General features: G+C 38.1%; 5 protein-coding genes across 7 annotated transcripts in view; 3 read left to right on the top strand and 2 right to left on the bottom strand.

The window, feature by feature from the left end:
• Positions 1-59,242, bottom strand: part of ANKIB1 (ankyrin repeat and IBR domain containing 1) — a 123,002-nt gene extending 63,760 nt beyond the window's left edge. Inside the window, exons 1-4 of the mRNA XM_081102338.1 lie at positions 58,950-59,242; positions 28,660-28,941; positions 26,286-26,586; positions 4,845-5,027 (exon numbers count right to left, since the gene is read on the bottom strand). Of these exons, the coding sequence (XP_080958464.1) occupies positions 4,845-5,027; positions 26,286-26,586; positions 28,660-28,847 (672 nt within the window). The 5' untranslated portion in view covers positions 28,848-28,941; positions 58,950-59,242. The remainder of the gene's footprint in view (positions 1-4,844; positions 5,028-26,285; positions 26,587-28,659; positions 28,942-58,949) is intronic.
• Positions 59,243-59,527: 285 nt separating this feature from the next.
• KRIT1 (KRIT1 ankyrin repeat containing) lies at positions 59,528-96,628 on the top strand. Of its 3 annotated transcripts, XM_081102339.1 has the most exons (17): positions 59,542-59,991; positions 66,350-66,453; positions 67,488-67,647; positions 68,636-68,728; positions 69,711-69,840; positions 72,039-72,282; positions 72,736-72,851; positions 73,022-73,165; positions 76,391-76,547; positions 77,207-77,314; positions 80,100-80,256; positions 81,265-81,416; positions 85,262-85,428; positions 86,114-86,201; positions 86,921-87,127; positions 95,364-95,480; positions 95,971-96,628. In XM_081102339.1, the coding sequence occupies exons 2-17, from the start codon at positions 66,352-66,354 to the stop codon at positions 96,037-96,039; spliced, it is 2,211 nt and encodes a 736-aa protein (XP_080958465.1). In that variant the 5' UTR covers positions 59,542-59,991; positions 66,350-66,351; the 3' UTR covers positions 96,040-96,628. The 3 variants fall into 3 exon arrangements, with proteins under 3 accessions (XP_080958467.1, XP_080958465.1, XP_080958466.1); XM_081102341.1 differs by lacking the exon at positions 86,921-87,127 and having other exon boundaries at positions 59,528-59,622; XM_081102340.1 differs by lacking the exon at positions 86,921-87,127.
• An 18,301-nt stretch (positions 96,629-114,929) lies between these two features.
• On the top strand, positions 114,930-122,846 carry LRRD1 (leucine rich repeats and death domain containing 1; the record flags this gene model as incomplete). The annotated part of the gene is made up of 6 exons (XM_081101994.1): positions 114,930-115,034; positions 115,454-117,397; positions 117,786-117,984; positions 119,559-119,720; positions 121,265-121,382; positions 122,524-122,846. 6 exons carry the CDS (start codon positions 114,930-114,932, stop codon positions 122,702-122,704), a joined length of 2,709 nt encoding a protein of 902 aa, XP_080958120.1. The 3' UTR covers positions 122,705-122,846.
• A 2,467-nt stretch (positions 122,847-125,313) lies between these two features.
• On the top strand, positions 125,314-142,141 carry CYP51A1 (cytochrome P450 family 51 subfamily A member 1). Its single transcript, XM_081102337.1, has 10 exons — positions 125,314-125,676; positions 129,707-129,805; positions 130,661-130,837; positions 132,024-132,150; positions 134,163-134,337; positions 135,237-135,356; positions 136,443-136,638; positions 138,248-138,343; positions 139,187-139,355; positions 141,192-142,141. Exons 1-10 carry the CDS (start codon positions 125,503-125,505, stop codon positions 141,368-141,370), a joined length of 1,512 nt encoding a protein of 503 aa, XP_080958463.1. The 5' UTR covers positions 125,314-125,502; the 3' UTR covers positions 141,371-142,141.
• Positions 142,142-144,600: 2,459 nt separating this feature from the next.
• Positions 144,601-272,038, bottom strand: AKAP9 (A-kinase anchoring protein 9). Its single transcript, XM_081102336.1, has 47 exons — positions 271,771-272,038; positions 252,936-253,190; positions 249,150-249,194; positions 245,311-245,364; positions 244,793-244,963; positions 242,768-242,923; positions 241,757-241,954; positions 235,985-238,366; positions 231,279-231,492; positions 230,513-230,711; positions 225,707-225,803; positions 221,481-221,576; positions 215,239-215,595; positions 213,451-213,675; positions 212,272-212,412; positions 211,690-211,793; positions 208,655-208,860; positions 198,719-198,951; positions 188,912-189,074; positions 187,896-188,108; positions 186,675-186,713; positions 185,044-185,276; positions 183,997-184,116; positions 180,678-180,854; positions 179,911-180,015; positions 174,291-174,443; positions 173,783-173,962; positions 172,077-173,153; positions 170,343-170,480; positions 169,353-169,841; positions 168,847-168,910; positions 168,636-168,757; positions 167,906-168,097; positions 167,478-167,648; positions 164,818-164,962; positions 162,016-162,235; positions 161,106-161,256; positions 159,322-159,990; positions 158,700-158,908; positions 158,275-158,380; positions 156,708-156,890; positions 155,566-155,766; positions 153,952-154,184; positions 151,214-151,293; positions 149,268-149,397; positions 148,559-148,698; positions 144,601-145,143 (listed from the first exon to the last, which is right to left on the bottom strand). Exons 1-47 carry the CDS (start codon positions 271,816-271,818, stop codon positions 145,109-145,111), a joined length of 11,319 nt encoding a protein of 3,772 aa, XP_080958462.1. The 5' UTR covers positions 271,819-272,038; the 3' UTR covers positions 144,601-145,108.
• Positions 272,039-288,358: the final 16,320 nt, after the last annotated feature.

Raw genomic sequence — 288,358 nt, 5'->3', positions numbered from 1 at the left:
TTTTTAATTGATTTTAGAAAGAAAGGGAGAGGGATAGAGAGACAGAAACATCAATGAGAAACATTGATGGGTTGCCTCCTGTACATTGAACATTGCACTGGGGATTAAGCCTGCAATCTGGGCATGTGCCCTGACTGAGAATCAAAGCGGTGACCTCTGACACTCAACCACTGAGCCACACCAACTGGGCTGAAAGTGCCTCTTTTGCATCTGTACATACTATTGCTATCAAAATATCACTAAAGAAATGCAAAACAGCCCAGCATACAAACGATAACACTTTGATTTCATGTGTAAAGTGATAGTACCTTCAAAACTGTTTCAGAAAAGACTATGACAAAGGAGTTATGAAAGTATGAAAGTATTTTTTTTCTCACAATGAAAACAGCTGCCCCCTCCATCCAATTATATAGGTAAAACACGTTCATTGTTAAAAAATGAAAAAATGAGTACTTATTTACCCAAATATAATGTAATTGTTAAAATTTTAAGACACTCAAGGAAAGGAGAGGATATTTCCAATTCCTTTTAATACCAATCTCTCTTTAGTGATCCATGAGCGTAGCCTGGGAGAAAGGGGGAAAAATAGCTAGAGAATGCCGTTAGGATTCTCAGACCCTTCTCTTCCTTTCAGTTTCCAAGCTACTTACTCAGCTGTTCTCACCTGGAGATCAAGACCTAGGCTACCCTGATGTGTACTTTGACCTAAGAGGAAGGCACCTGGAGTAGGTTAAACCTTATGCTAACTGGGGTAGCCAGCTAAGGCAAAGTCCAGCATATGGATTTCCTACCAGAAAAAGAGCCTGAGCCTTCCTGAATTCTAAATTGGAAAGCAGGAGTCTTTAGATGACTTTCATAGCAGTGCAATGTTTGGTTTCCCCTTTATTTACTCAGGTGTACTCACACAATACACTCCTACAGCCTGTCCATAGTCCATGAGGCCTATTACTTACTAGTTTCTCTGCTCTTTTTTGGGACGTCAATAAATTGAACACACTGCTCTCAGCCATCACTCTAATTAGTCTAATACATCATCTAGTTGTGTTTTTTTTTTTGTAGCAGTTACCATTCTCAAAAATTGTGTTCATTTATTTTTAAACTTATTTGTGTGTCTCTCTCTATCCATGATGAAACATAAGCCCCTAGAAGGCAGGAGTTTAACTTTGTTCCTCACTGAATCTCTAAGCTCCTAAAACATTGTCTGGCAGAGCAGTTAATCAGTTTTGCAGAATGAATGAATGAAGTAGATCTTACCATTTATAAACTAATCACCTGGAGGAAAAAGCTAAACTAAAATGTGTCAATAAGAAATTACAGAGATATAATATTATACACTGTGCAGATCATTAACTCAATAGAAACCTTAGCTAAAATAAACACTGCACCTTGGGAACATAAATTTTAAAAAGTGCTAATTATGTAGGCTTAGTACAATTACATAGCAGGCCATGTGAAACTCTAGCATAGACAGAATAATACAAAAACTGATCAGGGTCAAAGAAGATACAAAAATGAATTTTAAAAAAGTATTGTTTACATTGAAGTAAAAAAAACCCAAACATTGTTTTTTTGTTTTTAAAAATTGTTATGAAACTCACATAACTTAAAATTAACCATTTTAAAGTGTACGATTCAGTAGCCTCTAGTACATTCACAATGTTGTACAACCACCACCTGTATCTAGTTCCAAAACAATCTCATCACCCCAAAAGAAACCCCATACCCATAAAGTAGTCACATTCCTTCTTCCTCCCAGCCCCTGGCAACCACTAATGTACTTTTCGTTTCTATGGATTTATTTACTCTGGACATTTCATATACATGGAGTTATTCAATATGTGTCCTTCGTATCTGGCTTTTTCACTTAGCATAATGTTTTTGAGATTGATCCATATTTTTAGCATGTGTTAGTACTTCAGTTCTCTTTATGGCTGAGTAATATTCCATTGTGTATATATATCTCATATTTTATTTATCCATTTATCTGTTGATAGACATTTTGGCTGTTTTCAATTTTTGGCTATTGTGAGTAGTGTTGCTGTAAGTATTTGTATATAAGTATTTATTTATGAAAGTAGTGCTTTTCACATTATGAAATAGTAGACAAAAATAAAGCCAATATCAGCTGGTGTAGCTCGGTGGCTGAGCATCAACCAGAAGATCATGGTTCGATTCCTGGTCAGGGCACATGCCCTGGAATGTGGGCTTGATCTCTAGTAGGGGACATGCAGGAGGCAGCCAATTGATGACTCTCTTATCATTGATGTTTCTATCTCCTCTCCCTCTCCCTTTCTCTCTGAAGTCAATTTTAAAAAATACAAAATGGATTAAAAATAAAAGTACAAAACTAGCAAAATATCTAAATTATTGAAATGTTCACCAACAGGTAAGAAATATGTCGATCATATGTTCAGACTTGGGAAAGAGGTTCATGATATACCATTAACCTGAAAACATATTTTAGCAGAACTCAATATACTATATGATCTTACTTTTGCATTAAAAATTCTGTATGCATATGTTTGCTTAAGTCTGGTAGCATGAAAAAAGAAACTTACCTCTGATGAGTAAAATCGGGAAGGAGGAAATTTTTTAGCAATAAATATTCATTATAAATTTTAAGCAATGCATGAAAATAGAAAAAAATAGTAACAGTAAAGAAAATCACTCATATCCACAATTATAATTTTGGTATATAGCAAACTTCTTCAAATATACATTTTTTCCCTATATAATTAGTGTCAAACTGTTCTGTAAATATTTTTGCTTAACATAATAGTTTATTATAGTTATACTATATTCATTTAGATGTTAAATCTATTGATGAGTATCATTATTTTAAAAATTTACTAATAAATTAAGATATCTTGATGAAAAGACCTAAATGACTTTCAGATTACTCACATCAACATTATTGCTAGAATATTACTGTTTAAATGTCTTCTGACTAAATTATTATATCAGTTATTACAGTATAATTTCTATGTATCGGTTGTCAAAAGGTAGGCAGTATAGCAAAAAGAGATTCTTAGATTTTTAAGTCATAAGAATCAGGTTCAGCTCACTTTGGTGATAGGATATTCAACTATTTTCTGGCTTATCTTCCTCATTTAAAAAAAGAAGGGGTCATAACTGTCATTTCAAGGTTACTATGTGAATTGAACAACCACATTAAAGTGTTAGGACATCAGCCTTCTCTCTATGTATACTTAATCTGAATAAATATTAAACAATCTAAAGAATCACAAAAGGTAAAGAAACGTAAATCTTTTAATTCTAAGAAACTCAGTTCTTTTCCCCATTTGAAAGTATAGCAGCCCTCAAGCTGCTGGGAATTCATGGGAAAAAGAAAACTAACAATACAATTAAACACAAAGAAGAGTTATAAAATTTCTTTTAGAATCAAGTTAGCACTGAACATCAAATCAGAATCATTTGAGGAGGAAAAATTTATTTTGTCTTATAATTTCTCTATCTAAGAAATATCTATTGGTGCCCACTGTGCACCAGTATGTTAGACACTGAAAATACACTGTTAAATAAGGCAGTTAAGACCCTGGTCTTTGTGGAGTTGACAATTTAATAAGAGAGAAAGGAAATAAATAAGTAAACAAACATAAAAATAATTATAGCACATGATAAATGCTAAGAGGGACGAACAGGATATTACAGTAAAGAATAATGGAAGGAGAGGGACTTATTTTAGAAAGAATGATTAAAGACTGCCTGTCTGAAAAAGTGATCTTGAGTTAGCCAAGAGAAAAATTGGGATATTTCCGACATAGAAAATAGCAAATGCAAAGTCTTGATGTGGTCTAGGTATGATAATTAAAGCAAAGTGTGTTAAGAAAAAATGTTTGAGATAAAGTTGAAGAGGTGAGTAGTAGCCAGACGATAATAGGTATTATATCTGAGTAAATAGTTTGGATTTTATTTTAAGTACCATAAAAAGTTACTAAGTGATTTAAGTAATATGACCTCGTTTTAATTTAAAATTGTCACTCTGGCTTCTGTGTACAAGATGGGATTCTAAGGAAACCAGAATAGAAGGAAGGAGACTAATATGAAAAAACTATTACATTAGCTCATATGAGAAGTGAGGGTGGCAAGGGCCTAGGGAGGTAGGAGTGGAAATTGGGAGGAGTAAATTGATTTAGGTTATAGTTTTGGAGGTAAAACTGTAAGGATTGCCAGATTGTTTGGATGTAAGAAGAGATGGGGAATCAAGAATGCATGAGTTGTTTATGCTAGAACAACTAAGTAAATGGAGGTAATATTTACTCAGACAAGAAAGGCTCTTTATGCCCATGATAATAAGTTCAATTACATCACAGAAGGGAAGAAAGTCACACTTAGATGGGCTAAAGAATGAATGGAGGAATTTGGAAGGGGCAACTATTAAGTTGGTTTTTCCCATATGAAAATGGGAGATATGGTCTACAACTGCAGGGGACAGGGACAGGGCTAGGGAAGAGTGGTCAATGGAAAGACTGTTTAGCTGTTTTTGCTTTTCATGACAGGATTTACCAAAGCATGTTTGTTGACAAGAACAATCCAGAAGACAGAGAGAGACTGAGGAACAGGAGGATTGGAGTCTTGGATTAGGAGTGGTTAGGATTCATACCACATACCAGCATCTCTTTTTATGTGTAAGTAAGCATACTCACATTTGTTAGAGGAAAGCTTAGACCTTCAGGGTTTCTAAATGTATTTTTATACTTATGGCTCTATAGATGACTGGATATTTACCATTGCAAAAAAAGACCACACAAACTGGGCTTTAAACAAGAAAAAAATTTAATATAAAATCCATATAACTTTTTAATTAAAAAAATACACTTTACCTCTCGTTTGTCTAATGCAGCATACTCAGCTTCTATTTCTTCAGCTTCGGGATCTCGTGAGAATACCATTTGGGATTCCAGATTAAGGGCCAAATCTTTGTGGTGTTGCTTTTCAGCACAATCACAAGGAGTATCTTTATTCTCATTCTCAGCAAACAAGTCTCCTCCATGTTTTACTAAAATCTAAAAAAGATTTTTTTCAAAAATTTGCAATGATAGATTTAAATAAGTTATTGTCATGTTAAAAATATAAAACCTTTAATAAATGAAACACAACAAAAATGCAATATTAGTTCATGAAATGACAATAAAAGTTATTTAGGTATTAGTTGCTTCTGATTTTAAGATTGGCAATTCTTGTTTATTAGTATTAAGATGAATACCTTTTGGTTAAAAATAAAAGCTACAACCCCACCAATTTCTTAAACTTTAAAAATAAAGTCCTTTTTGAAAATTAATCTTCAGAGAGAGAGAGAATGAGAAAAGAAATATCGATTTGTTCTTCCACTTATTTATCCATTCACTGGTTGATTCTTCTATGTGCCCTGACAGGAGATCAAACCTGCAACGTTGGTGTATGGAGACAACACTCTAACCAACTGAGCTACCTGGCCAGAGCTTAAAAAGAAATTCTTAAGCATTCTGCCCAATTCAAAAATAAAGTTTTAGTTATCAATAAAACAATTTATAGTTATTCAATGCTTTCACTTTTATAAATTTCTAGGAATCATTCTTAAACAAGAAGGATACCAGTGACACTGTTACTTTAACCACAAATACCTGGATTTCCTGACATAGTGAACAAAAATTTTCATTTGTATCATTCCTTATTCAGTCAAACACTGAAATGAAATTAGGATGAACAAGTCACTGAAACAAAACCCTTTTCAGTATTCCTCAAAATAAGTGATAAAGGCTTCTGGTCAAGATAGCAACATAGGTGACTGTGGTACACATGTCCTCTCACAACCACATCAAAATTACAACTAAACAATTATCATTGGGAACAGCCTGAAATCTAGTGGAATAACTATGGATGTAAAGAAGAAGCCACATCCATACTGGTAGGAGGGGCAGGCTGGTCCCATACCCACATGTAGCAGATAAAAGTTGGGAGGGATATCTTAGTTATAGAGGTTCCCCTGAGGAGTGAAGGGTTGCAGTTCCACACCAACCGCTCTAGCCCAGGGTTCCTGTGCCAGAAAGAGAAATCCCCATAACTTCTGGCTGTAAAAACAAGTGGGGATTGAGGCTCAGGCTGCTGAAGTCCCAGCTGTTCTCTTAACGGGCCCATGCATGGACTTGGACTCACTCCCTAGGGCAGTGGTCGGCAAACTCATTAGTCAACAGAGCCAAATATCAACAGTACGATTGAAATTTCTTTTGAGAGCCAAATTTTTTAAACTTACACTATATAGGTAGGTATAGTGTTATTAACTTAATTAGGGTACGCCTAAGCTGGCCTTTGCTAAAAACGTCCTCAATCTGATTGAGGTACATTTGCTGAGGTCGACCCCTTCCAACTCTCCCATCCACACTCGTCTTGTATACTTGTTTCGTCTATCTCAGTGGTCGGCAAACTCATTGGTCAACAGAGCCAAATATCAACTCGCCCAGGCCAAAAACCGGCTTCTGTGCATGGGCCATGAAGTTTCAATTGCACTGTACGTGCGTGCCCGCACGTGGTATTTTGTGGAAGAGCCACATTCAAGGCGCCAAAGAGCCACATGTGGCTCGCGAGCCGTGGTTTGCCGACCACTGCCCTAGGGCAGCACCTTGAAAGGTACCAGGGACATATGGGAAGGAACTGAATTGTCTGGCCTGAGGGCGAGGTAAGAGGGGCAGCTTTTTGCCAGACAGATTCAAAGTTAGTTGGGGCTTTTTATTTTGATGTAGTCCCATTTGTTTATTTTCTCTTTAGTTTCCATTTACCTAGGAGCTGCATCAGTGAAGATATTGCTTCAGCATATGTCTGAGATTTTGCTGCCTGGCAGTTCCTTATGGTTTCCCGTCTTACATTTAAGTCCTTTATCCATTTTGAGTTTATTTTTGTGTATGGCGTAAGTTGGTGGTCTAGTTTCATTTTCTTGCATGTATCTGTCCAATTTTCCCAGCACCATTTCTTGAAGAGGCTGTCTTGACTCCATTGTATGTTCTTTGTCAAATATTAATTGAGCATAGTGGTTTGGGTCGATTTCTGGGTTCTTTATTCTATTCCATTAGTCTATATGTCTGTTCTTGTGCCAGGCAATTTTGAGAGCAGTGGCTTTGTAATACAGCTTGATATCTGGTATTGAGATCCCATCTACTTTGTTCCTCTTTTTCAGGATTGCTGCAGCTATTTGGGTATTTTGGTTTTTTTTTATTCCAGATGAATTTTTGAAGAGTTCGTTCTAGGTCGGTGAAATATGCCATTGGTATTTTAATGGGGAGTGCACTGAATCTATATACTGGTTTGGGTAGTATGGACATTTTAACGATGTTGATTCTACCAATCCATGAACATGGTATAAACCATCAACAAAACAACAAGAAAGCCCATTTCAAGGGAGAACATATTTGCCATTGTTATCACTGTTAAGGGCTTAATCTCCAACATTTACAGGAAACTCATACAACTTAACAAAAGGAAGATAAACAACCCAATCAAAAAATAGGCAATAGACCTAAATAGATACTTTTCAAAAGAGGACATAAGGAAAGCCAAGAGACATGAAAACATGCTCAAAGTCACTAATCATCTGAGAGATGCAAATCAAAATGACAATGCGATACCATCTCACACCTGTCAGAATGGCTATCATCAACAAATCAACAAATGACAATTGCTGGCAAGGATGGGGAGAAAAGGAACACTCGTGCACTGCTGGTGGGAATGCAGACTGGTGCAGGCACTGTGGAGAACAGTATGGAGTTTCCTCAAAAAACTAAAAATGGAACTCCCATTTGACCCATGATCCCACTTCTAGGACTATATCCCAAGAAACCAGAAACACCAATCAGAAAGGATATATGCACCCCTGTGTTCATAGCAGCACAATTTACCATAGCTAAGATTTGGAAACAGCCTAAGTGCCCATCAGCAGATGAGTGGATTAAAAAACTGTGGTGAAGGATTGGAACCAAGATGGCAGCATAGGTAAACACCTGTACTTGCTGCCTCCCACAGCCACATCAAAATTACAACTAAAATACGGAACAACTATCATCCAGAACCACGGGAAAGCTGGCCGAGTGGAAGTACTACAACTAGACAGGTAAAGAAGAAAGCGCATTAAGACTGGTAGGAGGTGTGCAGACACGGAACAGGCTGGTCTGGCACCCAGGTGTGCCGCTTTTTTCATCGGGAGGGAGATCGCCTCTTTGGAGGCTGTCTGGAGGAGTAAGGAGTCCCAGCCCCACACCAGACTCCCTGCCCAGAGTTCCACAGACGTCCCTACGGGCAGTAAGAACTATGAACTATAAAACCAAGTGAGGATTGGGGCTGAGTTACACAGCTGCTAGAGATGCAGCTGCTCCTCTTAAAACAGCGGTTCTCAACCTGTGGGTTGCGACCCCTTTGGGGGCCAAATGACCCTTTCACAGGGGTTGCCTAAGACCATCAGAAAACACATATATAATTACATATTGTTTTTGTGATTAATCACTATGCTTTAATTATGTTCAATTTGTAACAATGAAAATACATCCTGCATATCAGATATTTACATTACGATTCATAACAGTAGCAAAATTACAGTTATGAAGTAGCAACGAAAATAATTTTGTGGTTGGGGGTCACCACAACATGAAGAACTGTATTAAAGGGTCACAGCATTAGGAAGGTTGAAAACCAATGTCTTGAAAGGTCAGCACATTGAACTGAATTACAAGCTACCGGGGACCCAGACAAATACAGGGAGAAACTGGACTGTCTGGTATTGGGGCAGAAACGTGGGGGTGGCTTTCTTTCAGATAGAGGTGCTCGCAGCGGTCATTGTTCCTGTGCTGGGACCTCCCCGGTGCAGGGTGGACTGGCAGACATTTCTGTTTGCTCCACTCTGGAGATTCTCTGAGACCTCGCCCCACCCAATTTACAATCCAACAAGCCATGTGCAGTGGCTTTTACATATTAATGGCTTGTCCTTTCTCAGCCTAAAACCTGTCAAACAAGCTGCAGCTGGGTGAGGGAGCCCCAAAGCTATCAATAAAAGGCCCAAGGCCAGAACCAGCACCAGCCTGCCTTGCTTCACCACTGGGCCTCAGTCTGGGCACTTCCAAACCCAATACAAAGAGGAGGAATCTGCAGATCTCCCCGTAGCTCCTGCTGGGTGGTCCCAGGCAGTGGCTGACTTTGCACCTCCTTGGAGACCCAAGAGCCAGTGTATCCAGTGGTCAGTGTGAGACCATACCAGATTACAACTCTTCACATCCATAAGTGACACACTCAAGGGGCAGACTTAGTGAGCACCAAAGCCCCACTGAAGCAAGTCCTGCCCTATAAGGGTGTCTCCTGCACAGAAGCTTTCCCACTGTAGTCACAGCTGGTCCACACAGCTAATTGGCCTGGAGGTCAATTCCTTCCAGTAACACCAACAGCAATCAAGGCTCAACTACAAGACTGTGCCCACAGCCCACAAAGGGGTGCACCAAGAGTCTCCACCTCAGGTGATTGAGGAGGCTGAGCAACTGGGCCCTATAGGACACCTACTACACAAGGCCACTCTATCAACTCAAGGAGACTTAGCAGCTACCCAATACATAGAAAGAAACACAAGGAAGCAACCAAAATATGGAGACAAAGAAACAAGTCACAAATGAAAGAAATGGAAGAAAGCCAACTATTGGATATAGAGTTCAAAACCACAGCTTTAAGGTTACTCAAGAATCTTCTAGAAACCTCCGAGGAACTTATTGAGACCTTCAAGGATCTTAGTGAGAATGCCAATAAAATGGAAAAGGACCAGTCAGAAATTAAGCATACACTGACTGAAATAAAGAATAATATACAGAGATCCAATAGCAGACTAAAGGGTCCCAAGAATCAAGTCAATGATTTGAAATATGAGAAGGCAAAAAACACCTAACCAGAAGAGCAAAAAGAAAAAAGAATCCAAAATTATGAAGATAGTGTAAGGAGCCTCTGGGCCAACTTCAAGCGTACCAACATCCCAATTATGGGAGCGCCAGAAGAAGAGAGCAAGATATTGAAAACCTATTTGAAGAAATAATGACAGAAAACTTCCCCTACCCGGTGAAAGAGGACCACACCAAGATACATCATAATTAAAATGCCAAGGGCAAAAGACAAAGAGAGAATCTTAAAAGCAACAAGAGAAAAACAGTTAGTTACCTACAAGGGAGTACCCATATGACTGTCAGCTGATGTTCTCAACAGAAACTATGCAGGCCAGAAGGGAGTGGCATGAAATATTCAAAGTGATGAATAGCAAGAACCTACAATCAAGATTACTCTACCCAGCAACGCTCTCATTTAGAATTTAAGGTCATACAAAGAGCTTCACAGACAAGAAAAAGCTAAAGGAGTTCATCATCACTAAACCAGTATTATATGAAATGTTGAAGGATATTTTTTAAGAAGAGGAAGAAGAAAAAGGTAAAGATAAATTATGAACAACAAAGTGACAACTAATGCATATCTATCAACAAGGGAATCTAAAAATCAAATGAATAAAAAATTGATGAACAGAATAAACTGGAGAATGGAATAGAATCAGGGGCATGGAAATGGAACAGACTGACGATTCTCAGAGGGAAAGGGTTGTGGGGGGTGTGGAAAGAGATTAGACAAAGATCTTATATGCATGTATGCTGTACCTATGGACACAGACAATAGGGTGGCAAAGGCCTGGGGTAGGGTGGGAACCAGGTGGAGGGGAGCTATGGGGGGAAAAAGAGGGACATCTGTAATAATCTTAACAAGAAATAAAGGAAGAAAAGAAGAAAGAGAGAGAGAGAGAGAGAGAGAGAGAGAGAGAGAGAGAGAGAAAGGAAGGAAGGAAGAAGGAAGGAAGGAAGGAAGGAAGGAAGGAAGGAAGGAAGGAAGGAAGGAAAGCTCGGTTTCAAGGAGTAGAATTAATGACTGTAAAAACAACAACAAAAATAACAACTGTGGTACATCTACACAATGGAATACTACACTGCTGTAAAAAAGGAGGAATTCTTACCATTTGCAACAGCATGGATGGAACTGGAGAGCATTATGATAAGCAAAATAAGCCAGTCAGAGAAAGATAAATATCACATGATCTCACTCATTTGTGGAATATAATAAAAAACATAAACTGATGAACAAAAACAGATCAGAGACAGAGAAGCATTGATCAGACCATCAAACCTCAGAGGGAAGGCGGGGGAGGGTGGGGGTAAGTGGGAGAGATCAACCAAAGGAGTTGTATGCATGCATATAAGCCCAACCAATGGACACAGACACCAGGGGGGTGAGGGCATGAGTGGGGGGTGGGGGTTGGAGGAACAATGGGGGGATAAGGACACATGTAATACCTTAATCATAAAGAAAAAAAAAAGTAGTTAGGGGTGAGGCATGAGATTCCACATTTCCAACAACTTCCCAAATGATTGATACCAACACCAGTCTCAGGATCATTCTTCATAGAGCAAGACCTTAAGAAACACCGCTTTAGAATTACTCTTCAAATCTGTCCTACACTACAACCATTAAGCTAATTTTAATGTATCTTCTTTTACTAGCACTTTTCCAATCAAACATTTTCAGTGACTCAATTTTCTATAAATAAATCCCAAATTCTTGACCTTGGCATTTAGTTTCTTTTCCTTGTTATGGACTCTATCTTCATTTTACATGATCTGTCTTATCATTCCTTCCACAAAATACTTCAATCTATATGTTTGAGACCTAGAATAGTGCTTCACAGAACTGTAATGTGCAAAAAAATTACCCAGAGAACTTGCTTAAAACATTCCTGGAGTCTACTCCCTAGAGATTCTGACTTGGAATCGGGAGGTCTGGTGGGCTATATTTATAACTAGAGGCCCGATGCACGAAGATTCATGTAAGAATAGGCCTTCCTTCCCTTGGCTGCTGATACCACCTTCGCTCTGGCCGGAGCTGCCTTTCCGCCTTTGCTCCAGGCGCCTTTGCTCTAGCCTGGAGCCGCCTTTCCGCCTTCCCACGCTGCCCAGAGGCCCGGATTGGCTGGGGCAGTGCGTGCCACCCCACCCCCAGCAGCTCGGTGCCTGCCTATGCAAATTAGCCCATCTTTGTTGTGTTAATTTGCATACTCACTCCTGATTGGCTGGAGGGCGTCATGAAGGCACAATTTGCATCTTTCTCTTTTATGAGTGCCAATAAGCTCCCAGTAGTTACTGATGCTACAGGTCTGAGGGCGACATTTTGAGTAGCCTCCTCTGAATACTTAAAGTGAAATCATACCCACTCAAACCTTACTACTATTACCAGAAAGGGGATCTGGGTGTGGATTCTTGACTTCATGCAGGAAAGACTTCACAAGACGAGTCCAGGTGAATTTTAGAGGACATTTATAAAGACTGAGGACAGTGAAACAAGAAACGGTTAGGGAAGTGAGCCTAGGCTAGTCTGCTTTGGCTCATTAAGAAGTCAGAGAAAAGGGAACCTTGGGGAGAATCTCAGGGGGTTTGCCTGGGATGAACTACCACTGCCCATTGCTGTCCTGGTTGCAAGTCTCATAGTGTCCTTTAGAGTTTAGGAGGTGTATGCCTGTGGGGAAAGAATAGAGGGAGGGGAGAGGTGCTGGAGTGCTCCTGGGATGGGGAGCTTGAACCACTGCCTAAATGATTTATATGGCCCTTAGCATTATAATATTCTGGAGGCAATATCTTTCTTGATTAAAAATTAGAAAACTGAGTCCCAGATAGGCAGAGTTACTCCACTGCTGAGCTGGGACCACAAATTCTGTATTCTTTTCAGTTTTAAAATTCCAGGTATTAAAAATACAATATAATTAGGTAAAACTCTTCAATCTGACCTATGAATGGTTTTTATGGCTTTTCAATGAAGTGTGAAATGCTTTGATAGCGGCCAAAGTGTCAAACAGGCTCTGTGGCTGGGAAGGAAAAAGTGTGACTTAGCATCTTCGGTTTTCTAGTGACCTCTATTTGATCTGACAAGCAGCTACAATAAGAACTGTGAATAAACAAGTAGAACAGAAGTACACAAGAAATACCTAAGATAATACTCATTTTAAAAAGATGCTTTTAAGCCCTATCAAAAACAACAATCTCTGTCATATCAACCATTTATTGAATCACTATGGCATGTGAAGCACTAATATAAATAAAATGAGGTCTAGTGATGAGGCTTTTCTAGGGAGTCTGCCAAAAGGAGAAAAGTCACTGGATTTTAATTGGGCCATGCTAATAGACCTAACCACCATTCCTCTCCAAAGTCCATCTCTATTGCAAAGCAGAAAAACAAAAACTCTCAACAACTAAGAAAAAAGTGTACTATTTATTGTATTAACATCTTGGAAGATGTGTTTTAAAGGAGTTCCATTTTGTATAATCTTAAAGCATACAGCAATTGTACATATTGATAATGTTATTTAATCTATTTAAAATAAGCTTCTCCAATCAAAAAATGGGCAAAGGACCTAAATACACACCTTTCAAAAGAGGACATTCAGAAAGCCAACAGACATATGAAAACATGCTCAAAGTCACTAATCATCCGAGAGATGCAAATCAAAACAACAATGAGGTACCATCTCACACCTGTCAGATTGGCTATCATCAACAAATCAACAAACGACAAATGCTGGAGAGGATGTGGAGAAGAAGGAACACTCGTGCACTGCTGGTGGGAATGCAGACTGGTGCAGCCACTATGGAAGACAGTATGGAGTTTCCTTAAAAAACTGAAAATGGAACTCCCATTTGACCCTGTGATCCCACTTCTAGGAATATATCCCAAGAAACCAGAAACAACAATCAGAAAGGATATATGCACCCATATGTTCATAGCAGCACAATTCACCATAGCTAAGATCTGGAAACAGCCTAAGTGCCCATCAGTAGATGAATGGATTAGAATACTGTGGTACATCTACATGATGGAATACTATGCTGCTGTAAAAAAGAAGGAACTCTTACCATTTGCAACGGCATGGATGGAACTGGAGAGCATTATGCTAAGTGAAATAAGCCAGTCAATGAAGGAAAAATACCACATGATCTCACTCATTCATGGATAATAGAGACCATTATAAACTTTTGAACAATAATAGATACAGAGGCAGAGCTGCCTCAAACAGATTGTCAAACTGTAGCGGGAAGGCTGGGGAGGGGTGGGGGGCAGGATGGAGGGGTGTAAGAGATCAACCAAAGGACTTGTATGCATGCATATAAGCATAACAAATGGACATAAGACACCGGGGGGTAGGGGAGGCCAGGGGATTGTCAAGGGCGGGGGGAAAAAAGGGACACATATGTAATACCCTTTGTAAGACTGTAAGCAATAAAATAAAATAAAAAATAAAATAAAATAAAATAAGCTTCTGAAGCGTGCAGTCCTGCTCTCCTTTCCCAGTTCTTTGCATAATGCAGGGATCCACTGCAAATTAAGGCCCGTGGGCCAAACACAGCCTGTTGCTTGTTTCTGTATAGACCAAGAACTAAAAACTGTTTTTACATTTTAAGTGGTTGAAAAAAATAAGAAGAATATTTCATACTATGTGAAAAATATAAGAAATTTATGTGGGAGTGTCCATAAACAATGTTCTATTGAACACTCCCGGGCCTATTTGTTACTGTATAGTTTATGTCTCCTTTTCAGCTGCAAGGGCAGAGTTGAGCAATTGCCTAAAATATTTGCTATCTGGACTTTCACAGAAAAAACGTTTGCTGGCCGAAACCGGTTTGGCTCAGTGGATAGAGTGTCGGCCTGCGGACTGAAGGGTCCCAGGTTCGATTCCGGTCAAGGGCATGTACCTGGGTTGCGGGCATATCCCCAGTAGGAGATGTGCAGGAGGCAGCTGATCGATGTTTCTCTCTCATCGATGTTTCTAACTCTCTATCTCTCTCCCTTCCTCTCTGTAAAAAATCAATAAAATATATTAAAAAAAAAAAGTTTGCTGATCCTCAGAACAATTCTTTGAAATATAAAAAAAAATTAGAATTAGAAGGGCTTTATTTATAGTTTGTCCTTAATAAATGTTTAACATATACGCATTTCCAATTTTGACACCAATACAGTCCACTATTATTTACATTACTTTTATCTCATAAATAATTTTGAATGATTAATATTTTTGAAACTCCAGATTTTCCTACTTAAGGAAGTTGTGAAAAATATCCCAAAGGGAAGGTTTAATATAAGCACTTGGTGTTAGAAAGAGTGGACAACAGAAACAAAAAGGAAGGGCTGGGAAAAAGAGACAAGGAAGAGCTCTATTCTGCAAACAAGCAGCATGGGTTCAATGCAAACAAAACCACAGAAAAACCCTAAAATAAAAAACAAAACAAAAAATCAGTCCAAGGTAAATCCAGGTATCAAGAGATAATGGTAGTAGCATCGTTAACAGAAACAAGGCAATCAAGAAGAGAAACAAGTGGCTAAAGAAGACTGAGTACAGTTTTGGAAATGTTGAACTTGAGAGACCTGAAAAATTCATATGGTGAAGTCAATTAGGTAGGAAGCAATATAGCATCAAAGATTTCAGGGCTGGAAATTCCATTGCAATATTCTACATATAACCACTGATAAGTTCCCCAAACTCTATGATTGAGAGGCTCCTACGTTGTGTGTGTGTGTGTGTGTGTGTGTGTGTGTGTGTACACACACCTTAAGCTTACTATGAAACACAATTATTATAGGGAGAAGGAGAAGTTTTAAAGTAAATATGTCATTTCTCTGGTTCTAAATGAGCCATAGGAAACCATTTAAACTATTAAATGCACATGTGAAATTGCCAACTGACAACTTCATCAACTTCGTTCTTACGTAAACATACAGAGAACAAAATATTTAAATAACTAGAGAAGATATATTTCCATAGATATAAGTGCTTTAAGAGTTAAAAAACAAAACAAAACAAAAAACAGCTTGACCTTAGCCATGGAATAAAATAATCAATTTAGCCTTAAAGGCTTAGATTCTGGAATGGGATATATTTTATTACAATCATAGATTAACAGAAAATTAGTGCTAAATGGGGACTTTGAAAAATATATATTTTTATTGATTTCAGAGAGGAAGAGAGGAGAGAGAAATAGAAACATCAATGATGAGAAAATCATTGATCAGCTGCCTCTTGTATGCCCCCTACTGGAGACTGAGCCTGCAATCCTTGACGGGAATCAAACCCAGGATCCTTCAGTCCATAGGTCAATGCTCTATACACTGAGTCACACTGACTAGGGCTAAATGGGGACTTTTGAGGTAACTGTGATGGTTTCGTCTTGGATGGTTGGGAATGATAATCTCAAAGAGGTTGAGTGACAAACTCAAGGTCCTACAGATAGTCACTGTGAGGACCAAGACAGTAATAAATACCTGATAATACTCTGTCACTTAAGCCAAACCCTTTATATCATGCTTGGTACCAATGAGCATTATGAAGATTAGAAAAACATTATATACAAATGTTAGTAAAATTGTTATTCTTTTTTAAAAAATATATATTTTATTGATTTTTTTTACAGAGAGGAAGGGAGAGGGATAGAGAGTTAGAAACATCGATGAGAGAGAAACATCGATCAGCTGCCTCCTGCACACCTCCCACTGGGGATGTGCCCGCAACCAAGGTACATGCCCTTGACTGGAATCGAAACTGGGACCTTTCAGTCTGCAGGCCGACACTCTATCCACTGAGCCAAACCGGTTAGGGCTATAATTGTTATTCTTATGACTAAAGGGCTAAAAACAATGATGCAGTCAAATAAGTAGTTTGGGGGGTGGGGAGGAGCCCACATTTAAATTACCTATGATAGTAAACTTTATAAGAGAAGTCTAAGCCTTTCCTGTTCACTAACGGAGTAGGACATGAAATAAAGATACATAACCACTAATACTTTAAGAAGTACACTAACATAGGTTTTTAAAAATGCATGTATTCTATGCACTAGCATTAAAAAACACAGTAAGACCTCTGGGAATTAGTTAATGTATGCTTCCCCAGGAAAATCTTCTATTTTACTTAATAGTAAGCATTACCAAAGTCATTCAGGGCACAAGGCTGGGATAGTGTACAGTCCAGTATCTATAATAATAAAAGCGTAATATGCTAATTAGACCGGAAGACCTTCTGGATGAAGCTGGGGCTGCAAAGGAAACCCGGGTCCTGGGCGCCAGAGGGAAGCCAGTGTCGGCAGCTGGGGGAAGGAAGGCCTACTCTTGAATGAATTTCGTGTATCGGGCCTGTAGTATACTGTAAGAAATTTAAGATAGTGCTATATGGGTAAAACAATATGCTGAAATTTGCCGATGAAAACTAGGATAAATGTAACCAAGGTATTTATAGGGCTCTATTTGGGATGTTTTACATTAAGTCTAAGAGCTCCTCTGAATATATAGAAAAATAAAAAGTCATCAAATGGTGTGGTTATGTAATCTGATATACTGATAAATCAAACAGTTAAAACATATACAGACATTCACATGAAGCAAATCATCAGGCCTGTCAGATAGTTTAGAATAAAACCTGGCACAAATGTCATTCACTGAGGAAAAATAATGCTGGTAAAAACACTATACTCTATTTTTTTGAACAATTTGATAAGAATGTCATTGCAAACATATTATAAAATCAAGGATTACTAAAGCTATGTTCATAGAATTTTTGGCAGTAAGATATTAAGGCAGCATTCAAGGAACAGCAGCCTCCTGATCACCACACCCTCTGCCTGAGAAACAGCAGCTGTGTGTGAAGCCTCCCCCCACCAGCCAGAGGAGCCACCACAGCGGTGAACAGCACCCACCACAGGAGCTGCTGCCAACTGAGGAGCAGCTGCTACCACAACCGCCCGAGGAGCAACCACAGCCCGAGGAGCCGCTGCCACCCAGGGAGGAGCCACTGAATGACTCAACATCTAGATATGTCGGTGAGATCAAACATGGGTAGACAAAGAAACCCCCAAAGGAAAGAAAAGGAGGACTCGCCAGAAAAGCAGCTAAGTGAAACCGAGGCATGCAGCATGACAGAAAAAGAATTCAGATTAAGGGTCCTAGAATGCATACACCAGATGGAGGAAAAAATAAATAACTTATGCAAGAAGCAAGAAGAAACAGATGAAAAAAATCAATACATTATGTAAGAACCAAGAAGAAATGAAGAGTGACATAGCTCCAATAAAAAACACTATTGAAAGTTTCAACAGTAGACTAGGAGAAGTGGAGGACCGAATTAGCAAATTCGAAGACAGGGAAACAAAACACACCCAAACTGAACAGCAATTGGAGAAAAAAATTAAAAGACAGGAGGAGAGCCTAAGGGAGCTATGGGACAACATGAAACGAAACAACATACGAATAATAGGGGTGCCAGAACAACAGAAAGAGGAACAAGACATAGAAAACCTATATGAAGAAATAATATCAGAAAACTTCCCTGAGGTGGGGAAGAGAAAAGGTCACACAAGCACAGAGAGTCCCAAACAAGGTGAACCTGGAAAGACCCAAACCAAGACACATCATAATTACCATGGCAAATGTTCAGGACAAAGAGAGAATCTTAAAGGCTGCAAGCGAGAGACAGAAAGCTACATACAAGGGATCTCCCATTAGATTATCAAATGATTTCTCAACAGAAACACATCAGGCCAGAAAAGAATGGACAGAAATTTACAAAGTGATGCAAAGCAAAGGACTGAATCCAAGAATACTCTATCCAGCAAGGCTATCATTCAAAATTGAAGGGGAAATAGGAAGCTTCACAGACAAAAAAGGCTAAGGGAGTATATCACCACCAAACCAGCAATGCAAGAAATGCTAAAAGGACTGGTATAAAAAGAAGAAATGAAAAGCTCAGAAAGAAAACAGCAACACAAAAAAAGAAATGGCTACAAACAAGTACCTTTCAATAATAACTTTAAACATAAACGGACTAAATGCTCCAACCAAAAGACATCGAGCGGCTTAAGGGATAAAAAAACATGACCCATACATCTGCTGTATACAAGAGACCCACCTCAGAAGAAGGGACTCACACAGACTGAAAGTGAAGGGATGGAAAAATATTAGGCAAACGGAAATGAAAAGAAAGCTGGGGTAGCAATACTTATATCGGACAAAAAGACCTCAAAGTGAAGGCCATAACAAGAGATAAGGAAGGCCACTTCATAATACTAAAGGGATCAATACAACAAGAAGATATAATCCTGATAAACATATATGCACCCAATGCAGGAGCACCCAAATACATAAAAAAACTCCTGGAAGATATCAAAGGAGAGATCGACAACAATACAATCATATTAGGGGACTTTAATACACCACTGACGTCACTGGATAAATCCTCTAGACAAACAATCAGCAAAGAAACAGCAATCCTAAATGACTCACTAGATCAGATGGACTTAATTGACATCTTCAGAACACTTCACCCCAAAGCCACGGAATATACATTCTACTCAAGTGCTCATAAGACATATTCAAAAATAGACCACATATTGGGTCACAAAGTCTCCCCAAGTTCTAGAAGACTGAAATCATACCAACCATCTTCTCAGACCACAAAGGCATAATATTAGAAATAAACTACAATAAAAACAACCCAAAATACTCAAACACTTGAAAGCTGAATAGCATGTTATTAAATATTGATTGGGTTACCAATGAAATCAAAGAAGAAAATAAAAACATCCTGGAAACTAATGACAATGAAAACACAACAATCTAAAACCTACGGGACACAATGAAAGCAGTCCTGAGAGGGAAGTTTATAGCTCTACAGGCCTATCTCAAAAGAAAAAGAAAAAATGGTAGTAAATCATCTAACTCTACAACTCAAAGAATTAGAAAGAGAGCAACAAGAAAACCCCAGAGTGAGCAGAGGGAAGATTAGAGCAGAAATAAATGACATAGAGACCAAAAAACAATACAGAAAATCAATGAAACCAAGAGCTGGTTCTTTGAAAGGATAAACAAGATTGACAAACCTCTAGCCAGGCTCACCAAGAAGCAAAGAGAGAGGACCCAAATAAACAAAATCAGAAATGATAGAGGCGAAATAACAACAGACCCCACAGAAACACAAATGATTGTTAAAAAATACTATGAACAACTCTACTCTAACAAACTAGACAACCTGGAGGAAATGGACAAATTCCTAGAAAAATACAACATTCCAAAACTCAATCAGGAAGAATCTAAAAATCTCAATAGGCCAATAACTATGGAAGAAATTGAAGCAGTCATCAAAAAGCTTCCAGCAAACAAAAGCCCAGGACCAGATGGTTTCACAGGGGAGTCTTACCAAATATTCAAAGAAGAACTAAAACCTATCCTCCTCAGACTACTACAAAAAATTCAAGAGGAAGGAACACTTCCAAGCTCATTCTATGAAGCCAGCATCACCCTAATACCAAAACCAGGTAAAGACAACACAATGAAAGAGAATTACAGGCCAATATCCCTCATGAACATAGATGCCAAAATCCTCAACAAAATCTTAGCAAATCGGATCCAGCAGTACATCAGAAAGATCATACACCATGACTAAGTAGGATTTATCCCAGGGATGCAAGGATGGTACAATATCTGAAAATCAATAAACGTGATACATCACATAAACAAATTGAAAGAAAAACACTACAGTCATATCAATTGATGCAGAAAAAGCATTTGACAAAATCTAACACCCATTTTTGATAAAAACTCTCAGCAAGGTGGGAATAGAAGGATCAGACCTCAACATAATAAAAGCCATATATGACAAGCCCACAGCCAACATCATACTCAATGGACAAAAACTAACACCATTTCCCCTAAGAACAGGAACAAGACAGGGATGCCCACTCTCACCACTCCTGTTCAACATAGTACTGGAAGTATTAGCCATTGTAATTAGATAAGAAGAAGAAATAAAAGGCATCCAAATTGGAAAAGAGGAAGTAAAACTGTCCTTATTTGCAGATGACATGATATTATACATACAAAACCCTAAAGACTCCATCAAAAAACTACTAGACTTAATACATGAATTTGGCAATGTAGCAGGATACAAATTTAATCCCAAGAAATCTAAGGCATTTCTATACACCAATAGTGAACTTTCAGAAAGAGAGATTATAAAAACAATCCCATTTACCATCGCACCAAAAATATTAAGCTACCTAGGAATAAACTTAACTAAAGAGGTAAAAGACCTCTACTCAGAAAACTACAGGACGTTGAAAAAAGAGATAGAGGAAGACATAAACAGATGGAAGAACATACCGTGTTCATGGACTGGTAGAATCAACATCATTAAACTGTCCATACTACCCAAAGCAATCTATAAATTCAACGCACTTCCCATTAAAATACCAACGGCATATTTCACAGATCTAGAACGAACTCTCCAAAAATTCATCTGGAATAAAAAAAGACCCGAAACAGCTGCAGCGGTCCTGAGAAAGAACAAAGTAGGTGGGATCTCAATACCTGATATCAAACTGTATTACAAAGCCGCTGTTCTCAAAACTGCCTGGTACTGGCACAAGAAAAGACATATAGATCAATGGAATAGAATAGAGAGCCCAGAAATTGGCCCGAACCGATATGCTCAATTAATATTTGACAAAGGAGGCAAGAACATACAGTGGAGTCAAGATAGTCTCTTCAATAAATGGTAGTGGGAAAATTGGACAGATACATGCAAGAAAATGAAACAAGACCAACTTACACCATACACAAAAATAAACTCAAAATGAATAAAGGACTTAAATGTACGACGGGAAACCATAAGAATTCTAGAAGAATCCAAAGGCAACAAAATCTCAGACATATGCCGAACCAATTTCTTCACTGATACAGCTCCTAGGGCACTTGAAACTAAAGAGAAAAATGAACAAATGGGACTACATAAAAATAAAAAGCTTCTGCACAGCAAAAGAAACCATCAACAAAACAACAAGAAAACCCACTGCATGGGAAAACATATTTACCAATGTCATATCTGATAAGGGCCTAATCTCCAAAATTTATAGGGAACTCATACAACTTAACAAAAGGAAGATAAACAATCCAATCAAAAAATGGGCAAAGGATCTAAATAAACAGACGCCTTTCAAAAGAGGACATTCAGAAAGCCAAGAGACATATGAAAACATGCTCAAAGTCACTAATCATCCGAGAGATGCAAATCAAAACAACAATGAGGTACCATCTCACTCCTGTCATACTGGCTATCTTCAACAAATCAACAAACGACAAGTGCTGGAGAGGATGTGGAGAAAAAGGAACACTCGTGCACTGCTGGTGGGAATGCAGACTGGTGCAGCCACTATGGAAGACAGTATGGAGTTTCCTCAAAAAATTAAAAATGGCCGAAACCGGTTTGGCTCAGTGGATAGCGCGTCGGCCTGCGGACTGAAAGGTCCCAGGTTCGATTCCGGTCAAGGGCATGTACCTGGGTTGCGGGCACATCCCCAGTGGGAGATGTGCAGTTGGCAGCTGATCGATGTTTCTCTCTCATCGATGTTTCTAACTCTCTATCTCTCTCCCTTTCTCTCTGTAAAAAATCAATAAAATATATTTAAAAATAACACAAAAACCTAAAAATGGAACTCCCATTTGACCCTGTGATCCCTCTTCTAGGAATATATCCCAAGAAACCAGAAACAACAATCAGAAAGGATATATGCACCCATATGTTCATAGCAGCACAATTCACCATAGCTAAGATTTGGAAACAGCCTAAGTGCCCATCAGTAGATGAATGGATTAGACAACTGTGGTACATCTACACGATGGAATACTATGCTGCTGTAAAAAAGAAGGAACTCTTACCATTTGCAACGGCATGGATGGAACTGGAGAGCATTATGCTAAGTGAAATAAGCCAGTCAATGAAGGAAAAATACCACATGATCTCACTCATTCATGGATAATAGAGACCATTATAAACTTTTGAACAATAATAGATACAGAAGCAGAGCTGCCTCAAACAGATTGTCAAACTGCAGCGGGAAGGCCGGGAAGGGTTGGGGGGCAGGAGGGAGGGGGGTAAGAGATCAACCGAAGGACTTGTATGCATGCATATAAGCATAACCAATGGACATAAGACACTGGGGGGTTGGGGAGGCCAGGGGATTGTCAAGGGCGGGGGGGGGGGGGGGGAAGGACACATATGTAACACCCTTTGTAATACTTTAAGCAATAAAATAAATTAAAAAAAAATAGATACAGAAGCAGAGCTGCCTCAAACAGACTGTCAAACTGCAGCGGGAAGGCCGGGCGGAGTAGGGGGGCAGAAGCGGAGGGTAAGAGATCAACCGAAGAACTTATATGCATGCATATAAGCATAATCAATGGACAAAAGACACTGGGGGGTAGGGGAGGCCAGGAGATTGTCAAGGGCGGGAGAAAAAAGGAGACATATGTAATACCCTTTGTAATACTTTAAGCAATTAAACAATAAAAAAAATCAATACATTTAAAAAAAAGAAAAAAAAGATATTAAGGCAGCAATTAAAGAGCATTATTACTACTATCAAGAATGAGCTATTGTCTACTCTAACTCGCTTGAGAAATATGACACAGTCCCATCAGTAATGGTGAGTCACTACAGCAGGGATTCTTTCACGGGAGGTGGGCATAGAACAATATACAAAAAGGCTTGTTTAAAAGCCTCAGGAATTCTGCCAATAACCTCCTTTCCCCTGAAACCTCTGGACATCCTTCTACCATGCTGTGAATCAATGTTAGAAAACATTGCCTGAAAAAAAGTAGTTTCATGTTAATAACTGTCACTGACTAACTAGTGGGCAAAGGTGACACAAACCCAAGAAATAAAACACTCTAAAAGATTAATAAATATCACAAATAATAGCAGTAAACAAAAGATAAGGGTTTTAGAAGTGAAAAGAATTGACACTAAGATAAAGAACTGTCAATAACAACAACAAAAAGATACTCTAAAGCCCTAGCCGGTTTGGCTCAGTGGATAGAGCATCAGCCTGGGGACTGGAGATCCCAGGTTTGATTCTGGTCAAGGGCATGTACCTTGGTTGCAGGCACAACCCCAGTAGGGGGTGTAGGAGGCAGCTGATCGATGCTTCTCTCTCATCAATGTTTCTAACTCTCTATCCCTCTCCCTTCCTCTCTGTAAAAAGTCAATAAAATATATTAAAAAAAAAAAAGATACTCTAAAGAAATCATTTAAATAACGTAATCTTTTAATCTGAGTAAGAAAATGAAGGGCATCCATATTTTGGTATCAATTCAGAAGTATAAAGTATATATACATGAATAATATTAAGGAAATAGTAAATTTTCAGATATATAATTTAACCTGATTAGGATCTTTGTGTGTTTTTTTTTTCAACAAAAGTCTACCTTTTTGGAAAGGTAGATACTCTGTGATCTTAGGGAGAGTGCTCCCCATCATAAATATATCTATATGAAAGAACCCCTATGAGTTATGTATAAATTGACATGAATGTAACTGAGAAAAACCAGTTGTAAATAGTGATGATACTATAAAGAGAGTAATGATTTCTTATCTTAAGATCCTACATTATATATGGCTGACCTTAACTAAGCCTGTTGTTAGATATTATTTATATACATATATATATATATGAAATTATATAGAGGAAAAAGCTCAAATACAATATTCAGGAACACTTTAATACACATTAAACAGAAAAAGAAGCACATTTTAAAATTATCAATGTTTTTAAAGATACCCCAATAAATGTATTCATTAATATTCATCCCTTGCTTAGGGAACTGAACAATATCTTTAACTATAGTTCCCACTGCCAAGAGTTGCCATATCCAATATGCATATGTTTTATTATACAATGTCTACTAAAAATCAGCAAAAAAGTAAAACATGTCTCTACTAAAGCTATTACTCTCAATATTATAGTGTTTAATTGATTACTGTTATCTTCAGGGATGTTAGCAAATTTTCAGTTGCTCTTGATACCATTTTATTCCCAAGGTTTGCTGTGTAACTGTGGGTTTGTTTTTAATATTTACCTAAAACAGGGGAATGATTTTACGTAAAAGAAATCCTGCTTCTTTTAGAACCACAAAAGGGACAAAAACAACTAGTTAAGTTAACTGTTAAGATAGGCAAAACATGCACGGGTTGGTTGCTCAGTGGTTAGAGCATCTGCCGGGAGCCGGTCCCTGCTTGCTGTTTCAAGGGACCTGGCATATATGGCATACTGTTCTTAATATGTTTGCTCCTCTTAGCGCTGTGTGTTTTAACCAAGGTCACCTCTCCGAGAAAGGTTGTTTCCCCAGGTGGGAATTTTTCCCTGAAGTCAGGGAGGGGATGCCTCTCCTAGAAAGGTTGTTTCCACAGGTAGGAATTTTTCCCTGAAGTCAGGGAGGGAATAAAACCCCTCAACTAAGTGCCAGGCGGGTAATTAATCACTTTAACTACGAACAATCATGCTCAAGCTACATAATCTTTACTCCCTGGAATGGAGATAAGAAACGCCCTAACCTTTGTAATAGAGATTGATAGGATTGAATCAACTGGTATAAATACGGATGTAACGAGACAGAGAGAGAGAGACAGAAATTGGCACAGAACCTACACAGAACGTTCTCTAGAGACAGAAGAACTTCGCTGGAGAGAACATGGCAAAAGATCCTGGACAGAAACTGGCCTCAGAACCTAGAGACAGAACCTAGCGAGAGAACATGGCAAAAGATCCTGGACTGAACCTGACTACAGAAATTGGCAAGAGAACCTGACTAGAACCTGGTGACTGAACCTGGTTGGAGAACCTGGACAGAACCTGGCTGGAGAACCTAGCGAGGGAACATGGCTACAGAACCTGGCTGGAGAACCTGGAGAACCTGGCTAGAGAACCTAGCAAGAGACCATGGACACAGAACCTGGCTGGAGATCCTAAGCAGAACCTCTTTGGAGATCGAGACCAGAACTTGGCTGGAGATCCTGGCTAGGCTGCTGATCAACTGAATGCTGTCTCCGTGTCATTCCTTCTTCGCCGACTCCGTCTACGCCTTTTGGAACCCATGGACCTGCTGGGGTTGGACCCCGGCAAGCATCAGACTTTGAACCTAAGGGTTGTGGTCAAGGGTATGTACCTGGGTTACAGGTTCGATCCCAGCCCTCTGCCCAGCCCTGTGTCTCTCTCCCTCCCTTCTAGTCTCTCTAAATAAAATCAATGGAAAAAATATCCTTTGGTGAAGATCAAAATAAATACAATTTTAAAAAGCAAAAGAAACACTGATTATTACACATTTTCAAGACGAAAATTTTACCATGCAGATTATTTAAAACAACAAAGTTTTACCTCTACACAGGTTTTCATCCCTGAGGCAGCAGCATAGTGCAGGGGTGTGTTTTTTTTGTTATCTACAGCATCAATAGCTGCTCTCTCATATTCCCCTTGGTCAAGTTTGGCTCCTTTCCATCTTAAGATCATCTGCAGACAATCTGCTCTTCTAAAATCATCTTCCATGGGGCGTGCTAAACGAGGATGAAGGGCTCCTTCAGATATCATAATTTGAGGTCCCATACACAACAAATGCATAGATGTTTCATTGTGCACATTCCGTTTATTTGGATTTCCATCTCTACCAAAAAGAAAAGTCCTAAAGTAGTAAAGGAAAAGAAGGACAAAAATCAATTATTTCCTACTTTGAAATAAGAATACATAGAAGATAACAAATTTAAGAGATAATTATGACTATGCACATTTGATACTATACCAAAAATTCAACAAGTTGTCATTTATTGCTAATCAAACCTAAAGATTACTTTTCAGACTCTGAAATTAATATCAAAGAACCTTCTTCACTGCTACATTAAAATCCAATGATCTACCTTGCATTATGAATAATCTTTTACCCATGCATAATTTTAAAAAGTCATATACATACTGATCTTCTGAAAAGTACTGATTCACTAAGTTATGCAGATTTTCTAGATGTTGTCACATTTCATTTCAAATATTTTCTTAAAATCCTATTAGTTTATACCACCATAAATCTTACTATAATCCTGGTCATAAGAATATTTCCTTGTGCAATAATTTTTTAAAATATATTTTTATTCATTTCAGAGAGAAAGAAAGTGGGAAAGAGATAGAAACTACAGTGATAAAGAGAGAATCACTGATCTGCTGCCTCCTGCACGCCCCATACTGGGGATCGGCCCCTAACCTGGGCATGTGCCCTGACCAGGAATCAAACTGTAACCTCCTGTTTCATAGGTTGACACTCAGCCTCTGAGCTAGCAGGCAGGGCCCTTGTGCAATGATTTTATAAAATTTATTTTTACTTGTGTAAGATATTATGCTAGATGCTAGAAGTACAAAAAAGACACTTTTATCACAAAGTTGCAATTTAGGTAGGCAGAGAGAAGATACAATGAGATAGTGTATGCCAAACAAGTAATAAAAACAAAAAAGAGCCATATAAGTTAAAAAAAAAAAAAGAAAGAAAGAAAGACTGAGGTTCTTGTGAGTTGTGACAGGTTAAGAAGATAAAGCCTTCCCAGGACCTTGAAGGAAGGGTAAGATTTAGCAAAAAAAGAGAAAGCTGAGTGGAGTGGGGAAGGGGATTCTGGGGCAAAGAGAGCAGCATGGACATGGCAGACAGAACACACATGGCATGTTTCAGGTATATAAAAAAGAACAGCTTGCCCTAACCGGTTTGGCTCAGTGGATAGAGCGTCAACCTACAGACTAAAGGGTCCCAGGTTCGACTCTGATCAGGGGCATGTACCTTGGTTGCGGGCACATCCCCAGTAGGGGGTGTGCAGGAGGCAGCTGATCGATGTTTCTCTCTCATCGATGTTTCTAACTCTCTATCCCTCTCTTTTCCTCTCTGTAAAAAAATCAATAAAATATATATATATATAAAAGAACAGCTTAATTTGAACAACAATTTGTATAAAATGAAATTTAAAAAGCTTGAAAGTTTTTAAGTTCTAAAAAGCTTTGAATACATGTTTAAGAATTATATTTCACTGTGTAAGCAAAGAAGTGTTTCTTTCTTTCTGTTCTAGCATCAGACTCCCATAGCTGCATAATCTACTTCTAAAAAAACTAAATTTGTTTTGGAGCTACTTTTCTATCCTTTGCTTCTTTCATGTTATAAGCTAGTAAATATCAAATTTAACTCCCTTGTAATTAGGTAAGAATCTTTGAATAAATATATTCCCTGTTACTAATACTTGAAAAGCTTTAAGTTTGTTAGTATTTTAAATTTTAAGGAAATGTTTCACTTTTAGAAAAGTCTTCTTAAGTAACTAAACCCCATTAAAAGAAAGGAAACTCAAATCTGATCATAACTAGATAAGGCAAAAGTATCTGTTTTTCAACTTCAACTAGTGAATCAGAGCTTAAGAACTTTGCTATAGGCCCAGTCCCTGCAATTTGTTGATAAGTACTTTTCTAGAATCAAAATCATTGTAGCAACAAAAATATGTGAACCAACCTCACTATTAAAACTTTTGGTCTAATTTAGACTTAATTTTAAAAAGTCATACCTAATAATTTAAGCATATTCAATTTTAGAAATTTCAACTCACTACAATACCATATAACACCCACATCTGTATGTATATATTTTCAAGGATCAGGGTTTTTTCCCTCTTTCACTAATATGTTTTTCTCCCTTGACTAATTTATTATCAACTTGTTTATATATAGTAATACTTACCCTAATATTCTATTCATTCCATGTCTAGCAGCATAGTGTAATGGAGTATTGTGCTGGTAGGGTTCCCCATAAGATGTATTAGGATCAAGGGATTCTTTTAGCTGAGGGTTGTTTTCATATATTTGGCAGGCCAGGTTTTCATCACCATTGATGAGTGCTTTACGAAATTTGGTGGTTGTATTTCCCATGTTTTGTTTTGTTGTTTTTTTTCTGACAGGCAGTGGCACTTTTTTCCTCCCCCTTCAGCCACTTCTTGAATGCTTCTGCAACATGTTTCACATTCTAATAGAGAGAAAAAAGATCAAATGAGACTGGGAAACAATAATTATGAAGCAGTATCCTAAAGAAACCATCACAATTAAGAACACTAATAAAATCTAGAAAGAGAAGGTAAAGTGACAACTTATACTAGCATTACATTTATCTTACTAGCCAAAAAAGTCTCAAATTTTTAACACTGTCCAAATTAACTTCTTGTTAAACTGTAACATTTTCCAGTACAGAGACTGCTAAGGTTTCACAGGCTGTACTTTGTACTATTAAAGTTATTTACATACAGTAGCTTTTCAATGTTCCTCTTTACATGAGCAGGAAATGCATTTAACTGAATTTTATGGGTGAATGTATGTAAATTTCTATATAAACTATGTATAAATCTGACTCTACCAACTTGTGGGATAGTGAAAAATGTAGATTTTTATTTTTGCTCATATAAGAACTAAAGAATAGATGTTAAATTGAAACTGCTCAGTACTTATAAGGACATCAGAGAAAAGGTTACAAATGTAAACATATAGGACCATACAACTCAAGTGGTTAATGAGATAGTCACAGTGAAGTATTAAAACTGACTATACACAGAACAATGGAAACTGTTTATTCTACCTTAAGACCATTACATTTATTTCTACTATGAAGAATTTAAAACAAAACCGAAAACATCAAATACTTGCACATACTATGTTTAGAAAGAGGCTAAGATAATAATTATATGGGCATTAACTACTGAAACAATGTGACGTGGGCAAAGGAAGAAGGACATGGAAACAATCACTGGATTTGGAGCTCAAAATCTCTTATCTACTTACACTAGTTGTGCAATTTTGAGCTATTTACCCTCTAAAAGCCTTGGATTCCTAACTGCACAATAAAAGAAAATGACTATTCCTTTAAAAAAATATTTTTATTGATTTCAGAGAGGAAGGGAGGGAGAAAGAGAGATAGAAATATCAATGATGAGAAAGAATCATTGGTCGGCTACCTCCTGCACACCCCACATTGGGGATGGAGCCCACAACCTGGTATGGGCCCTGATTAGGAATCAAACCATGACATCCTTGTTCATAAGTTGACGCTAAACCACTAAGCCACACTGGCAGGGCAGAAAATGACTATTTCTTAAGGATGGCTGTGAGGATTATAAGTATTTTATTTAAAGTACCTACCACAGTCCTTGACTAGTGTATTCAATAAATGCTAGCTTCCTCCCATTCCAAGAAATGATTCTGAATCTACTCTTGAACTATGATCAAAATAAGTGATAAAGGAAACAGCATATGCAAAGGCAGGTATAAAACAAAAGGCTTATTCAGTACGAATGAAGTTCAAGTTCTCTAGTGTTGAACTACCAGGAAATAAAACAAAATACTAGGTTGGGCCCAGACTGAGAAACTTTTACTTTAACCTGTAAAGAACAGATAATTAAAGGCTTTATGAAGGGCAGTGATATAATTATTTTATGCTTTGGAAAATTAGTTATTGTGACATTGTAGAAGATAGATTAGAGGGAGAAAAACTTAGAAGGAGAATACAAGAATCCATCATGTCACCCAGTTAACTCAGTGGCAGGCTGGACATTAAAACATAGCATTAAGAAAAGTTGAAAATAATACGTACTTTTTCAACAGAAGCTTTGTAGAGGCAGTAACAGTTTTAACAGAATACAAATTATAGGAGTGAAAAACAAATTAGTTTTGTTTTGTTTTTTAATGTTTTGGCTTTTAGAGAGGAAGGGAGCGGGACAGAGAGATAGAAACATGGATGAGAGAGGAACAACACCTATCGGCTACCTCCTGAAAACGCTTTACTGGGAATTGAGCCTACAACCCAGGCATGTGCCCTGACTGGGAATTGAACCAGCGACCTCTTGGTTGCTGGGTCAATGCTGAGCCTTACTGGCTGGGGTGGTTTATTTTTCTTTTTAGTTTTCTGTATAACAGAGGCTCTCAACTTTGGCTATACATTTAATAACATGGGGAACTTCACTGACCAAGCTACATCCCAGATAAATAAAATCAGAGTCTCTAGTGGGAGGCACCCAGACCTTGGAATTTAAGCTCCTGAGGTGAGTTCAATGTGCACACACCACTGTATAAAAAGCTCCTGAATACCTCTAGCTAAATGTTATATCTGAGTATGGAGATCAAGGTGAGCAGGCAGGATAAGACATCTGTTAAACTTATTTCAGAGATAGGTATTAACTACCTACTTACTACAGCAGTAGACTTTCTGGCACACAACTATACTTAAGAAGGTCATCATTTGGCTCTTTTAAAGGTTGTTACTGACTTTTTACTCTAAATATGCAAATACATATACATAGAATGTTTTGAAAATATGAAAAAAGAAAAAGGACAAAAACTCATTGTCTCTTTACTGCAAGATAACCACTATTAGCATTTTGATAAATAACTGCCTTATTTATAATGTACATAACTATGTGTTTGTATGCATATGTACTATTTATATATACTACTATATAAATACTAGAAACCCGGTGCACGAAATTCGTGCAAGAGTAGGCCTTCGCAGGTGTGGCGGCTGCCTGGATTCCTCCCTTGCAGCCACAGTGCCTGCCTGGATCCCTTTAATCTGGGACAGCTTCCTCCATCCCGTGGCTGCAGCCCCAGCTTCGTCCAGAAGGACATCAGGTCTAATTAGCATATTACACTTTTATTACTATAGATATACTATAAATACTTATATACATATTGGATCATGCTACATAATTTTAAACAATTTATTTAACTTTCTAGAGAGTTGTTAAACCTTTATCATAAAGTCATTTATCATCTCATCTTGAATGAGGAGCAAACTCCCCCTCCCACAATCTATCAAAATATACTATAGCCACTTTTGGGATTTTTTAGCAACAGCCTGGATTTTATTTTTCTTTTGTTTTTCATAGAATCTAGGAGCCATATGTTTATCCTTAGTGAACTAATTTGTTTTGTTGTACTGCTTTAAGCACTTTAAGAGTTTATTATTCTTAATGAAAACTCCATTCAGTTCATTGTATATTTTTATTTATAAAAAAATATAAAGAATATCATATGGAAAAAAAAACATATGGGTTCTAAAAGGTCTTTCCTAAGGATTTGGAAACTTTCAGTTGTCTAGCCTTATCTTTCTTCCCTGACAGACTATAGCTCAAATTATGAACATTTCAGAGTTTTCAATTACACTAATAAATAACATTTTCATTGAATTACATTATTACTTTAGAGAAATATCCTATATGAAAATAATTTCTACCCAACATGTGAAAAAAGTATCTAAGAAAGCAATTATATCATCATGGGAGTACTTAGTTAAAACAACCAAGATACTTTAAAAAAAATCAATAATACTCTAAATGTGCATTTAAATATTACTGTTACTCATGTTGAAAGCATAATGGTATCTGGAAATCTTTTTGTAGTTCTCAGTTATTTTTAAGTATGTTTCATTTTTAAATATGAATTCAATAAGCCTGAAAGTCACCAGGAAATGCATCATTTAAAGCAGCCATAATTCTATTCTCAGATTTATTTTCACAAGTCTTGCCAGATTTGTCCTTTTACTTTTTCACAGCTATAGCAGCATAACCTGAAGTGACTGTTCCCCCTTTATTTTTGAAATCAAACACTTAAGTACTATTTCTCCAACTCTAAGATAAATCTATATAGAGAGCTTCAAGATACAAGTGATAGATTATCAAATAACTTCTTATTTTGGGCTTTTAAGTTATACAGGAAAATCCAGGTGAAGCTTCATCAATGACTAGTAAAGCACAGCACTTAATAAGTATTTAATGAAAAAAGTAAGAAAAATACACCGCCAATGAACACCAGATAGCTTTCCCTAATTTTTCATTAACTTTTAAATGTGAAGGGCTCTATAACTCTTGCTTTAAACCTTTGTCTCTCAACTTGCCCATTCATAGGTTAATAATCAGTGCAACAACTCAAGTGCACTTAAATTAATAAACTACCGCCAGAAACCTTTTACAGAAGATGAAATACTTCAGATATAAGTAACATCTAATTTATCTGTTTCTACAAAAGTAAATTATCTTAAAGTCATAATTATGGATTGAAACTGTTGACCTAAACAAAGTAAGTGACTCCTATTTTTCACTTAACAGGAAGAAGACCCATTATTGCACATGCGTACATACACACATCATCCTGCAACTTTCTGCAGTTAAGAACAACTCAACTCGCCGAAACCGGTTTGGCTCAGTGGATAGAGCGTCGGCCTGCGGACTGAAGGGTCCCAGGTTCGATTCCGGTCAAGGGCATGTACCTGGGTTGCAGGCACATCCCCAGTGGGAGGTGTGCAGGAGGCAGCTGATCGATGTTTCTAACTCTCTATCTCTCTCCCTTCTTCTCTGTAAAAAAATCAATGAAATATATTTTTAAAAACAACAACTCAACAACTAATAACAACAATTTCAATCTACAACTAAACATTCCTTTAGCCAGAAGAGAAGCAAGTAGAAAGTTCACTCAAATAGTATATCCAATCCCACCCCCGTCTTGAAATCAGAAAGATGTGTCTCAAAGAAGAAAATTCCAAAAAGCTCTACGTCCAAAGAAATGCTCTAATTGTTATTACAATAATACTGAGTAAAAAGGAGAGGATGGTTTTAAAAAGACTCTAAAAGAATTATCAAGGTGTAAAGTAAAAAAAATAAATAAGGAAGAAAGTCATGAAAAGTCAATATACTACAACAGACAGAACCCATGTGGGCAAATAATATATTAAGCTATCAACTCTGTTCATTCACTTATTCCATAACATGTAGTAATTTTTATTACCATGCACTAGAATCATGGGGTGGGGAGGGTGATTTCAAATGGTCTAGAAAGGACAAGGCCAGAGCGAAAAGTTTAAATACATACAGTTTACTATTAAGGACCATAGATTGGTTTTGAAACTGTGCTAAGCCTAATGTATTAGCAAGAACTGTGACCGCAAGGAAAAGGGGGTAATAGTCAGAAAGTGCTGTGTTCAAATCCTGTTTCTATTTTACCAAGTAACTTAATCTCTTTCAGTTGTTTCTTCACCTATACACCAGAAATATTAATATTTATTTTCTTCAGTTAACAAATATAAGTGAACAAACAAATAGAAACCAATGCATCTACAGAGTTTATATTGCAGTGGGATCATAAAGATGAACATTGTAAGGTTTTTATTTTATTTTGTTTGTGATAGGGAGCCATTACAGGTTTTAAGCTAGATCTTTTTCAGGCTTTAGCATTTTAAAATACATTTAAGATTTATCTGTGTTGATGCATGAATCAATAGTTCAATCCTTTTTATTGCTGAGTAGTACTGCATTTTGTGGATGTACCACTGTTTGTTTAACTATTCACATATTACAGGACATGCTGGTTGTTTCCAGTTTGGGGCAACTGTTAAGTAAAACTATGACATTCACATACAGTTTTTGTGTAAATATGTGTTTTAATTTTCCTTGGGCAAATATTCAGGAGCAGAATTACTGGGACATGTGGTAAGTTGTTTAACTTCATTATCTTGGTTAGCACTTTGAACCATTGGATTTCTTTTTTTTTTATCACCCTTTCAGTAGCCTTTCTAATGGATGTACTGTGATACACAATGATACTAAGTTGCAGGATACAAGATCAATATGCAGAAATCTACTGCATTTCTATACATGAATAACAAACTATGAGAGAAATTAAGAAAACAATGCCATTTACAACTGAATCAAAAAGAATAAAATACAGTCATGAACTACATAACAACATTTTGGTCAATGATGGACTGCATATATAATAGTGATCCCATCTATTATATAAAAAGCCTGTGGTCGTCATGCCATCACGAACGACCAGCAGGAGGCTGTGGATGGGGGCCTGACTCTGGAGGACTTGACTGGAGGCATGGGTGGGTTTCTGGGTCCCGCCTCCCACAGCGGTGGCGATGGCCTCAGGACTCTTTCTGGGTCCTGCCGAGCCGCTGGACTCTGGGTCCTGGGTCTTGCACGATTTCACGCACTGGGCCCCTAGTCTATATATATAAAAGCCTAAGCAACCCTTTGACTAGTAGCTATGACATGCACTGACCACCAGAAGACTCAGTGCACAGGCATGGAAACAGAGAACAGATTGATGAATCTCAGAGGGAACGGGGGAGAGGGGAGAACAGGAAGAGATTAGCCAAAGATCTAATATGCATACTAGAGGCCCGGTGCATGAATTCTTGCACTGGCTGGTTTCAGCCCGATCCCCCCAGGCCAGGCTGAGGGACCCCACCGGTGCACGGGTTCGTGCACTGAGCCTCTAACAGTGGTTCTCAACCTTCTGGCCCTTTAAATACAGTTCCTCATGTTGTGACCCAACCATAAAATTATTTTTGTTGCTACTTCATAACTATAATGTTGCTACTGTTATGAATTGTAATGTAAATATCTGATATGCAGGATGGTCTTAGGCGACCCCTGTGAAAGGGTCGTTCGACTGCCAAAGCGGTCGCGACCCACAGGTTGAGAACCGCTGCTCTAGTAAGATTATAATGCAGTTGAAAAGTTCCTATTGCCTACTGACGTCATAGCCATCATAATGTCATAGCGCAAAGGTTGCAAAAAGCAACAAGGCTGTGATTGAGATGGCAAACAACTTTAATGTGACCATGGATGAGATGACATTGAGGAGTTCCTAGAGGTGGTTCCTAAGAAATTGACTAATAAGGAGTTGTTGGAACTGGAACAACAACAACAATAAAAACATAGCTGAAGAAAAGGCAAAGGAAACTGCAGGAGAACATAAGAACCCCAAGAGAAATCACAGTGAAGAGTTTAACAGAAGCTTTTGCAGAACTCAACAAGTTCCTTAAAGTTAGCAAACATGGACAACAACACTGAAAGGTTTTCTTTAACTATTCACAGTGCACTATCTGCTTACAAGTAAATCTATGATTTAAAAAAAGAAGAAACAAACAAAGTAAATCACAGGAAACACATCTCTGAGAAGAATGACACCTTCTTGAGGAAGCCCTTAGGCAGGTCCTCCAAGAGGTACTCCAGAAGAAGGCACTGTTATCATAGGACAGTGATAGCAAACCTTTTGAGCTCGGCGTGTCAGCATTTTGAAAACCCTAACTTCACTCTGGTGCCATGTCACATATAGAAATTTTTTGATATTTGCAACCATAGTAAAACAAAGATTTATATTTTTGATATTTATTTTATATATTTAAATGCCATTTAACAAAGAAAAATCAACCAAAAAAAATGAGTTCGCATGTCACCTCTGACACGTGTGTCATAGGTTCGCCATCACTGTCACAGGATATGACAGTTCAATGTATATTACTGCCCCTGAAGTCCTTCCAGTAAAACAAGATGTAGAGATGGAAGACAATGATACTGATGACCCTGACCCTGTGTAGGTCTAGTCTAATGAGTGTGTTTGTGTCTATGTTTTTAACAAAAAAGTTTATAAAGTACAAAAAATTTTAACTTAAAAATTGAAAAAGCTTATAGAAAAAGGATACAAATAAAACTATATTTTTGTATAGCTGTACAATGTGTTTGTGTTACTACAAGAGTAGAAAAGCTTGAAATTTTTTAAATTTATAAAGTAAAAAAGTTACAGCAAATTAAGGTTATTATTAAAGAAAATTCTTTTTTATAAATTTAGTGTAGCCTAAGTATATACTGCTTATAGAGTCTACGGTAGTGTTCAGTAATGTTCAGTCTTAGGTCTTCATATTCACTCACTGTTAACTTATTGACTCATCCTGAGCAACTTCCAATCCCGCAAGCTCCCATTTATGGTAAGTGCCCTATAGAGGTGTACCATTTTTTACCTTTTATACTTTATTTTCACTGTATCTTTTCTATGTTTAGATATACAAATACACTGTATTACAATTGCCTACAGTATTCACTACAATATGCTGTACTGTTTTTTAGTCTAGAAGCAACAGACTATACCATGTAGCCTAGATGTGTAGTAGGCTATAATATCCAGTGCACTCTGATGTTTGCACGATGACTAATGAGGCATTTCTCAGAATGAGGCATATCCCTGTTGTTAAGCAACACATGACTGTACTCTATTCTGCTACTGTAGCTTGAAAGCCATAGGCAATATGTAATAGAATGGGTGTGGTAGTGTTTGTACTTCATTTACAAAAATAGACATGGGTATTTGGCCAAGGGGCTACAGCTTGCCAACCTCTGATTTGATGGAAGGAGCAAAGCATAGACAATTTGGGTTGGAATCCCAAATTTATTACTTCCTAGTTCTAGCATAAATCACTTAGCCTCTATGAATCTCAATTTCCTCATCTGTAAAATGGGGATAAAGCCACCTACCTTGAAGAATTGTCATGATTACCTAGATAAAGCAGGTAATACAGTGCCTAGCACATAGCAGGTACTCAATACATTTTATCTTCCTTCCCCTATCAGGATCTGCAAGTCATACTCATTCTTTTCAAAAGACAGTAAAACCTTAAGAAAATTGTCACCAACTCTATGTTCCAGATCAGGAATAATAGATAACTGGTAGTCTAGACTTTATGACTTAAAAGATGTTCGACCTTTGGGAACTATGTTCAACTATCTTCTGAACCAAAGTAACTGCATTTTCACTAGTTTTCTAGGTTTCTGTCAATATTAACAAGTCTCTCCTATGTAATTGCACTTAAAAAATGCTAAGTGAAGGGCTGCAGAATTTAGTACAAAACCAGGAACAATACATAGAATCTCATATTGGGAGCATATGGAACGAACGAACACGAACACACACACACACACACACACACACACACATCATTAGCAGGGAGCAAGAGATCTTAGTCTAAAATATTGCTAAAAATGAAGTATGGTTTACGAAATTTGGGATTTAGCCTGCCTAACTGCATATTAAATCGAAGTCAAATATGGCTTTACTCTTGGTAGCTTCCTAGAAGAAGTTCATGAAAATTCAGTCTATAGGAAAACTTATGAGTATTAGCAAATACTATGACAATGATCTAAGCTGAGAAAAATCTTTTAACAAAGAAAGCAACTTCCCTGTAATATGCACTCCAAAATGAGAATTAACTGTTGTTATTACAATATCTTAAAATATGGCAGAATTCAAAATAAAATGGCTACATAAACACAAAGGTATTATCATGATAGCACTAAAAAATTATATGTGGTAGTCTGGCTGCCTGAGGTTTCTCAGCAATCAAGGAAAAAGAGATTAATCCAACATATATATGTTCTACATATATTCTGCTGCTCTTGTTACCTTTTATATCGATATGGCTTTCACAGTGTGGAAAAGGACACAACAGTTAGAAAAAGAAGAAATGAAAACAGCTGCAAAGGGCAGCAGCTGACTGCCCCTTTTTGCCAAGCTGGCAAGTGAACACTGAAAATAGGTAGCATGAGGGCCACAAGTGGAAAAGAGTTAAAACTTGGGGTACAACTAATATGTGAAGCATCGCTCTCACTTTTCCATTTCCTATCAAAACATAATTATCTGCAATTATCACAAAATACAGAACTCACACAAACATATTTTTCAGTTAGCTAAAATTTTTCTTAGGCAATATTCAGCTTTCATACATTTGAATTTTGACTACTCAAAATATTATGTGTTATACTTCAACTCTCCCTTCACAAGAATTTCTTATACTTTGAATTCAGAATTTCATAGTGCTGAAAAATTAACATTTAAGGCTGTAATGCTATGGTGCTATGGCTGCTTAATTTCAGCAACTTTGGCATCTCTGATTATTCAGCAATGTTTGTGTTCACAATTTTTGAATAATGTATTGTCCTTACTTCATAAACATAAGTGAAAATTTTAAATTGGTAGTCTTCTATCTTAGTATTAGGAAGTTGATGCAATTGAAAAAAAGTCAAAATTACTTACGTTTCAAAAGGCAAACCTTTAGCCTCAAACTTGAGGCTCCCTAAACTTAAATAAACTGTATATCCAACTGAAAAATAATTATATACTATTTATGGAAGTTTAGAAATGTATAATCAAATATTGTTTATAAAGGTAATAATTTTTACTGTTTGCAAGCAGTATTAAATGCTTGAAATCTTTAAAAAATGAATTGTAATTGGAAGTTATATGTCTTCATGTCAGGGAACAGAACTGTTCCCTAACATATCTCTAATAATTATGAATATTCAAATTTAGTACAAGTTTACAAAATAGGATTAAAAGAGAAGAAATCCCTTTCTTACACTAACCACAAAGCATAAATAAAATGTCTTAAAGTCAGTGAGTCTATATGGCTTTGCTATATCCATTTAGAGGACTCATTTTAAATTGTTATGGGTAGATATCTAGAAGTATTATATTGAGTCAAGGTATAACACTATTTAGCTGCTAGGAGCTCATACTGTTTTTTATCCATTGTCTTGCTAAACCTAAAGTAATTTATCATGTTAAACTAAGTTTATTCAATATTACAAATTCAGCCCCATTTCTCTGAGGATGTGCTTCAGCGGTTCTCAACCTGTGGGTCACGACCCCTTTGGCGGTCGAACGACCCTTTCACAGGGGACCATCCTGCATATTAGATATTTACATTTTGATTCATAACAGTAGCAACATTACAGTTATTAAGTAGCAACGAAAATAATTTTATGGTTGGGTCACAACATGAGGAACTGTATTTAAAGGGCCAGAAGGTTGAGAACCACTGTGCTACCCTATTCTACAGAAAAGGGTTATTAACATTGCAGGTCTAAGATGGCTGTCCTTAAAAAGACCTGCTTACAAGATTGGCCCTTGAATGGTGTCTAGAAACGTGGATTTAAGGAGGGTGTACACCATTCCACAATTGATTGGTGTTGGCTCACTGTACCTAGGTTGTTTGTATAAACAACATGGTATATGCTAAGCATTTGCTTGTCCTCTGGGAGCCCGGAATTTTGGTACATTCTAGGCAAAATTTGCCTACATAACCAGCCTTCAATAAAAGCCTGTGCACTAAGTCTCTAGTGAGCTTCCTTTGTAGAAAACATTTCACATGTGTTGTCATAATTTGATGCTGGAGAAATCAGACACATCCTGTTCGATTCTATGGGGAGAGTACTCACAGAAACTTGTGTCTAGCTTCTTTTGGACTTTGCCCTAAATGCATTTCAACTTGCTGCTTTTGCTGTAATGAATTTGGGTGTGAGTGCAACTACATCCTGCATCTTGTGAGTCCAAGAGAATCACTGAACATGGAGGTGAGGTCAGAAGTGGTCACAGTGGTGTCAAAAGTGGGATTTGCTAGACTACCCTGGACTCATTAAATTATGGTGGCCAAAACCGGTTTGGCTCAGTGGATAGAGCGTCGGCCTGCGGACTGAAGGGTCCCAGGTTCGATTCCGGTCAAGGGCATGTACCTGGGTTGCGAGCACATCCCCAGTGGGAGGTGTGCAGGAGGCAGCTGATCGATGTTTCTCTCTCATCGATGTTTCTGACTCTCTATCTCTCTCCCTTCCTCTCTGTAAAAAAATCAATAAAATATATTTAAAAAAAAAAAATTATGGTGAAAGCATTGTTTGAGAAATGGAAGACTGAAAGAGTGGGGAATGAGCCTTCGGTCCCTGGATAGCTGTGAAGTTATCCATGATATAAAACAGCAGCTGAGCTAATTTCTGTTATGAGAAATAAGGTTGCCTATGAAATTTGAAATGGTTGGTTTGCTGAACCTCTGGCTGTTTTGTCTGTACTGGCCAAAATGCGGGGATGAGGGGTGGGGGGGGGGGGGGGGAATTACATCCCAGGTGATATCTTTGATTTTTGTTCTTTTCTGAAGGTTGGAGAAAAAAGGGCCTAAACATTCCCAAAGGTGAGCTTTGGGTAGGCCAAAAATGTTTAAAGTTTGCATTGTTCTCTCCTACAAGTGAGAGGAAAAAAGGGTTATATCAGTTGCCAGGGCTGGAGCAAAGTTTTAGATAAACCCGGGGGGGTAGCGGGGAGAAGTGGAGGGGGCTACACTTCAACAGTTCCTTTAACCTAGCTGCTGCTGCAGCAAACGCAATCCTCTAGCATTATGCCAGGATATACTCCCAACCCAAAACACACACACACACACACAATGTTAACCATGTAAATGTTAAATTTACTTAAAGGATTATTTATTATGTATATATTATTGATTTCAGAGAGGAAGGGAGAGGGAGAGAGAGATAGAAACATCAATGATGAGAATCATTGATTGGCTGCCTCCTGCACACCCCTAACTGGGGATCAAGCCCACAACCCGGGCATGTGCCCTTGACCAGAGTTGAACCTGGGACCTTTCAGTCAGCAGGATGACGCTCTATCCACTGAGCCAAATTGGCTAGGGCTAGCTCAAGGATCTTAATGAGAGCTTCAAGGGACTTAGTGAGAATTTCAAAAACACAAAAAACGACCAGTCAGAAATTAAGCATACACTAACTAAATAAAGAATAATTTACAGGGATTCAACAGTAGAGTATTCCAAGAATCAAATCAATAATTTGGAATATGAGGAAGTAAAAAACACCCAATCAGAAGAGCAAAAGGAAAAAAGAATCCAAAAATATGAAGATAGTGTAAGGAGCCTCTGGGACAACTTCAAGGGTACCAACATTCACATTATGGAGGTGCCAGAAGGAGAAGACAGAAAACTTTCCCTATCTGGTGAAAGAAATAGATTTACAAGACTAGGAAGAGCAGAGAGTAACAAACAAGAGTAAACCAAAGGGGGCCACACCAAGACACATCATAATGAAAATGCCAAAGGTTAAAGACAAAGAGAGAACCTTAAAAGCAGCAAGAGAAAAGTAGTGAAGAAGATGACAACATGCAATATGAACAACAAAATGGGATAAATACAAACAATTGAATGTAAAAATCAAAATAAATGAGCAAGGAATCTAATGAACAAAATAAACTGATGAATAAAATAGAACCAAAAGAATGGAAACATGGAACACACTGAGGAATCTCAGAGGGAAGGGGGGAGGGGTAACAGGAAGAGATTAATCAAAGAACTTATATGCATACTAGAGACCCGGTGCACAAAATTCGTGCACTGCGGGGGGGGGTGTGTCCCTTCAGCCTGGCCTGAGCCCTCTCGCAGTCCATGAGCCCTCAGGGGATGTCCAACTGACGGCTTAGGCCCGCTCCCCGCAGTTCAACATCCTTAGCACTTGCCAGCCATGAGCCCAGCTTCTGGCTAAGCAGTGCTCCCCCTGCATTGAGCATCTGCCCCCTGATGGTCAGTGCACGTCATAGCAGCTGGTCATTCTGCTGTCAGGCCGACACCAACATCCCCTAAGGGGTCCCGGATTGCAAGAGGGCGCAGGCCAGGCCGAGGGACCCCACCGGTGCACAGTCGGGGCTGGGGAAGGATGCAGGAGGTTGGCCAGCCAAGGAGGGACCATGGGAGGGCTCCAGGGCATGTCCAGCCCATCTCGCTCAGTCCCGACTGGCTGGACCCCAACAAGAAGCTAATCCACTGGTCAGAGAGTCTGCGCCCTGGTGGTCAGTGCACGTCATAGCAAGCAATTGAGCAGCCTTAGCATATCATTAGCATATTATGCTTTGATTGGTTGAATGGACGACCGAACACTTAACATATTAGGTTTTTATTATATAGGATTATATAGGATAGGCATTACCTATGGACACAGACAATAGTGTGGTGAAGGCTTGGGGTGGGGTGGGAACCGGTTGGAGGGAGGGCAGTGGGGGAGAGAAAGGGAGCATTTGTAATACTCTCAACAATATATTCTAAAAATTTGCAATGAGGGAAAAAAGGGAAATTTTTACAAAATGCTTTTTTTGTATTTTGTGGCTGTCACATCTGGATGTATGAGAAAACTAACATAAAATATTATGTGCTTATAATTTCATAAATGCTCATCCCAACCAGAAAAAGCTGCAATTAAAAAGAATATCGCAGTGGGACAAAACTTCCATGCCTTTTGTTGCTGGTGAGCAGATGCAATTTAAACTCTTTAAATATTAGAAACAGAGTAAGTCTCCATAACTGATTATTTTTTATTTCAGCCTCTGCAAGAAAGAAGGCAACATAAAAAGAGAGGCAATCTCTAAATGTAGATACACTTTTACAGTGCTAAAAAGCAGTTTTTATTCACTAATGAGCTCTTATGAAATCAAGTTCCTGATTCCTAGAGGAAGATGCTCCTTCAGCCTGATATGTATATTTTTGAGTCGGTCAATTTGGACTCTAAGACTGACAAGATAAAAGAGCTAAGGAAGCCTTGCTTGTTACTTGTATTTGGAACACAGCTGTCTTGGCCTTGTAGAGTCTTGGATCTGCAAATGACTAACTGCTAGATTTGTTGGAATTCTAAATTCAGTTTCCAACAGCCTTGGCCTGACTGATAAAAAAATGAAGCTGTCAGCCCTGGCCAGTTTTCTCAGTGGTTAGAGAATTTGACTATGGACTAAAGGGTCACAGGTTCGATTCCAGTCAAGGGCATGTACCTTGGTTGCAGGCTCAATACCCTGCCCCAGGTCCGGATGCATGCAGAAGGTAACTAATTGATGTGTCTCTTTCACATAGATGTTTCTCTCTCTCTGTGTCTCTTCTCCTCCTTTCTACTCTCTCTAAAAATCAAAGTATCCTTGGGTGAGGATTAACAAACTACAAACACTGAAGCTGTCTGATATGGGCTGCTTCAGCCTCAGCACAAAGCTCAGCTGAAAAGAAGGCAGGCAGTGCCTCAATGAACAGAATTTGGACTCTGGGAGTGTTGCAGATTTAGGACACTCCTTTGTGGGGCCCTAAACTATGAAAACATCCTTAGATGCTGGCTAGACTGTCTGGTTCACATCCACATGCCCCACAAGAAATGACTTACTCTCTGATGGGAACATCTAAAATTAGGCTACTGATCAGTTCTATATTTCTGATTCAGAGGCTAATTGCATTCCTAACTTGTGCTTCCTGCCAAAAGCTGCAAGTTGGAGGAGAGCATATCACAAGGAGTGTGACCCCTCCACTCACTTCACTCCTGACAGACTGGATTCTGGACTTCTTCTGAGAGATTAGTTACAATTTACAACAATGGACTGATAGACTGGCTCTACTTCCCTCACCTTTCTCCTGGTAGATACACCTTAATGAAGCATTTTAATTACTAAATATAGGGAGAGAGAGAAATACAGTTGTCAAAAAAAAGAGAGAAAAAGAGAGAGAGAGAGAGAGATTGATTTTGACCTTTTTCAGACTGCTCACTAGATAATAATTAGGACAAAAAAAGAGGGGAAATTATGTTATCCCATTTTTAATATTTTTGAAAAGTCAGGATTTAATCCCGACCAATTCCTGAATGTAATGTATCTTTCTGGTTAAATTACATGAAAATGTTTTTCTACAAAAATATTTCTGTATCTTTTAAACCCAATCTTTGTGGATAAAAGGTCTGGGTGAGAACAGGTGACGATTGAAAAATATAGTTATGATTGCTAAATAGGGCACATTCATTTTGTAACAAAAGAGACAAAACAAAAATCTAGCATCCTAGAAGGCATGGGAAAGGGTATTAATGATCTGTTTTTTAGAATTTTTTTTTTTTTACTTTTTTTTTTAATTGTTTACACTATTACAGTTGTCCTCATTCCTCACCCCCCTTTGCCCACCTCTACCCAAACCTAAACCCCACTTCCCTCTGGCCAACACCACACTGTTGTCTGTGTCTATGGGTTATGCATATATGTTCTTTGGCTAACCCCTTCACCTTCTTTCATACAGTCCATCCTCCTCTTACTGAAGGAATTGCCAATGCCGCCTTTACAAGAAGCTATGAACATTTTGAATTCAAACTGAGCTATGATCACACCTGACAAACTTACTACAAGACAGCATAGGGTGGCCTAGTTCCCGCACTTTCCATGCAGACTATCTCGAGATGTCATTAGTATTTGTGAGAAGGATGAACTGATGTCATGGACAAGCAAATCTGTTTGGTACTGTCTGCCTTCAGGGAGTCCTGAAACCAAATACTGGACTGAATTAATTGGACTAGACTGGGAACCGTAGGGTCGGAGACGACACAGTAAGTCACGCTGAGGGTTCTTTAACCTGTACTGCCTAATAATATATGTCCTTCTTGGAGTATACTAACAATGGTGAATTAGTTGTTTCCAAAGGTGTTATGTATGGCCTCTGGAATTGTACTATTTTTGTGTGTAAGCTAGAAAGGAGATAAGAGTTTTGAGATGTCATATTTTTAAAAGAATGGTTAGAGAAAGTGACATTTGAGTAAGGAGGTAGTGAGCCATGTGATATCTAGGGGTAAGAGTATTCCAGGCAGAGGAAACAGCCAATGAAAAGGAGCATGCCCTAGGCTCTGGCCAGTTAGGGCATCGTCCCACTACACCAAGGTTGCAGGTTCGATCCCCAGTCAGGGCACATACAAGAATCAACCAATGAATGAATAAATAAGTGGAACAACAAATCTCTCTCTCTCTCAAAAATCTTTTTTTTTTTTTTTTTTTTTAAAGAGCATACCCTATCTGTTCAAGGAACAGAAAAGAGGCCAGTGTTACATAGTGTAGAGTGAGGAAGAAAGTAGTATCTGAAGAGATGTAATGAGGGCAGGTGAACTGTTTAGAGTTTTGAAGGGTCATCATAAATCACTAGGCCTTTACTCTGGGTGAAAAGGGAAGCCACTAGAGGGTTTTTAGCAAAGGAATGAAATGACCTGATTTAATTTAACAGGATCACCCTGGCTGTCTGTCTAAAAGACTAATGAGGGTGGCAGCAAGACTAGAAACAGGGAGACTATTTAGGAAGCAGCAGCCCTAATCCAAGTACTAAATGATAATGGTAGCTTGGACCTGGGAGGCTGCAGTGGAGATGGTGAATCGTGATCAGATTCTGGATGTACCGTGAAAGAACCAACAGAATTTGCTGGCATCTTGGAAGTAGGCATTGAAAGGGAAAAGACAAGAATGACTCTAAGTTTCTTGGCATGTGCACCTGGAAGGATGGAGTTACCATTACTGAGAGGGGAAGATTGCAGGAGGTGAGGTATGAGAAGGGGGAAATCTACTTATTTTTTAACATGTAACATTTGAGAGGCCTACTAGATGTCAGGCAGCCCAAAGGATATACAAATCTGAAGTTGAGGAAAAAAGGTCTGGGCTGGAGATATAATTTGGAGGTTGGCAATGTATAGATTGTATACTTTTTGTATAAACAATTTAATGTTAAGATATAAAGCCACTGATGTTGGCCCTGGCTGGGTAGCTCAGCTCAATTGGTTAGAGCATTGTCTGTGATACCAAGGTATCAGCCCAACCTTTCTCTCTCCTTCCTAGTCCTCCCTATTCTATAGGGAAGATGATGTTCTTCCAATCAGAATGTCATATCCTAACTTTTTAAGTAATTCTGTGGATGTCATGTCAAGTCACATTTCAGAGCAAGAAGAACCCTCAGAAGATCTTATCCAAATGTATCAACTTACAATTGAGCCCCGGAGAGTCACATGGCAAGCACATACTTACAAAATTAGAGACACCAAAGGATAAAATTATTATCTCTAGCCATCTTTATTTTGCCTGTGTCAAACTAATAGTTTAACAGATTAACAAGGGAAAAAAGGCCATTAACATTAGTAAGAATGCTATTCAGTTATCTAATGACAGGGCATGCTATGCCAGTCTTGTCCTCCATCGTCCCATTAGTTCAATATTAAGTTTCCCAGAAACTAATCTCAAGACTATTTACAACACTACTTAATTCAGATAATGTGGCAATTTTTCTGACCAACATTTATCTTCCTGGTTATACTCTATTCAACAGAGAAACTGCTTGGAGAAAGCCTGGAGCTCCTTTGATATTTTGTGTCCCAAGCTGAAGACCTTTTTAATGGTACTCCAATCTTATTTCACAAGGGTTCTAGGTAACTGACAGGTAACATATTGATAATTAAATAAGTGCTGTGGAAGGCAGCACAGTATACATGGAAAGAATATGTGCTTTGGAGCATTGAATATCTTCTAGGTTCAAGCTTTAATTCTGGTCTTTACTTGCCCTCACTTTATGGGATAGAAGCCATAATATTAGTATACTGCCTCATATTGTTGATATCTAGTCTTTACCTGGTAGTTATTTTAAAATACGAACTACTTGAGATTAGGAACTATTTTTAATATCTCTTTATCCCTCCCCCCATTATATTCACAAAGGTACTCAATAAACACTTAATACAGACTAGATATTAATACATCAGATAAACTTCCTACCTAATAGGTGCCCTTGGATCCAGATCTCACTCCCTAAAGCATCCACTCTCCTCTCCCCCCATCACCACCACTCAACTAGCTTAACTTTATCAAGTCCAATCTTGTCCGATTCCATTTTAAAACCTTCCCAAGGCTCCTGGCTTTTAAGGATATAAGGAAAAGTCCTGCTTAAACCAGAATTTATCTCATCATTGCCTATCTCTGATAACTCCCACACACCAGTGAACTCCTGGAATGTTCTTACCATCCCCCTACAAGTTCCTCCTCAATAGATTAACTCCTCCTAGTCACTTAGCTTAGAAACCATTTTCCTATCCTGATGATAGTTCTCTAACTCTCAACCAACATAGTTAGATGTCCTGCCTCCCCAACTTGAAAATACACTCACTTACCATCAAATACTGTAATGAAATGTTTAATCTGCTTCCCCAGTTATCTAGTAAACTTCTTGAGGACAAGAATCACATAATATTCAGTTTTATACTGGCGTATAAAACACCTTTCATATTATCTATTGAACATAATGATAAAGTCCTATGTTCTCAACATTAGTTTTCAATTTGAGAATATAATCATGTTTATTTCCCTGTTTTCTTACAAATAACTTTGGAGATGGGGGAACTATGGCTGTCCAACAGGTTAAAGAAAAAGATTCTCAGGCCTTATTCTACACACACATTTATTATGATTCAGAAAGCAAAATCAGCATTATTTTTTTCAAAGAAAGAAAATATATTTCACAAGAACTTTCTCTTATGGGGGACCTGCTTTGTCTTGGCCCCATTCCCAGAGCATAAAAAGTTGCTGCTCAGCCTGGAATGCCATTCTGGAACCAAGAGGTGACAAATACCTGCTATGATGACTAAACAGAAAGATATATAAGTCTATATTCCTGATAGCATCATGGAGCCACCATACCACGCTGGACTGCCTACCTCTCTAACTTCTCATTAAAGAAAATGAACCACCTAATTTGTTGTTGTTTTTTTAATAAGTCTTTATTGTTCAGATTATTACAGTGGTTTCTCTTTTTCTCCCCATAGCTCCCCTCCACCCGGTTCCCACCCCACCCCATGCCCTTACCCCCCCCCCACCATTGTCCACATCCATAGGTGTTCTATTTTTGTCCAGTCTCTTCCCGCACCCCCACACCCCCTTCCCCCAAGAATTGTCAGTCCACTCCTTTTCTATGCCCCTAATTCTATTATATTCACCAGTTTATTCTGTTCATAATTTTTATTCACTTGATTTTTAGATTCACTTGTTGATAGATATGTATTTGTTGTCACTTTGTTGTTCATAATTTTTTTAAAAATATATTTTATTGATTTACAGAGTGGAAGGGAGAGAGATAATGAGTTAGAAACATCGATGAGAGAGAAACATTGATCAGCTGCCTCCTGCACATCTCCTACTGGGGATGTGCCCGCAACCCAGGTACATGCCCTTGACCGGAATCGAACCTGGGACCTTTCAGTCCGCAGGCTGACGCTCTGTCCACTGAGCCAAACCGGTTTCGGTTGTTCATAATTTTTTATCTTTATCTTTTTCTTCTTCTCTTCTTAAAGAATACCCTTCAGCATTTCATATAATACTGATTTGGCGGCGATGAACTCGTTTAGTTTGTTCTTATCTGTGAAGTTCTTTATCTGACCTTCAATTCTAAATGATAGTTTTGCTGGGTAAAGTAATCTTGGTTATAGGTTCTTGCTATTCATCACTTTGAACATTTCTTGCCACTCCCTTCTGGCCTGCATAGTTTCTGTTGAGAAATCAGCTGACAGTCATATGGGTACTCCCTTGTAGGTAACTGTTTTTCTCTTGCTGCTTTTAAGATTCTCTCTCTGTCTTTTGCCCTTGGCATTTTAATTATGATGGGTCTTGGTGTGGTCCTCTTTGATTTCCTTTTGTTTGGGGTTCTCTGCGCTTCCTGGACTTGTAAGTCTATTTCTTTCACCAGGTAGGGGAAGTTTTCTGTCATTATTTCTTCAAATAGGTTTTCAATATCTTGCTCTCTCTCTCTTCTTCTGGCACCCCCATAATTGGGATGTTGGTATGCTTGAAGTTGTCCCAGAGGCTCCTTACACTATCTTCATATTTTTGGATTCTTTTTTCTTTTTGCTTTTCCGGTTGGATGTTTTTTGCTTCTTCGTATTTCAAATCTTTGACTTGATTCTTGGGATCCTCTAGTCTGCTGTTGGATCTCTATATGTTATTCTTTATTTTAGTCAGTGTATGCTTACTTTCTAATTCGTTCTTTTTCATATCCTTGAGGGTCTCACTGAATTTCTCAGAGCTTTCTAGAAGATTCTTGAGCAACCTTATAACTGGGGTTTTGAACTCTATATCCAGTAGTTTGTAATTTCTGTAATTTGTGACATGTTTCTTTGTCTGTAATTTGTGACATGTTTCTTTGTCTCCACATTTTGGCTGCTTCCCTGTGTTGATAGAGTGGCTTTGTGTATTATGTGTCCTATAGGGCCCAGTGACTCAGCCTCCCCAGTCACCTGAGGTGGACGCTCTTGGTGCACCCCTTTGTGGACTGTGTGCACAGTCTTGTTGTAGGTAAGCCTTAACTGCTGTTGGTATCACTGGGAGGAATTGACCTCCAGACTAATTGGCTGTGAGGACCAGTTGTGTCTTCAATGGGAGAACTGCTGTGCTGGAAACACCCTTATGGGGCAGGACTTGCTTCAGTGGGGCTTTGGTGCTCACTGAGTCTGCCCCCGAGTGTGTCTCTTATGGATCTGAAGAGTTGTAATCTGGTGCGGTCTCACTGACCACTGGGTACACTGGCTCTTGGATCTCTAAGAAGATGCAAAGTCAGCCACTGCCTGAGGCCACCCAGAAGGAACTACAGAGAGATCTGCAGATTCCTCCTCTGTTTGGGGTTTAGAGGTGCCCAGATGAGGTGCAGCTGTGAAGCAATGCAGGCTGCTGACGAGCCTTAGGCCTTCTTTTGCATGCTCTGGGGTTCTTTGACCCAGTTGCAGTTTGTTAGGTTTTAGATTGCAAAAGGGCAGGCTATTCATATGCAAAAGCCTCTGAGCACAGCTTGGGTGGGGAGGGGTCTCAGGGAATCATGGGGCGGTGTAGGCAACAATGGTTGCCCATCAGCCCTGCCCGATAGGTCCCTGGGTCTCTGTGTGCCGCGGCCTGGTGCAGGAACAATGAATGCTGCAAGCACCTCTGAGAGAAAGCCGCCCTCATGTTCTGGCCTGATGCAAGACAGTCCAGTTTCTCCCCATATGAGTCTGGGTCCCTAGAGTCTTGCCCTGAACTGGAATTCAGAGCAGTCAGGAGTTTGTATCTCCCCCTCGATTGAAAAAGACCACAGCATACCCAGTTGCCAGCCCATTTTGCGCGCCTCCATACCTCCGTTCTTCCGCACCTCCTACCAGTCTAGATGTGCTTTTCTCTTTCCCTCTAGTTGTCAGACTTCCACTCAGCCAGCCTTCCCATGGTTCTGGATGATATCCATTTTGTCTTTTAGTTGTAGTTTTGATGTGGTTGTGAGAGGCAGCTAGTTCAAATGTTTACCTATGCCGCCATCTTCCCACCTAATTTGTTAATACCACACTTTAAAAATCATTTCCTAACTGATAGGAAAGATAACATAAAGTTGGAAGAAAAGTTAGGAAAAAGTTAGTAAAACCTAGAATAGGAGAGAGATATTCTCATCAAAAGTCATACAGAAAAAGATAGACATTAATGACTATATGAAATACAAAAAAAGTATGGTATATAATACCATAAACTAAGACAAAAACAAAAGACAAACAACATATTTACAAACAAAGCTAAAGGATTATATCCATTATATATGAAAGAGAACCAACAAACTGATAAGGAAAAAAACTCCAATAAAAAAAAATGAGTAAAGATATGAATAAGCAATTCAGAGAATTGAAGAACCAAAAGGACCAACAAGTACATCAAAAGATGATCAGCTTTACAAGTAGTTAGGAAAATGCAGAATTAATAAGAAACAAATTTTATACATATTTTATTGTCAAAGAAAAGCATCAGATAACATCAGCTTATGGGGGAAAGTTACTCTCAGATATTAATGATAGCAATAATAATTGTATCAACATTTCTGGAAAATAATCTGGCATTATTAAAATTAAAACAATATATATTATATACAAGACTAGAGGCCCGGTGCATAAAACTTATGTATGGGTAGGGTCCCTAGGCCTGGCCTGCTCTTAGGGCTGATCTTCCCCGGCTGCTGGCAGCCAGCCCCGCCTCCTGCCGCTGCTGCCACAGTTGCCCTCTGTGTGTGGAGCGACTGGCGGGGCTATCAGCGCCACAGCACCGCTAGCGTCAGCCACCACCCACCCTTGGTTCCTGGTACCCCATAAGGCGATTGGAGCCTGCCGGCCAGGGGACCAAGAGGTTGGCTGTTCCTACCCACTCGCCGGCCCTGTCTCCCCCCTCGCCACTGGTCGCTCTATGTGGGGCAACTGACAGAGGACTGGGGCCCTGGCAGATGTGCCACCGCCCTCCCCCCTCCCCCCGGTTTCCCACTGCCTATTGGGCGATTGGAGCCTGCCAGCAGGAGGGGGGGGGGGACCGAAAGGTTGGCCAGCAGGCCCCGATCATACTGGGGGCAGCTCCTGCATTGAGCATCTGCGCCCTGGTGGTCAGTGCACGTCACAGCTGACTGGTCGTTCTGCCACCTGGTCGATTTGCATATTATGCTTTTATATATATAGATATTTGCTGCAATCTTGTTCATAGTAAAAGACTAGAGACAACCAAATGTCCAAAATGAACAGATATGCTTTCAGATATCTACTGCTACAGAACAAACGACCCCAAACTTAGTGCCTCAAAACAATATTATTTCTCAAAATTCTGTAGGTTGGTTGGATGGTTTCTTTGCTGCTTTCACCTCTGGTTCCTCTGCAGGTACATTGAGCTAAAGGGTCAGCTGAGTGAGTAGGTCCAAGACAGCTCACTTTCATGTCTGCTAGTTGACACTAACTGTCAACAGAGGCATACTTGGTTCTCTTCCAAAAGACCTTGTCCTCTTACAGGATAGACCAGTTTCTTTACATGGCAGTTGCAGGAGGGCATTCCTTGAGGGCCTTTTAAGGACCAAGCTCCAGAACTCATATATCATTTCCACCATATTTATTGGTCAAAGCAAATCACAAGGCCAGCCAAGACTCAGGAGATGGAGAAATAGATTCCACCTCTAGCTAGGAGAAGCAGCAAAATCACATTGCAAAGGGGACTGCATACCAGGATGGGAGGAATTTAAGGTCATTACTCAATCTACTACAGGTCAGGAGGGTTTGTGTGTATGTGTCTGTGTCTGTCGGGATGTATATACACATATGTGCATGCACACAATGAAATACAACATAGTTGTTAAAAACCAAAATGTAGAACATTTACTATAGTGTGCTATCATTTGTGTCTGGGGAAGTTATGTATCTATTTCATCATATATATGCATGTTTATAAATCCTTGGTAAATTAATTAAAAATTAACTAATGAAATACTGAGCCATGCAAAATAGTCAGCATGCTGGCTGAAGATGCAGGACACTGAGGGCAAGTTAGGAAGGCCAGCAGAGGTCTGAGCCAACTGGCCCACAGCCAAGAATAATGGGATGCTGAGTGGGGATAGGGAGTTGCAAGGAGTTGTGGACCCACAGAGACATAGCCAGCAAACCCAGCAGTCAATGATGCAGGGCAGGAGAGGAAGATACAGGGTGGTCTACATGGCAGGGAGAATGATAACTCAATGAGCGAGTAAGTAAAACCATATTGAGCTTAATGTGAAGCCAAGTTTTTTATGCCAGAGAAGGCATTTATAAACATGGAAAGGAGGTGGACTAGAAAGAAGCCTGGGGAACTGGACTGGAATTGGAAGTATAGAAACATAACTTACAGTTTTATAATATGTACAGGCATAGAAATAATTATGAATGTATGTGAGAGTGTGCATATATATATATATATATATATATATATCATACTCACATACTCATACATTTCCTACTTCCTATAGGCTGGGGTGGGGAATGCCTGGCCCATGAAATCATTTGGTCTGGCCCTGCCAAGGCACTGGGGGTGAGTTAATTAAATGTTTGACCAAATATAGCAGGCTAATTTTTCAGTTGATAATTTTCTATGGCCCAAGAATGATGTTATAAATATCCAAATGGCCCTTGGCAGAAAAAAGGTTCCCCACTCCTGCATAAGGAATGACACCTCAGTAGCAATGAGCACACTAAGCCCCTAACCTTTGTTTTTAAATACCATCTTTTACAAAGATAAACAACAACAACAATCAAACAGAGCTCCTTGGAGAAATGGCTGATTCCAGGACTAGACCAGACAAAGTACAAGATGAACCAGGAACAGCATGTTCTGCCAGAAATGCACAATGAATGAGATGGGCACATGATAAACAGGCATAGGTGCCAGCTTGCAGAGGTTTCCAGTGGCTAAATCAGGGACAATGTAAACAGCAAAATAAATAATAACTAATAAATCACAACACACTAAATAAAATTGAAAACCATGAGTCCTTGCTGATTTAATAAACAAATAAATACATAAATGGGAGAAAGGAAAGTTCTACCTTACCAAAAAAAATACCAATACATGTAAAAGGAATAATACAAATAGAGAATTACCATTTGGAAATTATCATAAAAGTGGTGAATTAGGGTAGGAGTCATTACTGACACCCCCACTAGGGCTAGTAAGCATAAGTTTGATGAGAAACAGGATGATAGCATAATTTTGGACTACCTCTCCACAAATACTGATTAAATATGAAAGTACACCACATGACCAAGGTATTAATCACCATTAGTGGTATGGTTTGACACTGTATGCCTCTGCATTAGATGCAATGAAAAGGGCACAACCCCATTTCTGTGGTATTCATACCAGCAATGCAGGACCTGATTGAAGTCATGAGGAAATATCACATGGACCTAGATTGAGGGTCATCCTACAAAATGTAGGGCCTGTACTTTCTCAAACTTTCAAGGAAAAAAGCAGCTTAAGAAGTCTGAAGAGATATAACTAAATACAACATATACCAGTATTCCTGAGAAGGATCCTGGACCAGAAAAGAAAGAGATATTGTTGGGATAGTCATGAAATATGAATTGGATTAGATAGTAGTGTTGGACCAATGCTCATTTTCTAATTTGGAGAGTTAAATGCTGGCTATATAAGATTACCTTGTTTCTGAGATATAGGCACTGTAGAGATTATGGGTGATGGAATGAACATGTTTGCAGCTTGCTCTAAAAGGTTCAGAAAAAAATATGATAATGGGTATGTATTTACACACATATGTAATATATGTATGGAGACAGAGAGAGAGCAAGAGAGAGAGAGAGAGCAGGTGATGGAACAAATGCAGTAAAAAAATTAACAATGGTAGAATCTGAGTGAAAGAGTACTTTGTACTGTTTTGGAATCTTTTCTGAAAGTTTGAAATTATTTCAAAATAATAAAATGTGAAATAAAGATGTAATATAGAATATCTAGTGCTAGAACAAACAATAATCATTATTGTCTGAGGCCATGACAGAGTGAAAACCCTATTTAATAGGTTTATTTATGTACCTTCCTTTACAATGTTCTGAGGTGGTACATTAATAAGGAGGGCAATGTTTTTATGTCTATTTATAGAAGAGCATCTCAATGTTTTCTCTTCATGGACTTTAAACAGGCATTTTACAGTTCAATGAGGAAAGGAATCTTGACTCATTTATCTTTGTGGTCTCAGCACCTAACACATTATAATTTAATCATTGTTCTGTCTTTGAACAGTAATTCTACACACAACATTGTTCCAATCAGAAAAATACAGTGACCTGATTATCAAGGACTCTGCTACAATGGGAGGGAGAAACTGCCTATGTCAAATTAAAATATGTATATCAGACTGAGCATAGAAAAATATCAAGGATTACCTTTCTTAGAAACTTAGAGGAGGAATAATTATTTGCCCTACAGTCCTAAAACAGAAGAGTGTGTAACCAGTAACAAAAGGTCTTAGCCTAAAGAATGGCAACTGTTGAGTTTTTGGTAAAAAAAATAAAAATAAAACAAAATAACAATTTTAGAATACATATGGGGCTTTTGGTGAAAAGAGTTGACAGTGGAAGACCATCCTTAAAAAATGTGAGAGGGTCTGAAAAATTATTAAAATGAAACATATGAAATTGCTAATAAAGCATTATCTTATTAATAGATGAGTATGATCATTTATAAATGTGAAAGAATATATTTTCATTACAGAAACAGAAACTCTCCAAGGCATTTAGATAGATGTCAAAATTAAACTAAAAAAAAAAAAAATTACAGCTAAATAGACTTCATATACCTCAATACTCTGTCCTTCCTAAAGAATACACACATTTTTTTTTAATACATGTTATAGACCCTGGATCTCCTTGCTGAATTAGTAAAAAGGAGTTATGTATGCCTGAAGACTGGTTATGGTTAACCATAATAAACTTCAGACGTGACTTTTCAAAGGCTTAAACAACTGAAAATTATATTTTGATAACAATTCATCTGCTTTAGAAAACAAAAGTTACCAATATCTCATAAAAGTAGAATTCTTCAATTTAAAGCATTATTAGGGAACTTAAAAACTATTATAACTATATTACAACTTCTTCCCCATAAGGAGAAACTGTAAGGTCAAATCTTTTCTAGCATATTACAAATAAAACAAAATTTAGCATTACTGTAAACCAGAATCTGTATGGCTTGGGGTTTTTTGGCACGGTTTTTAAATGGAGATAAATATACTTCTTAGAACTGTTCTAAGAACGAAATGAGATAATGTACATAAAGGACTTAGCATGGTGCTAGCAAGAATTAAGCACATAATAGTATTTATTGTGTTTCTTCTTTTTTAAAAAAAGTATACTTTTACTGATGTCAGAGAGGGAGAGGAAGAAAGATAAAAACTTCAATGATGAGAGAGAATCATCCATCAGCTGCCTCGTGCACACTCCCTACTGGGCATGGAGCTCACAACCTGTGCCCTCACTGGGAATCTAACAGTGACCTCCTGGTTCAAAGATCAATGCTCAACCATTGAGCCACACTAGTCAGGCAAATGTGTTTATTATTATAGCAAGGATGTGAAACAACCCTGAAATGCAGTCAAGTGACTTAAAAACCTATTAGAGAAATCTGTAAAGGCAGGTGGATAGACTCATAGTTAAATATCTAAATTTGGCAAATTCAGTGAGGAAAGCAATCTGAACTTATTTATCCTTATAGTCCCAGAATCTAACACAGTGCCTGGCACACACAGTAGGTATTCAATAAAGGTTTACTGAAATGAAGTGAGTATGAAGTTATCTGGAAAGGGGAAAAAAAGAGGTAGTCTGAGGTTGTCTGAAAAATAAACAGTCCAAAAATTACTATGCCCTAAGCAAGTCACTTTGAGAAAGAAAATAAAATACCTAAGCATTTGCAGAACCATGCATAAAAATTCACCTCAGACTGGTCTTTTTAATAATGACTGAGCCACTCTCAAATCTGCTTTGGCAAATGTGTCACATAAAAAGTCTAATATTAGAGTATTTTTAAATGTCATCTAAAAAAAAAAATGTTGTGCACATCCTGAAAAATGGAAAACGTACCCAAAGCATTGAGGATTCTTTTTTAACTTCCAGTCAAGGTGAATCAGATAAGCTTAATTCATAGCTCTTCCATCTATATATACATGAAAATTAGCTTAAACTTTTAACTACAACTAAGTTGTAAACACACATACTTCACTTTCACAAGTTCAAGTGTACACCCCAGAAAAGAAAGAAAATCAATTATTCCAAAAGTGGGCAGTACTAAAGAAGTATAAAAGAGTATCTAACAAAACTCTCCCATGTCTCAGCAGTCACCTGTTAGAGCCCACACTTAGGCACAGTCTACTCAAGGTTTTGGAAACCCTTGGTATTGAAGACTCAAAGTTCTCAGTGCAGTGGGCAAGGGAAAAAGTGTAATATGAAAATACAGTCCTATTTTCCGTACCTTTCGTCCAAGAATAATAGGGTTCAGTAGGCTTTTTTTAAAAAAAGACCTTTCCAAGTTACTGTCCACCTCACTACAGCACCACTCTTTTATTTTTCAACGTGGGTATGCGCCCTGACCTGATGCCTGCGACCCTTCGGTGCACTGGACCACGCTTCAACCAACGGAGCCACACGGACCAGGGCAGCACCACACTCTTCTATTTGGAAACTGATGGACTTTACGAAGGGCACACTTCATAATACACTCAACTTCATACAGCGCTCGGTTCCTAAGCCGGGTCAGTAAAGTACATTTCCAGAGAGACAGCTGGAGCTGCATCTCCTGAGCCTACTTCAAACTAAAATCTGTGAACAGTCTCAAGTTACAAATCAAGTAACAGTCCCAAATCAACCGCTTGAAGGTTTTGAAAAGAAACAAAAAAAATCATCATTAGACACATCTACCTTTAACAAAATGACAATGTTTTCAGAAACAAACAAGAAACAATGCTAACAGGCAATGTTACAGAAGTTTACAGAATAACAAAAAATCTGCAACACAGAGTAAAATTATTCTTAAATTATCATTTGCTTCCAATGGTGCCTTGAAAAGTATCAAGTGCATGAAGGCATGTAAGAGCTATTGTCCAGTCACTGACAGCATTAAAAATATTTTTAAGTCTAATTTCTGCAGTGGCAATTTAAAAAGCCAATCAAATTTTAATGAGAAAAAAAAAGCCTAGTCAAAAATCTGGAAATACAGTTAAATTTTTTTTTTTTTAACTAAGAAGCAGGGAGGTCATAGCACCAAGGTGTGTAACATCTGTAGGTGGTTGATCCAAACGAGTAAAAATTTTAAAAAGGGCCTCTCTGGAATTAAAGATTTAAAATAATATCTTACCAAATATAATCTGATACAAATCCTTAAAAATCACTTCAGTGGGATTTTTGTTTTTTACCACTAAGGAAACAAAACCTTCCAATCGATTTTCACATCATTCACACACTTTGGAAATTAAGAACTAAATTCCAAAACACATTTGAAACATCAGACTTTTGTTTTCACATCCATTTATCAGATTTACTCTTAAAGCCCTGGCGGACGGGGTCTTGATTTCAATACAAGGTTGTTCAATATCCCATTCCGCGGGAACGGAGCTTGCGAGACCAATTCTCCAAACCTCCTCGGGTGATGGCTCATTACGGCTCTCGTTCCAATCTCCCGAGCCTCAAAGCAGCCACGGAGAGCACACGGCTTAGAGGAAGGGAGAGGAAGGAGGGTCCAGGAAAGAGGCCCATTCTTTTGTTTTGGTGGCAAAAGCTCCAAAAATGAAAGTCACACGAGCCATCTGCACCGAGCCCCACCCATCGCAGCCCTCCCTGCACGGCACTTCCATCCCGCCGCCCAAGACTCCGGCCAGCGAAGACCCGCAGCCTTTCCACGTCTCAAAGGATGGGCGGGGGAGGCCGTGAAGACTGGGGTGCAGGAAGGAAAAGAGGGGGGACACCGATCCTTCGAGGACAGGGACCAGGAGGGGCATCCAGAACGGGGAGGATGGGACGCGCCGCGGAGGCTGGCACATTCACCGGGAGAAAAGCCCCGGGGGGCGACGGAGGAGCGGCGACGGGCGGGCAGCCCTCCGCGAGAGCAGGCAGGCAGGCAGGCACGTTCGTTGGAAGCCGGGGAGGGCGTGCACCGGCCAGCGCGGAACCAGGAGCCCCCAAAGGGTTGCGTGAGCCTCAAACAGACCCGTACGGCGAAGCGGAGACTTACGGTTATTTCCCGGGCCGAGGGTGAGGGTCGGCAGGACCCTGCAGCTCCGCCACCGCCGCGGCCGCCCCAGCCTCTCGCGCGGAGTCCGTGACCTCGGTTACCCTCCCCGCCCCACCCACCCGGACGGGCGCCCCCTCCTCGCCCGCCCGGGTGCGCCCGCCGGGCGGATGCTGCTGGGGCCGAGGGTGCGCGCCGGGGACCCGCGGGAACGCTGCGTGAGCCGGAGGCGTCCGCGCCGAGGCTCCGTCAGCAGGCGCCCCCCATCCCTCGCCGGCCGCCGCGCCGCCTTTCTCGCGGGAGGGGAAGAGGGGGCGGTGGCTCTCGCCTCCGCCTCGCGGTCAAGTCCGGCTCATGCTCCAGCCTGGCGCGCGCGCGCCCAGCCCCGTCCTCCTCCCGTACCCGCCCCTCGCTCAGCTGCAGGCGCGCCCGCCGCCGACACCCGAGCCTCCCGCCACCGGCCCCACGCGGCCCGCAGCCCCAGCGTGAAGCAGCAGGTAACGGCCGCAGCTCGGTTGCCGACCCGGAAGCTCTTCCGCCGCCACCCGCGAGGCTGTCACGGGTGTGAACCCGGAAGCGATTCCCTCGCCCCGGTAGCGGCGGGATGGAAAGCGAAGGCCTGTGACCATCTGGAAACCCCTAGCTCGGGAGAGGGTGAGGCGTTTATGGTGTTGAGGTGCGAAGAGAGGGCAGGACAATAAACGGCCCGTGGGCTAGAGGGTCTTCAAGCTCCAGACCTCCGAGCTCTGGAGGCGCGGGGTCGGGAGCGCGGCCGGACACATCCGGCAACTTCGCGGGCGACCCAGGGTTTTCCTGTCACAGGAAGTTGGGCCCGGCCGCTGGGAGAGGGAAGGGAAGGGAAGGAGGAATGAGACAGCGGGATGGTCCCCCGCCCCCAGGTCGTTGTCCCACCCCGTGAGGCGAATGTAGCGGCCTGGGAGGTGCTCGGCCGCCCGCACGGGTGAGACGTGGAGCTGCACGATCCAGACTCCAGCGAGAAAGCAGAGGCGGGAGGCTGGACTATCTCCGCATCTGGTCTCTCCAGGCAAGGAATTTATTTCTTCCCAGCGGCCAACGCCCCTGGCTGGGTGGCAGCTCTGGGAGCGGAGAGGCGTGCCCGGCCGCCCCCGGTGCTGTGGTACTGCCCCACCCGGGCGGCGTGTTTATTGTTGTCACGTCTGGGAAACCTGGGCACCTCACGCCGTTCCCGCTCAGCTCTCCGCGCCGCGCCTCTCTCCATCTGTTAGAGGCTGTGCGCTTTCCGGGTTTGCTCTTAGCCGCACCAGCAGTCTGACCGAGCTGGCCCAGCTCTCTCTCGCTTCCATTCTCATCTCACCCCGGGAGAATGGGTGTGTCTTCACAGTTTCTCCCTTCGTCTAGTCTTTTCACGGTTTTGCTGTGCTCATCTCATTTGGAGGAAAGGTCAAAAACTCAAAAATGTTTTCATAGCAATACAGAACAGTTCATTCGCGATCTTCTTTTTCTCTTAATGTTTCCCCCTTAGAATTGGGGTGTAGAACCACAGTAACAACGAATATGTAGCCTATTTAGATACACTAGGGATATGGTGCTTTCCCCAAATAAGCTCATTGAGTGTACTTGCTGTTCACTGTAGGAATTCACTTGGTTGCCAGTTTCACTTATTACTTAGTTCCTTCTCTGTTAGCCAAATTTAGTGCAGTTGCCTTCGAAAGCTATTTGAAGATTATCAAATATCTTAAATTGAAGAGTAGAATGCCACTTAAAAGAATTCTAAAATTATCAGTGAGGTTTATTGACAAGTGACGAATTGAACGGACAAGGAGAAATCAAGCTGAGCAGCAGCAGTGCTAGTGGGTATTTTCTATTCGGCTTCATTATTACTTCCTCTCTTTTTATTGCCATTAACCAATTTAAGAATGAGGTTTTTATGGTCAAAAATCCCTGTAGGGGAATTCCTGATATTTAGTTCCCATCTCTCCTCTTTAATGTTATAATGCTTTAAAATAGTGGGTTTGTTTCAGGAGAATGGGGAAGGGGCAAGTAATTTAGACACTCTACTTGTTTTTTTCATCTGTAAAATGGGGATAAAAATAATCCCTACATCATCAGATTTGTGGGGGGGGGGGGTGGAATAAAATGAGTTAATTTATGGAAAGCACTTAGCACAGCGTCTAGCACAAAATAAGCATTATAGGTGTTAACTATTATTTCTATTCTTTTAAAAGTATATTAAATTAAATTTAGAAAAATGAAAGCAAAAACTTAAAGGCAACTTGATAAAAGTCATTTTGGCTGGTAGGGATAAAAATAAAATGCATTTTATTAGTTATTTTCAACTATGGGCAGTAAGGTTTGTGGGTTGCTTTGGTTATTTAAAGGTGGCATGGACTTTGTTGTTTTTGTTATTTTAACCCTCACCAGATGATATGCTTATTTATCGATTGGAGAGAGAGAGAGAGAAACATGGATGTGAGAAACATCAATTGGCTGCCTTCCTTATGGCCCCTGGGCATGTGCCCTGAGCAGGAATCCAGCGTCACTTTCCAGTGTATTGACCGATTCTCCAACCAACTGAGCCACACCAGCCAGGGCTTGACATGGGTTTTAAAGATTGAGAAACATTGCTGAAGGATGGAGGAAGGGAGAGCTTTCTTTTTGGTCTCAGGAACATCTTACAGAATCCTAAGATAATGTGCTTTTGGACGAGGGGGAGATGGGGAGGTATTTATGAAGATATATTTTCTGATTATTGGTAATTTCTATTAGCATGTAGTTTACAAACTGGTAAGTAAATCATCTTTTTTTTTCTTTTAATTAAATCTTTATTGTTCAGATTATTACATTTGTTCCCCTTTCCCCCCCCCCCCATAACTCCCCTCCTCCCAGTTCCCGCCCCACCCTCCGCCCTCACTCCCCACCCACTGTCCTCATCCATAGGTGCACGATTTTTGTCCAGTCTCTTCCCACATCTCCCACACCCCTTTCTCCCCCCAAGAATAGTCAGTCCATCCCCTTTCTATGTCCCTGATTCTATTATAATCAACAGTTCATTCTGTTCATCAGATTATTTATTCACTTGATTCTTAGATTCACTTGTTGATAGATGCATATTTGTTGTTCATAATTTGTATCTTTACCTTTTTCTTCCTCTTCCTCTTCTTAAAGGATACCTTTCAGCATTTCATATAATCCTGGTTTGGTGGTGATGAACTCCTTTAACTTTTCCTTATCTGTGAAGCACTTTATCTGACCTTCAATTCTGAATGATAGCTTTGCTGGATAAAGTAATCTTGGTTGTAGGTTCTTGGTATTCATCACTTTGAATATTTCTTGCCACTCCCTTCTGGCCTGCAAAGTTTCTGTTGAGAAATCAGCTGACAGACGTATGGGTATTCCCTTGTAGGTAACTGAGTTTCTTTCTCTTGCTGTTTTTAAGATTCTCTCTTTATCTTTTGCTCTTGGCATTTTAATTATGATGTGTCTTGGTGTGGTCCTCTTTGGATTCCTTTTGTCAAACTGGTAAGTAAATCATCTTGTTGACTTCAACTTCTGATAGGAAATTTATGATCCTTATATTTACATACTGATTCTTCATTGCAAAAGTCTTTTTAAGTTTGCACTTCTGTACTCTGTTTAGCAGGTGTTTCTTATTAAAAGACATTGGCATTTTGATAAATAGAACTGAGTAGCATAGTAGAGAGATGTTAACAGACCTGCCTATTGGGGACTAAATGGCCATTTGTATACCCCCCTTCCCCCAGTCATAGTGACCACTAGAAAGGCCCCTATGTATTTTCTTCTTTTTAAATATAATTTTATTGATTTTAGAGGGGGGGGGGGGAGAGAGAGAGAGAGAGAGAGAGAGAGAGAGAGAGAGAGAGAGAGAGAAACATCAATGATGAGAGAGAATGATTGGTCGGCTGCCCCCTGCCTGCCCCACACTGGGGATGGAGCCCACAACCCCGGGCATGTGCCCTGATCAGGAATTGAACCATGACCTCCTGGTTCATAGGTTGACGCTCATCAATGAGCCACACCAGCCAGGCCCCTATAGATTTTCAAATGATCCCAATTGGGTACTTTTTTGGGTGGCTTTGAGCAAAGAGACACACATGTCCTTTCCCAGTAGTGGATGTTATGGGATGATGTTAATAGGTGGTTCTCCAATTGAGAACCACTTCTGCATATTTGTAAGGCCTCATTATTTAGGCAGCATATCATCATTTATGTCAAAGTATTTTCCTGAATAGAATGAAGCATATAACAAAATGCCACATGTTTCCTATACTTAGTAACTTGAACCCTTATTTAAAACCCAGTCTAAGCATATTGCAAACTCTAGTTATAGCTTAATTATTTTTAGCTCAAGTTAACCTCCCAGTCCCCTCACATTTGTTTCTGCCTTAGCAGTTTTGCCTTCATATATTAGCAGCTTTTATTCTTTTCCTAACTTTAGCCTTTGTTTCTTTTTTTCATGTCACTGGAAATATGTATATTAAGAATATTCAAGTATGAATATTTCTTGAAAATCAATTTTTAGAATCTCAGGGTTATGTTAACATTAAATGATGTAAAAACAAAATACTATATAACCTTCATGGTAATGTTTTTTATTATATCACATCTGTTTATCTTTTAGAGAAGTGATGAGCATTGGTAAAGCATTTTGCTTATAGATATATATTTTTTCTAATATTAGTTGACCACAAGAATTTATTTGCTTTAAATAGTGTTTAGCCCTAGCCGGTTTGGCTCCGTGGATAGAGTGGCTGCCTGCGGACTGAAGGGTCCCAGGTTCGATTCCATTCAAGGGCACATGCCCAGGTTGCAAGCTCGATCCCAGTGGGGGGCGTGCAGGAGGCAGCCGATCAATGATTCTGTCTCATCATTGATGTTTCTCTCTCTCTCTCTCTCCCTCCCTTCCTCCCTGAAATCAATAAAAAAAATATATTTCAATAGTGTTTAGAAAACTAAGAATTACTTGTTTTCTTTTTCAGGTGCTTAATAGAAATAAAACACACAAATGTTTTATTTACTTGTGCATATACATTTTGTATTCACAATACAATGCCTTTCTTTGGTAGCTTGTAGTCTTTAAGGAGATATCCATACATATCATAATTTGAGCATCTATTGTCTTGGTCATTGTTAATGTGCAGTGAAAAGTAATTGCTAAATAGAAATTCTGAGAAGCAAAAGGACTTATCTTTGATTTCAGTAGTATACGAAGCTCTGTTACACGAAGTGGGGTTTTAAGAATGATCTTACGGAAAACTGAACTAAAAAAATCCTATGAGATGTAGAGTGAGAATGAATGATATATCTTCAAAATGAATATCTCAATTTTAATGTTTTATTGTAGTTTCTCTGGTGAAATATCTGCATCTAAACAAGTGAAAAAAAATTTTTAATACATTTTTATTGATTTCAGAGAGGGAGAGGGAGAGAGATAGATCAGCTAGGGCTAAATAAGTAAAAATTTTTATAATTTAAAATAAAATAAACTAAGATTATTTAATTACTTAAATAATATTAAATTTTTGTGCAATAATTTTTTGAACAGTCAATGTTTTTTTAAGATATATTTTTATTGATTTCAGAGAGGAAGGGAGAGGGACAGAGAGACAGAAACATCAGTGAGGAGAGACAATCATTGATTGGTTGCCTCCTGCACGCTCCCCCCCACTGGGTATTGAACCCGCAGCCCGGGCATGTGCCCTTGACCAGAATCAAACCTGGGACCCTTCAGTCCACAGGCCAACACTCTATCCACTGAGCCAAACCAGCTAGAACTGTGCAATAATTTTAATAGTTGTTTTAATGTTAGGCTAATGTTTACTTAAAATGACAAAAGCAACTGTATTTTAAAAGAATTTATTTTTAAGGAAATTTTCAAATTATAGGGTTCTTTTTTTAAATATAGGTTCCAAAATGACTTTATTAATTTCATTTGAGAAAACAATAAAAATTCCTTTATCTCCTCTGAAATGATATTTAAAAACTTTTATTGAAAATTATCTTTTTCTTTCTCTCTCTATGACAGTAGGAGCAATAAAGAACTCATTAAATATGAACAGAGAGATCATTTTAATGCCTAATAGACTTGAAAAAAATTGAACATTCATCTCAACATGACCTGGAAACTTTGTGTTTGATGTTTTCTTAGAAATTTGCTGCCCTGGCTCGTATGTGTGGCTCAGTTGGTTAGAGCATCATACATAAACCAAAAACTGGGGCGTTTGGTTTCTGGTCAGGGCACATACCCAGATTTTGGGTTGGATCCCCAGTCATGGTGCAAGAGGCAACTGATTGATTGATTGATGTCTGTCTGTCTCTCTCTCTCTCTCTCTCTCCCCCTCTCCTTCTCCCTCTCTCCCTCTCCCCCTCTCCCCTTTCCCCCCTCTTCTCCCTCCCTCCCTCCTTCCCTTCTTCCCTCTTTATCTCCCTTCTTCTCTCTAAAAATCAATTTTTTTAAAAGAAATTTGCTGGCATGTAAATGAGGAAAGCTTTTTTTTAAAGATAAATATAATATATTCAATGCAAAGATGCATTTTAGTCTAGCCTTGAAAACATTTAATAATAGCACTTAAGAACATAGAACTATTAAACTACCAGGAGGGTGCTTGAAATTCACTCACTTGTTGGAAATTGCTCAATGGAGATTTAAAATTAGTCGGGGGAAAAAAGTCTACAGATGTATGTGTATGTATATGTGTGTATATATATATGTGTGTGTATATATATGTATATATATGTATATATATAATATATATTGGGACAAAAATATTTTTATTTCTGGAAGTAGAAAATATTTTTACTAGTACATATTGTCAGAAAGCTTTTATCAACTAACCAAATGTTTTTGACAGTGGCAGGCACCTCCAAAGGAAGTTATAAACTATACCTTAACTCATTCAAATGTCACATATCAAAGTTCTCTAAAGATTCTGAAAAAAGAAAAAAAAAAAGTCAATGGCAGCAGCTACCTAGTTACAGCTTCCAAACTATTAACCAAATAACCTACACTTTGTGTAATTTATGGAAAATAAGTGTTTAATATTCTGAATCACTATTTCAATTCAATACAAGACATTTTTATAATTGTATCACTATTTTAAATATAAAAGGTAGATTTTTATGCAATTAAGACTTCTGAAAGTATGTTGTGGTTTATTTTTGGTTTGTTTTTTGTTTTTTTACCTTTAACAGAAAAGGGAAAACGGATTACAAGGAAGTCTTAAATTACAAGCTAAGGTTTTAAATAGTTTAATGATAAGATATAACAGTCATCTCAGGCTTGCCTTTTAGGTAGTATATATATTCTAAGATAGAAAAATCAACATCTTATTTAGTAGTGTATAAAGTGATTATGTGTCATTTAATGTAATCTTTCAAGATATTTCTTTGTTTTTTTTATAAAGCAATGGGGAATCCAGAAAACATAGAAGATGCATATGTTGCTGTTATTCGTCCAAAGAATATGGCCAGTCTAAATTCCCGGGAATACAAAGCTAAGTCATATGAAGTGAGAACAATCTGCTAACATTTGATTTGCTACTATTGAATGTCATTCTTTATTATTTTCATTTACATGTAGTCTTATCCTGTAAATTCTTGACAGCCTAGATGTTGACAAGCTAAAATTGACAACCCTAGATCTCTGCCCATCACTGTCTTTTTCTGCTGTATATTTTTCACCATTTTTCTATTCATTGATACATATAAGTTATTAGATATTAAAAGGTACTTGTTTGAGTTTTCCAGATAATTTATTTAGTTTTTAGTACAATTTATGGAATGGCTCTCAAAATTAAAGAAAAATTTTTTAAAGTCAGTTTATTCAAAATTACAGTCTACATATTGTTCTTTGTTATTATCCCAAGCAACTGTTTTTAATAGTTCACTAAAAAAATATCTTTTTACCTTTAGTTAAGTTTTAGGAGATTAAGTTACTTTTCTGTAGTCTTCAATTATACAAGGTGGGGTAGAAGTAGATTTATAATTGTTTGTATGGAAAATGATACAATAATTAATAAATAATAATACAAGAATAAACTGGTTTTGCGCACTCATAACTGTAAACCTACTTTTGCACACCCTGTTTTACATGTAGATGTGATGGGATGACCAAAAATAGAATTGTTATCTTTTCTATACAGCAGATTCCAAACATCATAGAGTACTTCTAATCTCACCTAACTCCAGCTAATTTTTGTAGCATTTTGCTTAAATTATTTTTTTAGGGTTAATTATCTGAAACCTATTAGAATATTTCAGGGGTTCTCAGGAGGCTGCTGCTTTAGCAGTGCTCTGGCATACTGGTTGTCCTTCCTGGCTGCACTGTTGAATCACCTGAGGAACTTGAAAACTTCCAGTACCAGGAGCCCATTCCCTACACATTTTGATTTAATAGGTCTGAGATGAAGTTGGGTATTAATACTATTTAAAAAGCTTCCCAGATTATTCTAATATACAACGAGTGTCTAATATGCAGCTAGCTTATATTCTAGGGTAAATAAATTTGATTTAAACTTTCTCTTATTACTTTTCTTATTTAAGATTTTATTGCATGAAGTTCCCATTGAAGGGCAGAAAAAAAGGAGAAAGAAAGTTTTGTTGGAAACTAAACTTCAAGGCAACAGTGAAATAACACAAGGCATATTGGATTATGTAGTAGAAACCACCAAACCAATTTCTCCTGCAAACCAGGGTATCAGAGGTAAAAAAAAAAAACCCACAACTTTGTTTCTTTATTTCTTTGTTTCTTTCTCTTTTTCTTTCTTTTTTTCTTGTGCTCTTTCTTTTTTATTTAATTTTAATAAATCTTTATAATTTAAAGTATTACATATATCTCTCCCCACTGCTCTTTCTTTAACACAGTTGCTTTAAATGCTTGTGGAGAAAGACATTTAAAAAATATATTAAAATCAATTTCTTGTTACGCTGCTTTTCATTTAAAAAACTTAAAAGAGACTCAAAATTTTTTGAAGTACAGCTAAGCCCCTTGAAGAAGTAACCTGAGTAAAGAAAAAGTAACCTGACTTTAATTTTTTTAATGATTTAGAGAACAGCCAAGGGGGGGTGCCATGAAACTAAAAGAAAGTGCAAACTACTTTTGCTAGAAATATGGTTTCTCAGGTATCTTTGAACTGCAAAGATGAGAGGTTTTAGAGTACAAGACTTGTAGGTTATTATTTGTCTCCCTTGCTGCCAAATCAGGAAAATAAACTAAGAATGGTGGTTACAATTCAAAACAATAGTTTGTAGCCCAATTGAGGGCGGAGGTTGAAGATTAAATGAAGAGATGCTAAACTTTTAAGATTTTGCAACTTATACACCACCCTCTTTAGCTACTCTAGACTGTAGTAAAATCCTTACCGTCTGCATCCCCGCCAAGTGAGGAGTTATATGCTGTTTGAGCCTGCAGGATGCCTTCCTGTTGAGCTGCTCTGCCAGTCCTTAGCAGGACAGTTTTTTTTCCAGGCATAGGAAACTTCTCTTCTATTGAGTCAAGACCAGGACCATGAGTCTACTGGTTGATTGTCCACAAAATGAATATTATGAGAATCATCAGTTTTTATTAGGGCATATTATAAAAATTGACTGTTCTTACTGCCTTTTTGAAATAATTTTAATTCTCAGAGTAATTTATAAAATATAAAAGCCCATTACTTTTTATCTTTACTGACTTTTCAAAAAATGATTAGGAAAACGAGTAGTACTACTGAAGAAATTTCCTTTGGATGGGGAGAAGATGGGCAGAGAAGCAGCATTATTTATTGTTCCATCAGTTGTCAAAGGTAAAGTTCAAGTTTTATCTTATGAATCTTTTTGTGCCTTACATGCTAAGTTAAAATCTATTTAGAAATTTAGGAATTTGCATTCATAGTTACTACATAATACTGTTATATAAAATACATGTTGTAATTAATGTAAGATGGAGAAATTTGTTAAACATATATTTTTAAAATATATGTTTATTGATTCAGAGAGGAAGTGAGAGGGAGAGAGAAATAGAAACATCAATGATGAGAGAGAATCATTGATCATCTTTCTCCTGCACGCCCCCTACTGGGGATCAAGCCTGCAACCTGGGTATGTGTCCTTTACCGGAATCGAACCCAGGTCCCTTCAGTCCACAGGCTGACGCTCTTTCCACTGAGCCAAACCAGGTAGCGCTAAACAAAGATGTTTTGATTTAAAAGTAATATTCCAGCTTCTGGACTGAAAATAATGTTTTTCCCAGCCATAGTTGGGGGAAAAAGTTCAGTTTTTAAAATTATTTTGGAAATCTTATTAGTCAGTTTTATAATATTATTGAGAAAGAGAAAGAAGAAATAATTTTTTTAATTCTCCAAGATTATAAATGTGTATTCACCCAAGTGGATAAGGTCACAGAGCTGCCCATCATTTGACTCCAGGTCTTCTAATTGGAAATATAAAATAGCACTAGCTGGTTTGGCTCAGTGGATAGAGTATCAGCCTGCGGACTGAAGGATCCCAGGTTTGATTCTGGTCAAGGGCACATGCCCAGGGTTGCGGGCTCGATCCCCAGTAGGGGGTATGCAGGAAGCAGCAGATCAATGATTCTCTCTCATCATTGATGCTTCAATCTCTTTCTGCCTCTCCCTTCCTCTCTGAAATCAATAAAAATATATTAAAAAATAAATCTGAAATAATTTATGTTATATTTAACTATTTTTATAAACATATACTTTTAAATAAGAAATATGCCGTTGTAAACCTTTTATAATGGCATAATTCTTAATTTTTCTTTTCCAGATAATACTAAATATACGTATACTCCAGGATGCCCAATTTTTTACTGCTTACAAGATATTATGCGAGTCTGTAGTGAATCCAGCACTCACTTTGCTACTCTTACAGCAAGGATGTTAATAGCCTTGGATAAGTAAGAACTGCCATTAAAAATATTTTTTAATAAAATATATGTTGATAATAGAAATTAACTCTGATGCCAACACTTTGGGAAGAAAATAATGAAATTAATAGTATATGTATTCATAAATGGTAAATTTTTTTATTTTTTTTTTTTTACTTTAAATTTTTTTTTTTTTTTTTTTAGTTAGTGGCAAAATTATTTTTTTCTTTTTTTTTTAGTGGCAATTTTTTTTTTTTTTTTAGTTTACTTTAAATTCTTTATTGTTTAATATATTACATACATCTCCTTTTTCCCCCATTGACCTCTCCCTGGCCTCCCCCAACCTCCAGCACATGCCCTTACCCCCCGCTCCATCTGTGTCCATTGGTTATGCTCATGTGCATGCATACACATCCTTTGGTTAATTTCTTACCCGTCCCCTCCTCCCCCCCGCCTTCCCTCATAGGTTGGACAGTCTATTCAATGCCTCTATGACTCTGGTTCTGTCTTTGTTCGTCAGTTTATGTTGTTCATTATATTCCACAAATGATTGAGATCATATGATATTTATCTTTCTCTGACTGGCTTATTTCACTTAGCATAATGCTCTCCAGTTCCATTAAATGGTAAATTTTGTAAAAATTACATTTATTAAGATGACATTGGTTAATAACATTAAATAATTTCATGTGTAAATACGAGAATTCATTATCTGTATACTCTATTGTGTGTTCATAACCCGGTGTATTTTCCTTCCCATATCATATATTTGACCCCCTAACCAATTCACCCTCCCCCTTTTCTCTCTGGTAATTACCATTCTGTTTTCTGAATCTATGAGTTTGTTTTGTTCATTTGTTTCTTTTTTAATATTCCACATATGAGTGAGATCATAAGGTTTTTGTCTTCTGTTTGACTTAATTCACTTAGCATAATTACCTCAAGATTCATCATGTTGAAAACAGCAATGTTTCATCATTTTTTATGGCTAAATAGTATTCCATTGTATATGTATGCCACATCTTCTTTACCCAATCATCTGTTGATGGGCACTTAGGTTATTTCTATGTCTTGGCTATTGTAAATAAAGCTGCAGTAAACATAGGGGGTATATAAATCTTTAAAAATTAGTGTTTTCATATTTTTTGGGTAGATACCCAGAATAGGAATTGCTGGACCATATGTTAGTTCTATCCTTAATCTTTTAAGGAGCCTCCATATTATTTTCCATAGTGGCTGCACCAATTTACATTTTCACTAACAGTGCCTGAGAGTTAGTTTCCTTTTCCCCACATCATCATCAATATTTGTTATTTCCTGTCTTTTTAATAATAGCCATTCTAGCTAGCCCTGGCCAGTATTCTCAGTGGTTAGAGCACTCATCTTTGCACTGGAGGCTCTCAGGTTCGATACCTGGTCAAGGGCACATACTTGGGTTTCATGTTTGATCCCCTGCCCAGATCAGGGCCACACTTGGGAGGCAATCAGTCATGTGTCTCTCGCGTTGATGTTGATGTTTCTCTCTCCCCCCTCTCCCCTTCTCTCTCCCTCTCTCCCTCTCTCCCTCTCTCCCCCTTCTCCACCTCCCTTCCACTCTAAAAATCAATGGAAAAAAATACACTCGGGTGAGGATTAACCAAAAATAAATGAATAATAGCCTTCTAACAGGTATGAGGTGATACCTCATGGTTTTAATTTGCAAGAAATGGTTTTTGAAGTATCATAATGGTCTTTGAAGTATCATTTCATTTTCATAAAAATGAAAAACTCCAAAGATAGGATTGTCCTTGTTTGCTTGCAACATGTTAATTTTATCTTCAAAAATGGCAAAGAATGCCTTGTTTTAATTAAGATTCCTTTGTTATAAAACTAGATTTAGTATTGAGTTACTCTCATCAGTGAACAAGTCTTTTAATCTACCATGCCTTTGTCTTTTTGTAACAACAGGGCTAATGTACCTGTGTCTCAGTGGTTTAAATTTTAAAAGTGCTTCATGTTTTTTGAAAAGGGTTTTTATTATTATAATGGTTTATACATTTTTTAAAGTGGTTTGCTATGTCCATGAACAAAACTTTTGTTAATAGTAAATGAAGTACTTAACCAACATTAATTAAAAGTATAAAAATCTGAATATTAGAAAGTATCACGTACCAGAATTGGATAGTATTATATTTTTATCCTCACTTTTGAACAAATGTATCTACTATTCATTTTTTCTATTTTGCCAGGTGGTTAGATGAACGTCATGCCCAATCTCACTTTATTCCAGCTTTATTCCGACCATCTCCTCTTGAGCGGATAAAAACTAATGTCATAAATCCTGCATATGCTACTGAATCAGGTCAGACAGAAAACTCACTACATATGGGCTATAGTGCACTAGAAATAAAGAGTAAAATGTTAGCCCTAGAGAAAGCAGATACCTGTATTTACAACCCTTTATTTGGATCAGATCTTCAGTATACAAACAGGGTAAGAATTGAATGAATTTTGGCTTTGATTTCAAAAGACATTTCATCTCAAATGAGTTTTTTCCCCTGAGATAAATGCATCTATTACTAATTGTAAATATTAACATGACATCCATACTTAACTCTATATACAGGGTGTCCCAAAAAAATGTATATATATATATTTTAACAGTTGATTTCTATTACATTTTAAAAATGAAATGTTGTGTGTGTTTTTTAAATATGGAACGCTTCAGGAATTTGCCGGTCATCCTTGTGCAGGGGCCATGCTAATCTCTGTATTGTTCCAATTTTAGTATATGTGCTGCCAAAGCAAGCACATGAAATGTATTCTAATAAACACTGCCCTTATAATTCAAAGTATGTATACATTTTGGGGGAATACCTTATATATTAAAGTTAATTATCTAAAGCTCTTAAGGGTTTTTTTGTTTGTTTTATTTTCCCTTTCTAGGTTGATAAAGTGGTAATAAATCCATACTTTGGTCTAGGAGCTCCAGACTACTCAAAAATCCAAATTCCCAAGCAGGAAAAATGGCAAAGAAGCATGAGCAGTGTCACAGAAGACAAGTACCGTTTTGGTTTTACTCCACCTTGCTTTTTTTAAAACTTGCATTCTGTTATAGTTTAAAATTAATTAACATGTAATATGCAATTAATATATAACATAATCATTGCATAAGTAATTCAGTTTATGGCTTCTCAATGATACATAGCTTTCACTTTGTTTTTATGAATAGGGAACGACCATGGGTAGATGATTTTCCTCTCCATCGAAGTGCCTGTGAAGGAGATTCAGAATTATTAACTCGTCTTCTCAATGAAAAATTTTCAGTCAATCAGTTAGATAATGACCACTGGGCGCCCATTCATTATGCATGCTGGTAAATAAGATTACTTTTTATTTTCCTTTGAGAAAGAATGAATCATTCTGTATAATAAAACTCTAATATGCAAATCGACCAACTGGCGGGATGACTGGTCACTCTAATGTGCACTGACCACCAGGAAGCAGACGCTCAATGCAGGAGCTGCCCCCTGGTGGTCAATATGCTCCCATGGGGGAGCGCCACTCAGCCAAAAGCCAGGCTCACAGCTGTCAAGCACAGTGGCGGTGGCGGGAGCCTCTCCCACTTCTGCTGCAGTGCTAAGGAGCAGCGAGTGGAGGGGTAAGAGCAGAGAGTAAGCAGGTGGTAAGGAGCAAGGAGTCCCGGACTGCAAGAGGGATGTCCGCTAAGGGGTCCTAGGTTGCGAGAGGGTGCAGGCTGGGCTGAGTACGAATTTCATGCACCAGGCCTCTAGTTGGTTACAAATATTAGTGCTCCTTTTCAAAACTCATTCCAGCCACTTTTTTTCTACCGTGTTTGCCTAATGAGCTTTCTATTTATGTCTTTGATGTGCCTGTAGATGTGTTCCATTCAGAATTGCCAGGTCTGCCCTATAGGAAAAGTATCATTAGTGTTCTCAGGCGTTATTACCAGGTCATACAGAAAGATAGCTGATGACTAGCAAATGTCATTGCACAGCACAGGACCCTTATTTATCTGTTTTGTATTGGAGTTATGTTTGTTTACCCTTACTATAAAATTTACATGTGTTAGCTACTTATGATTTACTTGCATTATATCAGGAAAGTACCTTTTTAGTTCTTTGGGAAGCTGTGGTATCAGGAAACCCCCAAAAGCATTCATTCGCATTAAAGCCTTCCTTTTTTTTTTCTTTTTCTCTTTTTTTTAAGATGAAAGGGATTAGCTCCCAGGATTGAGGCTAGCTCTTTCCACTAGTTGCCCAATGTAGCTCTTGCTCACCTACTCTTCTCACGATAGTGACTCTTCCCCTCCGTTGGTCTGAGTTCTTAAATTTGTATTCATAGCAGTAGTTAACCATTTGCCATATAGCCCATCCTTTAGAGAGGAAGTAATAAAGTTATTTACTTTTTATGGAAAAGTTGCTTTTGACGTACTAAAGTGAACTTCTTTGGCTCATTTAAAAAGTGCCTATATTATTTAGTGCTTGTTAAGTGTCCATACTTCTTAACTGCATGACATTAAGCAAGGTACTTCATTTCACTTCTTTGCCTCTCATTTTTTTAAATCTATATGTAAAATGTATTAATTAGATAATTTCTAGAGTTCTTTTCAGCTCAGATTCTTTCGTTTTACTGATTCCAGTATTTGTTATCAAGAAGCTAAATACAGTTGCTTATAAATATACATTTTTCTTCCTTTTAAACTATGCCATTCCTTAAAAATATGCTCCTTTATTCTATCCATATGTTCTTGTCTGCCCATTACAGAGTTTTTATATCAAATTTGTAAAAAGTTACCCTAAATCTTTAAAACTAAACTTAACAGTTGTTTACACATATTACTAGTAAATACTGCTAGTAGCAACAGTACTAAGAAAACTTCACATACTTTACCTGGAACTAAGCAAAAAGAGGTAGAGAATAGTTCAAACCCCAAGAAAGTACACTGTGGAATTAGGAAAGACACAGGCAGTGAATTTTAATTTAGAAATCCCAAATTTATATTTGGCTATTTTGCTGCCCTTTTGGGCAGGGTTATTTTCTCATCTAATAAAAGAATGGTAATATTTTCAACTATCTGTTGCATAAAAACAGAAGTATGGTATAGTATTTAATGTGCTTTGGATTGCCCCTAGGTTTCAATCCCAACTTTTAGTTCCTAAAAGTATGACCTTTAGCAAGTTACTTAAAGTCTCTAAGGATCTGTTTCTTTACCTATAAAATGGGCTTAATCATAATACCTTTCTTAAGATTAAAGAAGAAAATGCAAATAATGCTTTTACAGTACTGGCATATAATAAGCACTCAATAAATCTTGGCTGTTACTATTAAAGTATTGTAATAATTTAAAGATTTTGATTTTTAAATCTAAAGTTCATTCATGTTCAGTATTTTTTAAAAAATATTATTATTACAATACACCAAGGAAAAGTTTTATCCTTTGATAAAATTAACTTTGAGTGGCCCTGGCCAGGTGTCTCAGTGGGTTGGAGCATCATCCTATAAACCAAAAGGCTGTGGGTTCAGTTCCCTGTCAGGGCATATCCCTAGGTTGTAGGTTCTTTTCCCAGTTGGGGTATGTACAGGAGGCAACTCACTGATGTCTCTCCTCCTCACCCCTCATCCCCTCCTTTCTAAAAATCAAAACAAACCAGTTTTGAAGATGTGCAATTTTCCCCTTAAATGCACCATATCTAAAAACAAATTTCCTTTCCCCTCTCCTCCTCCCACCCATTTATTTCTAAACAATTACTTTTCCATCATTGCTTCAAACTGCATCCTTACATAAGTATTTGGCTGTAACCAAATGTTGGACTCACTACTCACTTTTCTGGGTCTTTGCCTTGCTTATTACTTTTCCCACTACCTAAAATATTTTACCTCTCTTCAATATCTCTTCAGTTTATTCCTATTTAAAATCCAGTTAAAGTTGTTAGCCTATTAAAACTCTTTACTTGACCATCTTAGACTGAAATAATAATCTTCCTTTTCCAATATTTTTAAAGCATTAATTATATACTATCTTGATAAGTATATAGTACCTTATTTTGTTGGTTAGTATCCTAAGCTATTACTTAAATTATAGAGCATTATGTAACTATTCCATGTTTTTTGTTTTACTTCTCTGATTACATCGTACTCCTTTATTAGAGCAGCGACTATGTATTTTACATATCTTTATGTGTCATCCACCACCTAACATAACAGCTACATACAGAATTACATCTTTGGGCCTATTAAATCACAGGCCTTTGTGAAAAGTTTATGAGTTTATGAGTTACTTTCTGATTCTGGACATATTTTTGACTAAACATTTTCTCTCTTTAAATTATAATTTTTGTACTTTATGTGCTCTATCTTTGTGTTTGAGGTTATATTTTCTCGAATTGATCAGAAGTAAACACAGTTGAATTGAACCAGAATAATTAATAAGAAACCAGTCCCTAGGCAGTGAAAACATTGTCTGTATCTTAGTTCCTTGCTCTCTGCCTAGAAAAATCTTAGATTTCTTTGGGGTGTCTTCTAAAATTTGGAGTTTTAAAACATTTGAAAATACTTTTTTTCTTTTTTTTTTAAATAGGCTTGGAAAGGTTGAGGCCACTCGCATATTGTTAGAAAAAGGAAAGTGCAATCCAAACCTTTTAAATGGACATCTTAGTTCTCCTCTTCATTTTGCTGCTGGTGGGGGACATGCTGAAATAGTACAGATTCTCTTAAACCATCCAGAAATTGACAGAGTAAGTTATTTTCCAGGTTGTTGTTGTTTTTTAATGTTTCAGCAGTGAATAACAAATAATGACACTAACATGCTCAGTAGTATACTTGAGAGGTTAGCTGAAAAATAAAAACAAATTTCACTTACTATACAGAATACATATGTGTAAACTTTGCTTTATACATAAACATTTTTGATGATGATAAAATATATCTTGCATAAAATGTACCATTTAAGCCATTTTAGGAGTACAGTTCAGTGGCATTAAGTACATTCATATTACTGTTCAGTCTTCTACAGAATGTGTATAAAATTTAACCTCTTTTCATTTCATATTGTATTTCTTCAAAAATATATTTAAGAATGAAAAAGATTTTCTACCCACTTTCTGGAATTTGTATTAACAAGTATTTTGTGAAGGGAAAAAGAATAGTTTTAACAAAACCTGTGTTGTATTTGTAATTATAACTTTTAAAAAACAATAATCACATTGATCTGAGCTTTAAGTCTTTCATATTTGGTAATTCATGTTTATTTTAACTACAGCATGTACTAAGTATGGTTCATATTTACTACTTGAGAAGAGTCTTTTTTTAAATCAAACTTTAATGTTTGCCTTTAGATTGCCATATATTTATATGCCTTTTTTCTTTATCCTCTTCTTTGCCCCCTCATTTTTAGCACATAACAGACCAACAAGGAAAATCCCCTTTAAATATTTGTGAAGAAAACAAACAAAATAATTGGGAAGAAACTGCAAAATTGTTGAAGGAAGCCATTAACAAACCAGTAAGATTACCTTCAGAGTAGAGCCAAGCATCCTACTTAAATTGATAAGTAATTTCAGGTTCTGTGACAAGGTGTAAGGGTGAATGGCTGGTTTCTTTACTGCTTTTATAAAACCTCATGGTTAGACTTCATAAACATTAACTTTGTTGTCATCCATATGGTTGGATGTTTATTCTTGCTTAACAAAATGAAACTTGCATAAGTAAATGTTTTAATCACTTAAAATTAATTTAATTTTCAGTATAATCTCTGTACTTGGTGTGCTAATTACAAATTAATCTGTTCATTGAAGCATAGATCTCTACTTAGGCCTCCTCAGCAATATTTTATATTTGTAAATACTGACATTAACCATCATTCATTAATTTAGTTTCAGCAAGTTATCTACTACAGATTCATTTTACTCCTCAAGAAAGTGCATGGCATGAGTTAAGATTGGAGATTTCCTAGCCTTTTTAAAAAATATATATATATATATTTTATTGATTTTTACAGAGAGGAAGGGAGAGGGATAGAGAGGTAGAAACATCAATGAGAGAGAAACATCGACCAGCTGCCTCCTGCACACCTCCTATTGGGGATGTGCCCGCAACCAAGGTACATGCCCTTGACCGGAATCAAACCCAGGACCCTTCAGTCCGCAGGCCGACACTTTATCCCCTGAGCCAAACCGGTTAGGGCTTCCCTAGCTTTTTTGTTTTGCCTATTCAACCTGGCTTTCCATCTAATTATGTCCAAAATAACTAGCAGTGACATTAAGGTAGAAAAGAATTAACAATGAGAAAAAAACTCAATCCTAAAAGTTATAGTGATGATAAATCTATCATTAATTTAAAGATTTGAAAACTCGCAAACCAGATAAAAGGATTCATATTAACAGATATAGGATAAAAGTTTGATACCAACAAATATAACCCATATGTGTGAGCCTTTCCAAACTTCCCATCAATGAGACAGTAAGTCTTTGTTGAATATTCCTGTGAATTTAACATCATGAAATGCTGAAATTGATAACTGATAAAGAATATATGATCTCGCTCAGTGGATGGAGCATCGGATGCAGACTGAAGGGTCTCAGGTTCGATTCCCGTAAAGGACACATGCCCAGGTTGTGGGCTCATCCCCAGTAGGGGGCAAGCAGGAGGCAGCTGATCAGTGATTCTCTCTCATCATTGATGTTTCTATCTCTCTCTCCCTCTCCCTTCCTCTCTGATCAATAAGAATACATATTAAAAAAAAAAAGAATAGCCCTATCCGGTTTGGCTCAGTGGATAGAGCGTCAGCCTGCGGACTCAAGGGTCCTAGGTTCGATTCCGGTCAAGGGCATGTAACTGGGTTGCGGGCACATCCCCAGTGGGGGGCGTGCAGGAGGCAGCTGATCGATGTTTCTCTCTCATCGATGTTTCTAACTCCTAACTCTCTATCCCTCTCCTTTCCTCTCTGTAAAAAATCAATAAAATATATTTAAAAAAAAAAAAAAAGGCCGAAACCGGTTTGGCTCAGTGGATAGAGCGTCGGCCTGCGGACTGAAAGGTCCCGGGTTCGATTCCGGTCAAGGGCATGTACCTGGGTTGCGGGCACATCCCCAGTGGGGAGTGTGCAGGAGGCAGCTGGTCGATGTTTCTCTCTCATCGATGTTTCTAACTCTCTATCTCTCTCCTTTCCTCTCTGTAAAAACTCAATAAAATATATTTAAAAAAAAAAAAAAAGAATATATGATCTTTCCCTTTATTTTTTTTTTTAATATATTTTATTGATTTTTTACAGAGAGGAAGGGAGAGAGATAGAGAGTTAGAAACATCGATGAGAGAGAAACATCGACCAGCTGCCTCCTGCACACTCCCCACTGGGGATGTGCCCGCAACCCAGGTACATGCCCTTGACCGGAATCGAACCCGGGACCTTTCAGTCCGCAGGCCGACGCTCTATCCACTGAGCCAAACCGGTTTCGGCGATCTTTCCCTTTAAAGATGATTACACACTCATGCACATTTTATGAAAACACTATTCCATGAGCACAAGACAAGGGCAAGAAAATAGCTAAGTGGTATAGGCAACTTTATGTTATACGTCATTGCAATTCATTTTCTAATTGTATATTAAAATATTTTTTTTTTCTTCCCATACTTTTTATATTGGAATGTAAAAGATAAAAGGAATTAGGTACTTTTATCCAAAATGAACTGTCCTGGAAGTTGTTTGGAGACCCCATAACCACAAAAATGTTACTGAGGATTTCATTTGTCTCTAGGAATTTCTGAACTGGAGGAAAAAAAACTGGCTTAAGGTCCATTGCTTAAAACTTCTACCTGCAAAGTCTTCTATTACAGATTTCTCTTAGGACAAATTATTGGTGGTACACATTTCTGTAGTATAATTTTTGGCCCATTAGACTCATGAGGTACTTGACTAACACCACATTTAGTTAACCATTGTATATCCCCCATTTGATATCTACATTGTACATAGCAGCTTACCAAAAAAAAAAAAATCCTCTCAGAAGATTTTGAAGTTGAATTTTTTAAAAAACAAACTAATTTGTCTTAGTTTCTCAAAATTATGTGAATATGGGATATCCAGAGGAAAATGTATTAGAAAATATAAATAATAAAAGTAAAATTTTAAAAAATATTGCCAGCACATTCTCACTTGAAGCCGTTTTTCTGGTATTTTCCATGTTAGAAATCTATATTAAGCAGATGAAATTGAAATTAAAGCATTTTGGTGGATTTGGTTGTATAATTTCTAACCAGGTTGCATAATTTATTATCATTCTTTGTTCTAGTATGAAAAAGTTCGAATATACAGAATGGATGGATCGTACCGTTCTGTTGAACTAAAGCATGGAAATAATACCACAGTGCAGCAGATAATGGAAGGAATGCGTCTCTCTCAAGAAACACAGCAATATTTCACTATTTGGATCTGTTCAGAAAACCTCAGTAAGAAATTTGTTATTTTGTATGAACATCATTATTCTTTTTTGAGAGTGGGTTGGTCAATTACATTTAACATCAGTCTAACAACAGTTAATTACTGACTTTTAAATTTTAAAGTGATACAGTGTTCTTCTCTTTTATATAAATTATTTGTGCTCAAACTGTTGAAAAAGGTAAGCCCCCCTCACTTAATTCAAACAATATTTTAAGTAGTAAAAAAACAAAACATTTCTTCTTTGACAATGGAATTTTATTTGAATGCCATTAAATGTGGCGCTCATCCAACTTGCCTTTATTTTCAGTGCTCAAAATAATATAAAATTTCTTCTTTATATAAATTTTCTTTCAGATCTTTTTATTTTAAAATCAATCTTTTACTGTAGATTTGTCTCTCAAATTATTGCAAATACATAAAGGATTTAATTGAGGTTGTTTTGATTGGTTATCTAATGGTTGGGGTTTTTTTAACCATATACTACTGATTGTATCATAATTAGGCTATCATGAAATTTAGGATCTTAAATAGATTTAATAATTTTTTTACTTTTAAGAATTATTCTCATAATTCTTCTTTTTTTTTAATCCTCACCCAAGGAAATTTTCTCCAAAGAGAGTGGTAGGGAGGGATGGGGAGGAGGGTAGTGGAGAGAAACATTGATGTGAGAGAAACATTGACTAGTTGCTCCGCAGGCACCCTAACCAGGGCCTTGGGTGGAAGCTGCAACTGAGGTATCTGCCCTTGACCGGAAATCTAACCCGTGACCCTTCAGTCCTTGCAGTGACGCTCTTACCACTGAGAAACACCAGCCAGGGCAATTCTTATATTCTTAAAAACAAAAGCAATCCACTCAAGTCGAGTAGTATTAATTAAAGTTAATGTTGATTTAAATTTACACTTAATTTGTGTGTAGTCGGTACTTAAGTGTAGAAAGTTTAATACAAAGTTTCTGTGCATTGATATAATTGATCTATTTTTACATTATCATTTATAAAAGGAAAGATGTTTTTCAGGCCTTCAACTCAAACCATATCATAAACCCTTGCAACATGTTCGGGACTGGCCAGAAATACTGGCTGAATTGACTAATTTGGATCCCCAAAGGGAAACACCACAGCTTTTCCTAAGAAGAGATGTGAGACTTCCTTTGGAAGTTGAAAAAAAGGTTTGCTTGAAAATCTTATTTATAGTCATGAAAATGTACAGAATTTATTGAGTTCCTATAGTGGGCACTACAGGCAGAATTTGTGCTCTTCTTGTACAGGTGGGGTTTACTTCTGTTTTTCTGTTCAATCCCCACATCCCTTTGGTAAATGGTAGAGTTTGAGTCAGACTGCTTTTATAAAGCCCCTCATTGGTTTTCTGTTTTTCTTTTCATTGTCTTAGAATGCAAAAGAAATAAGAGAGTCTATCCTAAAGAGAATTATTAGCAACCAGATAGAAGGCAGATTATGCAAAAAAAATTTTTTTTCAGAATAGTATAGTGTCAAAGGTAAATTTAATAAAGGGCTAATAAGGTGTGTAAATCTCAAAGGAGCAAAGGGATACCTTGGAATGGGGGAATACAGAAAAGAATATTATAAGTGGAGAAAATTATATTTGCAAAAGGGACATAAAAATTGTTCTCTACAGTCAGTAAGTAGCTGTTCTCAACTCAAGCAGAGAATTATATAGATACTAAAAAAAGAAAATACAATTTACATTGGATAAAAAGATCTGTTCCAAACAAGTATGTTTGGATTTGAATTAGACTATAAAGGTTACTGTAGATAGCTATGAAAATTGGGGTAGGAGGGAAGTCTCAAAACTGAAAAAAATATATAATGCATTTATATATTCTTTATTCAAGAAAATATTAAACAAATAAGGTTAAGCAGATTTCAGCACAAGAAAATTTCAATGACCATGTCCAAACTTGGTAAATGTTTTGTGCCTGACTACTCATATTGTCCCTCTGAGATTTGATCCTGTTACCCAAATATGCTGGAAGGTATATCAAAATTTGTATAAAATTTATCAAAAACTAAGATATTGATTATTTATTAAAAATATGTTAGAATAAAAAAAATATGTTAGAATCACAAATAGAATGAAGGATATAAAACCACGTGATCATCTCAATTGACATACAAAACTAGGAATAGATAGGAGCTTCCTCAATATGGTAAATGGAGTTTATGAAAAACTCAAAACATCATACTCAATGTTGAAAGATTGACAGCATTCCTCTTAAGATCAGAAACGAGACAAGGATGTCTGTTTTCATAACTGCTATTTTACATAGTACTGGAAGTTTTAGCCAGAGCAAGTAGACAAAAGACAGAAAGGGAGGGAGGGAGGGAGGGAGGGAGGGAGGGAGGGAGGGAGGGAGGGAGGAGAAAGAAGAAAGAAAAGGCATCCAAATATGAAAAGGAAAAGTAAAACTATCTATTCACACATGAGAAACCAATTTAAACCTATTAAGATGGCTATAATAAAATATTTATAAAGGAAAATGACAAGTATTGGTGAAGATGTAGAGAAATTGGAACCCCCCTGTACATTGCAAATGAGAGTATAAAATGGTGCAGTCTCTATGAAAAAAAATTTAGTGGTTCTTCAAAAAACTAAACAGGATTACCATATGATCCAGCACTTTCTCTCCTAGGTGTATACCTGAAGAATTAAAAACAAGAAATCAAACAGATACCTGTATGCAGTGTTCAGGGCAGCACTATTCACAAATAGCCCAAAAAGTGGAAACAAAGTGTCCATCAAGAGATAAATAGATAAACAAAATGTAGTATATACCTACAATGAAATAATATTCAGCTGTAAAAAGGGATGAAGTTCTTATACATGCCATAACATGGACCCGAAAACATTATGTTAAATGAAATAAACCAGACACAAAAAGATAAATATTGTATAATTCTGCTTACATTAAACACTTGTAACAGGCAAATTCATGTAGTCAGAAAGTCGATTAGTAGTTGCCACAGGTGAGTGGCACAGGGAGAATGAAGAATTATTACTTAATGGTTACAGATTTTGTTTGGGTGATGAAATGTTAAAATAGTGGTTGGTGATGGTTGCTCAACATTGTGAATGTAATAAATGCCACTGAATTATATGCTTAAAAATGGTTAAAATGAAAAAAATTTTTGTTGTATGTATTTTAACATAGTTTTTAAAAATATATTAGATTCATGAAATCTGGAAATAATATAAGTATACTTAGTCTGTCTTCCTTATTCACCTAAGTAATGTTTTAGAAGTTGGCTGGTAGAGAAAAAGAACAATAATGATAATACTCAGATGATAAATTGGATAAATATTTTATAAATAATATAAAGTAGGCTCAAATAAAAAAAAAGCAAGGCTTAGTAAGTACTTAAGGTAAATCAATATCATGATCATCTGGGAAAGTAGTTGTTTTCTGTCACTTTTTATGTAATTTAGGAATTCCTACTTGTACTGTCTGAAAAATAGAATAATTGCATTTTTGGTTAGCATCATTCTTTTAGGATTAAAATAGACTGATTTCATTTAAAAAGAACAATAGTTGATTGATACTTATTGAACATACTATTAGGAATTATACCTCAACTGAAACTTCGAATTCACTAAGTCAATTTATATAGAAAAATGTTTTCTTTTATCTTCTTTCCAACATTTTATTTTGAGACATTAAAACCCATAGGAAAGTTGAAAAAGAAAATTTATACCATATCATTCATTAAATTACTGATTGTTAATGTTTTGCTACATTTGCTTCCTATTTTCTCTCTTTTCTTGGTGAACCATTTAAAAGAGAGTTGCAGACATTATGGCACTTCATCCCTGCATATTTCAACAGGCATCTCCCAAAGGGCATTTCTATATACTACATTACTCTTTATAGCCTAATAAAATTAGTATTTCTATAATAACACCTAATATCAGATCTATATTCAGATTTCTCCCAATTGTTTTAAAGTCTTTTATAGCTCCCATCTGTAGGATCTAATCAAGGGTCATGCTTTGCCTTTGGTTATTAGTCTCTTGTAATCTAGAACAATTCCCTCCTTTTTTTCCATGAAATTCTGTTTTTTATATTACGGAGTATTATAAGATATTATTTTAGTTAAAGTGGCAAAAATAATCTTTGCCATAACGAATTGGATTATAGTGAGTTATATTTGGAAGTATTTTAAGTATTCATTCAGAAACTCTATAATTGGTGACTTTTTCCAAGTAGAGCTATATTCTGTAGAGTAGCATTTTTTAGTATGTTAATCTTTTTGGATAAAGTGAAACTTTAAAGTTTTTAAAACGTAAAAAAGGCATATGCTCTCCTTTAGTGTTATTTGCAAGTGCAAAGTATTTTTAGTCAAATAAAACACATTTGTCTTAAACTTTTTTAAACTACACATACCATACTTCTGAGAATTAACACACTTCCTTTTATCTTCTTTGAGTTTGGTATGAGTTCTTTTTAGAAGCATAATTAGAAAAATGTTTGAAGAATATAAAGCATTTGAGTATTTGTGCTCAAATTATCCATATCCTATATCCATAAACTGGTGACATTTTATTGGACTGTAAATCAGAGGTTAGCAAACTATGGCCTATTGCCATATCTGACCTGCTGCTTATTTTTGTATATCCTGCAAGTTACTAAAGGTTGAAAAAAATTCAGAAAAACAATATTTCATGTCATGTGAGAATTTTATGAAATTCAGATTTCAGTAACCATGTATATAGTGTTATTGGAATACCACCACACCCATTTGTTGATGTATTGTCTGTGGCTGCTTTTGTGCTAACAGTAGCAGAGTTGAGTTATTGTAAGAGACTGTATGACTCACAAAGTTTAAAGTATTACCATCTGGCCCTTAATAGAAAAAATTTTCAGCCCCTGCTCTTAAGCAATAATGGCTTATTTATATACAGATATATAATTTTTGCTTTTCTATATTAGATAATGACAAGTTGTACTTTTGTAATAGGAAATTATAGCTTAATAACTGAATACTTTTTTCTTTTAAGATTGAAGACCCACTAGCTATTCTTATTCTCTTTGACGAAGCCAGATATAACTTACTGAAGGGCTTTTATACAGCTCCTGATGCCAAACTGATAACATTAGCAAGTCTGTTGTTGCAAATAGTTTATGGAAATTATGAGAGTAAGAAGCACAAGCAAGGTTTCCTAAAGTAAGTATTTCATGTGAATGTAATGTGTGGTCTTGTGCTATGCTTAAGATTCAATTTAACCAAGAATATTTAGAGATGAATATTTATACATTAGTTTGGAATTAAATACAGTCAGCCCTCTGAATCTGTGGACTCCACATTCACAGATTCAGCCAACCTCAGTTTGAACCCATGCATATAAAGGACTGACTGAGGGACTGAGCATCCTCAGGAGTCCTGGAACCAATCCCCCTTAGATACCAAGAGACTTACAAAGCGTGGAATGAGAAGGGAAAAAAACACAAAACTATGTAAAGCGTTCTTTAAGTTATACTCTCTAAGTTCACCAAAACTTAAATGAGTGGTAGGAAAATGTTATAAGGCAGATGCATTTAAAAATCCCACCACAAAAACTAGTTTCATGTTGAGAGAAAACAGTGAGGTTTTAGCACATCTTATGTTTGTTTATTGTGGTTTTCAATTTTCAAAAAATATTTTGTGGTTATTGAAAAAAGAAACATTTCTCTGAATTGAATGGTGTTAAGATTGTGGCTTTTGTTTAAAAATTTTTAGAGCTCTTTGATATTTTACAACATAGTATGTTTTAGATAAAAACTCCAGTTACTTAAAGCCTTTTGTGTCTAAATGAATATATTACTTTAGCTACTAAAGATTTTTAAAAAGATGTTGGCATATTTGCTTACAGTGAAGAAAATCTAAAATCCATTGTACCTATTACCAAATTGAAAAGTAAGGCACCTCACTGGACAAACCGAATACTTCATGAATACAAGGTAAGTTGTTTAATAGAACTAAAAAGACATTTTATAAGAGAGTTGAAATTTTGTTAGTGTTATTAATATGCTTTAAATAAAGTTCATAAAACATACAGTCCTGAAAAGGATTTTTGGGTCACATGCCTGAAACTGAAAGGAAGACATTTTTATATTTCTGGTTTTTTGTGTTGTTGTTTTTTTAAACATATATTTTAGAGGGGGAGGTGGAGAGAGAGAAACATCAATGAGAGAGAAATATCAGTCATTTGCCTCCTGTACAAGCCTGAACCCCAGGATCTAATCTGAAACCTAGGTATGTGCCCTGACTAGGAATCAAACCCAAAACCTTTTGGTGTACAGGATGATGCTCCAACCAACTGAACCACCTGACCAGGGCAAGGAAGTTATTTTTATTTTAAATGTAGAGTCTTTTCATAAATACCTTTTATGTGCTGCATACCATGGTAAGGACTAGTGATTTTTAAAAATACATGAAATAATATCTCTGTCCATCAGTCACTTAAAAAACCTGACAGTATAGATAAATATTTTTAGACCTTGTTATTTCTTTTCTCTTCTTTAATGTAAAATCTCAAAAAAAAATTGCTCTTGGGATAATGTCACACATTCTTCTTGGAGGTCAGCCTTGATTTTAGAAACTGCTTAGTTGACCTCTTTGGATTATCAAAGGTACCTTCTCCTTTCACATCTCTTTATTTTACTTTTTTTGATTTTAGAATCTTAGTACAAGTGAGGGTATCAGTAAAGAAATGCATCACCTTCAGCGCATGTTCTTACAGAATTGTTGGGAAATTCCTACGTATGGAGCAGCTTTTTTCACAGGACAGATATTTACAAAGGCAAGCCCCAGCAATCATAAAGTCATCCCTGTGTATGTAGGAGTGAATATAAAAGGACTTCATCTCCTCAACATGGAAACTAAGGTAGATTTTCAGCTCTTTTTGACTAGTCACATACTATAGTAGCTAAAATAACAGTGCCAGCCTTAAGAATCTAGAAATGGCATATATGCAAGCCTGTCATTGCAATTTCATTTTTAATAGCAAAGGATGGGAGGGGTTTAAAACCTAAATGATTATCAATAGGGGTTAACATGTTAATTATAGTACATTTCTACATTGAAATATCTTTTGGCTATACAAGAGAATGAAGAATATTTTTGTGTAGAATGATCTCTAAGATGTATTTAGTGGAAAAGCAAGGTGCTGAAGCATATGTAATGTGCTACCTTTTGTGTAAAAATGGGAGAAGTAGGTATTTATCCAAAGAAAACCAAAACACTGACTCTAAGAAATATACACTACCATGTTCAATGTAGCATTATTTACAATAGCCATTATACGGAAACAATCTAAGTGTCCAACGATGGATGACTGCATTAAAAAAAATGTGATACACACACACACACACACACACACACAATGGGATATTATTCAGCCATTAAAAAAAATGAAATCTTGCCATTTGTGACAATGTGGATGGACTTTGAAGGTCTTATACTTAGTGACATAAGTTAGACTAAGAAAGACAAATACCATATGACCTCACTTATATGTGGAATATTACCAAAAAAAGACAAAACTATTTTGTTAAATGTCAATTTTAGTTCAATTTTTTTAATAGAGGAAGGGAATGCTATCCTATATAATAAAAGGCTAATATGCAAATTGTCCCCTTGGGAATTCTACCGGAAGACCAGGAGTTCACTCGCTATGATATGTGCTGACCACCAGGGGGCGGCATAGAACATGGCAAGCGACCAGTGGTGGCAGCGGGGTGCTGAGGAAGCAAGGGAAGAAGGAAGAGAGGAGGCGGGAAACCTGATCAGCCCTGATCTCTGGCCAGGCCTAGGAACCCTACCTGTGCATGAAATTTGTGCAATGGGCCTCTAGTATTTTATATTAGAGTGACTTGATTGGGATAAGGAATAAGCTGACATATTCCAGTGGCATTCATAATCCCGTGCGCATTTCATCCCGTCCCCCAAAACTTCAAATGAAGTTTCTGTCACATATTTTCCCCTTCAAATACATATTTTTTTTCATTTAAATCTGATTGATTTTTAAAATAATCACAGTTAAGCCCTGGCCAGTTTGGCTTAGTGGATAGAGCGTCGGCCTGTGGACTCAAGGGTCCCAGGTTCGATTCTGGTCAAGGGCATATACCTTGGTTGCAGGCACATCCTCAGGAGGGGGTGTGCAGGAGGCGGCTGATCGATGTTTCTAACTCTCTATCCCTCTCCCTTCCTCTCTGTAAAAAAACAATAAAATATAAAAAAATAAAATAAAGTAATCACAGTTAAAATGGTTTTTAAGTTGCAAATGGCATAGAGTGAGAAGTCTCCCTCCCACTCTTGTTCCCAGTTACCTGGTTCCCTTCTCTAAAAGCTTCAAGAGACTTTTTATGCTTTACAAACAATATGTATTATGGGGCGGTGGGGGGGGGCGGCCGGCTGGAGGGAAGGACTGCAGGAGGTTGGCTGGCCGGGAGGAGAGACCATGGGAGGTTGGCCGGCCACCAAGGGGAGGGATTACGGGAGGCTAGCTGTGGGAGTGCACTGACCACCAGGGGGTCAGTGCATGTCCCTGGTGGTCAGTGCATGTCATAGCAACCAGTCAACCAGTCATTCGGTTGCTTAGGCTTTTGTATATATAGATGGGGTCATCATTTACTTTTAGTATATATATATATGTTTTTAAATATATTTTATTGATTTTTTACAGAGAGGAAGGGAGAAGGATAGAGAGTTAGAAACATCGATGACAGAGAAACATCGATCAGCTGCCTCTTGCACATCCCCTCCTGGGGATGTGCCCGCAACCAAGGTACATGCCCTTGACTGGAATCGAACCTGGGACCCTTGAGTCCACAGGCTGACACTCTATCCACTGAGCCAAATAGGTTAGGGCAACTTTTAGTATATTTGACACATTTTACAGGACAGTAAGCTTTCTAGTTTGTATAGGAAGCTAATAAAAATCATCACTGCCCTGACCAGTTTGGCTCAGTGGATAGAGCATTGGCCTGCGGACTCAAGGGTCCCAGGTTCGATTCCGGTCAAAGGCATGTACCTTGGTTGTGGGCACATCCCCAGTAGGGGGTATGCAGGAGGCAGCTGATCGATGTTTCTCTCATCAATGTTTCTAGCTCTCTATCCCTCTCCCTTCCTCTCTGTAAAAAAATCAATAAAATATATTTTTTTAAAAATCAAATCACTTTGTCCTAACCGGTTTGGCTCAGTGGATAGAGTGTCGGCCTTTGGACCGAAGGGTCCCCAGTTCGATTCCGGTCAAGGGCATGTACCTTGGTTGTGGGCACATCCTCATCCCCATCAATGTTTCTAACTCTCTATCCTTCTCCCTTCCTCTCTAAAAAAATCAATAAAATATTTTTTTTAAAAATCAAATCACTGGCCGAGACCGGTTTGGCTCAGTGGATAGAGTGTCAGCCTGCAGACTGCAGGGTCCCAGGTTCGGTTCCGGTCAAGGGCATGTACCTGGGTTGCGGGCACATCCCCAGTGGGAGGTGTGCAGGAGGCAGCTGGTCGATGTTTCTCTCTCATCGATGTTTCCAACTCTCTATCTCTCTCCCTTCCTCTCTGTAAAAAATCAATAAAATATATTTTAAAAAAAATAAAATAAAATCACTTAGATTTCTCAAGAATAGGCTGTTTTCCAATTCAGTTAAAGTAATAACTAAGCTTATGCATTTAAAAAAGATACTTTGTTAAAAAACTTCATCATAAACCTTATTTTTATTTTCATCATTATTTTAAGTCTTTATTATGTAATCATATAACTTCTGAAAGTATCCTAATCGTAGTTTAGTCATTTCATGATAACTCAGGATCATCCTTATGGACCGTGCTGTTAGATATGCCTGTGAGTAGAGATAGCAAATATGTAGGGATGTTGAGCTGAATAGGGACTGACTTAGGTAATTGACCTGGAACTTAATTTTTTAAAGTTTATTTTTTAATTACAGTTGACATACAATATTAGTTTCAGGTGTACAACATAGTGATTAGACATTTATATGCTTTATGAAGTGACACCCCAGTAATTCTTTTACCCATCTGACACCATCTATAGTTATTACAATATTATTGACTATATTCCCTATGTTGTACTTTACATTACCGTGACTTTTATATCTGGCAATGTGTACATCTTAAACCCTTTCACCTTTTCAAATCATACCCCTAATTTCCCTCCCATCTGGTAACTATCAGTTTCTCTGTATCTATGAGTTTTTTTCTGTTTTGTTGGGTTTTTTGTTTGTTTTTTTTTAGATTCTGCACATGAGTGAAATCATATGATACTTGTCATTCTTTGCCTGACTTACTTCACTTAGCATAATTTCTTTAAATCTCTAATGTTGGCTTGTTTGGGGGTCATTTGCTTATCATTTTCTATTTAAACTATTTTAGTCATACAAAAATAGCTTTTTAGTAGCTTGTAATCACTTTTCTCTTTATGTTGTTAAAGAAAATGGAGGATAAATTCTCACCCTTTCAAGAAATTTTTTCTCTGCTATTGCAGAGCATTTTATACTAATTTCTACAAATCCTTCATTAAATTGGATGGTAATGCTGTGAGTGTAACGCTGGGCCTTTTCTCTATACTGTATTTTATGTTTGACCTTTGGTGTTCAAATGATGGTTCAGCAATATTTATACCATTTTATATTTGAATAATATTCTGGGTCTAGGAGTTGAGTGAGATAGAAGTATCAGGCAGAGGACTATAACAATATTATTAGTTAATAGTCTGCTTTGTCAGGATAAGATGTTCAGTTTTTAGAAATAGAAACCGTGTGCATGGGAATTTAAAAAGATGATTGAACCCAAGGGTTATGATGTTTTCTGTCCACTTAATCATTATCTTGTGTTCAGTAAGCCAATGATAAATTTATAGCACCTATGAAAACTAAATGATTACATTTTCTAATAATCACAGATGAGCGCAATCAACTTGTTCTTAATTGTCTTAGATTCACAAACATCTGCAAGGGTTGAATTTGACAAGCTTACTTAAACATCTTTATCTGCAAAAATACTTTCATTTGCATTTAAAACTCTACATGGGATGCAATAGCTTCAGAGATTCACAGGAACAGCCAGAAGCCAGAGAATACAGCTGTGGGCTTTTTTTATATATCTATTATTTTTACCTTCTGTATTTTGTTTCTTTTTTAAATAATGAAAGTTGCCCATCAGAAAATATAGCTCAACCAATGTCATGCTCATCAGAGACTTGTTTGTTCTACTTACATAAAATGTAGACACTACTCAATAGATAGGTACACTGTGTTTTGGTTCAGTGTTTTACTATAGTGAAAGCATTGCAGGCTTCATAACTGAGCTATACTTGTTACTATATCTTCAACCTTCATAGTACCCAGGCAGTAGGTTGCCCTTTGATGGTGTCGATTTATGTTGACCACAGTTCCCCTCTGAAATAAAAGTTCTTATTTAAGTACCCACATTATGCCATTCTTAGTGATCACTTGTCCACACCAGGATTTCTCTTGTACCGGTATGTTCTCGTCAGCTATGTGGTACTTCTGACTTCTGTGGTTTTCCCTTTATGGTTCTCAACTATCCCTGCCATTCTCTTGTGCTTTTTTACTTCCCTCAGTAAGTACAATGACCTTTTTAGGCCTTACTTCCAAATGAGAGCTACTTTTTCCTTCTGGGGCAAATAGATCTCTCAAAACCATAATATGGAATCTTTGGCTCTACAACCCCATTCAGGTGTTTTTTTTTAATATATTTTATTGGTTTTTTTACAGAGAGGAAGGGAGAGGGAAAGGGATAGAGCGTTAGAAACATCGATGAGAGAGAAGCATCAATTCAGCTGCCTCCTGCACACGCCCTCTGGGGATGTGCCCACAACCAAGGTACATGCCCTTGACTGGAATCAAACCTGGGACCTTTCAGTCCGCAGGCTAACGCTCTATCCATTGAGCCAAACCAGTCAGGGCTCAGGTGTTTTTATTATTATGGATTTCTCAAGAAATATAATGGCTTTTAACAACAAAACTTTTATTTTTTTAACTTAAGGTCTCAGTACTTTTGTTGGTAATTTGACTTCCATATAGTTGAGTTGGTAATCCACAGCTGTATTTTTTCCTTATTTTAAACTATCTAAAGACCATATTAATGGACTATTTCTTGCCTCTTCATTAAACAAATTCCATGTGCCTAATCTTCAAAAGATATGCAATTTAACATATTATTGTATCTCAACTCAGTGTTTCAGTGTGCACCTTGGCAAATAGCTATTTTATCATATCTTGTCTATAAAATTATATTTTACAATATAAATGTAGATAGCTATTTTTAAACAAGAATATTAGTTTACCATTATATATGATAGTCATGTAAATTAATTATGTTTTATTTACAGAACCTCACTTTTAAAATGCCCTAAATCACTACCTTTTTAGCTTATCCTTAGCTTATTTTTACAATCAATAAGTTAAGAACCGTTAGTCATAGAAAGCTAATGTTTCTATACATACATATTTTAAAGGATGACATGAACACTTTGTGCATACAAAGAGTATATTTTAATGGCAAGGAAATGCAAGTTACTACTAGGAGAGGATTATTAAAAACTAGAGGCCCGGTGCACAAAAATTTGTGCACTCGGGGGGGTCCCTCAGCCAGGCCTGTACCCTCTCTCAGTCTGGGACCACCTGCTGGCTTAGGCTCGCTCACCGGGAGATTGGGCCTAAGGTGGCAGTCAGACATCCCTCTGGCAGCCCGGGAGCCCTCGGGGGATGTCCAGTTGCCAGGCCTAAGCTGCAGTCGGACAACTTAGCGCGCTGAGGAGGCGGGAGAGGCTTCCACCACCACCGTTATACTGGCAGCCGTCAGCCTGGCTTGTGGCTGAGCAGAGCTCCCCCTGTGGGAGTGCACTGACCACCAGGGGGCAGCTCCTGCATTGAGCATCTGCCCCCTGGTGGTCAGTGTGTGTCATAGTGACCAATGATTCCCAGTCGCTCTGCTGTTAGGGTCAATTTGCATATTACTTTTTTATTATATAGGATAGAGGCCTGGTGCATGAGTGGGGGCCGGCTGGTTTGCCCTGAAGGGTGCCCCGGATCAGGGTAGGGGACCTGCTGGGGTGCCTCGCCAGCCTGGGTAAGGGGCTAAGGGCCGTTTTCAGCCTGGCCACACCCCCTTCAGGGTGGGGGTCCCCTCTGGAGTGCCTGGCCAACCTGGGTGAGGGGCTGAGGTCCATTTTCAGGCTGGCCATACCCCCTTCAGGGAGGAGGGTCCTGGTGGGGTGCCTTGGCCAGTCTGGGTGAGGGGCTGATGGCTGTTTGCAGTCTGGCCAAGCCCCCCAGCAGGGACCCTTACCCCATGAAGGTGTGGCCAGCCTGGGTGAGGGGCTGATGGCTGTTTGCAGGCTGGCCAAGCCCCCAGCAGGGACCCTCACCCCATGAGGGTGTGGGCATCCTGGATGAGGGGCTGATGGCTGTTTGCAGGCTGGCCACGGCCCCCAGCCACCCAAGCTTCCAGTGGAGGCTGGCTGGAAGCAGGTATCTGGGATTTATTTATCTTCTAGAATTGAAACTTTGTTGCCTTGAGCGGAGGCCACAGCCGGCCAGGGCAGGCAGGAAGCTTGGCTTCCTCCATCACCAGGACAACCAAGCCTCCTGCTTGCTCCAGCTCTGTGGCTGCCGGACGCCATCTTGGTTGGGGTAATTTGCATACAGTCACTCTAATTGGCTGGTGGGCATGGTTTGGGGCGTGGCAGAGGTGCAGTCAGTTTGCATGTTTCTCTTTTATTAGATTAGATAATCAAAAGAATATATTGAATGCCTACTTACTTATACTAAGATGTTAGGGAAGTATAGGAATAGGTTGCTCTAGTGTTGTTTTTTAATTGTTCTGTTTGGCTCAGTGGATAGAGCATAGGCCTGCAGACTGAAGGGTCCCAGGTTTGAATCTGGTCAAGGGCACATGCCCAGGTATGGGCTCAATCCCCAGTAAGAGGAGTGCAGAAGGCAGCCAATCAATGATTCTTTCTCATCATTGATGTTTCTATCTCTCTCTCCCTCTCTCTTCCTCTCTGAAATAAAACTATATTTTAAAAAATAGTTGTGATGAATTTATGAAGGGTATATTTTTAAGTATGCTTATTTTTACAATATATATATCAGTATACTTATTTTCAGCGAGATGAAATTGCCTAGGACAATGTTACTCCTATTACATAAATTTCAGGTCTGAAAATACTATGTGAATATTTAAAAGTTAGTGAATAAAGTAAAAGGGATTTTAACATGCAGAAAATAAATACTTGTAGTACATTTAATTTTCTTGAAAGTCACTGATATAATGGGCATCTTTTGTATTCCTCAGCTTTAACTGAGATGTAATGAAATATAACATTGTGTAAGTTTAAGGTGTGTACAACATGTTGATTTGATACACATATATTGTGAAATGATTATCACCATAGCATTGGCTAACACCTCCATCACATCATATAATTATCATTTCTTTTTTTTGTGGTGAGAACATTTAAGATCATTTAGCAACTTTCAAGTGTATAGTACAGCATTATTTACTCTAGTCACCATGCTGTACATTAGAACTTAATCATCTTTTAACTGAAAGTGTGTACTCTGTGACGAACATCCCTTGGATTTTTCCCACCTGCCAGCCCCTGGTAACTACTATTTTATGACCTGTTTCTATGAGTTTGGCTTTTTTAGATTCCACATACAAGTGATATCATATAGTATTTGTCTTTCTCTGTCTGACTTATTTCACTTAACGTCATGTCCTCAAGGTCTATTCATGTGGTCGCAGATGGCAGGATTTCCTTATTTCTCATGGCTGAATAATATGCTTGGGTGTGTGTGCATGTGTGCATGCACATGTACACACATACATACCATAGAATGGGCATCTTTAAAAATTGTTGTCAATTTGATAATAAAAAAATGTGTCATTGCTTGAGGCAGTATCCTGAGAGCCTACTATATATGTAGCTCTGTACTGCAGGTTGTTTGAAGTTAGTGTGGTGCTTTCTTTGAATAAGTTTTATTCTAACATTAGACCTGACTAGATAAGTGTAGATAGTAAAAGATTGGTGCTTTTAATATATTTCAATACAACAATTTTTCATTATGTTGTAGGCTTTACTCATCAGTCTTAAGTATGGCTGTTTTATGTGGCAATTGGGAGATGCTGGTACATGTTTTCAGATCCATAGTATGGAAAATAAAATGAGCTTTATAGTACATACAAAACAGGTAAGTACTCATCAGTTATTCTGGACTTCTAATAATGAGCTATTATATTGGTAAAAATATTTTTTATAAGTGAACAATCTGTTTTACTTCAAGGAAAACTGCTAATATGTAATGAAATGAAAACATTTAAGGGGAAAAAGCATGCCTTTCCTAAGCAAACAAAGTCAGAAATGTATATGAATAATTTATTTCAGTCTTATAACATGAAACTCTCTTTTTCTGCCATTATAAAAAATTCTGGTCAGTATTGCCTATCTCTTCTATCAGGTGGTCCTTCCCTGTTCTTGACCAGTAGCCTATCTGAGCCACCAGTTGAATCTAGCAGGTCATTTTTTAAATCCCTCAAAAGCCTGAGTAAATACTCTATTCTTGACAGGCTGTACCCTGATAAGAAAGTTCCTTTACAATAGCTAGAGAATTGCCCACTGCCATGTATGTCATTTACTCATCTAACATGCTTCATATTTATTGTCAACATTTTACTTTGTAGGCTGGCCTCGTGGTGAAACTGTTAATGAAGCTAAATGGACAGTTGATGCCTACCGAAAGAAATTCTTGAGAGAAAAGCAACTGATACTTAAGCCACCACATTTTGTGATACAGACTTTTTTCCATGAAAGATTTCTTAAACTATTATTTTTAACAAGGCACTAAGTCTCTTGTAATATATATGTATACTATTATGTTGTACAGAATCTGTACTTATGTTTGGTGTGTAATATACCAATTACTTTTATATAATATCCTCATAAACTATTCTAATTTTTCAGAGAAACACACAAAAGAATAGAGGTTGATAGCCTGGATAATGTTAGACAAAATAGTAAGCTTTATAAAAAGTTATTTTTGGTAAATGGTAAAGAATTTAGAAGAAATGTGATGAAATTAAAATGCATATAGCTTTGCTATAACTTTGTGTGTCATTTCAAAACATACTTTAATGTCAACATGATTTTAATAAAGAAATGTATTTTCGCCGAAACCAGTTTGGCTCAGTGGATAGAGTGTCGGCCTGCGGACTAAAGGGTCCCAGGTTCGATTCCGGTCAAGGGCATGTACCTGGGTTGTGGGCACATCTCCAGTAGAAGATGTGCAGGAGTCAGCTGATCAGTGTTTCTAACTCTCTATCTCTCTCCCTTCCTCTCTGTAAAAAATCAATAAAATATATTAAAAAAAAAAAAGAAATGTATTTTCTACTTAAGCTATAATAACACTTATTTAAAACATTTTTCTGCCCTAGCTGGTTTGGCTCAGTGGATAGAGCATTAGCCTGCGGACTGAGAGGTCCCAGGTTTGATTCTAGGGCGTCGTCTATTTATTTTTAATGATGCTCTATCTGAACCTTATTAAAATTAGGATTATGTTCTTAAGTTTAATGATAAAGCCTGATTTAATTTCTGTGCTAAGCACTTTTGATTCTAGATAGACAATTCCTTGGTTCAGTTTCATCCATTCCAATGGCCTCAGCTGTTACTAAGAGCCCTGTTGACTCCCAAATCTAAAACTTTAGCCTCAGCCTCTCTCTGAACTCCAGATCTTAGTTTCCAATTTCCTGCTATTCTAGCTCCACTTAAATGACCTACACAAGGACCTTTAGTTTCATCATAGCTGGAAACAGAATTGTTTCGTCTACTTGCTCCATCCTATACTTGTGTTGTGTAATTGGTTAATGGCGTTATCAAATTTCATCCAGTTACTTAGCCTGGCAATCTTGGAGTGGTCTTCACCTTTTCCCTCTTTAATCACTCTACACATTCTATTTATCGAATTCTGTTCACTGTCATGTCAGTCCTTTCCCATTCCTTCCTCCCTGTTTGCACAGCAACCATCCTAGTTCAGGTCTTCACCATCTATTCCAAGGCTCCTTGTAGCTTCCTCCTCTGACTCATGCTCTACACCCTCTCACCTATCTGTCACACTGTTGCCAACCTAACCTTTCTCATCCATCTGATTATTTCATTACCCTTTGAAAACCCTCTTCACTACATGTTGAATTAAACTTTAGTTCCTTAGTAATGAGTACAGGGCCCTTAATACTCCGTCACACACCTGCCTATCCAGATTAATATCCGACCGCTTCGTACTCATCCTGTGCTCCCTCCTACCCAGTGTTTTCTAACCCTGGCTCTGCAGTCACATGGGGAATTTGAATACTTTATGACTTAAGTTTAGGGTGGGGCCCAAGCATTTCTGTTTTTAAAGTATCCCATGGGAATTTGATACACAGCTTAAGGTTTAGAACTGTTATAACCAGTTTTAACTAGGAAATAGTTGCATGCCTTTTCTTTCATAGTGTGGAGTGAAGATGCAATGATATTACATTAAACAACTCCCTGCTCCATAGAATATAGTGTACCTTCCTGGAGTTGTAGTTTCCCTTCCCTATAGAGACGGGGAAAAAACGACTATTAGAGAGGCATGGCTGTGAAAGGCTTAAAAGTATATAACATTAGAAAATCAATTTTAAAAATTAGTATTAAGATAACAATTCATTACCTGTTCGACTATAACAAGCCAGAAATAAGTAAAAGGGGCGGGGGGATGCAAACAGCTTTTAATAAAGGTCTAGGAGCCCTAGTCGGTTTTGGCTCAGTGGATAGATAGAGCATCAGCCTGTGGAATAAAGGGTCCCAGATTTGATTCTGACCAAGGGCATATTCCTGGGTGTGGGCTCGCTCCCCAGTAGGGGGCGTGCAGGAGGCAGCTGATCAATGATTCTCTCTCATCATTGATGTTTCTATCTCTACCTTTCCCTTCCTATCTGAAATCAATAAACAAATTTTTTTTTTTAAAAAAAGTGCCTAAGATTGCTCAGGCATTATATGTGCACCAAGGATAAAAGATACCATTTTCCTTCTCATCATTCTTTCAATAAATTTGAGTGCCTTTTTTGTGCTAACGATCCAGTATTAAGGAAAACAAAGTCATTGTCTTCAGCGAGCAAAGTTTAATGAGGGAGATAAGTACTCATGGAAATGTATATGTATAAACTCTAATAAGTGTAATGAAATAAAAATTAAATGTACTGTCTAACCATAAAAAAAAAACAGTATAGTCCTAGAAATCAAGAGAGGCTTCCCCTAGCACAGTGGTTCTCAACCTGTGGGTCGCGACCCCTTTGGGGGTCAAACGACACTTTCACAGGGGTCGCCTAAGACCATCAAAAAACACATATATAATTACATATTGTTTTTGTGATTAATCACTATGGTTTAATTATGTTCAATTTGTAACAATGAAAATATATCCTGCATATCAGATATTTACATTACGATACATAACAGTAGCAAAATTACAGTTATGAAGTAGCATCGAAAATAATTTTATGGTTGGGGGTCACCACAATATGAGGAACTGTATTAAGGGGTCTCGGCATTAGGAAGGTTGAGAACCACTGCCCTAGCACGTGCTGCTTGAGCTGGCAGCTGAGGGGCCAGCAGGAATGAATGGTATGAAAGACAACAGGGAAGAGAAATGAGGGGAGGTATTTTGACACCAATGCCCCTCCTAGAGAATTGATGAGGGGAATTACAATTTTCTCAATTTAGCAAAGAAGTGAATTTAAATTTTTATCCAAATCACAAGTGAATTTCCATTGTAGAAATAAAACTAGAACAGTTAACTGCTCACGATAAATGTATTAGAAAAACTCACTGAAAAATCACATCTCGTGATTAAAAGTTGCCAAAATTGACCCTAAAAATGTAGACCTGTTAGGAATATTTAACAAAGTATAACTGCCCATCGTTCTTGACCAAATTTAATAGAATTACATCAATTAAATTTAGATTTTAATTTGATCCTGAGTAACTCAATGGCAAAAGCTGTAATTGGAAGAATTTAATATGTGTAAAAAACTGATAGATGAATCAATTCCTTGCTTTGTAATTTACATAGGAAAAAACAATGAGAATGAGTTCTGTACAATGAAAATGGAAAAATACATATGTTGTTTTGCTGTACTATATAGAAATCTTATCAAGAAATTAAATTGGTTTGAATTCCTTTAAAAAATGCTTTCTCAACAAAAATCCATTTGTGATGGTATGATTCTCATTTTAACATTTGTACACATAAAGTCAGACTGTCTCTAGGGTCATATCTGGTATCTGGAGAAGCAGGGATAGACAGACTAAACAAGCCCTAGACCAAAAGAGGGATAAGCTCTAGGGATTCTTAGAGACCCAAGTGCTTGAGGCAAAGAAATACCTGTTAGACATCTTAAGGTGTGGGTGAGGAAAGTAATGTCTATACATTGTGCTAATTTCTATGACAGGACATGCTGGTTATTCAAGATTCATTGCGAGGGCACCAACAACGGTTGGGAAATTAGGGACTTACTTCCCCACCAGTTAAATACTAATCATAATTAATACTCTAAACAGTGCTTACTCTGTGCTTGGCACTGTGTGAAGCCCTTGTAGATACATTACTTCATTTAATCCTCACAACAATCACCATGCGGCTAATACTATTATTCCCACAGTACAGATGAAACAGAGTTGCTTGCCAAAAAGAACATAGCTAATAATTGAGCTGAGTAGAGCTGAGATTCATATCTAGGCCTGACTCAAGAATAAAAGTCAGAGAAAGATAAATATCACATGATCTCAACTCATTTTGAACAACATAAACTGATGAACAAAAACAGATCCAGGGACAGAAGCATCAATCAGACCGTCAACCCTCAGAGTGAAGGTAGGGGAGGGTGGGGGTAAGGGGAAGAGATCAAGCAAAGGACTTGTATGCATGCATATAAACCTAACCAAATGACACAGACAACAGGGGGTGAGGGCATGAGTGGGGGTGGGGGGGCAATGGGGGGATAACGACACATATGTAATACCTTAATCAATAAAGAAAAAAGAAAAAAAGAATATAAGTGAATCAGAAACATGATGTGTGATTGTAATAAAAGAATAAGATATTTATTTTTATCTTTTAAAAAAGCTAAGGAACCAAAATTTCTCACACAGTGATGCAAATCTTTTCATTTTCTTGTATAACTTTGAATACCACTGTGTGTGAAGAGGTTGTTACTCAAGGTAAAAGCAGTAAGTGGTAGAGTCAAAATTCAAACTCTGGCAGTTTGACTTCTGAATTCAGACATTAGTCAGATAAAGGAGAGCTAACTGGAAAGGTGTTTTGTTTAAAACACACACACACACAACAAAAAACAAAACAAGTGCTCGCTTTGGCCACACATGTACTAAAATTGGAACGATACAGAGAAGATGAGCATAGCCCTTGCGCAAGGATGACACACAAATTCAGGAAGCATTCCATATTTAAACAAAAGAAGAAAAAAAAACGGGAAAAAACCCCACCCACAAATCTTAAAGGGTGTTATATTCCCTGCTAATGAAAAGCCATTGGAGCCTTTTGGGACTTGATTACCTCAGATTTGTGTGTTAAGATCATCCTGAGCCAGTGAACAGAAGGGCTCGAAGGGGTCTGAGTAGGAAGATATAATAATACAATGGGAAGAAATAGATTGTTTGGACAAGATCCAGTGACCTTTGGATATGAACAATAAGGAAGAGATAAGAGTTACAAGTAATTCCCCTCTTTCTGTCCTGGGCAACTGGGAAAATGGCACCTTACACTACCTAAGATAGGGAATGGATGAGAGGATTTGAAGTGAAAGGACAGAACAGGACTGGTAGCTGTGTCCTTAACCCCTCTTCCAAGAAAAAGCCGCAGAATGTATCAGTTACTCAGCCTGCCCTTATCTCGGCCAATGGGAAAGCGGGGGAAACCCCCCCACCCCCGTCTTTGTGTAACAAGACCCTAGCTGCACCCTGCCCCCACCCCCGACCCCAAGCCCTATAAATTCTTTGTTCTCTTGGGACTCGGGGCCCTCTCTTGCACCCAGTAATGGAGGCAGGGGGGAGACCAAGCGAGGTTGTATAAAAGACTCTCTGCTTTTGCATCGGATTTGGTGCTCCCTGGTGGATCTTTGCGGGGTCTTGAAATCTGGGCATAACAGAACTAAGTGTGGTGTTCAGGTAAAGATGTCTCAGGCTTATGCTCAGAACACTGCAGGAAATGACCCTTGAAGCTCCAGGAACTGATTTAAAGCCACACAAGAAGAGAGCAGAGTGAGAAGCAAGCCAAAGAATGCCAGCCAGCATTTGTGAAATGGGCAGAGGTGAAGCAGTCCGCCTCATCTTGTTAGGCAAGTGATATCAGTATGGAAAAGAAATAGCTCGGCCTCATCCTGTGTACTGTGTATTCAATACATTTCATATGGCAAAAATTACAGTAAAAGATCTTTAATACCACTAGAGAAAAACAGACTAGTATATTTTAGTGGCAGAGAGCACATTCATTTATGGATATTTTCAAAAACAGCTATATGAGAGATAGGTGTTTAAAATACCTTTTAAATGTGCAAAGCAAAAGAATGGAAATTTAGAGCAATTGAAACTCTTACATGGCTAATAGTAATGCAAAATGGAACAACCACTTTGGAAAACAGTTTGGTAATTTCTTATAAGTTAAATATACACCCACTATAGAATCCAGTTATTCTACTCTTAGGTATTTATCCAAAAGACAAAAACTTATAATCACACAAAAACCTATATGCAACCCAAATACCTTTCCCACACCCAAATACCCTTCAATGGGTGAGTGAATATACAAACTCAGGTACAATTATACAATGGAATTCTACTCAGCAACAAGGAAGAATGAACTATTGATGAACAATATGAATAAATTTCAAATACATTATACTAACTGAAAGAAGCCAGGCTCAAAAGGTTACATACCAGAGCATTCCCTTCCATTTGGATGGCATTCTAGAAGTGGCAAAGCTATGAAGTCAGAAAGCAAGTAGTGGTAATCACAGGTTAAGGATGGGAGTGAGGGGCTGTGGGAATGAATATAAAGGGGCAGCATAAAGAAATTTAGGAGAGTAAAAGAAATGTTCTGTATCCTGATTTTGATTGACAAATAGTATATTTTTTAAATCTCACAAAACTGTGTATCAAAAAGGAAACATTTTATTGTACATAAATTTTAAAAGTACATTTAAGAAAAGAATCACAATTTGCTATGGGTGTTAAAAAACTTCCCTAAAGTGGTAAAGGAAAAAGTCACACAAGTTCAGGAGGCACAAAGAACCCCAAACAAGAAGAACCCAAACAGATCCATGACCAGACACATCATAATTAAAATGCCACAAATTAAAGACAAAAAGAGAATCTTTAAGGCTAGGGCCAAGGCAATTGTTTTTAAAACAAGCCTCTCCCAGAGCATACCAAATGCTTCACTTGTTACAGAATCACATAATTATGCCATCAACTTAATTATATGAGCAAATAACAGAAGTATCCCAAACCAGTAATTAGCACATCATTTGTTGACTTTTGGAATATGCTGTATGATGTTTTAATAACATGCCTTCTGAATTGTATTTTATAGATGCTGATAATATTTTTTTGTGTTTACTGATTGTATACCAGTAGGGCAGTGAAAGGGAATGAACATAAAATGATAAGTCATCTGCAGGTAGAAAAACAGATAAACAATTTTTATTAAAGTCAAATGTGTGCCATATTCTTTTTCTTGATTGTTTGCTTTCAATTAATATTGAATTTTGTTTTTGTACACATAACCACTAGGAAGAAAAGCAAGTCTAGATTTTTTATTTATTTCAGCCATTTCATTGACAAATAATTAAATATATATATAGTTAAAAGTTGGATCTTGTAGAGAGCAACTATGGCGTTTGGACAGATTCAAGCCTCAGACTAGTAAGAGGGCACGGTTCTCTCGTGGCAAAGCCATGTGAAGGTCCCAGCTTGGAGGGCAAAGCCTCCCAGCACAATTATAGCCAAAGGCTATGGTTGTAAGCTTGACCTTATGGTCCAAACCTGTGGTCTCAGGTAGCTGAGTGATGTAGGCTGAGGCAAGTGCTGCCAAAACAAAGCTTGATAGAGTTCTCAGGTGCATGTAAAAGGGTGTCCCAAAATTCACGCAAGAAGTAATTTTGATAGAAAACACAGGTTTGTAATTAAAAGTTGTAATTTTTTATTGATTCATAAAGTATACAGTATAGGGTTATGTATGGAATAGCATATCGGGTAAATGGCCTCCACGGCTTTGCTGGCACATACGCACTCTTTTGTTGAAATTATCCATGACCGAAATGCAGCTGCTCAGGCAATAACAGTTAATGGTGCTTGCTATCTCGACATGATAATCCAATTTTTTTGTACCTAAATTGCAAGATATGAAACTTGAGAGCTTGTTTGGAGGTTCTAGCAGGGGAGCGCAGCTACTCGTATACCCTTGACCGAAGACCGGTCCTCTCCTGGGGGCGGGGGGAAAGGTCGTCCTTTTCGACCGAGCGTGCAGCTTCGGGAGGGACGCACATGGATCGGTGAGGGAGGAGGGGGACACCCGCCTAGCCAGCCAGATCAGTGGAATCAACCCTGGCGATCAATGGGGTGACAGACGTCGCAGCCAGATCGCCCTCACATCCAAATTGCAAGATATAGATGTGGACGACATGTGGTTTCAACAAGACAGTGCCACATGCCATACAGCACGAGAAACAATTCAATTACTGTATGAGTCATTTCCTGGTCGTGTAATTTCCCGTTTTGGTGATCAGATTGGCCGCCCAGATCATGCGATTTAATGCCGTTGGACTTTTTTCTTTGGGGTTTTTTGAAGTCTAAAGTTTATACCAACAAGCCCACAACCACCCACACCTTGAAGGAGGAAATTGAGCGCTGTATCAACGAAATTCAGCCACATTTATGCAAAACAGTCATGGAAAATTTCAACAAAAGAGTGCATATGTGCCAGCAAAGCTGTGGAGGCCATTTACCCGATATGCTATTCCATACATAACCCTATACTGTATACTTTGTGAATCAATAATAAATTTACAAGTTTTAATTATAAACCTGTATTTTCTATCAAAATTACTTCTTGCGTGAATTTTGGGACACCCTTTAATTAAGTAGATTTGAAACTCAGGAGAACATTGTAAACATCTTGACCATGCCCTTGCTTCGCCTTGTGGGATCTGACTATAAAATAAAGACTTGGCTTACAGGCTGTGGCACTGTCTCTCCCTCCAAGAGCAACGTCCCACCTAGCCCCAGCTTTATTCTCTTGTCTGTCTTCTTTAATCCTTCACTGCCCGTCCCCCTCACCCCCGCCCCTCAGGTTCACTTCTGGCCTTGCTGAGCATGGCACAGGATCTTAGTTTTATTTGTTAGCTTACTTGTTATTTACTATGTAAAAATATATGGATGTTCACAGACCACATATTTTATGTTGTATAACAATTTAAACACAGGATTTTACTAAGTGCGATAAAGTTAATAACCATTTCTCCTCTTTCTTAATCATAATCAGTCATGAAATAAATGGTAAGATATTTCACATTTACATCTTATCTAACAAAAGAGAAACATGGTAAAATAAAATAAAATAAAATAAAATAAAATAAAATAGAAACATGGTAATTAGCCATATGTCCGCTACCCTTCCCATTGGCTAATCAGGGCAATATGCAAATTAACTGCCAGCCAAGATGGCGGCCGGCAGCCAGGCAGCTTGAAGCCAACATGAGGCTTGCTTGCTTCAGTGATGGAGGACCCCAACATTCCCCGCCTGCCGCTGCAGGCCTCTGAGCTCGCAGTTTGAAACATTGTTACAAATATAGAAGCTAAACAAAACCCCAGAAACCTGCTTTCAGCCAGCTGGGATCTAAGAGCTGGAGTTGAAACAGTGTTTTGATTATAGAACCCAAACAAATCAGATACCTGCTTTCAGCAGCAGAGGCCTAAGAGCTGGAGCCAAGCCTCAGAGCTAAAGCTGGCCCAGAATAAAAAAGAAAAAAGAAAAAAAGGAGCGGTTGGGAGCTTCAGTCACCCGCCAGCCTGAAAACAGCCCTCAGCCCCTCACCCAGACTGGCCAGGCACCCCAGTGGGGACCCTCACCCTGATCCAGGACACCCTTCAGGGCAAACCAGCCGGCCCCCACCCGTGCACCAGGCCTCTATCCTATATAGTAAAAGGGTAATATGCCTTCCAGCACCGGGATCAGCGGAGCTGAGAGGCCTCCCGGCACCGGGATCAGCATGACAGGGGGCAGCGCTGAAACCCCGATTGCCCTGCAGCTCTGTGTGTGACAGGGTGTGGCGCCCCAACCTCCACCCCCCCCCCCACCACCACCACCACGGGCCCTGCTCTGTATGTGATGGGGTAGAGCCATAACCTCCCCATCGGCCCTGCCCTGAGTGTGACAGTGGCGGCGTCCCAACCCCCTGATCGGCCCTGCTCTGTGGGTGATAGAGGGCGACGCCCCAACCACCCCCCATGGGGCCTGCTCTGTGTGTGATGGGGTAGAGCCATAACCTCCCCATCGGCCCTGCCCTGAGTGTGACAGGGTGCAGTGCCCCAACTCTCTGACCACCCTGCTGTGTGTGTGACAGGGGACGGTGCCCCAACTCCCCTATCGGCCCTACTCTGTGAGTGACAGAGGGGAGCTCCTCAACCCCCTGATGGGCCCTGCTCTGTGCATGACAGGGGGGAGCTCCCCAACGCCCTGATGGGCCCTGCTCTGTGTGTGACAGGGGGGAGCTCCCCAACTCCCTGATCGACCCTGCTCTGTGCGTGACGGGGTGGCGCCGCAACCTCCCCATCAACCCTGCCTTGAGTGTGACAGGGGGCGGTGCCCCAACCCCCCAATCGGCCCTACCCTGAGCGTGACTGAGGGTGGCATCGCAAACTCCCTATCTTCCCTGCTCTGTGCATGACAGGGGGCGGCGCCCCAACTCCCCAATCAGCCCTGCTCTGAGCCCGACCAGGGGCTGCACTTAGGGATTGGGCCTGCCCTCTGCCACCCGGGAGCGGGCCTAAGCCAGCAGGTCGTTATCTCCCGAGGGGTCCCAGACTGCGAGAGGGCACAGGCTGGGCAGAGGGACCCCCTCTGCCCCCCCCCCCCCCCAGTGCACAAATTTTTGTGCACCGGGCCTCTAGTTATTGTATAAATGAGGAAAGATACAGCAAAGAAAATTTCCAAGATGGATCAGATAAACACTAGTAATAGGAGTTACCAGGACAAAATGTTTTTGGAAGTTATTTTTAAGTTAAGAATAAAATTAGAGCCCAGTCAGTGTGGCTCAGTACTTGAAAATCAACCTAGGAACCAGGAAGTCCTGGTTTGATTCCTGGTCAGTGCACATGCATGGGTTGCAGGCTTGATCCCCAGGCAGCTGATCAATGATTCTCTTTCATCATTGATGTTTCTTTCTCTCCTTCTCCCTTCCTCTCTGAAAGCAATAAAAATATTTTTTAAAATATTTTTTTAAAGAATAAAATTTGAAACAATTCTGGGTTAAGGAAAATCCCAATCTACTTTTAGCCAATATGGAGTTTAAATCAGAAACTTAGTATTTAAACTCCCTAAAAGAAAAAAAAAGGGGGGGGGGGAACCAAAACTAAACTATGAGAAAATAAATTTGTTATTCAAGAAAACTACCTATATTCCAAAGACCAATTGTAATATAAATTTCCATGTTAACATTAAGAAGCTTTTTTCCCCTCTACCTTATGCTGAGTAAAGAAGGTAAATATACTAATAAACAGCATCTTTTAATGCCCTCAACCTCCCCCATCCCCAAATAGACTTGTGGAACACCAGCAAATTATCTTCATTTCCAGCAATATGGTATTGGCACAAAACTAGACACATAGATCAATGGAACAGAATAGACTTCCCAGAAATAAACCTACACAGATATGTCAATTAATTTATGACAAAGGAGCCACGAATATACAATAGGGAAAGATAGTGTCTTCAATAAATGCTATTGGGAAAACTGGACAGTACATGCAAAAGAATGGACAGCTATCTAACATCATACACAAAAAAGACTTGAAGGTAAGACTTGAAACCCTAAAAATCCTAAATGAAAACATAGGGGGTAAGTTCCTTAACATCCACCTTGGTGATGATTTTTTGGATTTGACACCAAAAGCAAAAAATAAAAAAGTGGGTCTACATCCAACTAAAAAGCTTCTTCACAGCAAAGGAAACTATCAAGAAAATGAAAAGGCAAGCCCAACAACTTACTGAATGGGAGAAAATATTTGCAAATCTGATAAGAATATCCAAAATATATAAAGACCTCATACAACTCAATAGGATAAAAATCTGATTTTAATAAATGGGCAGAGGATCTGAATAGACATTTTTTTCAAAGACATACAGATGGCTAACGGTTACATGGGGAAAGTGCTCAACATCACTAATTAGGGATATGCAAATCAAAACCACAGCAATATATCTCCTCACACCTGTTAGAATGGCTATCATCAAAGTCAAGAAATAACAACTGATGAGAATGTGGAGAAAAGGGAACCCTCATGCACACTGTTGGTGGGAATGTAAATTGGTGCAGCCACTAGGGAAAATAGTATGATGTTCCTCAAATAATTACAAATAAAATTACCATATGATCCAACAATTTCACTTTGGGGTATTTATCTGAAGGAAACAAAAACACTAACTTAAAAAGTAATATGAATCCATATGTTTATTGCAGCATTATTTACAACGCCAAAACAGAAAAACCTAAGTATCCATAGACAGACAAGTGGCTTTAAAAATCTCACACACACAAATATTATTCGGCCATAAAAAAGAAATCTGGACATAGAGGATCTCAAGGGCATTATGTGAAGTGAAATAAGTAAACCAGAAAGACAAATATCATATAATCTCATATGTGGAACCTAAACAAAACAAACAGAAAACCTAAGCTCATGGATACACAGAACAGATCAGTGGTTGCCAGAGGCAAAGGCTTTAGGGCCCTAACTCGTTTGGTTCAGTGGATAGAGCATCAGCCTGCGGACTGAAGGGTCCCAGGTTCAATTCTGGTCAAGGGCACAAGCCTGCCTTGTGGGCTTGATCCCCAGTGGGGGACGTGCAGAAGGCAGCCAATCAATGATTCTCTCTCATTATTGATTGCTTTTCATAAATTCTAGAAAGTTGATTGCATTCAGTATTCAACTTTAAATTCCAAATTGGAATTTGGTGGTGATGGAAGAGATTGGGAGGTCCATACACTGAAACAATTTGATAACAGCTGCAAGGCTATGGAAAAGGGCTGGGGAATGTGGTGGGCCAACCACCTGCTAATCAGAAAGTCTGTGACTTTTCACCAAGGCAGCAGTGACCAGGCAAGGGTAGAATGCCTTCCTCTGCAGACAAGAGCCCCTGCAAATGAATGGTGAGCCTTTGACATGGGTCTATGGTTAATAACACATTGGAGGTTAAAGTACCACTCTAAGGACATCTTAAACATAACTTTGAAATACAGATGTGATAGTGTTCATCAAAAGATATAAATGGCCTTAGCTGGTTTGGCTCAGTGGATAGAGCTTTGGCGTGTGGACTGGTCCCAGTTGGATTCCAGTCAGGGGCACATGCCCAGGTTGCGGGCTCGATCCCCAATAGGGAGCGTGTGGGAGGCAGCCAAACAATTATTCTCATCATTGATGTTTCTATTTCTCTCTCCCTTTCCCTTCCTATCTGAAATCAATAAAAATATTTTTTAAAAAAGATATAAATGAATTAGTGTCAATTTCAGAATATTTCATTCATGGTAAAACTCACTGGTGTATTCAGTTTTGTTATATTTTAGACATTGATAAACCAAGTACGGTCCTTTTTAAGTTTTCTATTTCCCTTTTCTGAAAGCTCTATATATCTGGTTCTTCTATTACATCCTTATATTCTACAAATACTTCCTGTTTTTCTGATGAATATGGTGTTTTGTTTGTATTGGCTAGGACTACATTAGTCTTGTAACTTGACTGGTCCTGCTGTTTAGATGATGGGAGAAGGGAGGCGACAGGTCACCCCAGGAACTTTCTCAAAGCTCAGCCGCCTCTGCTGCCCACACGCACTCCCCATACTCCTGGTAACCGCAAGGGCAGACCCGCCTCCAAATCTCCAAATCAGCGTGGTCTTGGGACCCCTTTAAACAGCGGCACAGTCACCGCCTCTCCCAGAGGAGCGTGCTATTCTTGGGCTCCGTTCGCTCGCCTTCAGTTGGTTCATGACTGGGAAGCCTGGCCGGGCCTGAGGCATGGCCTGGGGGTAACCGAGGCAAAAAGAGGTTGGCTCCAGGAGGCGTGCGTCCCTCAAGTCAGGAAGCGGCATTTTCACGGCGCCTGTATCCATAGACGCCTGTCAGGACCCAGGCCCGCCTTCTCTACCCTGCTCCCTGGGCCCGCGCGTCGCCGCTGGAGAGTTGAATGCAGGACCTGGCCTGCGCGCAAAGTTCCAGTGTGACCTGGGGCCAGCGCACAAAAGCGCAGGGGCGCGGCCCGGCCCGGCCCAGACGCGGGACACTCCCCGCGAGCCCGGGTCCGCCTCAGTGCCCGGCTGCAGGCGCCGGGGGAATCTCCAGGTGGTGCGAAGTGCTGTGACTTACTTCAACGGCCTTCTCGTCCAAACGCAGGTTTTCTCCTCCCCCCTCCCCGCCCTCCCGCCCCCCCCCCCCCCCCCCCCCGTCCGCAGCTCTGCATGTCCTCCCTCTCTTGAATGCCCCAGGGATACCCACCTCTCACGTGTGTGTGCATCTGTCAAACGCTTTAGCTTCTGCTGTGGAGCCTCTCTCTCTTCCCCCACTCCTCGAGGAAACAATTGGCTCCCTGACTGTCCGTGTCTCTCAGATATGTAACAAGTCCATCGCGTCTCTGTTCAACTTTACTAATACGGGGCATCCCCCTAAAATGTACACACGCTTTGAATGATTATAAAGTCAGTGTTTATTACCATACAGTTCTTTTTCAAAATTTAAAAGAATCTACAGAAATGAATAATTTGTTTTGTCAACCCTGTTTTCAAACTGATGACTGTTCTGGCCCAGGCACTGCTGATAATGCGAGGCAATGGGATCGCAAACATCAAGAATCATTTCGTTTGGTGTTTGTGCGCCCTTTTGTATCCCCATAAAAATATCTAGTGTATAAATTTTCTTTGTTCAAAGCTTGATCGGCTTCACCCATTATTTCAAATAAGTTAAACCTGAAAAGGAGTGAAAATTAAGTAAGTTATCAGCTATGAAAGTATACACGTTCTTTGGGGGAGAAGGGAACTCAGTGTCCAAAGAAATGAATGCACACTTTGAATAATTAAAAAGGCAGTGTTTGTACTTCAAATTGACAATGTTTACTTTTACATGACACCTTCAGTACTTGTGAGGATGAGAGTTCTTTTAAAATATATTTTTATTTATTTCAGAGAGGAAGGGAGAGGGAGAGAGGGAGAGAGACATCAATGATGACAAAGAATCATTGATCTGCTGCCTCCTGCACTCCCCCTTCTGGGATCAAGGCCACAACACTGGCTTGTGCCATGAACAGAAATTGAATTGTGACCTCCTGGTTCATAGGTCCACTCAACCACTGAGCCGCACTGGCCAGGCAGGATGAGAGTATTTTTAGAATGCTCTTTATCTGTATCAGCCTTAAAAATGTCCGCATGAAATGGTTAAATAATTGTTGGCACATCTTTCAAAGGGATGCACTGCAGCCATGAAAGATAAGCCTTTCAAATATTTAATTTTGAATCACAAGCTAACTTGTATATTCTGTGATGATGGAAATGTTCGATATCTGCACTGTTTAATAAGGTCATGAGCACTTGAAATAATAGCTAATAAGGTAGCTATTGAGCACTTGAAATGTGGCTACAATGAGCTAAATTGTAATTTAATTTCATTTAAATTGAAACAGTCAGGTGTGACTAGGAGCTACTATATTGGGTAAGGTCTCAATTATGTAGGAAAAAAAAAAGAACGTGTATGATATTTACCACCGGTTATCGCTAAGAAGTGGCTATAGGAAACATCATAGTTTTTTTCTCCAGCATCTGTTCTAGCTTTGGGTTGCTCTATCTCCCTGATAACTATCATCTATCTATCTATCTATCATCTATCCATCCATCTATCTACCTATATAATCTATCTATCCCCCATGTGATTTGGGAGAGGCATATATCACCCCTGTCTCTAGAAGTGAGCCAAGTGGCAATATCTTAAAACAACAGTATTACTCTGGCTCCTGGCTGCAGTTATTGGTTCAGGGTTGGGCACATGACCTAATTTGGGTTAACAGAACAGAAGATTTCATCTCTGGCTCAGTTGCTCCTAGAATGCCAATCCAAGTTGGGTGTAGCATTCATGGTCAATCTGTAGGTATCCACACATGGAGACCAGAGAAGCTTGTTTAATAAGTTTGCCATTTGAAAAAAAACCAAAACAGCCCTTTTGTTAGACAACAATGATAGACAACAATGCTACTAACTTTATACTTAAAATAGTTTAAATAATTCATTTTGTATCTATTTTACCACTATAAAAAATAAAGCCAAAACAACCCTTTTGCAGAAAAACAACCAAACACCTGGGGATAAAACTCCCATAAACTGTGGTTACCAATCAAGATCACAATTCCATGTATGTCATGCTTATTAAAACCCAAGGGCTAAAGCCACCTGAAGATGCCATCCCCACAAAAAACAAATATACAATCTGGGCTGCTACAAAAATGACAAGGTCAAAACTCTAAGGTCATAAGCCATGGACACTGCCACCCCAGAGCCTTAAATTGTATTTATTTTTCAAAGTATTCAGCCAATGTATCAGATGTTGCAACCTGAGAAGTGCTCAAAGAATAATACTCTTTCTTAACCTCCCCAATTCTTTATCATTAAATATAATCAGGCAGAAGGGGATCAGATTATCACATTTATTACTGGTAAAAGCAGTCTAGAACAGTGGTTCTCAACCTGTGAGTCGCAACCCCTTTGGGGGTCAAACGACCCTTTCACAGGGGTCGCCTAAATACATCCTGCATATCAGGATGTATTTACATTAGGATTCATAACAGTAGCAAAATTACAGTTATGAAGTAGCAATGAAAATAATTTTATGATTGGGGGTCACCACAACATGAGGAACTATATTAAAGGGTGGTGGCATTAGAAAGTGGCTTTGGTCTGCAGCTAAGTGGACTTGTAATTATTCACCTCTGAATTGGACATTACTTTGTCATCACACAGATGAACATTCCCCGGTTCCCTCAGCAGGTATGCAAACCTCTATGGAAGACAGCTGACTGAAACACAACTGTTGTTGTTGTTGTTAATCCTTGCCCGAGGATATTTTTAGATTGATTTTTAGAGAGAGTGGAAGAGAGGGAAAAACAGAGAGACACATCGATGTGAGAGAAACACATCAATTGGTTGCCTCCTGCATGAGTCCCGACAAGGGTCAGGGCCAGGGAGGAGCCTGCAACCAAGGTATGTGCCCTTGACCAGAATAGAACCTGGGACCATTTGGTCTTCAGGCTGATGCTCTATGCACTCAGCCAAACCCGCTAGGGCTAGAACACACCTCTTGCAGGCAGGAAGACCCGAAGGAAAGAGCCCAGAAGGAACTGAGATCATCAGTCATCTAAGTCTTTGTAGAGGAGATACTGTGGAGATGAGGCTCAAGGCCAAGGGCATTACACAAATAGAGTTTTGCCAGAGTCCACGGCTAGCGTGGCTTTCGCGGGTTCAAAGACTTGGAGGAAGGGCTGATGCACAAATGATACACAAGATGAAATATTAATTTTTTGATTACCGGGGGAACCAGAGGACAGCCTAACCATAGCGGTCAAGCTCTCTCTGTTGCTCCTTTCCCAGCTGCTTTTATTAGCTCGAATACACAATTGCCTTTAGGAATGCAAACAGACATATCAATGGTGATGTTTAGTAAACAGTAAGATTGTCAGGTTTTGGGGCAGTTTGCTTTAGGCCACTGAGTCAGTAGCAGGTAGTAAAATGTAGATATTCACCCTGTGAATATCAAAAGGAGTCCCGGTCAGCCTTCTGCCCGACTCCTCACATTTATATCAATTCCTGTTGATCTTGGTCTCCAGCAGAGTTTCCTCCATATGGAAACATGGAGCCAGAGGAAAGCATTACTTCTCCACTCCTCTCAAGAATTAAAAGAAAACTTGGACAAACCAGTAACTATTAAATCATATCAATAAGATTTTAAAAATCAAATTTTACAGGAACTTCAAGGAACTGATTACCCTTATAAGAGATAATTAGAATAATTATTTGGGTATGAAACAGCAAAACTGGACAAGAACAGTACAGAAAAGGAAATATTTCAGCAAAATTACTCATAACCATAGGCATAAAATTCTGAGTTATTTGTTATTGACTTCAGAGAGGAAGGGGGAGAGATAGAAACATCAATGATGAGAGAGAATCATTGATCAGCTGCCTCCTGCATACCCCCCACTGTTGAGGTAGAAATGATGACAGAGCCCAGCCAGTATGACTCAATGGTTGAGGGTTGATTTATGGGCCTGGAGGTCACCGTTTGATTCTCGGTCAGGCCCAGGTTGCGGGCCTGATCCCCAGTGTGGGGTGGGCAGGAGGCAGCTGATCAATGATTCTCTCTCATCATTGATGTTTCTCTCTCTACCTCTCCCTTCCTTTCTGAAATCAATAAAAATATATTTAAAAAAGAAAAAAATTATGATAGAGGACAACATTTTCTTGCTTTCAGTATCAAAGGAAAAATTTCACGGTTTCAACACCAAGAGTGATATTTATTATAGATTTTTTTTTTTTATGGATGCCCTTTAATGGATTAAGAAAATTCCCACCTATTCCTAGTTTCTAAAATCCTGAAAAATGTTGCAATTTATCAACTGCTTCGGCATCTGTTGTAATGATCATATGAGTTTTCTCCTTTAATCTCTTAATGTGGCAAATTATGTTAATTTTCTAATGTTAAAATCCAAACTTGCATTTCTGGGACAAATGCAACTTAGTCAGAAAACATTTTCCTTTTTATACACTGATGGTTTTTATATTAGAACAGTTTTTTAATGCTTAGAATTTTTGCATTTTTTGCCTTGAGTAAATTTGACCTGTAATTTTTTTTTTCATATCGTCCTCATTAGGTTTTGATGTAAAGATCAGTGTTATTCTCACAAAACAAGTTGAAAAATGTTCCCTCTTTTTCTATTCTCTTAGAGAGTTTGTAAAATATTGAAACCATACCAGTTTAAAGAAAGGATTTAATTTAGGAAGGTGTGTAAACAAGTATTAGAGAACTAAAAAGGTAAGGGGAAACTGCAGTAACACAGTCATAGTAAATCTAGGAAGTAGCTACAATCCTGGTGATAAACGTACAAAGGAAAGAAGCTGGGTTATTAAAAACTATGGACTTGGAGAAGGGACCTGTGGGAGCTGGGACACACACATCTGAGGACGGGTGCCTCCAGCTGTGCAGGTACCTCAGGAATCACATAAAACACTTAGTCTTCAGTCCCTGAAAAGGCTGTTTTACTTCTAGTTTACTGTTACAGAAAGCAATCCCTCTTTCCTTAAGGAATGTTACTTCTATCTATCGGGAAATTGTCACAATGTACTGAATTCGACAGTACAGTAGTGAGAAGACACTTCAGTACCGTCTATAAACCTTCAGTGTCCAAATGCGTATGGCACTCTGCATGTGGCATGGGGGTGAGGGGCCCCACTGGCTATCTCTTTTGCCTTCCTAAAATTTGTTGAATTCTTTCATTTCTTTATCTATTCTTTCTAATTGTTTGAAATCTTTTTTATTCCTTTCTATAATTTTAATACGATTTCGAGTTTCATGTGATGCATGTAATCAATAAATCATCCTTAACCATTAATCATATGTAAATTAATTTATAAGTTATAAATATATTGTTTTACATTTATTAAATTACTCATTATACATTACAAAGTGTATTAAAATTAATTTGTAATTTTGACGTTTTTATAACATCTCTTCTTTTAACATCAGCATTTGTTTTCTAGGTTCAAAGGAAAAAATTAAACATCAAAATTAAAACTGAGTTACAACCTTATATTGATATAAAACATATTAGCAAATAAGATGTTTGGAGACTATTTCAGAAGAAGTAGAAGATATCACTAGTCTATTCAAGAAAGAATCTGAATCAGAGTTGATGGAGAAGCCTGGATTTATTAAAAAAACATCAGATTTATTAAAGGAAGCTTCTGATGGGAAACCTTCTGACAAGATTTATGAAACACATCCTGCCATGGATACATTAGGTATACATTATGATACAGCAACATCCTCCTCTGAAAGTAAGCCTAAGAGTAATGAAGAACAAGGGAAAACTCTTTCTGAAACAGTAGATACACGGGACAGTTCGCAGTCAACAACCAAAACTTCACAAGGTCCATCATTATCAATAACTGAGATGACTGCTAAATATCAGGCCTCTGTTGACTTCCTATCTCATGAAAGATTAGGAAAAATGAGCCCACAACTCTCTCAAGAATATCAGAAAGGACCTAACTTAAGGTCAGGTAACTTTACTATTAACTTCAAGGCCAAGGGTTTACAAGAATTCCCTAAAGGCATTTTAAAAACAAAATGTGTAAAATATCTGTATTTAGACCAGAACAAAATCAAAGGTTTTAAACAAGCAGACTTATATAATCTGCTAGGACTTGAAATTCTATCCTTGCAAGACAACGGGTTATCATCATTTCCAACTGAAATTCAGTTGCTTCACAATTTAAGGATATTAAATGTCAGTCACAACCAAATTTCACATATTCCTAAAGAAATATCACAGCTTAAGAATATCAGGCAACTCTTTTTAAATAACAATTACATAGAGAATTTTCCTTCTGGCTTAGAAAGCCTTAGAAACTTGAAAATTTTAAGTTTGGCTAATAATAACTTAAAACATATACCAGATACTTTGTCTAATTTAAAAAACTTGAGCATTCTCAATTTGGAATACAATCAGTTAACAATATTTCCTAAAGCTTTGTGCTTCCTTTCAAAGTTAATTTCACTAAACCTCACTGGAAACTTGATAAGCAGTTTGCCAAAGGAAATTAGGGAGCTTAAAAATTTAGAAAAACTTTTACTGGGTCACAATAAACTTACATTTTTGTCGGTGGAAATTTTTCAGTTGCTCAAAATGCAAGAACTCCAACTGACTGACAATAAATTAGAAGTTATTTCACACAGAATTGAAAATTTTAGGAAACTTAGGATTCTAATACTTGATAAAAATTTATTGAAAGAAATACCAGAGAATATTTCCCATTGTGTAATGTTAGAATGCCTGAGTCTCAGCGATAATCAATTAACAAAACTCCCTAAGAACACCCACAAGCTTAAAAATTTAAGAAAATTCAATTTAAACAGAAATAACATAGTGAGAATACCTGAGGATATCTCACATCTTAATAATATACTTAGCCTAGGATTGTCAGGAAATATAATCATAGACGTTCCCATTGAAATAAAAAACTGCAAGAAAATAACTAAAGTTGAGTTGAGTTATAATAAAATAATGTACTTTCCAATAGGTTTGTGTGCTTTAGAGTATCTTTATTATTTGATTATTAATGGAAATTATATTTCAGAAATACCTGTGGATATATCTTTCAGTAAACAATTGCTTCACTTAGAGTTTAATGAAAACAAACTCCTCGTATTTTCTGAGCACTTATGCTCTCTTATTAATCTTAAATACCTGGATCTTAGTAAAAACCAAATAAGTACAATTCCATCATCTATTTCCAATATGGCATCACTCCGAGTTCTTATTTTATGCTGTAATAAATTTCAAACTTTCCCTGTACAAGTGTGTACTTTAGCAAATTTGCAAGTACTTGATATTTCAGAAAACCAAATACAGAAAATCCCTTCAGAGATCTGTAACTTAAAAAGAATTCAGAAATTAAATATCTCAAGCAATCAATTTATATATTTTCCTATTGAACTGTGTCAACTACCATCACTGAAAGAGCTGAATATGAGTCAGAAAAATGGGAGAAAGGTAAGAAACTGCTATTTTGGGATTTGGGGGAAGGTGGGACTGGAGGGGATCAAAATCTATGATGTAGTATATGTGTATGTGTTTTAAATTTAGTTGGACTGTTTTATTTTTAAAGGATAGGCTTTTTATAACCTCAAACATGGCTTACAAATACATTTCTCAACACATCGCTTTATAGGAAAATGTTTCCAATCATAAAGAATTGGTAGCATGGATCAGTACTTGGATATCACATAGTACGTGGTGGGTTTTAGCAAAGAGTCGCAAGAATTTGTGACATATAAAAATATCCCCTTTTTAAGACAAAAAATAATCCTTCTATTTGATTTTAGAAGTTTTAGTCATGGAAATATTCATTAAAAATATAATTGTTTAATCTTTGTTACAGTTAACAAGACTTCCACAGGAGCTGTCTAAAATGACTCAACTTAAAGGACTTGATATCTCAAATAATGCAATCAGAGAGCTTCCAAGAAATATAGGGGAAATGAGAAGCTTGGTCAGTTTACTTGCATACAACAATCAAATAAGATACCTGCCACCATCTATTCTATCTTTAAACCAACTCCAGAAACTAAACTTGAGTGGTGAGTGTCAGGTATAATCAATAAGTAGAGTATTAGTGTCTAGGTTGCAAATTTTACTAACAAGACAGAACAGCAAACTGGTAACATAATGTATTAAGTGCCCATTGGAAGGAAATAGCTGTTATAGGTTCAGAAAATGTGAGTAGAACATAAGGCCCAGTTCCTTCCCTGAAACAGGTTATAATCCAGCTGGGGAACCTGAATATTTTTTCATTCTGTCTTTCCTGCCTATACCCTTTCTTCTCTTTCTGAACCTGACCTCTTCCCTCACTGTATACACACACCTACCTATCCAACCTTAGGTCAGTGTTTTCTGTTTTCCTTTCTCTGCTGGCTTCCTTGACTCCACTCCTATACTCTATTATATTCTAACTAGAGGCCCAGTGCACAAAATTCATGCACAGATAGGGTCCCTAGGCCTGGCTGGCGATCAGGGCCGATCAGGGCCTTCCGGCTGCCAGCGAAGGCCTTCCTTCATTCCGTGCCACCCCGTGGTGGTCATAGCGAGCGATCAAACTCCTGGTCTCCTGGTCGAACTCCCAAGGGGACACTTTGCATATTAGCCTTTTATATATATAGATACCTTACAGTCTTTTACAAAGTAAACCACTACATTAACAAACAAAAAGTAAATCACTCACTCTAAAGATTTCCCAAAGCACAAAAATACTAGGCTGGCATTTTAAAAAATAACTTACAGGAAATAGTAAGTACCTATGTACCTATTCCCAGGCATAAATAATGTTGATTTTGTGGTATTTACTTGAGATATATGATATGATGAGGCACTTCACCCCTATGGTATTATTTCCAAAAACCTATATATAACCTCAGTCTAATCATGAGAAAATATGCCAGATAAACGCAAGTTTGGGAATATTTTACAAAACACCTACCTAGTGCAACTCAAACTGTCAAGGTCATGAAAAACAAAGAAAGACTGAGTAACTGCCACAGACCAGAGGGACTAAGAAGAGCTAACTGTATGCAGTGTGCTGTCCTGGAGTGGATTCTGGAACAGGAAAAGGATACTGATGGAAAATCTAATGAAATCCAAAATAAGTCCAGTTTATTTAACAGTAATGTGCCAAAGTTAGTTTCTTAGATTTAGCAAATGTAACACTGTAACATGAGATGATAACATCAGGGGAAACTTAAACTAGCTGAATACACAGGAAGAACTCTCTACAATTTCTGCAAGTTTTCTGTAAACCTGAAAGTATCCCAAATAAAAAAATTTACTTAAAAAAATGACCATCACACCTACTCCATAACAGAAAAGCCTCCTTTCTCATTTTGCCATCCTCTATGAGAGAAAGGAGCCATTGACGTTTCTACGCTTCCTTCTTTTCGATCCTAGTAAGTGGACAACAGTAAGAACTTATGACTCATGATTTGCCAGCATTTTGAGGGTTCTCGTGTATTTGCCATTGAGACACAGTAGATACCCTATAGATAGATATAATTTTCTTTTAGATATAATTTCCTATAAATATAATTTTCCTATAAATTTCCTATAGATATAATTTTCTTTTACAGAAAGGTACAATTCTATTATATATTTTTTCTATTAGGAAATAATCTTACAGCTCTGCCTAGTGGTATCCACAACCTTTTCTCACTGAAGGATATAAATTTTGATGATAACCCTTTGCTGAGACCTCCAATGGAAATCTGTAAAGGAAAACAATTGTATACTATTGCATGCTATCTACAGAGGGCAGAGGAAAGAGATGGTAGGTGACAAGTGAGTGCCTAGCTTATGAGTTATTTCCTAATATCATCTATAAATTAAAAGATAGTTTGCTTCCCAGTGTGTGTGGCTCAGTGGTTGAATGTCAACCTACGAACCAGGAGGTCATGGTTACATTCCTAATCAGGGTACATTTTGTGGTAACTTTATTTCTGTAAAATAAAGATTTTAGGGGTTTCCAGGATCCATAAATAATTCCTGTTAGGTAACAGTACTTTAGAGAAGTCTGTAAACTTCATGACTGAAACTTCTTCCTGAAATTCGGTTATCCCAAGTTCTTGAGGAAGGATTCATGTGGTTCTAGCTTTGATGGCAAAAGTACAATGGGTAATGGCAACAGATCAGTCAGTAAAAACAAGAGAACCCTCTTGCCTTTATCTCCTTTCTTCATGCCCCAGGGGCCTTTGTACTGCAGGCTGGGCGCCCAGAGAGAGTAAAGAGAATGTCATCATGGGAGATGTATTTATTGTGCAATAACAAAGAACATGGGTCTCTTCCTACACATTTTACTTAAAAGATTGGATTTTTGTTTATACCATTAGCATACAATTTAGCTTGAAGGATTAATGGTATGAATAATAAATTAAAAAACCCACCAGAAAGCATAGAACATATTTGAGATGATTACAGAGGGGTGGGAGATTGCTAGTTCTTAAAAATTTCCAAAGTATCTTAGGTCAACAACAACAAAAAGAGTACTGTTCAAATTAGCTAGAAGCTTTTTTATTTTTTATTTTTTTTAAATAAACTAAAAACTCTCCATATCTAAGTCAACATTCATTAAATAAGGGATTAGAATATAAGATATGCATGCATACACCATATATTTAAATTTTAAAATTTTATTTATTGATTTGAGAGGGGGGGGGAGAGAGAGAGAGGAGAGAGAGAGAGAGAGAGAGAGAGAGAGAGAGTGAGTTGTTACACAGTTCCATTTATTTATGCATTTTTTTGGTTGTTGCTTTTTGTATTAATCCTCACCTGAGGATATTTTTTTCCATTGATTTTTTTAGCTAGAGTGGAAGGGAGGGGGTAGGAGGAAAGACAGTGAGAAAGACACATTGATTGCCTCTCATACATGTCCTGACTAGGAGCAGGGATGGAACCTGCAACCCAGGTACTTGGCCCTTGACTGGAATTGAACCTGCAACCATTTGGTATGCAGACAGATACTCTAACCACTGAGAAATAGGGGCAAGGGTCATTGGTTGCTTCTTATATGTGCCCTGACTGAAGATAGAATCCACAACTTTGGTGTATTGGAATGATGCTCTAACCAACAAGTATAAAGCTACCCAGCCAGGGCCGACACCATATATTGAAGATATGAACTTTGCTTCTCAAGATAGTACATAAAGAAGCACATTAAAAAGCCATTTTGTATATCAGGTCTGCATTTTACTTTTCAATTGACTCGACATATTCATTTGGTAGGAGCCCAGTAGAAACCTAGAAATAATATTAGCTCAAAATACTGTGTGTTTTTCAAAAGTGATGGCCTAAATTTTCTTTTATGTTCAAATGTAGACAAAATCTTAGAGAAGATCTTGAAAATAGTTGCAAACAACATCACTGAAACAAGTTTTCAATTTTTGTGTCAAAAATTAAACCTGGTAACCTCAGAAATAGATACATCTACAAAGAGGTATGTATGAATGATGTGATATAAAGCTTATTTTTATGTTCTGATTCATATTAATACTAGAGAGCCGGTGCACGGATTTGTGCACAGTGGTGTTCCTCAGCCTGGCCTGTGCCCTCTCGCAATCTGGGATCCCTTGGGGGATGTCAGATCCAGATCGGGCCGAAACCAGCAGTCCAACATCCCCTGAGGGGTGTAGTATTACGCAAAGGGCAGGTGGCTGGCTGGGGAGGAGCCCGAGCCCGGGCCGGGCACCGCACAGCTCCCACTCATCTTGGCGCAGGCTGTGCCTGCCTCTATCACCACTTGGTAGTGCTGCTGTGGAGGTGGGAGAGGCTTGCGCTGCTACAGCCATGCACATCAGCCCTGAGCCTGGTGCCACCTGTTGGTCAGCTGAGCGGCGCTCCCGCTGTGGGAGCACACTGACCACCAGGGGGCAGCTCCTGCATTGATTGTCTGCCCCCAGGTGGTCAGTATGCATCATAGCGGCTGGTCGTTATGTAATTTTTATATGGAACGGCCATTCTGTTGTTCGGTGACTTAGTCTTTTCTATAGATAGATAGATAGATAGATAGATAGATAGATAGATTACATGATTGTGAGACATTTATATTAACATGAACTCTAATTTGCTATAAAATGCTCATTTTAGTTTATTGTACTTGAGATCCCTATAGAAATAGGTAGTAGGTAAGAACAAGGAATCTGAGGACTGACTGCTTAGCTTTAAATCCCAACCAATTTTGTGACCTTATATAATTCCCTTACCTTTTCTGTGCCTTAGTTTCTTCACTGGTAAAATGGATATACTTAGCTAAGAGAGTTGTCATGAAATCAAGTTACGTAGCATGTGGAACTGTAGCAGTAGTGTTCTGGTTTATAGTAAATAATCCATAATTATTGTTTTGAAGTCTTGAGTAAATCAGAATTGAATGTTAACTGAATTGATGATTTTCTACAAGGAAGCAAGGGGTGGTATGGGGATAACATTTTCTTTCTGCTAAATTTTTATGTGGACTATCTTTACCAATTAATGTAATCCTCACTTCAATCTGGTAAATTAGTTTTAAAACCTAGACATATAATATTTAAGTAGTTTAAAACAATGTTCTTTACATAATTTCTATTTAAAAACTTTTTCAGCACTCTTTTATTAAGCGAGAAAGTCCAGCGAGCACTTGATAGGTGGAAAATGAAAAACAGAAACTTGTCTACTGCTGCTTTAAGAGATCAACTAACTCGGGTGCTAACTATGATAGGAGCATATGAAATTATGGACAAAATAACAGCTTTACAACTTTTTGCATGCACAATTAAATTCTGAACAGTGTATCCATAATAAAACTGAAAACTTATGATGATGCATTTATATAATTAAAACTGGATATAAGAGAATTGCATGTCATTTCTCTTCACACATTTCTAAGATGATGACAATTTATGTTAAAATAAAATATTAGACACTGTTTTGTGTATTTGTTCTATTGCTCTAGAATCATGATAATGAATTTTAAAAAGAAATAATTCCATTTAACATTCTTTGTTATATAATGCTTTTATGCAACCCCAGACTTATAGGTAATAAGGTCATTAGTAACTTTTGTTGGAGTTAGAAAGCAGAGTAGATTCTTTTTAGATGGTGGCTTAAAAACTGAAATCAGCCCTAGCTGGTTTGGCTCGGTGGATAGAGCGTCAGCCTGCGGACTGAAGGGTCCCAGGTTCGATTCCGGTCAAGGGCACATACCCGGGTTGCAGGTTTGATCCCCAGTGGGGGGCGTGCAGGAGGCAGCCAATCAATGATTCTCTCTCATCATTGATGTTTCTATCTCTTTCTCCCTCTTCCTTCTTCTCCGAAATCAATAAAAATAACAAACAAAAAACCCTGAAATCAATTGTACTATAGGAATGAGAGAGCTGTTAAACATAAACCAAGTCCTGGGTCGGTAATCCTCTAGCTAAGTGACTGGACTGGTCGAGTGGTGTCTTGCCTGTCCTGCATGCCTCTCCCCTTCTTCTGTCAGAAACACTCTTTCCTATGGGGAAGCCATTTAATATATTTTAGGTGGAGCTGAACCAGCTCTTGCCATATGCAATCCTCTTTCCTCACTCCTGAAGCTACGAATGCCAAGGTCTTCTACCCATCTAACTACAGTGAACGATTCAGGGGAAGCCATCTGACTCACGCCAGGCCATTCAGAATTTCCCTTGGACCTTTCTGCACAGCTATCAGGGAAGATGCCCTCTTTCTGCTGGTCGGTTAGGAGTCTTGGAGTCCTGGTCTGTCCGTATCGTGTGCAGCTTGTGGCGGTCTGTCTGAGCGCTGGATAGGGAGAGGGAGATGGAATCCAGCTGTATCAGTCAGGGTTCGCCCGAGAAACAGAACCAACAGGGTATGTGTGTGTAGGTGTATCTTTATCAGTTGTAGGCTCTGTATTTCAAACCCAGGATTTCCTGGATCCAGGACCCATAGTTGTCTCTCTGACAGACACATGGCTTCTAAAACATAAGCATTTCAACAAATGCTGCCCGGACAACTGAATAGCCATGTGCCAAAGAACTGGACTCCTATCGCACGTGATATGCAAAAATCAATTCAAAATGGACTGGTCCTGTACATAAGAGGTAAAACCATAGAATTCTTAGAAGAAAACACAGGTCTAATTCTTCATGACCCTGGGGTTAGGCAATGGTTCCTGGATATGAAACCACGGGAAAATAACAAAGGAAACACAGAGAGTGATTACTTGCTGTGACCTATTATTGTAAAGATGCTCTCGTTGGCATGGTCTGAAACCCAGTGGAGGCACAAAGGGAAACCACGCCTCTCTATCAGTGGTTCTCAACCTTCTGGCCCTTTAAATACAGTTCCTCATGTTGTGGTGACCCCCAACCATAAAATTATTGTCGTTGCTACTTCGTAACTGTAATGTTGCTACTGTTATGAATCGTAATGCAAATATCTGATATGCAGGATGTATTTTCATTGTTACAAATTGAACATAATTAAAGCACAGTGATTAATCACAAAAACAATATGTAATTATATCTGGGTTTTCTGATGGCCTTAGGCGACCCCTGTGAAAGGGTCGTTCGACCGCCAAAGGGGTCGCGACCCACAGGTTGAGAACCGCTGTCCTAAATGGAGGTTTTTTTACAGCGGGAATGAACGAAAGCCCCTTCACTGTGAAGCACGACTGAACTGCCGCTAAACGGCCAGAACTAAGTGGGACTTGTTGGCTCAAATAGGTCACGACAGCCTAAAACGTAAAACTTTATTTTGGAAAACCTGGTTCCGTCTAACAACCCAGCACATCTAACAACCAAGACTCGCTCCCTTCCTGGCAGGACGCTAACACCTGTCAGACTTGCTTCGACTGGGGGGAGGCGGGGCTGCCCTCACCGTCCCACCTGCAGGGCGTAGCGCGCCTCTTTCACAATGTCCTTTACCGTCTGCGTGGGCGGCCTCACCGGGTCCCCGGGACGTGACTGCGGAGCGGGCTCACGGAGGCGGGACTGCGCGCCCCAGCGGGGGCGGTGCCAAGCCGCCGGCCCAGCTGACGCCACATAGGCCGAGATCACCTCAGGCGCGCGGTGCAATCGCAGAGCGCGGCGCCGCCGCCGGCCGCCCCAGCGCAAGCCTGGCTGAGATCCCTCCGCCCTCGCGCTCAGATCCCTCCGCCCTCGCCCGGCCGGACCATCGTGTCCTGGCGCCCCGCCTCCAGGGCACACAGTTTGGGGGGGGTACACAGGTTGGGGTGTCCCGCAACTCCCAGCGGATCGTCCCCTCTAAGCTCATGGCCTATTCTTCCTCTGTGCCACCTGCGTCGTGGATGCAGCCCGCTTCTTCAGGTGGTCTCTCCAGGCGTAAGGAGACCGCGGCGTTATAGAGTCCGCGCTCAGGGGCGTGGCCAGCGGCAGGCCCCGCCCCGTTCTGTGACGCACCGGGTGGTGCGCGCGGGAGCCGGGAGTAGGGGGTGGCTCCGGGTTTATTAGAAGATCTGGGGGCCCGGGCCGCCTCCCGACGTCCATCTGCCCGCGCCTTTTGCCCCGTAGATTCGGAGGAGCGGCGCCGACTTCTGTCTCCAGCGGCTCCGGACAACCAAAGCGGCGGCGGCGGCCGGGATGGCGTTGCTGGGCTTACTGCAGGCGGGCGGGTCGGTGCTGGGGCAGGCGATGGAGAAGGTGACGGGCGGCCACCTCCTATCCATGCTACTGATCGCCTGCGCCTTCACGCTCAGCCTGGTCTACCTGCTCCGCCTTGCCACCGGCCACCTCGCCCCACTGCCGGCCGGGGCGGTACGTGCACCCCCAGGGGTCCGGGTCGGGGGGTGTGGCGACTCAGGTGGCGGAAGGGCTAGCGGGGGCGGCGACCTGCGCTCGGCTGGGCGTTGGCGGCGGGCCGCAAGGGATCGGGTGCACGGGGCGGCGGGCGCACCGGGAGTCAGGTGCCAAGGGGACCCCGGGGTGGCCGCCAGCCCTGGCCTTGCGGGCCTTGGGGCTGACGGTCCTGACACTGACGGTGGCCACGTGCCTGGCCCTGGCCGGGGTCGTGCTTGCCGCGTTTGCGATCACAGTGGTTCTGTGCTGGTGGCGGTACCGGTAGCCCCAATGGCCGAGTCGGTATTGAAGGCGGAGGCTGTGGCTGGGGCGCTGAGTGCCCTGGTCGCGTGTTTCGGGTCTGATAGGGACCCTGATGGCTATGCTGTTGGCAGCGGTGGCCCTGGTGGCCGTCATCCTGGGGACTGCCCTGGTGTGGCTGTGTGGCTCGGTGTCCTGTGGGCTGTGGCATTGCCCCTGATGGCGACTTAAATCAGTTTTGAAAGACGAGTGTGTGCATTTTGGTAGAATGAGTGACTGGAGTGCTGTGGTGCAGGGACCTTCCTACGATGCTGATAAAAGCATTTTATCTAATTTCGTGGCTTTATCGGCCACTTCTCTATTTGATGAGTGCATCCTTAACCAACCAACAACTAGTAGCTGCCCTGTTCCTGACAATGGAAGGCAAAAACTAGTGACCAAGTCGTTTTAGAAATAATTTTTGTTTGAACTATAACAGGCATGAGGCAGTTAGTATTTTTATTTTTCCTTCACATGGGATTTTTTTAAGAAGTGGTATTTGTCTTTGGAAGGATAAGTGGCGTTAGTTTTATTTTTTTAACTTTACCCGTTTAAAAAATATATTTAATTGATATTTTAGAGAGAGAGGAAGGGAGTGGGATAGAGAGAGAGAAACATAGATGAGAGGGAAACATCATCGATTAGCTGCCTCCTGCACACTCCCCACAGGGGACCAAGCCCACAACCTGAGCATATGCCTTGACCTGGAATCTAATTGAACTGGTGGCCTCTTGGTTCCTGGCTCATTGCTCCCCGCTGAGTTACACCAGCTGTGCTGCAACATGCTTGTAGCTTTAGTATTTAAGATGGTTGTTACTGTTATCCGAAGAGTGAGTTTGGAGTGCGCCTTACTAGTTGAGACCACCAACTCTCTGAGGAGTCTTTTCAGTTGCAAGTTTGATTTCTAGGAGACAATGTTGTAATCTGCAAGTCTCATTTGAGGTCATCTAAAGTACCTTTTATAGTGAACTAGAGGCTCATTGCACTACAGTCGCGCCTGTGCCCTCTTGCAGTCCAGGACCCCTTGGGGGATGTCCGCCTGCTGGCTTAGGTCCACTCCCTGCCTCCAGCCAGCTTCTGGGTGAGCACGCTCCCCCTGTGAAAACCCACTGATCACCAGGGGGCAGCTCCTGCGTTGAGCGTCTGCCCCCTGGTGGTCAGTGAGCGTCATAGTGACTGGTCGTTCTACTGTTTGGTTGATTAGCATATTAGGGTTTTATTATATAGGACTAGAGGCCCGGTGCACAAAAATTTGTGCACTCGGAGGGAGGGAGGTCCCTCAGCCCTGCCTGTGCCCTCTCGCAGTCTGGGACCCCTCGGGAGGTAATGCCCTGCTGGCTTAGGCCTGCTGCCGGGTGGCAGAGGGCAGGCCCAATCCCTAGGTGCAGCCCCTGGTTGGGCTCAGAGCAGGGCCGATTGGGGAGTTGGGGCGCCGCCCCCTGTCATGCACAGAGCAGGGAGGATCGGGAGGTTGTGATTCCACCCTCAGTCACGCTCAGGGTAGGGCCGATTGGGGGGTTGGGGCACCATCCCCTGTCACACTCAAGGCAGGGTTGATGGGGAGGTTGCGGCGCCACCCCCTGTCACGCACAGAGCAGGGCCAATCAGGGGGTTGGGGCATTTCCCCCTGTCACTCACAGAGCAGGGCCCATCAGGGGGGTTGGAACTCTGTACCCTGTCACGCACAGAGCAGGGCCAATCAGGGGGTTGGGGTGCCGCCACTCTCACACTCAGGGCAGGGCCTATGGGGAGGTTCTGGCTCTACCCCGTCACACACAGAGCAGGGCCCGTGGGGGGTGGGGGTACCACACCCTGTCACACACAGAGCCGCAGGGCGATCAGGGGGTTTGGGCGCTGCCCCCTGTCATGCTGATCCCGGTGCCGGGAGGCCTTGTGGCTCCGCTGATCCCGGTGCTGGGAGGCATATTACCCTTTTACTATATAGGGTAGAGGCCTAGTGCATGGGTGGGTGCTGGCTGGTTTGCCCTGAAGGGTGTCCTGGATCAGGATGGGGGTCCCCACTGGGGTGCCTGGCCAGCCTGGGTGAGGGGATGATGGCTGTTTGCAGCTGGTCATACATCCTTCAGGGTGGAGGTCCCCACTGGGGTGCCTGGCCAGCCTGGGTGAGGGGATGATGACTGTTTGCAGCTGGTCACACACCCTTCAGGGTGGGGGTCCCCACTGGGGTGCCTGGCCAGTCTGGGTGAGGAGCTGAGGGCTGTTTTTAGGCTGGGAGTGACTGAAGCTTTCAACCGCTCCTTTTTTTTTTTTTTTTATTCTGGGCCAGCTTTAGCTTTGAGTCTTGGCTCCAGCTCTTAGGCCTCCGCTGCTAAAAGTAGGTTTCTGGCCTTTGCTTACAATGTTGCGATCCTGCTGGCTGAAGCCCGTCAGGTTTCTGGGGTTTTGTTTAGCTTCTTTGTTTGTTACATAGTTGTTTGCAGCTCAGAGGCCTATAGCGGCAGGCAGGGAACATTGGAGTCCTCCGTCACTGAAGCAAGCAAGCCTCATGTTAGTTTCAAGCTGCCTGGCTGCCAGCCGCCATCTTGGCTGACAGTTAATTTGCATATTGCCCTGATTAGCCAATGGGAAGGGTAGCGGTCGTATGCCAATTACCATATTTCTCTTTTATTAGATAGGATGGCCAAGAGTTCCTGCTACAGTGGGTCTACTCTCTCTTTTAGAATCAGTGGATCTAGTTCATTTGCAGTGAGAGAAGCATGAGATGTGTTCTCTTTACTGATAAAATGTCACTTTTTAAACATTTCCTTTATTTCTGTACCTCAAGTTACTATTTGTCTTTTTCTCTATCTTCTTTAGGCAAGATTCTGGGACTAAAATTTTGAGTGGTCATGGGAGTAAGTTGTGAAGACTCTAAGTTTGACTTTTCCAGTGTTCTTTTTTTTTAATTTTTGTTTTCCACTCATGATTAAGAAAGTTGCCTAGAGCCACCAGTAATAGTATTGGATATATTCTGGACAGTGTTCAGCATTTATAATTGCAATGCTTTTGTGTTTGTGTAGTGACATAGCCTACACCATGTGTTGAATTTCTATTCATGTTACTATGGATATTCCTAAGATATTTACACTTTAGCTGTTCTTTATTACTTTTGATGCTTCGTTTTTTGGTAACTTTTTAGTACTAATAGCAAATTTCATTTGTTTGGTTATGAAACTGAACTGGATTTCTCTCTTAAAATGTGGACTGATGCCAAAACTGGTTTGGCTCAGTGGATGGAGCGTCGGCCTGCGGACTGAAAGGTCCCAGGTTCGATTCCGGTCAAGGGCATGTACCTGGGTTGCGGGCATATCCCCAGTGGGAGATGTGCAGGAGGCAGCTGATCGATGTTTCTCTCTCATCAATGTTTCTAACTATCTCTCTCCCTTCCTCTCTATAAAAAATCAATAAAATGCCGAAACCGGTTTGGCTCAGTGGATAGAGCGTCAGCCTGCGGACTGAAGGGTCCCAGGTTCGATTCCGGTCAAGGGCATGTGCCTGGGTTGCGGGCATATCCCCAGTGGTAGATGTGCAGGAGGCGGCTGATCGATGTTTCTCTCTCATCGATGTTTCTAACTCTCTATCTCTCTCCCTTCCTCTCTGTAAAAAATCAATAAAATATATTTAAAAAATAAAAATAAAAAAAATAAAAAATCAATAAAAATATATAAAAAAAAAAATGTGAACTGAAAGTTTTTTGTTTCTCTTGCAGAAAAGTCCACCATACATTTTCTCTCCAATTCCATTCCTTGGGCATGCCATAGCATTTGGGAAAAGTCCAATTGAATTCCTGGAAAATGCATATGAGAAGGTAAGTCTTCCAGATGATTAGAGAAAAAGAAATTAGTGCTTTTGAAACTTTTAAATGGCAGAATGTGGCCAAGCTAGGATTTACATGTGGTTTGATTTCCAAGTCTATACTTTTAGTAGTAGTAGAGTAATAATAATAATAATAAAAATAAAATATTTATATAATTTTTATTATGGCCAAGCCATTCTTATATATTTTTCTCTAATAGATAAAATGTACATATAACACATACATATCACATATGTACATGTATATATACCCTAGTTAGTAAAGTCTAATATATATATTCTCTAACATATTTATGTTAATTTATTTAATCTTGACAACAGTTCTATGAAGTAGGTGCTATTATTCCCATTTTATAGATAAGGGAAGCTGAAGCACGTTGTTGGTGAGATAGTGGTAAAACTACTAAAATTTTGGCATCTTCATATAGCAGGTACTGTAGGAAAGGTCATATCCTTTAGCTACTCTTGTAAATTTGTCTTTAACCAATGGGGAAAAAAAATGTATATTCTCAAAGATACTCATTGTGGAATTGTATATAAGTAAAAAATGGACACATCATCCGTGTGTAATAATGAAAAGAATAGTTAATTACTAACATTATGATATCTGTGTATAAGATAGAAAATATTTTCAATATAAACTGAAAAAAGCAGAATAAAAATTTTTATTTTCCATTTGCAACTGGATGAGCATAATTATAAATTTGGAGAAAGACTGGGGAAGAATTGCATTAAGGTTTATAAATGATTTTATTTTCAACAGTTACTGTTTTATGATTTAAGAAATTAGTGTCTTCATGCTGTGTATCTTTTGGTAACATCAATATGGGTACTTTTTTCTCTTTAGTATGGACCTGTGTTTAGTTTCACAATGGTGGGCAAGACATTTACTTACCTTCTGGGGAGTGATGCTGCTGCACTGCTTTTTAATAGTAAAAATGAAGACCTGAATGCAGAAGATGTCTACAGTCGTCTGACAACACCTGTGTTTGGAAAGGGAGTTGCATATGATGTGCCTAATCCAGTAGGTGACACTGTTATCTTCAAGAAAGATAAATCTGTACTATAGTAGTTATAACTAGTAGTGTAATAGTATATACATTTCAAATGTAGAAACAGTTTATTCCTTGGTTCAAAAACTTGAGAATCATGAGATTTAATAGAAGGAAAGCCATGAATAACTGACAAACAATGGGTGTTTTGTTTTATAGTGGCTGGCATGGGCCAAGCAATTTTAAAGGGTGTCCTATACAAAGACATACAATCAATGATGACTTAGCTTGGGAGTTGATTTGAGAGGGTAACAAGAAAATCCCATTATTTTGTTGGAGGGTCTCCTACCTTCCCACTCCTGCCTGAAATTCTAGCAGGAGGGCTCTTTTGAGCTAGAGATCCTTGACTTTAGAAGTTTATGTGATTTCTTTTCCCCGCTAAAGTCAAATATTAAAGTGCTGCAACTTGATGTAAAACACAAAAGAGATAATTGGCTCAGTTGCTTGTTGTGGTCTCTGACTGTGAATGTATCATACATTACCCAGCACCCTAGCCACTAGTAGTTAAGAGAGTTAACATTAAGTGCTGTTTCTGGGGATGCAGTAGGTGGGGGGATGAATGGCTTTCCGAGGCCAAACACAAGATCCCTAGAAAAACGCTGGTTAGATATATCCATTTTTTTCACACAGCTTATCAGATTCTTAAAATAGAAATATCCTAAAGATTTAAAACTATTAGTTGTTTTAGTGTGAATTTATTAAAACTACATTATATTCTAATTAAACTTCTGAAAGATAGTGTCAGTAGGGCATAGAACTTTTATGTGAAGGAACATAAAAATATCGAAGCACATTGGACCTTTGGGAGGTTGCGTTGATATCTGGGTTGAGTTGGAAGACTAGAAGATAACAGAATAGGAAAAGGGAACCCTAGAGTTAGCTGTGGGAAAAGGGTATATAGGAATGACAGGAGTTGGGATACCTAACTTACCATTTGGCTAGGGCCTGCATAACAGGTCTTCTAGGTTACTTCAGATAGATGCATAAGTGTTCTAAGTTTCTCACATCTAGTGTGACTTAAAAAAAATCCTTTTACTATTTTTATTTTTAATTTTTCAGAAGGTTATTTTCTTGGAGTGTTACAGAGTTATAACGCAAATGGATCTTGTGATAAAACAAAATTGTGCTTTAATGCTGTGTACTTTTAATTTTTTTAAGGTTTTCTTGGAGCAGAAGAAAATGTTAAAAAGTGGCCTTAACATAGCACACTTTAGACAGCATGTTTCTATAATTGAAAATGAAACAAAGGAATATTTTCAAAGTTGGGGAGAAAGTGGAGAAAAAAGTAAGGAAAATACTTTGGTTTTGCATTTGTCCTAATATTTCTACTTTTCTATAAATAGGAATGTAAGAATACGTGTGTGTATATAAAAAACAAACTACAACATAATGTAAAACCACCTTAGATTTCATGGAAAGAACATACTATGATTACCATGGAGTTAAACAGCCTGAGAGGAAGTGATTATTGCTGCTCACTAGCAAAACCTTAAAATGGGTTAATGAACATGTATATCATTCAGTTCATTTATACAAAAATATAAAAATGGTTCATGATTAGATTATTTTTTAAAAATATATTTTATTGATTTTTTACAGAGAGGAAAGGAGAGGGATAGAGAGTTAGGAACATCGATGAGAGAGAAACATCGATCAGCTGCCTCCTGCACAGCCTCTACTGGGGATGTGCCTGCAACCAAGGTACATGCCCTTGACTGGAATGGAACCTAGGACCCTTGAGTCCGCAGGCCGACACTCTATCCACTGAGCCAAACTGGTTAGGGCCATGATTCGATTTTGAAATAAACAATGTAAAACTTTTTTTTTTTTTAAATATATTTTATTGATTTTTTACAGAGAGGAAGGGAGAGAGATAGAGAGTTAGAAACATCGATGAGAGAGAAACATCGATCAGCTGCCTCCTACACATTTCCCACTGGGGATGTGCCCGCAACCCAGGTACATGCCCTTGACCGGAATCGAACCTGGGACCCTTCAGTCCGCAAGCCAACGCTCTATCCACTGAGCCAAACCGGTTTCGGCCAATGTAAAACTTTTGTAAGTTCATTTTAAGATAAATTTTTTTACTCCCAATGTGCAAGTAAAAGTCCAAATGACTTAATTATATATTTAATACCTTATTTATCTATTATTGTATGGGAATGATATATTCTATATAAAAATAAATTTAAGTACATAAGCTTACTTTACCAAAAGTTTGATTTTAGCCTTTTCCAATAAAAATCTTTTAGAATGTATTATATACATCCTTGCATTATATAATGTACTGAATGGTTTGGATATTTCTGGGAACCCAGTCTTTATATTGGGCTGCAGTGTTTCCTCCAGAGACAATTGTCATAGTCATGGCTGGAAGCAACACCTGCCTGTGGGGCAGTAAGACCTCTGTGTAGGTAACCATGTTCTGGGTCTGGTATTCAGTTCTTTATAAAAGGTCCAGGAACTTGATTTAAAAAAAAATAAATAAACCGGAAGTTGATGTGATATATTTCTAACTATACAAGAAGCGGATTTATACAAGAATGCTAGCTTAAATACAAGTGAGACATAATTACAGCACCAAGAACACCAGAATGTTTCCTGAACTTCTCTTTCTTGGAAAATCTAACTGGAAAGCCAGATGATAATTGGAATTTCATGTGGTGAACATGGAATTAAAGAACATGGCATTGATTGGGTAATTTTTATGACTTAAGGGTCATTCAAATAATGCTTGCCTGATGAATCTGTCCTGTGTTGAGCTATATGAATTGATGATTAGTTAAAATTTCTCATATGTAAGTGGTCAAGACTCCAATTTTTAGCTCTGCTCTTCCCACTTTTGACCTGGGAAATAATCCATACTTCAGTTTTAGGACTGCTATTCTTTGGAAGCGCCTCTTTATTGTTGTCATATGCACTAATTAATCTTTTTGCTGCTTTTGTTATACTGTGACCTTGAACTGAGACAGCCATACTCAGTTTTATCTTTTCAAGGTGAAGGGCTCATGAGTGAGGTTTGGAGATATGCCTTTGTGGCATTGATTTTGGCTGTCGGGGCGGGGGGGGGGGGGGGGGCGATGCGGTGCTTTCCATCTTTTGGTTTCTTGCCTCTCTTTGTTTTGCTGGTAAGGTAGTCACAAAGCTGTCTACAAGCTTTTTTGATGGTATGAATAGGACCTTGTTGGTTTTTGAGTTTTTATTCTCACTTTTCCTTCACAATTTTATATCTCTAATAAAACAACATTTCAAAAGCAGTTTTGGTAATATTAATGGGAATGACCTTTTTCTCTCCAGATTTGTTTGAAGCTCTTTCTGAGCTCATAATTTTAACAGCTAGCCATTGTTTACATGGAAAGGAAATCAGAAGTCAACTCAATGAGAAGGTGGCACAGCTGTATGCAGATTTGGATGGAGGTTTTAGCCATGCAGCCTGGCTGTTGCCAGGTTGGCTCCCTTTGCCTAGTTTCAGGTATGGATAAAGAAACACCTGGGGGGATTTAACTTTGTATAATTACTGAAGTGTTAACAAAGATAAACATTAAACAAATTGAAGTACAAATTGGCAGTTACAAAATAGTCACAGGATATACAGTACAGCATAGGGAATATAGTCAATAATCTATATATATAAAAGCCTAAGCGACCAGCCATTAACTATGATGCACACTGACCACCAGGGGCCAGACACTCAATGCAGTAGCAAAAACAACAGGCATGGATACATGGAACAGACTGATGAATCTCAGAGGGAGGGGAGAGGGTGGGAAAAGGTTAACCAAAGATTTTATATGCATATGCATACTAGAGGCCCTTGGCCTGGCCTGTGGGGAGTAAAAATCCCCTTGGCCTGCCCTGTGGGGATTGGGCCGAAACTGTCTCTCTCACATCCCCTGAGTAGTCCCAGATTGCGAGAGGGTGCAGGCCAGGCCGAGGGACCCCACTGGTGCACGAATCCTTGCACTGGGTCTCTAGTCTATATATATAAAAGCCGAAGTGACCGAATGTCCAGTCGACTTGTCACTATGACACGCACTGACCACCAGGGGCAGCTCCTGTGTTGAGCATCTGCCCCTGGTGGTCAGTGCGTGTCATAGTGACTGGTTGACCGGTTGTTCCGGTCATTCCGCCGTTCAGTTGCTGGGCTTTTATGTATAGGATAACATGATTTTTGCTCTGAGTGACCCTAGAAATTCCTAAAACTATATGATTTTTGTGATGTCTTTTTTCTCCTTGTTTCTGAGTTTTATCAGATATTTTAGAGTCATTAAAGCTAAAGTTTCTTTAAGCTAGGTCCTGGTTATTTTCAAAAGGAATTTGCCAGAAAGTATTGCTTTATTGTTTGAAGTTATTTTCATCTTTGAATTACAGACGCAGAGACAGAGCTCATCGAGAGATCAAGAGTATTTTTTATAAGGCAATCCAGAAACGCAGACAGTCAGAAGAAAAAATTGATGACATTCTCCAAACTTTATTAGATTCTACTTACAAGTAAGAGCTGTTTAGATCATATATTAAGCTGAAGCAGGAGATTACACATTAAAACATAGTTAAATAATATGTCTCCATGATGCTGCCTGACTGATATGGCCCAGTGGTTGAGCGTCAACCTATGAACCAGGAGGTCACAGCACATGCCTGAGTTGTGGGGTTTCGGTCCCCAGTGGGGGCCATGCAGGAGGCAGCCAACCCATGATTCTCTCTCATCATTGATGTTTCTCTCTCTCTCTCCCCATCCCTTCCTCTGAAATCAGTAAAAAAATACATTTTTAAAAAAGTCATGATGCTACAAAATTAGTAACTATGACCTTTGTAGTTTTTTGGTTTTTTTTTTAACACATTGTATGCGGGAAATGTATTTATACGTTCTACCAGTGTAGTAGAGCGCGGGACATGTATTAATACGTTTTTTATAGACTAGCGGTAGAATGCGGGTAACGCATAAATACGTAAACTACAGTTATCATAATTTTACTGAACGTTGCCATTTGCGCAAAAAATTAGCAAAAATGACCTGCGCCACCTGTTAGCGCACGATAAAAACTACCCGCAAACAATGTGTTAAGTATATTTGTGTTGATTTCAGAGAGGAAGGGAGACGGAGATAGAGATAGGAATGTCAATGATGGGAGAGAATCATGGATCAGTTGCCTCCTGCACACCCTCTACCGGGGACTGAGCCTGCAACCTGGGCATGTGCCCTTGACCGTAATTGAACCCAGGACCCTTCAGTCTGCAGGCCGATGCTCTTATCCACTGAGCCAAACCGGCTGGGGCTGACATTTGTAGTTTATGGATGAGACATAAATTACTGGGATCCCATGCCTTATTGGCATCCCAGAGATTACGCATGGTGAAAAGTTTGGTAGGAAATTGCAATTAAGTGTTCGTAATCAAAATCATATTTTCTATTGGTCTTTCTCTTTTCACTAATAGATAAAATTCTGACTTCTGATGCACAAATACAAGAAACCATTATACCTGACAAATTTTTTCATTATAACTCTTTTTTTAAAGGTTGAGGTGTGAAATGTGTCTGCCAGAATGTTATATTTGTGTGTGTGGTTCATTCTGTAGGGATGGGCATCCTTTGACGGATGACGAAGTAGCAGGCATGCTCATTGGACTGCTCTTGGCAGGACAGCACACATCCTCAACTACTAGTGCCTGGATGGGCTTCTTTTTGGCCAGAGACAAGACACTTCAAGAAAAATGTTATTTAGAACAGAAAGCAGTCTGTGGAGAAAATCTGCCTCCTTTAACTTATGACCAGGTTTGTTGGATCGTTGTTTTTATTGCTGCCTTATTTGAATATTGGTGGCTAACTTTTAAAGGGGACAATTTAAGTAACAAAAGCAAAAATAAACATGGTACATTAAACTAAAAAGATTTTGCACAGTTAAGGAAACATCAATAAAACAAAAAGACAACCTACTGAATGGCCGAAGATACTTGAGGTGATACATTCAATAAAGGGTTAATAACCTAAATTTTTGAAATAACATCCTAAGTAATTGGTATAGCCATTTTGAAAAACAGTATGGAGATTCCTTAAAAATTTAAAAGTAGAACTGTCATAGGACTCAGCAATATTACTTCTAAGTATTTATCAGAAGAAAACAAAAACACTAATTCGAAAAGATATGAGCACCTCTATTTTCACTGTAGCATTATTTATAGTAGCCAGCATATGGAAGCAACTTAGGTGTCTATCAATAGATAAATGGCTAAAGAAGATGTAGCATGTACATACAATGGAATAATACTCAGCAAAAAAAAAAAAAAATAAAGAATGAAATATTGCCATTTGTGACAAGAGGGTATTTGATGAACCGAGAGGGTATTGTGCTAAGTGAAATAAGCCAGAGAAAGACAAATACCATATGATTTCACTTATATGTAGAATCTACAAAAACAAATGAATTAACAACTAAAAAACCAGACCCATAGATACAGAGAGCAAGTGATGGTTATCAAAGAAGATGGGGTGGGGATAGATGAAAAGAATTTTTTAAAAATAGAATATAAAAAATAAAGGGGACAATTTGAGAGTTTCTGTGTACTATAGATTAATTTGCTTACTGTCTTTTGTTTTTTGAAAATTTCCCAGAAATGTCCTAATGTTAGATTTGGTTTGCTAATATTTTGTTGAGGATTTTTGCATCTGTGTTTATATGGGATATTGATCTGTAGTTTTAATATGATGTCTTTGATAGATTTGCTATCAGTAATACACATCTCATAGAATGAGTTTGGAAATGTTCTGTTATTTTTTGAAGAGTTTATGAAGGGTTGGTGGTAATTCTTTCTTACATGTCTAATAGATTTCACCAGAGAAGCCCTGTATGTGCTTTTCTTTGTTGTAAGTTTTTTGATTACTTATTCAATCTCTTTGTTTCAGGTTTATTCATATGTCCTGTTTCTTTTTGAATCAGTTTTGGTAGTTTGTGTCTTTCTAGGAATACATCCATTTTATCTAGATCACCTAATCTGATGGCATACAATTGTTATAGTATTCTCTTATAATTCTTGTAAGGTCTCCTCTTTCATTTCTGATTTATGTATAATGCTTAATTTATATATAATTCACATACTATAAAATCTATTCATTTAAAGTATATAATTTACTTGTTTTTAAAGTATACTCATAGTTGTAAAATCACAATTTTAGAATATTTACATCACTTCCAAAAGAAAGCCAGTACACGTTAGCAGTTACTCTCCATTTTCCCTGTGCCCTTGAAATAACCCAGAAAAAAATAATTTTAACTTAAACTTAACTAAATAAAATAAATTTTAATTTATAAAATAATATTTAAGTTAAAATACTGTTGAAGTATGTTAAATATTTGTAAAATTCAGGAAATGCCTTTTCTTTTCAGCTTAAGGATCTAAATTTACTTGATCGCTGTATAAAAGAAACGTTAAGACTTCGACCTCCTATAATGACTATGATGAGAATGGCCAAAACTCCTCAGGTGAGGCTCTTGGTTAGATATCCCCTTATATGTCTTCAATTTTTAATTTACCAAAGAGATGATTTCCAGAAAGAGAATTTTTTAAATTAAAAAAGTAGAATAATAATCACTTCTAGCCAGTTTTCAAGTTTATATATTCTAAATACATAAATATTTTCATATAATTGCAGAGTTAGTCTGTTCCCTGCATTTTTAATTATTTGGGTGGTTTTTTTTAATGGAAATATATTTTTATCTTATTTTTAAAATAACATTTTATAATTCTAACTATATGAAAGTCTAAAAATCATATTATGGAAAGACTCCTTGAAATCCCACCCCTCCCTCTGAGGCATTATGACCTTTTTGTGTATATACTTGTAGTCCAATTTTGGATCATTTGGAAATCATCTTGAGTTAAAATAATTTTCTGCTGGCCTATCATCCTGCTAGTTTTTAAATCTGATGTATATTAATGCTGTATTGCACAATGACCTGATTTTTTTGTAGAATATTTTTATCTATTTGGTTGTTTTAAATATATTTTATTGATTTTTCCACAGAGAGGAGAGGAGAGGGATAGAGTTAGAAACATCGATGAGAGAGAAACATTGATCAGCTGCCTCCTGCACGCCCCCTACTGGGGATGCCCGCAACCAAGGTACATGCCCCTGACTGGAATCGAACCTGGGACCCTTGAGTCCGCAGGCCGACGCTCTATCCACTGAGCCAAACCGGTTAGGGCTAGAATATTTTTAAATTATCTAATGAGTCAGTTGGGGAAAAGGAGACATGTAATACTTTAAACAATAAAATAAATAAATAAATAAATAATCTAATGAAATATTTTGCTTTCATTTGTAGGTTGTGGCAGGGTATACCATTCCTCCAGGACATCAGGTGTGTGTTTCTCCCACTGTCAATCAAAGACTTAAAGACTCATGGAGTGAACGTCTGCATTTTAATCCTGATCGCTACTTACAGGACAATCCAGCATCAGGAGAGAAATTTGCCTATGTGCCATTTGGAGCTGGTAAGATGATTATATTTTACATTTGAAATGTTTGTTCTGATAACAGGTTGTCAGAAGTTACCAGAACAAAAATAACCCATGTGAATTTTATTTACAAGTATCTTTCCCTTTCCTAATAGGGATATTTTTGCAAATGTGTGGGGATTTTTTCCCATACCAATTCTCTGCGGATACTATCTGAGTTCCTATAATTCAGTTCAGTTCTGACATTCTCTACCTGGGGTTGGTTAGTACAGGCCCCATTGGTTAAAGGCTAGGTTCCACAAGACTGCTCCCTTTCCCCCCACTTCAGCTACAATTAATTGCAAGTCCAGTTGTCACCTGACTAACTGGTTCCAACCCATAATTTGTTGGAAGGGCTCACAGAACCCAGAAAACAGTTTACTTACTAGAGTAACTAGACCAAAGATACAACGCAGGAACAGCCTGATTGAAGAGATGCATAGAGCAAGGTATGGGAGAAGGGGCACAGAGCTTCCATGCCCTCTGGGTATGCCACCTCCCAGCACCTCCAGGTGTTCACCAACCTGGAAACTCTCTGAACACCCTTGTATTTTTTTTTTTTTTAACACCCTTGTATTTTAAGGATTTTTATTGAGGCTTCATCACAAAGGCATACTTGATTAAAATCATTTGTCATTTAGAATTAATGCAACCTCCAGCCTCTCCCTCCTGGAAGTCAGGGGGTGGGACTGAAAGTTACAATTCTTTTATCATTTGGCTGGTTCCCCTGGCAGTCAGCCTCCATCCTAAAGGGCTTTCCAAAAGTCACCTCATTAACACACTCAGGTGTGGCTGTAAGGGGCCTCCCTCCCTCCCCCTCCCCCCAGCCCCACCTCCTGGTTGAACTCCCAGACAACTCCTGGTCCAGGGGACAACTTGCATACTACACTTTTATTATATAGGATAGGATTATAGTATCACAGTTTCTGTACCTGTAGTATTGAAGTCAGATTTGAAGTCAGTTTAGTCCTCCAACTTGTTTTTTTCCAGGATGGCTTTGGGTATCCTAGGTCCCTTTGTATTTTCATATGCATTTTAGAATCAGCTTATCAGTTCTTATGAGTATATGACCTTTCATATTTTGATTTCAGTATGTGTTGCTATTTTGGGTTTATTAAAAGCCTTTTTCTTCCACTGGCATTTGTAAAGGCATATAAAGTTTTGTTTGGAATGTTTATATTGACTTTTAACTAGGGTTCTCTTGGGAGAGGAGCTAAGAATATTCTAGTATGTTGCCAAACTAGATTAGCATCATATATTTCAAACCATCATATATTTAACCTAGATAGATGTTAAGTTTCAAAAAAGGTGATTGGAAAAGCCATATAATTAATTACGCTAGTGCTGTTTCCCCTAAAATAGATGTTGAAAATCTCCTGAGATTTTTATTAACTATTTATATTCTTTTTATTTTATTATTTTAATTCTCACCTGAGGATATGTGTGTTTTTTAATTGACTTTAGAGAGAGAGAGGGAGAGGTAAAGAGACTGAAAGAGAGAAACATTGATGTGAGGAAGAAACATTGATTGGCTGCCTCCTAAAGCTGCCCCTGCTGGGAAATCAAATTCACTTGTGATGAAGCCTCAACAAGTACGTGTGCTTTGACTGGGAATCAAACCTTTGACCCTTCGGTGCATGGGAGGATGCTCCAACCGATTGAGCCACACTGGCCAGGGCTATATTCTTATTTTATGTGAAAAGAATGTCATCTTTTTATTATATCTGTATATCTGCCCTTCACCTAAACTGTAGTTAAACAGATTTCATCACTCCAGGTTAAAAGAAGCGAGAAAGAAGTCAACTGATTCTTAACGAAAAATTTTTTTTACAGGGCGTCATCGTTGTATTGGGGAGAATTTTGCTTATGTGCAAATCAAGACAATTTGGTCCACTATGCTTCGTTTATATGAATTTGATCTCATTGATGGATATTTTCCCACTGTGAATTATACAACCATGATTCACACCCCCGAAAACCCAATTATCCGATACAAACGAAGATCAAAATGAAAAATGCTGCAAGGAATACCTGAAACATCACTGTAAACAGCAAAAGCATTTGAAGAGAATGAAGTTGATGAAACAACTTACTCTCTTTTGAGTGTGTTACTTTAAAAGACAGCCAACTTAACGGTTTTTATATTTTAACTGAATGGTTCCATAAAATTTAATGGCATTTCAGGCATTTCTTAATACTTTTATGATGGATATTTCTTACATATGCTTTATTTAAGGAAATCAAGCTACTTAGTAAAAAGTTGTTTAGGGGACCTTGGTTATTGGCAGATTCTAAATAACACAATTTCCAGGTATTTATTTTAAGAGCATACCTAGCTCTTGGTAAGTTAAGTTCAGGATATTCAAATCTTGGACTAGATCTGCAAGTATAAAAGCCAAATGAGATACTTGGAAGCCTTAGGTTATTTATTCATTTCCTGTGTAATGTTTGGGTGTGTGAGGATAGGTAAGTAGGGGATAAACTCACATTTAAAGCCTTGGATGAAAAAGAATCCTATTGTTTTGGTATGATGAAAATTAGCAGTGATGGAGCTTTGTTGTAGAAAAAGATGTCTTTAGGAAGTACTGTCTTTTAGGAAATTGAGGGAGATGTATGGTATTTACGTTTCCTAAAAAAGAATATAATTATTCTAAAGACTGCTTGCATTAACTTGATCTAATTACTAAATATTTCATTTACTTGATAAATTTGTATCTGGTTCTACATGGTCACACATCTGTGTGAAAATCCAAAATAAAGTCCCTAAGGGATAATTTTTGTTCTCTTTGGCTCAAGGTGGTTCCTGGCTTCCTCTCCAGAATCTACTTGGGGATGTTTCTGTTACTCGTTCTGTTTATTAAAACTTAATTTAGGTCAGTAAGGTGTGTTTTTTGTTTTTTGTTTTTGTTTTTAATACAAAATCTGAGATCAGGGAACTCTGGCTTTAAGATAAGGATAACATGAAGCTGGGTCCTTGAGAGTAGGATCATTGGCCATATTACGTGAAGGCTGTGTTCAAGAATCAACTCAAATTCTAACTGGGGGCCTATAATTTGGCCACATTACTGTTTTTTAAATAAGGACAAAATATTTCACCCTATAAGTTCTGTTTGAGAGGCTGGAGGACTCATATAAACTCTATCTCTGCTGTTAGTTTTCCACATTTAAAATGATCTTTGAGAAAAATATAGTATAGTCTATATTCACGAACTGTAAAGCATGTGTGTTTTGGTGAGTAGAATTCAGGAATCTACAAACTTGGATGGAAAAAAAAATTACATCCTTATTTGTACTGTATTCAAATTTAGGCAACAAACCACATTAGTAATAGCAGTACCCATGACTGTGAACAGAAGTCACAGTTATTTTCATATCACATTATAGTGGTTGTAGATCTTAAAGTTCTTTTACTCTCGTCACTACTTTGAAATTATGGTAGTTGTTAGATCTGCTAGATCTTAGTCTTTAAACTTACATGTTATATCACACATTTAAAAAGATTTGACTACTATATAATTGGTTTCCTTTATAGTTTACTTTAGACTCTAGTAAATTAGTTTTTAATCATACTATGTGTTGGTAAGCATTAACAAGTCGATGGCAGAGGCCTAATGTTGTAGAGGGCTGATGGTCAGTGGAAGGGAACAGAATGATCAGAGCACTTGTCCATCTCCTCCTTTCTCAGAGCAAAACAGCCTTGAATGGCAAACTATGAAAGGTTTTACCCACAATCCTTACCTTCAGATATCTGCTTTAGAATACAGTTGTTGTTCCTATAACTTTGATCAGAACCCAGTTGCTAATTGGAAACATTTAGGTACTGTGAAATCTTCAAGAATGTAGAATTTGTTTCCATAGCTTTTTTGTGTTGGTATAAATCCTAGAATACCCAATGGTAAAACAAAAATCTGGTTATAAGCATCAAATAGTACTTATTCTTGCTGTTTTAGTGAGTTGCTATGTTATCAGGGAGGACTCTTAATTAAGAAAACATTTTTATATCTCTGAGAGATTCCCGTTATGGATTTGGCTTAGCAGAAACACACTTTCATTCTATTTGTGGTGAATAAAGTTTAAGATTATTTGAGTTAAATGAGAGCTGCATCATCTCAGCGGCCATGGCTTTGTGAGGGCACACCTTTGACCACAAGTAACAATAAAGTTAATAGAGCAAATAATAGAGAAAAATACCAATATAGCTTTTAAAATATCCTATATAATAAAAGCCTAATATGCAAAATTGTACGCCTGCCATGTTCTGCGCTGACCACCAGGGGGCAGCGCAGAACATGGTGGGCTTACGCGACATGGTGCTGGCAGCAGGCGGCAGTGGAGGCACTGCTGGTCCTGATAGGCCCTGATAAGAGCGGGACTGCAGCGGGATGGTGGAAGCAGGTGAGCGGGCAGCACCAGGCCAAGGCAGGTGTGAGTGGGGCCCATTTGCCCTGCTGATGGCCCAGCAGATGGCGACCGGCGGCGGCGGCGGCGGTGGGGGGCAGGGCTGCCATCCGGCTCCCAGGAGCTGAGGGAGCCCGATGACTCAGGGAAAGGGGGGTGCGCAGGGGCTTGGGGGCCCAGAGGTCAGCTGGGACCTGCCTTTCCACGTCAGACACTCGTGCTTCGATTTTCGACCACCAGCTAGGCCTAGGCACTGCACCCGTACATGAATTTTGTGCACCAGGCCTCTAGTATATATAGATGTAAAGTTGAAAAAAAGGCACATGGAAAATTATTCCTCAATAGAGGGAGAGAAAAATCCCAATGGTATCTATAAGATTAGGACAACTTTCTGAATCTCCAAGTCCTACATATTTCTAGTAAGTAATGAGGTGATATGCACTGCTGCAGACTGAATGTTTGTCTCCCCAAATTCATGTTGAAACAATCTCCAATTTATTGGTATTCAGAAGTGGGGATTTGTGGGGTGACTGTATCATGGGGGATCTCTCATGGACAGCTATATTGGTATTTAAAAAAGCTATATTGGTATTTTCCTCTATTTATTTGCTCTTTTTTTATAAAAGATGGCAGTCTATGAACGAGGAAGCAGGCCTCACCAGTCACTATATCTGTTAGTACCTTGATCTTTGAATTCCCAGACTCCAGAACTGTGAAAAACAAATTTCTGTTGTTTATAAGGCACCCAGTCTAGGGCATTTTACCAGAGCAGCTGGAATGGACTAAGACATGCACCAAGAACTATGGCTTAGTTAAAAATGAAGAGGGTTCAAATACAGTGTGGTTAAAATGGTGAAGTCATTTTTATTTCAGTACTTGACAAAATACCCCATAAAATTCAAAACTTCTACCATTATACAAAAATAGGTCTCTACAAGTGATATCTGTCATCATCACCAGTAGCAAATATATTAGGCAGAAACAAGTAACTTCAGTAGCCTTATAAGAAAAGTGCAGGACACCTCAAGCTACACATTCAGCAGTGTCATAATATGCAAAAGTTTAATCTTTTCACCCATTTGATAAATACACCAGGTTTATAATTTAACCATTTAAATTAGCATTCCACAAATACACATGTAATTGAACGATTATTGTGCATGAGTACATACACAATGCTTATATGTACAAATTCCAGTTTGTTTTCATGTACTGGCTGGGATTTGTATACAATCATAAGCTGTGTCCATGTTGGTCCCATTGAATATCCGCAATACAAAAGCACAAAAGAACCATTGGTTTACAAAAGGGAATTTGCTTAAAATCACTTTGAGTCATGATGTTTCAAAGGATTATCTTCTCATGCCACCATGAAAATGAGTGGAACCTAGAAGAGAAAACCAGAATATGCAAATGATTTCAAATTAGATTGCTACCTGTACCATACTAAATAGTTTATGAAGGGCAGATTACTATTATCCTCCATTTAAAAATAATACTTTTGGAGAACCAAGATGGCGGCATAGGTTAACGCCGGAGTTTGCTGCTTTGAACAACTACTTCAAAAGTGAAACTAAAAGATGGAACGGACATCACCCAAAACCACTGGAACGCTGGCTGAATGGAAGTCCTACAACTAGGAGGAAAGAGAAACTCATACGGACACTCAGAGGAGGCGCAGTGCTGAAGTCAAATTCTGAGGTGCGGAGTGCGCTCGCGGAGCGGGCTGGCGGCGGAGGGCGTGGTTGGCGTTTTCAATCGGGAGGGAGTCGCAGACTCTGAGCTCCAGATCCGGGCGAGTCTTTAGGGACCCAGACTCAAACGGGAGAAGCGGGACTGCCTGGCTTCGGTCAGAGCGAGTGCAGCTTTCTCTCCGAGCTTTGCAGCGGTGCTGGGACTCAGAGAGGCAGAGCCCCTGGGGACAGGACTGAGAGCCGCCATAACTGCTCTCTCGGGCCCACCCTGTTGATCCTGTGCGACCCGCCCCGCCCAAGCCCTGCACAGAGGCATTTGCCGGATAGCCTCAGGCAAACGCCAGATTAGCACCTCCCTAGAGGACAGAAGTTCTCTCACTGCTGACACAGCTGATTCTCATAGCCACTTGGCCTGGAGGTCAAACCCTCCCTGGAATTAGCTACAACAATCAAGATTTAACTATAAGACCACGAACAAAGACCACTAGGGGGTGCACCAAGGAAGCATAACAAAATGCAGAGACAAAGAAACAGGACAAAATTGTCAATGGAAGATATAGAGTTCAGAACCACACTTTTAAGGTCTCTCAAGAACTGTTTAGAAGCCGCCGATAAACTTAATGAGATCTACAAGAAAACTAATGAGACCCTCGATGTTATATTGGGGAACCAACTAGAAATTAAGCATACACTGACTGAAATAAAGAATATTATACAGACTCCCGACAGCAGAACAGAGGAGCGCAAGAATCAAGTCAATGATTTGAAATGCGAGGAAGCAAAAAACACCCAACCGGAAAAGCAAAATGAAAAAAGAATCCAAAAATGCGAGGATAGTGTAAGGAGCCTCTGGGACAGCTTTAGGCATACCAACATCAGAATTATAGGGGTGCCAGAAGATGAGAGAGAGCAAGATATTGAAAACCTATTTGAAGAAATAATGACAGAAAACTTCCCTCACCTGGTGAAAGAAATGGACTTACAGGTCCAAGAAGCGCGGAGAACCCCAAACAAAAGGAATCCAAAGAGGACCACACCAAGACACATCGTAATTAAAATGCCAAGAGCAAAAGATAAAGAGAGAATCTTAAAAACAGCAAGAGAAAGAAACTCAGTTACCTACAAGGGAATACCCATACGACTGTCAGCTGATTTCTCAACAGAAACTTTGCAGGCCAGAAGGGAGTGGCAAGAAATATTCAAAGTGATGAATGCCAAGAACCTACAACCAAGATTACTTTATCCAGCAAAGCTATCATTCAGAATTGAAGGTCAGATAAAGAACTTCACAGATAAGGAAAAGCTAAAGGAGTTCACCACCACCAAACCAGGATTATATGAAATGCTGAAAGGTATCCTTTAAGAAGAGGAAGAGGAAGGAAAAGGTAAAGATACAAATTATGAACAACAAATATGCATCTATCAACAAGTGAATCTAAGAATCAAGTGAAAAAATAATCCGATGAACAGAATGAACTGGTGATTATAATAGAATCAGGGACATAGAAAGGGAATGGACTGACTATTCTTGGGGGGGAAAGGGGTGTGGGAGATGCGGGAAGAGACTGGACAAAAATCGTGCACCTATGGATGAGGACAGTGGGTGGGGAGTGAGGGCGGAGGGTGGGGCGGGAACTGGGAGGAGGGGAGTTATGGGGGGAAAAAAGAGGAACAAATGTAATAATCTGAACAATAAAGATTTAATTAAAAAAATAAAATAAAATAAAAATAATACTTTTTATAGTCCTAAAAAGTTCTTCATACTTGAAGAGATTTTGACTATATATTTAAAAGTCACTGTGGCAGGCTCTGTATCAAGATCTGACTAAAGTTAAGGTCCTCTTTAAAGTGCCCTGAAGGTTGAATGTTCTATACCTCCCACCTCTTGAGAAATCTTCGGGACTTCAAAATCTGCATTTTGTGACCTGAAGAGCATTATGCTAAATGAAATAAGCCAGATAGAGAAAGGCAAGTATCACATGATCTCACTTAGATGTGGAATCTAATGAAAATAACTGATGAACAAAATAGGTTCAGAGGTACGGATGCATGGAACAGAATAAGAGATCTCAGTGAGGGGGTTCGGTTACTGTACTGTACTACACTATCTCCCAACAATTTTTCATAATGTCCATAGACTATCAATTTTAGTACTTTTCCCCAGGCATAAGGAGAATAACAGATCTCAGTGATGGGGCTGGGACAGGAAGAGATTAGCCAAAGAATACTTAATGTTTAACCTATGGACACAGACAATAACATAGGGAATGCCGGGGGTGGGGCAGGGGGTTTGGTGGAGGGGGTCAAAAAGGGAGAAAATAGGAGACATCTATAATACTGTGAACAATAAAATAAAAGCAAACAAAAGAAACCTGTTTCCACCTCATTTTCACCAAGTGGACAGTAAATAAATACACTCGTGACCAAAAAAATCTGAGTCTTGTGAAATTTGGATGCTCAATGCAAAGCACAAACCAAACCACAGTCTAGCTAGGACAATACAAGTTTCTTGCGTTAGGTGATTTTTATAGGAAAAGATAAACTATTAACTTAAAATAACCTTTTAGTCCTATCTAGTTTGTGGGAATAGTATATTAAAAAAAAATAAAATATAAAAGTTGACTTAAAGCATATTAAATTAAAATGATTCAAAATCTTTGAATCAGGAGTGAAGGGTGACAGGAAAAAGGGTTTCCCACAATGAACAGGGAAATTACTAAGTATGACATTTTTGTGTTTTTGAGCAGAGAGAAATAAAAGGTCATTTTTACAGTCTTTTTAATGGGCTATGTTTTACGCAAACATAAAAGCACAAGATCCTCCTATGAATAATGGCTGCATTAAATGCTTCAAGTCCTTGTTTGCTCCTCTCATCTTCCCACCCAGAGAGAGAGAAACATTGATGTGAGAGACACATCAATAGGTTGTCGTCCCCCCCCCGCCCCCCCGGCAGTCACCCCAACCAGGACCAGGGATAGAACCTGCAATGCAGGCAGTGCCCTTGACTAGGAATGGAACCCAGGACCCTTCAATGTGTGGGCTGACACTCTAACTACTGAGTATACTGGCCAGTGCGGTGCTGCCAATTTATGGCTAAGCTGAGAGTACCTGACTGTACAGTTCCAAGGCGCCTTTGCAGGGCCTCCAGCCGAGTGATATAATCTGTCAGGGCTCTGTCAGGGTCATAATTCTGAAGCTGAGAACATGCTAAGGAAGCAGGATTTAAATCAGCTGGAGGGCCTGGGTACCTATGGGATCCAAAATATAAACATGAGTCCAAATTATCCAGAAACAAGGTAAGTAACTTCCCCACCAGCCTCCACCCTCTCTCAAAAGGCAGACCACTTGTACATGGCCTGATCTGTATCTCCCACACTTCTGAGTTTGAGCTGTAAAGTGAAAAAAAACGCCTCAATAAACGCAAATCAGCAACTATGAAGTCATCACAATAATGTCCAGTATACTGCCTGCCACATAGGTCCTCAATAAATGCTGTATATTATCTAACTGCATCTTGTCATGCAGACTGGAGAGGTTTTGTCATAGTGTCTACAGACTATCAATTTTAGTCAATACATTTCCCAATGCCTAACCCACAGCATTTTCTAAACAACACTTGATCAAATGTTTCTTATACCCTTGGAAACCAGTTACAAACCTAAAAGCTATTTTTGATTCTGAGCCTTTGATTATGCAAATCACATATTCCTGAAGATACATTTAGCTTTTTCAATGCAAAGAAGTCAAAGCCCTAACACTTCCCTTTATTAGTATTAGTATATTTAACTATTCTAGGCAAGTTTTATCAAATTCTTACCTATTTTGAAATGGAAGAGGAGACCTAGGGTAGTCCAGATCTGCTCTTGAGCGGTATGTAGTATGTCTCGGCTCTCCGTACAGCTCCAGTCCACCAGGAGAATGATAAAACAGGTCAGTCTTTTCAGCACCTAAAGTAATCCCAGACATACCTTGTTCAAAAGAAACGTCAAGCTCTTGAACAATTTCTACAAAACAGATGAAGACTCAGAAGATTACTATACTGTACTACATTGTCTCCTATAGTTATTTTCAATTGTTCTTGTAGGAGAGAAACAGTAGTAGAAATGTTACTTTGTTTACCTTTCAATACGAGCAATTCTGCTAATCTAGAACTATAGCTCAAAGAAAATAAATGATTTAATTGAAATGTTTTCTTTTTAAAAAACTTAGTTAGAGTGAGGTGAAGGGTGCCTGAGTGTGTATGGTTTAGGGCAGTGGTTGGCAAACTCATTAGTCAACAGAGCCAAATATCAACAGTACAATGACTGAAATTTCTTTTGAGAGCCAAATTTTTTAAACTTAAACTATATAGGTAGGTACATTGTTATTAACTTAATTAGGGTACTCCTAAGGCTTAGGAAGAGCCACACTCAAGGGGCCAAAAAGCTGCATGTGGCTCGCGAGCCGCAGTTTGCCGACCACGGGTTTAGGGGAAAAGAGGTTGTGGGTAAAAAAATACTAATGTAGCCAAGCCATTCCTGTGACTTTATTAGAAAAAGCTAGAAATCAAGATTTACTTACAACACAGAACTCATTATTATACAAATTTCAGCTGTTTCAATTTAAGCTTAGATTCATATTTTAAAAACACTTTACTTAGGATACTAAATATATTTCCTCTTTTTCTGGTGCTCAGCTACTGGGAGAAAATGTACAGGTGGCTTGCAGTGGTTCTTAACCTGTGGGTCACGACCCTTTCACAGGGGTCGCCTAAGACCATCGGAAAACACATACATAATTAACATATTGTTTTTGTGATTAATCACTATGCTTTAATTATGTTCAATTTGTAACAATGAAATTGGGGGTCCCCACAACATGAGGAACTGTATTAAAGGGTCGTAGCAGCCGAAACCGGTTTGGCTCAGTGGATAGAGCATCGGTCTGCGGACTGAAGGGTCCCGGGTTCGATTCCGGTCAAGGGCATGTACCTGGGTTGCGGGCATATCCCCAGTGGGAGATGTGCAGGAGGCAGCTGATCGATGTTTCTCTCTCATCGATGTTTCTAACTCTCTGTCTCTCTCCCTTCCTCTCTGTAAAAAATCAATAAAATATATTTAAAAAAATAAAATAAAGGGTCGTAGCATTAGGAAGGTTGAGAACCACTGCATAGCAATACATAGCAAAGTCCTATTGTGTGTCTGTAACTCTGTGTATGCCTCTCCTTATGCCTGAAATGTTGAAGCCCTAATGTTTGTTTCCCTTTCTAGGTGTAGAGAGAAGTAACTTCAACTATCAATCATTACTATATAACCTATCGGTAAACTCAGAAACCTGTTTGAATATTGCTAAATTGTAAGAACTTCACACCATAACTTGTCCATATGGCTGAGAAGAGCAATCCGATCTTGATCCAGAGCCTTAAATGCAGTGGTAAGGAGCGTGGGTTCTGGAGCCAAACTGTCAGGGTTCGATGTTGGCTACTGGGTAACCTGGGGCAAATGACCAATGCTCTTCATGCCCCAGTTTTTCATCTGTGAGGTGATAATAGTAACTGCACCCACATCACAGGACAGGGAGAACACACGGTAAAAGCAGGGCCTTGTGCAGACTAAGTACTCCACAAAAATCAGCTATTACTATTCTTTAAAATAGCAAGGTCCCCAGCTCTGTGAGTTATAAGGGCTCTCTCGGTCTTTGAACAACATTATTTGGAAGGTATTACACACGAAGTAATTTTAGACAATCATAAACAGGAGAAAAAAAATTCTATTTTGACTTCACCTGGATTCAGTCCATCCCTGTTAATATTGATGGAACCAGAACTTGTGACTCGATGCCACCGTCGAACCAAAAATTTCATTCTAGAAAAGAGCCCAGAAAAAATTTCACAGCCTATTTATAATGTAGAGTATAAGTATACACTTCACACAAAAATCAAGTCATACATTTAAATATGAATGCAGAACAAATTTCAAGATCACATGGCTGCCTAATCTAAAATGAAGCAAATGCCCCCTGGGTCTGTGGCAAAATTAACTGGAGCAGAAGGACAGGGCTTCCTCAGAGGCACCAAAGGTCTCTGGCGAGGCCAACAGAAGGACTGGCTTTAGGGGTCAATGGGGCACAGAGATGGAGAGCAAAAGTTGAAAAGAGAAAAGTGGATGGGCAAAGAAAGGGCGAGAAGTAATAAAAAGAGGAGAAGAGAATGGAGACTGAAGGGCAGACGGAACAGACCCTTAAACTGGCAGTGAGAGTGAGCTGAGCTGGGATAGCCGAGCCGGAGGCCTTACTCAGCGATGAGAGGAGATTCTGCCTTCCCAGGATCAGGGTGGCAGTGTCAAGAACCAGCTGCAGCAAGTTGCTGCCTGCTTCGTCCTGGCTCGACCAGCTTTCTTTTTTTTTTTCTTTTTTTATTGCTTAAAGTATTACAAAGGGTATTACATCTGTGTCCTTTTTTCCCCCCCCCGCCCTTGACAATCCCCTGGCCTCCCCTACCCCCCAGTGTCTTATGTCCATTGGTTATGCTTATATGCATGCATACAAGTCCTTCGGTTGACCTCTTACCCCCCTCCCTCCTGCCCCCCAACCCTCCCCGGCCTTCCCGCTGCAGTTTGACAATCTGTTTGAGGCAGCTCTGCCTCTGTTTGACCAGCTTTCTGAAGCACCAGTTCTGATTTCATAATTCCAATCAGTTTCAAGGCTCAGCTTTAGGAGGGTCAAAAGACAATGAACATATCAACAAGTGAATCTGAAAAACAAGTGAGTAATCTGATGAACAGAATGAACTGGTGATTATAATAGAATCAGGGGCATAGGAAGGGAGTGGACTGGCTATTCTTGGGGGAGAAAGGGGTGAGGGGGATGCGGGAAGAGACTGGACAAAAATCGTGCACCTGTGGATGAGGACAGTGGATGGGGAGTGAGGGAGGAGGGTTGGGTGGGAACTGGGTGGAGGGGAGTTATGGGGGGGGAAAAAGAGGAACAAATGTAATTATCTGAACAATAAAGATTTAATTAAAAAAAAAAAGACAATGAACATGTAAGAGGAAAAGGAAAAAAGGGAGGTAGAATGAAGTCCTTCAGTAGCAAGTGGTTTTCAAGGAGACTTCCCAAATTCTAATAAAAATTAATGGTTAACTCCTGAGACCTCTCAGCGTCTTCTAACTTATGAGCACATTGGTCTTTCTCAATAGGAAGTGAGCTGCCTCTGGGGATGTAGGCAGGGATTATGACTTTTCATCAGTGCCTCTCCCAGCACTTAACTCTGTACAAGGTGCACAAAGTGATGAAGGGGAGAACTGGAACCACATGTCTACAATGTGGAGCAGCAGAGGCAGGGAGAATCCAGACCATCAATAAGGTAAAATGTGAGCTCTCTTTAGAGAACCGACATGGATGAGACTTGGGAGTCCTGGCTGGTTGTCCCAGCTCTATTACTATTGGCTTTGCAACCTCTCCCTGCCTCAGTTTCCTCATCTGTGAAAGGACATTCTGGGCTATGTGATCTCAGACAGCTTCTAGTTAAAAAATTCCAAGTCATACATATGTAATACCTTAATCAATAAAGAAAAAAAAAGTTCTAAGTCATATTTTTCAAAAAAAGAAATAGGTAAAAAACAAAACAAAATGGGGGTGGGGTGGGGGTGGGCAAAACCACTGAAGATGCATCAGATGTGACCGGATAGGAACACTTGGAAAAACAAATTCCTTCTGGACTGTCTGGCTCCTACAGAAATAAAAGGGCCTGGGTATACACCACTCAGGTCAGCGGACTGCAGTAGGCCAGGTCCTAACTCCACTACAACCAGACACAGAACAAGTACTGGTGACCCTAGTGTGGAACTGCTAGAGAGAGGGATGAGGGCAGTAGCAGAGTCCGATGACCGAAGACTCCTATCTGCCTGAATGCAGAGTTAGGGCTTTCTGTAGCTGGGCCCCAAGAGTATGTATGAAAGTATGTCACAGCCTAAGTAATTTTCCACCCCTCTCCCCCTTATTTATATGTCTGAAAGAGTTCAAGGGTTTATTCAGATTTAGGGAAAAAAAGACAGTCTAGATTGGATGTGCCAGCTCTGAGTCACCAGCTGCCTGCATCTGGAAGGGCCCTTTCCCCAGGGTCTCGAGGGGACAACATAAGGTATCCCTGCTAAAAGATGGAAACTGAGAAAGAAGCAGGCATGTTTTAGGACATGTGTCATACCATATGACTATACGGAGCACACAGGCAGAAAAAAGAGATTAAAAATAACAAATCCCTTTAGAGCAGCGGTTCTCAACCTGTGGGTCACGACCCCTTTGGCAGTCGAATGACCCTTTCACAGGGGTCGCCTAAGACCATCCTGCATATTAGATATTTACATTACGATTCATAACAGTAGCAACATTACAGTTATGAAGTAGCAACGAAAATAATTTTATGGTTGGGTCACAACATGAGGAACTGTATTTAAAGGGCCAGAAGGTTGAGAACCACTGCTTTAGAGAGTCTATTGAAATGGATTTGTTTTTAAGTACTTTACCTTGAAATTGCCATGGACACTCTGACAGCCGACCGAAACCTGGTGAAGCCCTTCGGACGATTGGTGATCACCTCCAGGTCCGTGCAGGCCGGCTGCCCGCCCATCCGGGCAAGCAGAGCCAGCGTGGCCTCTTCACACTCCTGGAAGCCACCCAGTAACAGCAGCAGGTATTTCTTCTGATAAATGAGAGCTTTCCGAAAACTTTCTGCCCTCAGGTATTTACCATAAATTCTCTACATTTAAAGAAGGGAAGAGTATACAGACATTATTAAGTTATTCAAATTGTTCTCTAGGGCAAGATGGCCTATATTTTATTTAAAAAAAAAAAAAAACCAACAAAAAAACTAGTGGGCTCTAGTCAGTTTGGCTCAGTGGCTAGGCAGTGATGGCGAACCTATGACACGCGTGTCAGAGGTGACACGCGAACTCATTTTTTTGGTTGATTTTTCTTTGTTAAATGGCATTTAAATATATAAAATCAATATCAAAAATATAAGTCTTTGTTTTACTATGGTTGCAAATATCAAAAAATTTCTATATGTGACACGGCACCAGAGTTAAGTTAGGGTTTTTCAAAATGCTGACATGCCGAGCTCAAAAGGTTCGCCGTCACTGGGATAGAGCCTCAGCCTATGGACTGAAGGGTCCTGGGTTTGATTCCCAGTAAGGGCACGTGCGCGGGTTGCGAGCTCAATCCCCAGCGGGTGGCATGCAGGAGGTAGCTGATCAATGATTTCCCCTCATCATTGATGTTTCTATCTCTCTCTCCCTCTCTGAAATCAATGAAAATATATATTTTAAAAAAAGGACTAGTGGTAGTAGAATGGCAGGTACTCTATTACTGTTCTCTACTTTATTGGCAAAGTTGAAAGTAAAGATAATGAACCCTAACCTTACACTTCTGCCTCTTTTTAGTCAATGGAATCTGAATACTAACCTTAAAGTTATGCTTTTTATTTTGGATAGCCCCTATTCACATTTATTGCAAAAATTTTTGTCATTCAATTATCGTCTGAGTTTTTACATTTAACTGTACAGAGCTACTTTTATTATTTTGGTCACTAATCTATCTAACTTTTTCATTAACGTTTTCTGTCCCTTGAAGAGTCATAAATTCATGTTCACTCCATAGTTGGAATAACCATTCCAAACACTTTTCTTTCTTTTTGTTTTGGATTTTGTGTTGACTGATTAAAGTAGTTTTACTACAATATTCATTATTAGTCAGTAGAGAGACTATTCAGAGGGCTTATCAGCTTAGAGAGCACGATGATCTATATTGACAGTGGCAGGGTTTTTGTTGGGAGTTGAAAAGATACTTTCTGTTGGTCTACTAAGGAGGAGATGGTGGGAAGGAGGACCATAAGCTCAGGTGCTGCCAACTGTGACCACTGATAAAGCCTAATCTGGTCCAGACCTGGGCGTGCCTCACCACAAAGTTCCTGTGACCGGCTGGAGACCTGCGTTCATGACAAAAACTGAACAGAGAGACTGAGAGACACAGCCTGAGTGCCGCCTAAATTTCAGTCTGCAGAATGAAGGGTAATCAGAGATGAAACAAGGCAAAAGCAGAGAACCAGCATTTGGCGTGCATTCAGATGGAGGGTGTCCGACCTTTAGAGTGGCATGCTCAGAGTCAGGGCTCAGACTGTGAAGTAAAGCTTCATTTCTCAGTTCAGCTTTCAGTTTGTACACTTCAGCTTCGGCCCTCTTCAAGGATTTTTGAAGAGCCAACTTTTCTCTGTTCCAGACTTCTTTTTCAGAAGCAATGATGGCTTCAATGTTTGCACCACCACTGAATGAAAACCTAGAAGACTGCAGAGACCAGAGCCGACTTACTTGATTTTTAAGAATAAGCCTCTAAAGGAAAACCTGATTTAAACATATTAAAGGTGTTGCTATGGGAGATAAAGAAGTCTCAGCTTTCCAACCTCAAACAGGGACATTAAAAGCCAATCTCAACTGACACTAAGGAATATACAGTAGTTTTAAGCATATGGTCCTTTGCTGAGCCGATTAACTTTACAACTGAAAAGCCTTATGAGAGTCTAGCTCCAGAGAAGGTGTTAGATTTAGCAGAACTTTGAACCGAAAAAGTCTAGAGACTTAACAGATGGATCATCTGGGTCCAAATGTTGAGTTTGGGCCTGAAATAGTGCACTGGAGAAATGGGGAAAAACCACATGGCACGTGCACAGGAAGTGGAGCCTACAGAAGCTGTGCAGATGTGTTATTGTGTATTTGACTGCACAACTGTCTTACAGGTCTTCCCCATCTTTATGTTGGGTAATGACAGAGCTAACAATTTATTTTGCAGTTTTAAATGGAAAAAAAATTTAAATTCACAGAACAGACTGAAATAATTTAGTGACATCTTTCACTTGAGTTATCAACATAATAACTGATATATAACTGACAAGGGCAGAATTCAAATTTGAACATTTCTTTAACACGTGTCTGCTGTTGCTCCATAGGTAGCAAAGTATCTGGCTTTGGGTTAAGCTGACCTTGGTTAAGGCTGGGTGCAGACTTAGGAATTCTGAATGTATAAAACCCCAAATCTGGCAGAGAGAAGGCTTCCAATAAAGAACAGCTATTATTATTATTATTATCACCCTTATAGCAATTTCCAATGATCCTTCTAAGAATCAGATACTTAATATTTCTACATTTTCAGGGGTAAAAACTGAAACTAGGTAGCAGAAGCTGTCACTCTGCACTGCTTCTCGTATGTGGCCATGCAGACACAGACGTACATAATCTCTGCCGGCTCCTGTCTGTTGATACCACCGGATCTGCTCTTCCAGCTTCATAACCAGGTTCCTTAAATCATTCTTCTCTTCCGTCAGTTGGCTGATATGTCCTGTTAGGTCAGCATTTTGTCTCAGTAGTCTTTCAGTCAATGAGCCACAAGACGTATTTGGGGACACTAAGTGAGGCTAGAAAGATAAAATGGCATAAGGTTGCATAGTACAAACATTTATAAATAATACATACAAACTGTGGACAGGCACTAAGAACAGCAATTTCATAAAGAAGTGGTGCTTGTGTTGAGCCTTAAACGATAAGCAGGAATTTGCCAGGCAGGAAAGAAGACAGAGAAGGATATATTAAACAGAAGGAACAGCTTTTGTAAAGGCACAAAGGCTTGAGCAAGAGTGTGTTGATATTAGGGAGCTACAGTTGCTTGGGAAGGCTGGAGTAAAGACTGCCTTCATTTAAGGACAACAGAACTAAAAATGTAGGCAGTGGAGAGCCATGAAAGGCTTTGGGCATGAGCATGCCATAAACAAAATTTACATGTTAGAAAGATTTCTTGGGTAAAAGTATGTAAATTAGATTAAATTAGCAAAAATAGATCCTGGTGTGAAGCAGACACATCAGGAAGTTGATGCAACAGTCTAGGTGACAAATGCAAAGACGAAGGGCGCATAGGATGGATGCTTGGATGTGCAAGTACAGTGAAGGAAGGTGGTCTATGGTAACTTTGAGCTTTCTAAACTGGATTGGGACAGGAAAGAGAAAAGGAAAATGATGCTCAGTTTGGAATGTGTCTGTGAGGTTGCTAAAGTGTCTCTATGGAGTACAGTTCCCCAAAGTAAAATGTTTAATAACTAACGGAAAATGTAAACCTGGACCACAGGACAAAGGTGGTCCACCAGAACATAAGCTCCATTAGGGAAGCATTTAATTACTGTATCTCCATAACCAGGATAACACTTGGCACAGAGTAGATGCCCAATGTAAGTATTTGTTCAGTAAATAAGCCTAGTGAGGAACTCAGGCTGCATAACTGAATGAGCTTCCACAGCTGTAGTTAGAGAAAAAAAAAGGATGCGGATGGGAGGAAGAGGAACTCATGAAGGTGACTGAAGAAAGAATGGAGCAAGAGAATACTGACACAAAAATAAGGAAAGAGAGGATTTTTAAGATGGAAGAGGTAAAAAGTGTCAAATACCACAGAGACAACGAGGTCAAGAGAGACAGGGGCTGAAAAGATTCACCAGATCAGTCAATTGTGAAGACATTAGTAACATTCATGGAGTGATGAGGGTACTACCCAGACTAATCTTTCAGGAAACGTGGTTATCATCAAACAAGAGGTCAACATAATTATTCAATAGTGATAGTGAAAGTTAATTTCTCCTCAAGCTTTCACTATTTTTTATTGGGGGGGGGGGAGGCAAACATTATTATTATTTAAAATAAAAGAAAAAGATAAAAGTAAAACTCTTGAGAAAATATGGTGTCAGTTTCAAGTGAGTCATATAGTTTCCATTAAACCTTTGCTCTCGATACTTTACAGAGTTTTCTAAGCCATACCTCTTTGCCTGGATGGCCAGTTAATTTTTGTAGTTGTAAAATAATTTCATCAATATTTTCCTGAACCCAAATGAAATCTTCATCATCTGCTGTTTCGAACTGTAGTCTTCAAAAAAGAAAAGGACAAAGAATGAATACACCTCCTCGATTAGTGGTGTTGACTAGCACAAATGTTATGGATTGGGCAACACTGTGCTTCACATTTCGCTTCTCCTTTATATTAAGTGGTCTCTCTCCCTGGTCAAGGTGTTAACATATTTGTTTTCAGGTGTAAGAGTTCTGTTAGAAAATATCACCTCCTAATGTAAACAGGCATTAACTTTAAAATTTCAATTTCCCACCCTTGACTAGCCATTAGTGAGGGGCAGATTCTGGGCAGCTAGTGTAGGAATGCTCTTTCCAAAGGTCAGGCAGGAAGGGCTCACCGACTGGAGGCTTTCTGGGCTAGATGCTGTAGTTTTGAGGCCATATGTTGAAGCTTTTGTTTGATCATTTCTAATTCATGATTATAGCGAGTTTCTCCTCCATTCATTGCAATCAGTTTAGGATAGCTTGATTCCTTTGTCTCTCCTTCCATTTTCTGTTGAAGAACCCAATTTCTAGTTCGATCATTGGTTAAACTCCAAGTGGATGGCTGGCAATTTTGGACAGAAAAAGAAAAAGAAAAAGAAAAAGCAATAATTATAAATGAACAGTATTCTTTTTTAAGAGCATACAATTAACAGTAAACTTCCGCTTAATGTCATGGATGGGTTCTGTGGCTTTAAGTGAAAAAACATATAACAAAATCAATTTTACCATAGGCTAATTGATATAAATAAGAGTTAAGTTCCAACTGCATCTCATCAATGTTATAACAAAACAAAGTTGAATGGAATGATATTATTTGAGGATCTGCTGTATTATCTATACTGCAAAGAAACCTCTATGGATTTCGTTTTAAAGTGATTTGTATATAGCTATTTAAATAATCCAATATCACAATTATAGGATCAAAGGGCTGCAATATTCTTTTTAAAAATATTTTAAAACAAAGTGTCAATTTACCTCATTAAGATTCTGATACAGAATTCTTCTTTCTCGTTTTTCTTCCCGTTCGAGTTCTTGTTTCTGGAATTCCTGCATAATTCCTTGCAGTCGCTTTCCTTCAAGATCTAACTTATAAACCTGCTGCCTCTTCTCCTCCAGCTGGTGCTGAAGATCTTCCACCTTGGACTGGAGCGCGTGCATTTTCCTCTGTCCCTCAGTGTTGGCCTCTTGCTCCGTCTGCAGCGTCTTCCTGTGAACCTGCCTGTCCTTTTCCATCTGCTGTCTTGTCTGCAGAGAATCCAGTTTGTATTTCTCAGTCTCATTTAACAGTTCTACGATGCGACTATGCTTTTCCTCCAGCTGTTTCTGCAGCTCTTTCAGGAGGTCCTCCGAGGGCAAGAGGGGCCGCGGCTGCCCGCTGTCATCACTGCTCTGCTGCAGCTGTGCACGCACTTCCCGCTCCCTGTCCAGGGTACTGCTCAATTCCTGAATCCGAACTTTCTCGGATTCCAGAAGTACTTGAAGCTCTAAGTTTCGACCTCGTTCTTCTGACAGCTGGGCATTGTGGAGCACTCTTTGTGATTCTATTTCCTGCTGTGATTCATTTAGTAGTTGTTTTTGTTGTTCCAAAAGTTGACTCAGCTGAATATTTCTTTGTTTTTGACCCTCAAGTGAAAATTTCAGATCCTTGTAGGAGAAAGTGATATTAAAATTTTATTATTGTCATTAAAAATATATAAGTGCACAATTGTGCTTTCATTAATACTAAGTTGGCAGTACTGGGTGATAACACTGATCATTCAGTTTATTAACTTAAATTTTCAGTGGTTAGAGCATAATTATTTGGACAGCTAGGTGATTTGCATCAAAGAATATAAACACGAGATAACTAGGCTAAATAATACTTTCCTAATATTAACTATGTCTGGTTTAAATATGAAGCAGGGTACCTTTCTTCTAAAGACAATGACCTTTAAAAATACAAATATTTCTAATAAAATGTGGTAAGAGTTCCTGAAAAACTTTGTTTTCCAATCACTTACTAAAAATAATAGGGACTAGGGAAAATCAGGGTTAGGGGCAAACTACTCAAAATCTATGCAAATTTGTAATGATAAAAAATAGTAATCAGTACCCGAGGAGATGACATGCCTTTGACAGGTAGAGAGCTTGCTAAGCCTGGAGGCTACCATGGTGGACATTAAAAAATAACCCTCAAAAGTAATAGGCAGAAATGCCGACTATAGAGATTTTAGTATAGCACTACTGAGTACTGACTGGGCTATGTGGACAGAAGAGCTCTGAGCCAGTGGGGCTACCGTTAAAGTGGGCACTGCATGCAGTACCACCTGCCTTGAGCTGAGAGCTATGCAAGGCTGTGAGAGAGCCCAGAGTGAAGGGACTCATTTTAAATTTTCTTAAAATATAGCATCCTGCTTGCTGCCAGGAAAGTATCGCTGCTCCCATCCCCTAGGAGAAGATGGGAACCCAAACCACTTCTGCATTAAGCTGACATGACTGTCCTATTTATCAAATTGTGTATGCACTAATCAAAGTCTCAAAACACATGTTGCAGAACAGTCTGTATGCATCCTTGGATGCAGCAAAACAAAAAAGCATCACACTACTAGCATTTCCTAGTACAGTTTAGATACCATTATAATAGTGCTCAACACAGAGCAAACAAATTACTGTAGCTCATAAAGAGTCCAAAATTGACATTTTAGAAAGAGCAAAGTCTCTAGATTCTTTCATAGATAGTTGTGGATTTTCCACAGCTATAAAGACAGAGATAACAATACCTCAAGTTCTTCTTTATCCCGCTCTTCACTGCGCCCCAGTTTGGCTTTCTCTTTTTCCAAAGCCCACTGGAGCTCTCTGGATTTTTTCTGTTCACTTGCTAATGTGTCATTAAGCAAATGTACTTCATCTGTTTTATCTTTAACTTCCAACCTAAATCAGAGCGACAAATACACTTTCATAAAACTACTCTATAGAGAGAGGAAGAGAGAGTACAGCTTTCAATGAAAAGTGGAGGCATATAATACACTAGTTAGTAAGAAAATAGAAACCATATAAAGGTTAAAGACTGTTGACTGTGGTTCATTTCAAATTAACTGTTTCTAATAGTAAACCTATTAGTTATTTACCATTGAGAACAATTTACTATTACAAAATAATATTAATAAAAATTCTTTCTTGTCTTCTACCAAAACCAAACACGGGAAATATCATGTGTTTTTATGTGTGTGAAAACAATGTTCAAAATAAAGACTGTGCTCATAATGTGTCTGTTGCAAGCAGAGTATCCAGTATTTATACCAACAAACATTCTTTTTATAAGCATTATCTTTTAAAGCATTTTGCATATATTAGCCAACTGAACCACGAATTCTATTGAGATCATAAATACCATTTCAGATTAGTTGGTCAAATAAATGAAATGAAGGTCAAAATTATATCTTATATAAAAAATCTCAAAAAGAATGGAAGCCACAGTAGAGAATATGCCAATACATAATCATGAGCTTATTATTCATAAATATTTGGAGTTTTCTTTTCCACTGAGTTATTCTGTTAACAAAGTTTCATGGTATTTAAACATCGTGTATATATAATGTTATGTTTTTGTAAGATCTGTACAAGGTCTGTGACAAAATTGTTCCACTTTCTTCACACAACACAGATTTATAATAAGGAAGCTTGACTCACCTGAAGGCCTCTAACTCCTTCAGGTGCTTATGCTGTGCCTTAAGTGTTGTTTCCAGTTCCAGCTTAGTCTGTGCAAGTTCACTCTTCAGCTCAGCAACCACCATTTTCTCAGAGCTCAGCTGCTCCTGCAGCTCTGTGGCTCTGTCTTTCGCACTGCTGAGCTCCACCTGCATCTCCAGCATCTGAGACTGCTTCTGCTGGATGTTATGTTCCAGGAGTTCTAGATGGAAAATTATTAATATTTAAAATATGATCTAGCAACTCATATCTGGTGTGTAAATATTTTGTTAAGAACTGATTTGTAATTTAGGCAATTACTGTAAAGCAAATGAAAAGATTACAGTCCCAACAGTTTGATAGCCACACAAAGTACTTACAGGAGTTACTTGGTAACTATGAATACAACGGACAGCCCTCCTTTGCAGATAGTCCCTAGGAGCTTTACTAGAAAAGTGGCAAGTCCAAACCCCAATTTGAATCATGTTTTTTTCTTTAAAAACCAACCAAACCCTTGCTATATGTCTGTTACAATGAAAACAAACTGAACTATTTAAATCCCTAGGTATAATAAATAAATAAGTTTCAAAATATGCATCAGGATCCCATTTTTGTGGAAAATGTGATTTTATATACATACTAGAGGCCCGGTGCATGGATTCATGCACATGGAAAGGAAATTAATTAGAAGGTGGCCAGCGGGGCGGGACTGGGTGAGACAGGCTGGACACACCCTGGAGTCAACCTCCCTCGGTCCCTCCCTGCCTGGCTGCACCTGGGGCGGCGCCACGACTTGAAGGATGTCTGCGGAGTGAGCGGGGTCCCTCCAGCAGGTTGGGTCCCTCGGCCTGGCCTGTGGGGGACAGGCTGAAACCAGCAGTCTGACATCCCCTGAGGGGTCCCAGAGAGCGAGAGAGCACTCTGCAAAGTTGCTGTTGAGCAGCAACTTCTGCATTGAGTGTTGCCCCCTGGTGGTCAGTGCACGTCATATCTACCAGGCGGTCAGCCGGTCGCTTAGCCTTTTATATATATAGATATACATTGAAAAGGTCTGAAGAAATATTTATCTGGGTATTAACAGTCATTATTTTAAGATTTAGGAAATTCTATAGGTTATTTTTACTCTCTTAATTCTCTATTCTACCATAAATATATTTTTAACTTAAAAATTTTTTTTTAATATATTTTATTGATTTTTACAGAGAGGAAGGGAGAGGGATAGAGAGCCAGAAACATCGAAGAGAGAGAAACATCAATCAGCTTCCTCCTGCACACTCCCCACTGGGGATGCGCCCGCAACCAAGGCACATGCCCCTGACCAGAATTGAACCCGGGACCCTTCAGTCCGCAGGCCGATGCTCTATCCACTGAGCCAAACCGGTCAGGCTAACTTAAAAATTTTTATTATAGTTCATCACTTCATATTACAAATCCTATTACTGATGTTAGGAGACAAAAATAACTTGAATTTAGAAAATAGTCATGTTAATTTAGGCTTTTAAAACTATTTCTTAGAGAGGCTCAGGATCTACATATATAAATATGTACACATGTAAAACATAGCTTTCAATGGGGTTCTATTTAACTTAAGTAAAATCATACTAATCAGTTCTCTAATAATAATCTTCAATTAATTTTATGTCTTAATATAGAGGATATACTGGTATTTAATTTGTGATCTCATTCTACCCGTTTTCTCTGAAATAGTATTTAAAATCTTCAGCTTTTCAATGACAAATATAAGACTATGGTATAACTTTCAAAATTTGCAAAAGCTTGGCTGTTTGTAACATATTAAATAAAACTGAAGACAAAGATATATGTCTTCACTAGATATGATGAAAATTATATTTCAATTTAATCTCAAATGATTTCCATCTGCAACTCTAGCAAAAGTGGGGAAAATATCTGAAGCAGTATCACAAAAGCAGAAATCCTGCTAACCAATAATCATATGACAAACGGATGAAACCACTTCAGTAATTAGTAAATGTAAATTAAAACCACAAAAAAAATACACTGTCCCCTCACCAGATTGGCAACAAAGGTCTCACAATAACAACTCCTGGCAAAGATGCCCAGTAACAGAATGCTCATACTCTGCTAGTAAGTGTACAAACTAATGTGACCACTTGGAAAACAGTTTGGCATTATTTAATAAATTTGCAGATATGTATTTTATTACCCAGCAATGCCACTCCTGGGTTTGTACCTAGAAAAGTCATGCATGTATGCATCAGAAACATGGTATATCAATACGCAGACTAGCAATGAATTTAGTAGCCAAAAAGATACATAAATTGTGAAATATCCACACCTGGGAATTCTATACAGTAACAAAAATGAATGAACTAGAGATAACTGTAGTAACTTAAAAAAATGTTATAGAGAGGTGATAGAAGAAGACATAAATATATACAGAGTGATAAAGTTCAAAAGCAGAAAAAACTAAACTTAAATGGTTTAGGAATATATAAATAGGTAGTAAAACAAACAAGATCAGGATAAGGTCACCTCTAAATTACTAGATGAGTGTGTTTGGGAAGGGGGCTCTGGTATACTTGACATGGGTGATGTTTCCACAGATACTCATTTAATTTGTTATACTATATAAACAGATATATATGTGTTTAAAACCAACTGGACAATCCTTTAATCCCTAGGGTAATTAATGTAGATTATCTCTCTGATATGAGAAAGAACAAAATGTAAATAAGAAGAAATGTGTTTTAACTGAATAACAAGGGAGACAACATGAAATATTTTCACCTCTGTGTTATCATATGATCCTGTTATACAGCGTACCTTGGCTTGGTTGATCATTCTCTTTTTCTCTTTTCAGAGTCATTTTTCTACTATTCATTTGAGCATGCAGTGCCTGAATTTCAGATAACAAACTCCTCCTGTCTGCTTTCTGGAGGCATTCCACAGCTGCTCGATATTCAATACCCTGTAACAATGCAAAGTGAAAAATCAAGTGAAGAGAGTTATAAAGACAATCAAATTAACAACCAGGAAGTCTGAAGAAGAAAGAATGGAACACACATGCTAGGGTTTACTTCTGGCTATTAATCTTTACATTTATTTTGAAATTCTTCAAACACACAAGAAAACATGAGGTATCTATATATATAAAAGCCTAATATGCAAATAGACTGAGTGGCAGAACAACCGAACAACTGGTTGCTATGATGTGCGCTGACCACCAGGGGGTGTGCGTGGAACATGGCGGGCGTTGGCAGCAGGTGGCAAAGCATGGAACATGGCGGGCCTTGGCCGCGGCAGGATGGTGGAGCAGGTGAGTGGGGGTGCCAGATCAAGACGGGGCACTGGTCACTGTCATCGGGGCAAGCCTCTGGTGGTGAAAATCCTTTGCTCCCATCCCACCTGGTGCTCACACCTGCTACCAGCACTGGCCCTTCTTGCACCTATGGCCGGTGCCAGAACTGCTGCTTGCACCCGCTTCTGGTGCCCGGTGCCAGCCCCTATCACCCGAGGGCTTCTCCAACTCCCCTTGCTCCTGTGGGGTGATTGGGGCAGCAGCCGCCACTTGCACCCCCTGACAGCGCCAGCCCCACTTGTACTCATTGCTGGCACCTGCCCCAATTGCTCTGCGCCATCAGCAGGTGCAAGTGGGGTTGGCGCCATCAGTGCATGGGAGCAGTGGCAGCAGGAGTGGGGTTGCCAGCAGACAGGGTACATGGGGCCGTGGTGGGAGGGGCCGGGCGGGGGCCACGGAGGATGGGCTGAGACCCGCCCCTGTGCCCACCGCAGCCTTGTAGCCCACAGCTCCTTTCGAGGTGCACAAATTCGTGCACTGGGCCTCTAGTCTATAATAATAAAAGTGTAAATGCTAATTAGACCGGGCAGCTGAATGACCGTCCAGACATCCTTCCAATGTCCTTCTGGATGACCTTCCGGACGAAGCCCCACGAGGCAAGCCGCCACAGCTGAGAGGGCCAAGCCCTTTGCACAAATTTCATGCATCGGGCCGCTAGTAATACAATAATCAACCATGCACATAGCCTAAGAAATAGCTCCTACACAATTAAAGCCCCTATGTACAACTCCCTGAATATATCCTTCTATGTACCACCTGGTTAGAAATAACCAAATTGTAAGTCTTGTTGTGGACTCGATCCCCAGTGAGAGGCATTCAGGAGGCAGCCGATCAATGATTCTCTCTTATCATGGATATTTCTATCTTTCTCTCCCTCTCCCTTCCTCTCTGAAATTGATAAAAATATATTTAAAAAAATTTTAATTGCCAGATGTGTATATTCCTAGCTGAAGTCAAACAAGGAGACCCTGTGCCTTCTTGTTTCATCACTTACACTGTAAACAAGTGTCCTTTTTGCCACTATTTTGCTTTTGGTTGGTGATATTGTTGTTTAAAATGGTCCCTCAGCACAGGGATGAAGTATTATCTAGTGTTCCTAAGCACAAGAAAGCTGCAGTTTATGAAGAAAACATGTGTTAAGGCTTCATTTAGGCATGAGCTATAGTGTTGATGGCCAGGAGTTCAACGTTAATGAATCAACAATATATAGTAAATACAGCGTCTTTAAACAGAAACACACATAAAACAAGGTTATATATTGATTGGTTGACAAAAATGTCATGAGCAGGGGCTCACAGAAACTGACCCTTCGATTTCCCCTGGTAGCAATGGCTCAGCATTCACGGCAAATTCACAGATTCTAACTACAGCCAGTAGTAAGAACTGTATCATATCCCTTCTAATCTCTTTGGGCTATTCTCTTGCTCATTTTCTAACTTCCCAAGCTGGATGATTATCTCATTAATTTTTTTTTAAAATATATTTTATTGATTTTTTACAGAGAGGAAGGGAGAGAGATAGTTAGAAACATCAATGGGAGAGAAACATCGATCAGCCGCCTCCTGCACATCCCCCACTGGGGATGTGCCCGCAACCCAGGTACATGCCCTTGACTGGAACCGAACCTGGGACCTTCCAGTCCGCAGGCCGACGCTCTATCCACCGAGCCAAACCGGTTTCGGCAAGCTCATTAATTTTTAATCTTGCTCATTTTCTAACGTAAGATAAAAACACTTATGGTAATAATTTTTCTTCTAAATATTCTTAGTGGCTCCTGCTAAAATTTTAACCTTCTGACTTATTATAAAACGAATCAATCATTCATTTGATTACTATTAAAAAGCATTCCTTCCTTTTTTTTTTTTTTAAAAATATATTTTATTGATTATTTATAGAGAAGAAGGGAGAGGGACAGAAAGTCAGAAACATCGATGAGAGAGATCGATCAGCTGCCTCCTGCATGCCCCCCAGTGGGGACGTGCCTGCAACCAAGGTACATGCCCTTGACCGGAATCGAACCAGGGACCCTTGAGTCCGCAGGTCGACGCTCTATCCACTGAGCCAAACCGGTTCGGCAAAAAAAGCATTCCTTCCTTAAGTTTTATGTAAAGTTTCGTTTTGATACCTGTTCCTGTATTCTCTGTTCCAAACAGCTCAATAATCCAGCCGCATCTCTAGTGCCCAAAGCTGCCAGTTCGGTCTGAAATGCGGCGAGTAAAATACTTCGCTCCTTTAAGAAAACTTGCTGCAGGGCAAGCAGAAGTTCACCTCGCCAGTCTGAGAAGTTTTCATGAGACTGTGTATAAAAAATAAAAGTTAGCTTCAAATAAGCATGTTTAAAAAGGCTCCAGAAAGGATATTTATCTACTAACCAAAATATTAGAAACCTAAAGCATGCCAATTTATTTGCAAGTATGTGACTTGGGACATTTAAATAATATATAGTAATTTACATGAAAATATATCATAAACAACAACAATTTAATTTGTAAAGTGCCTTAAGATAGATAAAAAGCATATAAAACTATTGAGATGCATAATACTCTTGAGTACCTCGGCTTCTCTTTGCACTTGCATTTTGGTAATTAAGTCCTTAAGAGATGAGATTGTACTGATGTAAGCTCTTCTCTCTTCTAGCCAGAATTCTGAAACTTGCTGAACAGAATGGTCCTCTCCATCACTGTAGGGAGATTCGGTAAGAGAGAGCACCTGCATGCCCTCATTGTGAACAGCTCTCAGTAATCCCTAGAAACCAAACCCAATAGCCATAATTATGACAACTTCTTCAAAGACTGCAAGTTCAGACAAAGTGAAAATGTAAGCAAGACAGCTTTATATATAGTTAGATTTATTTAGAAAAGCCACTGCAGATAGGAAACACCATCCCACCACCTTCCTATGGAGGGGAAAGCCATAAGATGGCCTAAGACTTTATTTATTCCTTCTACTTACCTAGTGTGCTCTTTTGGATTCAATAATTAGCCACTAATTTGACCAAAGGAAATATGTAGGAGATAATTTCTAGTCCTTGAGACCACTTTAATAATTTTGGCAAATATAAATTTCAGTAACAAAAATTTTCAAAAAAATCTTGATACAAATATATTATACTTTATTATCTGTAAAATATGGAAATAAAACTAAATAGATCCCCAAGGTTCCTTCTAGTTGTGCAATTGTCTCTCCACAGAGGATTTTACTATATAACTTGGAATAAACTATTATGTTCAATATAGAAACCACACTAGCTAAGTTTTACTAAAAGATATATGTCTTTTAGTACCTTTATTTTCTTTGGAAACGAATCTGTTGAACTTTCGCTTTCTTCTCTTTGGCCTTCTGATGTCAAGTCAAATCCCTGACTTTGTGTAAGATAAATTCCTTGACCCCAGTCTGATCCAGAATCTAAAATAAAGTAAACAATTGACTATTAAAAAGAAACAAGTACTTTTTAAACAAGTACTATACAAATTCCAGAAATTTATATAACTTACCACTAGAACATATTTCTCTAGTCTGGTAACCATCAGAATGTGTTAATTCAGGAACTGAGGATCCCTAATTGGAGAAAACAAACAAATAAAAAAAACCCACATAACTTTCTTTGCTTAAATAAGTGAATATAGTTTTGTTTTTTCTAATGCTGTAAAAAAAAAAAAAACACAGCAAAAAAAACAAAAAATAACCCTCAATTAAGTTTGTTACACATTTCAAATAAAAGAAACTATCTATGGCTTACAACAAGGCTTTGAATTTTTTTTCTTCATGGATATTAGCATAATAAGAAACATTCATGAGTTAAGGAGCAATAACACCAGGTTTCAAATCTGCACAGGAACTTTGTGGAAAGTTAATATCGGACTCTACACAATGGAAAGACTTAAAATTGTAAGTTTATCATAAGGAAGAGATTGTCCTAAATTTCTTTTCTCTGAAAACCACAGCATTTTTTAAAAAAATCACAGAATACTGAAGAACACATAGTATGAAAACCAAATACCTCTTTAGCTTTCAGACACTGTATCACTGCCTTCAAGGTACCACATTCCTCTGTCAGTAACTGAATAGCAACATAATGTTCCCTCTTTAAGGTTTCAGTTTCTGAAATATGTCTGGATTCCATATCCAAAATTTCAGCAGCATGTAGCTCTTGCATTTGCTCAATTTTTTCAGTAAACTGAGTGATTATTTCAGTAACTTCTTCTGATGAACATTCACTCTGTAAATCAATTTGGATTCCTGTGTTTCTAACACGGACTTGTGGAGTCTGGTTGCTGCTATTCACCCTGAGAGTCCTGTCTGTCTGGGATGCGGTGCTTGTACCCTCTTTAATAACAAGTGGTTCCAATATGCAGATCTTTCTGTTTTCTTGTTCCTCAGTCTCATCTTCTTTTTCTAAGAAGTAGGATAATTTCTCTTTTGTCTCTGTGAGTTGATTCCTGACTTGGCTTAAATCTTTCTGGAGAAATGCCATATTCGTTTCTTTTACCTAAAAACATAATGAACAGAACCATAGAACATTTAATTTAAAATACTGAACGTAGAATTTAGGGTAGAGAGGAGAGTATAATTCATGCTAATATGTTCATTTTCCTCAGAATAATAAAAAAGAACTTCAGAAACACTCACAGTCTTCATATATATTCTTATATATATGGTCACAGATTACCACAGAAGTGAAAACATTTCTATTAGCCTCTACTTTTGGTTCTCATGTGATATATAGTTTCCTTTAACATCTGTCTTTCTCCTCCTTCATTAATAGGATAGGGATTAAAAGTATCTTCCTAACAAAGATTCCAAGGAAAATCAAGCAAGAATATGCCAGCAATGAAATTTATAATAACTTTTCATCAAATTCACAAAGCTTTTATTTTTTTCTAGCTTTAAGTTATGGATCTGTGTTTGTTTTCATAGAAGATAATATACCTTGAAATAAAATTAAGATAGGTAGAAATAAGTGAATTAGGAGCTATGTTACTTATTTTACCAAAAGTTCTTGTTGAAGTTTTTCTGCCTTTTCTTTATAATTGGCCAGTACTTCTTTAGTAGCTGCTGACTCAGCTCTAAGAGCCTCCAGTTGAACAAAGAATCCACTTTCTTCATTGGTATGAATTAGCTCAGTTGTCTGTATGGCAGTGGAAAAACATAAAGCACATTTTCAAAAAATATAGCCAAGTTCAAGGCACATATACATTCATTTTTAAAAATATATTTTTATTGATTTCAGAGAGGAAGGGAGAGAGAGAGAGAAATATCAATGATGAGAGAGAATCATTGATCAGCTGCCTCCTGCATGTCCCCTACTGGGGATTGAGCCTGCAACCCAGGCATGTGCTCTTGACCAGAATCGAACCGGGACCCTTCAGTCTGTAGGCTGATGCTCTATCCACTAAGCCAAACTGACTAGGGTGGCACATATATATTCAAATGAAGCTTTTTCAGGACTGCCTATCAGATAAAAGGAGTTGAAATGATCCATGTTCTTTCAACAAACAGGGAAACTTTTTCAGAACCATAATTTTGTATTCTTGAGACAGTAAGAAAAGAATGCTTTTCCAGGAATGAAAGGTAAATACTCTCATTAGTATATAGCCCAGGGGTGGGCAAACTTTTTGACTCGAGGGCCACAATGGGTTCTTAAACTGGACCGGAGGGCCGGAACAAAAGCATGGATGGAGTGTTTGTGTGAACTAATATAAATTCAAAGTAAACATCATTACATAAAAAGGTACGGTCTTTTTTTTTTTTAGTTTTATTCATTTCAAATGGGCCGGATCCGGCCCGTGGGCCGTAGTTTGCCCACGGCTGATATAGCCTAAAAATTTGTAAGTTATTATTTAAAATATTTTGGGTACCATTCAAAAAACTTTCATATTTATATCACTTTCCTCAAAAGATACCAGGTGTTACCAAAAGTAGTTCTTAGAAGTTTTATATACATGGAAAGCAGCATTATTATTTTAATATTACTTATAGTAATTTATAGTTCCAGGATGCTAGGAAGAAAAAGCCTAGTAAGTGGCAAGAATTATTATCCTTTACAAAATAAATTATACATTTATAAAATCTTGATATAGCAGTTAATCTCCTGGTATTCACATTTACTATTCAAAATAAAAAAATATATCAAGTGAGAATTTGAAAGTTAAAGTCCTTACACATCAGTCCTATGCTAAGAAATAACTACGATTTCAGATCTTTATGGAAGCAAATGTACAAGGGTGAAATACAAATTGTTCATAGGAAAGAATAAAATTTATTATCAGATATAACATTTGTAAAAGCTAAAGACTTGTTACTCATACTTTAGTTTGGTAGAACACTAGAATACTTTGATAATTTCCATTACCTAAAAGGGATGATCATATATACATGCATGTTAGAGGGAAAAGGGAAAACCCCACACAAGTTCCAGAGGACATTTGCTAAACGTAACATTTCTAAGTTTCTTCTGACTACTCTATTTAATGACAATGCTAGTGAAATAAATATTGTGATGTGAAGACCACAATGATGGATATAAAACATAGTTTGTATCATTTATTCTAGTGAAAATATGCAAAGAATAGTAATTTTTTTTTATAAAAGCACTTTACATATGAATTGCTAGATGTAAAGAACACCACCTTTAATTTAATAAATTAGCAATCAGCTTAAGGAACAAAGGAAAAGAGAGTTTCTTAGTTTGTATTTAAATGAAAAAAATTAAATGCAAACTAACCTTGGGAACTTCAAAATCTCCCTGAGAGCTTCTTTTCCTTTCTTTGCCTCCCTGATTTTTCTCACTGTCCTCCAATAGCTTCTGTAGTTCTAGTAGCTTCTTTTCTTTTTCCACCGCATTTTTCTCTGCGATTTCTACCTGTTCTTTTTCTAAAACCAAACTAGTCTGCATTTCAACCACCTGGCTTTCTAATTCTGATATTCTCAAGGTTAATGCCGTTACATCTGACTCCATCTCGTTTTCTGTTAGTTGATTTAAATTCTGTACATTTGTTCTTTCAGGTTCCAATGAACTTTCTTGTCTCCTCTGACAGAGTTCTGCATATTCCTTGACTGCGTCAAGTTGGACCTGACTCACGACAGCAGCAGCAACTTTTTCCTCAAGCGCAGTCTGTAGGTCTACAATCTTCTTTTGGAGCATTTCTGTTTCAGCCTGGCCTTGCTCTTGCATGTCCTTTATTTGGTTATAACACTGGCTGAGTTCTAAGTTCTTTGCACTCACAGTGCTCTCAAGTTGTAGCACCTTTGTTTCCAAACTGTTTATGAAAACTCTGCTGTTTTCTTCAAAAGATCTGAGGTAAGTCTGCCTTTCTCGGGGTTGAAGAGCGTCCTCAGTCAGGACTTCTTCTACTTGAGGTTTCCTTTTGCTAAGGTCTTCTATAGCCATGTTAACACTTCTCTCCGGTATACTTTGGATTTTTTCCATGTTTTCCCGTTCTCTCTTTAAGCTGCATAATTCTTGTGTTAGCTGGTTCATTTTGAAATTGGTTTCTTTAAGTACATTTTTCATAAAGGCCATTTCCTCTTTAGTGGTTTCTACTTGCTGCTCCAAAGCCAGTTTCTCAGCTATCACCATCTCCAACTGATGTTGTAGACTATCTGCTTCTTCTGGAAGAGAATTAGCATGCACTGATGTCTTCTCTTCAATATTCACCAATTCCTGTTGAAGTTTTTCAATCACTTCATTAAGCTGCTCGATTTCTTCCTCTTTAGTTTTCTTCACACGTTCTTGATCACTCACCAAACATTCTATTTGGGTTTCAAGATCCCTTATCAGTTCATTTTTTTCTTCAATAACCTGTTAGTTAATGAAAAAAAGTAACATACATAAAAAAATTCCTTTATATTTTGAGAATTCTATTTTATTTTAGGGCGGGGTATTCAAGTATTGATCACACAAAATAATATACTTCTTGGACATACTACATTAATTTTAACATAGGTCAATTGACCCCATCATATCAAAGAAGGACCTAATTTAGACTTTCATTCAGAAAGTTCTGTTAAATATAAAGAGATTTATACTTTTAGTAGCTGGTTTTCTATAAGTAAAATAGTCAATATCAATACATTTAATCAAAAAATGGAAATACTGAAATGAAAACAATCTATAGCAGATAGCACCCAAATGTCATTATCTTGTTTAACTCATACTAAACAATAGCATTTTTAATAGGTTTGGTTAGAATGATTTGATGAACTCTAGGTCACCAGAGACTACTTGTAAAACATGAAAAGTCTTTGACAATATTAGGAGGGGATAAAAAATATATAGCTTGTTAAATTAAGAATTCATGGGTAAAGAGAATTAAGGTTTATTTATTTTGATATTCAAAGAGGAACTGAAAATAAAAATCACCATTTTGTCCCTTTTAAAATTCTAGCTCAATTAACTTCAGGTAATAAATCCATCTTAAATTAGTGTACCTTGTTATCTGTTGTAATTTTAAGTTGATGCTGAAGTTTTGTAATTTGCTCATTCAATCGGTCAATTTCTACCTCTTTTTCCTGCATTATTTGAGCAAATTTCCCAAATATCACATGGTGGTCCTGAGTAGAGGTAGCATCAGATTCCTTTACAGCAAATCCCAGCTTCTCCATTTCATCCTAGGGACAAAAGTAATCTTCCCAGTTGGACAAATCATTATTTCTAAACTTTCAATTAACTTTTACAAAAGATATAGTGCCCAAAATATACAAATTAAAGAGTCAGAGATAGCACAGGTATTGTAAATCAATAATTCTTAAAATATTTTGATAACAGGTATGCATTTTTTTCATTTATGAGGAATTTAAATGTTTCTATTGGCTTAAAAATAAGTTCCATGCAAATCCATTTGCAACGAACGTTCCTTCGTTAGCAAATGCTTAATATAAACACCTGCACAAGACAAAAACTATGAATTATTTAGCAAAGCTTTCCTAAACTAATTACCTTAAATAATTTGTTTTCTTGTTCAAGTTCTTGTAGGCGGGTAGTAGCTTCCTTTTTCTGTATTTCTAATTGCATATGTAGTTGCTGAACTTCTTCATTCTTATTTTCCAGTTCTTCTCTAAACTGTTCTAACTGTTCTTCTAAGTTTGTGATCTTCGATACCAAAATTATTAAAAAGAAAGAGAAAAAAATTATTTATACAAATATGTATCAAGAGAGATGAAGAATGCTGTATTAGCTATATAAAGTGTGTGTGTTTTAAAAAATTATTTATTTTTATTGAGTATTAGAGAGCGAGGAAAGGAGAGAGGGAGAGGGAGAGGGAGAGAGAGAGAGAGAGAGAGAAACATTGATCTGTTGTCTCAAGTACCCTCACCGACCGGGAATCGAACCCACAATCTAGGTATGTGCCTTGACCAGTAAATGAACCTGCAACCTTTTGGTGTATAGGATGATGCTCCAACCAACTGAGCCACCTGGCCAGGGCTGTGAGAATAAAGGAAAGCAGTTTCTCTAAGTCAGATGTAACTGTGTGGTTTCTAGACTTTTTAAAACGTAACACTCTTAAATCATCCTGCCCAAAGCAAAGACGAGACCTTCAGAGGAAGGATACAGGAGCTATTTCCTACCTAAAATACTCTGAGATAAAGCAGAAAAGGATCATGGGAGAGGAGAAAAAGTCTACATTTAAAATTTTATTTTATGTTAAATTTAGTTTTTATCAAAAGGTTGAAGAAAGTAATAGAATTAAATCAGTTATTTTTGCCACCAGCTGTGAACAGCTCAATTTAGTCCATATGAATACCCAACAAAGGATCTGGCTGCCATGTGCCTTGTTTAAGCAGAAGGAAGCAGAGGTGGAAGTCAGAAATAAGAAACTTAAAAAGTTAGTTATTAATACTATCTTAACAGAAAATTGGAGAGCTTCTACATGTAGGACAATATAATTTTTGCTCATTTCTGAGGATAAATCTCATTAATAATAAAGCAATTAAATTGCTCTTTGATGGTTAGATTGTGACTGAAACTAATGATCAATATTAGAAGCTCCTATTGTTATATTTTAAAAATTGGGTTTAATTGAGGACAGGAACAGTCATTTAGCTCACTGTTTTGTAGCTACTTATAAATATTTAATGAATGGATTTGCAAATGGGTATATACCTGATGATCAAATTTCTGCATTAAAAACAACCTAAGACGCAGCAGCAGCATTTAATGGCAGCTGGCAGTCTATAAATCATTTATCACCTTAGAATTTCAAAGGGAGCATATACTGATTACATAGATACATAATCAGAATGGTATCTTAGCATTGGCAAGGCAAAGACCTTCAAAAACCGTTCAGCCTAATACTCCCTAAATGGAAACAGTATTGATACTAGTAATAATAGCCACCATTTATAGACAATTTACTGTTAGGCACTGTATAAAGTGCTTTATATGTACTATTTTAAAAAAACCCTGTAACAAACTTATGAGATCTCTGCTAAGATTATCCCCATTTCAGAGATGAGGAAGGGAGTTACTGAGAGAGGAGTTACCTAGTCCTGAGGTCACAAGGCCAATATGTGGAAATCAGCTTTTGGACCAGGGAAGTTTACCTCTGGAGCCTTACTTTTTTCCCAAGAAGGAAATAGTTTATTTCAGTCTCCACATGCCTTTATATCCTTAGTTATAGGACTTCTGTTCAGCTAATCTTCAGATGGTTCTCCAGGTTGATTGTTCTATAATTTAGTTGTAATTTTGATGTGGTCATAGGAGGAGGCAAGCACAGCATTTACCTACTCCACCATCCTGACTGGCTGGAGCCTTACATTTATAACTATCATTTATTCTGCTTCTAATAATTAATGTCTAAGACTTATATTTAAATTATTTTCTGTAACCCTGGTATTAAGCTCAGCAGACAGATCTTAAATACTTATAGTTGTGCATATATAATTATCAGGTTAGTTTGTTGAAAATTGTGACGACTGTATCTTCTTCAAAGTTATCTAATATCTATTTATACTTATCACTATCTTCTACAACTTCTTTTGATGACAAGGTATTATTTCAACATATACATAGATATTTAAGTTCAAAATTGCTGCCTTACCTCACATGGTATTTATTTTCTTTTTGATACAATAGATTAAGGTCGAACACTTAGCTCTGTGATTTAAAGCCTTGCTATTCAAAGTGTGGCCCCTGGCGCAGCAGAATTGGCATCATCTGGGAACATGTTAGACACAGAGATTCTCGAGCCCCACCCAGACTTGTTGAATCAGAGTCTTCACTTCAATAAGATCCCAGGGGGATTCACGTGCACATTACAGTCTGAGAGGCATTGGTCTAAGGCACTAATATTCCTGTTATAGACAGCTGAAACTGAGGCATCACAACGGAGATTTCAACTCCCAAAAATGACCTTGAAGGACATTCTTTCCTTTTATTCAGCCAGATTCCAGCTGTAGTCCCAGGTTGTCTTAATACTGAGTCTATAACAACCCTAAAGCACAAGAATATTATTAAGGTTTAAAAACCGAATGGTAGCTATTTGTTTCAATCTTGTTTACTTTATCTACCAAACGATATCTATGTAGTTGCTGAGCTTCTATTGGATTACATTAATATACTCCATTTGTGTTTTCTTTTTAAGTGATTTTATCTTTTTTTTTTTTTTTTAATATGTAGGTATCCTTAGTTAGTAGTAGATTCCTTGAAATCCAGTGCTTGTTTTACAACTGGATAGTGGTGGTCTATATTTAGTAAGAGCTCAATAAATGCTGAATGACAGTCTTTAATACTTATATACCAACAAGGTCAAACATGGCCCACTGCTTTTGCAGTAGAGCATTACAGAGCTCCAGAATCAGAGAAATAAACTGGAGGAATTCTTGCTCAACCACTTACTGTGTGACCATGAGCAAGTTAACCTCTCTCTCTCTTTTTTATTTTTTTTATTGATTAAGGTATTACATATGTGTCCTTATCCTCCCATTGCCCCCTCACCTCCCTGCCACTCATGCCCTCACCCCCCTGGTGTCTGTGTCCACTGGTAAGGCTTATATGCATGCATACAAGTCCTTTGGTTGATCCTTACCCCTTACCCCCTTTGAGGTTTGAGAAGCATCAATCAGACCGTCAAAGTTAACCTCTCTTAAGACTCAGGTAAAATAGAGATGACAATAGAGCCTATTCTTAGGGAGACACTAGGGTTAATAACCTAGGACATTTGAAATACTTACACTTTCTAGCACAGACCTAAACAAAGTTAACTATTATTATTTACTAGAGGCCCAGTGCACGGATTCGCTGGTTGGGGGGCATGGCCTGTGGGGATTGGCCCGCTGGGGGAGCGCCACTCATCCCGGTCAGCTGAGTGGCTGTGGACCTGCCTTCTGAGTGGGCTGTGGATCCTGGTCAGCCAAACGGTGCTCCCATTGTGGGAGCACACTGACCACCAGGGGACAGCTCCTGTGTTGAGTGTCTGCCCCGTGGTGGTCAGTGCACGTCATAATGACTGGTTGACTGGTCATTCTGCGTTTGGTCGCTGGGCTTTTATATATACAGTGGGGCCTTGACTTACGAGTGTCCCGACTAACGAGTTTTTTGAGATACCAGCTGTCTCTCAGCCGATTTTTTGCATTGAGTTGACAGAGTAATTTGAGTTAACGAGCTCCTTTCCGAGCTCCTTAACGAGCTCAGTCTCAGAATGAATTAAACTCGAATTAAACTTGTAAGTCAAGGCCCCACTGTATAGATTATTGCCATCTGTAAGCTAGATTTCATTAGCTCTATAGGGAGCTAAAACCTATTGAAGTAATCTTATTTTTAAAGAAATTCTTCTAATTCTCTCTACATTATTCCCCTTCTCTTATCATCCTGAAACTCCTATCTTTTAAAGTTTTCTTCTCTTTCTATTCATTCTGCTTTCTAAACATTATAACTTTAAACAAAATTTAGGCTTTGAGAGTAGCCTAAAGGTATCTCATATATAATGACACATAGACATCTAATGTTTATTCTCCATCAGATAGCTGAAAATATTTGCCTATGCAGGACAGAATACTTAAGATGTTTTCACTGAAAGATATGTTTTAATTTTACTTTCCTGTCTTTCAGCCTCCTGTTACAGCTGAGTGCATTCTGACACTGTAGTTGTCACTATTATTAAAAACTAGCAGACCAGGGCCAGCTGTTGGGTTAGCTCTTGCCCTGGCTGGTTTTGTTCAGTGGATAGAGCATTGGCCTGCGGACTGAAGGGTCCCAGGTTCGATTCTGGTCGGGGCACATGCCCGGGTTGCAGGCTCAGTCCCCAGTGGGAGGGCATGTGAGAGGCAGCTGATCAATGATTTTCTCATCATTGATGTTTTTATTTCTCCCTTCCTCTCTGAAATCAATAATAATAAAAAAAGAGCACCTCATTAAGGTAACAAGAAGCACATTTATTGTCAACCACCCCCCCCACAAAAAAAACAAAACCTCTTAGATAATCATTAGTATTATGTATCAACAAGAAAATAATCCTGCTCATAGAAATGATTATTTCTATTAGTCATTTATATAGATGGCTTTTTCAACTCTAAACTACACATTCTCTGAGCTGTAGTTTTAGCTGATGTCTAAATCATCCTTATATTTTTCAAAGCACTTATTTACATTTATATACTGTTTAAGTTCAATAAATATTTGTTAAAATATGTTAAAATGTCCTGAGAAAATTATATGGATACAAATGTAATTTATAAAATTTAAACATTTTAAATGATATAATATAGCTAGACAATGTAGAGTACAATATATTTTAGAAAAACTAACAGTAGACAAAGGTTTAAATAAGTTAGAATTTAATTAGGAATTGGGAATTACTACTATTTTAAAAGTGGGATTTTTTTGGGGGTGAGGGGTGAGTAGAAAAACATAACTTTATATAATTACTTTATTATTAATCTTTTGTTTTAAGACTATGTTTAGTATATTCTAAAACAGCACTATGCTCTCCCAGGTCAATACAATTTAAAGGAAAAAACCCACAGCAAAGTAACAAAAATTCAAAGCCCATGGTGAGGTCAGCAGAACAGAAAGATACTGCCTTTGTCTTAACACTGCTCACTAATTCTCTACTCTCATCTTCCTTCAATGTATATCTAACCAAATTGGCCTCCTTTTTGTCCTCAAAATTTCTTGCTGTATCAAACCCTTTACACTTGCTGTCCCCTCTACCGGAATACTCTTCCTTCCTCACACCAGTGATGTTCAAAAGTTTATGGGCTTCAAGGTCAAAAGCAATGAGCTAAGAAACAGTCTAAACTTTGGTGTTAGACCATAAATTCCACTCTGTTCAAATGATATTTTCAGGGAACTTGTTCATAATAATTCAAAGCACAATTGTCATTAAAAATAAACTCTTGCCCGGCTGGTATGGCCCAGTGGTTGAGCATCAACCCATGAACCAGGAGGTCATGGTTCAATTCCCAGTCAGGGCACATGTCTGGGTTGTGGGGTCAATCCCCATTGTGGGGCAGCCGATCAACGATTCTCTCTCATCACTGATGTTTCTATCTCTCTCCCCCTTTCCCTTCCTTTCTGAAATCAATAAAAACATATTTAAAAATAATAATAAACTCTTTACCTCTTTTTCCTTTCTGTCTATGGCGTCTCTCTCAGCCTGCAATTGTACTTCTAGGGACAATTCTGCTTTAGCTTCTACAGCTCCAAATTGTTTTCGGTCCTCTACCTTTAAATATATAAAAATTTTCTCAAATTTTCAGACATTAAATCTTGATTATCCTTTTTAATTGGAGAAGTAGCAATTCTATTTCTCCCAATTAGAAGTAGATAATCTACATTAGTGAATAATCAAAAAGTTACAGGTGTTCAGTCTTGAATGCATTTTATACAAACTCACACAGAAATGTTTGACACTCTTAAAATTCATTCCTCAGATAAAATGAAGTCTGTCCCCTCACCTGCCCCCTCCCATCCTTCCTTCCCTGCTCTTTTTTTTTTTTTTTTCATTCATTTCTGTATTTTACAGTATAATGGGAATAGATTTCATTACTTTCTAGTCTGGGGTAGAGCATCAGTCTAAACTGATGTCCACAGTTTTTTCACTGGCTATTATTTTAGAATCACAATCTATTGATGGTTAAAAGAGTAATTAATTCTTCTGGCTTAACTAATCTTCCTTTCTCAGGACTACGGCATGCAAGTAACCTTTGGAAATAAAAATAACCAGAAATGGTTATAATGTCAATGAAGACATAAAGATATACACTTCATGCAATAACATCAAAAAATCAATAGCAATTTTTTACTTAAAAGAACTGATGTTTATGTAATTGGGAGTAACCTGCATTAAAATACTTGATGAAAATCAACCCGAAGAAAATGTCCCACCTTTTGGAAAGGGTCTGTACTAACGAGTAAGGCTTGCTCCAGTTCTCTTACTCTGAACTCCAGTTTCTCAATTTCTTCATTCCGTTCTTGTATGTCCCTCTGAAGCTGCTCCTTAGAGAGCAAAAGCTCACTGCACTTGTCTGTTTTTTCTTTCAGATGATTTGTTAACTGTTCAACCTGGAAATATGTAATACACAAAAACTGTAAATTCAAAAAATTTCAGCAAGTTAGTAGAACATCTATCCCCATTTCAGAAAGTATTTTTGGCTCTAGCTGGTTTGGCTCAGTGGATAGAGTGTCGGCCTGTGGACTGAAGGGTCCCAAGTTCGATTCCGGTCAAGGGCATATGCCCTGGTTGTGGACACGATCCCCAGTAGGGGGTGTGCAGGAGGCAGCCAACCAATGATTCTCTCATATCATTGATGTTTCTATATCTCTCTCCCTCTCCCTTCCTCTCTGACATCAATTAAAAAATATATATTTTTTTAAAAAGTATTTTTGGATGCTATGCTTATTATTTTAATTCCAACCTGAGGATATTTTTTCCCATTGATTTTTAGAGAGAATGTAAGGAAGAAGAGAGGAGGGGGGAAGAGAGAGAGAGAGAGAGAGAGAGAGAGAGAGAGAGAGAGAGACTGACGTGAGACACATCGATTCATTGATTGGTTGCCTCCCACACGTGCCCTGACAAGGGGGCCAGGGATCAAACCTGCAACCAACTGACCTACCTGGCCAGGGCTATACTATAAAATTTTTTAAAAATAAAATTTATTTTAGGCCCTGCCAGGTAGTTGGTTGGAGTGTCATCCAGATACACCAAGGTTGCGGGTTCAATCCCTGGTTGGGGCACATGCAAGAATTAACCAATGAATGCAGTGGAACACAAATCGATGTTTCTTTCCCTATCTCTCTTTCCCCCTCCCTCTCTCTCTAAAACAAAAAAACAGAAAAATTTTAAAATTATTTTCAGAAATAATAGTTAAATTTAAGTGTTCATTGTGTACCAGGACAATACTTCTATCTGATGGGTTCTATTACAATCTCTATTTTAGAAATGAGTAAGCAAGTTTTAGAAAGTGACTTTAGCCATTGTCACACACCTAGTAAAGGGCAGAGCCATGATTTGAACTAGGATGATCTAAACCCAAGCATAATTTTTTTATAACCATGATACGCCACCTTTACAGTTTATACAATGAATCTTCCCTCCTTCATGTAGCATTCACTTGGTAAATATGAAGTTCTGGTTATGTGTTCATATAAGGAGAAACTGGACAGTTGGGGTGAAAGGTAGAAGCAAGAGAATAGTAAGGAGGCTACCAAAATCATCTAAGTAAGAAATAACAACAGCTTTAAGGAGATGAATGAAAAGGAAAAGAATAAGAAAATGTAGTGAAACCTGACTTACTAACAGATAAGGAGGGCTGAGAAAAAGCGTGGAATTAAGAATGCATTCTAGGTCTTAACAATGAGGAAGGTGGAGATGGTATAATATTTACTGAAATGAAGGAACATGTTTTATTCTTATCCTTCTTGGTGGGGGATAGTCAGGCATCAAAAGCTCTCTTTTGAGCATATTAATTTTGAGACATCTAAGAGGAAATGTAGACTGGGAAACTGATTATTCAAATCTGGGGCTAAACTGAGCTGTTAGGGCTGGAGATACAAATGTGCAGTCATTTATATATAACTGCCTTGGAAGAGAATATAAATAGGAAAGAAAAGGGGCTCAAGACTAAGATTTAGGGTACTCCATCATTTATTTTGGGTCAAAAAACAAAGACAAGAGAAAGAGACCTATGAAGCGAGTGTGTCACAGAAGCCCAAGAGAAGGAAATGTTTCAGGAAGAAGGTTGTTTGAATGCCTCTACATGGTCTAGAGCAGCGGTTCTCAACCTGTGGGTCGCGACCCCTTTGGGGGTCGAATGACCCTTTCACAGGGGTCGCCTAAGACCATCGGAAAACACATATATAATTACATATTGTTCTTGTGATTAATCACTATGCTTTAATTATGTTCAATTTGTAACAATGAAAATACATCCTGCATAACAGATATTTACATTCCGATTCATAACAGTAGAAAAATCACAGTTATGAAGTAGCAACGAAAATAATTTTATGGTTGGGGGTCACCACAGCATGAGGAACTGTATTAAAGGGTTGCGGCATTAGGAAGGTTGAGAACCACTGGTCTAGAGAAATGGTTACTGGACATAGCCGTAACCTTCACGGAACAGTTTCAACAGAGTAGAGCAGGGGTGGGGAATGTCTGGCCAGAGGGCCGTATAGGCCCACAGAATCATTTGGCCTGGCCCTGCCAAGGCATTAGGGGTGAGTTAATTAAATGTTTGACCAAACGCAGCAGGCTAATTTTTAAATTGACAATTTTGTATGGCCCACGAATGATGTTATAAATATCCAAATGGGCCTTGGCAGAGAAAAGATCCCCCACCCCTGGAGTAGAGGATAATAAACCCCTCTGACAGAGAGGTAGACACTTCACTGGAGTGGATTGAGAAGAGAATGGGAGATGGGGAAGTAAAGAGTGAATGAATATAGACAACTTTTTTGATCAATTTTTTTGGGCATGGGGAATAAAAAATAAGTAGGAAAGTTTGTTTCATTGGGCAATACTAGAAGATAAATATAAGTAGTAATGATTCCAAATGTCAATGCACACATTTTTAATTCTCACCTAAGGACATTTTTTCCATTGCTTTTCAGAAGGGAGTCGGGGGCAGAGAGAAAAAAACATTGATGTGAGAAAGACATATCGACTGGTTGCCTCCTGCATGTGTCCCAACTGGAGGTGGGGAGAGAACCCATAACCCAGGTACGTGCCCTTGAATAGGAATCGAACCCGTGACCCTTCAGTGCGTGAGCCAATGCTCTAACCCAGCCGTGGGCAAACTATGGCCCACGGGCCGGATCCAGCCCGTTTGAAATGAATAAAACTAAAAAAAAAAAAAAAAAAGACCGTACCCTATTATGTAATGATGTTTACTTTGAATTTATATTAGTTCACACAAACACTCCATCCATGCTTTTGTTCCGGCCCTCTGGTCCAGTTTAAGAACCCACTGTGGCCCTCCAGTCAAAAAGTTTGCCCACCCCTGCTCTAACCACACCAGCCAGAACTCAATACACATAATTTTTAGGGTTTTAAGAACCTTTTCATGTCAAAGTAGTATTTAATTTTCTGATTTTGAAGGTTTATGTACAATAGAAAGAATTCCTTTTAAGTTTTTCAAAATATGCACCTTGTTTTACAATATATAAATTATTTTAAGGTAGACAATATCAGTAAAGTTCTTACCTCTCTAGTTTGATGTTCACTGATAGGCTGGAATCGAGGTACAACCTTAAGTTGCTGTTCTAATTTCTGTATTTCCTGTTGGAATACATCTCTCTCATGTTCTCTATCAATGGCTTGCTCCTGAATTTTAATAACAGTAATTGAAGAAACAATATTTATTGAAGTTATTATTTTCCTCACATACCCTTTGATTACAGGTACAGTTTTGTTTGAAGACAAATAACTGATGACCACAGAATACTCCACACCAGAAGATAACATTTTTGTATGGTATGTAGCCTACGTGGGCTCATCAACAAAAATTCAAGCATTTAAATATTATTTGAAGCACATTTCTTTTTATTTGAGTAATGTTAAATACAAAATAAAATAAAAGATATTCTCCTTAAAATGAATTTACAATTTTGGAACAAAGGATGTATTCCACTGCTAATTTAAGTATTAGACAAAATAAATAGAAGAAATTATTTAGTAAATCAGTTTATATCATCCTAATCTAGATTTTACACTTAAAAAATCTTATAATGTGTAAGGATCAGATTCTCTAATATGTGAAGTGAACTTCAGGCTTAAATGAAACCGCAAAGAAGAAAATCCATGCGAAATTAGAGATGTGACATCTTTTTGAAAGAGATTAATGACAACATGACAACTGTTCCTGTCCCTTGTTTCCAAGGGAACACTGTTACCAGTATGAATATCTTTTGTGGGAATGACAATGGGGGCCAATTAGCTCTTAGGATCCTCTCATTTTGGCTGTTGGTTAAAAGAAAGACTAGGACAAGCTTTTTAACTATGAATTTGGAAAGGCTAACTGGCAAGGCTTCTTTATAATCTGTCTGTATTGCTTTTAATTCTGATTGCTGATTCTAACACTTATTATAATTTTTAATTTGAAGAATACTTTATAATTAATTGGTAAAGACACATATAGGAGAAAATATGGAATTCATGAGTCTCTTTTTCATAATTTAAAATTCACAACCTAGAATAGCAACAGATAGCAATCCACTGAGAAAAACCAACATTTAAGTTGAGGATACTTACATCTAAAAATTTTCTTGTTTTTTCCAACTGCTTTTCCAGTGCTTGGTTCTGTTGTCTTAAATCCATTAGTTCAGCATTTTTTTCTTGTTCCAGTTCTACAAACCTACTAACTTGTTCCTCAACATCTATTTCTAGAGCTTTCACTTGTTTTTGAAGGTCATCACATACTTTTTCAGCTTGACATTGTACTTCTAATTTTTCCTTCATTAGTTTTTCTGTCTCCTGTAATAATTCTGTTTATAAATGCAAAAATATACTATGTTAAATCACAGTGGCATTATAATAGTGAAATCACCCATTAACTATGTTTAAATTTTACTCTCAGGACATAAAGATCAGTTTTATTTCAAATACATGTAAAAAAAGAAAATATTCCTATGAAAATATCAAAATAACATTCCTACATTAGTAAGCAAGTAGTATCAATAAAATTATACAGAATTAACAAAGAGAATGTCCTGTCACTGAAAACAGTATTTTTGTGAAAGCAGCACAGCAAATGACACCCCTGAAAAAATCCACTTTTACTATGAGGAAAAGAACAAAGTCTAATTATATTCAATATAGAAATAACTCACCTCAGGCAAAAATCAATTCATTCCAAAACCATAAAGTCACTTTTATATGCATACACAATACACATGAAGAACAAATATGGCAAATCTTTAACCAAGGCAAGTAAAAGTTAGAGAAAAAGAAATACAACTGCAATCAGAATTTTGTGTTAGTCTTAATCCTTATTAGATCCATATTCCTGAGTGAGTCTTGCACACTCATATATATATGTGTGTATCAAGGGAAAAGTGATACGTAGGAAAGGCAGTGTGGTGTAGTGCTTATAGTTCTGCCATTTATCTTCTATGTGACACTTAACATGATGCCCTTCCTTTTCCTTATATATAAACTGGGAACAGTAACAGTACTGATCTCTAAGAGTTACTGTGGGATCAAATGAGTTAATACATGTAAAGAATAGTGCCTAGGATGGTAGGCACTATATAACTGTTAGCTATTATTAATATTAATCATATAATAATAAAGTATATATAGCCAAGTAAAACAATTCTCTAATGAAGAAAATGGAAGAAACAAAACCCTAGAGTCTTGATACCAACTGGTCTGCCAACAAACTACTCAGGACTAAGAATCTAGAAAATCTAGGAAGCTTGCCTTTTAAAACAATACTGACTTAGATGTTAATATAAAAGTAAATCAACCAGAAAGTCTCTTTATGGAATTCACTGATTCTCTTGATGCCATCATCTTATATACTTCTTGATTTAGAAATAGCATTTTGAAAAGCCATAGGCTGTAAGAGTTTAATATATTTGTTAAAGAAAAATGTTTAATAAACCAACATAAAACCAACATAAAAAAAAATCAAAATGGTCTTAAGCTCTGTGGAAAAACAGATATAATAAGATGATGGTCACTGTGAATCTTAGCTGTTAATTTCAAATATAAATATGTATTTTTATTGTAAGAAAAGGTTTTGTTAAAGAGAAAAATTAGTATGAGACACAACAGCAAAATTAGAGATATGCTAGTTGGTTGAAAGTCCAAGTGTCACCCAATTTTTGGAGTTGTAAATTTAACACCCAAAGATTGGCCATGCAATTGTATAAACACACCTGATCCATGTGCTGCATCGATTGCAGCATCTACTAGTCCTATGAGAATAGAAAAACAAAAAACAAAACAAAAACAAAAAAACACACACAAAATATAATTTACTATTTTCTATTTTCTAAAATAGGATAATATACACACACAAAGAATTAAAAGTAAAAGGTGAACCATTGATTATTAATGGTAACATTTTGACACATGCCAGTGTTTCTTAATTTTACATATATGAGCCATATACTTTCCATATTAAAAATTCCAACTCTAGCCTTGGCCGCTGTTGCAAAAATGGTTAGAGCATTGGCCTGTATACCAAAGGGTCTCTGGTTTGATTCCCAGTCAAGGGCATGTACCTGGGTTGCAGGTTTGATCCCTGAATCCACTTGGGGTGTGCGTGGGAGGCAACCAATTGATATGTCTCTCTCATGATGATGTTTCTCCCTCTCTCTCAAAAAATCATGAAAAAAATATTCTTGGGTGAAGATTAACAACAACAACAACAACAAATCTAATCCTTTTGAACAAATTTGAGCAACCAAATTACATATATTACTAAAATGTATGTTGTATTTCTCAACTGGTAAAACTACACACAATTCCAACAGCTTGTGAAATATAAAAGTGAGAATATGATAAAAAGGATTTAAAGTTCCATTGTTACAAAGACTGACATTTATGTTTTTACTATTAAACATACTTTACTTCAAGATGTTACCTACTTTCTTACTGAAGAAAAGACTAAAATTCATACATTCTTTGAACTCCTACTTAGATTAAACTAGATGTCAGTCTATTTTTAACAGCCACTGACCTTTTCAAGCTATTCTCTTGTAGGCCAAAATCCACCCCCACCTGCTCACTACTAATACCAGATCAGTGCTCTTCATTACTTAATCCAAGTATACATTTTTGCTGCCTATCTGCTATTAAAAGAACTGAATCTTACTGAATTTAAAAAATATCCTGCCTCATTATGTGCAGCTTTCTCTTGAAGCAGAGGTTTAAAGAAAAAAGAATTATCTTTTCCTGTTAAAACCTGCCAAAGGAAAAAGAAAAAAAAAAATTCTGATCCCACATATTTGGCTAGTAAGACATTTACCAATAAGGTAGATTTTCTTATAAATTTTTGATCTCTACATAAAGTACGTGAATAATGGCACTGAAAGGGGGAAAAAGCCACCTTGAACTTTTAAGGAATGTTTCATACAAGGTCTAAGAATACATACGCTGTTCGACTGGGCCTGCTTCTGCTTTCATAGCCTCCTTCTGTCTGCACAGCAATTCTCTTTCTTCCTGGATCTGCTGTTGCTCTGCTTCCAATTCTTGTAACCTGTTACTTGCACATAACAACTCCTGCTCAAGTCGATCTATTATATCAGCTTTTTCCTGAATTTGCCTTTCATAAAGGGTTTTTTCATCTGCATAGCCATCAATGACACCTGTAAGATAAAATTAACAGGAAATGGGATTATTACTTATTTCAAATTATACCGTTAGGTTTTATATAAATAAAAGGGGTATACTGCTAGCAAAACTAAACCACTCCAAACTATTAGCAGTCTTGAGTGAATTTGCTGCTGCTGATAGCAACTATAGTATGTTCAATGCAGCTTTTTTTCTTGTTAACCATTATACCTAAATATGAAATTCCTCTGAACTTTCTGTGCTAATGTATCACATCATGTGGGTTTAACTTACTTTATTAAGCACATATAAATAGATAGGTTCCTGGAAACCTATATATAAATCAGATGCTTATGAACTGAGTCACATTTTAAATTTACTAGACAAAGTTGATATTTAAGTGATTCTACAAGGCCAACACCCAGCACAGCAGGGTGCAATATAAACAGCCTGGGGCTTTACAGACTTAAAGCCTGGCATCACCATTTAATGGTGAGTGACCCTGAAAAATCATTAATATCTTAGCTTCTGTTTCCTCATCTTTAAATTACAAGAGTTGTCTTAGGATGGTGGGATTATGGTAACAACCTACCATCACCCATTTCTGTATTTTCTAAAAATTTTTATACATTCTATAATTCTATTAAGTACTTTTTACAATTAAAATATATGTAGTTTTAAAAATTGTTTGAAGTAATTTGAAGACAAATTACATCTACTTTTTAATGGTCACTCTAAATTAGAGTAGATTACTGGTTTCCAAACCTGGCTTGCATCAAAATCTCTATATTTAGACTAGAAATTTCCCACCCTCAGTTGCCAATGGCAAGTTGCTCACCTTCAGCCTTACTAAGCTCCACAGCCAGCTGCTCTCTGGCCCTGGACTCCTCATGGAGGCGCTCTCGCAGTTCTTCTTGGCACTTAAGGGACTCTGTCGCTTCTCGTTTCTGTCTAAATGACTCACGCATCAACTCTGTCTGTGTAACCCTTGCATGTTCGAGCTAAACGAGAAGGGAAAGCATACATGAAGGAAAACAACTAGTGTTGGTAATACCAATGTCATTCCCCATTAAAGCTTAAAAAAGAGATTTTAAATAAGAGTAAAGGCATACAATACTTGTTGAACTGTACTCATTTAATATTTTTAGTACATGCTAACATTAGTAGGTGGGATAAACAAGTAGATTAGCTGTGTACAACTTTCAATAAAAGATGTATTCTAGTTTAACAGAAAATTGCTTCTTTTGTAAATAAACCACTTTACATCACAAGATCTGTATTCTATTGTATAAAGAGACATAAAAAGTAAATAAGACATAGGTTCTTTTTATATTTGATAATTTTATGTAACTATATGTTCTATGATACTTTATTTCTTTTATATTTATATTTATTTATTAACTGTGACTCCTACTGCACACTGTGAGGAACTAATAATGTATGATTAAATACAATGATATCCATGAATAAAATCACAGTGGCAAAACAAAGTGAAATTACATTTATAACTCATAACTAAAAGCCTTGTTTCTATCCATTTGTGAAACAACTACAAGATTCTATATGGTTATTCTGTTTCTTTTCAAAACCTTAGAACACAGAGGCATTATCCAAAACACAGTCCCCTTAAAACGCTGTCACTGGCACACAATAACTATGTGCCAAAAATTTTTTTAAGATGACAAGATTACACTCAAGTATTGTACAGACTCAAGGCCAAAGCTCTCAAAAAAAAAAAAAAAAAAAAAAAGAGAAAGAAAGAAAGAAAAAGAGATCACCGTTACCAGCTGCGTGAAATTACAAAAAAGCACTTGTCTCTGACTTAGTTTTCTGGCTACTGACTGCTAATCTATTCTTATTGAAACAACTACATGGGAAAAAAATTGGGCTCAAATTGAATACTTAGTTCTAGAGCAGTGGTTCTCAACCTTCCTAATGCTGCGACCCTTTAATACAGTTCCTCATGTTGTGGTGACCCCCAACCATAAAATTATTTTTGTTGCTACTTCATAACTGTAATGTTGCTACTGCTATGAATCGTAATGTAAATATCTGATATGCAGGATGTATTTTCATTGTTACAAATTGAACATAATTAAAGCATAGTGATTAATCACAAGAACAATATGTAATTATATATGTGTTTTCCGATGGTCTTAGGCGACCCCTGTGAAAGGGTCGTTCGACCCCCAAAGGGGTCGCAACCCACAGGTTGAGAACCGCTGTTCTAGATGATTAATGCTATTAAATTTTTTTTTAAAGCAATGACCACATACATTAGTAACAGGCTCACAACAATGTCATAAGAATTTGTAAATTTATATATAAAGTGCTAAGTATATTAAAAATATTACCATGTCTTAAGTTTAAGATAGGAATCAAATGTAGTGGTTTCTGATTTATAGTTAGGTATCAATAATGTATTATAAAATTATAATATTTAAGAATATTTTTATTTTTAAAGACATCTTCCTGGTCTTCACATCTGAGTGGTATTTTCCATAACAAATAGATTTTAGAGTTACTAAATAAAACTTTTTATTGTCACTCTAAATCAATTTCCAAAATATCTTGTATGCAATCATTCAATTTAAGACTCATAATGAAAAATAAGCATACATTTTAAATAAAATATTTCCTAAAATATATATAATATGTTGCTACCTCAACAAAGATAAAATTATATGTTTTTACTTTTAGACTGATAAGAGTACTTTCCTTTAAATGTGGAAAACTAATATGCATTAATTTTTATTAATATTAATTTTTATTATAAAGAAACATAGTCATAAAGTATGAACTATTTTTTATATAACTACTCTCCCTGAATTTTTGGCCACGGCAAATATTTAAAAAATATATCAATTATTTCTACATGTACATATGTTTCCTGAAAATATTAACTGGTTCCCTGGTAAATACATGAAATCACTAAAAGAGTTCAAAGCTCTAACTAAAAAGAATATGAGTCTTTTTCCTTTTTCAAATTTACTGTACAAATGCAACAGAGTACTTGCAACAAAATACTTACTTTTAGGTAAGAAATTAAGTAAGTCTTTGCTTCTATATTCTACTTCTTGACAGGATCTAAGCCAGTCTTAAAGTGCACTGAACTGTTTGCCATAATACCACAAGAAATAACAAAAATGTTGGAAGAATCAAATACAGTAAATTTGGCCAACAAATTTCATTATCATGCAGATGGCACCTGCACTTTGTTGGAATAAGAGATTCCCTTCAAATGTTCACCTAGATACTTTATACTTAAAAAAACCCTCTTTTATCCAGTTGAGGTATTATTTATCCCTAATACCTATGTAATACCTAGTACTTACTAAATATGAAATTTCATAATCAATATTTTCAAATAATTTAAGAAACCTATCATTACATTGAAATATGTATAAAGCATCAGTAAATATTCTGTCACTTTAATATAAAAGTTTCAGGGTCGGTAACAAAACTGTTCTGAAAACCATCTGGCTTGTTAAATATTAGCTAGTATATTATAGTTAGTCATTAAAGCCATAAAAAGTGCTGAGTAACCAGTAGCTACACTGAATAACTTGTAGTGAATCATTCACAACATATTTAAATCAAGTGAACCTGAAATACCAACCTATGTTAAATAGGTGTATCCTGAACAATGTTTATAAAAATATTTTTCACATGAAAAGCAGAAAAAAAAAAAAGGTTTTTCCTCACAGGATTAGTAGGCAAGGCATATGAAAACAGTGAAAATAAAGTTTCTTAGAAAGTTAGCAAAAAAATTTAAATTAGAATTCAGGTCTCCTTTTTCCTTGTCTGAAACTATGGCCAATATGCCATATGCTTGTTAAACATTTCCTAATTGGCTCCATAACAATTCACTTAGCTACTTTAGGTTTCACAATGCCCATTTCCTCAAATGGTTCCATTTTTACATCATAAATATATAAAAGCAAGATTCTTCAGGACAAGCCAAGATCTTTGAAAATAGCTTGTCTGGCCCGGGAGAACTGTAATATTATCTCATTCTGCTTTCATAGATAAAAAATGTAGTCAAGTTGGGTTCTGAGACCAAATTTAGCCCTTCAATACATCCAGGATGAGTAAGAGATAGTAACACACCAAATAACAAAACAAGATTCTATTCCGTTTATCCTTACTAAAAGCATTTAAACTTCATTTCTCACTGTACATTTTTTTAAAAAACTAAATGTATTAAAACAAAATATAAACTAAAAATAAAAGTATAAAAAATTAAATATTTTATACTTACTGAATAAGGAGGGGTAGGCAGTGAAATTTTAGAAATAAGCTTTAATATGTGCCCATTTCTTTTATGAATAAAATGAAAAATAGAAGTATTAATAATTACTGAGTTATTTTCATCCAAATGTTCACATAGAGGAAATGGATGTGGTAAAGGCACACGAGATTCAACCTCATAAATGTCTTCATCTTGTTCTTCCAACCATGAGCCACTGAGTTTGACAGTTGCCAAATAGGTCCTGTAAGAATCCATTCTAGGAGATGCAGCTGCCAAAGTTCCTTATTTATCAGTTTTCCATTACATTAAAAATTCTTTTTAAGTTTATCAAGACATACCATAGCAGTATAAAAATTTCTTTTTAGCACTATCCAATAAACATTATAGAGCTAATTCATAAAAAACTGAACAAAAAAAGAAAAACCCCACAAACCTAAAAAAAACACCTAGATCTTTTAGTCAACAACAAAATGAAACAAAAATAAAAGCAAGCAAACAACTTTTAAACTAGATTAACTAAATCCTTGAAGAATGAAATAATAAAAATATAAATATCAAACTGGCTGAGCAATAAAACTGCTTTCAGTATCAAATATGTCTGTGAAATAAATAACCCTTCCAAGCCGATCCTGGCAGGGAAGGTCAAGTTTTAAATCTCCATAGTAGCAGTCTTGAGAAATGTAGTTGCAACATTATCTCCCTTGTTCTTGTTGCTTCACTCAATTCAAAAGTAAAACCTCTTCTGAACTGAGCTATTCAAATAGCCTTTCGCGCTGCGCCAAAGGATTCTAGTCAGTGTCCCCTGAGGAAAAGGTCAGAACACAGGGTGTGGTTTAGTGTCTTTACCTATAGGTACTCTGACAGGTGGAATGTGAATTAATACGCCCACAAAGAGGCCTGCCTAACAGGATTCCAGTTCCATGTAAGAGCTTTGAAAAGGGTATTTAGATAAGTTATAATGCTTCTGAGATAAGCTAGTGTTTTTCCATCCCATTAAAATTTTTGTTTAATTTAAAAATGTGAAACCACATTACCAATGAGTTCTGCAACTAAATGAAATAATCATAATTATTTCTGGAAAACTAAGTACTTCTTTTTGATATTTTCTTAGAAATAATACTCATTCGTTTAAGCAGTTACTAGAATACAGGGTGGAGTAAAGCAGGTTTACAGTGTGAGTACACAGAGTTTATTCTTGTATTATTATTTATTAATTATTGTATTATTTTCCTTACAAACAACAATAATCCTATTTTTGTCCCACCCCTGTATGGATAGTCCAGTTATGACCTATTTCCACACTGAATTGTTTATAGAGTGAATATTAACAGAAAAAAACACACCTCTTTTGAAAAGCTACATAGTTGGTAATTATATCACATAAGATACACTACACTCTTAACTAAAACTTAAAAGCACAAGTTGTACATAATAGCCTTCTTGTAGCTCAAAAAAACCTGGGCAATAGTGAATAAACCAGCTACTCAAAGTTTTAAAAGATGAGCAACTTACTTTTCAATTAAAAGATCCTCAAAAGTGAGAGTTGTTTTTAAATAAATGAAAAAACTTTTATTGTGGTGCCTTTTCTCTATCTAGTAACTAAATATCCTAAACCCATAAAACTCATCTTTAATGGAAAACCCCATATTAAAGCAAGGCGGTATTATTAACAAAAATCCATCTTATAGCCGTTTTCACCACACAAAATTGTTAGAGGAGCCAATACCCAAGGCTAATATTTACGGCAGAGAAAATGAGGTTTTCTACAGAAAGCCCAGAATCTACAGGGAGATGGTTTGTGGCCAGGAAGGGGCAGCTGCCTCTTACAATTCTGGATTAATTAATGACAAATTTCTTATGTGAACCCTCCAGTTAGTTGTCTGAACATCTCTACAAGATGGAGACCTAATCCTACCACTGATGCAGCTAAATGTGACATTACTGGGATTCAGCAGAAAAAAATCATCAGCATTATGGCCACTTAGCTTTATGAACTGGTGGGACTCATGCTTAGCATGTGAAATACCTCTCAAAATACTCTTTCTTGGCTCCCTTTGCAAATTACAGTTTATTTGGATACTCTGGTGTCCAATTTATCTTATTTGAAGCAAAAACAAAGTGCTGAAAGTAAGAAGTATCCCTTTATAAATAGAAACATTTAGGTCAAGATAAGAACTAACTACAAAGGAAAGAGAGAAAACACCAGGGAGGAAAACAAGACTCAAGAAAGCAGCAGATTAAGATTCAGAATGGGGCAACAGCCCTCGTAAGGACAGTATGTTAACTGACAGCATATATATTCACGTTCAGAAAGGTGATCCGGAATTAAAATAATTCAAAGCATAGTCCCCCAACCCAATTTTGAAAGCATGTAAAACTTGTTTCCATCCATGTAAACACACACACACATTCATGTGTAAGTGGTATCTCTTTGTAACTAAGAATAAAGGTCAAGGTTAAGAAAATAATCACCAAAAAACACAGTAGAATTAGGGGGGAAAAGACTCAAAACAGCAGTTAAGATGATTTAGGAGGGGCAAATAGCTCTCCTAACAACAGTATATAAACTGTGATAGATTATAACTAATGTCCAGAAAGAATACTCTGAATTAGAATAATTCAAGATATATGTGTGTGTGTGTATTTCATTTTAGAAAGCACATAAGACACTTTGAAATAAAAAAGTTAAAATGACTTCAATTATTTAGGACACCCTTTTAATTATCCAGACTAGTTCATTATCTCCAGGTTTCAGATAATCAAGATTTTAATGTATATTTGAAGACTTAATTTGTGGTACAGTTATGTTTCCCAAACTAACTAGTTTGTACAAACTAGGTTATTTGTACAACCTCAAGCTATTTAACCTTTCCCCCCCAGAACTATTTCCATCAAATTGTAAAATATTTCTGTTGTTCTCCTTTAGATTTTTATTTACTTATTTCTCTAATGATAATGAATACTGGATACAATACCCCAACTAATGCTTATAATAGCACATTGGGGACAATGCTAATGGCAAAATGTTTCAACAAAAAAATGACAAAACAAAATCCTAACTTGTACTACTGCTTCATCCTCAGGAAAAGTCTCTTTTTTAAAGAAAATATAGAAACATGAAGTTTAGGACCCACCATTCTTAAAATGATAATAAATTCAAGAGAGTTGCCTACAATAACAATCACTCTGTGAGAGTACATTCTTTATTCATTCATTTCTTCCAAGGACTTAGGAATCTCTTGGTAAATAATATTCTGTGGCTCTCAGTAGTATCTCTGGGTTCTGAAAACTTTGTGAAAGACTATTCCTACAGAACAGACTGATTTCTATTTTCACCTGACCCCAACAATCAAGACTCTGAAGCCACACTCTCAAAGATAATGTTCTACAGAACCACAGAGAGACTGCTGAATAAGGAGTAGGTTATAGAGATTTATCTTTCTAAAGGCTTGAGGACAGTCTCTAAGTCCTTTTCTTCATATTATAATGAAAGCTATCATAAATAGGAAACTGCAATGGGCTGAATATAAGCCCAATTTTATAGTAGCCCGTTCAGGCAAAAGAGAAGTTTAATCCATCAGAATAAATGTATTATTATATGGATTTGGACATACCACTGGGCAAGTCACTTGTCAAATCAAATACATAAAGTAAAATACTACTACAATAGATATTATGAAATCAGCCTATAAGGCAGATGCCCTGATAGTAAGAAAATGCTTACTAGTTATTTTATTTTTAATTATTAAAAAAAACATTTTTATTGATTTTTTTGGGGGGGCAGGGTAATATTGGTCAATAATCTGTCATAATGAACATATAGGTTTCAGGTGTGGGTTTTTATGTTACAAGATCTATATATTGCACTGGGTGCCCACCACCCAAAGTCAAATCTTCTCCTGCCACCATATATTAGAGAGAGGAAGGGAAAGGGAGAGAGGGAGAGACAGAGCGAGAAAAACACTGATTGGTTGTCTCACTCATGTGTCCCAAACCGGGGATCAAACCTGCAAACTGGGTATGTGCCATGACTAGAAATCAAGCCCGAGACTCTTTGGTACAGGGCTGATGCTCCAACTACTGAGCAGCACACCCCGGCCAGGACCCAGTTCAACATTTTAAAAATAAATAAGTGAATTTATTTCATTTTAATAGAAAATAATTTAAAAAAATTCTGCATAGAGTAACTTGAGACAACTATCATACATGGTATAAACATTTTATAGACAGAGAACATTGCAATTTGTTATAAGTACCTTGCTTTAAAATTTCTATAAAAACTAGAAGCCCAGCGCATGAAATTGCGCGGCCCCACCCACCCATGTGGCCTGGCTGTGCTCACAGCCCCACACACCCGCACACACAGCCCTACCAACCTGCATGCACCTCGCTGCGCTCACAGCCCCACGCACCCGCGTCGGTCTTTGGTCATTACGGCCCCCACCCACCCGCGTCGGTCTTTGGTCATTACGGCGTTAGGGCCACAGTCCTTTCATAATATTGACTAGAGGCCAGTGCACAAAAATTTGTGCACTTGGGGGGAGGGGGAGCCCTCAGTCCGGTCTGTGCCCTCTCGCAGCCTGGGACCCCTCGGGAGATAATGACCTGCTGGCTTAGGCCTGCTCCCGGGTGGCAGAGGGCAGACCCAATCCCTAGGTGCAGCCCCTGGTTGGGCTCAGAGCAGGGCCGATTGGGGGGTTGGGGAACCGCCCCCTGTCACACTCAAGGCAGGGTCGATGGGGAGGTTGTGGCGCCACCCCGTCACGCACAGAGCAGTGCCGATCAGGGGGTTGAGGAGCTCCCCCGTCACTCACAGAGTAGGTCCGACAGGGGAGTTGGGGCACCGCCCCGTCACACACAGAGCCGCAGGCAATCAGGGGGTTTGGGCGCTGCCTCCTGTCATGCTGATCACGGTGCTGGGAGGCATATTACCCTTTTACTATATAGGGTAGAGGCCTGGTGTACGGGTGGGGGCTGGCTGGTTTGCCCTGAAGGGTGTCCTGGATCAGGGTGGGGTTCCCGCTTGGGTGCCTGGCCAGCCTGGATGAGGGGATGATGGCTGTTTGCAGCTGGTCACACACCCTTCAGGTTGGGGGTCCCCACTGGGGTGCCTGGCCAGTCTGGGTGAGGGGCTGAGGGCTGTTTTCAGGCTGGCGGGTGACTGAAGCTCCCAACCGCTCCTTTTTTCTTTTCTTTTTTATTCTGGGCCAGCTTTAGCTCTGAGGCTTGGCTCCAGCTCTTACGCCTCCACTGCTGAAAGCAGGTATCTGGTTTGTTTGGATTCTATAATCGAAACACTGTTTCAACTCCAGCTCTGAGAGTGGGTGTATATGTTTTTATTTTTCAGCCAGCTCCGGGGCTGGCTGAAAGCAGGTTTTTGGGGTTTTGTTTAGCTTCTACATTTGTAACAATGTTTCAAACTGCAAGCTCAGAGGCCGGCAAGGCAGGCGGGGAACGTTGGCTTCCTCCGTCACTGAAGCAAGCAAGCCTTATGTTCACTTCAAGCTGCCTGGCTGCCGGCCGCCATCTTGGCTGGCAGTTAATTTGCATATCACCCTGATTAGCCAATGGGAAGGGTAGCGGACATACGGCTAATTACCATGTTTCTCTTTTATTAGATAGGATATTATTTTAATGTAGAAACTGTCCTACACTCTAATTTCCTAACAAGAGATAGTCTGAAAAGTGAAGTAATCGATTCATATTTGTGAAAAGGATGTGAAAATCATGTAAAGAAATTGTAGGTCTGATTTGTTCATATTATAATAGTAATGTTATGACATACTAGAGCATATAGTTTGTTTTTGGGATAATATATACTATTCCTTCAAATGAATTATATATATTATACTTGAATATTTCATATAATGGTGAAGTTAAAACCTCTTTTGGTATAAAAATAACATGTAAGAGTCTAGAAAATCTGAAAATTAAAACAAGGTTCAATTTTAGACCTAGAATAATCTGTCAGCACATTATATTTTATCACCTAAAAAGAAGACTATTGATACCAGTGTTGGTTGTCACAAAGACAACCAATTATTATTATTATTATTATTAAAGTTTTAAATCTACTTTAGAGATAGAGGAAGGGCGAAAGAGAGACATGGATGTGAGAGAAACATTGATCGGTTGCCTCCCACATGCACCCTGATTGGAGATCAAACCTGCAATCTACACATGTGCCCTGACTAGGAATGGAACCACTGACCTTTTGGTGAATGGGACAATGCTCAAAGAACTGAGCAACACTGGCCAGGGCAAGATAACCAATTATTAACAGGGAGCCTAACTAAATTTCTGGAACTATAGAGAGAAATCATTTAGTTGTTCCTTGGCTTAAAAGAAAACCTACTACAAACTCAGTATATATTAGTAATATAAGGAGGTTACCTGACTACTGGTTTCACTTATGGCTTCCAGGAGTTTTTCAACTGCTGCTTGTAGTCGAGAGCTAATATTCAGCATAAGTTCTTCATTTTCAGGATCTATTTCCGTTCCAGCAAAACCACTCCTCATGAGCCGTTGTGATAGCTCTGTTCCTTCTTCAGTTACTTTTGACCACACGCTACTGTCATTTCTTGGCATATCACCTCCAGAATAAGATGGTATAGACTCATCTGTAACTAGAGCAATATTTTAAAGGCATAAATAAATTATAATTAATAATTATAATTAAACAAGTTTACAAAATAAAATAAACACTTGACATCATTGAAACTATGAAGATCTTTTAACAACAATGCAACAAAATAAAGTAGACTAATACAGAATATTATTTGATAACCAAATAGGTAAAAATGAGAAAGATAATGTTATGCTAATAGGGTTTTGCAGAAATTAGTATTTGGGTTATTTAGCACTTTTTTCTTTGATAAAAACTTTTAAAACAACCTCCAACAGATATTTACTAACTGCCTACCATCCAGGGTTTACTAAGTAATGGAGATATAAAGTGATGACAGCTGGATCCATCCTCAAGGAGTTTACATACAGTATAAGAATAAAAACATATACACCCACATGAAAAGCAAAACATTGTACAATAGGTTGTTTCAGATGGATGGAAGGACAGAAGTGCTTGATTTGGTCTGCAGCACACCCTTTGATTTCTGAGCACACTGGGCAGCATCACCTACTCCAGCTGGGCCATAAAAGGGACCGAGATCTTTTTGCAGCTTGCTACTTTTATAAGCAATATACTTACCGGGAAGAGGTTAGACTAATGAGCAGTTCTAATTTAAAAATGGACTTATGCATATACATTATTCTTATTTCTTTTTTTTCTTTTTCTTTTTTTTAAAATATATTTTATTGATTTTTTACAGAGAGGAAGGGAGAGAGATAGAGAGTTAGAAACATCGATGAGAGAGAAACATCGATCAGCTGCCTCCCGCACATCCCCCACTGGGGATGTGTCCGCAACCCAGGTACATGCCCTTGACCGGAATCGAACCCGGGACCCTTCAGTCCGCAGGCCGACGCTCTATCCACTGAGCCAAACCGGTTTCGGCATTCTTATTTCTTATGTAAAGAAAATTGAGTTTACTTGGGCAGAAGATAAGCTTTGAAGTATTTAAACTAAAATAAAAGCATAGATTATCCATCACTGCCATGGAATACAGTACTAAATGTGGCAACAATAATACAACCCAACAATGAAATTTCCTGAAGAGGAATCACCTATTTATTATACACCAGGGGCCCAGTGCACAGATTTGTGCACTGGTGGGGTCCCACGGCCTGGCCTGCACCCTCTCGCAATCTGGGACCCCTTGGGGATGTCAGACTGCTGGTTTCAGCCCGATCCCCGCAGGCCAGGCCGAAGGACCCCACCGGTACACGGATTCATGCACCGGGCCTCTAGCATGCATATAAGATCTTTGGTTAATCTCTTTCTGCCCTCCCCCTCCCCGTTTCCCTCTGAGATTCATCAGTCTGTTCCATGTTTCCATGCCTATGTGTTGAATATCTGCCCCCTGGTGGTTAGTGCACATCATAGCTACTGGTTGAACGGTTGCTTAGGCTTTTATATATATAGACTAGAGACCCAGTGCATGACATTCATGCACGGGGCGGGGGGGTGGGGGTGGGGTATCCCTTAGCCCAGCCTGCACTCTCTCGCATTCTGGGATATCCCTCTCACAATTCAGGACTGCTGGCTCCTAACCTCTTGTCTGCCTGCCTGCCTGATCGCCCCTAACCACTCTGCCTGCCTGCCTCATCACCCCTAACCACTCGCCTGCCTGCCTGATTGCCCCTAACCACTCTGCCTGCCTGCTTGATCACCCTTAATTGCTCACCTGTCTGCCTTATCATCCCTAACTGTCTCTGCCTGCCTGCCTGATCACCCCTAACCACTCTGCCTTATTGTCCCTAACCACTCTGCCTGCCTGCCTGATGCCCCTAACCGCTCACCTGCCTGCCTGATCACCCCTAACAGCTCGCCTGCCTGCCTGGTCACCCCTAACTGCCTCTGCCTCGGTCCCCACTGCTGTGGCTTTGTCCAGAAGGATGTCCGGAATGACGTCTGGAAGGTTGTTCAGCTGTCCCATCTAATTAGCATATTACGCTTTTATTATTATAGATAGGGCATATTTCTTATCAGTAATTGTATGAAGTTAACAAATTAAAAAAACAGGAAACTAATTTTCAAAACATGTGGAATTAACATTCACTTTGAAATAGTACAGCCAGGAGAATAAGAGCAATTTATTAAAAAATCTTGCTAATGTAACTTATGCCACACTGAGTTATCTTAATCTCATGTACTAACAATATCAGATGCAATTTCAGACACAATATCTGAATTCAGCACAATTCAGTATTTACTAAGCACTTCTTCTGTATAAGTCACTGGCTGAAAAGTGCAAAACTGCATTCTAGGAAACGATTTTAAATGTTTGCTATTACACAGCTTTATCTAGTTCTTGGAGTAAGAGTTAATACAATTTTCACTTTGTATTTTTATTCTCAAAATTAAAAAATAGACAACAACTAGACTGGTATTTACTTATATTATTCCAAATATTTAAAATGGAATATCTTAATAGGAATATTTTATACATATTTATGAGCTCAAATGATGCTGGCATTCAAAATTAATTCAGAGAAAGCACAGTATAATGTATATCAAATTAAAGTACTGTAGAAAATAAATGATGTTTTTAAAGAAGCTATGGAAGCAAGAAATACTAATGGCTTACAACAGATGTTTAAAAAAAAATATTTATGGCCCAGCCGGCATGGCTCAGTGATTGAGCATGGACCTATGAACCAGGAGGTTACGGTTCAATTCCCAGTCTGGGCATGTGCCCAGTTGTGGGCTTGATCCCCAGTGTGGGGTGTGTAGGAACCAACCAATCAATGATTCTCTCTCGTAATTGATGTTTCTCTCCCTCTCCCTTCTTCTCGGAAATCAATAAAAATAGATTTTTAAAAGATATTTATGTTGTATAGTTAGTTACTTTACCTGAGGAATTAAATGCATTCTAGTGACTTTTCTTTCTAATGGATAGAGAACATGACAAGTCTGAGGAAAAAGAATAATCTGATCTGATGGAAAGTCAAGGCTTTATGGGGTGAGAGTATGTGGAGAAGTGAGGATGAGGTAAGGGGAAGAGAAAAAGAAGGCAGCTGGAAAGTAGGCTGGATCTAAGTTGTGAATGGTCTTACCTTTCATAGGAAACTGTGTTTTTGCTATTAATAATGGGGAGGTAAATACTTTTTTTGAGCAGGAAGATAATATCCAATCTGCGAATTGGGAAGCAAAATGCAGAGGAAGGACTGGAGAAGAAGAATATGATTGGAAGGCTATTTCAGTTGCCCAGATGAGAAGTGTTGAAGACATGAAATAAGGTGAAGGCAGTTGGGTGGAGGCTGGGTAGAGGTGGGCAAAGGAGGAAAATGGGGAGCTTCTGTAATACTGTCAACGATAAAAGTAAATTTAAAAAAAGATGCAGGAAGACTGGGCAAAGGTTGGAAAAGACAACGTGTAAGACAAGGGAGGAAGAAAGTAGTAAAAAGATGACTCTGGGTTTCTAGCTTACTTGAGTCTTAGATGACAGAAGACTCATTACTGAGAAATCAGGAGAAAGTATATAGTGTAATCATGAAAAATAAGTCTGAAGTGTTAATGGACTATGTAGAGGAGAAGTCAACTTTTGGAAATTTGGGTCCATAGAGATTTAGGAGTCACCTGTAGAAAGGTGACAGTCAAAATCTTGGAAGTGGGTACATTTATTTTAAGAGCAATATTCACTGAAAGAAGTAGGACAAATAAAGTTGGAGCCTTTGTATATCATAAGCTAACCAAAGAACCTGTGTGGAAAAAAAAAATCAGAGGAAGACAGGAGCGATATTCCAGGAGACGAGAATGTTTCAAAAGGTACAGATTTCAATGTCATTTGTCTAGAAAGTCAAATAGGACAAGGACTGGGAGATGGCACTGGATTTGACAACTGGGAGGTCACTGTTGTCTGAGACAGCAGCTTTGGTACTGTAGGAACAGAAACCAATGCTAGTGGAGGTAGGAGCCAGTCTAATCTCTCATCAACTCTGTTGAGATTTACCTTGAGATGGGAAAGCAAAGGTGGGAAAAACCAACACACACTTTTCTTTTTTCAGAGGGAAAAAAATTGTGGTGAGGAAAAGATTGAAGATACTGTGTATTACATGGAGCAAATCTCAAGCACAAAATAACAGATGATATATAAAACAAAAATGACTTATAAAAGGCCACTGAATGTTAATTTTTTAAAATGTATAATGAACAAAGTAGATATTAATGTACCTAAAAAAATGGAGATATCAACTAGCTTAATGTATTTTATTAATAATATTTTGAAGATATAAATAAACAAAAATAATCTGAGTATGTTCCAAAGAATAAATAAAACTTTTCATTTATTCCCATGAAATAAAGGAGAAAGACATCAAGCTTATACTTTATTTATAATAATTAGTTTTGAGGGGAAATGAGAGCATAATATAAATCAACAGGGCAATTTCATAAAATGCCAACAGAAATTTCCGAATAGTCAGTTTGGTGTATAGATTTATGATTTCAGATATGTGAACTGTAGGGTGCGGCAATAGGGTTAAGCCTCAGACTGACGTGTTGGCAAAGCCACAAATAAGTCCCAGCTTAGAGGGCATAGTCCTCTTAGCATAATTAGGCTTGACCTTATGACCCTAGATCTTATCTGGGAAGCTAATGGGCTGAGAGAGATGTAGCAAGTGCTGCCAAAACAAGTGAAACTCACAAGAACATTGTAACTATGGTGACCACTACCTTGTTTACCTCTGGCTATAAAATAAAGGCTCAGCTTGCCTCTGGTTTTTCTCTGTGGCCTCATCCAGGCACAGGAAGATCCACCTAGCCAGGGGTGGGCAAACTTTTTGACTCGAGGGCCACAATGGGTTCTTAAACTGGACTCAGAAGAAGGAGCTGCGGCTGTGTTTCCCGACGTTGCCATGTTAACATTGTTGCTGGTGAAGGAGCGGAGGGGAGAGCAAGAGAACCCTCTGCTCTTTCGGCTCCGCAGGCCGGATAGAACAGCCAAACGGGCCGGCGGCCCGCGGGCCGTAGTTTGCCCACGGCTGATAGACCCAGCTTATTCTCTTTGTCTGTCATTTCTTCATCCTTCACCACCCTCACTCAGGCTTTCGAACCCTTGGCTGAGCTGGCTCGACACAGTGAACCACTCATCTGTATCTTAAAATTAGCAGATAATGGCCCAGCTGGCATGGCTTAGTGGTTGAGCACTGACCTATGAACCAGGAGGTCACAGTTCCCTTTCTGGTCAGGGCACATGCCTGGGTTGCAGGCTTGATCCTCAGTGTGGGGTGTGCAGGAGGCAGCCAGCTTATCAGTAATTCTCTTTCATCATTGATGTTTCTCTCTCCCTCTCCCTTCCTCTCTGAAATCAATAAAAATATATTTTAAAAATAGCAGATAATTGTTATTCAAAAATCCTTTCGTTATTTTACTTGATGGATTATACCATGTTCATTCCACACACATAAGCAGCTTCTCAGGTTAAAGCAGGGTGGGTGATTAATAGAGCATTTCTCCGCCCCAATGGCCTTCAGAAGATCTCTATGGCTCTAATTGGAAACCACTGACTCGAGTTGGACTCTCATACCTGACAGATGAAAAAACTCAACTGAAGCCCTGGGAGACTGAGAGATTTGCTCAAGGTCACAGTGAGCTAGATCAAGAATCAAGGGCTTCTAGGTACTAATCCAGTATTCTTTCCAAAAGGAAGTGGCAGCAAATGAGATTCGATCTTTGGCTTCCTAAGGGAGGGTGTATGCATTTGACTGGTGAACCGTCACAGTGCAAGCCTCAAGGAACGTTTTCTTTCAACACATTCTGGGAGAACTAATTTTTATGAACTAGTCTAATATTCACTCAAGTTCAAGTGATTTCATATTGGCTCAAAATGTCCCTTCAATTTCATAAACTAGGTTGCTCTTATGAGGAAGCAAACATTAAAAAAATCAATTATTTGTTTTTTTAGAGTTAACAAGTCCATACATGTTTAAAATCTAAACAAGTTCAGACATGAAGACTGAAAATAGATCACAAGTGCTACCTGTGATCTAGAGCATGCCTGCACTTTCTTTCTTTAGGTGTGCATCTTTGCTTTCTTTCTCCTAAGCTCTAAGGCAGTGGTTCTCAACCTTCCTAATGCTGCAACCCTTTAATACAGTTCCTCATGCTGTGGTGACCCCCAACCATAAAATTATTTTCGTTGCTACTTTGTAACTGTAATTTTGCTACTGTTATGAATTGTAATGGAAGTATTTGATATGCAGGATGTATTTTCATTGTTACAAATTGAACATAATTAAAGCATAGTGATTAATCACAAAAACAATATGTAATTATCTATGTGTTTTCCGATGGTCTTAGGCAACCCCTGTGAAAGGGTCGTTCGACCCCCAAAGGGTCTCGACCCACAGGTTGAGAACTGCTGCTCTAAGGGTTCCCACAACACTTGCAGCCAGAGGGGCAATGAGCAGCCACAGCATGTCCTGGCCTAACTCCCTGAACCTGTCTCTGAGGGCCCCTTTTGCCTCTGTAACTTGTTTCCTGAGTACACACAGCCCAGCTGGCTCACTTTTTCTGTCTTTGTGACTTTGTTTCTAAAAGGCCAAGACAGCATTCTGAGCAGCCCACTCAAATCTTTTCTTCAAGTGTACTTTCGCTTTGCATACTAAATAAACTCTCTTCCTACTAGAGTTCTGAATTCTTTTTTCCCAAACTCAAGAACCAAGAGCTGACATTGCCAGTAAAACCTTCAATATGCAAAATGGATCTGATAAGTGTCCCCAAAATGATACTAATGGTCATCCCAATTTTATTAATAAGACTAGCATATCAAAAAAACACCCCAAAAACAAAAACCCCAGTACATATCACTTAACAGATCTAAAAAAAGACTACCATATCATTGTTAAACATAAAAAACAAAGACTAAGTAATTAAATGATAAATAAACATTATAACCAATGATACTAAAAACAGCAAAATTCTTATCTCTGCTATAATATTGTACACACTGTATTTCTTAATTTTTCCTCTTATATCTTAATATTGCTCTTTCAGAATCTTTTAAATAATTAAAATTTTAAAAGGCTTAATCGATTCAAGTGCACAAAGAGTGGTTTTTAAGTAAAAATTAAGTACTATGAGTTTATTTTGCCTTGAATTGAAATCTCAGTATCTACTTCACTAGACTGTAAATTACTATAAAGCAGAGGGCATAGAGAAACTGCTCAATAAATGTTTGTAGAATTTGGCTGATAAGAACTGCTTAGAACTAAAAAGCTACTGTATTATTGACTATCTTAAAGTAGGAAGCAGATATATTAAATCTATAAAGGGGTGTGTAGATGTAACCATGCAAGAAAATTGCCGGGAGCCGGTCCATGCTTGCTGTTTCAAGGGACCTGGCATATATGGCATACTGTTCTTAATATGTTTTCTCACCTTCTTGGCACTATGTGTTTTAACTAAGGTCTCTGAGAAAGGTTGTTTCCCCAGGTAGGGATTTTCCCCTGAAGTTAGGGAGGGAATAAAACCTCTTAAGTGCCAGGTGGGTAATTAATCACTTTAACTACGAACAATCATGCTTAAGCTACATAATCTTTACTCCGTGGAATGGAGATAAGAAACGCTCTAACCTTTGGAATAGAGATGGATAGGATTGGAATCAACTGGTATAAATACAGATGTAACAACACAGAACTTAGAACACAGAACTTAGAAGACAGAACCAAGAACACAGAACCTACACAGAACCTAGAGACAGAAGAACATGGCAAAAGATCCTGGACTGAACCTGACTACAGAAATTGGCAAGAGAACCTGACTAGAACCTGGTGACTGAACCTGGCTGGAGAACCTGGACAGAACCTGGCTGGAGAACCTAGCGAGGGAACATGGCTACAGAACCTGGCTGGAGAACCTGGAGAACCTAGCAAGAGAACATGGACACAGAACCTGGCTGGAGATCCTAAGCAGAACTTCGCTGGAGATCCAGAGCAGAACCTCTCTGGAGATCCAGACCAGAACTTGGCTGGAGAACCTAGCAAGAGAACATGGACACAGAACTTGGCTGGAGATCCTGGTTAGAGATCCTGGCTAGGCTGCTGATCAACTGAACGCTGTCTTTGTGTCATTCCTTCTTCACCGACTCCGTCTATGCCTTTGGGAACCCCTGGACCTGCTGGGGCAGGACCCCAGCAGAAAACAGATCAGATGTCCTTGCAGATCTGCTTTCTCACAGAAAATGAACATAAATACAATCCTCTGTGCTTGCATTAAATTACCAACTTATTCCTTTTTATAACTATGAGAATACTGCTCTGAAGAGAGTTTGCTGTCTTTTAATAAATGCTCTTTCCTAAGCATTTCAGCAGCCACCTTGAAAAAGGTCTAAGAGAACTGCTATCAAAGAAAGCACAAAGTATTCTGTACTCTACAGAACATTCCTCAGAGTGTGTCTTTTGCATATGGTTTAGTTTAGGTCTTAGCAGAATAGCAAATCCCCCCTCCCAGATGATTAAGTAAAAGCCGTTTATAAAATAACTTTCAAAAATGCGTAATTTGATAAACACTCTTACAAAGAAACCAAGAAAATACTACCTAATTCTTTTATATATATCAAGTTTCATTTGAAGAAATAAAATAGCCCTTGATTGAGAGCTTAAAGTTGATTAGAAAAATACTTCTCACAACATCTGATAAGAATGAATTTGAAAGCAGTTTTAAAATACAGTATTATTTCAGGTCTAATTACTAAAAGCAGCTTTTAAAATTATCTTTGACTTTGACTGAGTTGTTTTATATTAATTTTACTTAAAGTTCCAAATCAAGTTTTTTCTGCACTTAGAAACATGCAACTGGCCAACTTGTAATTAGGCAAACCTTCTGTTAGTGGCATGGATAACTTCCTTCTCACATGAAATTTAAACAGAACACTCTCAAAAACTGCATAATCTGGCATTTTTAGAATGTCAGCCTCTAACAGGGGAGAAATGATTAGTTGTGGCATGGAAGTGAAGCATGGGCTTGATCTTCTGATCCAAGAGCCACACTATTTCTCTCCACTTGACAAAAACTTTCTCCCCTTCTAATTTCCTGACTCCCTCTACAGTAAGAAACAAGGAATAAAAAAATAGGAGAGACTGGAGGTCAGCTATATATGAAAGTAAGAAATTCAAAGCAGAGCCTAGCCCACACAGCTGAAAAAAGGTAGGAAGGCAGCTACATCACGTCAGGACCTAATTTCTGGATCCACACATATTCTGCCGTATTTCACACCACTTTTCCAAAAGGAAGAAATAGTGTAACAGAGGATTGTTCAAAGATAAATTCAAACCTTGGATTTCTTATAAAAACTTTCTTCTAACCATATCAACAGATATGTGAAACTGTTGTTTGATTCTTAAAAGCTCTTTTTTTCTGATCTTTCCTTTATTTATAGGGTGGTTGCAAGATATTGCCGAAACCTCCTGGTTACTGGTAAGAATCCTGAGTGGTGATGCAAAATTTTTCTTTTATTAGTGGTGAAATTAAACTTCCTCCGATTTATGTAGCACAGTAGTAACCCTGACTATATATAATGACAACTCTAAGACACCACTTGTAAATGCTATACAGTAATGGTGTTTTGAGAACAATGGCTCTAAAGCATTTGTGTTTGGAGGTCTTTTTGTTGGGAAACCACTTTATTTTCAATACATAGCAAAGTGCCTTGAACTCTAAGATTTATTGATGATGATAATAACAGTTTCAACAGAATATAAAGCTAGTACCTCCTGTGTGTTCCTCATGAACACGCGACTTTATAGGTGCCTCTGCTTCTGACCTCCATATCAGGTTGGCAGGTGACTGGCCTTTACTAGATCTATCCAGAATACCGAGGACATGGCGGCCAATTGTTTCTTCAACAGCTGCTGTTGTCTTTACAACTTCTAAGAGGATCTTCAGAAGTCTATTATTAGCTTTCTGGAGTGCATACCTGTAGAGATAAAGAAACATTTATTAAAATGTTAAATCTTCTAAAAATCAAACACTTTGCTTATGTCTCCAAAAAAGTGAACTACAAAATATCTGACTTGAAAAATAAAGTATCAGAAGATCCTCTCTATTAAAATAATATGCAATAGCACTACAATGAAGTGCTTTTTAAAAAAATTCTTTTACATTTAAAAATTTCCAGATTAAAAAAAAATTTAAGGAGATGCAAAAGTTGTGGTAGTATCCAACCCAAGTATATGTAAGTTACGAGATGGTAATACCACTTATGGTTATTCATATATGTTTTACATTGTGCCAAATAATGCATTTTAAAATGTAATTTTAAAAATCCACTGGAAAAAATTGTGTATTTATATATCTTACTTGTGATGATCTAGTTGGTTAAATTGGCATAGACCTATTTTTAAAATGGTCTACTGTGAAATTTCACTATCTATTAACACCAGAGGGAATATCATAGGCCAGTGGTCAGCAAACTCATTAGCCAATACAGCCAAATATCAACAGTACGATTGAAATTTCTTTTGAGAGCCAAATTTTTTAAACTTCAACTATATAGGTAGGTACATTGTTATTAACTTAATTAGGGTACTCCTAAGGCTTAGGAAGAGCCACACTCAAGGGGCCAAAGAGCCGCACATGGCTCGCGAGCCGCAGTTTGCCGACCACGGTCATAGGCCATTATATCTACTCCAGAGACAGAAATTTCTCAAGTTACATATACCACTCTCATTTCAACCAGAAGGAACATAGTTTCAGCCAAATGATATTAATGTGTGTTTCTCTTTTATAAAAACTCTTATTTAAAAAAAATCAGAAAATACTGCTAACCATCCACCAAAATATCACAGCACTCAGAGATATTACTATTAACATTTTAACACCTATCTTTCTAGACTTTTCCCACCATCTCTCTCATACATATATTTTAAATGGAATTATCCTGGACAAACTACTTTGGTAAGCTTTCTATTTTGCTTAACATTAACATCTTTCCATGTCAATAATATAATGCCAGAAATGGTGATTCATAAGATGTTCTGATTAACCTTCTAGAGTCAGACTAATTAAACAATTCTCGTGTCTTAACAGCTTAGTTCAACCAAGGTACTGCAGAGGCAAACTTTATATTTCATACATGTAGACAAGATAAGAGACTTTCATGGAAAAGATCCTCTGCCTTAACACAGCTTTCTCTCTCAGTTTCATACTGAACGACCACCAATAATCAGGTTAAAGGGTATCTGTTTTCACAGGCACATGACATAACTATTTTAAGACAAGGTAATAAATGCATAATTTTTCCTTTAGTATTTGTCAAGTGAACAGGCAGATCTATTTTTGCACCTAGATCAAGTTCTCTGCTTACATAAGCAAGGATATTAAAAATAAAACTAAATAATTTAGTTAGTAGAGTAAGTTAAGGGTTTTATTTCTTTAACTTTTCCTGAAATTTTGTTCAAGCCCCAAATACCCCAAGACTAAAATATTTTGAAAACATTTCTATATAAAAGAAATAATTAAAATTAATATGATGGCAAAAAGAAATGAATATGAATACTAATTTATCAGTACTCACCACAAAAAATCCTAATAATTAAACACTGCATAATTTAAAAAATATACCTAATTGAGATAAAAATACTTTATCTCAATTACAAAATAAACATTTATTTTATAATTATAAAATAAACATATTGTTTATTTTATATTGCCATGGTAGCTCTAATTTTCATACACTGTCTTTCTTGTTTGAGTTCCATACTGACTGTGTTCCATACTGATGATCCAATGGGGAAGCCAAAATCTTAGGGGCCAAATTCCTCCATGCAAGCTGAGGAAGGAGGTTAGGAGGACACAAAGGGTTGACAATCACAGAAATTAGAAAAGGAGGAAATTAAATTAGTAGAGATTAGTTTTAATTTAAAATTAAAGAAATTGTTTTCATTTGAATACAACAAATTTTAAAATATTGTGCTTAAAATCCTTAATATTAATTGGGATAACTATTCTCATTTATATTTTACATTTTGATACTAACTTCTACAAAAATCAAAGTAAGGAAAAGTTTTGTTAACATCAGATCATTAATTTGTTCCTCTATAAAACTGGGATATGGATTAAAAATTCTCATGTGGCCCAGCCAATGTGGCTCAGTAGTTGAGCATCGACCTATGAAACAGGAGGTCATGGTTCCATTCCTGGTCAGGGCATATGCCTGGGTTGCAAGGCTTGATCCCCAGTAGGGCCGTGTAGGAGGCAGCCAACCAATGATTCTCTCTCATCATTGATATTTCTATCTCTCTCTCCCTTTCCCTTCCTCTCTGAAATCAATAAAAAATATATTTTAAAAAAAGTTCTCATCTGTTATGCAGTAAATAATGCATGAAAGCTACATGTGGACTATCACACTTAATATTTTTTTCTCATCATGAACACACCAGGGGTAGCTTATACTGAATTCATGTCCATCCAGTGAAGGAATAAAACCACAAATACAATTCTGTTTTTTTAGTATAAAAATGTCTTATGAGCAAAAAAAAATTAATCCAGAAATGTTCAAGAACCAAATGATGCTGTAACATTTACTGAGTTAAGTATCTGATCAGTATCTGTTAAAAATTACTTTACATACAAAAAATTTAAATGCTTGTCTATTTAAATGAACAGAAACTGTTACTCTTTACATACAAAATATAATGTACAAATAAAAAATATGTAAGATAAAAATAAGGACAAATATAACTTATAACATTGAAACAACTATTTTAATTCATTTTTGTGTTAAAAAAATACACATTTTGTATACCTTTCATTGGACAGAACAGCAGGAGGCACATCTTCAAGTTTTCTGTCCAATTCCTTTTCTTTAAAGGTCTGTTCCTCAACTTCCCCTTGCTTTTCATTTTCCTCCTGTGTAAGTTTGTGTAAAGGTAGAGAGGACAAGATAGAAAGAAAACCTGTCATCTTGGAAATAGTATGTCATTCCTTTATACTGTTACAAAGTGAAACAGAAACCTTTACATGCAAAATAGATACTGTACAAAATAATATTTAACTATATTTTATCAAGAGATTAGCATTATCAAAAAAAGATAAAAGACTCTACAGATGAAAAAATTTCAGTAGGTTCAAGCTAATGCATGCTATAGTGCAACAATAAAGTATGTTAGCCTGCTCGGTGAGACGACAGTTGCTCTTAGCAATGTCAGATTCAAATTACTTACATAGAATGTAAGGCATCTTAACTCCACCTATCTTACATGTAAGCAATCACAAATATTTTAAGTGCAATGCCAATGAAGGACACATTTCACAACAACAACAAAGACAAACAAATCCTACTGCAGTGTTGATCCATTGCTCCTAGATAGGTCAAAGTCCATACTACCTGTGTTTGCGTACTGCTGTTGCGCAGCTCACAACACAGCTTCTCTCTTCCAGCTAGAGACAGCTGCTTTAGTGCTTCCAGCTCCTCTAAAAGCACCCTCTCTCTCTCTGAAACCAGGTTTTCATTATCTATTGAGGATCTCTAAATAAGAAAAAAGGTCATGAGAGAATATTGTTTGCGACAGAAAATAAAGGCAGAAATATTAAGCAGGTTTGTTTTAACCCCCTGGGACCAATAGACCCTAGTTCTACCTATGATTCATATCCCATGATAAGGGGTTAAAATCATTTATAAAGTTCAATGCAAAATCTGAAAGAACAAAAAAGCAAAAAAAGCTAATTAAGACTAAATATTTAGGAATTTATGCAACTGAAATATTATTTTATATGCCAATTTTGCATTGAAAATTCAGAAGTTTAAATTTACAAAATGCAATGAAGAAAAGCAAAATTAATTTTTCAAAATGATTTGTGAACTCCCAATTTCCTATTGTTCTATATTTGAAAGAACATATTAAGAATTGTTTATTTCTTATTTCTCCTAATAGCTAAGTTCACCAAATTAAATAAATGTTTTAGTAAGAACTTTTATATAAATATTTCTTGCTTTTCTGCAATGATTTTGAGAGTATATTATATACAGCAATTGATAAGAATCCAGCTCCCAAATACCAAGGAGTATGTAAATTTAGCCAAGAAAGGGATAAGAACGTTATGTAAATTTGCATTTCTCAAATCAAGAAGAGATGTTTCCCTGGACAAAGATCCAGAAACATACCACTTCAGATTTCTATTCATGATTTAAAAGGCAGATTAAGGACAGATAAAGATAAACCTTGGAGATGTTAATTGGTGACTCACAAAACTATATAAATAAATATGGGAAACTGAATATTAACTGCACCTCAGCACAAAAAATTTGGAATGATTAAGAAAACAACAACCTTGCAGCCCCTTTTCCAGTGCCTGCAAAGAAAGATAAATAAAATGGTAGGGATACAATGCACTCCAATGAGTCAGATCTCCCTAATAAGACCTAAGGCTGTTGTGCTGATGGAGTCTATTCCTGACATTAAATATTTGCAGTTATTCACATTTTGGCAATAATTTTGACTTTTTAAAAAAAGGCTTTATAAATACTATTTTTATCAGGAAGAAAAGGGACTCTTAAGTCCCATACCTGGGCTAACTGTCTATTCAGTCTCTTAATCTCTTCTTGTAGCTGCTCCTGGTCTTCTCGCTGTCTCTCCATCTGGCGCATGTGCGCCTGCCTTAGCAGTTCTGTTGCCTGTTGATGTTCTTGGTATTGTCGTACAAGTTCCTGCCTCATATCTTCCAGTTGTTCTTCATTTAACATTAGCTGTCTAGAAGCATCCATGCTTGATACCAAAATCTCATCATGGATCTATAATAGTTTTAAAAAAATTCAATCATAATCCATGTTGTAGAAATTTGTCAGCATCAATATTTTAAATAAATATGAAAGCAATTCTATTAATCCCACAAAGCATATGACTTTTTAATATACTTATTATAAACCAGAGGCCCAGTGCATTAAATTTGTGCATGGGTAGGGTCCCTAGGCCTGGCTGGCAATCAGGGCCAACCAGGGTCCCAGCCTCCCTGCTTCCTCCTTCCCTCGCCACCCTGCGCATTGCCATCACTCGGTTCCTCCCCGCCTTCTCCTTCCCTCACTCCCTCAGCACCCTGCTGCCACCGCTGGTTGCCCTCCATGTTCTGCACCGCACCCTGGTGGTCAGCGCACATCAAAGCGATTGATTGAACTCCCATTCTCCCGGTCGAACTTCTGAGGGGACACTTTGCATATTAGCCTTTTATATGTAGAGATACTTTAAAAAGATATTTGTCTTAATTATAATTCTTAATCAATGTGAAGTTAGTTTATCACTATACATGTTACATGTTCTCCAAAAATAAAATAGTTATTTATCAGTTAATTTAGATGTAATCTAATTCTAAGGGAGAATAAAGATACTCAAGATTCCTTCCTTACTTAATGAAGCTAAAACTCATTATTCCTTTGACATTTTATAATGGGAAAATAATAAAAATGTAATACTTATAATTTAAAATTAAATTTATAAAACATGAGAAATTTTACCTATTTAATTTATATTATGCAGTGGTCATTACAATACTATAGGGAACTGCTTGATAAGAAACAATCTCCGATAAATTTTATTTGGAAATAAGTTTTATATTCCACTTTCTCATAATCATAAGAAGTCAACTCCTTAATGGGTTTCTACAAGTACTTAAATTTCTGAAGAGCTACTACTTAAACGATCATTCTGATTTTTCTGCCTTCAATAGTTGCTGGTAAATTAAAGAGATTTTCATGAATACCTCAGGAGTATTTGCACTATAGAAAGAGTTGGCAATTTTATTTAAATATGCCACTAACAAGACATAACCTATCCTGAACATTAATCAAAAATTTGAATGTAGATAATTTTAAAAGAGGTAGAATTTATTTTGTTAATGGCACAAATAGTTGAGATATAGACAGAATTGATTCTCCATTAATGGATAGTAAAGAAAAAGAATCAGTATATACAGACTAGAATGCTTTAAATTGTTAGCTATTTTCTTGTGATAGTATCATATTAAATTAGGTAATATTAAATTTATTAATTCATATTGTCAAATTATAACATATTTAATCTTGAACTGCTTAAAACAAATTAATATAGGTATAACATAGATTTGATCATGCACAATGTGTTAAGACAAATAAGGATACTATGAACCAGACTTGTTTTATTTAATAATAATATTAAGTCATTTACTCATATACCTTAGAAGTAATAAAACACTTTCATCGTGTGAATCATAAGACTGGATTACATACTTTCCTTTTCCATTATGTGACATCACTGCTAATATTTGTATAGTGAAGAAAGTCACAATTTTATATAAGTTTTTATATTTAAGGAGGCATACTTACAGATTCTCTGGCTATAAATGTTTTATCTTTAGAGAACAGTTCTTCTGAAATAGTCAGTTCATGGTCCTTTGATTCAAGTATATCATCAAGATTATCATTGTTTGATAATAGAACTTCCTTCCCATCTTCTCCTAACTCCTTACTAAGTGGTTTAAATTCTTCTTTACATTTCATGTCCATTGTCTCAAAAGTCTGAAAACCAAGCTGACCCTGAAGTAATTCCATTTCATTTAAATAATGTTGTTCTTGTTGACAAAGAGCATCTGCTTCTTTCGATGATGAAGTATTTTCTTTTTCTCCAGATATTCTAGATAGTTCAGTTTGTTGAGCAAATGCTACACTCATTGACACAATTACCTAAAGAATAATGTAAACAAAAAAAGATTAGATTTCTAAATACCAGCAGAAATGAAAAAGCAGGTACCACTCAAAATTACATGACTCTGGTGAGGGGGAGGGAGTTTCGGGGGGAGAAGGATTGAGGAAAAAAGAAAATAAAAAAGAGAACTCATGACATGAACAACAGTGTGGTGATTGCAGGGTGTTGAGGGTGTGGGTGGGGGTGAAAGAGGGCATAGAGGGAATAAATGGTTATGAAAAAAATAAAATAAAAAATAGATTAAAAGATAAAAAAAGAAAAAACACATGGATTAGAAAAAAGCCTGACCTCATAAAAGAAATCCTATGATAAAGTGATATAGAGAAAAAGATTTTCTATTTTACAATGAATCTAATGTAAAAGTATTTTTTATACTGCTTGCCTTTTTAAATTAAAAAAAGTTTTTAAATTCTTACTATGACAGCAATAAATGTTCAGAACAGAAATTAGAAAAAAGGAAATAAAATCCCATATGTTTCTCTCTTCCAAGAAAAACCACTAACACTTTAGTAATACTCTTCTGACTTTCTCTTTCACTACCAATATGGATATGGATACAGATATGCATTTTCCTTATAAAAATGTCAAATCCTAATATTGTAATCTGTGTTTATAGCTTGACCATAGTAAATATATTTTCAAGTTAAAATACATTACTATATAATTTTTAATGAGTTTAAAACTTCAGATTATATAAATATGTTAAAATTTATTCAATTTTCTATGTTGGACATTTAGACTAATTTCAGTCTTACATTATTTTAAACATCACTGTGACAAAAATCTTTGTGCATATCCTGTCTTATTTCCTTACAATTAAGTTCCCAGAAGTGAAATACTTGGTTTGTGCTATTGCGTAATTTCCACTCCAACTATGATCCTAAATCCCTCCTTATTTTGTGTCCCATCCAGCATAGGTACTTAGAAATTCTGATCAGCAGCCTTGGCTCTGACAAATCCAAGCCTTTGAGAACCAACTGCACCAATAACTTTATTTCAAGGGACATTCCACAGAGAATTTGCAATGGCGGAAGCCTGCTTGCCACAGTCTGAGATAAAGCATGCCTGGGCTTTGAAACCCATCTAAAAGAGACTGACCTCAGAACAAAAGCTATACACAAACTGAAAATGAAGTAATAGAAAAAAAATTCCATGCAAGTAGAAACAAACAAACAAACAAACAAACAGTAGAGTAGCAATACTTACATCAGACAAAACAGACTTCAAAACAAAGACCATAATATGAGACAAAGAAGGACATCATGTAAAATTAAAAAATCAATCCAACAAGAGAATATAACCCTTGTAAATATATGTGCACTCAACATTGGAACACCTAAATATATAAAAAAAAATTTGGTGGACATTAAGAGAGAGATTGACAGTAACACAGTCATTTTGGGGGATTTTAACACGCCACTGACATCAATGGATAGCTCTTACTGACAAAAAATCAACATGGCACACTGGACCAGACTGATGTTTACAGAACATTTCATCCCAAAGCAGCAGAATATACATTCAGAAAGAAGAACAAAGTTGGAAAAATCATGCTACCTCATATCAAACTATACTACAAGGCCACAGTAATCAAAACAGCATGTACTGGCATAAAAACAGACGTACAGATCAATGATACAGAATAGAGATTTCAGAAATAAACCCATGCCTTTATGCTCAATTACTATTTGACAAAGAAGGCAAGAACATAGAATGGAGTAAAGGCAGTCTCTTCAATAAATAGTTTTGGGAAAATTGGACAGATATATACAAAAAAGTGAAACTAGACTATCAAATTACACAATACCCAAGAATAAACTCAAAATGGATTAGAGACTTAAATTTAAGTGGCAAAATTACAAAAATCCTAGAAGAAAATATAGACAGTAAAACCTCAGACATTTCTTAGCAATATTTTTGCCGATATATCTCCTCAGGCAAGGGAAAAATAAACAAATGAAACTACATTAAGCTAAAAAGCTTCTGCACAGCACAAGAAACCATCAACAAAATGAAAAGGTAACCCACTGAATCGGAGAACATATTCAAAAATAATACAATGGGGCCTTGACTTATAAGTGTCCCGACTAATGAGTTTTTTGAGATACCAGCTGTCTCTTGGCCGATTTTTTGCATTGAGTTGACAGAGTAATTTGAGTTAACGAGCTCCTTAATGAGCTTGGTCTCGGAACGAATTAAACTTGTAAGTCAAGGCCTCACTGTACATATGATAAAGGGTTAATTTCCTAATTATATAAACAACTTGACACCAAGAAAACAATCCAATTTAAAAAAGGGGCAAAGAATCTGAATAGACACTTCTCCAAAGAGAACATTCAGATGGCCAAGAGAGATATGCAAAGATGTTCAATGTCACTAATCATCAGAGAGACACAAATTAAAACCACAATGAGATAATACCTCACACCTGTCACAATGGCTATCATCAATAAACCAACAAACAACAAGTGCTGACAAAGATGTGGAGAAAAGGGGAACCTTCATGCACTGTTGGTCGGAATGCAGACTGGAGGCAGCTCCTGCGTTGAGTGTCTGCCCCCTGGTGGTCAGTGTGCATCATAGCTACTGGTCATTCTGCCGTTCGGTCCATTTGCGTATTAGGGTTTTATTATATAGGATAGACACATAGACACAACAACAGTATGGTGACAACCAGAGGGCAGGGTGGGTGGATAGAGGTAGAAGAGGGCCAAGGGGAGATAAATGGGGATGGAAAGAGACTTTGCTTTCTGTGATGGGTACACACTGTACTATGCAGATGTTTTGTTGAGCTGTACACTGTAACCTGTATGGTTTTATTAACCAATGTCACCCCAATAAATTCAACATAAAAAGAATTTATATGCCTGGAGTGTGACTCCCCCCTGACATGCCCAGTTACTCTGTGAGGTTTCTTTCAGTAGAACCGTTTTTCATCTACTCTACTCATTCTTTTACAACATGCTATTGTTTTATTGTAAAATCAACCATTCTTTGGAACTTTTCTCAGGGCTTGCAATTTTGTAGTAGACAGGAATTTTCTATCTAAAGCAGGACGATGGTCTTGTTTTTAATAACAATAAACTAAACAAAAAGGTATCTAAAAGGCCCATAGCAGTCATGTCAAGAGAGTCTTTCTTATCCATAATTTGTTTCCATTCCTTAACCAAATGTACATGCTGTTGTGGTCTTAGTGGTAATGGTGTGGCTTTCCTCCAAGCCTTGTTCCAACAGGCTCCTGAATGTGTGCTCCAACAAGGTGTTGTCCCTGCCCCTCTGGGCTGTGGTTTCTCAAACCTCCCTCTACTCCTGCAGACAGACTGGAGCAAGCAGAGGAGACCTTCCTGGCCCAGTTCCTTTACAGCCCCAGGTCACCACCCACTCCACTCTGGAACAGCCAGGAGAAGTGCGGACAGGCTACAAAGCTCTGGACTCCTCTCCATTGACAAGAACACTGGTGGATAAAGGTGAGCATCCTTTTGAGGCTCTATGTAGATATGTATGCTCACATCTCTAGGTGCATATTCATCCAGTTTTTCTTGGGAAATGAGCAAAGCATAGCAAAGGGACCTGGTGTTAGAGCCACAGGGCTTCATTCCAGCTCTTGTATTCATCTCATTTACCATGGAACCTTGAACAACTGACCTTCAGTTTCTTCATCTGTCAAATGTTGAAGATAAGGCCTACATTGCTAGATTATTGGAAGAAGAGCTTAAAATAAAATAGGTACTATGGCAGTATGTTTGATAAGTGAGGAGACTTGGAAGAAAATTAGCATATGCACAGGCTGTGTTGGAGATGGGCACAGCTCCAGTTTATGTTGTAGGATCATGCCAATTCTCAGTTTCCCTTGGACTCCAAGAGTTGTCATTTTTATCAAGCTTTTTTATTTTTATTATTATGCCATCAACATACTCCCCTCAGATTTACCCCCATTAATGACTTAACCCCTTTCCATGTTTCAGTATAGTGTATTTATAATTTCTTTCAGCTGTCTGTAAAAAGGTTCCACCTATAACCTCTGCCGTGTTCCCAGCGCCATCTCAGGACTTGGCAGATCCCAGTATCCCATCCCTGGGCTATGCTCAGGGGTTCATTTGTACCAGTTCCCTAAAGAGTAAGAAGCCCATTCTGCTCCTGGCAGACTGAGTGGGCCTTTCAGGAGCGTCGTAGTGCTGGACAGAACAGGAATATTTAGATTGCTAACATCCAATGTTCGTCTTCACTCTCTATCCTTTATGGGAACAAATTCATTTCTGCACCCCAATGGGTAGAGCCGTTTTCATTGCTCACTGCAGACATGGTAGTTCTCCCTACCCTGGGGGTGCCTTCCCTGCCCTCAGTCCACAGATTTTATTCCAGATGTCCACCTGCATTCTTCCATCAAACCATCTTACACTTTGCCAAGGCAGCTCTCCTTACTTGCTAATGCTTCTGTGAGCGTTCTTGGAAACAGCTGAGGGGTGGAGAGCCTATGGAGGAATGATGCTTTACAAATCAAAAAATAATAATGGAGTATATATAAATTAGAATTTGTCATCTCCACAGGGCATGGAGCAGCAAGAAGTGACTAGTAAATGACAACACTACCCTCTGGTGGCCAACCTAGGCTGGAATTCAAATAGTGCAGGCTCTCTGTGGAGCAGGAAGCTTTGGGTTTCTATACAATGCAGTTTTCCCACTAATTCCATAGAAACCATAATCAAGAAGTGGGAAGAATTCCCCAGAAAGCATTTGGGCCAGAAAGAAACATAATAGAAAAGTCCCATATTTTAGCGTTTGAATTTTTTTTTTGTCCCCCAACAATGAGCTGAAATTCCAAATAGTTCAGAGCTCACTAAAGAAGTTCAGACTTTTAAGGGCATTCTATAATGTTGCTTTTAATAAACAGAATATTTAAGCCACTGCTATCTCTGTTACTAAGGCTTACTGTTAACCGAAAATACTTCTGAAATTCTCTAAAAGAAATGAAAGTTTGTGCTTCTTTTGCATTAAGTAAAAAGTCAGGCAGAGAAAACTTACATTTTTCTAAAGAACTACATAATGAGAGCTATATAAAAGATGGTGCCTCACTTTTTAGTTTGATCTCCAGGAACTAAACATTCAATTCAGATACAGAAGTGACTAAGTCCTGATGGCCCATATATTTCCTTGGTTCTTAACCTCTTCATTTAATTTATTTTTAACCTAATTCCCATGCATTTCCTGTATATCCTATCAATCTTCCCCCTTTAAAATATATATACTCCACTGGGATTGTTATATTGGAACAGTGAAGTATTGTCATAAATAAGAAGACAAACTCAGAATTCAACTGTTGCAATATAAGAACCTGATCAGGTATATGAGTTTTTAAAGAGAATACAAAGACAAAATAAATGGGATCATAATGATAGGCTAGGTAATATACTTGGTATTCAAGAGTTTAAAAGAATGGCTCTGGGCATAGCAGCTAAGAGTATCTATAGTCATTAACATCACAGTAATGTCTCTGGGAAAAGGTAAGCAAAGGTATTATATAAAAGACCAACCACTTTTTTTTCTCATTTCCTACCACATTCCCCACCTTTAAGGAAGGCCAACCTTCTACTATTCACAAGGTAACAAATTTATAAAAACTTGTTTTGGTATTTTGAAAAGTTTCTGATTACTATTCCCCATCAAGAAAAGAATGCCTTTTCTCAAAGAAAACATCACAGAATGTTCCACTTAAAGGCAATTGTGTATCTGAGAACTTAAAGACAAGTCATGTATAAAACTTATAACAAAAAAATAAAGTGTGTTACCATCAACAAAACCTACGTTTTTGAAGACTCAAGGGAGTATAAACCACAATAATCTTTTGGACAAACTATAAACTTACCTTGGCTACTTCTTCTTCTAATCGTTCTTGGTACTGTTTTTCCAACAACTTAACCATATTTGTTTCTTGTTCCACTCCAAATCCACCACGTGAACACTAAATTAAAAAGAAAAATATGACATATTTATTTACACTAATTATACACAACTTATTTGTAAACTTCTACTCTCAAATATCTTCAAAGGATCAGTATTTCTTAGAAAACTTCTGAGAAGTTTTATTTATTTATTTATTTATTTTTAATATATTTTATTGATTTTTTTTTTACAGAGAGGAAGGGAGAGGAATAGAGAGTTAGAAACAACGATGAGAGAAGCATCGATCAGCTGCCTCCTGCACACCCCCTACTGGGGATGTGCCTGCAACCAAGGTACATGCCCTTGCCCGGAATCGAACCTGGGACCCTTCAGTCCCCAGCCCAATGCTCTATCCAGTGAGCCAAACCGGCTAGGGCAGAAAACTTCTGAGAAGTTTTAATAATTAAATTTCAGTTTCATTCTCTTCATTGAAAACAATAATTCTAGTGAATAATTGAGTATATACTTCTACTAAATAATTGTACTTGCTACTGTGCACTTAATAAAGATGCAAAGTGAGAAAATATTTACATATTTATATTTAATAATATACAATTATAGGGTGGGAAAAAGATACTTCTTAAGTATAATGAATAAGATGTATTTATTTAATTTTAAGTAATGTTAACAGTGGCTACCTTGGCTCATGAAATTATAAGCAAATTTCCTTCTTGGTACACATGAATAGTATCCAATTGTCTATAAATACAAATTATTTATATAAATAGAAAAAACATAAATTTTTTAAAAATGTAAACTTGTGCCCTGACCAGTTTGGCTCAGTGGCTAGAGCGTCAGTCTGTGGACTGAAGAGTCCCAGGTTCAATTCCGGTCAAGGGCATGTACCTTGGTTGCAGGCACATCCACAGTAGGGGGTGTGCAGGAGGCAGCGGATGGATGTTTCTCTCTCATGGATGTTTCTAACTCTCTATCCCTCTCTCCCTTCCTCTCTGTAAAAAATCAATAAAATATATTTTTAAAAAAATGTAAACTTGTTCTCAGCATGCAAGTATTTCTTTACCAAATATCTGAATGTCATACAGAGAGATACTCCAAATGGAATGAATGTGAAAGAATAAAAAAGGTAGCCAACATCTCTCCTCTGCATCCAGAATGAGAGCAAGGGTCTTTATTTTCTGTGGGACTTAAGAACTAAAAATCTACTAAGATCAGCTGTTTTACAGTTATAATTCTCAAAAAAGTGGCCATAAATGGGGAATAGACACAACACTGAGGAGAGGCAGAAGGTGGTTCACCTAGATGGCATACACTGGAAAAGATGAGGGCTTTACATATAACACTACAGGCTCGGTGCACAAAAATTTGTGCACTCGGGGGGGGAGGGGGGTCCTTCAGCCTGGCCTGTGCCCTCTCCCAGTCTGGGACCCCTTGGGAGATAACGACCTGCTGGCTTAGGCCTGCTCCCGGGTGGCAGAGGGCAGGCCCAATCCCTAGGTGCAGCCCCTGTTCGGGCTCAGAGCAGCGCCGATAGGGGAGTTGGGGCGCCGCCCCCTGTCATGCACAGAGCAGGGAAGATAGGGAGGTTGCGATGCCACCCTCAGTCACGCTCAGGGTAGGGCCGATTAGGGGGTTGGGGCACCGCCCCCTGTCACACTCAAGGCAGGGTCGATGGGGAGGTTGTGGCACCACCCCCTGTCATGCACAGAGCAGGGCCAATCAGGGGGTTGGGGCGCTGTCCCCTGTCACGCACAGAGCAGGGCCCATTAGGGGGTTGGGGAGCTCCCCCCTGTCACGCACAGAGCAGGGCCCATCAGGCGGTTGGGGGGCTCCCCCCTGTCACGCCCAGAGCAGGGCCGATCAGGGGGTTGAGGACCTCCCCCCTGTCACGATAGGGGAGTTGGCGCACCACCCCCTGTCACACACAGAGCAGGGCGGATCAGGGGGTTGGGGCACTGCCCTCTATCACCCACAGAGCAGGGCCGATCAGGGGGTTGGGTGCCACCACTGTCACACTCAGGGCAGGGCCGATGGGGAGGTTATGGCTCTACCCCATCACACACAGAGCAGGGCCCGTGGGGGGGGGGGTGGATCGGGGTGCCGCCCTCTATCACCCATAGATCAGGGCCGAACAGGGGGTTGGGGCACCGCCATTGTCACACTCAGGGCAGGGCCGATGGGGAGGTTATGGCTCTACCCTGTCACACACAGAGCAGGGCCCGTGGGGTGAGGGGGTTGGGGCGCCACACCCTGTCACACTGATCCCGGTGCCGGGAGGCCTCTCAGCTCCGCTTATCCCAGTGCTGGGAGGCATATTACCCTTTTACTATATAGAATAGATGCCGGGAGCCAGTCCATCCTTGCTGTTTCAAGGGACCTGGCATATATGGCATACTGTTCTTAATATGTTTGCTCACCTTCTTGGCACTATGTGTTTTAACCAAGGTCGCCTCTCTGAGAAAGGTTGTTTCCCCAAGTAGGGATTTTCCCCTGAAGTTAGGGAGGGAATAAAATCCCTTAACTAAGTGCCAGGCGGGTAAGTAATCACTTTAACTACGAATAATCATGCTTAAGCTACATAATCTTTGGAACAGAGATTGATAGGATTGGAATCAACTGGTATAAATACAGTTGAAACAAGACAACAGCAGACAGAACTTAGGAGTCAGAGAGAGAGAGACAGAAATTGGCACAGAACCTACACAGAACGTTCTCTAGAGACAGAAGAACTTCGCTGGAGAGAACATGGCAAAAGATCCTGGACAGAAACTGGCCTCAGAACCTAGAGACAGAACCTAGCGAGAGAACATGGCAAAAGATCCTGGACTGAACCTGACTATAGAAATTGGCAAGAGAACCTGACTAGAACCTGGTGACTGAACCTGGCTGGAGAACCTGGACTGAACCTGGCTGGAGAACCTGGACAGAACCTGGCTGGAGAACCTAGCGAGGGAACATGGCTACAGAACCTGGCTGGAGAACCTAGCAAGAGACCATGGACACAGAACCTGGCTGGAGATCCTAACCAGAACTTCGCTGGAGATCCAGACCAGAACTTGGCTGGAGATCCTGGCTAGGCTGCTGATCAACTGAACGCTGTCTCCGTGTCATTCCTTCTTCGCTGACTCCGTCCACACCTTTGGGGACCCCTGGACCCACTGGGGTTGGACCCCGGCAAATAGAGGCCTGGTACATGGGTGGGGGGGGCTGGTTTGCCCTGAAGGGTGTCCTGGATCAGGGTGGGGGTCCCAACTGGGATGCCTGGCCAGCCTGGGTGAGGGGATGATGGCTGTTTACAGCTGGTCACACACCCCCTTCAGGGTGGGGGTCCCCACTGGGGTGCCTGGCCAGTCTGGGTGAGGGGCTGAGGGCTGTTTTCAGGCTGGCGGGTGACTGAAGCTCCCAACTGCTCCTTTTTTTCTTTTTTCTTTTTTATTCTGGGCCAGCTTTAGCTCTGAGGCTTGGCTCCAGCTCTGAGGCCTCAGCTGCTGAAAACAGGTATCTGGTTTGTTTAGGTTCTATAATCGAAACGCTGTTTCAACTCCAGCTCTGAGATCCCAGCCAGCTGAAAGCTGGTTTCTGGGTTTTTGTTTAGCTTCTATATTTGTTACAATGTTTGAAACTGCAGGCTCAGAGGCCGGCAAGGCAGGCGGGGAACATTGGAGTCCTCCGTCACTGAAGCAAGCAAGCCTCATGTTAGTTTCAAGCTGCCTGGCTGCCGGCCGCCATCTTGGCTGGCAGTTAATTTGCATATCTCGCTGATTAGCCAATGGGAAGGGTAGCGGTCGTACGCCAATTACCATGTTTTTCTTTTATTAGATAGGATAGCCAGTGCTGAAGGAAGCCTCATCCACTGTCCCAATCTACCATCTTTGGTTCAGGAGATCCCTAAACCCTACTCTAGAGATGATCTTGTCCAACTTCCAATGGTGATAACAGAAGCTGTTGGCCAAGGCACTGAAACTAATTTGACACGCAGCCCATATAATACAAAATAAAAAAAGTTTTAAACTGATCATATTTGGGGGGAAAAAACTCCTCTATTCTTCTGGGTAGTTTATATAAGGTATTATCCTCATATTTATGATGCTTACTTCTCAGCAACTATTTATTGGACAACCACTAAACCACAGACATAGAAATGACAGTAAGAAAAAAATAAGTACACATTACAGTTTAAAGATATAATACCTCTGTTGTACCATCCATGTTCTGTTTTAGACGATTTCCAGTTTGCATTGTTTTCTGTACATCAGATTTAGTAATTACGACTGAATCAATGGAGAAGCTAAATATAAATAAAAGAGGGTGAAACATTAGAGTTGTGAGTTTTACTGATAATCCAAATTTAAAGCATGCATGAATGTGTGTACTGGAGCAGGGGAAACAAAAATGATAGGTCAAGAGTTACAGATATTATATTTTAAAACATATTAGTTATTAATTTTCCATTTAAAAGTAAAATAACATAACTGAAAGAGTACTTTAACATCACCAATGAATTTCATGTCATTTTATTTTATTTTCTAAATATGTTTTTATTGGTTTTTAGGGAGAGGAAGGGAGAAAGAGAGTGAGAAACATTGATTGGCTGCCTCCTGCACACCCCCTACTGGAGATGGAGCCCGCAACCCAGGCATGTGCCCTAACTAGGAATCGAATAGGTGACCTCTTGGTACATGGGTTGATGCTTAACCACTGAGAAACACTGGCCAGGATCATGTCATTTTCTAAAGTCAACTACAAATGTATGGCACAAAGTTATTTATAGGTACAGATATTTTAAAGTGTTATCTATAACATTATTGAGTAAAAAAGTTTATGAAATCTCATTTCTATTAAAAATTATTTATATGCACACACATCCACACCAAAAAAGAAGTCTGGAAGAATACACATGAAAAGTAACAATGATTACCTCTAGTGGAACTGGGAGCAGTGACAGTGAAGGGAAGATTCTTAATTTATACAGTCTGAAATGTTTTTCTTTTTAATCTGTGTTATCTTTTGGTATTTTGTAAAAAAGTTCCTAAAATGCTTAACTTAGGTCATAAAAATAAGGTAAGATTAATATTTAGGAACTATGGGTAAAAAAATTAAAGGGTAAAATTTAAAATTTTCTTTTTAACTAATATAATTTCTCACTCCCATTTTTGTGTGCACGCATGCTGCCTTCTCCATTCCACCCTCCTCTTAAGCTCCTCCTCCTTTCTTTCTCCCATTCTCTTCTTTCAGTTCGCCATCCCCTAAAGGCCGGATACAGGTTGTCATTGTCCCACTTCATAACTTACACATAACTAATCCCCTACTGATAGACATTTGATTGTTTTCAAATGCTCACTACTACAAATAATACTACAATACAGATCCTTATAAATATAATCTATGGATGTTTTTATATGATAAAATCATAATTGCCAGGCTTAATATTTAAATTTTTAATATAATGCCAGATTACAAAATGTTATATTAATTTTATTCCCAAAACAGTATCATTTAAGTATTTTCTCAAAACTTCAGCAACATGAAATTTTAACAGTCTTAAAACTTTGTTAGAACACGTCTTTATTTTTGAGATGACATGTCTTTTCAAATGCTATCGGCCAAGTAAGTTTCTTCTGCTATGAATCACCTATTCCTGTCCTATATTCATAGTCCATGTGGAACAAATGGAAAAACTCGTTTCCCTTGACTTTCTTTTCTGCCCTTTCCTGGTTCTTCTATCTTCCTCAACATTTTGTCTGTTTCCTAATTGCTTCTTATATGCACTATTCTGATCCTTGGCTTCAGTATTCATTATTATTGTCATAGCCTAGAAAACCCTCCTGATTATTTATTGAGCCATTAAGGTACAAACTCCAAAAAGGTGCTGCTAAGTTACATTGACTTCATTCTGTAGCTTTATAGCATTTGAAATTATTTATCCCAAATTAAAAAAAATCTGGCTAACACTGAATTCACTGCTCCTCTCTTACAGTTAAGGTTCCATTCCCCATCAGCCTGATTTCTTTATTTATACTTATGCACCATTTTTCTCCATATTCTCTAATCCCAAACAACAAAATCAACTTTGATTTTCTCCTCTGCTTTGCTCCCAACATTATTCCACCCCAATGTTTCATATCCATTCCTTGATTTTCTTTTCTCCTAGAGCCACTCTAATATTACAGAAATGTACAGGATGGACAGTGAAAAATATCACACAAAGATGGATTTAAATTCTAGCACTTTGGCTGTATCACCATGTTTCATTCCCCAATCACTACTTTTAAAAAATTATTTTGTGAATAATTATTGTTTCAATGATTAGATAGAAGTCTCATGAGGGAAAGGGCAGCTTTATATACATCTAAAGCTTCTTCCATGCTATATAGCCAAGGCTCTTATTGAGATGCTTAAATTATCTGCCCCAAATAACAGGCAATAAAAAGTCAAATCAGAGGTGGTCAAATGCAAGTCTGTCTGACTCTTATGCCCATGGTCCTTCTAATTCCATACTATATCCCTAAGAAGCTTCTAGTATGACATAACCAATGTGTTAAATGAATGACTCAGTTATTTCTCTTAAACTAGTTCACATCTACCTTAGAACACTATACTCTTTATTCAAAAAGTGTTATGGTTGTGTCCAAATGTATGATGACAGTTAGAAGAAATGACTTTGACTCATTACTGTTAGTAAGAGTGAGCATGGTGGTCAATAAATGTCTCTTTGGCATGGAGGGAAGTAATGATTTTAGTTGAAAGGTAGTCTCAATACATTTCCACTGAGTATAGAAACTCTGAGAGAGGGTGGCAAGCTGCCAAAAGTTCAAATGCAGGAACAGCAAAGTAAGCCTACATTTCAGAAAATTCCCCTTTTTTCATGCTTTGGAGAAAAAGCATCACTAATTAAAAGGAGGCTATTTAAAATATTGTAGCTGGTTATTTTAGAGAGTTTTTGCTATCTTCCTATTTTCTTTCCCATCAGGAAACCTAAAGTAGTGGTTTTCAAGAGGCAATCCATGAACTGCCTGCATCAGAATTACCTGGTTACAAATACAAGTGTCCAGGTTCCATCTCAAAGCTAATGAGTCTGTAATCTTAAGTTTCAATAATATAAAATGATTAAGTTTGGGGCCAATTCCAAAGCCTACATACAGACCCTGAATCAAAGGAGAAGCATACTGCTTCCAACGAACTGTGGACATTCACTATTTTCTAACAAGCAGAGCTAGTTATACACTATAGTATACTTCCCAAATGAAGTATTATTAACTGTTCATTCATTTAACAAATATTTATTGAATACCTACTGTGCATAGGGAAATATTATAAGGTTTGGGACATATCAGTGATGTAAACAGACAAAAACCTCCACCTTTCTAACACTTCACAGGAGACAGTCAATAAGTGAAACAAACTACCCTCAAAATACTCTCTCTCTCTCTCTCTCTCTCTCTCTCATTTTTAATTTTATATATACAATAAATAATATTAAATAATATGAAAAAATGAAGCAGAAAATTAGGACACCGAGTTCTAAGGGGTGATTTTAATTTAAACAAGGTGATCAGAATTGGTCTCTTGGAAACATGACATTTGAGTTAATTCTCCATGGAGGTGAGTGTGCTGGGTATGCAAGCACCTGGAGAAAGATCACTTAGGTAAAAGGAACCCTTGCAGGACATCAGGCCCTGTTCAAAATGTCCACTGAAATGTGTGGTTCACATGAAAAGGACCTTGAAATTTGGTCCTTTCAGAAACAACTATGGATATATTTGGTCCATGCCAAAGGGACCTTGATATTGATCCTGTTAAAAACATCCATGGTTAGAAAATGTCCCTGGGTTCAAATGGCCCATAATGTTTATTTATATTTTTGGTTTATAGGATTAATACATAAAAATACTATCGCGTTTTATTGGTTGAATAATTATGTGATGAATGTATTGCCAATAATGATCCTTCTCAACCTCGGTAGTCCAGCTGGTAATGGCACAGAGGTTAGGTAGATGCTTTGGGGTTTGAATCTTGCAGAAGAGCGGGATTTAAATATCAAAGACCTTTTCCTGTGGACCAAATGTCTCCATGGATATTTTAACAGGATCAAATGTTCACTAACCGAAGGAACAGAAATGAGAAGTCCCTAAAGCAGGAGCATATCCACGATTTGAGGATCTCAAGTAGATTAGCTTGAGAACAGTAAATGAGAGGCAAGTCTGTCGGAGATAAAGTCAGAGAGGTAACAGGGACACATCATGTAGGCCCCCATAATAGCAGTGTAAGAACACAAGAACATTGGAATAACCTCATCTGTCTTAAATTTTAAAAGCAAAGTTCTAGAACTGTGTTGAGTTCAGACTCTGGGGAAGAGTTTAGGTAGAAGCTGGGAGATAGGTTGCTGCCACAATACAGGTGAGACATGACGATGGCAGTGATCAGAGGAATGGTGAGAAGTGGTCCAGTTTGGACGTATTTTGGAGGTACAGGTAACAGCATTTATTGATAAGTGAAAGTGAGTTCTGAGGGAAGAGGAGTCACCATAGATGGAGATGGCTGCGGAAGAAGCATATTTTGAGGGGGGATCCAGAGTTTTATTTTGGACATGGTGAATCTGAGTATTAGACAATCAAGTGGGGGAAGTCCAGCCATGACTGAAATGCTCATATCTTAGAGTCCTCGTGTATTCCCCACGTCAAAGTAGTACAGACTTGGCATACAATAAACAACAAGAACATGCACACTGCTTCATTTAATCCAGCAGATTAATAACAACCAGCACCCTTATAAAATATAGGTGTAAGTAAAATTCCTATAATAAAATGTCTGGTTTACATTAACATTTACTTTACACATTTTAAGATAACTATCTCCTGTTCTTATTTCTTGATAATACTACATCCCATCTCTTTCAAATAACTTTGCTTAAGTTACTTTTTCCCCCTTAAAACAACCATTCTATGAGTGTTACTAAGCTACACATACTATTGATTGAAATTATAAGTAGATGGATACCTTGGCTGAACTGTGGACTCACTAATAGCTTGAAGTTTTTCCTGCAAACAATGGATCTCTGCCTCATAGTTTTCTTCAGTTTCTTTCAACTGTTGCTGCAAAGAGGATATGAGTTTTTCTAATTCTTGGACCTGTTTTTCAAGTTGTTTAATTTTTTCAATATGTTCCAGGGTAGATAACTTGCTTTTATGACTGGCATCTAAGATAAACATAAGAAAAGACATTTAATACAAATTTATGAGTGAAACACCACAATCATTTTTCTGTGTGTGCAGAGAACACTCATATATAAAGCTATTCCTGATCAAGCTCCTGCCAATCACTTGGGCTTTATGCCCCACTACTTTTTCACACACCTTGCACTCTCAATTCTCCAATTTGGATGCGTCTGTCACACCTGCAGGTTTAAATCTCAGGAGCCTGCCCTAAAATGCCACCCTCCCTACTCCTGCCCACTGCCTGACCCTACTAATCCTCCAAGGAAGTACTAGACTTTTCCTCTCTCCTACCATTCTTTCTATTCATTCTATTATAGAAATGGTCCTGCTGTTTTCTAACAGTTAATTTTATATTCCTTTCCCACCGGATTGTGACTTCCTTTGGGAACATATTTCAGTGATTTTAGATTTCATAAGCACTTGATAAACAAATGAACCCAAGACTGAGATATACAGTTACCTTCCTCTATGGGTTCTAAGACAAGAACAGAATCACTTATTTACTTATTTACTTCATACTACTTATAATTTTGTCAAAAACCATTTACCTGTTTCCTGTGTTTTTATATTCTGTAGCTCTAACTGGTGAATTTTCTGAAGTTCCTTGATTTTTTCCTCTTGAGCAAAAATTAGTTCCTCTTTAAGACTGCAAAGAGCTTTATCTTTTTCATTTTCCATGTATGCACGAACTTGATCCACATGAGTCGAATAAACCAGAGAGAGGCATATACGTTGAGCTTCCATCTGTAGCCTTAAATCATTCTTAAAAGTGAATGTATATACATTAGAAAGTTTTAAAATGACAAATCAAATAATTTAACTTCTATTTTTTGCATATACTGACCACAAAATGGAAAATACATGAAATTATAGTTTAACAATTCATGTAAGGAAAGTGAAGCCTAATTTTTTTCTCACTTTTCATTCTGCTGCATTGCTCCACTTATCTTTTTCAAGGAAAGTACCATAATGCTTTCTTTAGCTCAAGTTCATGGTAAATTTTGATATTTGGTATAGCCAGTATGGCGTCATCTCTTATTTTTGTTTAAAAATATTTTAAATGTAAAGAAATACAAAGAAAAATGTTATAAACATCTACATATTCACACCCAAATTAACAAACACTAATATTTTGTCTTTTTAAAAAAGATTTCTCCTTCCTACACACTTCCTTTTTGGTTTAAAACAAAATATAAATAAAATTTAATCTATCATACTACCATTCCTCCTTCTCCAGAGACAATCATTATCACATTACTTACAAGTCCAGTCCATTACTTATACTGTCACTTCTCAACATATCTGTAGGCAATGTACTATACCAGTATTTAGTGTTCTAACGAATTCACATAAATAGTGCAAAATGGTATTTATATTACAAACCACTCTTCTCATGCAATATCCTTCTGAGAGTTATCCATGTAGATACAGGTTAACTTATTTTAACTGTAGTATGGTATATATGAATATACCACAATCTTTCCATTTCCTTTCTGGAGATAAACTGGACTATTTCTAATTTTTTATATTTAAAAAAAAAAGTTACAATAAATTCTTATACACATGCCTTGTAAAATGTGCCAGTGCTTTCCTAATGTAGTGATTCTCAAACTTTAGCGTGCGTCAGATTCATCTGGAGTGCTTATTAAAGCAGATTGCTAGGCCCTTCCTCCAGAATTTTTGGTTCTGGAAATCTGTTGTGGGGCTCGAGAATTTGAGTTTTAACCAGTTTCCGAGTGATACTGAAGTTGCTGGTCAGGGACCACACTGACAGCCACCTAGAAATGTAGTATCTGGGTTGTAGCTTATGCACATTAACTGTATTAGATTTTACCAAAATATTTTATGTATAGTTATACCAATGTATATTGACATTAGCAGTGTATGAGTCCTCATCTCCCCCATAGTGTCACTACACTTTTTACTGAGACTTATTTTGCAATCTGATGGGTAGAAAATACTGGGTTTTTTTTGTTTGTTTGTTTGTTTAAATGAATGCATCTTTTTTTTTTTTTACACATTTTAAAAAATATATTTTTATTGATTTCAAAGAGAAAGGGAGAGGGAGGGAGGGAGGGAAGGAGGGGGGAGAGAGAGAGAGAGAGAGAGAGAGAGAGAGAGAGAGAGAGAGAGAGAAAGAGAGAGAGAGAGAAAGAAACATCAATGATGAGAGAGAATCATTGATCGGCTGCACCCTGCATGCCTGCCACCGGATATCAAGCCCGTAACTACTGGGCATTTGCCCTTGACCAGAATTGAACCTGGTACCCTTCAGTCCACTGAGCCAAACCAGCTAGGGCTAGAAAATGCTGTTTTTTTGTTACATCCATTTATAAAGTTAAAAGTATCCCTTCATGTTTATTAGCCATTTTGGTTTCCTATTCTGAGACACATGTCTATATATCTTTTGTTCAATTCTATAAATGTAATCCTCTTCTTACATCAGTGTTCTCTACACCTTCTTCAGATTAACCTTCCCTTTTTTTTTACTATATGTGGCAAATATGTAATCCCAGTCCTTCAACTTGTAGTATTATTTGTAAAACATATATAATGATATTTATCAATCTTTTCTTGTGTATTTTTGTCTTCATTAAAAGTCCCTATCAAGATTCTAATTTCCTTTTATGTGAACATCTTTAACCAATCTGGAGTTATTGTATTCTAAAGGGTAAGGATCTAATTCCCTAATTCCCCACCCCAAATATCAAAAGGATATTTGCCAAAAAGCATAAAAGAATATTATCAATGACTTATATCAATTTGAAAACATAATTTAAAATGAAGGCCTATGCTATTTCACTGTTGGTTCTTGATAAACTGGCTTTGTTTTGTTTATTCTTTCTTTTATTCACTCATTTAAAGAATCTTATTAACTGCCTATCTTGTGTCTGACATCATTTTAGTCACTACGGATACAACAGACAGGGTTCTTGCTTCAAAGAGCTGATATTCTAGTTGTTCCTCCTGTAGTTTCTAAATGCCAATACCTTTTTCAATTCTAATTATTACCTTCAATTTTACACATATACATTTCAATCCATGTTGTCCCCAAGCATCAATAATCGATCGTATAACATTTCTGCCACTCCTCCCTCTTCCTTGCATCCCGACATTGATGAGACTTCTGTGATATTATTTTCCTCCTGCTCAAACCTCCTAATTATATTCATATGGAATTATACTTCAAAATTATTTATTTGTTACCTTTAATTATAAAAAAATCTTAACACCCACATTTATTTTCGTTTCAGTGCGAGATATCTGTTCTATTTACTAAGTTTATTTAGTCCCAGGAGTAGTAATTTGTGTGGCCTTAGCATTATTTCTAAGCATATTTCGATTGCTCTTAGGTGTCACTGTTGTGTAAACTATTGCTCAGTTTCTTCTGTGAGCTTCCTTCCATACACACATATTCACTCTCCTCCTACCAATAAAGGGGTTTGTCTTGGTAGTGATGAGTGGGCAGGGACAATTTACAGGCTTGCCTCTCTTCACTTTCTGTAAGTTAATGTCACTGAAAATGTCTTTAGTAGAGGAAATAAAATTCCTATTGAAAAAATGTGACCATTTTATTATCTTCAAATTTAGGTCCTCTCCTAATAATGCTTTTTAAATGATTTCTGGTATTTTAGGATTAATTAAATTAAATTGAAACCAGTTTAAGGTTTTGAAAACAATTCCAGATATTGAGCAAATCATTAATAATTATGCAATTTGAATTTCTTAATTATTTAAATTATTAAAATGGAAACTATCTTCACGTATGATATATTATAAATATGAACATATTAGAATAATAAAGAGAAAACTTTCCAGTGGCTTCCTACTGTATCCTATATAATAAAAGCCTAATACGCAAATTGACCGAATAGCAGAACGACCGGCCGCTATTGATGTACACTGACCACAAGGGGGCAGACGCTCAATGCAGGAGCTGCCCCCAGCCTGCAGGCCCCAGGGCAGCCTAGGCAGGTGGCAGTGGGGGGGCCCTGATCACCCTGCTGGTCACCCCACAGATTGGCCCTGATCACCAGCCAGGCCTAGGGATCCTACCCATGCATGAATTTCGTGCATCAGGCCTCTAGTATAAAATAAAATCTCAACATCTTATAAAGTCTGTAAGTCTCCCTAAGATCTGGCCTCTTACTTTTTCAAACTCTTCTTCCACTCTTCCTCTTTCAAAATCAACTAAACACACTTTCATTCTGCAACTCAAATTCATCTATGTCTGTCTTCACAATTGCTCTGATTTCCTTGGGGTAGGCTCCTCCCTGTCATTCAAATCTCAGTTCAAATGTCAATTCCTCCAAGAAACCTTTCCTGACCACCCTATTTAATGCTGCCACATCACTACCCCTCATTCTCTATCACTTTATCTGTTTTATTTTCTTCCTAGGACTTACCACCATTTCTAACTACTCTACTTGTTTCCTTGTATACTGCCTGCCTGCATCACCAGAATATATGCTTTCTGAGATCTGGAATCATCTTTCTCTTGTTTGCCATTATACACCTATACCTGGCAAGAGATTCAGTAAATACTTGTTACATAAATGAAGAAACACAAGGATTGAGTTAATATCATTACATAAGACACCTAGTGGAATTTTCCTATTATTTCTAATATTAGTATCTAGCAAATATAAATTGTTGGGAGTCATCTATTATTACTTATTACATGCATTCTTTAACTGTATTTTAGAATTAATACTTTTCCCCCTTTGAGGTATAACGATACTCAAAGAAAACTCTAGGGCTTAAATTGAGATTTTTTTTTTTTTCAGGGAAATATAGTTTCACAACTACTGAACAACTATATAGAGTACTTTAAATTTAAGAGTTGATTTTCAGTTGTGGAACTTTGAAAACACCAGTATGAATTAAAATTCTGAAACTGATCTTTGGGATTATAACAAAATAGTAAAAAATAACTTTTGTAAAGTTTATATTCTGAACGAAGTTATTTAAATTCTTGCCTTTCCAAAGAAAATGTGAAACCATTACTATTTTTTTTTATTTGTTGAGCAGAATGTACAACACAGATGAACTGAAAGAAAGCCAACAATGTTTAAGAAAAATAGATACAAGAAATAATAAGTAAATGACAGGCCCAAATGAAAACTATATTACAGGGTTCATTTTCATTCTCCTGTAAGGAGGTTAATTTATGTCTTAGGAAAAGAAAAACTTTTTTTTAGTATGTAACATACATTAGCAATGCACTTTAGCATATATAAGTAAGTAAACATACCTGTTCAGATTTAAGTACACTAAGTTCCTGCTGAAGTTTATCACTGTCACTTGGTTCAGTTATCCCAAGCGATAATTCATTTGTCACAGATGGCAAGTGATCCCAACACAACTGTTCTTGTTTGCTTTCTTTTCCAATAGTCATATTTTCAAAAGGTATTTTCTCATCCTCCACTATTTTTGATTCACCAAAATCTTTATTTATTTTAGAAACTGATCCTTCAGATTCCCTGCTTGTCATAGTCACAACACCATCATTTAAAGAACTTAACTGAACATCACATCCACTTATATTTTCTGTCCTATTATGGTTAATTATGACTTCTAGCTCTTTACATCTCAATAAAACTTGCTCTTTCTCTTGCTTTAAAGATTTAACTTCTTCACTTAGAAAACAAATTTCACCATGTTTCTGTTTTAATTGTTCAGAAAGGTCAGAGAGTCTTTCGGACAGTTCTAATTTTTCTCGCTTGGTTACCTCAAGTTTTTCCATAAGTTCTGTGGTATCTTTCTCGACCACCTCACCAATTTCCAATGATTCTGCTATGAAAATTTTGTCGTCATCAAACACTGAACTTTTCACTTTTGCTGTAGTTGGGTTTATTCTTTGCCAATGATGAAGTTCTTCACTAAGTGCTTTAAGCTTACTTCTGTACTCTACCTCTTGTTTATTTTTACTGTCTTCTAAATCATTTTTTGTCTTGAGAAGGCAAGCATAATCCTCTTGTAACTCCTGATAGTTAACTTCAAAATTTTTTTCAGCAAATGAAAAAGTGTTTCGTTGCTTCTCAATCTCTTCATTTAGCTGAGTACATTGTTTTTTGAGGTCTTCATTTTGCTCAGTGAGTATTTCTATTTCTTTTTGCCAGCTACCATCTTTGGATTTGGACTTAATGGAGTCCGTGCAAATTAATCTTTCTTCTTGATTAACAGTATATATTTTCAACATGTCTTCGAGGGCTTTTTTTTCATCTTTAAGAATACTATTTTCTGCTTCAAGTTGCACAAATTTTTCTTGAAGGTCATCCTCCTTTTCCTTCATTTGTTTCTCCAATAATTCAGTTTTAAGCTGCAATTCTTGAACTTCTTGTTCAAGGGTACCCTTTTCCTTTTCTTCTTGTCTGAGTATTTCAATTTCTTTTTGAAGTTCATTGATTTGAAGAGCCATTTCTTCTGACTTTGAATTCACAAGGGACTGCTGTAAATCTTTTAGCTTTGAAATTTCCAAAATTAATTGATTCTGCTTAGTTATCAAATTGTCTCTTTCAAACTGTATGTTTTCTATCTTTTGACTCATTTCATTCTGTAAGCCATCTATCTGCTGTTTATAGTGAATGCCTAAGTTATCTTTAAGTTTCTCAATATTTATTCGATGCTCAATTTCTAAATCTTCCTTTAGTTTGGAAAGTTCTTCTTCATGACTAAACAGAAGCTGTGTTCTCAGTCTCTCTAATTCAGCTTCTTGTGATTCTGCCATTCTATCTAACACAGCATTCTTTTCTCTTTCTAACATGTCAAGTTTTATCTTATAATTTGTAACTTCTGCTTCATGTTTTAATTCTAGTTCCTTCCTGGATTCGGATGCAGATACAATCTCAGCTTTCAAATCCTCCACTGTACTAAGGGACTTATGTGCTTCATTTAGTTTACTTTCTTGTTCAGCTATTGTCTGTCTAGCTCTCTGAATTTGGTCTCTTGAAAAGCTCAATTCTTCAAAAAGGTCTTCAAGCTGTCTTTGTAGAGCAGACTTTTCTCCTAAAATTATTCCTAGTTCTTCTTTGAGTTTTTCCTTTTGAGAGTTAGTATCTTGCAATTTTATATTCAGTTCATTTATTGCCATATTCATTAACTTTACTTGATCTTCATTAACTGTAATATTTGGACGTGATCTTAAAGCATTATCCATCTCTCCCTTATGTTGTGTTTTAAGTTCATCTATCTGTGATATGTGTTGTTTTATTAACTCTTGCTTCATCTGTACTATCTGCTGTCCATACATCTCATCCAGCTCTGCCCGGAGTTGTTCTAACTTTCTTTGTGTTTCTTGTTCCATTCTTTGCAGGATATCAGTTTCAAATTGGCTATCTTTATGGTTTTTCTTCTGAAGTTCTTCAACTGTCCCCATTAATTGTTTTATTTCCTCAGAACACTGTCTTTCCTTTTGCTTGGAATTAGTCAGCTCTAAATTCATATTTTTTATCTCTTGATTCTTTTGTACAACCTGTTCTTGTAATTCTTCCAGTAATTTGTCAGCAGCTATGACTTTATCCTTTAGCTCAAGAGTTTTTCTTTCTTCTTCAATTATTTTTGTATTTAATTCTTCAATGATTGCCTCCTTTTCTTGAACTTCTTTATTTGAGCTTTCTACTCTTTTATCTTGTTCCTTTAAAAAGAAAAAAAGAAAATATAAAAATGACATTTTTAGTTCCTAGGAACTTATGTCACTTAACCTCATTACCAAGAAAGTAAGATTTTTACATAATCGTATAAAAAGCGACTGCTGGGGCTGTCCCTCAATTTTCTCAAGTCAGTGAGAAAATTTATAGTTCTAGAAGAAAGTCTTAAAAATCAAGGTTCCTCCAGTGTATTCTAATGACCTGAAGGTATTTGATGGGCAAGTGCCTTAACTTCATTCCTGGGGCTAAGTGAATTAGAAATTTAGGGATATGCAGCACTTAAGTGACTGAATCTCAAGCAACATGCAAGACAACCCTACCATGTATGACATATCAACTTGGTTCCAGACTTTTGGTTTCAAAAGAAATTTGAAAGTGGGACAGATACTTTTGCCTGGTTTGGGATTCTATTTTAGAATTGTAGGTAAGCCTAAACCCAGAACAATTGCCAAAGCTGTGATTATCATTAAGCACAATCATACACAGGAGTCTTATACCAAAATAAGTCAAGCAGGAACCATGGAGTTGAAGTTTTCCCTCTGTTACTTAGTTGCCTATGTAGTTAAGGGTTGTAGACCCAAGAACAAAGAAAAAAGTAAAATCGGAAGAATGGAACAGAATATATGTAGGTAAATTAAATCACCTTAAGGCAGAGGTTCTCAACCTGTGGGTCACGACCCCTTTGGGGGTTGAACGACCCTTTTACAGGGGTCACCTAAGACCATCAGAAAACACACATATAATTACATATTGTTTTTGTGATTAATCACTATGCTTTAATTATGTTCAATTTGTAACAATGAAAATACATCCTGCATATCAGATATTTACAATAGGATTCATAACAGTAGCAAAATTACAGTTATGAAGTAGCAACGAAAATAATTTTATGGTTGGGGGTCACCACATGAGGAACTGTATTAAAGGGTCGCGACATTAGGAAGGTTGAGAACCACTGCCTTAATGAGACAAGAGTCCCAGGGCAAGGGGACTTACTAGTAAAGGCACCTTGAATGATTATATTAATATATATAAAGAAAGAATGTCAAAGCCCAGAAAAAGGAAAGCCTCAGAGGGAATTGTTGGCGGAGTCCATTCATGTATAGTCAGTCTAGGGAAGAGAATAAAGGTGCCATGAGACTGAGAATTCTGACCCTTCTGGGAAAGCATTCCAAGAGTAGAAAGCAATGTAGGGGTTTGCAGCAAACAGAATTTAAGAATTCCAATCCAGAGGCATGATCATTCCTACTGTGAGATGAATACATCAGGTTCTCACAGCCTAATGCCCTGAATATTTGATTCTTTTAACATTCCTTGACCTCATGCTCACTAAACAACTTTCTTTTATTATTATTTAGCTCTTCAAAAGTAAAATCCAAGGAACTTAAAGTATACAGGTCTCTAGGAAAATTATTTTTCATTATAAAATAATAATCTTATATTTAAGCCCTGGCCAATGTTGCTCAGTGATTAGAGCGTCACCCCATGCACCAAAGGGTCGCAGGTTCCATTCCTAGTCAAGGGCACAAACCTGGGTGGCAGGTTCAATCCCCGGCCCTGGTGGGGGCACATGCAGGAGGCAACCAGTCGATGTATCTCTCCCTCAGTGTTTTTTCTCTCTCTCCCCCACCACTTTCCTTCCACTCTATCTAAAAATCAATGAAAAAAAATCCTTTGGTGAGGATTAACAATAAATAAATACCCCCACTCCAAATAAAATAAAAATCTTGTATTCAAGATTTAAAAATTAGTCTCTTGAACTTGGAAAATCTGAGTTCAGGTTTTCTCAGCTTGTCTCAGTTGATAGAAAATAAAAACCAAATCGGACTTCTGACCCTACAAGTAAAAGACCAGATTCTTTACTATATAAATTAACCTAGATAATGAATGCTTTCCTGTGCAGTTACTTGAGCAAAATCCTATCAGCTTCTGCGTTGGTATCACATATCCTATCCAATGTCACCATAAGTTATTACCAAGGACTAAGCCTTATGTCAATTTCAGCACTACTGTATGGCATTTAAACCAGCTTAATCTCTGAAATCTCAGTGTTTTCGTCTATAAAATAAAGATATTATTTTCTCTATCTCACAGAATATGCTTGACACTAAAATAAATACATTAATTGTTAAAGCAAAAGAAACATATTTACATGTAAATATATAAATTAATATAATTCTATACTAGAAAAAAAATCTATAAGGCATTTGGAACCTATAAGAAAGTAAAATCCATTTATTGAGGTCAACTTCAGTTAAATTGTTAAATAAGTAATTAGTCTTGAAAATGTGAACATTGTTATATATCTGTAACATTTTTTGTTTCCTGATTTTCTGTGGGGGGGGGGGGGAACCCTCACAGAACCGTTTCATTAATTCAAAATTGTCCATCACTTGATATAACTGTAAGCAAACAACAATAATTCTACACTTAACTATTAAACAACAGGAATTCATGGTTCATTTTTCATAGTACTGTTTATTTCAAAATAGATGGTTTTAAAGTACTTATTATTTTATATTGCAAAAAAAGAAAAGACAGCCCTGTGGACAAGTTAGTGGGGTGGCCACAGCCAAGTCACTTAACACTTCTGAACCTAACCTCATTTTATCTTTTAAAAAATAAATAAAATATAATCTACAAGGATGAGTTGTTTTTAGGATTTAAGATTATAATCTATGTAAGATATGTATGTGTGTGTGTGTCAAGGAGCACTCATTTGCTAAGTAAGTGTTCCAGGCAAGTATATAAAACATAACTAGAGTGAATAAAGAGAACTGACTTTATTTTTCCTAACTAAAATCCATGAAAATTCATTTTGCCATAAAAATATTTTCATGCCCAGCCGGGTGTGGCTCAGCGGTTGAGTGTCAACCCAGGAACCAAGAGGTCACCGGCTAGATTCCCATTCAGGGCATATGCCTGGGTTTCGGGCTCGATCCCCAGTGTAGGGTGTGCAGGAGGCAGCTAATCAATGATTCTCTCTCATCACTGATTTTTCTATCTCTCTCTCCCTCTCCCTTCCTCTCTGAAATCAATAAAAATATATTAAAAATATTTTCAGAATTTAATAACCATGGCTAAAATGAGTAGAATACCTGAAGATGAATAAAAATAGACATTCTAGTTATGAATTCTCATTAAAACTCAGTTTAACAAACTCATCACTTTCAAGGAACTCAGTAATGAGTTATTATCTTAAAACTATTATTGTTAGATTCCTAATGGATTTTGAAATTATTTTACAAACTTAAAGAGCTTTTCTTAATTATAACATTTTGTGATTCATGTATATAACAAAAAGATTAACACTTGCATACAAAACTTGAAAGTTAATTAAAAAGCTGTTACAAGTTTCCTCTTTAAAATAAACATACCATTTCATATGTTTTAATTTTCTCTTGCAAAAAACTGATTTGCTTTTTGAAGTCATCTTTCTTTTTTTGATAATCTTCTAATAGATGGTCTTGTGCTTCCAGCTGTTGCTGATGAGTGAGAATTTGTTGTTTGGCTTGTAGTAAATCTGCAGCAGTGTTACTGTGAGTGCTGTTTCTCAGAGTTTCACTAGCCTGTAACTTGAAAACAGAAAGAAACCAGAAAGTATTAAATTCTGAAGTGACTGCATTAAGGAATAGACACCTCGTGGGGTTATTAACTTGGCTCACAATTCTTTCTGGGAACTGAGCTGAATTTACAGGCTTTAGACCTCAGCAAACATACTATCATGGCTGATCAGAGAGTATGGGCACATTATCCAAACTAAACCAGTAAGATTATTTTTCCTATGATAAAGCTAAGAAAGTAGTCTAATGAGAGTGGTAAGACTGGGGCAGACAAGCAGAGAGAAATGGAGACTGAAAAACAGTACTTCCTGAATTCCTGAAGACTTTCTAGTCTCTGATCCCAATCTATTTCAGAAGCCTGGTTGCAGTTCTGCCTTGAATTCTGTAGGATAAGTAGGATCCTTACATTAAATTCCCCCTTTTGCTTAAGCTATCTTCAATTATTTTTCATTACTTGCCATCAGAAATCTTGATTAATACAATTAGATTCCTATGACTCTAATTAAAATAAAATCATACCAGAGTTGGCAAAGGATGTGACTATATGTTAATTTGTGCAAAACTCTACCCAATCAGATTTATAAGGTTTTGCAGGATTTAAAAATACAGACAAAGGTGAATTACAAATAAATAAAAGCAAGAAGCCACTAACTATGACTTAAATTCTTGGTTAACATAACAACTGGTCTTCACTAGTTTTTTTCCAACATGATACATAATAGGCAAATGAATTTTAAACAAATTTAAATTTATTTTGGAAAGTGTGAAAAAAGTTCAATTGTTTACTAAAGATCTAATAAACTTTGTTGTATTAGTAATACTTACATGCTGAAATTGAATCTGTAAATTTTGACTTTGTTCTGTCAATTCTAAAAATTCTCTCATTGTCTCATCCTTTTCTCTTCTTGCTTGTTGTAAATTAGCAGTAAGCTGAGTTATGATGCCATCTCTTTGTTTAATAGCAGCTTCAAATTCTTGTAACTAAAAGACATCAGTTAAATTAATAAGTGCTAGACTTACTTTTTAAAACAAAACAGATTATTACAGGTAACTGTTCTTTAAAAATATGATTTCAAAATTCACTGGCAGAATTATTACAATTTGTAAGCAACCTTTTCCATATTTGAAGGCTATTACTTCCAAAACAACTTTTAAAAGATTATCTGAACTTAGAAACAAAACATATTATGTCTAACTTGTCCATGTATCTACTTCTAGAAGGACAGTGCCTTTACACTTAGGAATGCCTCAATCTGTTCCTAGGCAACACTCTCCTGACAGGCTCAATCCGCACTCTTTTCTGGAAAAAATGAAACTGAAATGTATTCTCTCATCCTCATTGATGTTCTATTTCACCTTGTTTTTATAATTGACTGCCAAAAACAACAGATGTCATTTTAACCACAGAGGTTACTGACAAGGACTCACTGACATTTTTAATGAGTTTAAATCATCATATTTTGATGTGGTATGCACAATAATTTTCTCTCAGGCTGACTACAAAAAACATCTACTCTACTGAAGTGATTTCAGCCTACCTATCTCATAAAGTTAAATAACAGTCCATGTTTTATTAGCTCTGTTAATGAAATCCTATTTTTAAGTGAAGCTATAATATATATATATATATATATATATACACACACACACACACACACACACAAATATTATGAGACTAGAGGCTCGGTGCACAAAAATTTGTGCACTCGGGTGTGGGGGGGTCTCTCTCAGCCCGGCCTGTGCCCTCTCGCAGTCTGGGACCCCTCGGGGGATGACCACCTGCTGGCTTAGGCCCGCTCCCTGAGTTACTGGGCCTAAACTGGCAGTCAGACATCCCTCTGGCAGCCCGGGAGCCCTTGAGGGATGTCCACTTGCCAGAGGAGAGCAGGCCTAAGCTGCAGTCGGACATCCTTAGTGCTGCTGAGGAGGCGGGAGAGGCTCCCACCATCACTGCTATACTGGCAGCCGTCAGCCTGGCTTGTGGCTGAGCAGAGCTCCCCCTGTGGGAGTGCACTGACCACCAGGGGGCAGCTCCTGCATTGAGCATCTGCCCCTGGTGGTGTGTGTCATAGTGACCAGTCATTCCCAGTCGTTCTGCTGTTAGGGTCAACTTACATATTACCCTTTTATTATATAGGAGTGCCTGGCCAGGCTGGGTGAGGGGCTGATGGCTCTTTGCAGGCTGGCCACAGCCCCTTCAGTGTGGGGGTCCCCACTGGGGTGCCTGGCCATCCTGGGTGAGGGGCTGAGGGCCATTTGCAGGCTGGCCACAGCCCCTTCATGGTGGGGGATCCTGTTGGGATGCCTGGCCAGTCTGGGTGAGGGGATGAGGGCCGTTTTCAGGCTGGCTAAGCCCCCCAGTGGGGACCCTCACCCCATGAGGGTGTGGCCAGCCTGGGTGAGGGGCTGATGGCTATTTGCAGGCTGGCCACAACCGCCAGCCACTCAAGCTCCCAGTGGAGGCTGGCTGGAAGCAGGTATCTGGGATTTATTTGTCTTCTATAATTGAAACTTTGTTGCCATGAGCGGAGGTCACAACCAGTTCACGGCAGGCGGGAAGCTTGGCTTTCTCCATCTCCTGGGCAGCCAAGCCTCATGCTTGCTCCAGCTCTGAGGCTGCCAGCCACCATCTTGGTTGGGTTAATTTGCATATAGTCGTTCTGATTGGCTGGTGGGCATGGCTTAGGGCATAGTGAAGGTACGGTCAATTAGCATCTTTGTCTTTTATTAGTGTAGATGACCATAAGCTACCATTTAATAACCTTATCTTTAAAACATGTACATATACTGTCATTCAAATTTCCTATTTTTGTTTTTGTGAGTAACAGAAACCACATAAGGTAAACATACTTGCTGTAGTCCTTCAGTCCCATAGGAGGCCCTCATTTCTTCCAGTTCTCTGTTTAGCTCCTCAATTTCATGCTGCTTTCCAACCAATTCATTTTCTGTCATCTCTAGGTGGGTCGGGTTGTACTGTGCTCCATGTTCAGAATAAGAATCATCAACACCAAATTCTTCTTCCTAAATCAATCCAAGATGTTGAAAAATTCAGTACTAGCAACATTCCTCAGGAAGAGGAATTCAAATATTCAAAGCAACGTACACTTTAATTCATCACCTGGGAGTTTACTGATATGGCAACCTACTTTTTTGTTAATGTAATATATACCTCAAAAGCAAAAACAAGATATCTGCAAATTCTGTTAGATTGAGTTTTATAACAAGAAGTGGATACTTTTGTTAAATATTAAAAGCATTTAGGATTCACCCACAGAAAGAAGTACATGCAAGAAAAAACTTTGTTAGTAAGCCAGATGGTTTTAAATAGTATAAAACATTAGTATCATGAGTAGTTTTAAATACTGTACCCTTAATAAATTTGTAGACTTTCCTGTTCTCACCACAAAACTGCAACCATTTACCTGTATAAAAACAATTTCCTGATATATTATGACTTTAAATAGAATTCTATTTAGAGCTAACAATTATATTTCTGTTAACTGTATTCATGTCTCTTTCATGCCTAGGAAAAATGCCTCATTGGCAAAAACAGATATAGTGGTTAAACATAAATTATCTAATGAGTGCTTACTATGAAAAAAGCACTGTACAATACATTTTCTTTTCAGTGATTTAAAGTTCTAAGTGCAGTTTTTTTTGTCTTCATAAGAATAACTATAAACTTGAAGTTATTGGATTGACCCTCTTCTATAAAACACTGCCTTAAACTTATTTAAATAATTTTTATGAAGTCCTAATCATTTTTAAAGTGAGGTTGTTTACTTGTACAAATTCATTGAAGGTTGGCAAGCAGGTCTAGAGATAGGAGATGAAGAGGTGAGGAACACTCCTTTAAGAACTTTCCCCTGGGGGCAGTACTATATAGCCATGCCAACCTGATGGACGTGGAGATTTTCCATACATATTACTGCCTGTCTCTATCACAGACATTTTGTGGTAGGAAGAAGGATGACTGTTATGTCTTTAGGGCTGACCTGGTGGGAGATTAATTTCAGATCAATCAATCTACTTAACAATCCTCTCTTCCCCTTGCCCCCAACAGTATAAAAATGAACTATATTCCACTCACATCTAAATAATTCACAATTCTATGCTAGTAGAATCCAATACAATGAAGTTTTTACTGTTGAAATACGTAAGACAGAATATCCCGGAATTAGATCCATATGGACCATAACATTTTAAAAACTGAAGATCCTAACTAAGAATTCTTTATCCAAGTTTGATTCCTTTATTTTTTCCCTAAGGATAATTTCTGGAAAGCAAAGCTAAAGTAAACAAACAAACAAAATATCACTTTTATGGCAACATAATATTAAAATCTGTAAACACCAAATTCTTCTTCCTAAATCAATCCTTCAAGAAAGTACAAATAGACACATTTTAAATATAAAAATGTTCTGTAGAGATACATCATATATTACTATTTAGAAAAAAATCACAGGAAAGATCATTTTTTATTTTAAAACTATAAAATGGCATTCACAGAAAACTCTTAAAAATATAGTTTTATTGATTTCAGAGAGGAAGGGAGAGGCAGAAAGATAGAAACATCAATGAGAACCATCAATCAACTGATCAGCTGCGTCCTGCACGCCCCTCACTGGGAATCTAGCATGTACTCTGACCAGGAATCAAACTATGACCTTCTGGTTCATAGGTCGACTCTCAACCACTACGCCACACTGGCTGGACTCACACAAAACTTTTCTTTCAATAAACATTAGTTTAAAAACATAAAAAAAAACTCACTCTTTAATTTATTTATGATTATTACCTTATCCTTATACTTAATTTTGTAGTACATACATTCAAAAATATTAATAATTGATGTTTTAAAAAAATAAGAAGAATCTGATGATTCATAAAAATTCATGAAAATGACAGGAGTTCATATCATAGCTGATTCAGAGAATTGGAGCCAAGTAACTAATGAGGTTAAGATGATCCATTCAAAATCACACTTGAATATCAAACATCACACTGTACACCTTAAATATATATACAATTTAAATTGTAAAATTATACCTCAATAAAACTAAGGCAGCTAGGGAGAAATATAAAATTATATGAAGTATAAAAGAGAAACCCAAGTCAAAGTTGAAAAGCTAAGTTTATACTACTTTATGGCTATAAACAATGTTTCCCAACTTCAGCCAGTCATTTCATAAATGTTATGAATCAAACAAGTGTCTTGGTTAAGAAGTATTAAATAATCAGATAAAATCCATAATAAAATTGTATACTCTACTATCACTTCATCTTTCTATATATAACAAAGCATATTTATCTACCTGTCTTATCTACATTACCTATAGCATTTCCCACTTTCTGCTCAAAGGGTATGAATAAAAATATTTCATGTAAATATGGCATTTTGGATATGAAATGACCCTTCATTGAGGACTAAACAGACCATGCATAATTTAAATTAATTCATAAAAAGTATTTTAGCCTGATTTCTCTAGTATATGTAATTGGACATATATTTACATAAAACAGATCTTTCATAGGTCACAGGATAAAAATATCTAATTCTTCTAGGCTTGAATCCATTTTTCAACCCAATAAGTATATAAGCCATAGAAGTCAAGAACATTAAGCTCATGCCATAATCTGTATTTATAAAATTTCCAAAATAAGTTCTAAATTAATATATAACCAGAATCTAAGATCCTTCTGAGAATAACTTAATAAAAGAATTTTCATCACTCACTTATTTCATATATAGTGTGAAGAAAAGTATTAATACTGAGAAGCCACAAAAGATAACAAATAAACAAGGTTTGCAAATTGTCTTTTATATACCAAAACACCATACTAAATATCATCAAATAACCCTCTCAACTACCCTGTGAGATAGATATTACTAAAGCCCCTACTCTTTTTAAAAAAATATATTTTATTGACTTTTTTACAGAGAGGAAGGGAGAGGGATAGAGAGTTAGAAACATCGATGAGAGAGAAATATCGATCAGCTGCCTCCTGCATACCCCCCACTGGGGACATGCCCGCAACCAAGGTACATGCCCTTGACCAGAATCAAACCTGGGACCCTTCAGTCCGCAGGCCTACGCTCTATCCACAGAGCCAAACCCGTCAGGGCTAAAGCCCCTACTCTTTATATCACCTTAATCGCTACATACCAGAAAAATGGCAGTGATATTTAGACAAGATACAAGATATGTGGTCTATGATAAAACCATGAAATTTCGAAAATTTAGAAAATTCAAGTGCAAACCAGAACAGCCAAGATTAATAAATTGCAAATATGGCCTTTGTAGTAGTGGTTATAATACAGGGGTTGACAAAAGTAGGTTTGCAGTTGTTAGTACACAAAACAGATTTATTCTTGGACTATTTATTAATTATTGTATTTATTATTATTATTATTATTATTATTGACCTACTTTGCCCACCTCTGTATATGTGTTGCCTTAAAAAGTAATTTTATGGGGGACAAGGGTAGAGGGGGTGTTACTGAAAAGTAATGCCTAAATAGGGCATCGATTTATTTATTTAACCCTGGTCAATTATCTTCCTGACCAGCTTACTAATAAGTATATTCCCAGCTTTTAAACACATTAAATTGGCAATCCAAAACAGTAATACATTTGTTTAAGAACAGGGAAGTTATATTTTCATATTAGAAATCTACAATAAATAAAAACTTATGGAATATACTGAGTTACTGAACCATTCAGAGTAAGGAATAAAATTTTTCCATGTCCTCACAATCTGGAACAAAGAAACAACAATCATATCTAAAAAAATAAGAAAAAGTTAATAAACTGACATATATTCATTACTAATACATAAAGATGGTATTTCCTAAGATGGCCAATGCCTACATCAGCTTTGATCATTACTGTGTTAAATATGGGTACCTTATAATAATCACTTATCCTAGAAAACCAGAATCAAACACTCCTAGAAACAGAAAATAAAGGATTTTATCTAATTAAGGACCAAGCTTTCATACAATTTAAGACCTTAGTTAAAATCTGGGGGAAAAAATTATCAGAAAAGCATAATCTTCAGGTTTTCTAGGTCATCATGTTATGCTATATTTTGTTAAATTTATAAAAATACAGAACCATGTGAGCTATAAGAAGTAAAGTACTAATAGTCAATAACAGTTTCAAGAATAATACAAATGATCAATCATAATATTATTTATTCTTACCTCTGAACTATAATCTTCGGCTGTGGTTGAAATTTCACTTTCTGGCTAAAACAAAAGTGAAAACTGATTACATTAAGGCTCTTTACCATCTAAATATTGTATTCTATTAACCTACTACTATTGGTGCACATAAAAATATCACTAAAAAACTGTAAAAATTATTCAGATCTTTAAAATTTTCACTCTGATTAACAATGGCTAAATAACAAATCTAAAATTTAGCACTAGGCATTTTTCTTTATATAAAAGTATCAAGAGGTACTTTCACACCAGGTCTTGTATCACTAAGAATCATTTGTAAGACAAAGGCACCAATTAAGATATCATCCCACTAATTCTTGTGTTTCTTTTAAATAAAAAAGTCCTGCCCATGTTTCTCAGTGGTTAATGTGTTGATACAATGAAGGATTGTGGGTTCAATTACCAGTCTAGGGAACATACTTGGGTTGCAGATTCGATTCCTGGCCCCCATCGAGGTGAATGTGGGAGGCAACCAATGAATATTTCTCCCTCTCTGTCTCTCTTTCTCTCCCCCTCTCCCTCCCTCCCTTCTACTCTCTCTCTCTCTCTCTCTCTAAAAAAAAAAAAAAAAAAAAAAAAAAAATCAATGGAAAGAGTATCCTTGGACAAGGATTAAAAAATAAAAAATAGCCTGGCCGGCATGGCTCACTGATTGAGCACTGACATCTGAACCAGGAGGTTCCAGTTCAATTCCCAGTTGTGGCTGGATCCCCAGTAGGGGCATGCAAGAGGCAGCTGATCAATGATTCTCTATCACTGATATTTCTCTCTCTCTCTCTCTTTCTCTCTCTCTCTCTCTCTCTCTCTCTCTCTCTCTCTCTCTCTCCCTCCCTCCCTCCCTCCCTCCCTCCCTCCCTCCTCCCTCCCTCCCTCCCTCCCTCCCTCCCTCCTCCCTCTCTCCCTTGATCTCTGGAATCAATAGAAATATTTTTTTAAAAAATTTAAAGATCCTAATATGTTAGTAAAAAAGTCCAAATTCTTCAAAAGGAAAAATCATTAAATCTTGATGCTAGAAAAGTAATAACAACTTGAAGAAAAAATAACTTTTGTTGTTAACACCTTTGCAGCTTATAAAGCACTGTTAAAGACATTCTTTCATCCTTACATCCCTGGGATTTGGGTATGAAGCCAGTGATTTTTCTAAGCTGCCCTTAGCTGAGAAGTACTGTCCTAAGAAGGAAGAGTCAAGGAGAAAACCTAAATTTTCACTCTTCTCCCTCTCAAGTAAGAAACTCGTTTTACAAGTGAGAAAAAAAGGCCCAGATATTTCACCTCTTCATCAATAAATATGAACCGTCACTGTCTCCTTTCTGATCTACTTATGGATATTTTATTCATCATTCAAGACCAACTTTAGGTCTACCGCCTCTATGATATAGTAACTGATGCCAGGAACAGGAAAAAGTCCTACCCCTATTCTAAAATTCTGTAGCAGTGATTCCTAACTCATGTGACCCTCTTTTAAATTTAAAATATTTTCATGACAGAAGCCCTCCATGGTTCACTTGCTTATGCATATTGTGTACTAAAAACAGTGGTGCTGAAGATAAGAAGACACACTTTGCACTCAGAAATTCTAAAACTAGTGAAGAACCCAAATGCAGAAGAACATAATGAACACTTCTTCAAACCAAATCAAACACCAGAACTGCCCTATTATACTATTTAAAAGGTCCAAATTTCAACATAAAATTTCAAGATACACAAGAAAGAAAGAAAGTGTGGCCCATACACAAGAAAAATAGTCAGTAGAAAGTGTCTCTGCCCCTAGCCGGTTTGCTCAGTTGGTAGAACGTTGGTCTGCAGACTGAAAGGTCCCAGGTTCAATTCTGGTCAAGGGCACATGCCCGGGTTATGGGTTCAATCCCCAGTAGGGGGCATGGAGGAGGCAGCTAATCAATGATTCTTTCTCATCATTGATGTTTCTATCTCTTTCTTCCTCACCCTTCCTCTCTGAAATCAATAAAAATATATTTTTAAAAAAAGAAAAGAGCCCTGATTGGTTTGGCTCAGTGGATAGAGCGTCGGCCTGCAGACTCAAGGGTCCTGGGTTCGATTCTGGTCAGGGGCATGTGCCTTGGTTGCGGGCACATCCCCAGTAGGGGGTGTGCAGGAGGCGGCTGATCGATGTTTCTCTCTCATCAATGTTTCTGACTCTCTATCTCTTTCCCTTCCTCTCTGTAAAAAAATCAATAAAATATATTAAAAAAGAAGAAAAGAAAATGTCTCTGAGGAAACACAGATACTGGATTAATAAACAAAGACTTTAGACTAGGTATTTCAAGTATAGTCAAATAAATGAAGAAAGTGTCTAAAAAACTAAAGGAAAGTGTTAAAATGTTTTGCCAAATACAGAATATCAAGAAAGAGAGAGCATTCTAAAGTAAGTTAAAAAAAAATTCTGGTGTTAAAAATAAGTGAAATGAAAAATTCAACAAAGGGGTTTAACAGCAGATCTAAGGATGAAGAATAAAGAATCAGCAAATTGCAAAATAGTTCAACTGAAATTATCCAGTTTGAAGTAAAGAAAGAAAAAATAAATAAGAAAAATGAACAGAGCATCAGAGATCTGTGCAACAATATAACGCATACTAACATATGCATAATGGAAAACGCAGAAGGAGAGGAAAGGGGCAAAAAGAATATCTGAGGATATAATGGCTGAAAACTTCCCAAATTAATGAAAAACATTAATCTACACACCCAAGATGCTCAACAAACTCCAAGCAGGAAAGACTAAAAAAGATACATTCTTATGATAAATAACAAATCTGACATTCCTGACCTCATTAATAAAGTTCAAATCCCTATATGTCTAAATCAGCGGTTCTCAACCTGTGAGTCGCGACCCCTTTGGCGGTCGAGCAACCCTTTCATAGGGGTCGCCTAAGATCATCCTGCATATCAGATATTTACATTACAATTCATAACAGTAGCAACATTACAGTTATGAAGTAGCAACGAAAATAATTTTATGGTTGGGTCAGAACATGAGGAACTGTATTTAAAGGGCCAGAAGGTTGAGAACCACTGGATCTTTCTGTTTCTACATAAATATGCCAAAGCCCAATCCAAACTGTAATAATCTCCCTTTTCTAACACTGTTCCTCCTAAGCATTCCATAATTCTCTACTCCTGGTCTCAGCTGGTAATTCCACCATCCCATCCACTATCCTAAACCATTCTTAACTTCTCCCTCATTTCTATATTTTGTAAAATTACATCATTAAGGGAAGGGAGAAAATTAGTATTCATTGAGCACTTTCGATGGGGTAGGTGCAATCTCCTGCCTTTCATCATTACCACCATCCCATCCCCATCACTGTGATCCATTTAAAACTAAACTACTTATGGTTTCCAAATCATATCACAATGTTTCATGTCTTTTTGAACGCAGTCTCTCTGGCACAGAGATGGCATCCCTACTTCTTTGCCTCTAGCAAAATAACCACATAAGGCTGATTTAGGCATTCTTCCAAATCATGATACTCTAGGGTACCATGTACACTGTTGCTAGCAAAACTCGAATCAGGGTACATGGCCTATTTTACATCTGCCCTCCCCACTAGATTGACTTTCCTAATGGACAAAACTGTCATATTTACCTTGGTAACCTTGGTGCTCAATCCTTGGTATATAACAGTTGCTTAATAAATGTTTATTGAGTAAAGCTCATAAAAACTGCATAGGGTGCTAATGAGTGTTGTCATTACAATAACTTTCCACTTACAATTTTAATGTTTAAAAATCTGGATGAATACTTACTTCAACAGAGAAGACCTGGTTATGTTTGATTATTTCTCCACTGTGTAGTGTTTTCATTACTGTGGATTCAGGAGTCAAGACTGATCCTACTCCCTGAGAACTATTCATATGCATCTCATCACTCTGTGATTGTTCAATATTCAAAGCATGGTATGCTGATACATCAAGTTTACTGCTTGAAGTATTTTTCTTTTTTTTCTTCTTAGAAGGATTCTGCCCATCACATTGAGCTTTCCTTTGTCGAAACTGGGCAAGCTACAAAAAAAAAAAAAAAAAAAAAAAGAGAGAGAGAGAGAGAGAGAGAGAAAAGAAAGAAAGAAAAAAAAGAAAATGAGATTGTCATTACTCTTAAAGATGATTTTTCTTTATCACCACTAAGAGAAAAACAGCTTTGGAGTCACTTTCTTTAAATCTTCACTAAAATGATAAAATAAAGGACAATTGTTGGTCTTTAATATATTAATAACTACTGAATTGCAAGGAAATTAGTATTTCTGAATGAATGCTTTTTAAATATTCAGAACTAAAAATTCCAGGTCTAAAAAAATATATATTAGCCCAGAGTTGGGCAGAATAAGGGAAAGAGGCACTCTCACTCAACACTTGGTGAGAGTGTAAACTATGGATGTGAGATTATCTCTACACTAATAAAAGAGAAACATGGTAATTGGCGTACAACCGCTACCCTTTTCATTGGCTAATCAGCGAGATATGCAAATTAACCATCAGCCAAGATGGCGGCCGGCAGCCAGGCAGCTTGAAACTAACATGAGGCTTGCTTGCTTCAGTGACGGAGGAAACCAACGTTCCCCGCCTGCGGCTGCAGGCCTCTGAGCCTGCAGTTTCAAACATTGTAACAAATACCGCCTGACTTCAGCCAGCAGATTCGCAACATTGTATGCAAAGGCCAGAAACCTACTTTCAGGAGGGGAGGCCTAAGAGCTGGAGCCAAGCCTCAAGCTAAAGCTGGCCCAGAATAAAAAAGAAAAAAAGGAAAAAAGGAGTGTTTGGGAGTTCAGTCACCCCCACCCTGAAAACAGCCCTCAGCCCCTCACCCAGGCTGGCCAGGCACCCCGGTGGGGACCCCCACCCTGATCCAGGACACCCTTCAGGGCAAACCAGCCGGCCCCCACCCATGCACCAGGCCTCTATTCTATATAGTAAAAGGGTAATATGCCTCCCAGCACCGGGATCAGCGGAGCTGAGAGGCCTCCCAGCATGACAGGGGGCAGCGCCCAAACACCCTGATTGGCCCTGCTCTGTGTGTGACAGGGTGCGGCACCCCAACACCCCCCCCCCCAGGCCCTGCTCTGTGTGTGATGGGGTAGAGCCATAACCTCCCCATCGGCCCTGCCCTGAGTGTGAGAGTGGCGGCGCACCAACCCCCCGATCGGCCCTGCTCTGTGGGTGATAGAGGGCAGTGCCCCAACCCTCCCACCCCCCCCCCCCCACAGGCCCTGCTCTGTGTGTGATGGGGTAGAGCCATAACCTCCCCATCAGCCCTTCCCTGAGTGTGACAGTGGCGGCGCCCCAATCCCCTGATTGGCCCTGCTCTGTGGGTGACAGAGGGGAGCTCCTCAACCCCCTGATGGGCCCTGCTCTGTGTGTGACAGGAGGGAGCTCCTCAACCCCCTGATGGGCCCTGCTCTGTGCATGACAGGGGACAGTGCCCCAACCCCCCTGATGGGCCCTGCTCTGTGTGTGACAGGGGACAGTGCCCCAACCCCCGGATTGGGCTTGCTCTGTGCGTGACAGGGGGTCGCGCCGCAACCTCCCCATCGACCCTGCCTTGAGTGTGACAGGGGGTGGTGCCCCAACCCCCCAATCGGCCCTGCTCTTAACCCGACCAGGGGCTGCACCTAGGGATTGGGCCTGCCCTCTGCCACCTGGGAGCAGGCCTAAGCCAGCAGGTCATTATCTCCCGAGGGGTCCCAGACTGCTAGAGGGCACAGGCCGGGCTGAGGGACCCCCCCGTCCCCCCGAGTGCACAAATATTTGTGCACAGGGCCTCTAGTATGAAAATATAAGAGCTCTAGATAAATTTGCTTTGTGGAATTTCTGGGACTTCTACTAATTTATACTACTATAATTAGTCCATGCAAAAAGATTTAGCTATACAAATGATCACTGTAGCCTTGTTTATAATGGGGGAAAATTAGAAATAATTTTAATAGCAAACAAAAGTACTTCTCACCACTTAATCATCAGAATTTATGCCATGTCCTAGTGCCACTTATACTTATCATTTACTTAGTATGTTTTAACTTATATGCTTTTCTTATTTAAATTTATTTTATAAGGAGATTTTCTACCCCTGATATAAATTAATAGCCAGCATCACTTGTGATTTAACAAAATAGTAAACAGAAATAAAAATATTGAAAAATAAAGCGACACTATTAAAAGTTTTAGTTAAATATTACTGCTGAAGTTTATAAAAGAAACAGGCAAGTGTGAGAAGGGTATAAAGGATATATGAGCATCAAATAGACTTTTGGTTTGCCATTAGCAGATGTACTTAAATCTAGAAAGGTGGTAACTTTCTTCTAATACTATCCCGTGTCATTTAATACCGGATTAGGATATCATCTAAAATATCTGTCACCACCTAAAATCAGAAGTATGTACTATTATTGTATGTAACACTGAATTAACTCAATTAAAATAATATTAATATAACCCATTATTCATAATAAAGATGTTTATGATACAGTAGTAGTTATAAAATAATATTACAATGTATTCTTTTCCTTAATAAAAGGAAAATTATGTGCATCTTTTTTAACAAAGACAAGCAGGCTTCAGGCTTACAGCTTTCATCAATTCATTCTAACTAGCTTGAATTTTAATAACATACATAGGCATAGGCAAATTCTGAAAGAATATAACCATAATAACTCTGGTATATATCTGGACTTGAGATTACAGGTACTTTTCCTTATATTCATTCAAAAATCTCTTTTTTATGTAGTAAATTTTCTAAATTTAATGAAGCAATTACTAACCACTGATTCCTAAACTGAATTTGAGCTCTTGATCATTCTAGAGAAGAGAAACAAAAACATAAGAACAAGTGTAAGCCCCTGGCGCCTTAAAAAGAAGAAATATACTACCAGTAAATTAGTAACATAACTATTAATTAGACTAATTACAAAGATGACCATTAAATTTCTCATAAGGTATTAAAGCAATCTTAATAATGATGTTGATATCATTAACTATCAAAATATGTGACCAATACAAGAGCCTATAGAATAACACACAGCATATTGTATCCTTATTTTCTCTGCTGTAGATGAAGAAAAGTATATAACATTAATAAGAAAGTCTAATTCATAACTCAGAACTATTTAAAAACGGACCTTGTAGAATATAAAAATATATCACATTTAATCTCCCCTCCCCCAGCTATTTAGCAACTAGCCAGTTATTCTACTTCATGTCTGCTTAAGGAACAGATGCAACACCAGTTGCCTCTATTTGTACATTATTAAGCTGCAGGAATGCATTTACTACTTTGAGGATAGCAGATTCATTCTTAAAAATAAACCAACTGAAACACCATTATGTATTATCCATAAATAGAACCCAAAATCCAGGCACATCATTTTTTAAAAGATCTCTCAGACAGAATGCAAAATCAAGAAAAATATTAATGAAATTCTTTCTAAAAATATATATTTTAATTGATTTCTGAGAGGAAAGTAGAGGGAACAGAAACATCAACAATGAGAGAGAATCACTGATCAGCTGCCCCACACTGGGGATCTAGTCTCAGACTGGGCATGTGCCCTGACTGGGAATCAAACTGTGACCTCCTGGTTCATAGGCCGATGTTCAACCACTGGGCCACATTGGCCGGGTAATAATGACATTCTTAATATTTGTGCTCAATTTCAAAAGTCTCTTGAAAGCCCAAGTTATCTGTGTTAGAAAATATATTCAGATAGCAGATGATAGCAGGACAAAGATGAAGATTCTGTTTAAAACTTCAACTCTGTTAAATTACATATATCCATATCTATAAAAGGCTAAGCTGACTCACGCATGCGCGACACACATAAAGCTCTTGCTGGCGCCAATCGCACACATGTATTTGCGTGTGTTTCCATCTGTTATTGTCGATCGATCATGAATTTGGTTGACACTTCTATTATAGAGAAAGGGTGAATATGATATTAAAATATTTCTTCTAATTAATTTCCTTTCAATGTGCACGAATTTGTGCACTGGCCACTAGTGTATATGTAATTTATATTTAATATTTACTTATATGTACAAACATATAACCAAGAAGAAAACTAAAACTGCATTATAAAAAGTTTAATGTAAAAAAATATCTGGCCCTGGCCAGTGTGGCTCAGTTCATTGGGCGTTGTCCCTTGCATGGAAAGGTTGCCAGTTTGATTCCTGGTGAAGGAACATGCCTGGGTTGCAGGCTCAGTCCCCAGTACGGGGCATGCAAGAAGCAGCAGATGGATGTTTCCCTCTCACATCAATGTGTCTCTCCTTCCCTCTCCCTTTCTTTCTTTCTAGAAATCAATAAAAAATATTTTAAAACATACTCTGTCTGAAACAATAGTATCCATTACGAAATGAACCCAAGTGAAAAAGTTATAGATATGGAATAAAAAGTATAATGGTTCTATTATAGTGTTCAGAATGAATTATGTCTAAGGGCATAAAATTACCAAGACATTGTTTCAGACCTGCCACTGATTATATGAAGTAATAATATTTTTTCAGAAAAATTAACCAGAAGGCAAAATCCATGAGAATAAGAACTTTTGTTCACTGCTATCTTTTCAAAGGCTAGAACAGTATTTCATAAATACATGTTGAGTGAAAAATGAATAACTTATCTTTTACTATTAAGTAATCATTTTAAGTACTAAGAATTAAGATGACATAGTAGGCATATCGAATTCTATTATATAAAAAAGTTCCATAGTCTCAGAATTAAAAATAGTAATTACATGAATTAAAACACAAAATAATCCCTCTCACCATAATCTCTCTCTTCCAATAGGACCCAACCACTCCTCCCCCCCCCCCCCAAAACAAGACAAAATTCTCAAAAATAATGCTCAAAATAGCTTTTTACCAAGAATTCTGTTTTATAAAAGAGAGGTTAAAGGGGGGAAAAGGAGGACCTATGTAATATTTTCAACAATAAAGATTAAAAGAAAAAAAACTGAGACACAAAGATGTTTAGGGACATACTAAAACTGACACCGCTTGATGATAATGCCTCCTCCATGATTAAATGCTCAAACTAAAATAAACTAAAACTAATAATGAAATTTTTTTACTTTTAATAAAAGGATTTTAGGCCAAAAAAAAAAAAAGAGGTAGAGAGGGAACAAGATCATATCATTGATTTCTTACAGCTATCTAAACTATTTTTATTATAAATCTAAAGGATGGCAAGCTAACACAAAGGAAATATCAGAAACTACTCAATCAGCTAATCATTTTATACTGAAATGATACACTTTAAATTATTGGAAAAACATTTAGTCTAAAACAGGCCAGAAATTCATACTATAGCCATCTGTGTTTATCATTTGAAAGCCAATGATAAAAATATTAACATATGTTGGAAGAAAAATAGTTGCAAGATTTACTAGAAAGATATTATGTCCACATACACTTATATTTCAAAACTGATTCAGATCTCAAGCAAATATCCTGACTAGAATGTGAATAAACAACTAAATATAAATGAGTGAAAATGTATTCCTTAAACTCAGTATTTATAGCTTTATAAATGATCACTCTCATATACAGTACTTCTTTAAAATACTGTATAAAACATGCCAAGTTTTTATAATAATACTAGTAGCCCTGTGCACGAATCCATGTGCCAGTAGCTCTCTGCGGGGCCTGGCCACTCGGCACCCGCTGTCCAGAGGCTCTCTGTGGCCCAGAGGCCCATCCGCGGCTGGGCACAGAACACTTGCCTTGTCGCCAGGGCGAAGACGCAAATGTTTCCCCCCCGCTCCCCGCCTGGCGCTCCGTGCCCGCTGCCCAGAGGCCCTCCACTGCCGGGGTGGAACGCTTGCCTCGTCGCTGTGGCCACGAAGCAAGCATTCTGCCAGGCCGCTCACGCTGCCTGCTCTCAGCGGCCACCCCCCTGGGACTGGGGGACTCCGGTGGGGCAGAGAGGACTGGGTGTCGCCATCTTGTTGCTATGGGCACCGCCATCTTTGTGACGGACTGACGGTTAATCTGCATATTACCCTTTTATTAGATAGGATCACATCAAAAAAACTTTCTTTTTTAAAAAAATCCTCACTAGAGGAGATGTTTATTGATTTTAGAGAGAGAGGACGAAGAAGAGGAAGAGGAAGAGGCAGAGAGAGAGAAATATCAATGTGAGAGAGAAACATATATCAGTTGCCTCCTGTACGTGCTCTGACAGGGGATGGAATCCAAAACCTAGGTATGTGCCCCGACCAGGAATTGAACCCACAACCTTTTGGTATACAGGATGATGCTCCAACCTACTGAGCAACCCAGTCAGGGTTGTTGTGTTTCTTGAGTGTTTACTACGTGCCAGGCACTCTGCTAGACATGAATTAAAACATATGGCCCTAACAGTAGGATGTTTTAGTCTAGGTCAGCCTATTACTTCACTGAATTGTGAGAAACAAGTAAGATAAAAGTTAGTGTACAATTTTATAAACCAAACAGTCCTCTATATATTTCTAAGAAGGTGGTATGGAAGCCTCTTGTACTAATTTTCTCAAAGATGGCTTTCTGTAAGAGGTATGGTTGTAGAGTTTTATATCTGTGAAGGAAATTACTTGGCAAACGGCAGATATTAATAGCAGTTCATTTATTTAGCAAATATTTACTACCTATCATGTATTCAGCCCAGTGCTAAAGGCAGAGCAGGTAGTGATGAATCAGATACAAAACCTATTCCTTTGAACTGTAATTAAGTTAGAAAGAACGAATTAAACAAATATAGATAAATACAGAAATATATCATTTCAAGAGATAAATGTGCTTCAAAGAAAGAGTATAAGGTATAAAGAAAAGATACAACAGACTTAATTTGGAAGAGGATATGGGGAGAGGTCAGGAAGTATTGAGAAAGAATGTGGAAGCTGAGAATTGAAGATCAAGATTATAATAAGTAACAGGCAAAATAGAATAGAATAATATCTGACTCCAAATTCAGGATTCTTCCATGATATCAATATGTATGCCATGCATTCTGGGCTCTCTTTTCCTTCATTTGTCATTATACTTCATATCTTAGAACACTAAAGTTAAAGACACAAACAAATGAAATCACCAAACCAATACTTTTTTGACAAGATAGGGGGAAAACACACATACCCCCCCAAAGAGAATATTACAATATGTTTTTAAAATATTATCTAGTCTCTCCAGTTTTCAAAAATTGCTAAAAGTAGAGCTATTTTCTATGCTTCTGCTGCAGAAAATTTAAAATATCCTAATTAATTCTAATTATGGTGATTATTTGTACTTGTCAGGGCTGCCTTTAAACTTTTGTAATATTCCCAAGAATGCTGTACAAACGATTACAGCAAAACTCCAGGGGCCTAACTATGAAAACAAAAGATTACAACAGTCAACCCAAAGACAATGTGTATGTAGAGTGAAGTAGTGCAACTACAAGCAAAGAATACAAAAGCAATATTTTGTGCTCTGAAGCATATTTTCTAACAACATCAGAGATACAAACTGTTGGAAAGTAACAGTGCCAAATAGACCAAGGAAATCAGATACGGTAAAAACCACAGCACTTTATATTACTGCGCCATCTGTCCTATTTATACTCTATAATCTCATTCAATGCAGACTTTTTTTCTTAAATAAAAGTTTTGGAACCCCATGTGTAAGAAGAAAACAGATTCTGCAGTCTCAGGAATTAACTTAATTTTACATATTTTAACATAGTTCATTGTCTGGCACATAGTAGACATAAATATTTGTTGAATTAATGTTTCAAAAAGAATATGGATTTCATTTAATAAAGTAATTAACTGTTCTGTCTACAGAGACCCTAATAAGGTTGCTAAGTGACAATGGACAAGCCACTTAGCCACAGCAGAACTGTTTCTTCGATTGTACAGTGAAGAGGTAGATTCGAGGATCTTTTAAGATTTCTTCCCAGATGTAAGAGTTTTTGTGTGTTTTTTTGAGAATTTTTTCCAATTGTTCCCTTTCTTTTCTCCTCTCCCTACTTTCACTTATTATAAAAGAGAAAAACTAGAATTCTACATGTAAAATAACTTGCTTGAAAAAACAACTCAATAAGCAGTGTCTATTACAAAATGATCCCAAATAAAAAAAGATATAAAACAAAAAGTGGAAAGATTACATTGTAGTATTCAGAACATATCACTTCTAAGTATATAAAATTATAAAAATATTGTTTTAGGCTCATATTACTAATTACATGGAGTCAAATTATTATTTCAGAAGAAATACCTACAAGGTAAGCTCCAGGAGGGAAGGGGTTTTTAATTAACACTCTAAGTCTAGAACAGTGCCTGCACATAGTAAAAAAAAAAAAAAAGGCAGTAATTTATTTTTTATAGAAAAGAGACACCACTAAGCAATAATTTTAGGCATTATTCCTTAGAACTTCAGAATACCTGCATAGCTTCTTTAAAAAAAAAAAAAAATAAGATGATGCCCTAACTGGTTTGGCTCAGTGGTTAGAGCGTCAGCCTGCGGACTGAAGGGTCTCAGGTTCCATTCTGGTCAAGGGCACATGCCTGGGTTGTGGACTTGATCCCCAGTAGGGGATATGCAGGAGGCAGCCAATCTATGATTCTCACTCATAGCTCTCCGCACTAGTAGCTCTCACCCCGCCTCACCTGCTGTGAGAGCTGCTGATCACAGGCGGTGGTGAGGGGTGTGGGGTTGGGAGGAGGGACTGAGAGGTGCTCAATGCACCTCATGGTGACTGGTCGTTTGGTCGTGACGGTGTCATAGCATTACAGCCACAGGCCTTTCATAATATAGATTGCATGTCTCCTTTTTCCCCTCCTTAACTTCTCCCCAGCCACTCCCACCACCCAGCACATGCCCTCACCCCCCTACTGTCTGTGTCAATTGGTTATGCTTATATGCACGCATACAAGTCCTTTGGTTGATCTCTTACACGCCCCCCTCACCCTTCCCTGCCTTCCCTCTGAGGTCTGACAGTCTGTTCGATGCTCTGTGTCTCTGGATCTATTTTTGTTCATTAGTTTATGTTGTTAATTATATTCCACAAATGGGTGAGATCATGTGATATTTATCTTTCTCTGACTGGCTTATTTCACTTAGCATAATGCTCTCCAGGTCCAATCATGCTGTTGCAAATGGTAAGAGTTCTTTCTTTTTTACAGCAGTGTTGTATTCCATTTGTAGATGTACCACTATTTTTAATCCACTTATCTGTTGATGGGCACTTAGGCCGTTTCCAAATCTTAGCTATGGTAAATTGTGCTGCTATGAACATAGGGGTACATATATCCTTTCTGATTGGTGTTTCCAATTTCTTGGAATATATTCCTAGAAGTGTGATTACTGGGTCACATGGGAGTTCCACTTTTAATTTTTTGAGGAAATTCCATACTGTTTTCCACAGTGGCTGCACCAGTCTGCATTCCCACCAGCAGTGCACGAGTGTTCCCTTTTTCTCCGCATCCTCTCCAGCACTTGTCATTTATTGATTTGATTATAGCCATTCTGACAGGTGTGAGATGGTACCTCACTGTTGTTCTGATTTGCATCTCTCAGATGATTAGTGACTTTGAGCATGTTTTCATATGTCTCTTGGCCTTCTGTATGTCCACTTTCGAAAAGTGTCTATTTAGGTCCTTTGCCCATTTTTTGATTGGGTTGTTTATCTTCCTTTTGTTAAGTTGTATGACTTCCCTATAAATTTTGGAGATTAAACCCTTATCAGAGATAACATTGGCAAATGTTTTCCCATGCAGTGGGCTCTCTTGTTGTTTTGTTGATGGTTTCTTTTGCTGTGCAGAAGCTTTTTATTTTGATGTAGTTCCATTTGTTTATTTTCTCCTTAGTGTCCACTGCCCTGTGAGCTGTATTAGTAAAGATATTGCTACCACATATGTCTGACACTTTGCTGCTTATGGATTCTTCTAGGATTTTTATGGTTTCTCATCTTACATTTAAGTCCTTTATCCATTTGGAGTTTATTTTTGTGTATGGTGTAAGTTGGTGATCTACTTTCATTTTTTTGCATGTATCTGTTCTACTTTCCCAGCACCATGTATTGAAGAGACTGTCCTGACTCCATTGTATGCTCTTGCCTCCTTTGTCAAATATTAATTGAGCATAATGGCCTGGGTCAATTTCTGGGTTCTCTGTTCTGTTTCATTAGTCAATATGTCCATTCTTGTGCCAGTACCAGGCCGTTTTGAGAACAGTGGTTTTGTAACATAGCTTGATATATGGTATTGTGATCCCTCCAACTCTGTTCTTCTTTCTCAGGATTTCTGTTGCTATTGGGGGGTCTTTCTTTATTCCAGATGAATTTTTGGAGTTTGTTCTATGGTCTGTGAAATATGCTGTTGGTATTTTAATGGGAATTGCATTGAATCTTTAGATTGCTCTGAGTAGTATGGACATTTTAATGATGTTGATTCTATCAATTCATTAACACAGTATATTCTCCCATTTGTTTATGTCTTCCTTTATCTCTTTTTTCAACATTTTGTAGTTTCCCAAGTACTGGTCTTTTACCTCCTTAGTTAAGTTTATTCCTAGGTATCTTAATTTTTTTGTTGCTATGGTAAATGGGATTTTTTTTTTTTTTTTTAGTTTCTCTTTCTGTGAGTTCATTATTGGTATATAAAAAAGCGATAGATTTCTGGGTGTTAATTTTGTATCCTGCTACATTGCCAAATTCATTTAAGTCTAGTAGTTTTATGATGGAGTATTTAGGGTTTTCTATGTACAATATCATGTCATCTGCAAATAATGACAGTTTTACTTCTTCTTTTACAATTTGGATGCCTTTTATTTTTTCTTGTCTGATTGCTATGGCTAGCACTTCTAGTACTATGTCAAACAGGAGTGGTGAAAGCGCTTGTTCATTTTCTTGTTCCTGTTCTCAGGGGAAATGGTTTTAGTTTTTGCCCATTGAGTATGATGTTGGCTGTAGGTTCTATTCCCACTTTGCTGAGAGTTTTTATCAAGAAAGGGTGTTGGATTTTGTCTAATGCTTTTTCTGCATCAATTGATATGATTATGTGATTTTTGTCTCTCAATTTGTTTATGTGATGTATAGCGTTTATTAATTTGCAGATATTGTACCAGCATTGCATCCTCAGAATAAATCCCACTTGGTCATGGTTGATGACCTTTCTAATGTAATGCTGGATCAGATTTGCTAGAATTTTGTTGAGGATTTTAGCATCTATGTTCATCAGGGATATTGGCCTGTAATTCTCTTTCTTTGTAGTGTGTTTATCTGGTTTTGGGATTAGGGTAATGCTGGCTTCACAGGAAGAGCTTGGAAATGTGCCTTCCTCTTAAATTTTTCTGAAGTCTGAGGAGGACAGGTTTTAGTTCTTCTTTGAATGTTTGGTAAAACTCCCCTGTGAAGCCATCTGAACCATGGTTTTTGTTTGCTGGAAGTTTTTTGATTACTGCTTCAATTTGATCGGTAGTTATTGGCCTATTCAGGTTTTTTGATTCTTCCTGATTGAATTTGGAAGATTGATTTTTCTAGGAATAGAAACTACAAATAGGAATAGCAACAGTAGCCATAGCTCTTAGTATAATTATATGGATTAAATGAGATAATAAATGTAAAACCCTTAACACAATGTCTAGCATTAGAAAGTACTCAAAAACTGACAGCTACTATCATCAAACTCATATTGTTCTTTCTTCCACTCTCATCCTTTTCATTTTCCAAGTGAGAGACAATGAGGTAGGAACAGAAGTGGGGATAAATCAAGAAATATTTGGAAGGTAAATTCAGCAGGTGATTAACTGTTTAAAGAAATGCTTACCAATGAAAGATGCCTAATTTTAATTTCAGTAGAATCTTATTGAGAAATTTAGCTTTCCTTATAATTTATCACTTAATTTATTATGAGAACTTTTTCTAGCTTCCACATTAGAAGAAATTCACTTATATTTCAATAATCAGTAGTCTATAATAGATAAATATTCTGCAGTCATAGTTTAGCTCTTATTACAAAAACTTTATATCCTATATAATAAAAGGCCAGTGACCATAATGGCATAACCACCAGAATGACCAATCGACCAGTCACTATGAGGTGCATTAGTCCCTTCGCCCAGCCCACAGGCTCCAATCACTGGATAGCCAATGGGGAACCACGGAGGAACCGGGGTGTGTGGTGGCGGAGCAGGACTGGGGACTGGCAACCAGGCGCAGACCTCTTGGTCCCTCCCACTGGCCTACAGGCTCCAATCATGGCGAACAGGGAACCACAGGGAATAGGGGTGGGCGACGGCGGGATGGGACTAGGGACTGGCAAGCGGACGGAAGATGGCCCTGATTGCAGGCTAGGCCTAGGGACCCTATCCATGCACAATTTTGTGTGCTGGGCCTCTAGTATAAAAATAAGAGGTGTTTTTGTTTGAAAATACTTTTTGCCCTAATTTTGTTATAGTCCAGTCACTTAGATATAGCCAATCTTTTCATTTCCTCTTTTCCACGTACTCATTCAATTTTGAGTTTCATGAACAGGACATAACAGACCTCCTTGCTAGGTCTCTCTTCATGGAATTTTATGGCTCTTTTACCCAATAACTTCCCTATCCCTGTTCTTGCCAACCTTTGGATTTGCCTTAGAAACCTTTCTTCGATACTATACACTTCAAGAAGCTTGTTATGCTTACTCTTTCTTTCATATTATCTCTCTTAAAACTTATAATCTAAAAGTCATGATTTTTTTTTTCCCCAACAAAGCCTAACAGTCACAAATTAGTTTTTAAGTCGCAGACAATGCACCATTGTTGTAATAAGTGTTGATGAAAGTATCGAACTACTGTATCCACTATGAAAGTTATGTAAGCTATGTCACATCCTATATAATAAAAGGGTAATATGCAAATTGACCGAATGGCCGAACAGTGGAATGACCATCCGGATGATCATCCAGGACCACGCTATGACACCCACTGGCACCAGGCCAGCCAAGGTGGGTGCGATGCGATTGGTTGGGGGCCCAGCAATCATCCCATGATCACCCCGTAGAGGGAGGTCCAGGCCACTGGCCAGCAGGGTGATCAATCAGGGGGCTCCATGATCGCCCCAAAGAGGGAGGCCCAGGCCACCAACCGGCGGGCTGTGGTGGGTGGGCAGGGCCTCCCTCTGCAAGGGAAGCTGGGTCACGTGTGCCAGCAGCCGGAAGGAAGAAAGGCCTACTCTTGCACGAATTTTGTGCATCAGGCCTCTAGTACAAAAATAAAAATGCTAGCCCTGGCTGGTGTTCCCAGTGGTTAGAGCAACAGCCCTCCAACAGAAGGGTCACAGATTTGATTCCCAGTTAAGGGCACATACCTGGGTTGTAGGTTCGATCCCCAGCCCTGGTTGGGACACATGCAGGAGGCAAACGATGTGTCTTTCTCACAACAATGTTCCTCTCTCTCTTTCTCTCTCTCTCTCTCTCTCTCTCTCTCTCTCCCTTTCTCTCTCTCTTCTCCTCCGTCCCTCCCTCCCACCCCTCCTTCCTTTCTTTCCTCCCTTCCACACACACTCTCTCTAAAAATCAATGGAAACCTCAGATGAGGGTTAAAAAAAAGAAAGTTTAAAAGAAACAGGTAATGAACAACTTTCGTAGTAGTAGTGGAGCAGTGTATCTGATAGGCAAAGAACAATTTTACACCATAAGTAACTTTGTCTATCAGTTATTGAAAAGTCATGTCACTAATATTCTAATATACAGCTTGCAATGACCACTGTTCTTTTTGCATAAAATTGGCATCATTGTCAAACTGAAAATGCTCATTAAACAAATAAATATCATATGTTACTACTTATTAAATGTAATAGGCAAAATTTTTAATTATTATCCATGAAGCCCTAGCTGGTTTGAATCACTGGATAGAGCTTTGGCTGCGGACTGTAGGGTCCTGGGTTCAATTCTGGTCAAGGGCACATGCCCGGGTTGCGGGCTCGATCCCCAGTAAGGGGTCTGTGGGAGGCAGCTGATCAATGATTCTCCTTCATCATTGATGTTTCTATCTCCCTCTCCCTTTCTCTCTGAAATCAATAAAAATACAGTTTAAAAAATTATTCATCAAATAATGCCAATTATATAAATGCTGAATGGTGCACAACTCTGGTTTTACAGAATTTTGCTACATTAGAATATCAAAAAGTATAAACAAAATATTAAAAATTATACCTAATGTGAATTTACAGGAGTAATAATTTTATACTAAATACATACTATCCTCTAATTTTGTTCACTAATATTACAATACTTTATGTAATATTGCAAATAATTTTACTTGGAAAAAAAAAGAAATCATTTAAAGTGGAGTTAGAATAGTTTGGTTCAATACAAGGATAGCCTGTGTCACGCTGTCCCTGTCAGCACCTTGTAAATGGGGTGAGCCCAGCTCTGAAAATATTTACTTAACAATGCAGTAATGTCTCACATCTCCCTGGGTAAGGCTTGCAACATTAACACTGAGGATGTAACTGAGGGCCTAACAGCAAATAAAAAAGCCAACAAGTAACAGAAAAACTAAACTGTCATAAATGGCCTATTCACCAGGCTCCATTGGCCCTTGATTTCTACAAACCATTTTATCTAACTCAGTTACTGCGTTCTCTAGTTAGAGCAAATCTAAAATAGCAAGTTGGGGCAGAAGCAGATGAGGAGTAAGGCAGGATGAGCATGTCCATAGAAATGAGAACTGGCAGCAAGGAAAATTGGTAAAAACTACAAAACCAGAAATATCTATATATATCTAATAGTACAGAATCCCAACTATATAATATAAGCAACAATGAAATAAGATTAACAGCTGCCACCAGGTGGCTCAGTTGGTTGAAGCATTGTCCTGTAAAACCAAAAAGTTTGTGGGTTTGATTCCTAGTCAGGGCACATACCTAGGTTTTGGGTTAGATACCTGGTCAGGAAGCATATGGGAGGCAACCAATCAATGTCTGTCTCTCCCCCCCACCCCATCTTCCTCTCAATAAACATATCTTTGGGTATGTATAATAATAAAAGGGTAATATGCTAATTAGACCAGATGTCTTCTGGACTTCATTCCTGACGGCCGTCCTGACCAAGCTGGGTGGGAGGGAAGCCAGCCTGCTCCCAGGTCCCTGCGGGCGGTTGGGAAGCCGGTGGTGGCAGCTGGGGGAAGGAAGGTCTACTCTTGCATGAATTTTCATGCATTGGGCCTCTAGTGAGGATATAAAAAAAAAGAAAAAAGAAGAAATAAGAATTACAGTTCTAGGACTGCACTAGAGTGAGGGCCTTAGGAAACCTTGTTATTCTGTGCCTCATTTTCTTGTTCTGTATAACATGTTCTTCAACACAGTATATCTGATAAGCTTTGTGTTTTTAGAAATGATATTTAAATATTTTTTTACTGATCATAAAAGAAATATATTGTACAGAATTTGGAAATGCTAGAAGTGTACAGAAAATTTAAATTGCCAATAACCCACCACCCAGAGATAACAATCATTTACATCTTGGTGGATTTTCCCCCCAGATTTCTTCACATATAAAAATGGAAATATATGTTTTTGGTAACATTTTTATTAACCTTACATTATCTGTGGGCATTTTCCCAACTCAAAAAGTCTTTGCAGAAATATTTTAATGACTACATATATAAAAATTTATTCTCTTATCATTATAGACTTTGGTTGGTATAAAACATTTTATAAAATATATTATACTGTACACATGACAAGTCATTTAAAAATTATTATTTATCAGATCTAGATACAGAAAGAAAAATGATCAGTAAAAAGCGTATCAAATACCAAGAAAAAATTTAAAAGTTGTGGTTTGTAAAACCAGGTTATCAAATACAGTATTTATGTTCAATAAATAAACAAGACATTTAGAAAACTAAGTATCTAAATACATTTTGGAAATAATCATTTTAAATGATTTCTGATGCCAGCAATAAGAGACTTCCAATTAGGAGAATTCTGGATTACTATTATTAAATTACAACATGCTAGTGAAAGAGCACCCATTAACAACTCATAGTCATTTTGCTCATTCATTCATTAAGCAAAAGAAATAAGAATTACAGTTCCAGGGCTACACTAAAGTGAGGGCCCTTAGGGGACCTAGTTATTCCGTTCTTGTTCTGTATAACATGTTTTTCAACATAATATATCTGATAAGCTTTGTTTAAGCAGCACCCATTAACAACTCATACTCATTCTGCTCATTCATTCATTCATCTACTATTCTATAGGCATTATGCTAGGCTGCATTAATATCAATATTAAGAGACTTCTTTGTAAAAGCCTTAAAAATAATGTAGCAGCATTTAAATATTTTAACAAATGAAAAAATTCACCTCAAATACTACTAATCCTAATCCACTAACTGTATTTATTACCCAGTGTCTGTCTTGCCCACTAAACCGTGAGCAACTTGAGAACAAAGACTGTCATCACCTCTATATTTCCTCTATAAAAGAGAAGTTCAACATAGGTTTGCCAAATGAGTTTACATTTACGATCTAAACTTTTTAAATCCTAATCTAAAAGCGCACATTTATACAAAGGAAATAATGTATACACGATTTTTAATGATGCTGTTTTATCTTTTCCATGTTCCTATCAATCTTCACAATCTTAATGCTGCATAATATCCCATCACACTTATATAATATAGTTTAGAAAACAATTATCCTCATATTGTCTTTGAAGCTTGTTTCTAGTGTTTTTATATGGTACAGCTAATGCTCCAGCAAATATACCTTGCTTTCTAAGTCTCAAAGATTTACTTCTGACTGGAAAAATTGGCCTCAACAATAGGGGAATATAATCTTCTACAATAAAAGGGAATGTTAAAGAGATTTTTTTACCCCATAGGGAGAATTTAAAAGACAAAGAACACACATACAAAGAAACCCTTAGAATTCATTTTTGCCAAATCAAAGCAATTTAAATAAATCCTCTATTAGGAAATGTGCTGTCCAAAGGAAAGTACGTTTTGTAGGACTGCTTTACACATATTTAGAAAAGATACTTCTGGGGGCAAGGAGTAAAAATTCTGAGGTAACAAATATAATGTCTACTTAAAACGTCAATGCTTTTGGAAGGAGGTGCACACTTTACCTCCACTTTTTTGGGTTCATAGAACTTGCTCAGATCCTCAGGCTGAAGAAATGTAAGCAACTTAGGGCTTCTGAAGATGGCTTGATTCCCCTTTCCTTCCAATTATAGATCCTAAAGTAACATAATCCACCTGGTAATATACAAGCACTTAAGCTTTGACCTCTGAAGGGGCTTGTGAGAAAGCCAACTATATTTTAGAAATATGAAGCTAGTTCATATACACATTCATTTAAGAGAGTTAGTTGTGTTGAGCATCTACTATTATATCTCTGCAGTATGGGCCTTTAGTGATTACTGAAATAATAGACCACGCCTCCTTTGTCACTTTATTTGGAGGAAGGGAAGGAGAAGAGAGAAAAAGCAGTTAACCAGATTATAATTTAATTGTGGTCCAATCATCTCAAATGATTGCTAACAATCATCTCAAATGAGATAATATAATCTATAAAAGATAACTTCATTATAGGGAAGGGGGTCTTTGAAGCCAGCCAAAACATATGCTCAACTCTGTAATTTTTTAAATCGTCACCCGAGGATATATTTTTATTGATTTTTAGAGAGAGAGAGAGAAGAAGGAAGAGAAAGAGAAATATCGATGGGTTGCCTCCTACAATGCACCCTGACCGGGAATTGAACCTACAACCGTTTAGTGTACGGGAGGACGCTCCAACTGAACCACCTGGCCAGGGCTCAAGTATGGATTTTTTAAAAAATGCTATTGAATGTATATTGTCTATGTCAAATTTTTCATGAAGCCCAGTGAAAAAACCCGTGTATAATTTTGTGTTGCCTGCTTTACAGTATTTTTTAAAACACACACGTAATGACTCGCCAAGACATAGAATTCACTTATTTGGAGCAGGAATTACATAGGTGTCGCTGAGGCTATGGAGCCTCCCCTCCCTAGAAGTTCCATGCACAGTACATACCGCACTAACATTCCGCACCACACAAAAGCGCATGCCATGACAAAGACTCCCAACACACACGCACACGCACACAGCCATGCTTCTGAGGGCGCCCTGCACGCCGTGCACAGCTGGCACTTGTGGCACCCTCGGCCGGCCCCCGAGGAGGCAGCTGTCACAGGCCGTCCCACGCCCAGGAGGCCAGCGGGCATCTAAGAAAGCCGAGGTCACGATCCGCGAGCAAATCCCGCACCCAAGAAGGAAAAGCCCTAAAGCCCAACTTGAAAAGCACAAGGACTGCGCTCCCCAGAAAAATGCCCCCCAACGCGACAGGCTGGAGATCCAGAAGCAGTAAACACCAGCGCATAGCAATACAGTCAAGGGGGGGTGTCCTTGGGGGATCCCGAGAAAGAAGCCACCCCACCCCGTCCCCACGGAAGTATCTCCTGGGTGCACCGCCAGCGTTTTCATGGAAAAGGAGAGCAAGGCGAGGGGGAGGCAGACCTGATCCCCCGCCCCGGCAGCGCGCCGGGGTGCGGGCGGCGCTCCCCAGGCCCCCTCCCTCCCCTCCAGCCACCGCCCCCACCGCGGCCCTGCAGCCTGCGGCTCTCACCTTCGCTTTGCCCAACTCCAGCTTCTTCTGTCTCTCCTCGTCCTCCATGGCCTCTGCGGAGAAGGCTGGGGGCAGGCAGAGAGAGGGCGGGGGGAGGAGGGAAAGGTCGGTTCAGGCGGAGGGGGCACCTCCGACGCCGGCCCCGGGAGCCAGGCCGGCAGCGCTCCCCCCGGCGGAGTGGAACGGCTCCGCGCTCAGAGGCTGGTGGCCCTCGGGCGCTCGGGCAGCGCCGTCACCGCCGCCGCCATCTTCGTCTCCACGTAAACACACGGCGGGGCGGGGGGAGGAACGTCGGTCCGCGCAGCCTCCGCGCGCCCGGGTGCCGGCAGGTGCGCCCGCCGCCCCGCCCTCCCCGCGCCCGCGGCCCCGCTGGGCGCCCGGGGGCAACCACCGCCCGGCCTGGAGCCCGCCTGGAGCCCGGCCTGGAACCGGCCCCCACAGGCGCGGGGCGAGCCCCTTCCCGGACGAACGCCCGGGGCCGGCCGGGCGGCGGAGGTGGGAGAGGGGGTGTGTCCCGGGCGCCCGCGGACCCCACCCCGTGTCCCAGGGACTCTGGTCGCTTTTAAGACGGAGATTTTTCAAGTTACAAAAATAACAGGCCTGGTGATGGACGGTGAACACACAATACAGTGTACAAGTATCACCCCGGTAAATCCAGTAAAAAGGGAGAAAACCGCTACCCAATGGGAGGAAATAATAGTAATAAAAATAACAGATGCCTAACGGTGAAATCGGTGACACTGAGAAACCCCAAAGGAAAAGATTAGGGGTGGGAGGAAGGGACCCGAGGGACCTGTTTTCAACCTGGATTGACTCCCCGACTGGAAGAATTGGGAGTAGCCAGCAGCTCTCATTACTTCCTCTTTTTTTAAAAAAAAATTTTTTTATTGATTTCAGAGAGGAAGAGAGAGAAAGTCAACGATGAGAATCACTGACCGCTGCCTCCCGCGAGTCCCCAGGAGGGGGCGGGGCCTGCCGCCGGGGCACGTGTCCCGGCGGGACCTCCTGTCTCCCAGGTTGGTGCTCGAACCTCCCTGGCGGGCTCATCACTTCTTCAGCTGGAAGTCCGTCCCCCAAGTCTCCCGTTCGTCCTTCAAGGTTCACCACACATTCCGCCCCGCATAACTTTCCTGATCTCTGTTCCCTCCACGCAACTGTAACATCACAACGCACAGCCCTCTCTTTCCTCCTTGGCGGTCCCCTTAGCAATGGAAGGAGCCGAGGCTTGGGACCTTGCTTGGGGACAAAGCCGGTGTCCACTGACTTTCTAGCTTGAATGACCTGGAGCAAGTTACCCGTCCTCCCTGAGTTTACTTGGCGTATGGGAAGGGTTGTTAATACATATGAGTTGACATATATGACTGCCACCGGTGTATTAAAACGTCCTCAATTAATGTCAGTTTTCTTTCTCTTTGTATTTTCTTTAAGTATCTGCATGATATTTTAAGCATTTGTGCACTTTTTAGTTCACCTCATACTCCCAGCTCCTTGATACCGGAGACTGTCTTTCTCATCTTGGCATTACTAAAATGACTCGCACAGTCCTTTGCACCCAATAAACTCTTGTTAAATTAAACTGAACCAATGTAACAAATTAAGCATTACTCTTTCCTTTTTCTTTTATGTTCTCTCAATACTTCCTCTTTTCTCCCCACCCCTTCTTGGGGTGAACTACACATTTTTTAAAAATATATTTCTTTATTGATTTCAGAGTGGAAGGAAGAGGTAGAGAGAGATAGGAACATCAATGATGAGAGAGCATCATTGATTGGCTGCCTCCTGCAGGCCACCTACTGGGATCTAGCCTGAAACCCGGACATGTGCCCTTGGCCAGAATCAAACCTGGGACCCTTCAGTCCACAGGCCAACGTTCTATCCACTGAGCCAAACTGGCTAGGGCTGAACTACACATTTTAATGTCTCAGGTTGATGATGTTTCTCCTTTGTTTTGAGCTAGGTTGGACTGAAAAACTACCAGATGTGAACTAAAATAAGTTTTGAGTTCAATCATAGAAAGGGTATTAAGAGAAAATTGGGGTTAAAAAATGAAAAGGAAGAAAGATCTCAAGTGTACCACAAACTGAAGATAGTTTTAAGTAGCCCTGATTTGGAAGTTCTTAGATTTGAAGATTTTTTGTTCTCAGACTCCATAATGCACACATAATTGTGCCAGCTTGTAACCCCCAAGTATACTACATTGTCTTGTTATCTTAACTTGAGTTGGGAAGTGGGTGAGATTAGGCATTTTATCATAGGAATAAAAGAACTGAGATAATTAAAGAAATAGTGATTTATTCTGTCATCCTCCAAGCTAAGAATAAAACTAGGACTAGAACTAAGTTTCTAATAGAGCAGTAATTTAAATACTGCCTGGATTAAGGGATTATGTTTGTAGGTTGTGATTGCCTAGGACCGTGGTCGGCAAACTGCGGCTCGAGAGCCACATGCGGCTCTTTGGCCGCTTGAGTGTGGCTCTTCCTAATATTTATTGTGTAACTGATATACCAAGGATTTTGATTGCTTCTTTTAAATTTTCTAAGTCTAGGATGATATATTGAGGATCTAGATACATGGTCCTATGGTAATAAAACTATGTTATTATAATCTGGACCAAAATTATTAGGTGAAAACTTTCACCTATGATTTTTCTGCTAAACAAGATAGAATAATTATCTGCTAAGTTGTTTCACCACTTTGTCCATTTTCATGGCTTTGCTTCCCTGATTAGAAGACATTGCCAGCTACCATTTCCATTGAGCATTTCCCACCATCACTTGCCATGCAAACTGCCTAAAACTGTGCTCAAGATCTTCCCTCCAGTAGCAATACTTCCAAACTCTATTTCAGTTAATGACTTTCTTCCAGTCTCCTCAACTTGAGATTCTGGAAACATCTTGTATTTCTTTCTATCTTGTCCAGCATATTTATCAGGCACACATCCTTTCATTCCCAAAGCCTCTTGACTCCTTCCCAGCTTTTTCTGTTCCACGGCCAACATAAAAGATTAGACTCTCATGATCTCATATTTTGAAAATTTTAGAAGACTCCAAGCTGGTATGTCAGCTTCATTCTTTCCCATTACATTCTAGTCTTCATAACTCTGTCAGATTAACTTTCTAAGATTCAATTTTCACTAAGCCATCTCTCTATATAAAAGCTTACGCGACCCAATGATTGAACGACCAATTGACCAGTCACTATGATGCTCACTGACCACCAGGGGGCAGGTGCTCAATGCAGGAGCTCCCACAGCCAACCTCCCGCAGCTGGCCAACCTCCTGCAGTTCCTCCCCCCACCAGCCAACCTCCCTTGGCCCCAATTGGCCCTGATTGCTAGTCAGGCCAAGGGACCTGTCCCATGCACGAATTCGTGCACCAGGCCTCTAGTTCCAATTTAAAATGACTTCCTACTGCCCATAAAATGAACATCAAATTCCTAAATCCGACATTCAAGGCCTTCCATAATTTGCCTGTATTACTCTGTAGTTCTAACTCTAACTCCTCCCCCTAACCAACTCCCAATTCTAGTCAGACAGGTGCTCACTGGGCTCCCCAGACCTTGATTGCTGAATCACATTTTACACAATGCCAGAAAATCCATACACATACAATTAAGGTTTTTTTTGCAAATGTGACTACTGCCCTTTGCAATTAGGGTTGAAGTAAAGAAAAAGAAGACATTAAATGCTAAAACAAAAAATGTTTATTTTTTATTATTAGGGTAAAAATTAGAGATAAGAGGTATATACAGAGAATAAAAGTAGGCATAGTGGTGTATCTTCTACATTTTATAGAATAAAAATCAGAAGGCTTACGAGGTTAATTGATATGCCCAACTTTCTATAGTCCTACCAAGTCCTAGCCCAAGATCCCCTGATTTAAGTCTTACTCCAATTTGCCAAGCTGCCTTTCCAAACAAAATGAGTACTTGAATAAATACAGAGTGGGGCAAAAGTAGGTTTACAGTTGTTTTTATGAAAAATGATACAATAATTAATCAATAATAATACAAGAATACACTGTGTTTCGAGTACTCACAACTGTAAACCTACTTTTGCCCCAACCTGTACACGCTTACAGATGTATTAAAAATTTTAGGACATTTTTTGGTTAAAGGTTTTGGTTTCAAATGGTTATTCATGACTTATGACACTAGTACTCATATAGAGTGACCTACTGAACCTAAAAGAGGTAGAGAAATCGAAGGTGTTACTATTATCAAGATGGAATTGTAAACCTGCAATCCAAGACATTGCAATTGGTTACTGAATACAATCTATACTAATTTCAGATCTTCAAGGATTTTTATACTTCTAAGCAGTCATAGAATATAAACTAAATGAGTTTTCCAAGAGTTATATCATGTAGTTTTTGAGTCAAAAAACATTTTGTCTAAGTATGCAAGGAAACTTCAAATAATTTATCTTCCAGGGCCTCTTCTGTTTCAGCCATGCGTCTGTAAAATGCTAAATACTGACTACCCATATAATGCCCTTCTTAGGAAAACTGCCTTGAGTTGCAATGGCTTGTTCTGAATTTGAGGTGAAACCCATCTTATTTATCCTGGTCTACAAATGTTTGGACCTCTGAAAAAACTGGACAAAAGGAGGCTGACCTGTGAATTAGTGTAGAAAAAAATCTAACCAATTTCAGCATTCCATTTTGAATGGTAATGTATGGACCTAATCACATTGTCTCCCTCTTAGAAAGTAAGATGCCTTGTGAACAAAGAGAATTTAGGCATGACTCCAATTTTCCATGAGACCTGGCCTGCTATACTTCCCAGTCTTGACAAACCCAGAATAACTCTATGACTCAGAAGATAAACTCTTGGGCTACCTTACATCTTGGCATGTCCTTTCCAAGAACCTCCACTGCCAAAGGTGACCTGAGTTTAAATTTTCTTTTCATCTCTAAGGTGCCTAACAGATAGATCTTATGTAAACTGCATGCATTTTAAAATGAACAAAATAATATAAACTACTTGAACTCTTTTTGCATCCCTGGGATTAATATATATTTTCATATTAATTTATATTTCCCAATCCTTTATCTAAGAAACCAGGAATAGAACTCACCATTGTGAAGTAATTCTGAATAGTATGTTTATATACCCCTAAGTGTGCATGTGTGCATAGCAGTCTATTAACCTTGATTAGAGAGTCTCTTGGAATAAGTTATCAGCTAGCAATCACCACGAACTTCTTTTTTTTTTTTTTTTTAAATTAAAGGTCTGAAGTACCATTTGGAGCTCTGCAGCAATGATTTACTAAAAGCTACCTAAAAGTTTGAAAACACTAATTGTGTTAGAAGGTATTGAACCTGACATGTATATTGACAAATAAACTGACATAGAAATTGTACCACTTTTTGAAAGAAAATATCATAAATTACTAATTTAAAATATAGAATCTCAATGTATACATAGATAATTATGACTTAGAATGATAAAGTTTGCTGATTTGCCTTTACAAGAGTGATTTTAATTTTTATCTTTAAATATTTCTATAGTAGTTTTAAAAACTTGATATTTTGTTTATATCCAGATTACATTTATTAATTTTTCAATTTTATACCTTCTACTACAATGGTTCTCAAACACAAAGTGAATATTAATTTCATGGAGTGTTTATTAAAAATGTAAATTTCCTAGGTCACAGGTCTGAGCCAGACCTAAGGGACTCAGGAATACTGCACGTTTAACAAGCAGTCCATTTGACAGTGACACAGGTGGTCACAGGGTAAACTTAGTATTATATACTGAATGCCCAAAACCTGCTCTTATAATAGCAGTAAATGATAATTCTACTTTATCTATTCTCAGGCCAATAATCTTGCAGTTACCATTGTTTCTTCTCTTCTCTCATAACTCACATTCAGTCCAATAGTAAAGTGTTAAAATATATCCATAATCCTGCCAGTTGTTCCCACTTCCACAAGTACCACCCTGGACCAAGCCACCATCATCTCTCACCTTGATTTTTACTTGGTCTCTCTGCTTCTACCCTTGCCTTCTCATAGTATATTCTCTACAGAAGTCAGACTGATCCTTAAAAAACGGAAATCACATTGTGTCATTTTTTTCTACGCAAAACCCTTTATTAGCATTCCCTATCGTTCAGAGTAAACCCCCACAAGCTCACCTACCAAACCTGGTCTCAGATCCTATCTACCCTCTCTGCCTTACTGACTCTGACCTAGCCACACTGGCCTACTTGGTCTTTCTTCAAAAGGGCAAACAGGTACCCGACTCAGAGTCTTTGCACTTGTTATTCCCACTGCCTGAAACGTTCTTCCCCAGATAGCCAGACAGCTCGCTTTCTAATCCTTCCTGCATAATTATTGGCTTCTTGAACACCCTATTAATGTGTCTTCCTCTCAGATTTATCCCCTTCACTTTCTGTTATCACTTTCTAAAACTATGCTAGTTGGATGTTGGATCTACTCCATTCCTTGCCTGGCTTCATTTATTTTTTATTTTTTTATTTCACATCACTTATTACTACCTGACATAATTTACTTTATATCTCTCTCCAATCTCATGCCATAAGTACCCCTAAAACAGGACTTTGTTTAATTTGTGCATTGTTATATCCCAAAAGTCTGGCACATGGTAGGTGCTCAATCAATATTTGTTGAAAGAACAAATGAATATTTTACTCCTCTCTCTCCCTTTGCTTTAATATTTACTTAAATATTAACTAAATCTGTAGTAACACTACCCATCATTCTTTGGTAGTCCTACAAATCAATTAATATTCTATTCTAATGATGGAAAATCATTGTTATTTGTTCCTTTTCCCCTAATTCTTGAGCAGTGCTGTGCTATAGAACTTTCCATAATGACTATCTACACTAATTTGGTAGCCACTAGCCACATGAGGTTATTGCACAGTTCAAATGTGGCTACTACAACTAAGGGACTGGATTTTTAATTTATTTTAAAAAGCAACAGGTAGCCAAGTAGCTATTATATTGGACAGTATAGTTTTGAATAATATAATTTTTAACATTCTAATTAGCCATTTCATAATTTTACATTTTTATTTTTTTTTTAAAAAATCTTTATGGTAACTTAAGATTATTTTTTTAACCATGAAGCAAGTAGCTTCATATTCTCATTTAAATTTTTTTCATTGGTTTCTTTACAATTTAAATGTATATTTACTTTGAAATGTGTTGTGTGCATTTTAAATATATAAATAAGGTAACCAGAATGTTTTAATAAAAGGAATGAAATGTAACTTTCATCATAAAATTTAAAACTGGGAAATTCATTTTAGTGGATGTTTTTTGGTTACTCAAAAGCCATTCCTGCCCTGTCTGATGTGACTCGGTTGGGTGTTGGCCTGTGCACTGAAAGGGTGCCAGTTCAATTCCAGGTCAGGGCACATGCCTGGCTTGCCAGCTATATCCCCGTAAAGGGGCGTGCAAGAGACAGCCAATTGATGTTTTGCTCTTACATTGATGTTTCTCTCTCTTTCTCCCTCTCTCTTCCTATCTCTTTAAAAATCAATTTTAAAAAATCTAAAAAAAAAAAAAAAAAAGCCATTCCCAACCTGTTTCTCCTTTGTAACCTCCCATGATAGAAGCTAGAAACACAAAAACACAAATACTTTCTGAGCCTTCTTTGCAGCAATGACTGGCAATGTGACCAGATATGACCCATGAGATACATGTAGACATTTATTAGGAAAATGTTGGGTATTCTGACAAAAAAGGAACAGACAATAGAATACTACTCCATAATAAAAAGTCCAATCTCTTGATATATATATATATGAATGACATGGGAGAATCTGAAAAGTATTATGTTGAGTGAAAAAATCCAAACAATTGTACATATTATGTGGTTTCATTTTTATCAAATTTAAGAATGTAATTTAAGTTTTACTGCTAAAAATCAGAACTATAGTTGCTTCTTGGGGCGGGGGGGGGGGGTGGAGACTGGTTGAAAAGGAGCACAAGGGAGCTTTCAGGGGTGATGGAAATACTCTGTGTGCTGATTTATGTGATGACCACATTAGTATATACATTCATCAACACACATTGATCCTCCTTGAAACACCTGAGACACTTTTTCACGTGACTGCAGGGACACATGGCATTTACCTAGTTTTCCTCTTAACTTTCTGGTTGCTCCTTTTCTGTATTTTCTACTGATTCCTTTCCAGCTCTTCAACCTTTAATTAAAGGGGTGCCTTAGGGCTCAGTCCTTGGACTTTTATATCGACTCACTCCATGGATGATCTCATCCAAGTACGTGACTTTAAATACCATGGGTGTACTGATGACTCTTAAATTTATATCTCGGCTTGGAATTCTTCCTAGACCCTCTATTTGATATCTCTACTTGGTATCTCAAATTTAGTATGAACAAAACTGAGCTTTTGGTATATGCCCTTCAATCTTTTCTTCCAACAGGCTTTCCCACCTCAGTTAAAGGCAACTCCTGTCTTCTATTTTTGAAGGTCAAAAAACTGGGAGTCATGCTTGATTCCTCTTTCTCTCCCACTTCACATCCAGTAAGTCAGCAAACACTGTTGCTCTACCTTTAAAATATGCCCAGAATTTGACCATTTCTCACAATGCCACCACAGGGGTCCAAGCCACCATTACTTCTCACCTGGATTAGTGCAAGAGCGTTCTAAGTGCTTACCCTGCCTTTGCCCTCAGGTGATTCTTTAACCAATTACCAAAAGTCAGTGCAGTCACATTTCTGCTCAAAACTCTCCAAAAGAGTTACCGTCTCTTTTAGAATAAAAAGCCAAGTACTTACAAGAGCTGGCTCCATCTAACTGTTCTCAGCTCATTGTCTTTTACATTTTTCCTCATTCACTTTGCTCTAACCATGCTGGATTCCTAATTGTTCATTAAACAAGACAGAAGGGTCTGTGCAACCTGGTCATCCCCCTGGATATCGGCATGGCTTGCTTCCTCACTTCTTTCAAGTCTTCATTCAAAGTTCCCTTCTAAATTAGGCCTTTCTTACCCAAATTTCTAATCCTTCTCTGCTCGAGTACTTATCACTATCTAATATACTGTTTGTTTTATTTATCTTGCTTATTATTTGTGCCCCTCTACAAGAATGTAAGCTCCACAAAGGCAGGGATATATGCCTTTCTTTTTTCAGTGTTATTATCGCTAGTCTGTACAACAGAACCTAGCACAGTAATAACTGCTCATAAATATTTGTGAATGAATGCATGTAGGTTTTATAAAGGCTCCCATAGGTCAAGAAACAGATTCAGGAGTTAGAAGGAAGTCTGGAAGCTGAAAGACAAGAGACCAGTGTCATAAAAAAAGTGTAGAGGAAAATGATTCCCAGTCTCCCTGGATTCTGAGGCAAACTGTGATGGTGGGTAAATTAAAGGCTTCCAGATTTTCAGAATTTCAAAAATATTGTTCTTATGAATTCTTTCTTAGGAAGCTACCAGCTGATAGACTCCCCTAAAATGAGGGGGAAATCCCACAAAGTGGGAAGATACAGGTTCCAGGAAACAAGAATTCAACACAAGAGTAGAGGCAAAGGGAAAACTTAGCATAATAATTAGTAAAATTCTAGGCAGTCGCCATGCAGAAGGCCTGGAGAGTGACAAATACAGACAGAAGCAGGAGAACCTGGATTATAGAGGAATGTTGCTGAGAAAACAACCACAACAGAAAAAGACTTCTCCAGTCCTGTAGTTCATGAAACAATTAGCAGTAGGTAAATAGAAAACAAAACAACACTATGTGGCTCAGTGATTATAAGCAATATCTGCATGTTAATAATAATGCAAAATAATAGTCAAAATGGTTTGCCCAAAATTGTAAGGTAGGTAGAAAAGAATGTGGAAAAGTTATTGGCAGGAGCCAAAATCAAAATTTTCATAGTCAGAAGTTGATATGTAAACATCTAAAATGTAATCATAAAAATAGCAATGTAAACATTATTTAGAATTATGAATATAAATAGCTAAAGGAAGGGAAAAAAGAGTTGAAAGAACTTGCCTCTGAAGACTGGGTGTGAGAGACTGAGTGAGATAGGACCTTCAGATGCTCCTATTCTTCATTACAAGCTTTGTAGTAGTATTTGATTTTTTAGGTTGTATAAATGCAATTTCAAAGGAGTAAAAATAAAATATAAGAAGGCCATGTAAAATGAAGACATATTGTATTAGTATAAATGTCATTTAGAGTTATAGAGGTAATAAAGGAATTAAACACCAATGGTAAAAGACAATGGTTACCTCTGAAAAGTGGGATTGGGGGCTGACTTTTCATGACCATAGGCATGATTGCTTTTACAATAGAAAACAAATGAATAAGACCAAACCACTATACAGGCTGGCACATCAGATATCTGTGAGAAGGGGATAGTACTGGAAATTAATTGTGAATTAGCCTCCTTTCAGGAAGCTCACTTTGACAGAACTTATATGCTAACATAAAGAAGTTACTATTTTGAGAAAATGAACATTTTTGCTTTAACAGGATGTTACAATGATTTAACATTATAAAAACTCAATCTAGTATCTTAACATCAAGGAAAGGTGCCTGGTGGCTTAATAGGAGTTACCCAAATACTAAAATCCAAATTCAAAATTGTCCACTTGAATCCAAATGACCTTCCTGGACGACTTAATATTCTTGGGATTTTGTTCTAATCTTATGTCAGGAGCAAATTTTCCTTAATGCCCAGTGGAGTCATTTGAATCTGACACAGAAATAGAAAATAAAATAGAAATAGAAAAACAGTAATGATAGATAAGTATATGGTCAAGACTTCCATGTGCACCATGGTGGGCTGCATGAAACCCACTTATTAAAAGCATTGAGGTTACCCAGGGGGAAATATCTGTTTTTATTTTTCAAGATATTTAGACAAAAATTTAACAACATCCCCCAAGAATTCATTAAAAGATTTTTTTTTTATTTTAAAATGTTTTTAGTCCTAACCAGTTTATTTCAGTGGATAGAACGTTCGCCTCTGGACTGAAGGGTCCGGGTTCAATTCCAGTCAAGGGTATGTACCTTGGTTGCAGGTGCAATCTCCAGTAGGAGGCAGCTAATTGATGTTTCTCTCTCATTGATGTTTCTAACTCTCTATCCCTCTCCCTTCCTCTCTGTAAAAATCAATAAAATATATTTTAAAAAATGTTTTTACTATAGGCCCTGGCCAGGTAATACCTTCTGATACACCAAGGTTGCAGGTTCAATTCTTGGTCAGGGCACATACAAGAATTAACCAATGAATGCATAATAAGTGGAACAATAAATCTCTCTCTTCTCTCTCTCTCTCTCTCTCTCTCTCTCTCTCTCCCTCTTTCAAATCAATTTTATAACATTTAAAAAATAAAGTGTTTTTATTAATAATATTTTAATACATACGAATAATGTAACTCATGCATAACGGATAATGGATGGTGGTACAATGAGCACCAGTCAACCTACTACTCAGTTCAAGAACTGGACCATTACCAATGCCACAGTAGTAACTCCCTTAGTGCTCTGTTCCTCATTGCTAAAATAGTATTCTCTATAGCTAACTTCAGTACTTCCTGTTATGATTCAAGTTAATTTCCCTTGGCTCTATTCTCTCATTTCTACTATTTTATAACTTTATAAAGCCTTTTTCATTTTATAAATAACATAGTATTTGGTCTTCTGGTAAATATTAATTATATCTTCAAGGGCTTCTTTTCCTAAAATAATTTTAAGATGTACTTCCAGAATAGCTATTAGTAAATTTGAGGGCCAGTTTTGAGTTTTATAACATTATGATAACTATTATTATAAAACAGATTTTTAAAAAGCCATAATCTAATTGTATATTTCCTTGTTTTATGTATTATGAAAGTCCTGTACACACCATGCAACATTTCCACTCTTATTATCATTATTATTGGCAATAACTCTTTATTACTTTTAATAAAGCATTATCAATAGAAATAAAAAGATTTAATAGTTTTCATGATGGGAGAAAACTAAGATGGCGGCATAGATAAACACCGGGAAATAGTCGCCTCCCACAACAATTGAAAATTAGCCCAAAGGACGGAGCAAACATCGTCCAAAACAACAGGAAGGCTGGCTGAGTGTAATTTCTACAACTAGAAGAAAAGAAAAGCACGCTGAGAGCCAGAGGAGCTGCGGAGGCTGAGTGCAGAGGTACGCGGCGGCTCGCGCGCGCGGAAAGGGGGTGGCACCTGAGGACGCGGCTGTCTTTTTGAATCACAAGCTCCCGACTGCTCTGATCTCCGGTTCCGGGAAGTCTCTGGGGACCCAGGACTCATACAGGGAGAGGCTGCTCTCTCAGGCGGCAGCGGGCGAACTTGGGGGGCCGCTTTCCCTCAGAGGTGCTTGCAGCCGTTACCGGGACACTGAGACGCGCGACTCCGGGCGCGGAGAATCAGCCATAGCTTCTTTCTCCGGCCTTTTGCCTCCCTGAGACCCCGCCCCACCCGGGCTGCGGCAGAGGCTTTTGCATGTGAATGCCCCAGAACTTTGCAACCTGATAATTACCTAACTGCAGCCGGGCCAGCCAGACCCGGAACTTCCAAGAGAAGGCCCAAGGCCCCGCAGCGGCTTGCATTGCTTCACAGCTGAGCCTCTTTGTAGTTCCTGCTGTGTGGCCTCAGGCAGGGGCTGAATTAGCACCTCCTTAGATCCAGGAGCCACTGTACCCAGTGGTCAGAGGGGGTCCATTCTCCCACTTCAGACACAGCTGCTTCCCACAGCCAATTGGCCTGGAGGTCAATTCCTCCCAGTGATCCTACAACAACCAAGGCACCAAGAGTGCACCAAGAGTGTCCACCCCAGGTAACTGGGGAGGCTGAGCCACTGGGCCCTACAGGACACCCAGCGCGCAGGCCACTCTATCAACACAGGGAAGCAGCCAAAATGCGGAGACAAAGAAACAGGTCACAATTGGCAGAAACGGAGGAGGCCAGACGACTGGATATAGAGTTCAAGGCCACGTTTATAAGGTTTGTCAAGAATTTTATGGAAACCGCCGATAAATTTAATAAATCCCTCAAGGAGTATGGTGAGACCATGGAGGTCATGAAAAAGGACCAATTAGAAATTATGCATACACTGACTGAAATAAAGAATACTTTACAGAGATCCAACAGCAGACAAGAGGATCCCAAGAATCAAGTCAAAGATTTGAAATGCAAAGAAACAAAAAATACCCAACCGAAAAAGAAAAAAGAAAAGAGATTCAAAAAATATGAAGATAGTGTAAGGAACCTCTGGGACAACTTCAAGCGTACCAACATCAGAATTATAGGGGTACCAGAAGGAGAGAGAGGGCAAGATATTGAAAACCTTTTTGAAGAAATAATGACAGAAAACTTCCCCCACCTGGTGAAAGAAATGGACTTACAAGTCCAGGAAGCGCAGAGAACCCCAAACAAAAGGAATCCAAAGAGGACCACACCAAGACACATCATAATTAAAATGCCAAGAGCAAAGGATAAAGAGAGAATCTTAAAAGCAGCAAGAGAAAGACAGTCAGTTACCTACAAGGGAGTACCCATTCGACTGTCAGCTGATTTCTCAACAGAAACCATGCAGGCCAGAAGAGAGTGGCAAGAAATATTCAAAGAGATGAATAGCAAGAACCTGCAACCAAGATTACTTTATCCAGCAAAGCTATCATTCAGAATGGAAGGTCAGATAAAGAGCTTCACGGATAAGAAAAAGCTAAAGGAGTTCATCACCACCAAACCAGCATTATATGAAATGCTGAAAGGTATTCTTTAAGAAGAGGAAAAAGAAAAAAGGAACTCTTACCATTTGCCACAGCATGGATGGAACTGGAGAGTGGATAAATACCACAAGATCTCACTTATTTGTGGAATATAATGAACAACATAAACTGATGAACAAGGACTGATCCAGAGACGGAGAGGCATTGATTGGACTGTCGGGCCTTGGAGGGAAGGTAGGGGAGGGTGGGGGCAAGGGGGAAAGATCAACCAAAGGACTTATATGTAAGCATGTAGGCCTAACCAATGGACATGGACAACGGGGGGGTGAGGGGGTGAGCGGGGAGAGGGGGGATAGAGGGTACACATATGTAATATCTTAATCAATAAAAAATATTAAAAAAAAAAATAGTTTTCATGATGATGGTTTTCTTGCTTGTCAACAAACCATGAAATGGTTATTATAAAATGCCAGATTACTATCTCTTACTTTGTTTTCTATCTTTCAAATGCTCGACTTTCCTGGCATTTGTAATGTGAAAATAATATTCTTGTTCTTTTATTCCTTTTGGAGTACAAATATGAAGTGGATCTTAGTCAAAAACATTGCTTCCTTGTCATGTATTACTGTTGGGAGTGAAAATTGGTACAACTTTCATGTAGGGCAATTTGGTTCCATTTGTCAAAATTAAAAAGGCTCATACTCTTTGACCCATTTCAATTCTAGGTTTTCACTCTATAGATAATGTTGAATTTGTGCAAATCAAAATATGTGAAAATGAAGTTATTTGTTGCAGCCTATTTGTAATGGTAAGGGATGGGAAACATTTTAAATGCTCATTATTACGAGACTGTTTAGATTAATTATGGTATATTCATACAATGGATTACCACATAAACAGTAGCTTGAATGATGACTTTTATATGTACTGATTTGGAACAATTTTTAAGAGTAAAAACTCAGGAAGCATAGAAGAGTATAAATGGTATGCTACCTTTTGTGTGGAAGGAGAGAAAGAGAGGAAATTTATACATGTATGTTGGCAAATGCATGGATTATCATTGGAAGACTCTCCAAGAAAATCGGTACAGTGTTTGCCTTCAGACAGGGAAATCGGGTAATTGAGAAAAAAGAGAGAGACGTAAATTTTTACTGTATATTCTTTTGTATCTTTGTAGCATATGTATGTAAATCTTTATATATATATATATGTACATATGTATATATACACACACACACACACGTATATAATTTTAACAACTAAAAGGACTGTAGCCTCATGTCCTAAAAGAAATACACCATTTGATATCATTTCCTCATTTCCCTTACATCCCTTGAAGAGGACTGAAGTTTTTCTATTGACAAAGAGCAGATGTTTCTACCTTTACAATTGGCTTGCACAATAATTGCTAAGTAATAAGAGGAGGCTTGGGCCTCTTAACCCCAACATTTTTTAAGTGTTTAGCTTTGTAAACATGCCAATGTAGTTGGCTCTCTGCAATCTAAAGAGAAGTAGAGATTTGATAGTTACAAAAGTAGAAAAGAATTCCCTTTGGAGGTTTGAATTGTTTGTGGTTCAAATTAAAATAACTGACAAGTAGCTTCAATGTATTATGTACACAGTCTCAGAATGATATTCTAGCATAAGACTGTAATTAAATCTCTGAAAATGGTTTGGTTTGCACCATATAAAATATGGAAAATGTTACAAAATGTGCACTATCTATGTAAAACAAGTAGAGATTAGTGGCAGTAGATTTGAAAATCTTATTCAAAGCTTTAAAACAAGTTTTTAAACTCTAAAACAATGAAATAACATGTCCCACTGGAAAAAATATTAAAATTTCCATACAGAAAAAGAATTACAAAGACCTCATGTTTTGTAAAATGCTATCTTGCTTATAGGTGAAGACTGCCTCTAATCTTGTATTTTATGGTAATTCCATTAACGGTCAATGAAAAACCAGAAAAGTAATTCCTTTAAAAGAACTCTCAAGGACACTGGAAGAAAATGTATACAGTCATATGCATTCCCGCAACACAGGTATAAATGCATGCAGATCAGGCCAGTGCCAATTCACTAATAACTCCCCTTCACCATTCCCAGGAATTCATATCCGCTTCTCCTCTAAAGATGTTTAAATGACTGTGCAGTCATACAAACAGACTGGCATTTGATCCCCTAGAATGACTGTAATAATACATACCCCCTGGAGAAGGATGTCTTTGTTTCCTGGATCTTGGAGTCGTACAACATATGGTCTGACAGATTTTAAGCTCCAAGTGTCTAATTTTAGACATGATGATTCTTCACCCTTATCTTTTAATAAAAGAGAAAGTATTTGTTGAGCTAAGACCTACTTTCACAATAGCACTTTAGCTAGAAAGCCAAGTGGGTTCGTCAGCTTAGAAAGTTTGGTGAGATGAATAATTTAGTCTGTAGGAGTAGTATGTCTAGAGAAGAAATTTAAGTAGGGGCTAAGTAATGCAGGTAATTAATTAAATGATCTTAGGATATCTGCTTCACAATGACTTATTTAAATATGTACTAAAAATACATACAGATCATAAATCATGATTGTGATATTCTCAAGGGCAATATAGAACATGTACTTTATTTACATAATAGAGAAAATGTTAATTGTTTTATGTGCTTTAAACCAATCTCTCCTCTCTCTTTTGTCTTTTGCTAATGTTCACAGAGAATCACAGTTCTTGGTCAAAATGGAGAATGGAATCAAGCTAAGGTTTATATGTAATGTCAGGAAAAAATGAACGTATTTTAGAGTACCTATCTAATTAGACAAATACTTGAATTTAAAAAGCACTTTTTTGAAAAAAGTTCTAAACATTATAGTTGGGACTGCAAGTTTTACATGTCAGTTACCAT

Source organism: Myotis nattereri, assembly GCF_964212035.1.
Source record: "Myotis nattereri genome assembly, chromosome: 11".
Lineage (NCBI taxonomy): Eukaryota > Metazoa > Chordata > Mammalia > Chiroptera > Vespertilionidae > Myotis > Myotis nattereri.
This window is presented reverse-complemented; position numbering and strand designations above follow the sequence as displayed.

What these genes read in the sequence shown, in the direction of transcription:
- KRIT1 (XM_081102339.1), top strand. Translation starts at nt 66,352, where the DNA reads ATGGGGAATCCAGAAAACATAGAAGATGCATATGTTGCTGTTATTCGT. An exon ending in ATGTTAATAGCCTTGGATAA is followed by an intron (nt 69,841 to 72,038) that starts GTAAGAACTGCC and finishes CTATTTTGCCAG; the next exon opens with GTGGTTAGATGAACGTCATG. An exon ending in GATCTGTTCAGAAAACCTCA is followed by an intron (nt 80,257 to 81,264) that starts GTAAGAAATTTG and finishes GATGTTTTTCAG; the next exon opens with GCCTTCAACTCAAACCATAT.
- CYP51A1 (XM_081102337.1), top strand. Translation starts at nt 125,503, where the DNA reads ATGGCGTTGCTGGGCTTACTGCAGGCGGGCGGGTCGGTGCTGGGGCAG. An exon ending in TGGAAAATGCATATGAGAAG is followed by an intron (nt 129,806 to 130,660) that starts GTAAGTCTTCCA and finishes TTTTCTCTTTAG; the next exon opens with TATGGACCTGTGTTTAGTTT. An exon ending in CTCCTTTAACTTATGACCAG is followed by an intron (nt 136,639 to 138,247) that starts GTTTGTTGGATC and finishes TTTTCTTTTCAG; the next exon opens with CTTAAGGATCTAAATTTACT.
- AKAP9 (XM_081102336.1), bottom strand. Translation starts at nt 271,818, where the DNA reads ATGGAGGACGAGGAGAGACAGAAGAAGCTGGAGTTGGGCAAAGCGAAG. An exon ending in GAGTCCACAGTTCAGCCAAG is followed by an intron (nt 225,804 to 230,512) that starts GTATCCATCTAC and finishes ATTTATATTTAG; the next exon opens with CTTCTCCATTGATTCAGTCG. An exon ending in CCTCTTCCATTTCAAAATAG is followed by an intron (nt 148,699 to 149,267) that starts GTAAGAATTTGA and finishes TGGATCCCATAG; the next exon opens with GTACCCAGGCCCTCCAGCTG.